The sequence below is a fragment of the Salmo trutta genome, chromosome 34 (genome assembly GCF_901001165.1).
Source record: "Salmo trutta chromosome 34, fSalTru1.1, whole genome shotgun sequence".
NCBI lineage: Eukaryota > Metazoa > Chordata > Actinopteri > Salmoniformes > Salmonidae > Salmo > Salmo trutta.
The window spans coordinates 4853284-5141641 of NC_042990.1; the positions used below are offsets into that span (position 1 = coordinate 4853284).

At 41.8% G+C, this 288358-nt stretch overlaps 7 protein-coding genes and 1 long non-coding RNA gene across 10 annotated transcripts; 3 read left to right on the forward strand and 5 right to left on the reverse strand.

The window, feature by feature from the left end:
* Positions 1-9273: 9273 nt before the first annotated feature.
* Positions 9274-25791, reverse strand: fbxl6 (F-box and leucine-rich repeat protein 6). 3 transcript variants are annotated; one of them, XM_029731390.1, is made up of 10 exons: positions 25600-25791; positions 24665-25237; positions 24314-24472; positions 23785-23848; positions 23349-23480; positions 21741-21848; positions 12600-12713; positions 10649-10880; positions 10162-10405; positions 9274-9701 (listed from the first exon to the last, which is right to left on the reverse strand). In XM_029731390.1, exons 2-10 carry the CDS (start codon positions 25162-25164, stop codon positions 9572-9574), a joined length of 1683 nt encoding a protein of 560 aa, XP_029587250.1. In that variant the 5' UTR covers positions 25165-25237; positions 25600-25791; the 3' UTR covers positions 9274-9571. The 3 variants fall into 3 exon arrangements, with proteins under 3 accessions (XP_029587250.1, XP_029587252.1, XP_029587253.1); XM_029731392.1 differs by lacking the exon at positions 25600-25791 and adding an exon at positions 25475-25593 and having other exon boundaries at positions 9537-9701; XM_029731393.1 differs by lacking the exon at positions 12600-12713 and having other exon boundaries at positions 9537-9701.
* A 3681-nt stretch (positions 25792-29472) lies between these two features.
* Positions 29473-38307, reverse strand: LOC115173372 (uncharacterized). Its single transcript, XR_003871600.1, has 2 exons — positions 38202-38307; positions 29473-29550 (listed from the first exon to the last, which is right to left on the reverse strand). It is a non-coding gene; the product is annotated as an uncharacterized LOC115173372 (long non-coding RNA).
* On the forward strand, positions 37674-44259 carry LOC115173370 (uncharacterized). Its single transcript, XM_029731394.1, has 3 exons — positions 37674-37825; positions 38218-38320; positions 40650-44259. The coding sequence occupies exons 2-3, from the start codon at positions 38257-38259 to the stop codon at positions 43376-43378; spliced, it is 2793 nt and encodes a 930-aa protein (XP_029587254.1). The 5' UTR covers positions 37674-37825; positions 38218-38256; the 3' UTR covers positions 43379-44259.
* A 1203-nt stretch (positions 44260-45462) lies between these two features.
* Positions 45463-49294, forward strand: LOC115173371 (solute carrier family 52, riboflavin transporter, member 2). The gene is made up of 4 exons (XM_029731395.1): positions 45463-45764; positions 45983-46838; positions 47080-47203; positions 47936-49294. Exons 1-4 carry the CDS (start codon positions 45635-45637, stop codon positions 48143-48145), a joined length of 1320 nt encoding a protein of 439 aa, XP_029587255.1. The 5' UTR covers positions 45463-45634; the 3' UTR covers positions 48146-49294.
* A 3422-nt stretch (positions 49295-52716) lies between these two features.
* Positions 52717-76425, forward strand: slc52a3-2a (solute carrier family 52 member 3-2a). The gene is made up of 6 exons (XM_029731397.1): positions 52717-54264; positions 55924-56964; positions 57142-57265; positions 58074-58226; positions 76093-76221; positions 76314-76425. The coding sequence occupies exons 2-6, from the start codon at positions 55967-55969 to the stop codon at positions 76353-76355; spliced, it is 1446 nt and encodes a 481-aa protein (XP_029587257.1). The 5' UTR covers positions 52717-54264; positions 55924-55966; the 3' UTR covers positions 76356-76425.
* A 1340-nt stretch (positions 76426-77765) lies between these two features.
* Positions 77766-141706, reverse strand: nfatc1 (nuclear factor of activated T cells 1). Its single transcript, XM_029731396.1, has 10 exons — positions 141315-141706; positions 136790-137831; positions 136448-136607; positions 130989-131191; positions 128847-129019; positions 127933-128073; positions 113684-113739; positions 89268-89400; positions 86019-86609; positions 77766-78293 (listed from the first exon to the last, which is right to left on the reverse strand). The coding sequence occupies exons 1-10, from the start codon at positions 141331-141333 to the stop codon at positions 78238-78240; spliced, it is 2574 nt and encodes an 857-aa protein (XP_029587256.1). The 5' UTR covers positions 141334-141706; the 3' UTR covers positions 77766-78237.
* A 33961-nt stretch (positions 141707-175667) lies between these two features.
* atp9b (ATPase phospholipid transporting 9B) lies at positions 175668-231624 on the reverse strand. The gene is made up of 29 exons (XM_029731399.1): positions 231509-231624; positions 228659-228832; positions 225856-226006; positions 221302-221415; positions 221018-221126; positions 219626-219684; positions 219294-219345; positions 216844-216938; positions 215100-215180; positions 213935-214010; positions 212485-212561; positions 196011-196171; positions 195358-195500; positions 191227-191339; positions 189462-189749; positions 185966-186127; positions 182493-182585; positions 181579-181662; positions 181137-181307; positions 180836-180934; positions 180625-180714; positions 179818-179962; positions 179402-179466; positions 179074-179229; positions 178926-178990; positions 178663-178771; positions 178431-178488; positions 177092-177295; positions 175668-176130 (listed from the first exon to the last, which is right to left on the reverse strand). The coding sequence occupies exons 1-29, from the start codon at positions 231586-231588 to the stop codon at positions 175994-175996; spliced, it is 3411 nt and encodes a 1136-aa protein (XP_029587259.1). The 5' UTR covers positions 231589-231624; the 3' UTR covers positions 175668-175993.
* A 407-nt stretch (positions 231625-232031) lies between these two features.
* sall3b (spalt-like transcription factor 3b) lies at positions 232032-247246 on the reverse strand. Its single transcript, XM_029731400.1, is given in 6 exon segments — positions 232032-233074; positions 233077-233433; positions 233621-233964; positions 234173-237175; positions 246226-246360; positions 246434-247246. Coding segments are annotated over 5 exon segments (3861 nt in total). The 5' UTR covers positions 246308-246360; positions 246434-247246; the 3' UTR covers positions 232032-232999.
* Between the last annotated feature and the right edge of the window lie 41112 nt (positions 247247-288358).

Sequence of the window (288358 nt, forward strand, 5' to 3'; positions counted from 1 at the left end):
GGACCACTCTAAGGCATCCGCATGATCCTAAATCACACCATTGCGCCCCTGATCAATATACTTATACACTAATATATACTTATATAGTTATTGTTTACCTAAACTACCCTTACAACTTGTAGATTGAATGTACCTAAATGATGGACATCAGAGTCATAATAGGCTGAGAAATACAGTAGGCCTACTGTAGATGTTCAAAATATATATGGTTCAATTCACATGTACAGTGCATAACACACCATTAAGCTAAAAACACCAGACACACATACGTCACTTATCATAGTGAGGTGTGAGAGAGAGTCTCTAAGGTATAATTAGCAGTATGATCAAAGCCGGTTCAGCTATTTCAAATATTTTGCAGACAATAGGTGTGATAAAGTGTAGGATTGACGCAATGTTTTGGAATAAAGTATACCTCAATCACTAAACTCCTAATGGCATTGTATAACTGTGTTTCACATATGCTTTACACTTTAAATTGTTTGATGTGAACCCTGTCTATGTCCGAATGAATGAGGCCAAGACAAATGGATATGAGAAATATGTCAGGTGCAGGACAACAAACCACTGCTGTACCCAGACAGTGCCATGAATCTAGGCAATAACACCAGCCTGGTGCCAATTTCTTTCGAAATGAAAGACTTCAAGTGGCTCATAAGTGTTGTCACGAACCGGTCTTTCACATCGCAAGTGAACACCTGGTTCCACCTGTCCCTCCCACACACCCATGTGGGATGGAACTCTCTCTCCATTGTGCCAGGTAATCAATCACAACCTTTATCACTGGCAACTGCTGTTAAAACATTCCACAAGTGATTATGTAGAAACATCTTGGATTGAAAAAACTCTGAGGCTGAAATGTCTGAATTACCTCCTTATGAAAAAACTGTATTTCATGGACGTCTAAATGGCTCAGAATCAGAACATGATAGTACTTGTTGTTGTCAGAGATGAGTAAAAAATATCTCTGAAAGACACCCGGTGATAGAATCGTAAAATGTAAGTTGGAACTTATTTGGTAAAGACAGAATTTCTCTGACAGCATAGGCTCAACATGCATGACGGCCCCCACACAAAGCCTGGCTTGTTAGGTCATTGGGTGGTGATTTTTATGGTCTGTTTCACCCAAAGTCTGTTGAACTTTTTAAACAAGCATTTACAAAGAAAGTTCCTGCAAGGATTAAGTTTAACAGAAAAAAGATACAGTATGTCTTGATACAGAATCATTAGGTACATTTTTACATGAACTATTGTCAAATGTATCATGCCATTATGTAAATAAATGTTGTAATGATACTAGTGAATAGTTTAACCATCATAAAAATGGGCAGATGGACAGAATTGTATGTTCTTCTTACTTCACGTGTTGTTTTACAATCCAGCTTTCTCAAGGTATGTGAGCACCGAACCAACACCTCCAGGTGCCGCTCCACAGGCATGCTAGTGCTCACTGTCCAGGTGTGTGACTGAATACACTTAATGCTAGTGCTCATGTTCACTGTCCAGGTGTGTGACTGAATACACCTAAGATCAAATTCTTTTGGTCACATACACATGTTTAGCAGACGTTATTGCGGGTGTAGCAGAATGCTTGTGCTTCTAGCTCTGACAGTGCAGTACTATCTAACAAGTAATATCTAACAGTTTCACAACATATACCCAAAAATACACATAAATCTAAGTAAGGAATGGATTAAGAATATACATATATGTCAGAGCGGCATTGGACTAAGATACCGTAGAATAGTACAGTTTATACATATGAGATGAGTAATGCAAGATACGGAGACATTATTAAAGTGGCTAGTGTTTCATTTCCTTAAAGTGGCCAGTGATTCCTAATCTATGTCTATAGGCAGCAGCCTCTGATGTGCTGGAGATGGCTGTTTAACAGTCAGTGGTGTAGTATACAATACAGTATATACATATGAAATGGGTGATGCAATATGTAAACACAATTTAAAAGTGACTAAGATACCATAGAATAGTGTGGAGTGCAGTTCATACATATGAGATGAGTAATGCTAGATACGGAACATTACTAAAGTGGCTTGTGATCCAGTTTTTAAAGTAGCCAGTGATTCCTAATCTACGTCTATAGGCAGCAGCCTCTGATGTGATAGTGACGGCTGATTAGCAGTCTGATGGCCTTGAGATAGAAGCTGATTTTCAGTCTCCCAGCTTTGATGCACCTGTACTGACCTCGCCTTCTGGATGATAGCGGGGTGAACAGGCAGTGGCTCCAGTGGTTGATGTCCTTGATGATCTTTTTGGCCTCTAGGTGTCCAGGAGGGTGGGAAGTTTGCCCCCGGTAATGCACCCTCTGGAGAGCCTTGCCGTTGTGGGCGGTGCAGTTGCCGTACCAGGCGGGGATACAGCCCGACAGGATGCTCTCCATTGTGCATCTGTAAAAGATTGTGAGGGTTTTAGGTGTTAAGCCAAATCTCTTTAGCCTCCTGAGGTTGAAGAGGCACTGTTGTGCCTTCTTCACCACACTATCTGTGTGGGTGGACCATTTCAGTTTGTCAGTGATGTGTACGCCGGCACTTGAAGCTTTCCACCTTCTCCACTGCGGTCCCGTCGATGTGGATGGGGGGTGCTCCCTCTGCTGTTTCCTGAAGTCCACGATCATCTCCTTAGTTTTGTTGACGTTGAGTGAGAGGCTATTTTCTTGGCACCACACTCCCAGATCCCTCACCTCCTCCCTGTAGGCTGTCTCATCATTGTTGGTAATCAAGCCTACTACTGTTGTGTCGTCTGCATACTTGATGATTGAGTTGGAGGCGTGCTTGGCCAAGCAGTCATGGGTGAACAGGGAGTACAGGAGGGGGCTGAGCACGCACCCTTGTGGGGTCCCAGACTTCCCATCAGAAAGTCCAGGACACAGTTGCACAGGGCGGTGTTCAGACCCAGGGCTTTAAGCTTGATGATGAACTTGGAGGGTACTATGGTGTTGAATGCTGAGCTATAGTCAATGAACAGCATTCTTACATAGGTATGCCTCTTGTCCAATTGGGACAAGGCAGTGTGCAGTGTGGTGGCGATTGCATCGTCTGTGGATCTAAGCAAATTGAAGTGGGTCTGGGGTGGCAGGTAAGGTGGAGGTGATAGATCCTTGACTAGTCTCTCAAAGCACTTCATGATGACAGAGGTGAGTGCTCATTTAGTTAAATTACCTTTGCTTTCTTAGTTACAGGTACAATGGTGGCCATCTTGAAGCATGTGGGGACAACAGACTGGGATCGGGAGAGATTGAATATATCTGTGAACACACCAGCCAGCTGGTCTGCGCATGCTCTTGAGGACGCGTCTAGGGATACCATCTGGGCAGGCAGCCTTGCGAGGGTTAACACGCTTAAACGTCTTACTCACGTCGGCCACGGAGAAGGAGAGCCCACAGTCCTTGGTAGCGGGCCGCATCGGTGGCACTGTATTATCCTCAAAGCGAGCGAAGAAGGTGTTCAGCCTGTCCGGAAGCAAGACGTCGGTGTTTGCGATGTGGCTGGTTTTCCTTTTATAATCCATGATTGTCTGCAGATCCTGCCACATACGTCTCGTGTCTGAGCCGTTGAACTGTGACTCAACTTTGTCCCTATACCGACATTTAGCCTGCTTGATTGCTTTGCAGAGGGAATAACTCACTGTTTGTATTCTTCCATATTCCCAGTCCTTTTGCCCTGGTTAAATGTGGTGGTTCGCGATTTCAGTTTTGCACGAATGCTCCCATCTATCAACGGTTTCTGGTTGGAGTAGGTTTTAATAGTCACAGTGGGTACAACATCTCCTATGCACTTCCTGATAAACTCATTCAAAAGATGACAACCTTTTTAAGAATATGATTATTGTTGAGACCATATGAGAGAACTGTTATTACCAATAGATGGATGTAATGTGTAGTCATGTTTTTGAGTAAAACATTTTTATTTGGATCCTTTAGGTCAGTGTCTATTGATATGTTGAGGACAGTAAAGGAAGGTGGAAACACTACTGGAAGAAGATCCAGGGCACCAGGAAACTGACAAAGCATTGTGGGAATACAGAGAGCAACTTCCTGCATTCTCCACGAGACTGGAAAAATATGACTCAGCACAGGGAAGTCTTCACAACTCAAGCCCCGTTTATACCTGCCACTAACATGCATCCTTCATCCTGATCTTGTCCCGATCTTGTCCTGATCATGTCCGTTTACACTTATGAAATCTGATCAAAATCAGTTCACATTGCATCTTTAAATTGTCTACACCTGTCTAAAAATGTGGGCACAATCAGAATGAGAACAAGATCAGGACAAAGGACACATTTTAGAACCAGGTATAAATGTGGCTTTCGTCAACACTGTCCACATTACAACTCACATCTGCCAGCTGACAGATTCCCCCCAAAATATATATTTGTCTGTTGTCATGAGAACAAAACATATTTGCGTTGATATATCAAATGTTCAGCGGTTTTCATGTAATGTCAGTTTTAGTACTCTTTCTGTACAGCATAGAACCACATTCTATAATCTGATTTATTGCATTGAACTCACATATTTGCAATGTGTGTCATTCACCACTAGATGTCCAAATTTCACGGGCATCAGGTTCAGTTAGCAGCCAATAAAATACATCTGTCAGCAGATGGTAAAGACTCCATCCCACACATTAAAGCATGACTGATCAGGTTTGGTAACATTATGCTTGTGCAGGAATTGTTTAAGTCAACAGTCCAGGAGTGTCATGTATCATGCATCAGGTTTTGCATTCTTAAAGAACTGGTATTGTACCCTAGTGTGTACCTAAAGAATAAAATTAGTTATGGTAATTTTCCAAGCATTGAAAAATTTTTCTCTAGCAATGTTGATTTGCCAATCAAGTAACTGGGCATTTGTCTAGTCCTTGGCCAATAGAAAAGAAGGACTTTGGGCTCTATTCAATCTGTATCAGTAGCTAGGTTCAGGCCCGGCCCGCTCATCAGGCTGGATTAGGCAGACGCATATGGCAGCAGATTGACGAGGGCCTCACATAATTCTGCCCCAAAACAATGAGAATTTATCTCAACCAGTGGCATATAGCTGATGCCGCCCTGTGATAAGCACTGGCCACTTTGTCAAAGGCAGGGGCACTAAATATTTTCCTTGTCCATTTCCAGCGCGCCTCTTCAGGGTGCTGTTGGAGAGATGCATCGCTGCGGCGCTCCACCAATTTAACGTAAAAAAAAATTATTTAACAGATAAAAGAGTAAAAGAGTATGTGGCCTTTTCTGCAGCTTACAGGCTGGAGATAAAATGTATGATAACGTAATGAGATGGACACTTTTTACGTCATGCAGGTTTCTCCAGTCAAATAGCCTAACATAAACGGCGCCCAATCAAATAAAAAATGACATGTTAACAAAAAACATATCCTAAAAACAGGACAGGTCAAAGTAAAATGGACAATATGGAATGGACAATCAGGCTACTCACAACTGCTGAACAGGAGTTTTGTCTCTGTGGGCAACATTGTCATGATCAGTGGTTTCAAGTTTGTATCCATACATTTTTGACAAACTGATCATACCAAAAAATAAAATACTGTAGCATTTCCCGCTGTGTAAACGCATTGCAAATAGGCTTAGGGTAAGGCTTGATAAAGTTGGGTAGCTGATATTCAGAGCTTAAATAGCCAAATTGATTAGTCACAGGAATCAGGACTAATAAAGCCAAGGCAACGGCCTGTTTTACAAACGGAGGCCTACCATATGAATGGGCATTCATATAAACTCAGCAAAAAAATAAACGTCCTCTCACTGTCAACTGCGTTTATTTTCAGGAAACTTAACGTGTCAATATTTGTATGAACATAAGATTCAACAACTGAGACATAAACTGAACAAGTTCCACAGACATGTGACTAACAGAAATTGAATAATGTGTCCCTGAACAAAGGGGGATCAAAATCAAAAGTAACAGTCAGTATCTGGTGTGGCAAGCAGTTGCATTAAGTACTGCAGTGCATCTCCTCCTCATGGACTGCACCAGATTTGCCAGTTCTTGCTGTGAGATGTTACCCCACTCTTCCACCAAGGCACCTGCAAGTTCCCGGACATTTCTGGGGGGAATGGCCCTAGCCCTCACCCTCCGATCCAACAGGTCCCAGACGTGCTCAATGGGATTGAGATCCGGGCTCTTCGCTGGCCATTGCAGAACACTGACATTCCTGTCTTGTAGGAAATCATGCACAGAACCAGCAGTATGGCTGGTGGCATTGTCATGCTGGAGGGTCATATCAGGGTGAGCCTGCAGGAAGGGTACCACATGAGGGAGGAGGTCTTCCCTGTAACGCACAGCGTTGAAATTGCCTGCAATGACAACAAGCTCAGTTCGATGATGCTGTGACACATCGCCCCAGACCACGTCGGACCCTCCACCTCCAAATCGATCCCGCTCCAGAGTACAGGCCTCGGTGTAACGCTCATTCCTTCGACAGTAAACGCGAATCCGACCATCACCCCTGGTAAGACAAAATCGCGACTCGTCAGTGAAGAGCACTTTTTGCCAGTCCTGTCTGGTCCAGCGACAGTGGGTTTGTAACGATAGGCGAAGTTGTTGCCGGTGATGTCTGGTGAGGACCTGCCTTACAACAAGCCCTCAGTCCAGCCTCTCTCAGCCTATTGCGGACAGTCTGAGCACTGATGGAGGGATTGTGAGTTCCAGGTGTGACTCGGGCAGTTGTTGTTGCCATCCTGTACCTGTCCTGCAGGTGTGATGTTCGGATGTACCGATCCTGTGCAGGTGTTGTACACGTGGTCTGCCACTGCGAGTACGATCAGCTGTCCATTCTGTCTCCCTGTAGTGCTGTCTTAGGCATCTCACAGTACGGACATTGCAATTTATTGCCCTGGCCACATCTGCAGTCCTCATGCCTCCTTGCAGCATGCCTAAGGCACGTTCACGCAGCTGAGCAGGGACCCTGGTCGTCTTTCTTTTGATGTTTTTAGTCAGTATAAAGGCCACTTTAGTGTCCTAATATTTCATAACTGTGACCTTAATTGCCTAACTTCTGTAAGCTGTTAGTGTCTTAACGAACGTTCCACAGGTGCTGAAGGTGTTCAGAACAAGGTTAAGGGCAGAGAAAGCTTGTTGGACACTAAGAAAGCTTTGTTGGAGAGTGTTTAACACAAAATCCGGAGAGGGGCCAGTTGAGAATAAGACTGTATCATCTACATATAAATGGATGAGAGAGCTTCCTACTGCCTGAGCAATGTTGTTGATGTAAATTGAGAAGAGCGTGGGGCCTAGGATCAAGCCTTGGGAAACTGACCAACAAGGATATAATGAAGATAGACACTGTTAGAACCTATCTGAGAGGAAAGAGCTGTGTAGCCGGTGTGATACTCCAACCCTCCAATCAAAAACTGAGCATCTATGAGGCCAAGAAAAAAAGCATCCTGACTCCTGGTATTGACCTCTCTCTTCTGGAAGCACAAGCTGCCACAGGCTTTATCATTGACCCTCTTCAGAACCAGAAACTGACTGTGGACCAGGCTCTGAAATAGAAGGTAATTGGCCCAGAACTGTACAAAAAGCTCTTATCAGCAGAGAAGGCAGTAAGTAACTGGCTACAAAGACCCCTACACTGATAAAATGATCTCACTCTTCCAAGCCATGAAAAAATATCTGATCCTGCAGCAGCATGGCATTCATTTACTTGAAGCCCAGATTGCAACAGTTGGCATCATCAACCCATTGAAGTGTCCCCATCAACCCTTGAAGTTGCATACAGAGGGATACTTTGACGCAGAGCTTAATCAAAACCTGACAGATCTTAGTGATCAAAGGGATTCTTTGACCCAAGAACAAATAATATCTGTTGATGAGGCCGCAAGAGAATGGCTAATTGGAGTAAAAATACATGAAAAACTACTTTCAGCTGAACAGTCACTGGATATGTAGATCCATACACAAACGCCACAATATCTTTATTTGAAGCTATAAACAAATATCTGATCGAGGAAGGCCATGGGATGCATCTGCTAGAAGCACAAATTGTAACAGGGGGAATAATTGAGCCAGTCAACAGCCACAGGATACCTGTTCATGTTGCCAAGAAAAAAGGCTACCTTGAAGAAGAAACAAATGGAATAATGTCCAATCCAAATGATTGCAAGAAAGTATTATTTGACCCCAATACCAAGGAAAACACAACATACCTTCAGCTAAAAGAGAGGTGTGAAAAGGATTCTGACAGGACTGTTACTTCTCCCACTACATGGAGGTGGAGGTGAGTTTCACACAGATTAACAAACAGAGAAGGCATTCAAAGACAAAACTGTAGTCATCAATGCAGGTCAATTTGAAGGCAAACAAGTGTCACTGTGGGATGTGTTACTCTGAAAATATTTCAAAACTAAAGAGAGAGCAGCTCTTGAAGCAATACAACATCATTGACAATGGATGAGATAATATAGTCACCCTTTGATGAGGAAATTAACCAGATCCTCGATGACCCTGACTCCTACCTGCTGCTTGTGGAGAGGTGTGAGAACCAGATACTGGTCTTAGCTTACTGTCCCTGAAAAAAATGATCTTCTTATGATTTGTGCAGAAAACCTAGTTGTAATTTAAGCTGTGGATATAATTCAGAACTATTTTCATATAATTTTGAATCTATTACATATATTTTACTAAAAATAATTCATTTCAGTGTTGTTAGGACCAAATTCATCTGAAATGAATATAAAAAGGTTGAACTCAATTTCATAATTGTAAAATAATCCACAGGTATACTATATCTGAGATACTGTGTACATGCAATAAATACTGACGCTAATGTTAGCAAAAAGGTTAAAAACGGTTATGCTTATTGATATCAATATGCGACACACAAGATTGTTTTGCTGAGCTCTGTACCCTTAAACAGGAATAAGAATGACGGAGTAAAAATAAGAGTGGGGTGTGCATAAAATATAAAATCGGACCCGATCCAGCAGATTTGTCCTCGTCTGTCAGACTGATGTCTTTTCACCTGAAATGAAGCAAAGACAAGTCATCCACCTAAGCAGCAAGATACAGTATATAATGGTATATTCATTTCAACAGACTTTCCCTCCCTCTTGTGGATAACTTGGCACTACTAGAAATAGGAGAAACCCCTGTAATACATTCTCATGCACAATTAAATACACTCTGGGCTTTTGATACAGATGAGCCCAAGTTTATAATCACCAATCTAGTTAATTCAGCTCTAAAGTTCACAAATAAGTACACAAGGTTAATTTTCTTAATAGTAATACAGAATTCGAGACATATTTAGCAAGGTAAATAAAACCACATTTTATTCAACATATTTATACAACAGTTTAGAGCATTCCAGTCATGTTAAGAGAGTCAAGAATAAAATCATAATGCCAACATACAGATAAAAAACATGACAAAAATGACAAATTGTGAATTGAGTGGTCATGGTAAAACATTTTTAAAAAGTATTCAATAGTATTCATGTTTTAAAGCTAAGCTATTGGGGGGGATTCATATTCACTTTTATGATTGGTTTGAAGACAATGTCCTTTTGCAGGCATTCTTAGAACAAATAACTGGACCAATAGATTACTCTAATTTGTCCAGTAGCTGGTGGATTTCTTCTTGGCCACGATACAGTTTCTTCAGACCTCTTGGAAGGTAACGGCAGGAAGACAAGTTTAAGTAATTGAGTGCTGTAGACTGGCCTATAACTAACCTGCAAAACAAAGAAAATACATTTTATCTCCAGTTCAAGCCAATCTAGGTAAATCACATTGCATGGATATAGCATATGCTGCAGTGATGTAGTGGTAAAAGAAACAAGTGGGTAAACACTGATCATGGTTCGCGGTGAGTAAAGTAACACTCCCTATACTTAGTTTCAATATATTTTTCCATAAAAAGTGGGTGAACACTCACGCAAAATAAAAAAAGGTGCACACAGCATTGACGTGCGCTTAACCTCCATTACACCACTGATGTGCTGCCCCTACTAGTGACTTTTTTTTTTTATCTAGGTAGAGACATTCAATTACTTTATTTCACAAATACATGCATCTGTTCTGATAACAATCCTAATACAAGGTATTGTGCAAACAATAGATAAAGCGTAATGTATTGGCTATTGCATTTCATAGTGAGTTTCATGTTGAAAAGAAGACCAATGTGTTGCCTACCGGAGGGCAGGTGTTGTGACCTTGGTCCCGCTAAGATTGAGCGAACGTAGGGGGTTTTCTCCGGTTCTCTGAGCTAGATGGCCCATGGCAAGCTCCATGTCTTCTTCAGAGAAGAGCTGGTTGGCAAGGTCTAGCTCCTGCAAGGTGCCACTCCATTTCTGGGTCAGCAGGTGAATTCCCTTCTTGGACAACGATACTGTGACATTGCTGCTGAAGTACAGTCCCCAGTACAGACACTCAAGCTCTAAGAAAAAAACACAGCAGAGATTATAGTAGCATATAACGTAATCAATGTAATCATGAACCTATGTAAATCATTGATATTTGAAGCATATGAGTTTACAACATTGACATGAACCAATGTAATTACTGATAACTAACCAAGAGGGTAGCAACAGACTTGGCCAAATTCTGCATTTGATTGATTGCACAAACAAAGGCCATCCATAGCGGCAACAATGGATGGGTTTGTCTGGATATACTGTACCTTCACATGGTAGAGAAGAGAGCCCGGCTGCTGTGATCCGGGAACAACCTCTCAGGTCCAGCACACGCAGTTTAGGGGAGTCGTAGACAATCTTAGTCAAGTCTTGGTCAGTCATAAAGGAAACAGCTGTGGTGGCCATACACAGCTCCTCCAGTAAAGGGAAGCCAGATGTGGAACCCGACCAATTACGAGTCATTTTAGGCATTGGAATGACATTCAGCATCCGGAAAGTCTGAGCCACAAGGAAAATAAATCAAAAAGGTCTGCAATGTGTTTGTCCCTTTACACAACAAATAAAAAGCCATTCAATAAGATAAACCCCCCCCCCCCCATCTCTGACTTTGCTGATAGCTAATTTGAGGAAAAGTATATTTACTATGCCTGTGATATATCCTGTTATGGCTAGGGGGCAGTATTTTCACGGCCGGATAAAAAAACGTACCCGATTTAATCTGATTATTACTCCTGCCCAGAAACTAGAATATGCATATAATTATTAGCTTTGGATAGACAACACTCCAAAGTTTCTAAAACTGTTTGAATGGTGTCTGTGAGTATAACAGAACTCATTTGGCAGGCCAAAACATGAGAAGATTCTGTACAGGAAGTACCCTGTCTGACCATTTCTTGCCCTTCTTGATTATCTCTATCCATTACAGTGGATCTCTGCTGTTACGTGACACTTCCTACGGCTCCCATGGGATCTCAGAAGGCGGCAAAAAGCTGAATCGTGGCTTTGCAGGCTCTGGCTGAAAAAAAGTAGCGCATTTGGATAGTGGCCAGTCACAGTACTATGAAACTCAGGCTCGTGCACGAGGGGATCCCATGCTTTTATTTTCTCTCTCTTTGTACGTATACACGCTTTGTCGGTCGGAATATTATCGCTTTTTTACGAGAAAAGTGGCATAAAAATTGATTTTTAACAGCGGTTGACATGCTTCGAAGTACGGTAATGGAATATTTAGAAATCTTTTGTCACGAAATGCGCCATGCTCATGACCCTTATTTACACTTCGGATAGTGTCTTGAACGCACGAACAAAACGCCGCTATTTGGATATAACAATGGAGTATTTTGAACCAAACCAACATTTGTTATTGAAGTAGCAGTCCTGGGAGTGCATTCTGACGAAGAACACCAAAGGTAATCAAACCTTTCTAATAGTAAATCGGAGTTTGGTCAGGGCTAAACTTGATCGGTGTCTAAATGGCTAGCCGTGATGGCTGGGCTATCTACTGAGAATATTGTAAAATGTGCTTTCACCGAAAAGCTATTTTAAAATCGGACATATCGAGTGCATAGAGGAGTTCTGTATCTATAATTCTTAAAATAATTATGTTTTTTGTGAACGTTTATCGTGAGTAATTTAGTAAATTCACCGGATGTTTGCGGGGGGTATGCTAGTTCTGAACGTCACATGCTAATGTAAAAAAGCTGGTTTTTGATATAAATATGAACTTGATTGAACAAAACATGCATGTATTGTATAACATAATGTCCTGGGTTGTCATCTGATGAAGATCAAAGGTTAGTGCTGCATTTAGCTGTGGTTTTGTTTTTTTGTGACATATGCTAGCTTGAAAAATGGGTGTCTGATTATTTCTGGCTGGGTACTCTGCTGACATAATCTAATGTTTTGCTTTCGCTGTAAAGCCTTTTTGAAATAAGACAGTGTGGTTAGATTAACGAGAGTCTTGTCTTTAAAATGCTGTAAAATAGTCATATGTTTGAAAAAATGGAAGTTTTCGGATTTTAGAGGAGTTTGTATTTCGCGCCACGCCCACCATTAGATATTGGAGCAGGTGTTCAGCTAGCGGAACGTCTAGATGTAAGAGGATATGTTTGTCCCATTTTATGATTAATCCACTAAGTTGCTCTGGATAAGAGCGTCTGCTAAATGACTAAATAAAAAGATGTAATCATAATAAGCAACTGCGTAAAGAATAAATACCTGCAGTTTAGGACAGCCATTTTGCAAAGCTTGGATGCAAATTGGAAGCTGGCAATATCCACTGTCCAGCTTTGTGTTAATTTCCAGCAATTGCAACTCAGGGCAGCATCCTCTCTAGTAAAATGACATACAGTATGAGACACATTTCAAATATTAATTGAGGGCAGCGATAATTTAAATCCATTGCTTTCAGAAAGTATTTACACCCCTTGACTTTTTCCACCTTTTGTGTTACAAAGTGGGATTAAATGGATTGAATTGTCTTTTTGGCAACACTCAAAATACTCTGTCGAAGTGGAAGAAAAATTCTAACATTGGTAAAAACATTGACGAGAAATAAAAAAACAAATATCTTAATTACATAACTATTCATCCCCCTGAGTGTAATACATGGTAGAATCACCTTTGGCAGTAACTATAGCTGTGAGTCTTTCTGGTTAAGTCTCTTAAGAGCTTTGCACAGTTGATTGTTGATCATTTAAGGCTTGCCATAGATTTAAGCCGATTTAACTCAAAACTGTAACTAGGCCACTCAGGAAAATTCCATGTCATCTTGGTAAGCAACTTGTGTACACCGAGTGTCAAAAATATTAAGAACACCTTCCAAATATTGAGTTCATTTCCTCAATGTATCCTCTCTGGTACTTTTTTTTTTTTACGTTACAGCCCTATTCTAAAATTGATTAAATTGTTTCCCCCCCCCCTCAATCTACAGACAATAACAAGGCAAAAACTGGTTGTGACATTTTTGCAAATGTATTAAAAATAAAACTGAAATATTACATTTACACAGGAATTCAGACCCTTTAAAATCAGTACTTTGTTGAAGCAACTTTGGTAGCGATCACAGCCTTGAGTCTTCTTGGGTATAAAGCTACAAGCTTGGCACACCTGTATTTGGGGAGTTTCTCACGTTCTTTACAGAGCCTCTCGAGCTCGGTCAGGTTGGACGGGGAGCGACGCTGCACAGCTATTTTCAGAGATGTTTGATGTTCAAGTCCAGCCTCTGGCTGGGCCCCTCAAGGACATTCAGAGACTTGTCCCGAAGCCACTCCTGCATTGTCTCGGCTGTGTGTTTAGGGTCGTTGTCCTGATGCTGCCACCACCACGCTTCCGTATCGATGGTATTGGTCAGGTGATGAGCGGTGTAAGTTTTCCTCCAGACATGGCGCTTGGCATTCAGGCTAAAGATTTCAATCTTGGTTTCATCAGACCAGAGAATCCTGTTTCTCATGGTCAGAGTCATTTAGGTGCCTTTTGGAAAACTCCAAGTGGGCTGTCATGTGCCTTTTAAGGAGTGGCTGGCTTCTGTCTGGCCACTACCATAAAGGCCTGATTGGTGGAGTGCTGCAGGTTTTCCCATCTCCACAGAGGAACTCTAGAGCTCTGTCAGAGTGACCATTGGCTTCTTGCTCACCTCCCTGACCTTCTTTCTCCCCCGATTGCTCAGTTTGGTCAGGCGGCCAGCTCTAGGAAGAATCCTGGTGGTTCCAAACTTCTTCCATTTAAGAAAGATGGAGGCCACTGTGTTCTTGTGGACATTCAATGCTGCAGAAATGTTCTAGTACCGTTCCCCAGATCTGTACCTCGACTCAATCCTGTCTTGGAGCTCTATGGACAATTCCTTCAACCTCATGGCTTGGTTTTTGCTCTGACATGCACCTTATATAGACAGGTGTGTGCCTGTCCAAACCATGTCCAATCAATTGAATTTACCACAAGTGGACCCTAATCAAGTTGTAGAAACATCAAGGTTGATCAGTGGAAAAAGAATGCACATGAGCTCTATTTCAAGTCTCATAGCAAAGGGTCTGAATACTTATGTAAATAAGGTATGTTTATTTTTTTATTAATTTGCAAACATTATGGGGTATTGTGTGCAGATTGCTTAGGATTTGTATTTATTTAATCCAATTTAGAATACAGCTGTAACGACAAAATGTGGAAAAAGTTAAGTGTCTGAATACTTTCCGAATGCAAGGGACATCAATAAGGGATCATAGCTTTCACCTGGTCTTTGAATGTCATGGAAAGAGCAGGTGTTCATAATGTTTTGTGCACTCAGTGTATATTTGGCCTTGGGTTTTAGGTTACTGTCCTATTGAAAGGTGAATTTGTATCCCGGTGTCTGTTGTAAAGCAGACTGAACCAGGGTTCTCTCTGAATACAAAAACACAAGATAACATACGCACTATACACACACACACACACACTATACACACACACACAAGTACACATGGATTTTGTGTTGTAGATATATGGTAGTAGAGTAGGGGCTTTTGGGCACACAATGTTGTGAAATCTGTTGTGAATGTATTGTAATGTGTTTTTAAAAATGTATAACTGCCTTAATTTTGCTGGTCCCCAGGAAGAGTAGTTGAGTTAGGAAGGACGCCTATATCTTTGTAGTGACTGGCTGCATTGATACACCATTCAAAGTGTAATGAATAGGGTTGCACATTTGAGGGAATATTCAGAGGTGGTAACTTTGTGGGAATTAACAGAAATATTCAAATTAATATCATTTTAAAAAATGTAGATTTTTTTTGCATTGGATATATTTACCACATATGGAGACAGAAACATAAACCTTTTAACTTATCATAAGTAGACAATTGTAAATGATTAAATGCTTCCAATAGAAATAAAAAAACGATTTAGTTACGAATTGAACTTTAAATGAGTTGACTCTTCACATGGGACGATTTCATTGCACAACAAAAGGGAATATTGAATGATCCCCAATGATCCATCGCATCTCCCAAAAACGTTTTCAACATACATCTGTAAAATGATAGTCTAGAAACTAAAGCTTTGGTTGTCTACCTCTCAGGCTCTTGAACATCAGACTGAGGCCTCATCTTCACTGTCACTTTCTAACCTTGTTGAGGATGGCTCGTTGTCAGGCTCAAAAAGCCTCAAATTTGCCCGGATGGCCACCAATTTTTCAACCCTTGCATTGGTCAGCCTGTTGCGTGCTTTGGTGTGTGATCCCAAACAAGGACCAGTTGCGTTCTGAGGCGGCTGATGTTGGTGGGATTTGGAGGATGATGAAGGCAACAGGGGAAAGAGCCTCCAGATCCACAAAGTCCCTTCCACCAGGTGGCTGATGAGATGTTGGCACGACTGCCATATTGCATCTCCATCCCAAAGCCCTTGCTTGGAAGTGTACTTCGCCAGACTGCCAAGAACCTTGCCCTCATCCAGGCCAAGGTGGCGAGACAGCATACTTGGGGTCCAACATGTACGCTGCGGTGTGTATGGGCTTCAGGCAGAAGTCTTCACGCTTTTTGATGCATTTCAGAACTGCAGTTTCCTCTGCTTGGAGCAACCGTGAAGTGGGCAGGGCAGTATGGATTTCTTCTTACGTCTGCAAGCAGAGTCTTAACATCAGACAGGATGGCATTGTCTCCCTCAATCTGTGCAATGGCTACTGCTATTGGTTTCAGGAGTTTCAGGCTGCTTACCACTCTCTCCCAAAATACATCATTCAGGAGGATCCTCTTGATGGGGCTGTCCATATCAGCAGACTGTGATATGGCCATTTCTTGGAAAGACTCCTTCCCCTCCAAGAGACTGTCAAACACGATGACACGAGTGTTGCTGGGCAGCTTCAATGTGGCGCTCTCATTCTTCTCACTTTGCTTGGTGAGGTAGATTGCTGCTATAACTTGATGACCCTTCACATACCTAACCATTTCCTTGGCTCTCTTGTAGAGTGTATACTTTGTTTTCAGTGCCATGATGTCCTTGAGGAGCAGATTCAATGCATGAGCAGCACAGCCAATGGGTGTGATGTGAGGGTAGGACTCTTCCACCTTAGCCTTCATGTTCGCAGCATTGTCCGCCACCAGTGCAAATACCTTCTGTGGTCCAAGGTCATTGATGACTGCCTTCAGCTCATCTGCAATGTAGAGACCGGTGTGTCTGCGCTCTTGTAGAATACTGGTTGAGGGGTGGAGATTATGTAGTTAATTATTCCTTGCCCACGAACATTCGACCACCCATCAGAGATGATTGCAATACAGTCTGCTTTCTCTATGATTTGCTTGACCTTCACTTGAACTCTGTTGAACTCTGCATCCAGTAAATGAGTAGATAAAGCATCTCTGATTGGAGGGGTGTATGCTGGGCGAAGAACATTCACAAATCTCTTCCAATACACATTGCCTGTGAGCATCAGAGGTGAACCAGTTGCAAACTCAGCTCGAGCAAGACATTCATAATATCTCTGACTACGTTCCTCCATTGAGTCAAAATAACTTCTGATTCAAGGAGGACCATGAGCTGTTGCTATTGATAAGATTCATCATTTTCACCTCGAATAGAAGTAAAGGGACTTTTGTCAGAGGTTGCTTGTTGTGAGCGCTGAGGGAACTTGATGCACTTGGCCAGATGATTCTGCATCTTTATTGCATTATTCACATATGATTTGGCACAGTATTTGCAAATGGACAACTTTTCCTTCTACATTAGCTGCAGTGAAATGTCTCCACACATCAGATAGTGCCCATGGCATTTTCCTGTAAAGATAGAAAAAAAATTGTAAAAAATAAAATTCCATGTAGTCGTGGCCAAAAGTTGAGTCACGACTCAGTTTGTATGATGGCAATTTGCATATACTCACTCCAGAATGTTATGAAGAGTGCTCAGATGATTTGCAATTAATTGCAAAGTCCCTCTTTGCCATGCAAATGAACTGAATCCCCAAAAACATTTCCACTGCATTTCAGCCCTGCCACAAAAGGACCAGCTGACATCATGTCAGTGATTCTCTCGATAACACAGGTATGAGTGTTGATGAGGACAAGGCTGGAGATCACTCTGTCATGCTGATTGAGTTCGAATAACAGACTGGAAGCTTCAAAAGGATGGTGGTGCTTGGAATCATTGTTCTTTCTCTGTCAACAATGGTTACCTGCAAGGAAACACGTGCCGTCATCATTGCTTTGCACAAAAAGGGCAAGGATATTCACAGGCAAGGATATTGCTGCCAGTAAGATTGCACCTAAATCAACCATTTATCGGATCATCAAGAACTTCAAGGAGAGCGGTTCAATTGTTGTGAGAAGGCCTCAGGACGCTCAAGAATGTCCAGCAAGCCCCAGGACCATCTCCTAAAGTTGATTCAGCTGCGGGATCGGGGCACCACCAGTACAGAGCTTGCTCAGGAATGGCAGCAGGCAGGTGTGTGTGCATCTGCACGCACAGTGAGGTGAAGGCTTTTGGAGGATGGCCTGCTGTCAAGAAGGGCAGCAAAGAAGCCACTTCTCTCCAGGAAAAACATCAGGGACAGACTGATATTCTGCAAAAGGTACAGGGATTGGACTGCTGAGGACTGGAGTAAAGTCATTTTCTCTGATGAATCCCCTTTCCGATTGTTTGGGGCATCCGGAAAAAAGCTTGTCCGGAGAAGACAAGGTGAGTGATACCATCAGTCCTGTGCCATGCCAACAGTAAAGCATCCTGAGACCATTCATGCGTGGGGTTGCTTCTCAGCCAAAGGAGTGGGCTCACTCACAATTTTGCCTAAGAACACAGCCATGAATAAAGAATGGTACCAACACATCCTCCGAGAGCAACGTCTCCCAACCATCCAGGAACAGTTTGGTGACGAACAGTGCCTTTTCCAGCATGATGGAGCACCTTGCCATAAGGTAAAAGTGATAACTAAGTGGCTCAGGGAACAAAATATCGATATTTTGGGTCCATGGCCAGGAAACTTCCCAGACCTTAATCCCATTGAGAACTTGTGGTCAATCCTCAAGAGGCAGGTGGATAAACAAAAACCCACAAATTCTGACAAACACCAAGCATTGATTATGCAAGAATGGGCTGTCATCAGTCAGGATGTGGCCCAGAAGTTAATTGACAGCATGCCAGGGCAGATTGCAGAGGTCTTGAAAAAGAAGGGTCAACACTGCAAAGATTTACTCTTTGCATCAACTTAATGTAATTGTCAATAAATGCCTGTAATTATACTTCAATATTCCATAGTAACATCTGACAAAAAAATTCTAAAAGACACTGAGGCAGCAGACTTTGTGAAAATGTATGTGTCATTCTCAACTTTTGGCCACGACTGTACATATAAATAGTTTAGCAGTTAGATTAAACCACTCCTTTGTAAGATAAATGTTTTAAATGAAACATGTATGGAAACAGGTTAATTAACACTCGGTTAGCAGGCTCAAACAAGCTATAAACCACATGGTAGCAAAAACTAACAAGTAGAAATTGTTAACAAGTTAGAAATGATTTAAACACCCTTTGCAGTAGGCTACTAATTTACTAGCTAACAAAAATCATATAAAATATATTCACCCCACCCAGTACCGTAATCAAACCTTACCAGAAAGCATGTAGTCCTTGGCTCAGACAGTGTAGTAGTGTGGGCTCAATAGCACCTCATTAATGTGCAAGATCTTGAGAATCAGCTGTACATGTGATGGAAGAATGCACTGTGCATGCAGAGGGTTGCAATTCCATTGAATAGGGGATAGTTTAACCAAAATATGCCACAAAACCTAGAATTGCCTTATAACAGTGAACCTTTTTTGTGGGATACACATAAGCTAACTTTTTTTAATGAATTTAAGCAAAATTCCCCAAATTCCCAGGCTTAACTTAAAGGAAAATGTACGGAAAGTTTTCGACCCTTTGCAACCCTAGTAATGAACAACTTTACAATGCTCAAAGTGATATTCAACGTCTGCTTCTTTTTTTTTTGTTTTACCCATCTCCCAATAGGTGCCTATCTTTGCGTGGCATGGGGAAACTTCCCTGGTCTTTGTGGTTGAAATTCACTGCTCGACTTAGGGACCTTATAGATAATTGTATGTGTGGGGTACAGAGATGAGGTAGTCGTTAAAAAAATCATGTTAAACACTATTAGTGCGGCAAAGAGTGAGTCCATGCAACTTATCATGTGACTTGTTTTACACATTTTGCCTCCTGACCTTATTGTCTTGCCATAACAAATGGGATGAATGCTTAAACACTAATGGTGATTCTTGAAGCACTATCTCTGAAACCATTAACACTTGTAGCCAATGCATTTACCAAGTGTGCCAAACTGAATGCACGTTCTCTGCTTTACACTCAGTTTGTAATTTTATAACACATTTCTAGCAAAACTGTAAACATTGGTCTCTACATTGCTACACTATTTTGCCAATTGCCTTTCCACATTGACACATGTGAAAACACTTTTAGATAATGAGTTCACTTACAAATCAGAGCTTGAACACTATAAACAGGCCACAGGTAAACATTTGTTAGGACAACAACGGAGACCAATATTGGACAGAGACTAAGAGGGGTGAGAACTAGAGGAGGAGGTGAAGAAGTAAGAGGAGGAAGAGGTGAAGTAAGATGGGGGAGAAGGAGAGGACGGGGAAGAAGAAGGGGAGTCATGAACACAATAACTGATGAAATCAGAGCGACTGTGGTTGACCATGTTGTCAACCATGGGATGGATGAGCATGAGGGAGGCTGGGCAATTAGTTCAACCAAATCTGAGCCGCTACTGTTGAAGGTATCATCCGGATATTTCAAAATGAGAACAGTAAGTGCTGTAGTCTTACTGGTACAGTAATATGTACTGTACTTTCATAATGAGAAGGATCTATCACTAAAACCATTCAAATGTTTTTACAGAACTGTAAGAAAACCAGTATCTGGTGGAAGAGGTCGACTGTTCACCTCAGAGCAGGAGACCCACATTGTAAATATGGTCATTGTAAATAACTGCATCAGACTCAGAGAAGTGATCAATGTCTTTTCCTACTGTGCTACATTGTTTTGTCTTGTTTCTTTCAGAGAGTCATGGAGCTAGAAGCAGATGCAGTGCATCATGACCTAATATATGTGGACGAGGCAGGTTCCAACCTTGCAAAAACAAGGGGCAGTGGCAGAAATATCATCGGACACCGTGCCATCATCAACATCCCGGGACAACGTGGTGGCAACATGTGTGCGACTATTAGTCAAAACGGTGTCCTTCACAATCATGCAATCCTAGGCTCATATAACACTGCACACATTATCACATTTCTGGACACCCTCCACAACAGACTAATCCCTAATGACCAGGGGCCAGAGCAGTTCAGGTATATTATCATCTGGGACAATGTTTTCACCGGGTTGCTCTGGTCCGCAATTGGTTCACAGGTCACCCACTTTTCATCGCACTCAATCTCCCCCCCTACTCTCCGTTCTTGAATCCTATTGAAGAATTCTCTACATGGCGTTGGAAGGTGTATGATCGCCAGCCCCACCAACGCATACCCCTTCTACAGGCAATGGCGGAGGCATCGATCAGGGGTCATGCCAGGCCTGGATACAGCACTCCAGGCAATACTTTCCACACTGCCTAGCTCAAGACAACATCGCATGTGATGTGGATAAAGTCCTATGGCCAAACCAACGAGATGTAGACATTTTTTTCAGTTATTTTTTTTTCTAGCAGAAATGTTTGTTTTCTCCTACTGCGCTTTTGTTGTTTGAGGAGTGTTAGAACATTGAGAGAACTAAAAACCTTTTCCCCTTATTTGTATTGATAAGACACTATGTTCGGAATACACATCCATACTTTACACATTTGGATACCTGTGTGTATACTACTATGACAAAACTTTATTGCAAACTGCTATGCCCTGCACACAGAAAAAGAAAAAGCCACAAGTGTTTTTCATTTATACTATCAGTGCGTAGTTGGTGCTTCGTGTGCTTATTGAAATTATTGTTTGTGTGTACTGTATTGACGCAAAAACAATTTATTTTAAAAGAGTTTGAAGAGTTTTGCAAGAATTGTTTGCTTTTGCAAGAGATGTATAATGTTTTGCTGGTTTGGTGTAAGGTTTGGTGGTTAGTGTGTAGAGTTTTGCAAAATCAGCCTATAGTTTCAAAAATAAGCAATCATAAAAAACAGTAATTTGTCCATTTCTAAAAACATAATTCCACTTTGACATTATGGAGTATAGTGTGTAGGCCAGTGACACAACATCTCAATGTAATCCATTTTAAATGCAGGCTTTAACACAACAAAACGTGGATAAAGTCAAGGGGTATAAATACTTCCTGAAGTCTCTGTATTATACGCAAGTCGTCAAATACTGTAAGAATTAAAATAGCACTTACGGAGATAGCAGTGAGAAGTCGGTCATTCCTGGGCCCATGGGTGAACAGAATCTGTCTAAGTTGACTGCCATAGGATTCCAAGAAGGTGACAAGCCCTTCAACCTGTATCTACAGCAACAAGAGAGAGTATAGGATTGTAGGCATTTAATATTGCACAAAGAAGTTCTACCTACTTTAATGATGGTACGTCTAATGAAAAGTGATACAATCAATAGGCAGAAGTGTATATCATAAGCTCACTCCACTGTCATGTACAGTACTTTCAGAAAGTATACACACCCCTTGACTTATTCCAGTGTAAGACTGAATTCAAAATGTATTAAATACATTTTTCCCCCTCACTCATCACATCATAATTACAAAGTGAAAAGATGTTTAGAAAGGTCTGCAAATGTATTGAGAATGAAATACAGAAATCTAATTAACATAAATATTCACACCACCGAGTCAATAATGTTAGAATCACATTTGGCACCGACTGCAGCTGTGAGCCTTTCTGGAAAAGTCTAAGAGCTTCGCACACCTGGATTGTACAATATTAGCACATTATTTTAAAAAACATTGTTGATCATTGTTAGACAGCTATTTTGAAGTTTTGCCATAGATTTTAAAGCCGATTTAAGTCAAAACTGTAACTAGGCCACTCAGGAACATTCAATGTCATCTAGATAAGCAACTCCATTGTACAGTGCATTCGGAAAGTATTCAGACCCCTTGACTTCTTTCACATTTTGTTACGTTACAGCCTTAGTCTAAAATTGATATATTTTTTAAATCCTCAATCTACACACAATACAAAATAATTGAAACTATTTAATACATTTTAGAATGAGGCTGTAACATAACAAACGTGGAAAAAGTCAAGGGGTCTGTATACTTTCCGAATGCACTGTATATTTGGCATTGAGTTTTAGATTATTGTCCTGCTGAAAGGTCAATTTGTCTCCCGGTGTCTGTTGGAAAGCAGACCGAACCAGGTACACTACCGTTCAAAAGTTTGGGGTCACTTAGAAATGTCCTTCGAAAGGTTTAAGATAATATTGTTTTATGACCCCATCACTGAAAGATAGGACTCTCAGGAAAATGCATGTGTGATGTTTCCCTCTACAATGCCCACAAGCCGCGCAGGACTCATTAGAACGGACAATACCAGGAAGTAAATCAGAATGGAGGGGAGATGATGTCCATCAATGATGGACTTTTCTACAAAGAAGATCATACAAAATTGCCTGATGATCTTCTGAACTTTCCAATACCATTCCGATTCTGATTTAAGTCACTTCGAACCACACTTCCTTCAGATGTAAATATTTTAAAAAGTACTGTCAGACTGATTTGTAATAGACTGTCATACCCCACTTGAAGAAAAAAATAAAATCTCTGAAGGAAGTATTTTTTTTACATGGTGGGGTTGCAAATTGTTATTTTTTTAAATCAAAAAAGTTTGGGAACCCCTGCTGTAAAACAACAAAATGTGGAAAAAGTCAAGGTGTGTGAATACTTTCAGAAGGCACAGTATCTGGCCTACTATGGTGCAGTATTTGGACCTTTGTGTGCTATAGTGTGAGTGAACCATCATTATGTCCACCGACATGCTTTTTGGCCTACCTCAGAGTACTGGACGTTAATGCTATCCAGTGACCGGCAGCTGCCACTGAGGCTCTGAAAGGCCTTCTCAGTCACGCCTGTACAGTACGACAGCTTGAGTGAGCGGAGATGGGGGCAGGACTGGGACACAACCTGTTAGGTAAACAGTGGTATGTTAATCAACAAAGAAAACCTGAAACACAATCAGACTTAAACAGGAAATAACAACATGCTAATTTCATACTTACTTTCATGGTGTGAAGTTATTATCAAACACTTAACAGTGATAGCTTTCCTTTCTATGTCAAACTATTTCTTACACTTAGTCTAACTTAGTAAAGTGCATGGATCCAATAGAAATGTAGAAGGTATGAAGCAACAAACATTAGCCTCATTGAGGCATTAAATGGCAAAACAACAGTAACATTACAGTTGTATTGTGTAGATTAGAACTTACCTCCACAACATGGTCAACATTCTTTTTCCAGTGATTAAGAGAAAAGTCTCTTACTTGGGAGAATCTTCAAAACAAAATAAGAGAAATGTACCATTATTACTTATTTATAGAAGCATAGTTAAGTCAGTTAATGTTATTTTATGGGTCAGTCTGTTTCATGGACACAAATTATGCCCTGGACTGAGTGCTTATTAACTTACCTCATTTGCACTCACTGTATATAGACTTTGTTTTACTGTATTATTGACTATGTTTTGTTTATTCCATGTGTAACTCTGTGTTGTTGTATGTGTCGAATTGCTATGCTTTATCTTGGCCAGGTCGCAGTTGCAAATGAGAACTTGTTCTCAACTAGTCTACCTGGTTAAATAAAGGTGAAATAACATTTTAAAAGATAGTCCATGACTTGGCTTAATCAGTGTCCGTGAAACCCCAGAACTAGCCCACATTTTACTTAGCAGGCCTACATAGAGTTCCCACACTGTCAAACTATGTTATTCTGTTTGAAGTTTTACCAAATAGTACTGACCTGTTCTGTGCAAGCCAGCTTAAAGTGTTCCTGATCTTCAGTTCTGTTTTAGGTAAGTGGGTTTTACCAGGTTCCAACCAGCAGTAACCCACAGACACACTGCGCCACAGAGCAGGACTGGCTGCAGCAGCATTCCATAGGTGGCACACCTGAGCCACCCTAAAACAGTATGCAGAATGTTTACATATCAGTTAGCTCAGATAGTTTCCATGTTCATTGCAGCTTGTAGTGAGCTTGATTGTTTATTTCATCTAAGTTTTATGTCTAGAATCTCCCATTTAAGAGAGATGAGACAGAGGCACCAATGAAATGCAACATGAGAAGGGCAGGCTACATGAAACATTGCATTACCTGCACAGGAATGGTACTGCACCATCTTGGTGAACTACCATCTTGAAAATATTAACTAACACTTCCACTGGTAAGCTCTGACCCCAGCTGTCAAAGCCCTCCTCTTGGTGGTGTTGCAGTGTGGGCTCCAGTTCACCTTTCTTGATCAGTGGCTTCTTTGTGGCTTTACCCTTTGGAAGAACCGTATTCTTCTTCTTTGCTGGAGTGACTTTGGCTTTTCCTTTAAGGATTTTCTTTTTCTTTCTTCCTTTCGCGTTCGGCCGCCATATGTTATCATACTGATTTGTATTCGATATGATCAGAAGCATATCCTCTCCTTGTTCAACAGTGTAGCCAAGCCTTGGGGGGCGGCTGACTTTGGCCTTCTTTTTCTTCTTGGGCTTAGCATCTCTGAGCACATGAGACTTCCTCTTTCGTGTTGATGCTGCTGATGAGCTTGAGGGAGCATTGTCAGCGTCTGCGATTTCCACAGATAGTCCTGCAGGTGTACCATCTTCCATCTCGTCCTCAATCTTCACCTTGTCTACACAAACACTTGACGTTTCCTAACTTCACTTATCTTCAAAAAAAAATCTGTAAGTGTAAACAAACAAAAGATATGTAACAGCAATATTTAAAATACATATCACATTAAAAGTCTATTTAGCTAGCTAAAAGCAATGCCAATAAATGCAGGGTTAGATAGAACCAACAGCAGAAACGATTAGCTAGCTAAAGTAGCTACCGGTAACTGGCTAACGTTAGCTTGCTGAACATAACCGCACAACTAGTAAGCTACAAATTTATATAACCAATATTTAGTGGACATACCTGCATGCATCTTCCTTTAAATGAGCTACATCATACATTTTTACTTAAATTAATCAACAAAGAAAAGGCACGTCGTGGAGTAGCTAGCTAGGCTACTTGTAAACAATAAAGGAGTACACGCCTACCTGGTGCCCAAATTTATTACGTTTGTCGCGCAGCGAAAGTCGAGTGGAGTCTACTGCCGCGTTCAAAACAACTGAGAACTTCCGAAAAAACGAGCTCCGACTGAAAATGCTTTTGAATGGTCACCCAACTCGAAATTCCAGCTTGGGAACTCGGGCCTCTTTCTAGAGCTCAGAGTTTCCGACCTGAAGATCACTGACGTCATGATTTGAACTCGTATTTGTCCGAGTTCCCAGTTGTCATGAAAGCACCAGATATACAGAACAATGAGACAGATATTTCACTGGATGTATAAATGTGAAGTATCTGGTTGGTGTTTCCACTCACTACCAAATATGGTGATGAGGAGGAAGAAGTGGGAGAAGATAGCGCGATGGATTTTGGCCCAAATTCTGCACATTTTCTCATCGATTAAACATTTGATCTCCATACAGTTTTCGGTTTCCAAAAATAGAATTTGTAACAGAGTAGACTGTATTTTATAGACTTTGCCAAGAGTTCAAAAAATGGCGTTGTTTAGGGGAGCAAAATTAGTTATTGCACACACGCACTTCTGAGTAGATGTTCCCTAACTGAAATATTCAAATAAATGCTAAAACACCCCAGTTGGATCTCACTAGCTCGTGATTGGTTCTGCCCACTATGATTAATTTGCTCCCATTGGAAATGATAGGCTTATAAAACTCTTTGCTAACTGATTCAGGCCAGTCAGTAGTCCTGATGAGCCCTTCACAGCTAGTTACACTGAACATAAATGCAACATGTAAAGTGTTGGTCACATGTTTCATGAGCTGAAATAAAATAACCCACAAATGGTCAATATTCACAAAAAGATTATTTTTCACAAATGTTGTGCACAAATGTTTATATCCCTGTTAGTGAGCATTTCTCCTTTGCCAAGATACTCCATCCACCTGACAGGTGTGGCATATCAAGAAGCTGATTAAACAGCATGATGATTACACAAGCACACCTTGTGCTGGGGACAAAAGGCCACTATAAAAATGTGCAATTTTGTCACAACAAAATGCCAGATGTCTGGCATGCTGACTGCAGGAATGTTCACCAGAACAGTTGCCAGATAATTGAATGTTCATTTCTCTACCATACGCCGTCTCCAACATCGTTTTAGAGAATTTGGCAGTACGTCCAACCGGCCTCACAACCGCAGACCACGTGTATGGCGTTGTGTGGGTGAGCGGTTTGCTGATGTCAACGTTGTGAACCCATGGTGGCGGTGGGTTAATGACAATGAACACAAATGCATTTTATCAATGGAAATTTGAATGCACTCAGATACCGTGGCGAGATCCTGAGTGCCATTGTCATGACATTCATCCGCCGCCATCACCTCCTGTTTCAGCATGATAATGCACGGCCCCATGTCGCAAGGATCTGCACACAATTCCTGGAAGCTGAAAATGTGCCAGCCTGCATACTCAAACATGTTTGGGTTGCTCTGGGACAACGTGTACGACAGCGTGTTCCAGTTCCTGCCAATATCCAGCAACTTCGCACAGCCATTGAAGAGGAGTGGGACAACATTCCACCGGCCACAATCAACAGCCTGATCAACTCTATGTGAAGGAGATGTGTTGAACTGCATGAGGCAAATTGTGGTCACACCAGATACTGACTGATTTTCTGATCCACGCCACTACCTTTTTTAACAGATCATAGATTAGGGCCTAATGAATTTTTCAGTAAAATCTTTGAAATTGTTGCATGTTGCATTTATTTTTGTTCAATATAGATTTAGCCTGGCAGACATGCGACCCACCTGACTACACAGCAAGCTGTGACTCACTGGTCTGGTAACGCCAGTAGTAACATAGTAAATGTAAATCTGGGATAATCATATTAGGATATGTTATATTTGGTATAGTTACATTATACAGAAGGTTACTTAAGGCAAATCTAAAGGAGGGTGGTTGGTCAGGGTGAATGTATAACGCAAACGTCTAGCAACCCAAAGGTTGCGTGTTCAAATCTCATCATGGACAACTAACATTTTAGTTAATTAGCAACTTGAACTACTTAATACTTTTAGCTACTTTGCAACTACTTTGCATGTTATCTAACCCTGACCTTAACCCTTCTAACGAACCCTTCCCCTAACCTTAACCCTTTAACCTACTCCTAACATTAACCGTAACCTTAACCCCTAGCCTAGCTAAGGTCAGCCAGCTAGCTAACGTTAACAAAATTGGAATTCGAAAAATATCATATGTTTTGGAAATTTGTAACATATTGTACATTTTGCAAATTCGGAGGGGGGGGGGGGGCATTGCGCCTGCATATGGAGAACCAATCCAAAAGTTGCTCAAAGCCACTCAAAATGTGAGCTAACCTCCCCTTCTACACAACCTGGTCTCAGAGCATTTCGTATTATTATGTATGTACATCTGAGAACTCTGTTTAGTGTGATATGCTACATTTCTTGTGGTATGTATTAATTTGTGGATGTTGATCAAACATTTCATATGATATGTTACGAATAACAATTCACATGATGATATGTTACGAATTTGCAAAACGTACAATATGTTATAAATTTGCAAAATGTATAATATGTTTAGAATTCCAATTCGATGTGGCTAACATTAGATAGGTGGCTAACGTTAGCTAGGCTAAGGGTTAGGAGTTAGGTTAAAGGGTTAAGGGAAGAGTTAGCTAACATGCTAAGTAGTTGCAAAGTAGCTAAAAAGTAGTAAGTAGTTGAAAAGTAGCTAATTAACTAAAATGCTAAAGTTGTCCGTGATGACATTCGAACACGCAACCTTTGGGTTATATGCCCACTCACCCCCATCCACCCCGACCAAGCAGCCTCCTTTCATTTTTGCCTTAAGTAACTTATTTCTAATGTAACCATACCAAAAGTGGCAAATCACACTATTTTGAGTGTGTCGGATTTACATTTACTGTGTTACGTCTAGTCCATGAGACCAGGCTGGGGAGGGTGCATGCAAGTCCAGAGAGCTGGTTGGGGAAGACCGGGAGAGATGTGTTGGCCTCAGTCCATATGACCTACAAATGGTAGATGCAATGACGTGGAACAGTACTTACAACCAGTGGTGAACCGTGATTAAGGGCAGGTTGAGTTAATAAAGCCGCATCCAAACATGGTCTCTTTTTTTGTTTTCTTGAGTAAGGCAGCTCCAAAATGTAGGTGTTTCAGCCTAGCTCAGTGATTTCTGTGGTGATGGAGCAAGTAAGCAGAAAATATGGAGTGTAGGGGTTGGTAATTTTCTCTAGGCCCAGTGTTCTGTCTCTCATGGGGACACTACGTCACTGCAAAATCAACGGGTAGAGCTAGAAAATTCAAGCTCCTTGGGTGCTGCCATAGAGTTATAGTAGAAGTGCCCATCCAAAAAGGCTCAAGGTCATTGGCCACAGATAAAATTACCTCAAATCACGTTACATCTACTGTAGCTTTGATTGGACTGAGCATGTCAACATCATCCTTTCAAAATCTTAGCTAGCAAGCTAGCAGTCATCATCATTATAGATAAAATGTATCGGTGCTCATCGGCCATAAACATTACATAACAAGTAGGAAATCATAAATTCAACAATGAGTGGTTTGGAAGGAATGAGTGGCTAACTGCAAGATTGCAAAGCAACTTACAGACACAGACAGTAATGCTAGTGACACATAACATAGGGACTATAGTACATCGTTTCTCAACTTTTACTGTGGCCGGTGAAACATAGTCCTCTTTTAACCCGCTCATGTTAAAGACACATACAACATGTAAAAGCACTACTGGAGATACAACTCACCACTATAACTGTGTCTCTGTTGCCTCCCTGTTGTGCAGTCTCTCTGCATCTTCTTTGCTGTTACTCTGTCTGTCTGTCAGTCAGTCTCTTTCTTCTCCTCTGTTGTCACTGTCTTTGCGTCTCCTTGTGCCCCTCTGTTGTCACTGTCTGTCACTTCTAAGTGTTCAATGCTATTAGATATAGAGCCAACATATTAAGGAACTGGCAGTACATCAGTGTCTCTCTGGTTTCTTCCTACCTCCACTGCCCTCACCTCTGAGCTGTCTCTGCTAAGCCCAGCATCCTTTCTCACAGCACTGGTACTAGAAGACCAGGGGACCACACTACCTGTGCTGGGCCCAGCAACATCCTAGGGTAACACTTTAATTAAAGGTCAATCATTTTGCTCACCGTTTATTAATCCTTACTCCCACATTTGTAAATGTTAGTAAGCTAGTTATACACACACGTGTATATATATTTCCTTAAACATCCTGTATAGTATCCTTGTTCTTTTACCAGATACAGAAGGAATGTCTACCAATGGCATGCCCATCTTTCTGTGAGAAATTACACTGGTCACTCAAAACATTTAAGTATAAATAGCACTCACTTTAGAATAGGGACTGCAAAAAGACCTGACTAATGATTAGCAAATTGTTTATTAATGTAATGATTAATAAATGAACACAATTTATAAATGTCTTATAAATGGTTTATTACAGACCCTTAAAATAAAGTGTTACCCATCCTAGTTGTGAATGATTAAAACACATATTAGACAAAGGAGGAAATCAGCGAATAAATGCCTTATATATTACCATTGGTTTATATAATACAGCCTAGCTACATATTTAAAATTAGTGCATTTCAAGTGTTTCCCCCTGCAGCCCTGCCCACTTTAGACAAGTGTTTACATATTAGGCTATATGTAATTCAATTGAAGAACACAGAAGAGAGGGAGACTGACATTTATTTTACTTTTTGGCTGTAGCCAATGGCTACATTAAGGAACTGGCTGTCTCTCTCTCGGTTTTCTTCCATCAAATTCAATAAACCTGTCAAGTTACGATGCCGGGACTAGTTTATCTGGATGTGGATAGATTTCCAGTGTTGTGCTTCGTTTGACAGTGCCGCATGCATATGTGTATCTTTCTGCCAAGAAGTGACGGGCCCTGGGGCTAGGCGAAGGGGTAAGATGGCAGACAGGAAAAAAAGGAGAAAAGTGGAACATACTCAACATGGCCATAAGTATGTGGACACCCGTTCGTCAAACATCTCATTCCAAAATCATGGGCATTAATATGGAGGTGGTCCCTCCTTTGCTGCTATAACAGCCTCCACTCTTCTGGGAAGGCTTTTTACTAGATGTTGGAACATTGCTGCAGGAACTTGCTTCCATTCAGCCACAAGAGCATTAGTGAGGTTGGACACCAATGTTGGGCGATTAGGCCCTGGCTCGCAGTCGGCATTCCAATTCATCCCAAATGTGTTCGATGGGGTTGAGGTCAGGGTTCTGTGCAGGCCAGTGAAGTTCTTGCACACTGATCTCGACAAACCATTTCTGTATGGAACTTTATTTGTGCAAGGGGGCATTGTCATGCTGAAACAGGAAAAGGCCTTCCCCAAACTGTTGCCACAAAGTTGGAAGCAGAGTATCATCTAGAATGTAATTGTATGCTGTAGCGTTATGATTTCCTATCACTACAACTAAGGGGCCTAGCTCGAACAGTGATAAACAGCCCCAGACCATTATTCCTCTTCCAACAAACTTTACAGTTGGTACTATGCATTCGGGCAGGTAGCATTCTCCTGGCATCTGCCAAACCCAGATTCATCCGTCGGACTGCCAGATGGTGAATCGCAATTTTCCAGAGTCCAATGGCGTCGAGCATTACACCACTCCAGCCGATGCTTGCCATTGCAAATGGTGATTTTATGCTTGTGTGTGGCTGCTAAGCCATGGAAACCCATTTTATGATGCTCCCAACAAATCGTTCTTGTGCTGACGTTGCTTCCAGGGGCAGTTTAGAACTTAGTAGTGAGTGTTGCAACCGAGGACAGATTATTTTTACGCTCTACAGTACTCGGCGGTCCCATTCTGTAAGCTTGTGTGACCTACCACTTTGCGGCTGAGCCAATGTTGCTCCTGGAAGTTTCCACTTCACAATAACAGAAATTACAGTTGACTGGGGCAGCTCTAGCGGAGCGGAAATTTGACAAACTGACTTGTTGGAAAGGTGGCATCCTATGACAGTGCCACGTTGAAAGTAACTGAGCTCTTCTGTATGGGCCATTCTACTGGCTCAGAATACCGATAACTGATATAAAAAAATTTAGCAGCCTTTTAGGCATTCCAGTACAGTTAAATAGTTAACACACACACACGAACGCAGCGGTCTAAGGCACTACATCTCAGTGCAAGAGGCGTCACTACAGTCCCTGGTTCGAATCCAGGCTGTATCACATCCGGCCGTGATTGGGAGTGGTATAGGGCGGCGCACAATTGGCCCAGCGTCGTCCGGGGTAGGCCGTAATTGTAATAATTTGTTCTTAACTGACTTGCCTAGTTAAATAAAGGTTAAATACAAAAAGCTTCAAACTGTAACCAGTGCCTGCAACCTGGTTCAGGTTATCAGTCAACCTACCAGGGTATTTACAAACAGCACAGGAATTAAATCATCCACATGTATTGATCACATCTTTACTAATGCTGAAGAAATCTGCTTTAAAGCAGTATCCAAATCCATCGGATGCAGTGATCACAATATAGTAGCCATATCTAGGAAAACCAAAGTTCCAAAGGCTGGGCTAATATAGTATATACGAGGTCATACAATAAGTTTTGTAGTGATTCCTATGGTGATGATGTAAAGAATATTTGCTGGTCTGTGGTAGGGATGCACGATATATCGGCGAAGATACCGTAATCGGACGATTTTAGCTAAAAATGGCAACCTCAACACCGGCCCGATGTATAGTTTAACACCGATGTGCAAAACCGATGTTAAAGCTGCATACCTATGAAACGTAGGTACATGACGTAATGACGCCACGTAAAATGTAGCGCTACACGTGCAACACAGCATTTCTAACCTTGCCCGAAATGTCTGCTGTGTTGATTGAGCAGTCAACAAGTCGAGCAGTCATTTCAAAGAGTAAGAAGATATCAGTGAGACAACTCAAAGGCGAAATCCATTAACGCCAAGATAATGGAATTCATTGCCCTTGACAATCAACCGTTCTCTGTCGTGGGTGATGTTGGCTTTTGCCGACTGGTCGAGCACCGGTGCACACTAACGTTACCAAGTGTGCTATTTTTCAGATGTTGCCCTACCGGAGTTGCACAGTAATAGCATCACTGCTATTAGCTTCACGACTGACATTTGGACCAGCGATATCAGCCCCATGAGCACGCTGAGTCTGACTGCACAGTGTGTCGTTGAGGATTTTGTACTGAGGAAAGTCATATTTCATGCTCATGAATGTGCTGGTTGTCATACCGCTGCTGCCATTTCAATGGCATTTGAGAACATGTTTGAAACATGAACACACTATCTCCATTCGAACAACTGACTTGAGAAATAAGCTCATCAACTGCGTCTGCAGCAGACGTGATACCCTCTGTCATGGCATTGAAACGCCTGCTCAACAACTGGTGACACAGGCCGTGAACAAGCGATTCGGTGGAATTCTCTCTTTACTGTGTCGCCACCATGCTCGATGCTATGTACAAGGACAGACAAGAAACAGGGTTTACGTGAAATGTTACATACATAGATGGAAACGGACACACGGACAGACAGAGCTGAAACTTCACTGCTTGACATGTATGATGAAATCCTGGTTGAGAATGAAACGACTGAACAATTGAACAACGAAACAGCACAGCAAGTAAGTGAAATAAATAGGTTTTGATTATGCCAACCAAATAACTTTGTGTGTGTGTGTGTGTGTGTGTGTGTGACCTTTATTTAACTAGGCAAGTCAGTTAAGAACAAATTCTTATTTACAATGAAGGCCTACACCAGGCAAAACCCTAACTCGGATGACGCTGGGCCAATTGCGCGCCGCCCTATGGAACTCCCAATCACAGCCGGTTGTTATACAGCCTGGAATCGAACCAGGGTCTGTAGTGACGCCTCTAGCAGTGAGATGCAGTGCCTTAGACCCCTGCGCCACTCGGTGGGCCGCTTGATGAAAGCCAGTAAATATTTAGGTCACCCATTGCAGCTTCCCACAAGAATGGGCAGATGAACCTGTAGCCATATTACTTCAACAGCATTTAACATGAGATACTATTCTAAGCTTTACAGGAATGTGGCTCTGAATATAGACAACAACACCGCCCCCATTGGCATTGATGTATTTTCTGTAGATGTTATAACCATGTATTGCTACCATGCATTTCAGAGATAGTCAGAATATGAATGCCATCTGTTACTAGCAAGCTATCGATTTCATGAACCTTATTTCTTAGGCTACATACGTTAATGTAGGCTATTTTTAGCACAATTAAAATACACAGACAGTCCACGAATGTACCGTTATTGTAAAACATGATGACTTGTGTTTAGTAAAAAGCACTGATTAAAGGTCTAGCAGGCGGCTATTGCCTTACCAATGTATTAAAAGTCAATCTAATGACTTGTTAGGATATATTGCAAGTAGTCTAGTGTCTAAATGTTCCCTAATTAGCCTACTATAGTAGGTATGAAATATATTTCATACAATATACCACCAAAATATTAGGCCTAAGCTATATGATCTGTGTCAGTGTGCATGAGTGTGTCACCCAGAATCGCTTTTGCTCTATAAGCCAATATGTACTCCATATACAGTGATTCGCGTTGTGGCCATTTATTTCACCTTGGAACATGTTTTACAACCCACATTTAATACAAATGTCACTTAAATATGAAAAAATATATCATGAATATATTTGTAATATATCAGGAATAAATACAGATTATTGACACGTTTCTACTATTAAGTGGGGGACTTTTATTAAGAAAATGTACAAAATTTGGTGCTTATTTTGTGTTTCTGAGGAGACGCTGCTTCAGTTTGTGCTGATTGTACGGAGATTGTGACATTCGGTTAAATGGCGTCCCTTGAGAAGGCAAGAACAAGATGTATGTCAGGAGAAGTGCAGTATTATCATAAGGGGATGAATACGAAGGAATAATGGAGGGAAAAAGAGAGGCAGAGGTCTAAGAGGGTGAGCTTGAGTCGGATAAAAATGGCGGTAAAAGGGACATGGTTTGTTAAAGAAGAATGGTCGAAATTGTAAACAGAGTGAGCTGAAGACAGGAGGAGAAATGGAAGTGAATGAGGGCGAAGTATCTGAGGTGATAGGTGTGGTGAATTTCTCGGAGCCCGAGGCTTGCACCGAGGGTTAGGATAAAGATGAGTCTGACAGTAGGAGTGAAGTTTTTGGAAAAAGTGGACCCTTGCCTTTTGGCTGATCCATTTGTGGTTTCAGAGCGGGTGAAAACAGAGTTGGGTGCTGTGGAATCGGTAAGGGTAACTAGAAGTGGTCTTGTGATAATTGTTTGTGTTTCTGCTAGTCAGAGGGAGAAGGCACTCTGCGTTAAAATAATGGGGGCAAGAAATGTAAATTGTTTTGCTCTCTAGAAAAGGGCGCCATTGAAAGGAGTGATTACTGGGGTAGCAGTAAATGTAAAAGTTGACCAATATAAGGGGAAGATTGCCTGTGTTTGTGACGCTGGCCATTTGGTGCGACGCAGACAGGGTGGCGTGAGTAGAGAAACAGAAGAGTCATTGTCTGTTCTTTTGAGTTTGATGTTGAGTCTAGGCTTGACAATGATGTTAGGATATATACAGTTGAAGTCGGAAGTTTACATACACCTTAGCCAAATTCATTTACACTCAGTTTTTCACAATTCCTAACATTTAATCCAAGAAAAATTCCCTGTCTTTGGTCAGTTAGGATCACCACTTTATTTTAAGAATGTGAAATGTCAGAATAATAGCAGAGAGAATGGTTTATTTCAGCTTTTATTTCTTTCATCACATTCCCAGTGGTTCAGAAGTTTACATACACTCAATTAGTCTTTGGTACTTGGTAACTTGGGTCAAACGCTTCAGGTAGCCTTCCACAAGCTTCCCACAATAAGTTGGGTGAATTTTGGCCCATTCCTCCTGACAGAGCTGGTTTAACTGAGTCAGGTTTGTAGGCCTACTTGCTCGCACACACTTTTTCAGTTCTGCCCACAAATTTTCTATAAGATTGAGGTCAGGGCTTTGTGATGGCCACTCCAATACCTTGACTTTGTTGTCCTTTAGCCATTTTGCCACAACTTTGGAAGTATGCTTGGGGTCATTGTCCATTTGGAAGACCCATTTGCAACCAAGCTTTAACTTCCTGACTGATGTCTTGAGATGTTGCTTCAATATATCCACATATTTTCCATTCTCATGATGCCATCTATTTTGTGAAGTGCACCAGTCCCTCCTGCAGCAAAGCACCCCACAACAGGATGCTGCAACCCCCGTGCTTCACGTTGGAATGGTGTTCTTCGGCTTGCAAGCCTCCGCCCGTTTCCTTCAAACATAATGGTCATTATGGCCAAACAGTTATATTTTCGTTTCATCAGACTAGAGGACATTTTCCCAAAAAGTACAATCTTTGTCCCTATGTGCAGTTGCAAACCGTAGTCTGGATTTTTTATGGCGGTTTTGGAGCAGTGGCTTCTTCCTTGCTGAGCGGCCTTTCAGGTTATGTCGATATAGGACTCGTTTTACTGTGGATATAGATACTTTTGTACCTGTTTCCTCCAGCATCTTCACAAGGTCCTTTGCTGTTGTTCTGGGATTGATTTGCACTTTTCGCACCAAAGTACTTCATCTCTAGGAGACAGAACGCATCTCCTTCCTGAGCAGTATGACGGCTGCGTGGTCCCATGGTGTCTATACTTGCGTACTGTTGTTTGTACAGATGAACGTGGTACCTTCAGGCGTTTGGAAATTGCTCCCAAGGATGAACCAGACTTGTGGATGTCTACCATTTTTTTTCTGAGGTCTTGGCTGATTTCTTTAAATTTTCTCATGATGTCAAGCAAAGAGGCACTGAGTTTGAAGGTAGTCCTTGAACTACAGCCACAGATACACCTCCAATTGACTCAAATGATCAGAAGCTTCTAAATCCATGACATCATTTTCTGGAATTTTCCAAGCTGTTTAAAGGCACAGTCAACTTAGTGTATGTAAACTTCTGACCCACTGGAATTGTGATACAGTGAATTATAAATGAAATAATCTGTCTGTAAACAATTGTTGGAAAAATTACTTGTGTCATGCACAAAGTAGATGTCCTAACCGACTTGCCAAAACTATAGTTTGTTAACAAGAAATTTGTGGAGAGGTTGAAAAATGAGTTTTAATGACTCCAACCTAAGTGTATGTAAACTTCCGACTTCAACTATAAGTTATCCTGTACGAGCTTTTGTGCCGAATACATTACGTTGTTAGAGGTGTAAAGCTTATGGGCATGTGGCAGCAGTTTGTAGGAGGGAGGTTCCTAGGTGTGAGAAGTGTGCCGAAGGGCATGAGACAAAGGAATGTGTAGCATTGGGGAAAGTAGTGGTACGTGTTAGTTGTAGGGGTACCCATGGGGCTGGGGATCAGAAATGTCCCGTGCGAGAGAGGCAGGTTGAGGTTTCCAGGGTTAGTAGTGCAGAAGTTGTCATATGCTGAGGCAGTGAAGAAAGTAGAGGAAGATGGGTCAAGGGGGAGGGATCCTGAGAGGAGTGGTGTGAGTAGTAGATCTGTACCAGTACAGAGGAATAAACTAAAAAGTGATATGTTTCAGTATGATTGGATTTGTAACATTTATAGCAATGGTTATCAACTGTACTTCAGGGATGGAACGTAAGTTGCAGAAAATTGAGGTTGTGGTGGTGCTGCAGAGAGGTATTTGGGTGTGCGAGACTTGACATCAGAAGAGTTACAGGGTGTGTTAAGTGCTTGTGTCCCATCCTTTCAGGTTGTTGGCCTGAGGTAGGACTAAATAGATTTAAATAATGGGGTTATTTATTTTGATTTTTTTTTTGAGTATTGCTTTGGCAGGGTATTTATTTATTTTTCAAGCAAAGTATAAGGGAGTTTGATGTGGGACTTTCCCCACAATCTGTGTCTTTCCCTTACTATTTTCTTCTGCTTTGTATTTCGAACTTGTTTTTATTCTTAACCTCCTGGTTATTAACAAATCTACTTGGAGTCTAGTAGGTGGCAGTAACGCAACATATTGGATGCCAACCGCCGTTAAACCTCATCGAAGAAGACACTGCTTCACATACACTATAATGGATTGACAGGAAGGATATCCCAAGCTAACTCTGTGGAGGGAAAACACAGCAGCTGTTACTAGCATTGCGTCTGAAATTCATGACAAAAATTGACGAGTCTGCCGCCCAAGTATTACAATTAAAAAGGAGATACGCGGTAAGCGGTTTTGTACTAAATTGTATGCTTGAAGTGCAGTGTAGATATTCCGAAAAATCTGTTCGCTTTCATATAAGATAATACAATCGCACATATCTTTCAAGGTAACGTTAGCTGTATGTAGCCTAGCGCGTTAGCCAACTAGCTTTTTCCTTATTTTATATAAAGCTATTTTCATGGTTAACTATATAGTTCCAGCTAAGTAGGTGAGCCCATTCTATTGCCCCTTTAGCTTGTAGCGCTAGTATATTAGCTAGCATTGTTTGCTTGCTAGCCAGTTAGCTTGGTCAACAGGCGTGTTTGTAGTTGGCTAACTAGCTATTTTGGTCGTTGGACCGAGCTCATATTCACGACTACATAGAAAGGTGACAGTTACCTCGGTGTTCCTCCAGATGTTTGTATACCTGCCTCCAAATCATTCTTGAGATATCATGGAGGAAGAACAGGACTTTACTCTGAGCGGTCCAAATGCTGCCGGGATTGATGCTGATATGAGTGAGTATGGATTTATCAGTCGCATTTATCTAGCTAAAGACAAACTACATGTGCAATTACGGCCTGCAATTCGGTGCATTACTGCATATACAGGAATCCCTCTTTGTACTTCTATTGGTCCATTTTTTAAACTAGGACAGACGGGGGCGCTCCAGTAAAGTTGAATGCCAGCCGCCTATAAACCCCGCAGAAGAAGGGGCGGGGGCGACATGCAGGAAAACCCCTAATTGCGGGCTGCAGTTGCACAATATTGCCTTTTTTAAGAGTTTAATGTCCAATGTCATGATGCATATAGTTTAAGTACTATTTTAAATTAATCAAATTATTGTAGCTAATCCTCAAAGCATGTGAAGTGGTTTTTTTTACAAGTTTTATAGGCTCCAGTTAATAACTGATAACATACTTTACTATATTAAGATGATAGTTCGCTCCAAAATCGAAATGTGTCAGCCTGTTTAAAACCTCAATAGTGGTCCATCAAGTTTGTAGCTCAAGCTGTTCTTCAAACAAATAGGAAACGTTTGTGCTGGATAGACCACAGATGGAGTGGGACGTGGACTCCTCTTGACATTAGACCACCTTTGAGATCACTTATTGAATCTTCTGAACAGCATTCAAAACGGCACTGTTTGTTGTAGCCTATCCAGCACTGTGTCAAAGCTAGCTAATGAGACCCTCTTCTGATTGGTTGTCGTGCTTTGTTTAACTGATAATTAGCTGTGAATGTGACGGCCAATTCTTCTTTGCTTAGTTTCCCTTGCTGATTTGAATGGGCTACTAGGATTTTATCATCAAATTCATGAAAACACGGTTGTGTGAGTGACTTGTTTCAGGAAACTAGGTGTATGTCATTATCAAAATCCGTTTTTTGGCAGAAATGCCTTCTGGAACTTGTGAACTTTCATGTGCCTTAATAAGAAACTTGTATGCCATCTGTAAATATGAATACAATTGTTAAATTATGAGCCTAGTTGGTTTAGCCATGGAAAAAGACAACCTTCTCGCAAGCCATGATTGGGCTGGACATGCCGATAGATGAGTTTGGTTTGGTCTGCCATGTAGCACGCTTCTGTCTATAACCGTGAAATGGTCTGTATGTGTAGGTAATTCTTTCTAATACAGATTTTTTTAGATATCACATAGTACATCTGCATAAGTGTTCCTCTCCACTTTCTGGAGGACCACGTTTTGAAATCATTGGAATTACAGTATGATACTAAGGAGATGGAGAAAATTCTGGCATTTGATTGCAAATATGAAGACCGAGTCGAAAAGAGAACACACAGAAAGCTGTTGTATAAAACACGTCTCTGGATAACATCTTCAAACTAAGGGCAACCATGGCATCGGTGACAGAGAGGGTGAAGTGTACATCATGTATACAGGTAAAATAGTCTAGCTAGCAACAATTTCAGATATTACATGTTTCTAATTTTGTCATTCGTTTTCATTTTGAGTTAGTGTAATGTTCGCTAGCTAGCTAATGTTAGCTGACTGGCTAGCTCAGAGCCATTTGCATTGCTAGTTATAGCCTAATGTTAGCTAGCTAGCTAACATTGAACCTGGTTGGTTAGCTACCTGCAGATTCATGCAGGGTAATGTTGAGTTGGGATTATGGTTAATTGTTTAGCTAGCTAGCTACATGTCTAAACCAAAGACTTCACTATTCAAGTAACTATTTCAATAGAATGTTAATGTCACTGTGACAACTATCGATAGACGTAGCTAGAAAATTCGCTCTGGCTAACTACTCCGATTTCAGAGCACTCTTGTCTGAGTGTGCCAGAACGCAGAATAACTGATGAATTTACGAACGCTCAACACCCGCTCAAATATGAAATATATTTTGATTTATTTTACATGATTCCATGAGTTATTTCATAGTTTTGATGTCTTCACTATTATTCTACAATGTAGAAAATAGTAAAAAATAAAGAAAAAACCTTGAATTAGTAGGTGTTCTAAAACTTTTGACCGGTAGTGTATATAATGTGTTTGTGGATGAATTTACTTCTACCAGATGCCTTTCTATTACGTTTTTGTGCATTTAGGCCACTGCGCTACGTTTTTGCTGATTTGAAGATCCATTCAAAAAAAGTACTAAGGTTGAACAATTACAAGGCTGAGGGGGCAGTCACTACTTCCTGGTTACTTTCAGTGTATTCTCATGAAGTTCAGCTTTGCAGAACACTGATAAATGCAGGCCAAATCGCCCACCCCTATGTCTTACAATCTTTGATTTTGGAGCGAACCACCACTTTAAAGAACTATCTTTTAGAATCTGTATTTTATTACTTTCTGTTCTAATATAAATCAACATTTCTTTCAGGGGATGACAACTTCGATAAGCTTGCTGCAGACTACTTTGGATCTCAGAGTGGGGAAACATTGAATCTAAATGAAAAACCATGTAAAAACAGACTTCTGATCCAAGTGGGACTTCTGAGAGAAGACAACCAACTCTCCTGGGGGGCAGTGGTAGACTGGCTTCAAAAGATTTTCCCAATGTATCAGTCTGCAGATTTCCGTTGTCTGATTGAAAGAGGCATTGCAACAACTTTAAGTTTGAGTGGAGATGCAAGACGAGCCTTCCTTGAGTCAAATGTTAACTTTGAATTCGTTGGCCCAATATGTGACAGCATTGGAGTTGGTAGAGCTGATCTTTTGGAAATTACAGATTTTTCTGAGCAAGCAGAGTCTATTGAGGTCACAAATGGTTTGATACTTGAGTTGAGTAACTTTGTCATCAGGGAGAAAATTGACCCCATTGTCTTGGTGTCTTGGTTACGTCAATTTGACCCAGAGTTTTGTAGTGATGGTAACATCCAGAAAGCTAGCAAAGTCCTTCAGGCAAAGCTAAAAAAATTCAGACTACATTACCGCAATTACCAAACAACCAGACATAGAAGAAATGCTCAGATGGAAACCTTCCTTCAAAGTCCATTTGAACTTGTTAAAGACCCAACTGACGGAAAGAAATCGGGCAAAAGGGGAAGAAAGAAAAAACTTGATAAGCCAGTGGTGAAAGTCTTCAAAGAAGAAAATGAGACTTTTGCCATAACACCAAACGAAGAGAGTGTATGGGAACCTTACTCTCAGGTGAAAGTGAAAGAAGAATACGAGTCTCCAACTGAAGAAAGTCCTCATGCAATGAACCAAAACTCACTCAATTTGATAGAGAATCCTGATGCAAGCAAAGGAGAAGCCCTCACACTGCTTGACATCGCTATGCTCTCTGTCCAAAAACTGTCAAGTGTGTATGGTGGGAAGACTGATGCTTCCAAACAAGTTTCCCTTGATCTTCTCAAAAACCAGTACACACTAACATGTAAAGAAAATGTAGCAATGAAATTCTTTGAAGAGAAAGTTGCGTCTCTTAAAGATCAACATTCCATGGCATCACCCTTGCGTTTTCTACACTACAATGCCCATTTTCTTGTTGACATTCATGACGCAATTGAACAGCAGATGATGAGCTTCGAAAATGAGATCATGCAATCTACTGGAGAAAAACTAGGCCGTGACAGGAACCCGAAATTCCGAAGATTTGTGAACTTTTCTGAAAGTTCTACGTCACGCTACATCCACATGGCCTGTGATGTCTTGAGTCCTCGTGCTGCATCAAAGCAAAACTACAGAAAACACTGGATAGCTTTCTGTGAAGAGAAGAACAATCCCTCCAAACTAACAGTCAACCGCTCAAACCGATTTAATAACTACTTTGAAGCAGCAGCGGGTCTCATTCACCATCATGGTGAGATTGCCCTTTTCTTTTCCGACCTGCTCTTACTGAACAACGATGAATGCCCCAATGTAATTCTGGAGAGTGTTACTGATGATGCCAATGATGACGTCATACAGTCACTTGTATGCGTTCTCGCCATTGTCTACTGCAAAATCCTGGGGCCTTACTGGCAACTTCTGAAGAGCGGAGGAGAGTACTCACTTTTTAGCCAGTATATACTCTGCCTCTACCAAAAATTGCTTGAGTGGGCTAAGGATGCCTCAGCCCTCCTTGAGCCAGATACCATTGCAAATGTGTTTCTCCAGTTGCCTCTGCAAGAGAAGACCTTTGATGGGGTTTTTTCATACTTCACAACTGGCATGGGACACATCCATGTTGACCTAATAAGGGTCTGTCTGCAGAAGATGGTGAAAGTAATCGCGGCTGTCACTGAGGTCAATCTGAGTGATTTTTTGCCTGGAGGCGCACATTGTCACAACCCCCCTCTGGAAATTTCCACACAGCTGACAACCTGCACATTTTGTGTCTTGATGGCCGAATACCCCTTTGGTCATGCCTACCCATACAAAAGGAAGAGGCCTGATCGACTTACGAACCTTGCATCAAGTATATACGAAGAACCAGAGGGCCACTCTATTCCATCTGAAAGTGGTTCTCCTGCTGGTGCAACAAATGCAGAGAGGGCAACATCTGACCCTGTTGCAAGAGAAGAGTACTCTCCTCCTTCCAAGAAAAAGTCTCTTGACCAAAGCAAAACCCAGAAGAGGCCAGTAGGACGTCCGAGAAAATATCCTGGTTCAGTGACAAAGGACCAGCAAGACGAAACAAACAGAAACACGGTCATTGCTGCTGTTGCAAAAAACGGAGGACCTTGCACCTGTGAGCAAGATGTTGACAGACTATTGGCCCGACTAGATGGGACAAGCCATGCTCAAAAGCGCGAAGCAATCCGCTGTGAGATCAGTTACCAAAAACTGGTCCTGGACTCCAGAGACCCAAGCCTGAATCATATTGGTTTTTCACTCGCAGACATGATCTCTAAGCTGAAAAGTGTGTTGCCTGGTGACGTGTGTAGTTTGGATGATGTCTCAGCCTCTGTACAAGAGAATGAGCATGCCAACGAGCACAATGAACAACAGAGCAAGCATGACACTGTCACTATAACCCCTGCTGATGCTCAATCTGGTCAGAGTGTTGACTATGAAAGCAACAAAGGGGTTTTGGGAAAGGGTCAAAGAAGTATTGACTTGGGTGGAAACAAAAACATTGTTTCCTACCAGAGCTACAGAGGTAACTTTGATGAATTTTCCTAGAGATTTTAGGAAGTTAGCAACAAAACTGACACATGCGCAACTACGGGGAAAAGCAGATGGTTTTCTTAGACTGTTGATAACATGTATTTTGTCTCTTATGATTATTGAAAACAAAGTTTCTCAATGAGTACTTGTCTCTCAAATACATTAGTTGTTGGTTAGCTTGCTAGCTAGCAAATTTTAGCTAATATTAGCATATATTAGACATCAGTCAAAACACCTAAAAACAAGGCATGGTATCAAGAACGAGATCAAACGAGCTTACAATTCACCACATGACAGTTTCTTGTCATTGTTGCTAGCTATCTGGCCATCCAGAACCATAACACACAGCCTTTTGGCCCTTTGAAGCGCAAACATTGTTTTCGTGATGTCAGCTAACCCGTCTATAGGAATGCTAGCTTCACCCGAATCTTGTTCGTTGAGGCCAGCTTGATATGTCACCAATATTTGAGCAGAAGCAAGTAAAGCAACTTCCCTGAGTTTGACAGAGCTTATTGATTTTTAATGACTGTCATTGCTCTTTGTAAATCGTACATGCCCAATACGTCACCCGTACCAATTGTATTGGTTGGTCCTATATGCCCTCTTCCATTTTAGGCAGGGAAGTTTATTTTCTTTTTTTGTGGGAAATATGTGTTCAAGACATGTTTGTACCATCATAAAGTTGTATGTTTCATGTTTAATCTGAACAGACATTATCACTTGTGTTGCAACTCCTGTAAGTGACATGTTTTCTATCGCCCCCCCCCCCCCTCAATTTTATTTTCCAATCAAATGTGATGTGAAATAGTTTTTGTATGATTTCACCTAGATTTATATTTTGTACCTGGAAAGAGAGGATGGAATGCAAACAATATAATAAAGTTTTGTATACTTTCCCTTTTGTCACAATGTTAATTGATATACATGCACATACGGTCAGGTCCATAATTATTGGCACCCTTGATAAAGATGAGCAAAAACATATTATGTTTGTTCTGTCTACCACACTGTAACTTAATAGAATAGTTAACTCACACACACTACCAAGCTTATCTTGTTTGTGGTGCTGGGAGTTGCTGCCCCAAAAATCAACATTGTGGGGAAAAAATTATCAGGCCACAATTTCCAGATGTAAGGTTTTACACTGAGATGCCATTTATCTTTTACGCAACCTGTGATATATTGGACTATTTAAAAGTGTTGAATGAACATTTTAAACATTCTTTTGAGGGTGCACAGTGGGTGTCTGTATTCAATTTGTTTCCCCCTTTATGTCACACTGGGTAATCTGCTGTTTAGATATTAACAAAGCACAACCTGCTACTGTTTTGGAAAAATGGTGAGGGATGGTGCTGGAGTAATGTAACCACACTCAAATTCATAGTGCGCTATGGATACAGACTGACCACGCATGAGATCAAAATGATAGTTTTAGTCATGTTGAGGCTTAAGTGTTTGTTTAAAATTATATTGTTTACAAACGGAGTAAAACAAGCTTATTGTGGGTTCTGATGGGGTAAGACAGTTGAACTAAGGTCATGAGGCATTAATAGGTTAAATTATTCAAGAACCAATGGGTATCATTAATTTAACTCATAGATGCACCAAATGCAGATTGCCACTTTTACTGAATCAACTCTCAGTTCTGAATATTATAATAGGGATCACTGAACATTCTGAAGGGTTTGTTTATGTGGTTATATAGCCCAGTAGGCAATTAGTTCATTATTATGAAATGATTTGTTAGACGGTGTATTGGGAAGGTGTATTAGACATACCGACTATAATGCAGTTGTAGTCAATTATGTCAGTGCATTTATGTAGACCGTACTACAATACAATTGCATTTATAAATGATCGATCACATCTTGTTGAGTAATTCTGATCCCTATCAGTGCACTCGATATTCACACCAGCACACTAAATCGAAGGACCGAGCGGGTGGATCGGTGTTCACTCTCCCTAGGGAAATGTGCCTCACTTTTCCGGTGCCATGCGCGTCGACCTAAATCGCATGCACTGTATTGACCCTCAAGTGCAGGAATGCCCGCCTTCACAATCCCTAGAAGCTCTCTGAATGGCTACATGATAAGGGGAGGAGAGTCTACTCTTCACATAACACGACACAAATCATAGATATTGTTTCTGCGGACGCGTTTACTCAACTCGAATATCCTTCTGGCTGACATTTTAATAAGAAAGGGCATCGGCCCCACTTTTCAAACGATACATAACGTACATTTTGTCTGTCTTCTTCGTCAGAGCGGCTAAATGGCGGGTACTTGGTGGAATAGTGCCGTTTTTACTCACGTCCTTGTGGCTCTTTTCGGTATGGGTTCCTGGATTTCCGTGAACTGTCTCTGGGTTGAGCTACCCGTGGTTGTCAGAGTTCTGCCTGAAGGTTAGTATCTGATTCCAAACATGTTTTCTTTTTTTATGTTCTTTCATTGTCAATGCATGGTACCCTCTTCGTTTATACCGTTCTATAAGAAATACTGGTTTGTCCTTTTACAGTATTATTATTGAGTACAGACACTGTTGCATGAAGTCTAGGCTAAAAGACTAGCTTAATCCTGCAGTGTATTCTGATTGACACTGACCATTGTTTTCTATATGTAGAGTGGAACCTGCCGGTCTATCTGTCAGTACTGATAGCCTTTGGGAATATAGGTCCGATTGCTGTGACCATAACGCATCACTGTGCCCCAGGACAGTTAAACGAGCGCCTGGTCATCCACAGTATCCAGGTTCTAGCAGTGGTGGCATCAATCTTCCTAGCCATCTTTTGGTCACAGGTGGCCACTGTGGCAGGGGAAGTGAGATCCGTACCATATCTGCTGCTCACGTTCGTTTTGGCTCTGGTTTGCTGTACGTCCAATGTCACCTTCTTGCCCTTCATGTTCCGCTACCCCCCTCAATACATCCGCACATTCTTTGTTGGCCAGGGGCTCAGTGCCCTGTTCCCATGTTTTGTGGCTTTGGGGCAGGGTGTGGGGAAATTGGAGTGCAAATTGAAGAATGGCACGGTACAGGCACACTATCTGGAAGAGAACTTCCCTGCCCAGGACTTCTTTTGGTTCCTGTTTGTAATGCTGACAATCTCAGCCCTCTGCTTCATGGCATTGACGCGTAGAGAAATAACAGAGCCAGCATCACAGGAGACCCCAGAGCCTGAGATGGTGATGACAAAGGATAATGGGGAGGAGACCCACCCGCTCCAGAATGGAGGAACACTGTTGTCTGAGGACCAGGTGGAGTTGGAGAAAGCATCCCCGGTCCAAACCTTCTGGACGCCACGCAACATCTACCTGCTGGTGCTACTAGGTGTGTCCAACGCCCTGACCAACGGAGTCCTTCCCTCTGTCCAGAGCTTCTCCTGTCTGCCCTACGGCACCATGACCTATCACCTCTCTGTGGTCCTTGGCAACATTGCAAACCCACTGGCCTGCTTTGTGGCCATGTTTGTCCTCTGCAGGTGAGTGGATATGACTGAGTTAGACTGCATGATTAGTGTGGAGGCCTATACCACAGTTGTGTGTTGCACCCTCATGTACAGTAATTGATGGATAGAAATATTCATATTGATGTATGAATATTATAATGTAAATATGGACGGACACTAGACCTAGATATGGTTTGGAATAATTGTACATGGTTTATTAATGTTGAATCAGGAGATCTTACTTGTGGGTGTGTTTTTCCTCTCTGTGTTGCAGGTCATTTGTGGGTCTTGGTTTCATGTCTGTAGCAGGTGGGGTCTTTGCAGCCTACCTCATGGCTCTTGCAGTGCTCAGCCCCTGCCCTCCTCTCTTGGGGAGCCCTGCTGGTGTATCCTTGGTGGTAAGTTATTTCAACCATCTATTAACTACTAGGCCTGTCAGTGCTATCATTGTGGACCTTGTTCACTACAACATTGAGGCTACTATTAATAATGAAATAACTTTTTGTCTTGAAGTGCATTCACTTCCTGGGTTGCCAATGTAGTGTGTGTGTGTGTGTGTGTGTGTGTGTGTGTGTGTACCTGTAATAAGGAAATTTTAAGATCACTTTAGATTAGGTGTGATCCAGACCTGAGTTCAAATACATGTGTATTAAGTATTTGTCATTTAAATACTTATGATCTGTGTATTTGAGTGCTTTCAAATAATGTGTTGCCAAATCAACCTCTTCTATTTGAGCTATTTTAAAGTGTTTTTTTAATATAATTCTCTATAAATAACCTGCTATTTGAAACTATTTTCAAATAATTCTTTCCAAATACATTATTTCCAATAACCCTAGGACCAAACAGACCTGATATCAAATGTATAGGAGTATTTTAATATTTGCATTTGAAAATACATGCCAATACTTTCCAAGTGTATTTGTAAATGCATACCAAAATACATTCCAATATTTAACTATTTCTATTTTCAAAGAAAAAAAATCCAAATGCTTACTTTAAAATGTATATGAAAGTAATTAAAATAACACTTGAACCCAGGTCTGGTGTGATCAACACAATGTGTAGCATATTTAGAGTATCTGTAACTCGAACGATTTACACACTGACAGTTCTCTGTATCTACACAGGTGGTGTCCTGGATCATCTTCACTGGTCTGTTCTCTTACCTGAAGGTAGTTATTGGGACGCTGCTCCACGAGGCTGGCCATGCTGCTTTGCTGTGGTGCGGTGTCTTCATCCAGGCTGGCTCACTGATAGGAGCCCTCTCCATGTTCCCCCTGGTCAGCATTTACCACATATTTGCAAGGTCTCAGGACTGTGTGGACAACTGCAGTTAGTTAGGCACCAGGAACCACAGCTAGCTGGGTGATCACGTCAGGGATGGAAGATGGAACACCCTTTCCAGGCCCAGAAGGGTTGATGGGGGGGTTCTGTAAGGGCTGAGGAAAGGCATTCCAGGGGTAATGGGAGCATTGAGTTGCTGTTTCTTGGTTAAGGGGATGTAAGTGCCTGTGATGCAGTGCCGCAAGGGATTTTTAAAATTATTGATCTAGTTTCTTGGTTTGCTGAAGGAGCTGCTATTACCGGTATGTTTTCCCACTAAATCATGTGACAAGTCTTGTTTAATCAGGGACTGAATCAATAACACCCATTCATCCAGTTTGGCTGTCCCCAGGCCTTAGGAGTAAGAAACAAACACATTAATGGCCAGTTTCAGAGAGACAGAATAAGCCCAGTCCTCGACTTAAAAGCATGCTCAATGGAGAATCTCCAGCGAATGCAGAGAGTCCTGGACAGGGCTTAATCTTTGACTTGGAAAGTGGCCCTATGAAACTCAAAAACCACGTTTCCATCCACAGCTTTCGTGTGATTTAAATTCATATCATATAACAAAAAAATCACGACAGCTGTGATGGAAACAGGGCAGGTCGGTACAATTTTATAAATGCTGACAGATCATTTCCTGGGATCTTTGTCTAAAATGAATAATGCGAGAAATGGCAAATATTGACAATCATCATATCGACGTAAACTTGTGATGATATGGTGTGTGGTCCTCCCACTACGTCTTGGAGAAACCGTGCAGTTTATTAGGCTACAGATTGTATAAATTATGAACTTCACAGCGTGGTGAAAGTGCAAGGTGATCTTGATGCTTTATCTTATTCTGGTGGCATGATGATCGATGCTTGAATGTTAGACAAATTAACAGATTCTCGCTCTTATCCATAATCATCTCATGTGGACTAGCCTACCCGCACAGCCTGTCCACACTGGATCTGCCAAATGTTGGCGCGTGCAAAGACCAGAGTAGGCACATTTGCTATTTAACGCAACAGTTTTTGTGAAGACTATCTGAGAGTTTAGAGTATTTGAAAATGCATTGGAAACCCATTGTACTTTAGATTTTTATTTGTTACATGAAAACGTACATTTTGTATGCGCACCTCTTTTTATCCGTAATAAGTCCGTTTGGTGGAAACATACCACTGGTGGAATTTTTTTGTATTTTTTAAATGCAGGTTTATTTTATATTGGCATGAAAATCTGTCACCAATTGGATGGAAACCTAGCTATAGACAGGTTTTAATACTACTGTTTCTCAGGTACAAATACCTATCCAAAGCTAACCATACCTTCAGGCTCTGATCAGGCCCTACACCCAAACAAGGGCACTGCGTTCATCCACCTCTGGCCTGCTGGCCCCCCTACCTCTGAGGAAGCACGGTTCCCGCTCAGCCCAGTCCAAACTGTTCGCTGCTCTGGCACCCCAATGGTGGAACAAGCTCCCTCACGACGCCAGGACAGCGGAGTCAATCACCACCTTCCGGAGACACCTGAAACCCCACCTCTTTAAGGAATACCTGGGATAGGATAAAGTAATCCTTCTAACCCCCCCCCCCTTAAAAGATTTAGATGCACTATTGTAAAGTGGTTGTTCCACTGGATATCATAAGGTGAATGCACCAATTTGTAAGTCGCTCTGGATAAGAGCGTCTGCTAAATGACTTAAATGTAAATGTAACCAACAATTAATGGATACAAAATGTAACTGGAAGCTATTCACTTTCAGCCATTGACTGAAATGTTTAATTTTAGTCTTCTACTTGTTATTTCTAATACAAATGCTGCCCAAATCAAGGGCAGCAATTTAGTAAATTGACATTCAAGTTTTGATTTACTATTGGAGCAGTTGAATATAACTTGTAATTGATTATACACAATTTTGTTCTGAGTGCTGTAGTAAAAATATGAGTTTGTTTTGCTGCTGAGTGGGGTTGTTATCATGCACTGTTGTGTAGCCAATCATTATTATGGCTCTAGTACAGCGGTGTTTTAATCCAAGCCTGGAGGTCCAGAGTACTGCTGTTTTTCTGTTCTACCTCATCACCTGCACTCACCTGGTGTCCCAGGTCTAAAGCAGTCCTTGATTTATAGGGGAAGAATGAAAATCAGCAGTGGAATTGTCTTTGAGGTCCATGTTTTGAATTTGCCTGTTCTAGGAGATATTTATATTTCTCCCATGTCTGTCACTTGGTATGTCATTGTCTGCCATGTCAGAATCATCATTCCAGAGAGATTATAGTTGAAGCTTATTTTGTGTTGTCCTGATAATTATGAACAACTACTTGTTTATTTCCCTCCAGATTATTTCTCCATACACAATGTGATTGTTTCTTTCTACTAATGCCCTCGTCTCCTGTTGCGTTTTATCATCCATGTAATTTGGTGTTGAATCCTTTTTGATGACCATTATTTTTGAATTATTAACCGTTCCAAATGCAATGCCAAATGTTAGCCTTCCTTCAGATAAATGAAATGTTATCTTACTAAATGTTATCTTATCTAAAAAATTTCGGTAATGTTGAAGCCTCTGTCTTTAGGCCAAACACCAGTGCTAAGTCTGATAATGTAAATGCGACCTAAGTTAGCCTACTAAACACATCTTGACTGAGACACAAGGGGTTTCAGCTTTGGAAGGAATAAAGAAAATAAAAGAATCTGCTACGCCTTAGTACCTCCTACAGTGACTAGTATTGGAAAACTTGCTGCTCAATGGAACTTATAGACTTTATGTTGACAATATAGAAATAGTATTGGTCCAACATGCCTTGACTCTTTAGTCATGTTTATATCGTCACTATCTGATGAAAACCTGTTCAGGAAAAAAATACCTTATTTTCCCATTAACGAGAATACAATTATGAGACATCAAGCTATTTTGAATACACTTTCTTGGCCCTAGTCTTGAAATGTACATTGAGGGAAGTTACTGCTTTCAACAATTGTATAATAAATATTCAAATAGTCAAAAACGGAGTTAAAGGTTGTCAGATGGCGACAATATTTTACTATACATTTTCTATATGACCATTTTTGTACAGAGGGGCAAAAAAGGATTTAGTCAGCCACCAATTGTGCAAGTTCCCCCACTTAAAAAGATGAGAGGCCTGTAATTTTCATAATAGGTACACTTCAATTATGACAAAATTAGAAGAAACAAAATCCAGAAAATCACATTGTAGGATTTTTAATGAATTTATTTGCAAATTATGGTGGAAAATAAGTATTTGGTCAATAACAAAAGTTACTCAATACTTTGTTATATACCCTTTGTTGGCAATGACACAGGTCAAACGTTTTCTGTAAGTCTTCACAAGGTTTTCACACACTTGCTGGTATTTTGGCCCATTCCTCCATGCAGATCTTCTCTAGAGCAGTGATTTTTTTGGGGGCTGTCGCTGGGCAACACGGACTTTCAACTCCCTCCAAAGATTTTCTATGGGGTTGAGATCTGGAGACTGGCTAGGCCACTCCAGGACCTTGAAATGCTTCTTACGAAGCCACTCCTTCGTTGCCCAGGCGGTGTGTTTTGGATCATTGTCATGCTGAAAGACCCAGCCACGTTTCATCTTCAATGCCCTTGCTGATGGAAGGAGGTTTTCACTCAAAATCTCACGATACATGGCCCCATTCATTCTTTCCTTTACACGGATCAGTCGTCCTGGTCCCTTTGCAGAAAAATAGCCCCAAAGCATGATGTTTCCACCCCCATGCTTCACAGTAGGTATGGTGTTATTTGGATGCAACTCAGCATTCTTTGTCCTCCAAACACGAGTTTTTACCAAAAAGTTCTATTTTGGTTTCATCTGACCATATGACATTCTCCCAATCCTCTTCTGGATCATCCAAATGCTCTCTAGCAAACTTCAGACGGGCCTGGACATGTACTGGCTTAAGCAGGGGGACACGTCTGGCACTGCAGGATTCGAGTCCCTGGCGGCGTAGTGTGTTACTGATGGTAGGCTTTGTTACTTTGGTCCCAGCTCTCTGCAGGTCATTCACTAGGTCCCCCCGTGTGGTTCTGGGATTTTTGCTCACCGTTCTTGTGATCATTTTGACCCCACGGGGTGAGATCTTGCGTGGAGCCCCAGATCGAGGGAGATTATCAGTGGCCTTGTATGTCTTCCATTTCCTAATAATTGCTCCCACAGTTGTTTTCTTCAAACCAAGCTGCTTACCTATTGCAGATTCAGTCTTCCCAGCCTGGTGCAGGTCTACAATTTTGTTTCTGGTGTCCTTTGACAGCTCTTTGGTCTTGGCCATAGTGGAGTTTGGAGTGTGACTGTTTGAGGTTGTGGACAAGTGCCTTTTATACTGATAACAAGTTCAAACAGGTGCCATTAATACAGGTAACGAGTGGAGGACAGAGGAGCCTCTTAAAGAAGAAGTTACAGGTCTGTGAGAGCCAGAAATCTTGCTTGTTTGTAGGTGACCAAAGACTTATTTTCCACCATAATTTGCAAATAAATTCATAAAAAATCCTACAATGTGATTTTCTGGATTTTTGTTTTCTCATTTTGTCTGTCATAGTTGATGTGTACCTATGATGAAAATTACAGGCCTCTCATCTTTTTAAGTGGGAGAACTTGCACAATTGGTGGCTGACTAAATACTTTTTTGCCCCACTGTATATGTTTTTTAATGTGAAATGAAAGGTAAACTAGTTTTTCAGGCACTGATTTTACATTTCCGTGTAAAACAAAATGTGGCCTTTTGTAATCTTTCTTTCCTACCTTAGATCTAAGACATATTTGTTGACAATCAGCTAATTATCTTTAGATCGCTGTATTAACAATCCTTTTGACTGCCTTTCAGATATGGTGACTCAAAATCAATTGACATTAGAAGTTTGGGATGTTTGGAAAACCAATTAAAAAATAGGAGTGTTGAAGAATCTGTTACATTTTGTTCCTCAGAATGTGATGTTGAATCACCACATACTCAGAAAAATGAATCAACCTCGATGATTCAATCTCAATGAGAGATTTGCAATTAAAACTTCCAATCAACAGTTACTTGTTTTGTAAGCTTTGACAATATGGCAAAGTAGTTACTACTTGGCTCAAATGACAGGAAGGAGGGTGGAGGTAGCAGTTTTTCTATTGCCTCTTGAGACTCGTTATTACTCCTCGCAGGAATTGCCTTCTATGGACTGAAGTTGCATTGTTATGGGTGAACAAAGCCCTAATGCAAAGCACAGGTCTCATCCTGTTGCTATTCATTCTCAGGAAATGTTACAGAAGAGTTATCGAAATATATGAATGCATTTGACGTGCCTTTTAACCAGGATGGTATTTTGGCCTACATTATCATTAATGATAATTGTTTCGGTCATTCAGTATGTATAATGTTTTCCTATGGAATTTTAGTCAGATCTGTTTTGTTACATTCAGGACAGTTTTGCCTAGTCCTTAGTGTAATTTGGTCAACATTCCAGTAGATGTCGGTATGTAGATAAAGTTAAAGCACTGTTTGCTTGCTTCATTGCTTTGGTTAATTTTTCACCTGTTACTGTGGTTATGGATTGCATTTCAAGATAATCACCAATTTAACTTTCTCTGTAAAGCAGTTTGTGAACCAAAGTGAAATGAGGGAAAAGTAATCAAGTATAACTTCAGCAAAAGTTCAAGATCAAACCATTTTAAAACAAATTTTAGAATGTGCTCTGGAGAAATGGATGGAATTTGTGTATATCGGGAAAAACATAACATTCTAAGCCTTAGCTAGTTCTACTCTATTTCCATCTTCCAGCTTAGCTAGTTCCCTTGATCTCCTTAGGGAGAATTAGAGAAATGCTTAGATACAAGAATGTTGACTCAGCCATAAGTTGAAAAGAAACAATGAAAATCTTGGTGTTGGTGTAATTCTTGTAAACCATTACATGTGATGTCTCAATGGAAAATATCCTGAAGTGTGCCTATTGAGGGAACTGTGGATGAAATATCAACTCAGGTGTTGAACAAACATGTGTCTTGGTTGGTTGACAAAAGCACACCCACCAAGGAATGGGCCTATAATCCCCAGGTTCCCTCAGAGGAATCCTTCAGTGCATAGGACTTTGGCTTCTCTGCTCTGCAGAAACTCTGACTGAACTCCCTGCTGTCTACCCAACGTGAGTATATGTGCACGGATGCATGCCATCCTCTTCTTACTGTTTTTAAATGAAGTGAACAATCTGTACTCTTATCTTTTGGTTTACTTTGTGCACTTGCAAAGGTGTAAAATATCATTTAAATAGATGGAATATATTTTATGATTGTGATGCATGCTTTTTCATGTATGTAGTCTACTTTTTTGGACTTTGTTTTATTTTTACCTGAAAATGTTATTTCTGCTGACATAAAAGTCTGAGACATCTGTTTCAATGTCTTGCTTTTATCTCCTCTTTTACTTTTAACATAGGAAATTATTTTCTTACATCGTGTCCTCTATTATTTTTTTCCATTCCTTTTGAGTTGTTTTTGTACCAGATCAAAGACACTGCAGCAAGCTGGTTTCCTTGTCAATAAACAATATCCTGCTCAGATGTTTTTATAGTAGTTATGCAATACTTTTACAGTATAAGTAACCAATGTTACCTTTTGGCTGCTTCATGGTGATATTTGAAGAAAATTAAGGAAATGTGACAGTGTCCAATTCACTTTGTCATAAGGTATACTGGGCAGGTCTTTCAGTATTGGGAGCATCATAAAGTGATTTCCACTAAAGCATTTTTTACATAATCATTTGTTATTTCACATCTGAAGCCTTGTAAGAATCTGTAATGAATTTGACATTGTCACCTTTAGCAGAGAGCTTCAACTGATAAGAATCTTTTCCCAGATGACACTACAGGTTTAAGTGGCCAATATCTGTCAACAGTAAAATAACATTTTACAACACACCTTCAGACAAGACGTTGTCTGGACCCTTGGTTACAAAACCCAATGTTTTAAAAATGTGTTTATGTAAGGCCGAGATTCAATCCACAGCATTTTCTAGAGCAGCGCACTACACAGCTCTGTAACACTTGGGTTGAATTATGTCTTAAAAAAAATACTGGGAAATCATTTGGCACGTATTTTTTTACACAACCAGAAGTAGACTTTTCTCAATGAGTTGAGCCACTTAGCTCCTAAATATATTCAGCTGACTAATTAATAACTATCAGGAAAGAGTGTTTGGTATTTGCTTAGCTGAAAGGGGATTAAACTAAGGTGAAATGTGCGGGGTCTGCATCGGATGACTAACGCAATTTTATAACTTTTATGGTTAATGTATGGTAAAGTGACAATGGTTCCCACCCACCATAGACATCATGATGTTTACTGATGTGCCTGCATTTTAACTAATAACATCATGGTTCTGTTACAAGCCATTAGTTTGTTTACCTGCATTTCAGTGGAGAAAGTAAAAACACTTAGATTGGAGTCAAGTAGACTTTTTAGATTTTGGGGGTACTAAATGTCACATACCATAGCAATCGTTGAGTAAACACGGGAATAAGTTACTAAGCTGAAAGGAGTATTCTTTACCAGCTGCACGGGGTGAGTGAGACGATGTTTTCTTTTCAAATAGATGTGGTCGAGACGTGTGTTTGTGTCGGCCGTTGTTGTGGATTTGGCGTTCTACTCTTTAACCTCAAGCGTTGCATCATTTCAACCTTGTAACACATTGCTTTTTTCTTTATGCAAAGTACATTTCTGTGAATAACAAACAAAGTGTAAATATAATCTGTGTTAATTTCATTGTATTTTATGCTGCCCTAACTCTTATTTCTATCTCATTCTAGAATCTTCTTCCGAGCACACCAGTGTTCAGTACCCAGATTCACAATGTCACTTTTCATCCATATATTGGCCTGCCTGTTTGGCATGGGCTCCTGGGTGTCTATCAACGGACTATGGGTAGAGCTGCCTCTCATCGTGCCCCAGATCCCCGAGGGTTGGTACCTGCCATCCTACCTATCTGTCCTCATCCAGATGGCCAACGTGGGACCCCTGTTCATCACCCTCATGCACCGCTTCCGCCCTGGGGTGCTCAACGAGACAGTGGTCATCTATGTGATCATCTCCCTGGGCGTGGTGGCCAGCTTTCTCCTGGCCTTCTTCTGGAAGGAGACGCTGGTGGTGGCGGGCGTCCCTCGCAGCGTGGCCCTCCTCCTCCTTACCTTCTTCCTCTCCACTGTGGACTGCACCTCCTCTGTCACCTTCCTGCCCTTCATGATGCGTCTGAAGCCCCAGTACCTCACCACCTACTTTGTAGGGGAGGGTGTCAGTGGTCTGCTACCTGCCCTGGTAGCCCTGATCCAGGGGGTGGGGGTGGTTCACTGTAACAACTGCACTCGGATGATAAATGACACTGGCTCAGTCAGTCTTAGCTACGAACTTCAGGCTCACTACCAGCCGGCCAACTTCTCAGCTGAGGTGTTCTTCTTCTTCCTCAGTGCCATGATGTTGGTGTGCCTGGGAGCCTTCATCCTTCTGAACTACCACCCTGCCGTGGCCCAGGAACGCCCAAATGCCCGCTACCCTAACGGGGTGCTGGAGAAAGGCGAGGCAGCTCAGATGAACCCGACAGAGCAGAAGGCCATGATCAAACAGTCTGATATCAAGACCAAAAGCTGCTTTGGGACTGGGATGTACAGCCGGATACAGGTGCTGTACATGTTCTTCATCCTGGCCTGGGTCAATGGACTGACTAACGTTGTGCTTCCCTCAGTGCAGTCCTACTCTTGTCTGCCCTATGGAAACAGTGCCTACCACTTATCGGCCACCATGGCTGCGGTGTCCAACCCTCTAGCCTGCTTTATCGCCATGTTTTTCCCAACGAGGTTAGTTTTGTTCCAATGTATTTCCAATAAATATGAATGAATCGTTATTTAATTTACTCATTATCAAGTTAATATATGTAGGCCTATTTGTAGGCTTATTTTATGGCCAACAAAATGAGACTCTTATTAAACTGCACCTCCTAACCCACTAATAATGATAATGTCATCCTGTCACAGGTCCTTATTGCTGTTGGGGGCTCTCACATTGTTTGGCAGTGGGGTTGGAGCCTACATTATAGGCATGGCAGTGCTGAGTCCGTGTCCTCTACTGGTCAATGAAACCTCAGGAACCTTCCTCATTGTATGTTTCCACAACATAAATTCACAATGTACAGTGTGGTTGGAAATTATTGACACCCTTGATTAAAGATGCTCAATAGACTATAAAATAAACAATTAAAATACTTAGCTACTGTATATTGTAGACAAAAAAAGGGTCAAAGATCATACCCCCCAAGACATGCTAACCTCCCCCCTCTGTAACCTTCTCATTGATTATTCACAATACATTCAGGCCTATCCGTAATCATGGTAGCATCCACATTAATGTAGAAGTGTTTAGAAACATATTCTTATTTGCAATTAGTGACTCCAAAATGACACAGTACATTATTTACCATGCATTTATATTGGACACAAATTAATCTGAAACAACCAAAGCTAACTGCAAATAGATCCAAGTTTGTAGAGTCACAAACTTGATGTAGTCATTGCGTGCTAGGAACATGGGACCAAATACTGAACTTTTGACTACTTTATTTAAAATAATCTTTAGGGATGTCAATAGTTTTGACAACTACCTTTTGAGAAAAATATATATTACTAGTTAAACAAAATCTCTTTCTCTGAGCAATTGTATAAGAATATAATTTCCCCTTTAAAAAAAAACGATAGCTCAGTATGTGGATTTTTTTTAATTTTTATAAAGTCATTATTGCTCATCTTTATCAAGGATGTCAATAATTTCAGACCCCACTGTAGTTCTATGCTACAGATGAAAGCATAACATAGAGGACTACATCTCATAGAAATAATTATTACACATACAGTATATGGTAAACATTACAATGGATTGAATAAGTAAATGTTATACTTGTCCCTTATCGCAGGTGGGCTCCTGGATCTTCTTCATCCTCACTTTGTCCTATGTTAAGGTGATCATTGGAGTTATCCTCCGTGATGAGGGCCACAGTGCCCTCGTGTGGTGTGGAGCAGTGGTGCAGTTGGGGTCCTTCATGGGTGCAGTTACCATGTTTCCCTTGGTCAGTGTGTATAGTTTATTTTTATCAGGAGACCCATGTAATACAAAGTGCCCTTAAATTATGCTAAACGACGATGATCCAGGCATATTCTAAGAAACATATTTGATTAATTCTTCCGAAGCATGTGTACTTCATTAGTAAAATGCAATTGAACAACTAACTAGTGAGGTGAACAGAATTCAACCAACTCGTCATAGTAAAGTAAGGTATACCCTATATAAGGTTCAGGGTGATTTACTATTTGGACAACACCCTCCAAGTATCTTGTCATGTGACATTGGTGCTATTGATAAGCTACCGTCAGAGCCTCTTTTCACTTTACACTAGCAGCTTGTGGATAGTAAAATTAGGGGCTTTTGTCAGTGCATGCAAATAATACCAGGCAGTGAATAAGTACCTTTAGAGAGTAGCACATACCAGAAAGAACATTCAGCTCTCTGGAAGATAAAAGCCTAGTGTTTTTGTAGCAGACGCCATTGAATAAATGGACTTGTGATTAGCTATGTCAACTATTATGGTTGCCCTAATCTAATGTTGACAGATCAATGTCTGACAGTTTGGACTTCACAAGAGTTATGCGGAGAGTCTTGAATGAGCCATTCTCACAATGGAGAATCTTTCATAGGAATTCAGTGATTATGTAGCAATTTTAACATTTGGTCATTTATTTACTCATTTGGTCATTTGTTTACTCGGCTTCCGAGTGGCGCAGCGGTCTAAGGCACTGCATCTCAGTGCAAGAGGCATCACTACAGTCCCTGGTTCGAATCCAGGCTGTATCACATCCGGCCATGATTGAGAGTCCCATAGGACAGCGCACAATTAGCCCAGCGTCGTCCGGGTTTGGCCGGAGTAGGCCATCATTTGTTCTTAATTGACTTGCCTAGTTAAATAAAGGTTACATTTTAAAAAAAGTTAAACAAAAAAAATTAGCACAGGGGTTCCCAAACGTTTTCACTCTGGGCCCCCCCCCTTGAACATCCCACGTCCCCCATGCGCCCACAGCTTATTCCTGCTATTCTACACATTTTAGCAAATGTTCTTGCAATTTACATTTTGCCATGTCTAATGTGTATTCATGTGATATTTGAGTGACTCAAAAATTACTATCCATTGGCAAAAAAAAAAAAAAAGTTAGCTGACAAAAAAACTAAGCAAAACAATGTTTGGAGGGGGGCACCCAACTGCTGATTTATCAGACACTCTTATCCAGAAGCATTTAACTTAAGGTAGTTCGGTAAGACGCATATCACAGGCGTTGTAAGAAAAACTATCAGCAAAATCAGTGCTAGTAAGAAAGACAAGGGTGTTAGTTTAGTTTTTCTGACTAAACATCATGCCTGGTTGTATGATTCAGATAATGATTTTCAACCTGATTCATTTACAAATCACATGTTTATTCTTATACTGTACAAGTCATTTAAGTATATTGACAAAACAAAACAAAAAATGTTTTGTGTTGTGTTTAGAATGGATTTGACAGGTGATAGCAACAAACTTTACATATTCGGGGACAGTCAACTAAAATGTTTAGGCTATACAGAACCATAAAAGGCCACAAAGTTTATTATTCAAAAAGATAACTAAATTCTAGCTATATTCTAGATCACAATCAAAAGTACCCTAATTACCGCCTTTTCTCTATTCAACTTGTTTTGAACAGGCAAACAGTTTTGCTTGAGTAAATAGGTAAAATATTATATGCAATACAATGAATTTTACAGGTTATAGCAAGATACTAAACATATTCAAGTGTAGTCAACTAAACTGTCACGGCGCCATAAAATGACACGAAGTCCATTATTCTAAAAGACAAACCATCTCGGTTCTTGACATTTTCTAGTTCACATCAAAAGGCTAGATCAAATCAAATGTATTTATATAGCCCTTCTTACATCAGCTGATATCTCAAAGTGCTGTACAGAAACCCAGCCTAAAACCCCAAACAGCAAGCAATGCAGGTGTAGAAGCACGGTGGCTAGGAAAAACTCCCTAGAAAGGCCAAAACCTAGGAAGAAACCTAGAGAGGAACCAGGCTATGAGGGGTGGCCAGTCCTCTTCTGGCTGTGCCGGGTGGAGATTATAACAGCACATGGCCAAGATGTTCAAATGTTCATAAATGACCAGCATGGTCAAATAATAATAATAATCATAGTAGTTGTCGAGGGTGCAACAAGTCAGTAACACAAGAGTAAGTGTCAGTTGGCTTTTTCATAGCCGATCTTTGAGAGTATCTCTACCGCTCCTGCTGTCTCTAGAGAGTTGAAAACAGCAGGTCTGGGACAGGTAGCACGTCCGGTGAACAGGTCAGGGTTCCATAGCTGCAGGCAGAACAGTTGGAACTGGAGCAGCAGCACGGCCAGGTGGACTGGGGACAGCAAGGAGTCATCAAGCCAGGTAGTCCTGAGGCATGGTCCTAGGGCTCAGGTCCTCCGAGAGAGAGAAAGAAAGAGAAAGTGAGAATTAGAAAGAGCATATTTAAATTCACAGAGGACACTGGAAAAGACAAGAGAAATATTCCCCCCGACACATAAACTACTGCAGCATAAATACTGGAGGCTGAGACAGGAGGGGTCAGGAGACACTGTGGCCCCATCCGATGAAACCCCCGGACAGGGCCAAACAGGTAGGATATAACCCCACCCACTTTGCCAAAGCACAGCCCCCACACCACTGGAGGGATATCTCCAACCACCAACATACCATCCCGGGACAAGGCTGAGTATAGCCCACAAAGATCTCCGCCACGGCTCAACCCAAGGGGGGGGCGCCAACCCAGACAGGAAGACCACGTAGAGTAGGCTATTGCCACCTATACTAATAAATGTTTTATATTGAACAGGCATACCGTATTCCTTGAGTAAACAGGTACCGTATTAGATGTACTAGGCTGGCAGCAGATAGCATGAACACACGCATAGGAACAACTAAACAGTTTAAAAGGTTTTCTGTATAATTTGACTTTAAGGCCAGTAAAATAGTTGTAGGGTTGTAACACAAATGTACAACCATGTACAACCATGTTAGTTATGCGGACAGTTCTATAGGCACACTTTCCCTGATTTCTTTACAGCAAATATAATACTCATGTTGCACCACCACATCACTATAACAAGGAAATTCACAATCCCACATACAATCCATCCATTCTCATCAATTTCTAAGAAACTCTTTGCCAGAGCAGTTGGCAATACTATAACCCACACAGCCACATTGCACACCTCTGTAAACCTGTACATTTTCAGCGATGGGTAGGTTGTGGGGCATGTCACTGCCACAGCGCTCCATGCAGATAAAACACAAATTCATGGGTCCCCCTATAAGCAAATAGCCCAACATAAATGCCCTAGTTCTAAATGAGTGAAGAGTGGAAAAATGAGAGGAAGTCTATGAAAGACTGACAGTATTGCATCGTGAGGAAGATGGAGAGATTTAAATTAAGGATGTCCAATGTTCTCTTTGCTGTAATGGAGAGCCACAGACGTTTTGTGATTACTGGGACTTCAACAAGAACGGTGACAATATCAACGGTTGGGAAAAGGGCTCCATAGGCAACCTGTGTGTGGCATTTTCCTGTGCTGATAATTGTCAAATTGTCATTTGTCAGATTATCAAATTGCTGGGTTACAAACTCCATGTCTTCAGGTTAAGTCTGAAAGAATAGGTCAGTCATCTTTCATTCTGCAGCTTAACAGACTTTCTGTTCAGATGCCAATGAATAAAATACCCCGATAACATTTAAAGGGGCAATCGGCAGTTCAACTCAGAGGTTCAACTCACCATTGTTTTGGTAAATAGCTGAGGGATGGAGTTGGAGAAATGTAACCACTCTCAAATGTATAGTCAGAGCTACAGGGAAAATGAAGCTTATATTTTGGGTTCTGATAGGGAACGAGACTTTGAGTTATATTCTTTAAGAATCAATGGGTATATAACATATTTTAAAGTCCACAAATGTATGTACCAATCACAGATTTTTCTGCATACACTCATTTCTTAAAATATCAGAAAATGTGATTTACACACCAATGTGTTTTAAAAAAAAATGTTTTATCTTCCAAAAATCAAGGTATTATAAGCAATTGTACATTACTTTGTATAATAAAAATAATAGGTCTTTCATTTGTTACATTCACTGCTAAAATAGACTAAATTTGACTACGAAGATGTGGTACTCAAGCTCAAATGGTGGTCCTGAAGCTTTTGACTGTGATTTGGAGGTCCTCGGAACGGAAAATGTTGGTAACTGAATAAATTTGTTAATCCCAACATTTCATTCAAAATGTACACTGCTCAAAAAAATAAAGGGAACACTTAAACAACACAATGTAACTCCAAGTCAATCACACTTCTGTGAAATCAAACTGTCCACTTAGGAAGCAACACTGATTGACAATAAATTTCACATGCTGTTGTGCAAATGGAGTAGACAACAGGTGGAAATTATAGGCAATTAGCAAGACACCCCCAATAAAGGAGTGGTTCTGCAGGTGGGGACCACTTCTCAGTTCCTATGCTTCCTGGCTGATGTTTTGGTCACTTTTGAATGCTGCCGGTGCTTTCACTCTAGTGGTAGCATGAGACGGAGTCTACAACCCACACAAGTGACTCAGGTAGTGCAGCTCATCCAGGATGGCACATCAATGCGAGCTGTGGCAAGAAGGTTTGCTGTGTCTGTCAGCGTAGTGTCCAGAGCATGGAGGCGCTACCAGGAGACAGGCCAGTACATCAGGAGACGTGGAGGAGGCCGTAGGAGGGCAACAACCCAGCAGCAGGACCGCTACCTCCGCCTTTGTGCAAGGAGGAGCAGGAGAAGCACTGCCAGAGCCCTGCAAAATGACCTCCAGCAGGCTACAAATGTGCATGTGTCTACTCAAACGGTCAGAAACAGACTCCATGAGGGCCCGACGTCCACAGGTGGGGGTTGTGCTTACAGCCCAACACCGTGCAGGACGTTTGGCATTTGCCAGAGAACACCAAGATTGGCAAATTCGCAATTGGCGCCCTGTGCTCTTCACAGATGAAAGCAGGTTCACACTGAGCACGTGACAGAGTCTGGAGACACCGTAGAGAACGTTCTGCTGCCTGCAACATCCTCCAGCATGACCGGTTTGGCGGTGGGTCAGTCATGGTGTGGGGTGGCATTTCTTTGGGGGGCCGCACAGCCCTCCATGTGCTCGCCAGAGGTAGCCTGACTGCCATTAGGTACCGAGATGAGATCCTCAGACCCCTTGTGAGACCATATGCTGGTGCGGTTGGCCCTGGGTTCCTCCTAATGCAAGACAATGCTAGACCTCATGTGGCTGGAGTGTGTCAGCAGTTCCTGCAAGAGGAAGGCATTGATGCTATGGCCCGCCCGTTCCCCAGACCTGAATCCAATTGAGCACATCTGGGACATCATGTCTCGCTCCATCCACCAACGCCACGTTGCACCACAGACTGTCCAGGAGTTGGCGGATGCTTTAGTCCAGGTCTGGGAGGAGATCCCTCAGGAGACCATCCGCCACCTCATCAGGAGCATGCCCAGTCGTTGTAGGGAGGTCATACAGGCCAGTGGAGGCCACACACACTACTGAGCCTCATTTTGACTTGTTTTAAGGACATTACATCAAAGTTGGATCAGCCTGTAGTGTGGTTTTCCACTTTAATTTTGAGTGTGACTCCAAATCCAGACCTCCATGGGTTGATAAATTGGATTTCCATTGATTATTTTTGTGTGATTTTGTTGTCAGCACATTCAACTATGTAAAGAAAAAAAGTATTTAATAAGATTATTTCATTAATTCAGATCTAGGATGTGTTGTTTAAGTGTTCCCTTTATTTTTTTGAGCAGTATATAATGATTTATTCTTATTCTTATAGCTTTTAGCCGTACCCTTATACTCATTCTTCTCTGCTCCTCTGGGGATGTAGAGGTGAATCCAGGCCCTGCAGTGCCTGGCTCCACTCCTACTCCCCAGGCGCTCTCTTTTGATGACTTCTGTAACCGTAATAGCCTTGGTTTCATGCATGTTAACATTAGAAGCCTCCTCCCTAAGTTTGTTTTATTCACTGCTTTAGCACACTCTGCCAACCCGGATGTCCTAGCTGTGTCTGAATCTTGGCTTAGGAAGTCCACCAAAAACTCAGAAATCTTCATCCCTAACTACAACGTTTTCAGACAAGATAGAACAACCAAAGGGTGCGGTGTTGCAATCTACTGCAGAGATAGCCTGCAGAGCTCTGTCCTGCTATCCAGGTCTGTACCCAAACAATTTGAACTTCTACTTTTAAAAATCCACCTCTCCAAAAACAAGTCTCTCACCGTCGCCGCCTGCTATAGACCCCCCTCGGCCCCTAGCTGTGCTCTGGACACCATATGTGAACTGATTGCCCCCCATCTATCTTCAGAGCTCGTGCTACTAGGTGACCTAAACTGGGACATGCTTAACACCCCAGCCATCCTACAATCCAAGCTTGATGCCCTCAATCTCACACAAATTATTAATGAACCCACCAGGTACAACCCCAAAGCCGCAAACACTGGCACCCTCATAGATATCATCCTAACCAACGTGCCCTCTAAATACACCTCTGCTGTTTTCAACCAAGATCTCAGCGATCACTGCCTCATTGCCTGCACCCGTAATGGGTCAGCGGTCAAACGACCTCCACTCATCACTGTCAAACGCTCCCTGAAACATTTCAACGAGCAAGCCTTTCTAATCGACCTGGCCCTGGTATCCTGGAAGGATATTGACCTCATCCCGTCAGTAGAGGATGCCTGGTTATTTTTTTTAAATGCCTTCCTCACCATCTTAAATAAGCATGCCCCTTTCAAGAAATTTAGAACCAGGAACAGATATAGCCCTTGGTTCTCCCCAGACCTGACTGCCCTTAACCAACACAAAAATATCTTGTGGCGTTCTGCATTAGCATCGAACTGCCCCCGCGATATGCAACTTTTCAGAGAAATTAGAAACCAATACACACAGGCAGTTAGAAACGCCAAGGCTAGCTTTTTCAAACAGAAATTTGCTTCCTGCAACTCAAACTCTAAAAAGTTCTGGGACACTGTAAAGTCCATGGAGAATAAGAACACCTCCTCCCAACTGCCCACTGCACTGAGGATAGGAAACTCTGTCACCACCGATAAGCCCACTATAATTGAGAATTTCAATAAGCATTTTTCTACGGCTGGCCATGCTTTCCACCTAACTACCCCTACTGCATTCAACAGCACTGCACCCCCCACAGCTACTCGCCCAAGCCTCCCCCATTTCTCCTTCTCCCAAATCCATTCAGCTGATGTTCTGAAAGAGCTGCAAAATCTGGACCCCTACAAATCAGCTGGGCTTGACAATCTGGACCCTTTCTTTCTAAAATTATCTGCTGAAATTATTGCAACCCCTATTACTAGCCTGTTCAACCTCTCTTTCGTGTCGTCTGAGATTCCCATAGATTGGAAAGCAGCTGCTGTCATCCCCCTCTTCAAAGGAGGTGAGACTCTTGACCCAAATTGCTACAGACCTATATCCATCCTACCCTGCCTTTCTAAGGTCTTCGAAAGCCAAGTCAACAAACAGATTACTGACCATTTCGAATCCCACCGCACCCTCTCCGGTATGCAATCTGGTTTCAGAGCTGGTCATGGGTGCACCTCAGCCACGCTCAAGGTCCTAAACGACATCATAACCGCCATCAATAAGAAACAATACTGTGCTGCCGTATTCATTGACCTGGCCAAAGCTTTTGACTCTGTTAATCACCACATCCTCATTGGCAGACTCAGTAGCCTTGGTTTCTCAAACGATTGCGTCGCCTGGTTCACCAACTACTTCTCTGATAGATTTCAGTGTGTCATCGGAGGGCCTGCTGTCCGGACCTCTGGCAGTCTCTATGGGGGTACCACAGGGTTCAATTCTTGGGCCAACTCTTTTCTCTGTATACATCAATGATGTCGCTCTTGCTGCTGGTGAATCTCTGATCCACCTCTACGCAGACGACACCATTCTGTATACTTCTGGCCCTTCTTTGGACACTGTGTTAACAACCCTCCAGACGAGCTTCAATGCCATACAACTCTCCTTCCGTGGTCTCCAACTGCTCCTAAATACAAGTAAAACTAAATGCATGCTCTTCAACCGATCGCTGCCTGCACCTGCCCGCCTGTCCAGCATCACTTCTCTGGACGGTTCTGACTTAGAATTTGTGGACAACTACAAATACCTAGGTGTCTGGTTAGACTGTAAACTCTCCTTCCAGACTCACATCAATCATCTCCAATCCAAAGTTAAATCTAGAATTGGCTTCCTATTTCGCAACAAAGCATCCTTCACTCATGCTGCCAAACATACCCTCGTAAAACTGACCATCCTACCAATCCTCGACTTCGGCGATGTCATTTACAAAATAGCCTCCAATACCCTACTCAACAAGCTGGATGCAGTCTATCACAGTGCCATCTGTTTTGTCACCAAAGCCCCATATACTACCCACCACTGCGACCTGTATGCTCTCGTTGGCTGGCCTTCGCTTCATAATCGTCGCCAAACACATTGGCTCCAGGTCATCTACAAGACCCTGCTAGGTAAAGTCCCCCCTTATCTCCGCTCACTGGTCACCATAGCAGCACCCACCTGTAGCACGCGCTCCAGCAGGTATATCTCTCTGGTCACCCCTAAAGCCAACTCCTCCTTTGGTCGTCTCTCCTTCCAGTTCTCTGCTGCCAATGACTGGAACGAACTACAAAAATCTCTGAAACTGGAAACACTTATCTCCCTCACTAGCTTTAAGCACCAGCTATCAGAGCAGCTCCCAGATCACTGCACCTGTACATAGCCCATCTATAATTTAGCCCAAACTACTACCTCTTCCCCTGCTGTATTTATTTATTTTATTTATTATTTTGCTCCTTTGCACCATATTATTTATATTAACTTTGAACTTTCTTCAAATTATAATTCTACCATTCCAGTGTTTTACTTGCTATACTTTATTTACTTTGCCACCATGGCCTTTTTTTACCTTTACCTCCTTATCTCACATAATTTGCTCACATTGTATATAGTCTCATTTTTGTCTACTGTATCATTGATTGTATGTTGTTTTACTCCATGTGTAACTCTGTGTTTTTGTATGTTGTCGAACTGCTTTGCTTTATCTTGGCCAGGTCGCAATTGTAAATGAGAACTTGTTCTCAACTTGCCTACCTGGTTAAAATAAAGGTGAAATAAATAAATAAAATAAAAAAATTATACATCACATTGTTGCTGTGGATTTTCCTTGTACACACAATTTACAGTACAATATCTGAGTGGCAGACCACATGTAACAACACCTGCACAGGATCGTTACATCCGAACATCTCACCTGTGGGACAGGTAAATAATAGGATGGCAACAACAACTGCCCGAGTCACACCTGGAATGCACAATCCCTCCATCAGTGCTCAGACTGTCCGCAATAGGCTGAGAGAGGCTGGACTGAGGGCTTGTAGGCCTGTTGTAAGGCAGGTCCTCACCAGATATCACCGGCAACAACGTCACTGGTTATACGCTGTACCGGCAGGATAGAACAGCAGCGTCTGGTAAGACAAGGGGCGGCGGGCTATGTATTTTTGTAGATAACAGCTGGTGCACAATATATAAGGAAGTTTCAAGCTATTGCTCGCCTGAGGTAGAGTATCTCATGATAAGCTGTAGACCGCACTATCTACCTAGAGAGTTTTCATCTGTATTCTTTGTAGCTGTTTACGTACCACCACAGTCAGAGGCTGGCACTAAGACAGCATTGAATGAGATGTATTCCGCCGTAAGAAATTCTGGACCACCTTTACAACACACAGAGACACAAACAAAGCTCTCCCTCACCCTCCTGATTCCTGCTTACAAGCAAAAATTAAAGAAGGAACACCAGTGACTAAATCAATAAAAAAAAGTGGTCAGATGAAGCAGATGCTAAGCTACAGGACTGTTTTGCTAGCACAAACTGGAATATGTTCCGGGATTCCTCCGATGGCATTGAGGAGTACACCACATCAGTCACTGGCTTTATCAATAAGTGCATCGATGATGTCGTCCCCCACAGTGACCGTACGTACGTACCCCAACCAGAGGCCATGGATTACAGGCAAGATCCTCACTGAGCTAAAGGCTAGAGCAGCCTCTTTCAAGGAGCGGGACTCTAACCCGGAAACTTATAAGAAATCCCGCTATGCCCTCCGACGAACCATCAAAGAGGCAAAGCGCCAATACAGAAGTAAGATTGAATCGTACTACACTGGCTCTGACGCTCATCGGATGTGGCAGGGCTTGCAAACCATTACAGACTACAAAGGGAAGCACAGCCGAGAGCTGCCTAGTGACACAAGCCTACCAAATGAGCTAAACTACTTATATGCCCACTTTGAGGCAATTGGCACTGAAACATGCATGAGAGCACCAGCAGTTCTGGAAGACTGTGTGATCACGCTCTGTAAGACCTTTAAACAGGTCAACATTCACAAGGCTGCAGGGCCAGACGGATTACTAGGATGTGTACTGCGGGCATGCGCTGGCCAACTGACAAGTGTCTTCACTGACATTTTTAACCTCTCCCTGTCCGAGTCTGTAATACCTACATGTTTTAAGCAGACCACCATAGTGTCTGTGCCCAAGAACACTAAGGTAACCTGCCTAAATGACTACCGACCCGTAGCACTCACGTCTGCAGACATGAAGTGCTTTGAAAGGCTGGTCATGGCTCACATCTACACCATTATCCCAGAAACCCTAGACCCACTCCATTTTGCATACCGCCCCAACAGATCCACAGATGATGCAATCTCTATTGCACTCCACACTGCCCTTTCCCACCTGGACAAAAGGAACACCTATGTGAGAATGCTGTTCATTGACTACAGCTCAGCGTTCAATACCATAGTGCCCACAAAGCTCATCACTAAGCTAAGGACTCTGTGACTAAACACCTCTCTCTGCAACTGGATCCTGGACTTCTTGACTGGCCGCCCCAGGTGGTAAGGGTAGGTAACAACACATCCGCCACGCTGATCCTCAACACAGGGGTCCCTCAGGGGTGCGTGCTCAGTCCCCTCCTGTACTCCCTGTTCACTCATGACTGCACGGCCAGGCATGACTCCAACACCATCATTAAGTTTGCCGATGACACAACAGTGGTAGGCCTGATCACCGACAACGACGAGACAGCCTATAGGGAGGAGGTCAGAGACCTGGCCGTGTGGTGCCTCTCCCTCAACGTGATCAAGACAAAGGAGATGATTTTGGACTTCAGGAAAAAGAGGACCGAGCACTCCCCCATTCTCATTGACGGGGCTGTGGTGGAGCGGGTCGTGAGTTTCAAGTTCAATCACCAACAAACTAACATGGTCCAATCACACCAAGACAGTCGTGAAGAGGGCACGACAAAACCTATTCCTTCCCAGGAGACTGAAAAGTTTTTTCATGGGTCTCCAGATCTTCAAAAGGTTCTACAGCTGCACCATCGAGAGCATCCTGACTGGTTGCATCACTGCCTGGTATGGCAACTGCTTGGCCTCCGACTGCAAGGCACTACATCAGTACATCACTGTGGCCAAGCTCCATGCCATCTAGGATCTCTATACCAGGCGGTGTCAGAGGAAGGCCCTAAAAATCATAGACGGTACCGGAGTGCCAAGTCTAGGTCCAAGAGGCTTCTAAACAGCTTCTTAACAGCTTCTACCCCCAAGCCATAAGACTCCTTAACACCTAATCAAATGGCTACCCAGACTATTTGCATTGCCCCTCCCCCTCTTTTACACCGCTGCTACTCTGTTATCTATGCATAGTCACTTTAATTACTCTACCCACATGTACATATTACTTTAACTAACCGGTGCCCCAGTACATTGACTCTGTATCTGTACCCACGTATATAGTCTCGCTATTGTTATTTTACTGCCGCTCTTTAACTTTTATTTCTTATTCTTATCTGTATTTTTTATTTAATTTTTTAAAACTGCATTGTTGGTTAGGGGCTCGTAAGTAAGCATTTCATTGTAAGGTCTACACCTGTTGTATTCGGCGCATGTGGCTAATAAAATTTGATTTGATTTGATCTAAAACAGCACTGACCACCACTGAATTCTATGTACACTAATCTTCCTTCATTGCCATGGGTTGAAAAACATAATGTGTCAATTTTCTGAATGAATCAAACCACCGTTTTCTTTCTTTCGTGCATAAAGGCCCTCCAAACTTGTTTTCTATGATTCATCAATACTTTCCTAAAGTATTTTTAAATCTACCAATTGGTGCTGAAACAGAGCCTGTGCATAGCCTATATGTAGGCTGTGCATAGCCTATATTTAGATGGCTTTCTTTCATTGATCCCTAATATTCTGAACCTGTTCTCTCTATATCTAGTTAGTTTGTTGATAAAAATTACAACTAAAAGGTACAGCATATTTAAAGGGATGGCTTAATTTAAAATTACAAACGCTATTCAATCAAAATTCCACATCTGCTGGCCAGCAAGTGGGAGGGTTGTCAGCGGTTGCATTCAATTTATTCAGAGCACGCATGATAGCTACACCTGCAGAGCGCCTTACATGTCTGAATAAGATAAGTCTGAATTCCAAATACTGAGAGGAAAGGCATGGGAAAGGCGCAATTGCTAAGTCGGAATCGGACACATTTTGCATAGCAGGAAGGGTTTGGTGAAAGTCGTAGTGGAAGAGATTTAAGTGGATGCAGCATATTTGTTCCATATTATGTATTCTGCAATTTTTTAAAGATTTCTTATGCATTTCATATGATTCCATGGGCTGGATTCAATACATATCATGGGAAGTATCTCAGAAGATCAGCAGTATAGCTCGATTGAAATGTAAAGTCAACGTTTACTAATACACCAGACAAGGCCTGGGTTCAAATATGTGTGTATTTGAGTATCTCGTACTTAAAATACTTTGAGTATTTTCAAACACACAACCCAAAACAACTACTTTTATTTGAATGGCTATTTGTAAAAACTAAGTAGGCTGCCAAATTATATTTGACAGTATGTTCAAATACTTATTTCAAATACCTGGGGTAAAATGCATTGGAGTGTATTTGAGTCGGTGTATTTGAGTTTTTCAAATACTTTCCGATTGTATTTCAAAATACATACACATATTCAACTACTTGTCTTTTCAAATGAAATAATTCTGAATACTTACTTTGAATGTATTTCAAAGTAATTGAGGTATTTGAACCCAGGTCTGCACCTGTAAAGAGTCATGCCTGACAGAGAGAAGCTGGCCACTGGAGGTCAGTATACACCATACTAACACCTTTTCACATAGGAGACATTGGACTTTGTCTCATTCAACATCTGTTTATTCTTCTGTTTATTTCCTAACATCTTACAGTAGCCGGAGATAATACAATAGCTGCCAGTTGAGGACTTGTGAGGCATCTGTTTCTCAAACTGGGCACTAATGTACTTGTCCTCTTGCTCAGTTGTGCACCGGGGCCTCCCACTCCTCTTTCTATTCTGGTTAGAGTCAGTTTACGCTGTTCTGTGAAAGGAGTAGTACACAACGTTGTATGAGATCATCAGTTTCTTGGCAATTTCTCGCAATGAATAGCCTTCATTTCTCAGAACAAGAATAGACTGACATGTTTCAGAAGAAAGGTCTTTGTTTCTGGCCATTTTGAGCCTCTAATCGAACCCACAAATGCTGATGCTCCAGATACTCAACTAGTCTAAAGAAGGCCAGTTTTATTGCTTCTTTAATCATGACAACAGTTTTCAGCTGTGCTAACATAATTGCAAAAGGGTTTTCTGATGATCAATTAGCCTTTTAAAATGATAAACTTGGATTAGCTAACAAAATGTGCCGTTGGAACACAGGAGTGATGGTTGCTGATAATGGTCCTCTTTACGCCTATGTAGGTATTCCATAACAGAATCTGCCGTTTCCAGCTACAATAGTCATTTATAACATTAACAATGTCTACACTGTATTTCTGATCAATTTTATGTTATTTTTATGGGCAAAAAAATGTGCTTTTCTTTCAAAAACAAGAACCTTTCTAAGTGACCCCAAACTTTTGAATGGTAGTGTATATGTCTGTCTGTCTGTCTGTCTGTCTGTCTGTGTGTATATCTATATAATGTATTACTACATTTAACTGAGTGTATTATTAATTAACTAAATATAACTGTCTAAAATCTAAACTACATTAATGTAATATTCAATATAAATAATTGAGACAACTGGAGCATTCAAAAGAAGGTATTTATTATTGACAATGCATACAGTATATGAAGCAGAATTGGAGCCCACAAAAAAAACTTTGAACAATGAATCTGCATATCTGAACAATATAACAGTCAACTTTTCAGTAAACATGGCTTCATGGCTTTGTTAATTTCCTTTAAATTCATGGATTAAGACTTAATATAAAAGAGCAGAAATAAATGCAGTTGTAATAAGGGAACTTATGCGAGCTAATGATACAATGAAGCAAAAATCGGATTATTTAGCATGTATTCAGTCTAGCTATTGTGCATTCTACAAACTGAATCTTAGAATTCTATATATTGTAGTGTATTATATAGTTAACCATTTGGTAATATGAGGAGCTACATGAAACACTTGAATAAACAAAGTACATGCTATAAGAATAAATACATACTTATAAAAAAATGTAAAAGTTTTTGATCTCCTTACGTGAGAATATTGCTTTTCACCGTTGTTACCAATTCTTTGGATTAAAGGACATAATAAATGTACATAAGAGACACCTTTTTCTATTACAGTCTTAAATGCATACATTATTTGAGAAACAAACGCTATACCAGCATATTGCATAGGTATCCAGGAATTATTTTCTAGTAGAAAATTTAACCAAAGTGAGATGATTTCTTCCTTTCATATGAATGAAAGAATGATTGCTAATATATGTATTACCAGATTCCCCACTGTTTGTACAAGCGAAACAAAAAAAACTGAATTTCAGGGATGGCATGATTAGTGTGGCGAAAACCTGCTGTATGTGCTCTATCCCATTCACATATTTTTTCCAGCATAATTCTTTCCCTCAGTATCTTGTAGACAAGAACTACACAACTATGTAATAACTATGTAAAGGCAATTCATTTGAATTAGCATATGGCAACCATATGAAGCAGAAGCAAATCAAGCATTGTCCAGTAAGCAACAGAGTTATTATCACAAGCTGACTATTGGCTAATCAAGCATATGAAATGCAAACATTGCATTATCCCAACAGGACAGAGGCAGCACTGGTACTTGAGATGACATTTTGGCTTTCCAAAAGGCACTAGCCTTGAATATCTTCAAAATCCTCTTGACAACATAGCCAACACATTGCCCTAGTTGTATTTCCTTAAAATAAATATACATCTGAACAGATTGAGGTCTTTGTCTTTTATAAGGCATGTGCTTTTAACTCACTGTACTCAAGGACTCAATGTTGATGCCATTTCTCAGTCCTTGGGTGACTTGAAGAGATGGCTCAAGTCACAAACATACAAAGCTGTACTAAACAACAGATCAAAAGTAAAATTGAACATGCAGGTAATGCAATCATTGGTGAGTGTGAACAAGTGCTTAAAGGTCAACTGCCCCTTGGAACTAACATCACTGGTTTTAAACGGCCTATGTGGCACCGATATGAGTCAAATTCATTCTAGTGTCAAAATTGACTGCAAAGTGTAAATAGAATCATTTTTATTATAAAGTCAGTCTCGTGCGTTCGTCACGACTTACTAGGGGGTTGGGTATGGATTACTTACATGGCCACTTTTACAGATGATGCCCAATTGCCTAGAGACAACACGTTGTCGTACCATGTGGACATTTAATGTGAAGTCTGCATGTGGATACAACACATGCACGTTTCACTCAGCAAACAGGAGTGAAAATAGGCTTCCATAAAGTTGCTGCAAACTCCCAATGCATTTCAACAATATTGCTAGATGGCCAGGAATAGATTGTACTTGACACAGTCAATTCTGCTGCCTGTCAATCGTCAAACGACTGGTGTTGGTGAGTATGTTAGCTAAATAGATAAATGGTACTAGCTATTTAGTAGCTACTTTTGGTTATACATAGGGTGTGAAAAATGCCATCTTTTGACTAATGTTAATTGTGTAGCTAATCCTCTTAAGAAACCGCATGTCTCTGTCATAATCCGTTCAAAAGTTATTGGTGTTTTTACCCTTGTAGGATGGCCAAAATTAGGATGACTAAATCAATGGAGGCCTGACAAAAAAAGTGGTCAAAAGTTTGGAAAATTGCATTGTCATCTAGGCTGGATTCTGTGCAAGAATTAAGGCGACTGGCTACCTCACTTTCCTGTTGAAATCATATCTTTTCTCGAATCTGCAAGACATAAAACAATATAGAGGTAAGATGGATATTGATTTTGAGACATGGCATGTAGTATTTTCATATTTTAGTATACGCTTTTCATATTAAGTCAATTCCTATTTAAAAAAAATAGATTTCTCACAAAAACAAACGTATCTGTGAAATGTCACTGACCATATACCAAGCGTTTTATTTTCAAAGCTTTTTATATTTAATTCACCGCTATGTCAACAGAGCTCGGTGCTTATTATTGGATGTATTAGGTTACTAATGTTAGAGAAAGACCCCATGGAACGATTCAGAACATAAATAATCATATGTGTCTTGGTAAAATTTATTTTATAACATAAGAAAGTGAAATATCATCACCAAAGCACGTTTTCACCCACTCTGGGCAGGACACCCTATTATAAAACATTATTTGATCATGCTAGCGAGCCAGGCTAGCTGTGATAACACAGATGAAAGGGGAATGGTACTGTAACTAGATAAATACATTACTCTAATGTGTAATGTGATGTACATTAGCTGGTTACCTTGGTAACAACAGATAACTGTAGCCCATTGGCATTTAGGGTCAATAAAAGGGCAAGCACTTGGATACTAGCTTGTTAGTTAGTCATAGGATGTAGCCAGCTTGTTTTCAATAATGTTTTAACTCGAACTGGATAGCTAATGTTACGTTAGCTAGCTAGCCAATTCATTTGAAACTCGTACAAAGATATAACTAACCCGGATTTACAAGTTAGGTCTCTAGCTAGCATTCGGGGGCTTTGTCTGCTAACCCAAAACAACATGCCTGTTCTCATAAAAGTTTATCATGTATTCTCTAGGGCAAAAATAAATGTAGGATGGCACTTGTCTACTGTAAATATAGCTATGACTCTGGCAGCAAATAGCAAAACATATCAGTAAACATTCAGCAACACAGACAGCTGGTTGCATAGCAATGGCATCAGCGTCACCGGCCTGAATCTATTCCGTAGTTACAGTCCCTCTATTTGCATATAAATTACTTCCAAACTAGAGGAAATTATTTCTCTTGCTATATTATTAAGTGATGATATGTTATTCCATTCACAGGCTACATACAAAACCTGGTGGATTTGTTGTTCAGCAGCTTCGTGAGTAACCCCATGCCATATTAGGAGCTGTTACAGAAGGCTGAGGCAGTGGTGAGGCACCAGCCCTGCTTCAGAGTAATGGAGGTCACATTTGGTGTGGTCAATGGTCAAAATTACTATCTGTCCTGAAATTCACCTAATCACCATTCATAATATAATGAGTGCCGTGTATATATGCATGTATTGTATGTTGTAAGGAGGTGGCCCCTTCCACTGTGCCAATGGACTACTCCTGGGCCCCAGTGAGTAATGCCAACCAGTCAGTGCCATGCTGGCACGTGTCCATTGTGAATTAGCTATGAATCAGGATCTCTGATTGGCTATGTTCAACCGTGAAATAACTGTTGGCTTCCATGACTATATAGTGACAGTCTTTCTCCCTCCCTTTGTGATATAGGAGCTGGGTCCCATATCGGAGCCGAAGTCGGGCTCCTTCATGACCAGTATCTGTGACGAGAGGGGCCTGGAGCTGATCTACACTGCCATGCCCATCAGGCATTGGCAAACACCTCAGAAGGGACAAAAGGTGATTACTAATAAGAGAGTACATCGCAAGTGTTTAGTAATATCACCCTTTCAATACATGTCACTCATTAACTCTTCCTCATTTTTCTACAGCTGGGCAGAAGAGATGCTTTTGAAATGGAGTCCTCTGACTGAAAGACAAGTTGATACTGATGTCTGAATTGGGAGAGACGTTGCACTCAGCATTAAAATTATACAAGACACATCTATTACTTTGTATCATTTTTTGTTACTATTGAATTGAATGGTACTATCAATAGGGGAGGGACCCTGTGTATTCTTCAAAAATGTCAGGGAACTCTTGTCTTACACAGGATACCATACAGGAAGGTACAATATTTGCACATTATCAGAACACTTCTTCTACAGTATTATGTGAAGTATGGTTTATTATACATAGAACTGTTACACTTGAAAGTTATCAAAACACTTTGTTTAGAATATCTACATAAGTTTAACAATTGCACTCTTCTCATATTACTCGGTAGGCTCCTGGATGGAGCCTTGAATTGGTCAGTTAGCCTACAAAGTGGTATGAAAAGAGGGCCATTCTCCTGCATCTCACATCTGCCTGTAGTTATTGAACTCTGCCTGCAGGACCCATGGGTTGAGGCAAACTCTGTCATATCCAGGATGGACTGTCATGCACTCCACTCCTCCTGCGACCTGACTGCACTTGTCTATAACCTGTAATACATTACATAGATTAAAGGGACCTCCTCACCCAGAGAGCTGTGCATGTCAGTGTGTGGTTAGACAGACAAATCCTTAGATTTGGCCAAATAGAATGCCGTTCTGGTTAGACAGCTGGAGTTGTACTCAGTTGTACTCTATTTGCTAGCTAAGTGTAGGCACATCAATATGATATTTACATTATACAATACTTTGTCTTTGTAACACAAACTCATCCCTTTTTTTGGGGGGGGGGGTGATAAATGTCAAGCTGGTCTATGTTTGTGCAATGTCAAGATGTAGGCTAGGCAACACCTGTTGTAGGGATATTAGTAGTTTGGGGATTTGTCCCCCTGGGAAAGATGTAACAGTGGACATAAGGAGAGATGAGACAAAACTAGCCAGTTATAGAATATTGTGTTGGTGGACAGCTGAGCTGACTTAAGTGCAGGCTTTCAACTCGAGGTTTAAACCATTTCCACGGTAACATGCATTACATGACTTGACGAAACACTGAAACTAAGTTCTAAGCTACTTTCGTAGCAAGGTGTTGTAGAACGAGTGTCTTGTGAAACACATTTCAGACACTGCCTCTTGCTATCTTGCCATAACTGATTTGACAGAGAAATATTAGCTAGATAGCTGCAGCTGGCTATCCTATCACCAAGCTACGCTAGCTACCTGCTGTCAGCTTGACTAAACACAAGCTCACACATACTGTAGAACTGAATTAGCTGACCATCTTGAGAAGGCGAGTCAGTCAGGAGGGGAGAAGTCATCTTCAAAACGTTGTTCTCGCCATAGCAAAGCTAGCTTGTTTGTTGTGATTCCGCTAGCATTTCTTTATGAGCAATGATGAACAACAAGGCCAAATCAGGAAGTGCAGTTGCCCTTTAATTCTCACCATTTCCTATTTCCAGTCAAAGGCACTTATTTTGGATGAAATCGTCTCATTGAATTGCCAGATACACAAAACAATCTGAAGCACTGTACACAAAACGTACACTCAGGCACTGAATCATTTACAATATCTGCAGACAGAAGTAAAAAAAAAAAAATATTGGTCCACTAAAAAGCATACTTATTGGGGTTGAGGCTGGAAGGTGCGGTGCTGCATAGTACAGCCATTTCATTTCATCTTCAATTTTTATACATTGGCGAATCTTCTGAAAGGCACACATTAGATTCTAATCTTCAAGATGCTCAATCTCTTTTCCCCTTGGTTGTTTTTTGGGCTTCCTGCATACTGTAGTCCAAGCATGCAGACGTTTTAAAAATGATTGGAACAGTATGGTATTTCCCTTTCTTCTGCTTCAGTCCTCCTGTGTCCATGATGAAAGTGGTGCTACGCATGACTGTGGACAGAGATGCTTGAGAGGTCGTTCCTGATGATCTCATTAACTGTGAAGAAAGGAGAAAGATGTCAATATCTCCCAATCTACATCAAAGCATCTCCGGTACATTCTTAGAAAAAAAGGGTTTGAAAAGGGTTATTCGGCTGTCCCCATAGGAGTACCCATTTGGGATCCATGTTAAACCCTTTGTGGAAAGGGTTCTACACGAAACCCCAAAATGTTCTACCTGGAATCAAAAAGGGTTCTTCAAAGGGTTCTCCTATGGGGACAGCCGAAGAACCCATTTAGGTTCTAGATAGCACTTATTTTTTAAGTGTATAGTTCATAGTATTTGAGAGATATAGCTAGGTGTTTTAGCAGGTAATACGTCATGATGCGTTCAGTGTGCAAAATATAGTCATTTGTTCAAACGGAAAATAAATGGAGTCTTGTTAACACAGATGAATAGAAGTCTCAGACTGTTTGGTTTGGAGAGGATGCAGCGTCTTGCCCTCTACAAAGGATCCAAATGCACTTGTCATCCACTTGTCTCTCCCCCTTTCCTGCCTACTGCCACTCTTTCAGTGTTCCCACAGTCGGAGAGCCTGTCCCCTTTTATCAGCTGTGTTCTTTGGCTGATGGTTGGGAAGTGACCAAACACCAAAGGGACCAATTGGAACTAAACAAACAGCAATGTGCCAGTGTGTGCCTTCTGAAAAAGAGGATGGCAAAGGCAGCCATCTTGATTGAGGAGTCCACCATGAACCAGCAGTGTCAGACTCACCAAGAGGACCTGACTCTCCCTTTACAGTGCTTTTTCTGGCAAGTCTTATCAGATCTGGAATCTGGCAATATTTCACAATCTGGTAACATCTGCATAACCTAAAGCTTTTAGCAAGAAAAGGTATCCTTCATATTAGAACAAGCTATGCCCCTTCATTACTTGTGAGACCGAATCACCATCTGTGTTATAGTTGCTTCAGTATCTGTATAAAAATAAACATTATTTTCCTATGACGATGATAGGATAGGATAAAGGGTCAATAGTACAAGGCACTTCTTTTCATTTACACAGACACCTGATTGAGGAGCTTGGAGGAAAATTCCTTACTTGATAGTTTTTTTTTTAATTCAGAGGACATATCATTTAATAGTACTGAATGAACCAGCACCACTATCATTGAACAGCCTCTGTCCTCTGTCTGAATCTCAAATGGCACCATAATCCCTAAATAGTGCACTACTTTTGACCAGAGCGCTATGGGCCCTGGTCAAAAGTAGTGCATTATATAGAGAATAAGGTGGTATTTGGGACTGAGTCTCTAACCACCTCGGCGGCAGCTCCTCCTGGACTCAGATCTAGCCATAGGCCAAGGATGTGTCTCACAGCTCCACCAGATAGCAGCCAGATAGGAAATGAATGAGGGGAACACCCCTGGAGCCTGGTGGTGGAAGCCAAGCCCACGAGCCTACAGAGGAATTCCCTTTGACCGGACACTGGCCCTGCAGCATTAGCTCGCTCCCATTACAGCCAGGAGTCGGGGCCTGGAAAAGCAGCCTGGAATTGTGAGATTCCCTCCCAAAAAATGGGGTGGTGCTTTTTCATCTATTGTGGTGCGGTGCAGCTCTTCCCTGTGTGGCCCAGCCCTGACACAGCCACTTCCTCTCAGCCTTCTCCCTCACTTCCCTGCACAATAAGAGTGACAGGGTGTGCCTAGCAGTGTTTGGCTGGTCCCGGAGGAAAATCCCAGAGGTGTTTACATGTTAGAGAGAAGTATTTGCGGTCTAAACAATGTGCAGGTCAAACTCATTTGACATGATCACAACCGGTGGTATAAATATACAGAGGACAGAGCTGAATGTGAGAAACCGAGACCCACATAAGCAACCAATAAACTGAACTAAAGAGGCATTCCATAACATGTTCAGGGATTTCAAAGACAAATCACTTGAATTTTGATAATAGGGAAGCTCTTTTATTATGGCTACAGAGTACAGTACAAACTTCCCTGAATCTGAGCCGTCAAGTCGTCTAGACATAAAGTTAATATGTTTGGCCAGCTGATTGACTGCTATGAATAAAGAAATAGGAGAACGATCTGTGTTGGCTAAATGACGGAGTAGAGCTCTCATACGTGTGTGTCATAGAAACACACAGACACACCATTACGTGTCTTTGAGGACAGGGGTGTATTTCAATGTGACTTCATGAGGAACTTGGCAAGAGCAGATACTTGTTAGTGGAATTATGGCATTTTTATTCAGGTACATTAAATCACCTCTTGATCTGCCATAATAGTGGATCTAGAAAAAAATGGCTATCCAGTTTCCAACGGTTCACTTCTGTGCTAAAGTTTTATCTTTGTAATACATCATCAGCAGACGATTTCCAAGCCCATCTTTCAGATATTAGCAAAGCATGTGCTAGGAGAGCAGGCTAGCCATCTTTCAAGGGAGACCTTGGAGTATTCCCATTCAGTAATATGGAAGATCTGTGCTTCTGTGGGGATAATGTACCATACTAGGCCTCAGCTTGAATTTGATTGAAATCTTTAACAACTCTACTTAGGTTCAGTGCAAGTCAAATTTACATCATGACATTTTCTAATGCAAGGTGCATAGCTTAATTTCAACATGATCTTCAGAGCCCCACACTACTTCTTAGTCTTTGTCAGCAGCAAGGTGTATAACTTGGCCTTTCAAAAAGAATAGCCATTAACCACAAAGTGAAGAAATAACCACATCCCGAAATGGATCCCAACCCCTTCACTTTATTCTCCCCAACCCCTGCCACGTGTGTCCTTCCCAGAACTCAGTCCACTGGCCCGGCCGTCAGTCGTCTGTTTGATCTGGCATTAACCTTCTCCGCATCTGGAGGTTATGGGATATCCTTTTCCAAACTCAAACAACCAGGGACGAGTTGTGCTCCAACGTCTCGATACATACAGTACATACATCAAGTCATGATGTCAGACATAAATCGGAGACATTAACACGTCAGAAACATCCACGCCATATCATCACCTGCCCATTTAATGACCAACATGGTGGATGGATTACGGAGGTTGAATAGATTTGCAGAAATATGCCACATATGGTTCAATAGGTTCTAGATATCTGCTGAACATAGAAAATATACATCTGTAAAAACATTGTATTTTAAAAAGATTGACAGCAGTTTACATGAATCTAAATCTGGGATTGATTATTAAATGTAAGTGTTGAGTTTAACACCAACTATGTTGGTGGTAGATCCTATAGCGCTGTAACAAGAGCAATGTCCCCCTTTCTGAATCAGAGTCTGTTCATTTCGACACTGCAAAAGCAAGCTGACCCACTGACTACAAGCAGAAAACACTACGGCTTACCCCCACCAAGCCCACACCGTTGTCTGTTTATGTCTGTTGCCATGGACTACATTTCATTCTGTTGCCACATTTCATGTGAGGGATCTAATTGAAAAAATTGAACCGTTGATCTGTGTATGTTTACGGATGATTCAGGCTCCCCGCCCTCAACAAAACGCTAAAAATAGCCTCCCGTATGAAAGTGACAGTAGCATGTGGAACTGGTTACTATGACGATGTTCAATACAGAGTCTTGCGATAGAGACATGCTGAAAAACTCTGTGTCGTTCGAAGCAAACAATCCAGATGGGAATTTCTTGTGTGAATGGCAAGGACCGCTACTGAAGGAACGGTGGAAAACAATGACTCTGAACCGCTAGAGGTACAAAGTCAGTCACACCATTCACAAAACAATTAGCAGATCAGCGCTGTTAGCCTCATTAAGGGTTCCAGAGCGTCAACAACCATGCCAATAACGAGTGTTTCTGTCAACACAATACATCTGTACTACAGGACAACCGGTCCACTAACATGCTAACTACCACCTTTAAAACCTATTAACCTCTTATGGCTAGGGGGCAGTATTTTCACGGCTGGATAAAAAACGTACCCGATTTAATCTGATTATTAGTCCTGCCCAGAAACTAGAATATGCATATAATTATTAGCTTTGGAGAGAAAACACTCCACACTTTCTGAAACTGTTTGAATGGTGTCTGTGAGTATAACAGAACTCCTATGGCAGGCAAAAACCTGAGATGCTTCTGTTCAGGAAGTACCCTGTCAGACCTTTTATTTTCTTTGTTTGACATCTCTTCCAAAAACTAAGGATCTCTGCTGTTACGTGACACTTCCCACGTCTCCAATGGAGTCTCAGAGCCCGGGAAAAACAGGAATGACGTAATTCAAAGCCCTGGCTGAAACAAAGGAGAGCAAAAGCTAAGTGGTCACTCAGTGGACTAAGCCTTACGCTCGCGACCCGCCCCGCCCCCGGCTTTCGGTTTTTCCCTCAGTATACAGACAGGCAGATTCCCGGTCGGAATATTATCGCTTTTCTACGAGATAAATTGCATAAAAATTGGTTTTAAACAGCGGTTGACATGCTTCGAAGTACGGTAATGGAATATTTAGAAATTTTTTGTCACATTCTGCGTCATGCTCGTGGCCGAGATTTAGCGTTGGGATAGTGTCTAGAACGCACGAACAAAACGTCTTGATGGAACATAACGATGGATTATTTGGGACCAAACCTACATTTGTTATTGAAGTAGAAGTCCTGGGACTGCATTCTGACGAAGAACAAGCAAGGTAAGAACATTTTTCTTATAGGAAATGTGATTTTGGTGAAAGCTAAACTGGTTGGGTGTCTAAATAGCTAGCCCGTGATGGCTGGGCTATGTACTTAGATTATTGCAAAATGTGCTTCATCCGAAAAGCTATTTTAAAATCGGACATATTGAGTGCATAGAGGGGTTCTGTATCTATAATTCTTAAAATAATTGTTATGCTTTTTGTGAACGTTTATCGTGAGTAATTTAGTAAAATCACCGGAAGTGTTCGGTGGGAATGCTAGTTCTGAACGTCACATGCTAATGTAAAAAGCTGGTTTTTGATATAAATATGAACTTGATTGAACAGACATGCATGTATTGTATAACATAATGTCCTAGGTGTGTCATCTGATGAAGATCATAAAAGGTTAGTGCTGCATTTAGCTATGGTTTGGGTTTATGTGACATGATATGCTAGCTTGAAAAATGGGTGTCTGATTATTTCTGGCTGGGTACTCTGCTGACATAATCTAATGTTTTGCTTTCGCTGTAAAGCCTTTTTGAAATCGGACAGTGTGGTTAGATAAAGGAGAGTCTTGTCTTTAAATAGCTGTAAAATAGTCATATGTTTGAAAAATGGAAGTTTTCGGATTTTAGAGGAGTTTGTATTTCGCGCCCCGCCCATCATTGGATATTGGAGCAGACGTTCCGCTAGCGGAACGTGTATTCACAGAAAAAGACAAGCCCTGAAACAGTGAGGAAGGGTGGTGGACACGCACGCATGTACACACACGTCCTCCAGAATATGGCCACATGGCTGGACCATATTCAATATTGGATCATGGTCATCCAAAAGCCACATCATATCTCCTAACCAAAACCGCAAAAGTTTTGTTTCCTTCCTTAGGTTGAGAATATTTACCGAAATGTTGAGGGAATCACAATCTAAAGCTATAACCTTAACCTCCCTCCCCTCCTCTCCCTCAGGTCTCTCTCCTCTACTACCCCTGGCTCTCAGCTGTGACTTTACAGTAACAGTACACTATGTGACCTGGTCCTCTACTCCTCCACTGCCTCAGGCCACAGTGGCAGCAGGCTCAGGCAGCATCCAGAACGCACAAGCTCCAGTCAGTAGCTTTTATAGCCACGTGGCCTAGTCAGAGTTTCCATGAGGTAAGAGGTTTGGAACCTCCTACAGGAGAATCTGAGAAATGGTAGACAGACAGGGGGGATCCTGAGACTGTAGGTTAAAAGATAGCACGGTGAGGGAGATACTGGGATGATGGAAGTCAGGGATACCTTTTGGTGGTGTGGTAGGACAGTTATTAAGCATGGGGGTCAAAATATTACAGGTCTGTTGTATACAGCTTTGTTTCACACTAAAATTGAATGTATGGACATTCCATTAAGATATTCACATGGAGTGGCAGGTAGCCTAGTGGTTAGAGCGTTGGGCCAGTAACCGAAAGGTTGCTAGATTGAATCCCCGCGCTGACAAGATAAAAATCTGTCCTTCTGCCCCTGGACAAGGCAGTTAACCCACTGTTCCTAGGCTGTCATTGTAAATACAAATGTATTCTTAACTGACTTGCCTAGTTAAATGAAAAATATATATACTGTATCTCACCATTTTAAACTAATAAAAAGCTAGGAAGTATGACTTCAGCGGCCAAATCTAATGATAATTTTCACTAATCAAATTTCCTGTTAGTGCTGAAACTAATTGAACAGAATAAGTTACTAGTCCAAAAAAATAAATATTATATTTGTCTATGTGAACTTTAACGAGCATGGTCGACAATGAATTAGTGTACCACCACACCTTAGTGAGTCAATAAAATACAAATCCACATGTAACCGTGCCAAAACTCCTGTCCACATTACTGTAATTATACCTCTCCTGGTCCAAATCCACATGTAACCGTGCCAAAACTCCTGTCCACATTACTGTAATTATACCTCTCCTGGTCCAAATCCACATGTCACCGTGCCAAAACTCCTGTCCACATTACTGTAATTATACCTCTTCTGGTCCAAATCCACATGTAACCATGCCAAAACTCCTGTCCACATTACTGTAATTATACCTCTCCTGGTCTAAATCCACATGTAACCGTGCCAAAACTCCTGTCCACATTACTGTAATTATACCTCTCCTGGTCCAAATCCACCATTGTTCACTAAGTGTACAAGAGAAGCACAACTCCTGATAAATGTGGTTAGTGATAACTTGATTATTAGAGGAGCGATGTGAATAACCTACTACAATATAAGCTCTGCTGCTTGATTTCCCTAGACAGACAGAGCAGCCTAACAGAACTTCAGTCAGTGTGTTATTTAACCAGACTGTTAGCAGGAAGGGGGCAATTAGAATGGTTGGAGCGTAGCTCCAGCATAACAACCAATCCACCAGGGCTAGGAAGGCCCAGCCCAACCCAGCCAGACATTTGAGCTCAGTTCAGTTCAGCTGGGGTCTGGTGCAGATCACATCAAAGAACTCTACTTTTACTGCTGCTGATAGCTGCTGGTTAGCGACTCTCCCAGCTCCAGGTCTGAAGGATGGTTTCCTCCCAGTGATTGATATGGGGCCAGGCAGCACTGTTGTCTAGCTAACCCCAGGGAAGATCATTTATCCCATTTATTGCAAATCAGCACACAGCCCAGAACCCTTAGTGGTGGTGAATGCTAGAATCCCAGACCAGTGAGATCATAAAACTGGGTTTCTAAAATTCCCCAGCTTGCACTCTGCTTGGGAGGAATGGTAGAGGAGAGTTGTTTATTTTATCAGTGGACTTTTAAAAGGCCTGGCCATTATTCAGGGGCTTCAAAGTACAATATTTCAACCACAGACCTACCAGGGTTCTATGATCTAACGGTAAATCCCTGTTCTAGTCGGCTGATAGCAGTGGGAGGAATTAGGACCAGAGGGTGTTAATCATAAATGCCTTTCTCACTAAGTTCATGAGAAGGCAATTACTGTAAATAGTGACTGATAGTAGCATACCATAGTATTGTATTACATCAAGTGTGCATTTACATAGCTTCTAAGCAGCTAGCTACACAAAAAATGATTTACAATATGCCAATAATATGATTTACTGTATGTTTCAATGGTGGCTTTAATTGTCACAGTGCATTAGGATAATCTGGAGAGGTTTATGATTAATAACTCACCATCATCTAGGTACATCTGGTCCAGTTCCTCTGGCTCCTGTTTGATGTTAATGGCCAACGTGGGGCTCGAGGAGCGGCTGCCTCTCTGTTGGGTCACTGGGCTGGAGCTGCCACTGATGGGCTGGGGCGGCGTTAGGCAGTGGGTGGGGGAGAACGGGGCTTCCAGGCAGTTGGTGTCAGGGGTGGAGGGCTGTGAGCCTGGTGAGGATGAGGCACTACTGGGTGGGTAGAGGACAGATTGCGGCTGGTAGCATCCAGGACTCTCCTGGATGATGGAGACATGTGGGATCGGAGACTGGGATGGGCCTGCTGACAGGCACTTGGAGAAGGGCGTGGTGGGTGACAGGTCATGCAGTTTGGGACTGGTGCTGGGGGAGGATGAGGAGGACAGTGAGGAAGGCTTCCCTCCCAGTCTCCGTTGGCAGGCGGAGTAGGTGCCCCCCACACACGGCCGGAGTTCTGTGGGTATAATGGAGGTCATGACCTGTGGGGTGTAGTAGGGCTTGGGGCGAAGTGCCAGGCCAGGGCCACGCTGGGGACACACCTGAGGGGGGTCGTAGTCATCATTCGGCTCCGTTTTTATCATTGGAACTGAAAGAAGGAGAAAAAGGAGAGGAAAAGGAGTAAAATGAATAAACATACGGTTCGATCTTCTGTCGAGTGTACGCGGGTGAGTGAGTGAGTGAGTGAGTGAGAAAATGTCAGTGAGTGAGTGCGAGAATGTGAGTGAGTGAGTGAGTGAGTGTGTGAGTGTGTGTGAGTGAGCGAGCGAGCGAGTGAGTGAGCAAGTGTCAGTGAGTGAGTGTGAGAATGTGAGTGAGTGAGTGAGTGAGTGAGTGAGTGAGTGAGTGAGTGAGAAAATGTCAGTGAGTGAGTGTGAGAATGTGAGTGAGTGAGTGAGTGTGTGAGTGTGTGTGTGAGTGAGTGAGTGAGTGAGCGAGCGAGTGACTGAGCAAGTGTCAGTGAGTGAGTGTGAGAATGTGAGTGAGTGAGCGTGTCAGTGAGTGAGTGAGTGAGTGAGTGAGTGAGTGAGTGAGTGAGTGAGTGAGTGAGTGTCAGTGAGTGAGTGAGTGAGTGAGTGAGTGAGTGAGTGAGTGAGTGAGTGAGTGAGTGAGTGAGTGTCAGTGAATAAGTGAGTGAGTGAATAAGTGAGTGAGTGTGTGTGTGAGTGAATGAGTGAGTGTCAGTGAGTGAGTGTCAGTGAATGAGTGAGTGAGTGAGTGAGTGAGTGAGTGAGAAAGTGTCAGTGAGTGAGTGTGAGAATGTGAGTGAGTGAGTGTGTGAGTGAGTGAGCGTGTCAGTGAGTGAGTGAGTGAGTGAGTGAGTGAGTGAGTGTCAGTGAGTGAGTGTCAGTGAATAAGTGAGTGAGTGAATAAGTGAGTGAGTGTGTGAGTGAGTGAGTGGCTAGGATACCCACAGCCAAACAAACACTCTCATCAATGAGACTCTGTGTCTTTTCCACCCTGCTGAAAATATTCAAAAATGAAAAAAGGGAGACAAAAGGGGATGAATCATCACCACAAGAGACTTCCAGCTGGTTCTACAATAAAAATGGCTATTTTCTTTGGATCAGACCTCAGCAATAATATCCTATAAACGTGCATTATGAAATATGTTGCTGCTGCAGAAGTTTCATACTGTACCCAAACATGAAATACAATCCTGCTCTCTCAAAAAAACACAAAAAAACTGTTTTACCAAATATGCTATGATTGCTCCTTCAAACCCCAATATTTCAAGACGTGGCTCAATATTGAAACAAAATGGTGCCTGCAAAATGCTTTGAAGATTTCAATGATTATGCTTGTGGTGACCATGGTTGAGTTCAGAAGGGCCCTTTCTCCACTGTCTTGTTCTCAGTTCCCAGCCCTTGGCTACCAATACCAAATTCCTGTGTGGATCATGTTGAACATTACATTTCAACAAGATCCACACGTGTTGAACATTACATCTCCTCCTGTATGATTCTCGGTCAATCTCGTTTAACGGCTGATGCCGCAGTCCACTGACAACCGACCGTTAGCACCGGTTTTGAACCTGAGATTTATCGTGCATCAAAAACTAAACTCGATTTGCACACCTAAAACGAGTGAAACCAAGCTACATCCTGCAACACCCAGCCTTGCTGAGCCCGCTGTCAAGTGAACAAGGTGAATTCTGATGAGACGAGTCATGCCAACAGCAGGTTTACAATAGCAAACCGCTTCTATTTTAGACCCAGTAGGAGGAAGTGTGTCTGCAAGCGACAGGATAGACTAATGCGCAGACACAACACACAGATGAGTAGGATAAGTGCAATGTTTGTGTTACCACAAAATCTGAGTGTGCCTTAGCATCTCCGCAATAAAAATATGTGATGTTGCTGAAATAACAGTACTGTTAGAAATGCCTGGGTAAGTGTACTGTAACAGAAATGTTTGTACTTCTGCAGGTTTTATTGATATATGCAAGTAAAAAAAAATAATTATAAGCGACAGTCATTTCCATCTCATTAGGTGTAGGCTTAATCCACATAATTTGGAGGGATATCAAATCTTCTTCTACTGTAGCTGTCTGGACCTAATGTGTAGACTACTAGAGTGTGTGGCATGACTTCACATACCACACTGTCCAGACAGCTTGTTTAATGAAGAGACTTGAGTCTAACCCTTTAAGAGACACTGACCAGGCCCAGTGTCCCCTCTCTCCCCCCTCTCTGACTCTCACCAGAGGCTGAGGACAATGCTGCACTTTCAGAGGGGAAAGCAACTGAGGCACGTCAGCGCCCACATACAGGACTGGGACCGCAGTTGAATCAGAGCTTTGAACCACCCACTGGATACTAGCTTTCTCCAAGCCGGCTGCAATTAGAAGTGTTTATTTTTTTACATTTGATCTGGTGTGGCGTTTTTCATTTAGTCTGGCAACAGTTTGGCTATTCAAAAAACAGTGTTCCCCTCCCCTTTTCCACTCTGGTGCAGTCCACTCCAAGTGTTCTTATAGCTGCAGGTATGGAAAATGATATATTTTATGGAGATCCATTTTTACAATGGGAATAACGCGAACCATCGCTTTGTTCCTTACTTGAAAACCACCAAAGACGGAATACAGAATGTTTGTGTTCTTTTCTTCAGATGTAAAAATTGTGCTTAAAGTTTTGTTATTGGTCTGGGATACGAAAGGACAAGGATAGACAAAAGAGGAGTAGGGGATAGGGTGCTGGGTAAAAAAAGAGAGAGACGGAGACAGACAGAATGAAAGAGAGTTTACCATTGGCAGACATGTAGGTGAAGTGCTGGTACTGGCTCCTTTTCCTCTTGCCATTGCACACATAGAAGTTCACCTGAACAGGATTGGATATCCTCTGGTTCCGATAAGGAGGGATTTCAATGAGAAGAGATGTCTGCAATATAAAGTCAAAGGCAATGCCATCCATAGTGAGATGCAACCGAGTGCCTTCAGAAAGTATTCACACCCCTTGACTTTTTCCAAATGTTGTTGAGTTAAAGCCTGAATTTAAAATGGGATACATTTAGATTGTTTGGTCTCTGGCTTACACACAATACCCCATAATGTCAAAGTGGAATTATGTTTTTCATTTGTTTTAAACAAATTAATCAAAAATTAAAAGCTGAAATGTCTTGAGTCAATAAGTATTCAACCCTTTTGTTATGGCAAGCCTAAATAAGTCTAGGAGTAAACATGGGCTTAACAAGTCATATGATAGGTTGCATGGACACACTTTGTGTGCAATAATATTATTTAACATGATTTTTGAATGACTACCTCATCTCTGTACCCAACACATACAATTATCTGTAAGGTCCCTCAGTCGAGCATTGAATTTCAAATACATATTCAACCATAAAGTTTAGGGTGGTTTTCCAATGCCTCACAAAGAAGGGCATCTATTAGTACAGTACTTGCGAAAGTATTCACCCCCCTTGGCATTTTTCCTATTTTGTTGCCTTACAACCTGGAATTAAAATAGATTTTTGGGGGGTTTGTATCATTTGATTTACACAACATGCCTACCACTTTGAAGATGCAAAATAGGTTTTATTGTGAAATTAACAAGAAATAAGACAAAAAAACTAAACTTGAGTGTGCATAACTATTCACCCCCCCTTACTAAGTCAATACTTTGTAGAGCCCCATTCTGCAGAAATTACAGCTGCAAGTCTCTTGGCGTATAAGCTTGGCACATCTAGTCCCTGGGATTTTTGCCCATTCTTCAAGGCAAAACTGCTCCAGCTCCTTCAAGTTGGATGGGTTCCACTGGTGTACAGCAATCTTTAAGTCATACCATAGATTCTCAATTGGATTGAGGTCTTGGCTTTGACTAAGGCATTACAAGACATTTAAATGTCTCCCCGTAAACCACTCGAGTGTGGCTTTAGCAGTATGCTTAGGGTCATTGTCCTGCTGGAAGGTGAACCTCTGTCCCAGTCTCAAATCTCTGGAAGACTGAAACAGGTTTCCCTCAAGAATTTTCCTGTATTTAGCGCCATCCATCATTCCTTCAATTCTGACCAATTTCCCAGTCCCTGCCGATTAAAAACATCTCCACAGCATGATGCTGCCACCACCATGCTTCAATGTGGGGATACTGTTCTCGGGGTGATGAGAGGTGTTGGGTTTGCGCCAGACATAGCGTTTTCCTTGATGGCCAAAAATATCAACTTTAGTCTCATCTGACCAGAGTACCTTCTTCCATATGTTTAGGGAGTCTGTGGAGTGTACAGCGTAAAGTGGTCCTATGCCAGATACTTCAATCTACGCTGTGGAGCTTTGCAGCTCCTTCAGGGTTATCTTTGGTCTCTTTGTTGCCTCTCTGATGAATGCCCTCCTTGCCTGGTCTGTGAGTTTTGGTGGGCGGCCCTCTCTTGGCAGATTTGTTGTGGTGCCATATTCTTAAAAAATGTTATTAATGGATTTAATGGTGCTCCATGGGATGTTAAACATTTTGGATATGTTTTTATAACCCAACCCTGATCTGTACTTCTTCACAACTTTGTCCTTGACCTGTTTAGAGAGCTCCTTGGTCTTCATGGTGCCGCTTGCTTGGTGGTGCCCCTTGCTTAGTGGTGTTGCAGACTCTGGGGCCTTTCAGAACAGGTGTATATATGAGATCATGTGACAGATCATGTGACACTTCAATAAACTCCACCTGTGTGCAATCTAACTAATTATGTCACTTCTGAAGGTAATTGGTTGCACCAGATCTTATTTAGGGGCTTCATAGCAAAGGGGGTGAATACATATGCACGCACCACTTTTTATTTTTTTATTTTTTTTGAATTTGAAACAAGTTATTTTTTCATTTCACTTTACCAATTTGGACTATTTTGTGTATGTCCATTACATGAAATCCAAATAAAAATAAATTTAAATTACAGGTTGTAATGCAACAAAATAGGAAAAACGGCAAGAGGGATGAATACTTATGCAAGGCACTGTGGATGGGTAAAAAATAAATAATCAGACATTGAATATCCCTTTGAGCATGGTGAAGTTATTCATTACACTTTGGGTGGTGTATCAATACACCGAGTCACTACAAAGATACATGCGTCTGGAATCAGTTGCCGGAGAGGAAGGAAACCACTCAGGGATTTGAGGCCAATGGTGACTTTAAAACAGTTACAGAGTGGCTGTGATAGGAGAAAACTGAGGATGGATCAACAACATTGTAGATACTCCACAACACTAACCTAAATGACAGTAAAAGAAGGAAGACTGTACGGAATAAAAATATTCCAAAACAATACTTCAAAAAGTTTTTATCCTGAATACAAAGTGTTATGTTTGGAGCAAATCCAATACAACACATTACTGAGTACCAGTCTCCATATTTTGAAGCATAGTGGTGGCTGCATCATATTATGGGTATGTTTGTAATCATTAAGGACTGGGGAGGTTTTCAGGAGAGAAAAAAAAGAAACGGAATGAGCTAAGCACAAGCTAAATCCTAGAGGAAAACCTGGTTCAGTTTGGTTTCCACCAGACACTGGGAGATTAATTCACAGATCAGCAGGACAATAACCTAAAACAAGGACAAATCTACACCGGGGTTGCTTACCAAAAGACAGTAAATGCCCTGCCGCCTGCCACAATGCACACAGATGCAAACAGAGACTGATAGTTCCACATACACTGAGTGTACAAAATATTAAGGACACCTTCCTAATATTGAGTTTCACCCCTCCTTTTGCCCTCAGAACAGCCTCAATTCGTCGGGTCATGGACTCTACAAGGTGTCGAAAGCATTCCACAGGAATGCTGGCTCATGTTGACTCCAATGCTTCCCACAATTGTGTGAAGTCGGCTGGATGTCCTTGGGGTGGTGGACCATTCTTGATACACATGTTGAGCGTGTAAAATCCAGCAGCGTTGCAGTTCTTGACATAAACTAGTGCGCCTGGCACTTAAATATTTTGTCTTGCCCATTCACCCTCTGAATGGCACAATCCATGTCTCAATTGTCTCAAGCCTTAAAATCCTTCTTTAACCTGTCTCCTCCCCTTCATCTACACTGACTGAAGTGGATTTAATAAGTGATATCAATGAGGGATCATAGCTTCACTTGGATTCACCTAGTTAGTCTATGTCATGGAAATGTCCTTAATGTTTTGTATACTCAGTGTACACACAAAACTGGCCAAAATATCGTGAAACATTTATTTTGCGAAGTAAAGACACACCTGAGATATGTCACAGATGGCCATCAGGTATGTTTCTTTAAATCAGCCTCTTTATCCTGCACTGTCATTTTATATCCAGTTCAGGGAGTGTCCAGTGCATTCGGAAAGTATTCAGACCCCCCATTTTGTTACGTTACAGTCTTGTTCTAAAATGTGACTACTGCACAAATGTGACTACTAAATATGTTGCTACTGTTCTCAATAACATTGCTGCCCTGAATTTATCAGTCGCTATCAACAAAGGTCAGTGGGAAAAAGTTGTGATGGACGACAATCGGGTCATGCTAGGCTGACTCTCATTTCATAACACGTTTTGAAATCAGTGGAACACAACAGGACAAACAAGCTGTGCAAACTAAACGGAAACAACACAGGATGTCTGATAAAAGGGGTTGCAGTCTGCCGTGAAGCTTACATCCATGTATACAGGTAAGAATCTAGCTACAGATTCAGATATTATACGTTTCTAATTTGGTCAGAAAGTTGTTTTCATTGCAAGCTAAAGCTTGCTGTTAGCTAGCCAGCTGGAGTTCGATGGCTGGCTTGTTAACTAACAATAAGCCAAACGTTATTTGGTTAACTTTAGCTTGCTATGACAATTGGTTTGTATTGCTAGTAACGTTACTCTATGGATTGGGATTATAATTTTTTAGCTAGCTAGCTAACGTTAACGTGACATGTCTAAACAAAAGATCCCAAGTTAAAGCTTGCTGTTAGCTAGCTAACGTTAGCTGTGGTTAGGTGGCTGGCTTGCTAGCTAACATTAACTTATGTGTAGGAAGTGTGTGTAACGTTAGTGATGTTTTCTCAGAATGCCATTTTGCATTGCTAGTTATAGCCTAATGTTAGCTAGCCAGCTGATGTTAGATGGATCCAGCTTCCGACAGGGCAGGCGGAGGGGCAAGTTTGGGTCGAGAGCCAGACCCTGTCCCACACCGGGGCCTCACTGCGGTGATGGTCTGCGTCAACTTTCTGGCGCAGTACGGTGCGCTGAAGGTGGACCGTACGCCGCACGCCGGAACCAGTCGTCCACCGCAGGAGCCTCGGTCTGACTCTGATGCCAAGGAGCCAGAACCGGCTGATACCCCAGTACACACTGGAAGGGAGAAAGGTTAGTGGAGGAGTGGCGAAGTGAGTTCTGGGCCATCTTTGCCCAGGGCACGAACGCCGCCCACTCCCCCGGCCGGTCCTGGCAATAAGACCTCAGAAACCTACCCACATCCTGGTTAACTCTCTCCACCTGCCCGTTACTCTAGGGGTGAAAACCTGAGTTAAGGCTGACCGAGACCCCAGACGTTCCATGAACGCCTTCCACACCCTTGACGTGAACTAGGGACCCCGATCAGAAATTATATCCTCAGGCACCCCGTAGTGCCGGAAGACGTGTGTAAACAGGGCCTCCGCAGTTTGTAGGGCCGTAGGGAGACCGGGCAAAGGGAGGAGACGACAGGACTTAGAAAAACGATCAACAATGACCAGGATCGTGGTGTTACCATGTGAAGGTGGAAAATCGGTTAGGAAATCCACCGACAGGTGCGACCACGGCCGTTGTGGAGCGGGTAAGGGTTGTAACTTACCTCTGGGCAGGTGTCTAGGAGCTTTGCACTGAGCGCACACTGAGCAGGAGGAAACATAAACCCTCATGTCCTTAGCTAAAGTGGGCCACCAGTACTTCCCACTAAGACAGCGCACTGTCCGACCGATCCCAGGATGACCAGAGGAGGGTGACATGTGGGCCCAATAGATCAGCCGATTGCGGACAGCAGACGGAACGTACCGACGCCCAGCTGGACACTGAGGGGAGCCGGGCTCTGCACGTGACGCCCGCTCAATGTCCGCATCCAGCTCCCACACTACCGGCGCCACCAAACAAGAGGCGGGGAGTATGGGAGTGGGATCCATGGGCCGCTCCTCTGTGTCATACAGCTGGGACAATGCGTCTGCCTTAACGTTCTGGGAGCCTGGTCTGTAAGAAAGGGTAAATACAAAACGGGTGAAAAACATGGCCCACCTTGCCTGGCGAGGGTTCAGACTCCTCGGGGTTCAGACTCCTCGCCGCCCGGATGTACTCCAGATTGCGGTGGTCAGTCCAGATGAGAAAAGGGTGTCTAGCCCCCTCAAGCCAATATCTCCATGCCTTCAGGGCCTTGATGACAGCCAACAACTCCCGGTCCCCCACGTCATAGTTTCGCTCCGCCGGGCTGAGCTTCTTTGAGAAGAAGGCACAAGGGCGGAGCTTTGGTGGCGTACCCGAGCGCTGAGAGAGCACAGCTCCTATCCCAGCCTCGGACGCGTCCACCTCCACTATGAACGCCAAAGAGGGATCCGGATGGGCCAGCACGGGAGCCGAGGTAAACAAAGCCCTCTGACTGAAAGCCCTGTCCGCCTCAGCTGTCCACTGCAAGCGCACCGGGCCCCCCTTCAGCAGTGAAGTAATGGGAGCCGCCACCTGACCAAAACCCCGGATAAACCTCCGGTAGTAGTTGGCAAACCCTAAGAATCGCTGCACCTCCTTTACCGTGGTGGGAGTCGTCCAATTACACATGGCTGAAATGCGGTCACTCTCCATCTCCACCCCTGACGTGGAAATGCGATACCCTAGGAAGGAGACGGACTGTTGGAAGAACAGGCATTTCTCAGCCTTGACGTACAGGTCATGCTCCAACAGGCGACCAAGCACTTTGCGCACCAGGGACACATGCTCGGCGCGTGTAGCGGAGTATATCAAAATGTCATCAATATACACCACTACACCCTGCCCGTGCAGGTCCCTGAAAATCTCGTCTACAAAAGCTTGGAAGACTGATGGCGCATTCATCAACCCGTACGGCATGACGAGGTACTCATATTGCCTAGAGGTGGTACTGAAAGCCGTCTTCCACTTGTCTCCCTCTCGGATACGCACCAGATTGTAAGCGCTCCTGAGATCTAGTTTGGTGAAGAAGCGCACCCTGTGCATTGACTCAATCGCAGTGGCTATGAGCGGTAGCGGGTAACTATACCTCACCGTGATCTGATTTAGACCCCGGTAGTCAATTCTTCTTCACAAAAAAGAATGTGACTCCTGGGAAGTGCAGCATCTACCAGGAGAACTATCGCACAATCGCCCCGTCGATGAGGTGGTAATTGAGTCGCCTTCTTCTTAGAGAAGGTGAGAGCCAAATCGGCATATTCAGGGGGAATGCGCATGGTGGAGACCTGGTCTGGACTCTCCACCGTAGTAGCACCAACGGAAACCCCTAAACACCTACCTGAGCACTCTCGAGACCACCCCGTGAGAGTCCTCTGTGGCCAAGAAACAGTGGGGTTATGACAAGCTAACCAGGGTAGGCCCAGCACCACGGAAAACGCAGGAGAGTCAATAAGGAAAATACAAATTTTCTCCGTGTGACCCCCCCCGCGTCACCATGCCCAAAGGAGCGGTGACCTCCCTAATTAACCCTGACCCTAATGGTTGACTATCTAAGGCGTGAACGGGGAAGGGCACATCCACGGGAACAATGGGGTCCCTAAACTATGAGCTAACGCTATAGCAATGAAATTCCCAGCCGTGCCTGAATCTACGAGCGCCTTATGCTGGGAATGCGGGGAAAACTCAGGAAAAGTGACAGACACAAACATATATGCAACAGAGGACGGGGTGACGCCAGAGCGCCCTGCCTGCTGCCTCGATTCCCAGAGGAACCAACCCGGAACCGACCAGCAGTGTGACCTCTGTGGCCACAGATGGTGCACGAGAGGAAACCCCCTCCGGTCTCCCTGCGCACCGCCCCTCCCAGCTCCATGGGTATCGGAGAGGGGGTGCGGGAGGATGGAACCACCAGACCCCAATCTGGAGGTCCGCGAGTAGCCAGCAGGTTGTCCAGCCAGATGGACAGGTCCACCAGCTGATCGAAAGTGAGGTTGGTGTCTCTGCAGGCCAGCTCCCGACGGATGTCCTCGCGCAGACTGCAGCGGTAGTGGTCGATCAGGGCCCTGTTGTTCCATCCCGCGCCGGCAGCCAGGGTTCTAATCTCCAGGGAAAACTCCTGGGCGCTCCTCGTCTCCTGCCTCAGATGGTAGAGGCGCTCACCCGCCACTCTGCCCTCGGGCGGGTGGTCGAAGACTGCCCGGAAACGGCGGGTGAACTCCTCAAAATGGTCCAACGTCGCATCTCCCTCTCTCCACACGGCGTTGGCCCACTACAGGGCTTTCCCGGTGAGGCACGAGATGAGGGCGGACACCCTCTCACAGTCCGATGGAGCTGGGTGGACCGTGGCCAGATAGAGGTTTAATTGAAGGAGGATCCCCTGGCAGTTGGCAGCACTCCCGTCATACTACTGTGGCAAGGAGAGACGGATCCCACTGGGTTCAGGCGGGAAAGTGGCGCTCAGGGGAGACCCCGGTTGTGCTGGTGGGGGCGCTGGAAGAACTCCCTGTCTCTCCCAGCAGTCCATTGTCTGGACAATGCGGTCCATGGCGGCACCAAGATGGTAAAGTATTACTGCATGCTCCTGGACGCGCTCATCCACCTCAATGGCCGGGGTACCTTCTCCTGCTGACTCCATAGAAGGGTCGGAGATTCTGTAATGGGTGCATGTTGGTGGCAGGGAAGTCAGGCGCAGGAGAACGAACTTGGTATAAACGGAGTCGTTTAATAAAAGTTAACAAAACTCCAAAACCAAAATATAAAAATAATCAAAGTGGGTACAAAACCCGTCGCGCACCAACACATAACTTGCACAAACATACAATCAAACAAACTCCGACAAGGACATGAGGGGAAACAGAGGGTTAAATGCACAACATGAAATTGATGTGATTGGAACCAGGTGTGAAGGAAGACAAGACAAAACCAATGGAAAATGAAAAATGGATCAGTGATGGCTAGAAGGTCGGTGACGTCGACCGCCGAACACCGCCCGAACAAGGAGAGGGACCGACTTCGGCGGAAGTTGTGACATCTTGTACATACTGTATAAAAAAGAGTTGCAAGGAAAAAGCCATATCTCAGACTGGCCAATAAAAATAAAAGATTAAGATGGGCAAAAGAACACAGACACTGGACAGAGGAACTCTGCCTAGAAGGCAAGCATACCGGAGTCGCCTCTTCACTGTTAATGTTGAGACCCGTGTTTTGTGGGTACTATTTAATGAAGCTGCCAGTTGAGGACTTGTGAGGTGTCTGTTTCTCAAACTAGACACTCTAATGTACTTGTCCTCCTGCTCAGTTGTGCACCGGGGCCTCCCACTCCTCTTTCTATTCTGGTTAGAGCCAGTTTGCATTGCTCTGTGAAGGGAGTAGCAAAGAAGGCCAGTTGTATTGCTTATTTAATCAGATCAACAGTTTTCAGCTGTGCTAACATAATTGCAAAAGGGTTTTCTAATGATCAATTAATTAGCTTTTTAAAATGATAAACTTGGATTTGCTAACACAACGTGCCATTGGAACACAAAAGTGATGGTGGCTGATAATGGGCCTCTACGCCTATGTAGATATTCCATACAATATCTGCCGTTTCCAGCTACAATAGTCATTTACAGCATTAACAATGTCTACACTGCATTTCTGATCAATTTGATGTTGTTTTAATGGACAAAAAAGGTGCTTTTCTTTCAAAAACAAGGACATTTCCAAGTGACCCCAAACTTTTGAACGGTAGTGTAAGTATTCAGACGCTTTACTTTGTTGAAACACCTTTGGCAGTGATTAGAGTACCTATTCTTCTTGGGTATGACGCTACAAGTTGGCACACTTGTATTTGGGGAGTTTCTCCCATTCTTCTCTCCATATCCTCTCAAGCTCTGTCAGGTTGGATGGGGAGCTTCGCTGCACAGCTATTTCAGGTCTCTGAAGAGATGTTTTATCAGGTTCAAGTCTGGGCTCTGGCTGGGCCACTCAAGGACATTCAGAGACTTGTCCAGAATTCACTCCTGCATTGTCTTGGCTGTGTGCTTAGAGTCGTTGTCCTGTTGGAAGGTGAACCTTCGCCTCAGCGCTTTGGAGCAGGTTTTCATCAATGATCTCTCTGGACTTTGCTCAGATCATCTTTCCCTCGATCCTGACTAGTCTCCCTGTCCCTGCTGATGAAAAATATCCCCAAAGCCTGATGCTGCCACAATCATGCTTCACCGTAGGGATGGTGCAAAAGAGTTCAATATTGGTTTCATAGGACCAGAAAATCTTGTTTCTCATTGTCTTTTAGGTGCCTTTTGGCAAACTCCAAGTGGGAGTTTGACTTCCGTTTGGCCGCTCTACAATAAAGGCCTGATTGGTGGAGTGCTGCAGAGATGGTTGACCTTCTGGAAGGTTCTCCCATCTCTACAGTGGACCTCTGGAGCTCTGTCAGAGTGAATATCGGATTCTTTGTCACCTCCCCGACCAAGGCCCTTCTCCCCCGATTGCTCAGTTTGGCTGGGCGGCCAGCTCTACGAAGAGTCTTGGTGGTTCCAAACTTCTTCCATTTAAGAATGATGGAGGCCACTGTCTTCTTTTTTGAGATTTTTTGTTACCCTTCTCCAGATCTGTTCCTCATCACAATCCTGTCTTGGAGCTCTACGGGCAATTCCTTCAACCTTATAGCTTGGTTTTTGCTCTGACATGCCCTTTCAACTGTGGTACCTTATATAGACAGGTGTGTGCCTTTCCAAATCATGTCCAATCAATTGAAATGAACATAGGTGGACTCCAATGAAGTTGTAAAAACATCTCAAGGATGGTCAATGGAAACAGGATGCACCTGATATAAATTTCGAGTCTCATAGCAAAGGGTCTGAACACTTACAGTTGAAGTCGGAAGTTTACATACACCTTAGCCAAAATATATTTAAACTCTGTTTTTCACAATTCCTGACATTTAATCCTAGTAAAAATTCCCTGTTTTAGGTCAGTTAGGATCACCACTTTCTTTTAAGAATGTGAAATGTCAAAATAAAAGTAGAGAGAATTATTTCTTTCAGCTTTTATTTCTTTCATCACATTCCCAGTGGGTCAGAAGTTTACATACACTCAATTAGTATTTGGTAGCATTGCCTTTAAATTGTTTACTTTGGGTCAAACGTTTTGGGTAGCCTTCCACAAGCTTCCCACAATAAGTTGGGTGAATTTTGGCCCATTCCTCCTGACAGAGCTGGTGTAACTGAGTCAGGTTTGTAGGCCTCCTTGCTCGCACACAATTTTTCAGTTTAGCCCACACATTTTCTATAGGATTGAGGTCAGGGCTTTGTGACGGCCACTCCAATACCTTGACTTTGTTGTCCTTAAGCCATTTTGTCACAACTTTGGAAGTATGCTTGGGGTCATTGTCCATTTAGAAGACCCATTTGCGACCAAGCTTTAACTTCCTGACTGATGTCTTGAGATGTTGCTTCAATATATCCACATCATTTTCCATCCTCATGATGCCATCTATTTTGTGAAGTGCACCAATCCCTCCTGCAGCAAAGCACTCCCACAACATGATGCTGCCACTCCCGTGCTTCACGGTTGGGATGGTGTTCTTTGGCTTGCAAGCCTCCCCCTTTTTCCTCTAAACATAACTATGGTCATTATGGCCAAACAGTTCTATTTTTGTTTCATAATTTCTCCAAAAAGTACGACCTTTGTCCTTATGTGCAGTTGCAAACCGTAGTCTGGCTTTTTTATGGTGGTTTTAGAGCAGTGGCTTCTTCCTTGCTGAGCGGCCTTTCAGGTTATGTCGATATAGGACTCATTTTACTATGGATATAGATACTTTTGTACCTGTTTCCTCCAGAATCTTCACAAGGTCCTTTGCTGTTGTTCTGGGATTGATTTGCACTTTTTGCACCAAAATACGTTCATCTCTAGGAGACAGAACGCGTCTCCTTCCTGAGCGGTTTGATGGCTGCGTGGCCCCATGGTGTTTATACTTGCGTACTATTGTTTGTACAGATGAATGTGGTACCTTCAGGTGTCTGGAAATTGCTCCCAAGGATGAACCAGACTTGTGGAGGTCTACAATTTTTTTCTGAGGTCTTGGCTGATTTCTTTTGATTTTCCCTTGATGTCAAGCAAAGGTAGGCCTTGAAATACATCCACAGGTACACCTCCAATTGACTCAAATTATGTCAATTAGCCTATCATAAGCTTCTAAAGCCATGACATCATTTTCTGGAATTTTCCAAGCCGTTTAAAGGCATAGTCAACTTAGTGTATGTAAACTTCTGACCCACTGGAATTGTGATACAGTGAATTATAAATGAAATAATCTGTCTGTAAACAATTGTTGGAAAAATTAGATGTCGAAGTAGATGTCCTAACCGACTTGCCAAAACTATAGTTTGTTAACAATACACTTGTGGAGTGGTTGAAAAACGAGTTTTAATGACCCCAACATAAGTGTATGTAAACATCCGACTTCAACTGTGTGTAAAGAAGGTATTTTTTAAATATTTTTTTTGTTTATAAATGTTTAAAAATGTACAAAAAACAGTTTTTGCTTGGTCATTATGGGCTATTGTGTGTAGATTGATGAGGACATTTTTTTATTTAATCAATTTTAGAATAAGGCTGTAACATAACAAAATGTGGAAAAAGTCAAGGGGTCCTTTCCGAATGCACTGTATGTGATACTCCAGTCCAGATGTGGAATACAGTGAAAGCCCATACATTAGGTAAGGTTATACAGTAAACCATGGTGGTTTTCATTGTTATTAACTCTAAATTCATCCAGGGAGTATCCAGACGTTTCATTTCCCCCGGCACTGCTCCCTGCTGTCTGTGGGGGGAACGCAGGCCAGGACTGAACGTGTGTGACTTGGTTCAGCCCAGTCTGTGAGCATACCACAGTACTACACTGCATGGAGTTTTACAGACCTGGGTTCAAATATTATTTGAAAACATACTAATACTTTTAATGTTTGCTTTAGTCTGCCTGGAGTGCCAAGTGGGTGGGACTGGTGCTGGTGCAGTTTTTGAGACTATTCTATTGGATTTATTGCACCAGGCAAGCTTAATCAAGCCCAGCTCAAGTATTTGAAATGAATTCTAATAGAATTTCTACCCATGTCTGGAGTTTAATCCTTAAGAGTCTATTGACGCAACAGTGCGTCAACCTAAGTAACATAATGAAAAAATCCCCATCAAAATCTGTCAGTTTAAGCTAGAGATATCGTTTTTTTGCATGGGTTGCGTCTCAATCAACCGCGTCCGCCTATGTCGGCCTTTCGCAGCTGCAGAGGAAGGTGGCTGAGCTACAGCGGTCTTTGTCATGGCTTCTCACAAAAACATCTGTAGCATCTGAACGGTTTGGAACACAAACTAATATGACCACTCTATGGAAAGATGAGACTCTCATGATGGTGTTCTCTGTTTTGCTCTACGACGCCCACAAGTGTCACGGGACTCGTGAAGGTAAACAGTACTGTTTTTGGAATTATATTAATGGAAGTTTGGTGGCAGTTCTGTGCCAAAAAATTTGTTAAATTTGTGTCCAACAACTAAATATTTCTCCTAGATATCGGAAAGACACTACAAAACCATATTCCTTCTGATTTATTTTTGGAGTGTCTATTTTGCCATTTATGAATGTGTTATTCAATGCCTTTCTATGGGCTATGATAGAAAAGGCCAAATTCAATTACATTTATAAAATACAATAATTGATACCTACATGGGTCCTAAAATTCTAAATCAAATAGCTAAATGATCCATGGTATGACAATCTTAAAACAATTCCATATGTTAGTTAGTAGAACTCCCCCACAAAGGCTTAGACCTTTTGAGGTTAACACAATCTATTGCAGACTTATGGAGGTGCTGAGCAGTAGCCAGACTGGAAATCATTTATCTTGGCATAAGTCTTTGGAGGAAGGCTGCCCCTGGCAGGTGCAGGTGAGGCCTGACACACTTTACATAAAATCAGTACAGCCGTAAACTAAAGTGAAGCCAGATGAAGCACTTCTGTTGCATTGCACGTTCCGGCTTCACTCCGCTCTATTCTCCGCACTGATAATGAGTCAGAGGATTAGTTAATGAAAAAGGGTCAATATAGAGTTTACTGTTTTAATCCATCATACTTTCAGCCATGAACAGTGTCTGGGGTGCTAGGGACTGTAGACAGCATTTATTTTATAGAGAGGGTGGATAACAATAAGAAAGTGAGCAGGGAGGTTGCTATTTGAGAGGATCAAAAACACACAACATCCTACCAGATGGCAATTGCGCTACAACCACTATTTATCAGTTTCTCAAGAAACTAACTTTTGAGTTAATTGGCAATGACATGTTTAATTGCACACCTTATACCTAATTTGAGTAACTCCCGTCACAACAGAAATTGTCTATATGACCAACCCTTGACCAAAGACTGACATACCAGACATTGAGAAGTTACAGTCTAATCAGCTCATCATTCAGGAGTAACACCTCTAAATGATGATTTAATCTCCTCTTTGAGTCTGTTTAACATTTTCCTTAGTGCTGAATGTGTTGTCTCACAGCTTTGTGGCACAATAGGCAAGGTTAAACCTGGCTAAGGCTCTGTCGGTGTTTAGAATGGGACTGATCCAGCAGTCTGGGCTGTGGAGAATGCCATTCGTCTGTTTGAGATTCACACAGATGTGTCCCAACAACAGTGAGTGTGTGCCCTGCTGAAAAAAAACAGTCATGGTTTTGCAGACCAGCATAGGCTGGTGAACAGCCTTCATTGTGTTTTCGCTGGTGACCAGCCTTCGTTTTGTTGCTGCTGGTGTGACCAGCCTTTATTGTGTTTTCGCTGGTGACCAGCCTTTGCTGTGTTTTGGACACTGGTGATCAACATGAGCTGATGATCAGCGTAACAGCATATACTGGTCACCCACAAAACTAGCATCAAGTCACATTATACTGGCTGGCTAAGTGATGTCTAATTTCTATTGGAATCCAGCCTGAGTGGGAAGTTCCAACAATTAGAACTTTTATTCACCCACAATCTGCATTCACAATGACTGCCAGGGTTAAGAAATTTAATGGATGAGACTATCTAAACCATTTCAACTGGAACAACCATTTCAGTAATGGGTGCAACTAACAGCTCCAACTAACAGATTGGATTAGATTAGAAAAATGTATGTTATCTATCTTTGTGTAGCATAAGATAAATTAATTTATTAATTAGTCAATCAATGTACATGCCAAAACATAGATGTTTAAACAAACAATTCTAAAAATCTCATTGCAATAGAGCATGCTGGGAAATATGACAATAGTCATGGTTTTGCAGACCAGCTTCAACAGACCATGCTGGACCAGCATACACTCAAAAAAAAAGTTACTGAGAGGTTCTTTGTCAGGGGTGAGTGGGATAATAGGGGTGAGGCCTCCTTCACTCACGCCGCCAAACATACCCTTGTAAAACTGACTATCCTACCGATCCTTGACTTCGGCGATGTCATTTACAAAATAGCCTCCAACACTCTACTCAGCAAACTGGATGCAGTCTATCACAGTGCCAGCCGTTTTGTCACCAAAGCCCCATATACCACCCACCACTGCGACCTGTATGCTCTCGTTGGCTGGCCCTCGCTACATATTCGTCGCCAGACCCACTGGCTCCAGGTCATCTATAAGTCTATGCTAGGTAAAGCTCCGCCTTATCTCAGCTCACTGGTCACGATAACAACACCCACCCGTAGCACACGCTCCAGCAGGTATATCTCACTGGTCATCCCCAAAGCCAACACACCCCTTTTGGCAGCCTTTCCTTCCAGTTCTCTGCTGCCAACGACTAGAGCGAATTGCAAAAATTGCTGAAGCTGGAGACTTATATTTCCCTCACTAACTTTAAACATCAGCTATCTGAGCAGCTAACCGATCGCTGTAGCTGTACATAGCATCTGTAAAAAGCCCATCCAATCTACCTACCTCATCCCCATGTTGTTTTTATTTACTTTTCTGCTCTTTTGCACACCAGTATTTCTACTTGCACATCATCATCTGCACATCTATCACTCCAGTGTTAATCTACTAAATTGTAATTACTTCGCTACTATGGCCTATTTATTGACTTACCTCCTCATGCCATTTGCACACAATATATATAGACTTTCTTTTTTTCTACTGTGTTATTGACTGTACGCTTGTTTATTCCATGTGTAACTCTGTGTTGTTGTTTGTGTCGCACTGCTTTTCTTTATCTTGGCCAGGTCGCAGTTGTAAATGAGAACTTGATCTCAACTAGCCTACCTGGTTAAATAAAGGTGAAAAAAGAATATATATATATTTAAAATATATATATATATATTTGCATATCAGTAAGGGTTCTTTACTGCTGAGATGGTTGTGAAGAACCATCCTGTGCTTTCCCTCTCTGCCATATTTTCCTTTTATGTCATGAAATGCTACACTGTTAAAAAGTTCCTATAATTTATCGGACATTAAAGGCTACTGGTTGCAGTGAAAGTAAGGTAAACATCAACAAGTTACTGAATTTGTACAGCTGAATTAAGGTGTCATTGCAGTAAAAGGACAGTATGCTGATGAATGCTGGTTACTTGAGACTATACCTCACTTGGGATTTGAACTCACAACCTCTTGGTTGCTCATGACCTGAGATTGGAATACATTTCTGCACTTTGCTAAAGGTTGCCCAGAATCAAGTCAATAATTGTCAGATTATCTGACAACACCAACGTAAAAAATAGCAGTGCTCCGGTACACTTGATGTAAAGTGGGCATAAATGCTTTGAGGATTTGAATTTGCAAGCTTTTGGGTGGAAGTGCATGAATGTTTCAGCAGTGCCACCAGGTACATATTTATTACCAAGAACATATATCCACACACTCTCAGAATTAGGGTACAATTAAGGTACAGTGTTGTTCACTGGGTACAAAAAGGTCAAAGATACACATAAGGTACCTTCACATGGTACTGGTCGGTTCCTTTTAGGGTACATGTGGAGATAATCGAGTATAAAGGTACTTTTTTCTGCCCACTATTTTGAATATAAGGTACAATCATCACTGCGCTTTAAAATGTAGTTGGGGGCAATGTACCAGTGGGTCTTATTAGCATATTTGGGGGGATTATCTAATATATGTGTAGTTGTGCTAACCATCAGTGGAAGTGTTGTACCAGTTTAAGTGGTTGATGATTCAGTTCTGTAATCTTTGTAAGAGAATGTGACATTAAAGAGCTGCAACGTTAAGACATTCGTGTGCATTTCACAGTAACTTAATGGAAGTTAATTGCCTGGAAGTCGCTGTGAATCTTGCGTTACCTAATTGCAACCAGCTGTCAGTAAGTTATTGTACAATTCACAGTATCTTAATAGCCAGTAGCTGCTACTAACTCACTTGCACCTAGGTGGCAGTAACTTACTGGCAGCTTAACTTGCAACCTAACTGTCAACCAGATGTCAGTAAGCTATTGTAAAATGCATTGTAACTTACTTGCAACTAGCTGCCAGTAGCTCACTGTACCTTCACTGAACTGTTCTTCTGATTACAAGAAAGCTTGACAACTTGTGACAACTACTAAGTATTCTTTGTGGTGAGCAAACTTGGGAACCAGCCTCACTTGGCCTCAACCTCTTGGTTGGTAGCAAACTGACCTTCCTTTCAAACCACCAGGTCAGTGAGCGTGGCAGAGATCAGCAGCAGTAAATTACTGTGAATTTTACAATAACTACTTGCAGCAAGCTCTACAACATCTGCCCTTCTAGGCAGAGTTGCAAAGAAAAAGCCATATCTCAGACTGGCCTATAAAAATAAAATATTAAGATGGGCAAAAGAACCCAGACACTGGACAGAGGAACTCTGCCTAGAAGGCCAGCATCCCAGAGTCGCCTCTTCACTGTTGACATTGAGACCCGTGTTTTGTGGGTGCTATTTAATGAAGCTGCCAGGTGAGGACTTGTGAGGCGGCGTTTAATCAAACTGGACAGTCTAATGTACTTGTCCTCTTGCTCAGTTGTGCACCGGGGCCTCCCACTCCTCTTTCTATTCTGGTTACAGCCAGTTTGCGCTGTTCTGTGAAGGGAGTAGTACACAGCATTGAACGAGATCTTCAGTTTCTTGGCAATTTCTCGCATGGAATAGCCATCATTTCTCAGAACAAGAATAGACTGACGAGTTTCAGGAGAAAGTTCTTTGTTCTGGCCATTTTGAGCCTGTAATCGAACTCACAAATGCTGATGCCCCAGATACTCAACTAGTCTAAAGAAGGCCAGTTGTATTGCTTCTTTAATCAGATCAACAGTTTTCAGCTGTGCTAACATAATTGCAACAGGGTTTTGTAATTATCAATTAGCCTTTTAAAATTATACACTTGGATTAGCTAACACAACGTGCCATTGGCACACAGGAGTGATAGTTGCTGATAATGGGCCTCTGTACGCCTATGTAGATATTTCCAGCTACAATAGTCATTTACAACATTAACAATGTCTACACTGTATTTCTGATCAATTTTATGTTATTTTAATGGACAGAAAATGTGCTTTTCTTTCAAAAACAAGGACATTTCTAAGTGACCCCAAACTTTTGAACGGTAGTGTATATTGATTGATTAATTAAAACATGAATTTATGTTATGCTACGCAAAGGTGAATAACATGAATTTTTCTTAACAAATCCATTCTGTTACTGAAATGGTTGTTCCATTTTAGATGGTTTTGGTGACGTGTCAAACTCATTCCACGGAGGGCTGAGTGTCTGCGGGTTTTAGCTCCACCCTTGTACTTGATTGATGAATTAAGGTCACTAATTAGTAAGGAACTCACCTGGTTGTCTAGCTCTTAATTGAAAGGAAAAACCAAAAACCCGCAGACACTGGGCCCTCTGTGGAATGAGTTTGACACCCCTGATTTAGGTAGTCTCGTTCATTAGTCTTTTTTATCCCTGGCAGTCTTTCTGAATGCAGATTGTGGGAACCCACTTTGGCTGGATTCCAACAGGAATTAAACATCACTGTGCAAGCCAGCATCATTTGACTTGATGCTCATTTTGCAATAGCTTATGCTGGTCACCAGTATCCAAAAGACAACGAATGCTGGTCACCAGCGAAAGCACAACGAAGGCTGGTCACCAGCAAAAACCCAATGAAGGCTGGTCTGCCAGCATAACAAGTTAGACCATGCTGATGTACTAGCAAAACCAGTTAGACCATGCTGGTCAGACCAGCATCTGACCAGCATTGACCAGCATAGACCAGCATGGACCCATTTGAAATGTATGCTGGTCTAAGCAGTTTTTTTTCAGCAGGGTGTACGAGCGTGTGTCAGACAGAGAGAGAGATAGAGTGTGTGTGTGTATGACCGTGTGTGTGCTGACACGCTTGCATGTGTGTGTATGCATCTGTGTGTATGTATCAGTGCAGGCTCCTCAGAGGAGGAAGGGGAGGACCATCCTCCTAAGTGAATTTTATAATGAAGGTCTACAGTAGCCTCAACAGCACTCTGTAGGGTAGCACCATGGTGTAACCGGAGGACAGCTAGCTTCCGTTCTCCTCTGGGTACATTGACTTCAATACAAAACGTAGGAGGCTCTTGGTTCTCACTCCCTTCCATAGACTTACACAGTAATTATGACCACTTCTGGAGGACATCCTCCAACCTATCAGACATCTTGCAGCATGAATTAACATGTTGTCTCCCCAATCAAAGGATCAGAGAATGAATCTAGTACTGAAAGCATGAGCTACAGCTAGCTGTCACTGCAGTGCATAAAAAGTGTTGAGTAGCTGACTCAAAGAGAGAGAAAGACAATAGTTGAACAGTTTTCAACAAATTAATTTCTTAAAAAATGAAGGAGAAGCAAGAGAAAAAGAGAGAAAGATGGTCATTTTTTCCACTTTCAGTTCACTTACTTAGCTAGCAAATGCAGCTGGCTAGTTTAGTTACTCAAACACCCGGCTCCAACAGAGGGATGCTATGTTAAGTAGATGGCTATGACTATCCAACACAACACTGGAACTCTTCCAAGTCCAAGGTAAGCTTTTGATTTTATTAATGTATTGCCACCGTGGTCTGCCGGTGTAACTGCTTACTGACTCTACACTGCAACATTGCTGCATGACTGTAGCAGTTTAACTAATGCATTAGTTCTATGAGCTATGTTGACTAGGACGTGACTTTAGCTAATATGTGTAGCGGTTATGACATGGTTTATCTTGGTAAGGTTTTTTCGCAGGTAACATAGCTGATGTGTTGTTCATTGAAGTCCACAAACGAAGGGAAAGGGAAGAGGAGAGTGCATAGAGGCGAGAAGAAATACAGTGTGGCTGCTATGAAAGTGAACTTGTTTTATGCGTGATCGGGGGTGTATTCACTCCGCCAATTCTGTTGAAAAACATTTCTTAAATGTAAGCAACAAAAAAAATGGGGATGTTTGCAACTGTTGGACTAATGATTATGTATGTTGTGTATATATGAGTGTGTGAGAGAGCGAGGAGAGAGAGAGTGAGTGAGTGAGAGAGTGAGTGAGTGAGTGAGTGAGTGAGTGAGTGAGTGAGTGAGTGAGTGAGTGAGTGAGTGAGTGAGTGAGTGAGTGAGTGAGTGAGTGAGTGAGTGAGTGAGTGAGTGAGTGAGTGAGTGAGTGAGTGAGTGAGTGAGTGAGTGAGTGAGTGAGTGAGTGAGTGAGTGAGTGAGTGAGTGAGTGAGTGAGAGAGAGAGAGAGAGAGAGAGAGAGAGAGAGAGAGAGAGAGAGAGAGAGAGAGAGAGAGAGAGAGAGAGAGAGAGAGAGAGTAAAGGGAAGTAAAAAGCACATGACATACCGTTTGGAGTTTGCCAAAAGGCACCTAAAGGACTCTCAGACCATAAGAAACAAGATTATCTGGTCTGATGAAACCAAGATTGAACTATTTGGCCTGAATGCCAAGCATCACGTCTGTAGGAAACCTGGCGCCATCCATACGGTGAAGCATGGTGGTAGCAGCATCATGCTATGGGGATGTTTTTCACTGTCAGGGACTGGGAGACTAGTCAGCATCGAGGGAAAAATGAACGGAGCAAAGTACAGAGAGATCCTTGATGAAAACCTGCTACAGAGTGCTCAGGACCTCAGACTGGGGCCAAGATTCAACTTCCAACAGGACAACAACCCTAAGCACACAGCCAAGACAACGCAGAAGTGGCTTTGGGACAAGTCTTTGAATGTCCTTGAGTGGCCCAGCCATAGCCCGGACTTGAACACGATCGAACGTCTCTGGAGAGACCTGAAAATAGCTGTGCAGCAACGCTCCCCATCCAACCTGACAGAGCTTGTGAGGATCTGCAGAGAAGAATGGGAGAAACTCCCCAAATACAGGTGTGCCAAGCTTGTAGCTTCATACCCAACAAGACTCAGGGCTGTAATCGCTGCCAAAGGTGGGAAAGATAGACAGAGAGAGAACCATTGTGTGTGTATGACTGTGTGTGTGTGCAGGGGAGGACACAGGGAGCAAGTGCAATACCTCACATACAGTGCATTCGGACCCCTTGACTTTTTCAACATTTTGTTACGTTACAGGCTTATTATAAAATTGATTAAATCATTTTTTTCTCATCAATCTACACACAATACACCATAATGACAAATCAAAAACGTTTTTTTTTTACATTTTTAAATATTACATTTGCATAAGTATTCAGACCCTTTACTCAGTACTTTGCTGAAGCACCTTTGGCAGCGATTACAGCCGTCAGTCTTCTTGGGTATGACGCTACAAGCTGGGCACACCTGTATTTGGTAAGTTTCTCCCATTCTTCTCTGCAGATCCTCACAAGCTCTGTCAGGTTGGATTGGGAGAGTTGCTGCACAGCTATTTTCAGGTCTCTCCAGAGATGTTCGATCGGGTTCAAGTCCGGGCTATGGCTGGGCCTCTCAAGGACATTCAAAGACTTGACCCGAAGCCACTTCTGCGTTGTCTCGGCTGTGTGCATAGAGTCGTTGTCCTGTTGGAAGGTGAACCTTCACCCCAGTCTGAGGTCCTGAGCACTCTGTAGCAGGTTTTCATCAAAGATCTCTCTGTACTTTGCTCCATTCATCTTTCCCTCGAACCTGACTAGTCTCCCAGTCCTTGACGGTGAAAAACATCCCCACAGCATGATGCTGCCACCACCATGCTTCACCGTAGGGATGGTGCCAGGTTTCCTACAGATGTGACGCTTGGCATTCAGGCCAAACAGTTCAATCTTGGTTTCATCAGACCAGATAATCTTGTCTCTCATGGTCTGAGAGTCCTTTACGTGCCTTTTGGTAAACTCCAAGCGGGCTGTATTGTGCCTTTTACTGAAGAGTGGCTTCTGTTTGGCCACTCTATAATAAAGGCCTGATTGGTGGAGTGCTGCAGAGATGGTTGTCCTTCTGGAAGGTTCTCCCATCTCCACTGAGGAACTCTGGAGCTCTGTCAGAGTGACCATCGGGTTCTTGGTCCCCCCCCCCCCCCCCTGACCAAGGCCCTTCTTCCCCGTTTGCTCAGTTTGGCCGGGCGGTCAGCTCTACAAAGAGTCTTGGTGGTTACAAACTTTTTCCATTTAAGAATAATGGTGGCCACTGTGTTCTTGGGGACCTTCAATGCTGCAGAAATGTTTTGATACCCTTCCCCAGATCTGTGCCTCGACACAGTCCTGTCTCGGAGCTCGACGGACAGTTCTTTCGGCCTCATGGCTTGGTTTTTGCTCTGACATGCACTGTCAGCTGTGGGATCTTATATGGACAGGTGTGTGCCTTTCCAAATCATGTCCAATCAATTAAATTGACCACAAGTGGACTCCAATCAAGTTGTAGAAACATCTCAAGGACGACCAATGGAAACAGGACGCATCTGAGCTCAACTTCGAGTCTCATAGCAAAGGGTGTGAATACTTTCATAAATAAGGTATTTCTGTTCCTAATTTTTATACATTTTCGCTTTTTCATTAGTGGATATTGTGTGTAGATTTATGAGCAAAAAAATTGTGAAATCAATTACAGAACAAGGATGTAATATAACAAAATGTGGCAAAAGTCAAGGGGTCTGAATACTTTCGGAACGTACAGTTGAAGTCGGAAGTTTACATACACCTTAGCCAAATACATTTAAACTCAGTTCTTCACAATTCTTGACATTTAATCCTAGTAAAAATGCCCTGTCTTAGGTCAGTTAGGATCACCACTTTATTTTAAGAATGTGAAATGTCAGAATAATAGTAGAGAGAATGATTTATTTCAGCTTTTATTTCTTTCATCACATTCCCAGTGAGTCAGAAGTTTACATACACTCAATTAGTATTTGGTAGCATTGCCTTTAAATTGTTTAACTTGGGTCAAATGCTTTGGGAAGCTTCCCAAAATAAGTTGGGTGAATTTTGGCCCATTCCTCCTGCCAGAGCTGGTGTAACTGAGTCAGGTGTGTAGGCCTTCCTGCTCGCACACACTTTTCCAGTTCTGCCCACACATTTTCTATAGGATTGAGGTCAGGGCTTTGTGATGGCCACCACAATACCTTGACTTTGTTGTCCTTAAGCCATTTTGCCACAACTTTGGAAGTATGCTTGGGGTCATTGTCCATTTGGAAGACCCATTTGCAACCAAGCTTTAACTTCCTGACTGATGTCTTGAGATGTTGCTTCAATAAATCCGCATAATCTTCCTCCCTCATGATGCCATCTATTTTGTGAAGTGCACCAATCCCTCCTGCAGCAATGCACCCCCACAACATGATGCTGCCACCCCTGTGCTTCACAGTTGGGATGGTGTTCTTCGGCTTTCAAGTCTCCCCTTTTTTTCACCAAACATAACAATGGTCATTATGGCCAAACAGTTCTATTTTTGTTTCATCAGACCATAGGACATTTCTCCAAAAAGTATGATCTGTGTCCCCATGTGCAGTTGCAAACCGTAGTCTGGCTTTTTTATGGCGGTTTTGGAGCAGTGGCTTGTTCATTGCTGACGGCCTTTCAGATTATGTCGATATAGGACTCGTTTAACTGTAGATATAGATACTTTTGTACCTGTTTCCTCCAGAATCTTCACAAGGTTTTTTGCTGTTGTTCTGGGATTGATTTGCACTTTTCACACCAAAGTACGTTCATCTCTAGGAGACAGAACGAGTCTCCTTCCTGAGCGGTATGACGGCTGCGTGGTCCCATGGTGTTTATACTTGCGTACTATTGTTTGTACAGATGAACGTGGTACCTTCAGGCGTTTGGAAATTGCTCCCAAGAATGAACCAGACTTGTGGAGGTCTACAATTTTTTTCTGAGGTCTTGGCTGATTTCTTTTGATTTTTCCATGATGTCAAGCAAAGAGGCACTGAGTTTGAAGGTAGGCCTTGAAATACATCCACAGGTACACCTTCAATTGACTCAAATTATGTCAATTAGCCGATCAGAAGCTTCTAAAGCCATGACATCATTTTCTGGAATTTTCCAAGCTGTTCAAATGCACAGTCAATTTAGTGTATTTAAACTTCTGACCCACTGGAATTGTGATACAGTGAATTAGAAGTGAAATAATCTGTCTGTAAATAATTGTTGGAAAAATTACTTGTGTCATGCACAAAGTAGATGTCCTAACCGACTTGCCAAAACTATAGTTTGTTAACAAGACATTTGTGGAGTGGTTGAAAAACGAGTTTTAATGACTCCAACCTAAGTGTATTTAAACTTCCGACTTCAATTATATACACACTCTAATCGCCCAGTCACAGTCTCAGTCTCCCAGAAGAAAAGAGTGCTCTGGGTGACTCCCCACGGCCCCTGGCCTACCTGCAGCAGCATCCACCCCCCCCCCCTCCCCCCCCAGCTGTACCAGACCAAGACAGCTAGCACACCCTGTCAAACATACACTCCAACAAGGAAACGCTGAACTCCTCAGAACCTTTTAAAACATTTTTGCACAACACCGTTTCCCCAGGAGTATCCTTCATTCAGAAATGAAAATAATCAGAAGTGTGTCTACTGTACTGTCTTTTCCAGACACAGGTCATATGCTGGGTGTTTCAGAGAGAGTAACAGAGACTCAGCAGAGTGTCTTCCAACTAACACAAACATTGCTGTGAAATACCTATCAAAAATGCAGAATGTCTTGTTTATTGGACTTACAGACTTGGAGGAGTCCTTGTCAACCTTGGCCTCTGTCTCCCATAGGTGATGTCCATCTACAGAAGGGAGAGTAGAACAGAGAGGGTAAGCATGTGGAAAAATTATATGTGACAAATGTACCAGTATTCAGATTTGCAAAAATGATTAACTACCGAAACTAGCTAGACTAATTCATGTAAATGTTGAAATCATAAGCCATGATGTTGTGAATGATTTTATTATTAGCTCTGTCTGACATCAGTGGTCTATTAAAAAGCTCCAACAGAACCAAGGCTATCACCAACATCAGTTGAGTCTGCCGATGAACTCATATCCTCAGTCTCAGTCTTGGCTAAACCACTTGGGCCAAGGGGGCCGTTCTGATGCACCTCTGAGACCCGAGTCATAGGCCATACCAAAGGGATCTCTGACGTCTTTGGTCGATGAGAGAAACCCTGAATTCATTCCTTTGTGGAATCCCAAACTGCATGACCAATTGTGACTTGTGGGCTTGTTAATGAGGTTATAAAATGGGGATTCCGATAACCAATGGGTTGTGAATGACTGGAAAGTGAAGCCTTGGCATTAAGTTTCTCTCCCCAACCCACCATTTTAAATAGCTCATATTCAAATATCGGTGCTTTTGTCATGCTCATTAAAGCATTATTAAATGTTTTACTTGTTTTATATTCTGTTTAATGAAACTTCTTTTAACACTCAACTTGTCGTAACAAATAGGCTTTCCCATCAGGCAATAAAATAGTGCATCACAGCTGTTGGAAACAGAAACAATTCTTCTATGAGACATCAACATAAAGTCATTTTCACACAGTTTATAAGAAACAGTGTAACCACTACACTATTTTCTCTTACACCAATGACTCGTTAACAAAGCCTGAAATAGAAATGAAATCACATAAAAAATGTCCTTAAACTTTCTAAGAAGTGCCTTTGTAACAATTCTGGTCATGTAATATATTATAAAAAATAAAGAAAACTGGATGGAATATGGGGAAAAAGGCACCAAATTCTTTTTTAATCTTCAACATAGAAATGCTACCAAAAATAATTTACTGAAACTTGTTTCAAATGACTGAGCGGAGTCACCCATGATTCACCAAATTATATTTTGAAAGAGGAAGCAAAGTACTTTAAGCATATGTTTTCGTTTCAGTCTCCTCGATCTCCTCTAACCGAAACTAATTGTATGGATTTTTTCCTATTAATAATGTAAAATTAACAGCCGTACAGAAAGACTCCGGGAAAACTCCAGGGCTGGATGGCATACCAGTTGAGGTATACCAAACCAGTTTTGATATACTCAGAGGACCGTTATTAGCATGTTTTAACCACTCCTATGTAAATGGTAGATTATCAGACACTCAATAAGAAGGTCTGATTTCATTATTACTGAAACAGGATACAAGTGGGAAATATAAAGATCTTGTCCATTAAAATAATTGGAGGCCTCTTACACTTCAATGCTGTGATACAAAAATACTTGCATATAGCGCATAGAATTAAAATAGAATTAAAAAAGTATTGTCGGACATTATTCGCTCTAATCAGACAGGTTTTTTACATGGACAATACATTAGAGACAATATAAGGCAAGTACTGGAAACAATAGAATACTATGAAAAATCTGGGAAACAAGGCCTGCTATTCATAGCTGACTTTGAAAAGGCTTTTGATAAAGTACGACTGGAGTTTATATATAAATGCCTGGAACATTTCAATTTTGGAGAATCTCTTATAAAATGGGTTAAAATCATGTATAGTAACCCTAGGTGTAAAATAGTAAAGAATGGCTACTTCTCAGAAAGTTTTAAACTGTCAAGAGGCGTAAAACAAGGTTGTCCACTATCTGCATATCTATTTAATATGGCCATCAAAATGTAGCCATTAAAATCAGATCGAACAATAATATCAAGGGATTAGAAATCTAGGGCTTTCAAACAAAGGTTTCATTGTACGCTGATGATTCATGTTTCTTTTAAATCCACAACTTGGATCCCTCCACAGCCTCATAGAGTATCTAGATCATTTTTCTAACCTCTCTGGATTACAAGCAAATTATGATAAGTGAATTGGATCACCCACCATAGCACTCGCTCCAGCAGGTATATTTCACTGGTCACCCCCAAAGCCAACTCCTGCTTTGGCCGCCTTTCCTTCCAGTTCTCTTCTGCCAATGACTGGAACGAATTGCAAAAACCACTGAAGCTGGAGACTCATATCTCCCTCACTAACTTTAAGCATCAGCTGTCAGAGCACCTGTACATAGCCCATTCTGTAAATAGCCCACCCAATCTGCCTCATCCCCATATTGGTATTTTTCTATTTTGCTCCTTTGCACCCCAGTATCTCTACTTGCCCATTTATCTTCTGCACATCTATCACTCCAGTGTTTAATTGCTAAATTGTAATTATTTTGCCACTATGGCCTATTTATTGCCTTTCCTCCCTAATCTTACTTCATTTGCACACACTGTATATGGACCTTTTCTATTGTGTTATTGACTGTACGTTTGTTTATTCCATGTGTAACTCTGTGTTGTTTGTGTCGCACTGCTTTGCTTTATCTTGGCCAGGTCGCAGTTGTAAATGAGAACTTGTTCTCAACTGGCCTACCTGGTTAAATAAAGGTGAAATATATATTTTTTTTATAAAAAAACTCTTAAATTACCGTGTAGTGTACCAATAAAATGGTCTGATGGTGATGTGGACATACTCGGTATAAATATCCAGAAATAAATAAATGATCTCACTCCAATACATTTTTATAGAAAGTTAGCAAAAATAGATAAGATCTTGATACCATGGAAAGGAAAACACCTGTCAATTTGTGGAAAAATCTCCATTATTAACTCTTTAGTCATATCCCAGTTGACCTATTTGCTTATTGTCTTGCCTACACCTAGCAAGCAGTTTTTTTAATGATATGAGAAAAGAATATTACATTTTATTTGGAACAGCTAGCCAAACAAAATTAAACGGACCTATTTAAATAATGAATATGAATTCGGAGGGCAGAAATGATTATTTATTACATCATTAGACCTCTTACTAAAGGCTTCAGTCATACAAAAGTTATACTTACATCCGAACTGGTTCTCTAGCAAATTAGTAAAAATGTCTCACCCAATGTTCAAGTTTTCCCTTTATTCAGATTACAACCTCTCACTTTCAGTTATTTGAAAAGGAAATAACCTCCCAAATAGCGCTATTTTAAAACAAGCTATAGAAAGTTGGTTGCAATTTCAATTTAATCTACCAGAAAAGACAACAAATATTGTGGTTAAACTCAAATATATGAATTGATAAAAAAAACAATCTTTAGCATTTTTTTTAAAGGTATAGTCTTCACAAATGATATCATAAACAGGACTGGTGGAGTTCTGTCACACATGCAGCTAACAAAAACATATGGAAATGTCTGCTCTACCCAAAATTGTTGTTGTGTCATACTGTGGCACACCTTGTGGGCTGCCACAGCATTCTGTGGCAGGTCATTTAATTGTCAGCCATTTTTTCTGTTAATGCAAGTTAGACCACCAGAGGGAATATTTGAAAAGGATTTGATAGCCTTCCATATTGTTATTACCAGAGATGGGGAGGGCAAGCGGGAGACCGGGGTTCAATTCCCCGATGGGGAGGAATGAGTAGGCTGTCCTTGTAATAAATAATTTGTTCTTAACTGATTCCATATGTGTTATTTCATAGTTGTAATGTCTTCACTATTATTCTACAATGAGTGAGTCACTCAGCTTTATGTAGGTGCCGGGCTACATGACTGTGCCATCAACTTGATAATATATAACAATATTTTGGAGGTTATTTCGTTTAAAAAAAGTGAGCGATTGTAATCTGAATAAAGGCCAAAATAATATTTGTAAAGGCCAAAACATAAATTTCTGTTTTTCGAGGGAGAGAAACGCTGGGCCAATTGTGCGCCGCCCTATGGGACTCCCAATCACGGTCGGATGTGATACATAATAATACTTTTTGTTGTATTATTTGTTTTGTCTTTTCTGGTGGATTAAACTGAAACTGCAACCAATCACGGCCGGTTGTGACACAGCCAACCTAACTAAGAAATACATTTGACGATAGAATTCTCCCCCTACCCTCCTTCTAGGCAAGTCTATTGTCCAGCTACCTGCTAATAACCATAATGGCGCTGTACAACGTGACCGTGTGTGTTTGAAAGAGTATTTTCCAGTTAAGCAACAATTTGTTTACCTTCATTAGACAACTTTTTTCCAATATTTCTGTAATTCAGTGATATTTATTCCCATACTAATTTGCTAACTAAATAAACATTGGCATTTTGAAAGAGTATTTTTATCATTATTTTATTAACGAAAGCATGAAAGATGCATTATTAGTTACATTGTTTTAGTTTGAACATGCAGACTGGCACTAAGAACAGCGGGAACGTTTCCCTAGTCAGCGCCATTATTAGTGCAATGCCCCTTAAAGTGTTGCTCTGTGCTACCCAGTGGGGCGCCCCCCTCCCCCATCCTCCTCCTCCCTTCCCCATGGCTAGGTCCGTCTTCTGTGCGCGGCTCTGCAGCCCATCCCGTGCCCTCGTGCCTTGAACCTCACACGCTTTCAGTGGATACAACTGGAGAACTGCAAGGCAATCCCATTGTGCGCCACTCGGGAGCCATGACCAATATTACCAATATACTGTATATATTTATGTATATATATAATACATTTTTTTGTGTTTATAATGTGTATATTTATGTTGTATCATACAGTGCACATTTGAAAAAGAGACCTACTGTAGGTCGCAATATGCGTTTCCTGTTCAAATAAAGGTTAAAAAAAATGTCAGAGGGGAAAAACAATGTTCGTTGTTTGCAGTAACACTTTGTTGTTGTAATGTTGCAGTTTTCCCATTAAGGATTACAACTCTACAGATAGAAACACTCTTGATTATGTCTATATTATGACAGATGTTATTTTGAAGGCTGTCTGGTCTTATAAAGTGAGACAGAGGTAAACACAGACACAGGCAGTGGAGCAGACAGCCCATTGCAGATATGGCATCCTTGGTTTGGCTCTGCTTAGGCTGTGATGTGGCAGAGACTGAAGCTGGCACTGACTGATAGCTCCCAATGCCTCCCATTATGTCTGGAGACTAGAGGCAGGAGGGGCCCTCTCCACGTCCACCTACACTCTCTCCCACTCTGGGAACCACTCCAAAAGGGAAACCTTAGATGGCTACGCAAAAAGTAAACATGTTTTTCAGATCTCCCCTCTCATTTCCTATCTCCCTTTTTTTCAATTTCGTGATATCCAATTAGTAATTAGTCTTGTACCATTGCTGTAACTCCCTTACGGACTTGGGAAAGGTGAAGGTCGAGAGTCATGCGTCCTCCAAAACACAACCCTGCCAAGCCATATTGCTTCTGACACACTGCTCGCTTAGCCCGGAAACCAGCTGCACCAATGTGTCGGAGGAAACACCGTCCAACTGGCGACCGATGTCAGCTTGCAGGCACCCGGCCCGCCACAGGAGTCGCTAGAGCGCGATGGGACAAGGAAATCCCGGCCGGCCAAACCCTCCCCTAACCCGGACGACACTGAGCCAATTGTGCGCCACCTCATGGGTCTCCCGGACCGCTGCACCACTTTTTTTTTCATGCAGAAGCAAAACATTTAATTGAGCAATTTGTTGTTGCCCCTCTGCCTGAAAAAGTGTCTATAGGCATCACATGCGTGGGATACCTTTACCTTTACTTTGATGGCGAGAGGTGTTGTGCAGAGTGTACTGGGGAACTGATAACCACAGAATGTACCATTGAGCCTGAGCAACATCTGCACAATGCCTCTCACCATCAAAACCCTTGGTAACAGTGCCAACCAGACCACTCCCTCACCTCAACAAACCCTGGTCTACAGGAGTAATGACCTTTCATAAGGCAGACATAACACAGGTTAGCCAATAGACACAACACTGGTGGTGTACTACACTGTTATGGCAGCCAGCGTGGATTTGAATGAAGTAGTATACAATACAGCTATTTGTCATGCAGAGTTTATAAAGGGAATCAAACAGCTCCTTGTGCTCTTTAATTGGAGTGGGGTGGAGTAAACTCTAGTGCCTGAAGCCAAACAGCAGGGTGGCGTATAGCCAAAGCCCTCATAACTTACAGTAAATATAAACACATGCGCTACCCAGGCCCTTGTGGCATGGTGAAAGAGAACCCTTGTCCTGGTTCTGATGACTGTAACTTCTTCCTTCCAGTGCTACCCCCAGAACACGTGGATTGTGGGTATTGCATGCAAGCATGCTGTCGCAGGGAAGGGCGTTAATTGAGGCAAGCCAGCTCTTCAAACTGCTTCAATCAATTGCAGCTGGAGGGGATACTGTATTTGCTAAAGTGAAGTTCACTACTCAAAACAACACACTGTCTGTCTTCTACATTACAATATATCACTTTACACTCTATGCCACCATCAATTCATAAAAAATATGTCTCTTGTTTTCCTCAAATATGAACTGTACGCTGTAATTTATAAAAACATAAACTCCCTGTTTATGTGCATATAATTGATTTGTTTATGAAAACAGCAATTGTTCTCTGAAATGTTGAGGCCAGCCAAACCGCTGAACAGTTTCAAAGTGGAAGTCATTGTTCTGAGAATGCAATTAATTAAATCCAGAAGCACTGACCAGATACGTAACACAGAGCACCCCTCCCACTGAGTGTAGGCTAATCATTACTGAGGAAGACAGATGGTTATGCCACGTTTACTCCCGCTCCCCCTCTCCGGCGCTCGATGTCGCCAGTTGTCTCATCATTACGCACATCTGCCCCCATCATTACGCGCACCTGCACCTCATGACACTCACCTGGACTCCATCCCCTTCCTGATTACCTAGCCTATATCTGTCACTCCCCTTGGTTCTTTCCTCAGGTGTTATTGACTCTGTTTCTGTTTCATGTCTGTACGTTTTTCGTGTTTCTTGTTTTGCACTATGTTCTATTTATTATTACATTTTCACTCCCTGTACTTGCTTCCCGACTCCCGATTATTAGCGTACACGTTACAGAATAACGCCTCACCAAGGGGAAGCAACCGGGATTTATTTTATTACTGGTGATGCTGGTCCAAGTGCCGCTGAAGAAGCAACCAGGGATGCCTCAGCTGGCTCGACAGGTTCTCAAGCATCGGTTGGCTCGTCAGGCTCCCCATGCTTCAGCCGGCTCCCACATGCCTCAGCCGGCTCTACAGGTTCCCTCGCTTCAGCTGGCTCTACAGGTTCCCGTGCCTCAGCAGAAGCGACCGGCCCGCTCCTGGTCCTCGGGACCATCCCTCTGGTCGGCGTCGTCCGGCAACTAGAGCCACGTGTCAGGAAGGGGGTACTGTCATGTTTACTCCCACCCACTCAATTAACGCCCGACGTAGCCAGTTGTCTCATCATTACACACACCTGCCACCATCGTTATGGACACCTGCACCTCATGACACTCACCTGGACTCCATCCCCTTCCTGATTACCTCCCCTACATCTGTCACTCCCTTTGGTTCTTTCCTCAGGCGTTATCGACTCTGTTTCATGTCTGTGTGTTTCTTGTTTTGTACTATGTTCTATTTATTATTAAATTTGCACCCCCTGTACTTGCTTTCCGACTCCTGATTATTAGCGTACACGTTACAGGTTAGCTATAATTTTCTCAGGTAATTCCAGACACCATCTGGCAAGGTTCTTGCAGTTTGATAATCCTCACAGAATTCAATTTGGAGGTCCTTGATCATACTGTAGACATAGACGGCACCTCTGGCCAAGAACAACCATGCCTGTATGTGTCTGTTGCTGTTCCAGGGCAGGTCTGTACAGTACCTGGTTAGACTGACTGTCCTCATTGGCTCTGACTCACAGGGAGACGGTGAACTTTGGGTCATGTGTCACAAAGTAGTCAGTCGATTCAGGCAGGGGAAACTGGTGAAACTGAAGGCCAGTGGGTCTCTGACTGACACAGTGAGTATTTCTCCATGGTTGCTCCAGCCTGCCTGCAGTAGACCAGGCGGCCATCCAGTCAGCCAGGCCCAGATAGGAAAGCACTCTTTTTATGAGCGACTTTCTCACCATGTCTGACTTTTCTGCTAGGAGGATTCCCTCACAGCTTCTTTGCTCTCAGCCATAACTCATGGTTGCTAGGAAATACTGTGCAGACATAGACACACGCCATGCAAATACTCTTACTGTGGTGTGAACACAAGCACGCAACTTGACACACAACTCCACATGCTTTAAAAAAAGTTTTTATGATTTTGAAAAGGGTAATATTATTCTGCATTATTTATGGTCCTCAATAAAATGTCAGAAGTGGAAATGATTCCGGTGATTATCCTTAATCTATCTTGGCCTGGAGATGCAAATCCAAATAAAATCCATCTCTATTTTTAGACATTTACATAATGTTGTGTTTTGAGTCAACAAACTTCAGCCGCCAAAATCAATTTGAAAACAAATTCAGGGGCAAAACCTTGAGAAAGTGACTAAACGATTAATAATTTCCCCAAGCGGTACAGAGGCTAATCAAAGAGCCCATCTCTGGGCAGGCTGAGGCTGGAGAGAAGCAATGTAAGATTGAGGCAGTTTCAGATTACAGCCTGACTTCTGGGAGCTCTGAGGGCTGTAGTGTAATTTCCTATAAGGCTCTCCATGCTTTACGCCAGTGGTATTCAAACTTTTTCAACGGGGACCCCCATTTCTTGGGACCCCACCCCAAATCTAATGACACAATGTTAAAATCGGTAAATTGACATTTTTACACCAACAAATAACCTTCAACTAATCTCTTATTAAAATGAAAAGAAACCAATGAATACATTTACTCAATAAAAGTGTATTTTTCAAATGATCTTTTTTAAAGATGTTTGTATATTGTCCCATACAATAAACCCCGCCACCCCGACTTTGAATACTACTGATCTACACTGTAACCACGGGTCACAATTAAAATTATGTTATCTTTGGTCCCTCTAACTGTGCTGAGAGTGGACAGGAGCTCTGAGGCAGGACTGTGTCTGCATTATGAGCTGCTGTTTTTATTATGGGGCTGGAGTGGTTCTGAGAAGCAGGTAAATGTCAGTAGGCCTCTCTACAGGGACATTATTCCTTAATAAAACTCTAATGTTTGCAAAGGAAAAATAAATCTGTCAAATAATGTTTCTGACAATTATTCTCAACAATAGAAAAAAAGAGTTTCAGTCAATATTGGCTAGTTATTCTCTACAGTAGGAGCCTCAAAATTCTGGGTGTTGTTTATTGGAATATTCATAGGATATTGGTAAAATGGGTAAACCCTCTGTGGCAGGATTTATGAGAAGGTTCGTTAAACAGTTTTTAGACCTATGCCTTGGCATGGACAAAACAATAATAAAAACATTACAATTAAAACAATATAAAAGAACAAGCACTACAATTTCATTTATTTGTATTGTATGAAGCCAGGCAGCGGTCCAAAAAGTACCAAATTGTCATACTTGAGTAAAAGTATTGATACCTTAATAGAAAGAAACTCAAGTAAACGTGAAAGTCAGCCAGTAAAATACTACTTGAGTTTAAGTCTAAAAGTACTTGGTTTTAAAGTATCAAAAGTAAATGTAATTGCTCAAATATACTTAAGTATGAAAATGTGAAAGTAAAAGTATAAATCATTTAAAATTCCTTATATTAAGCAAAGCAGACCCCACCATTTTCTTATTTTTAAAATGTATGGATAGCTAGGGGCACACAACCCAAAAATCTAAGCAAATCAAATGTAATTTGTCACATGCGCTGAATACAATGGGTGTAGACCTTACAATGAAATGCTTATTTACAAGCCCATAACCAACAATGCAGTTTTAAGAAAAATAAGTGTTAAGTAAAAAATAGATAAGTAAAAAACAACAGATAATTAAAGAGCAGCAGTAAAATAACAGTAGCGAGGCTATATACAGGGGGTACTGGTACAGAGTCAATGTGCGGGGGCACAGGTTAGTCGAGGTAATTTCAGTATTATGTACATGTAGGCAGAGTTAAAGTGACTATGCATAGATAATAAACAGTGAGTAGCAAAAGCGTAAAAGAGGTGGGGTGGGGGGATCAATGCAAATAGTCTGGGTAGCCATTTGATTAGCTGTTCAGGAGTCTTATGTCTTGGGGTAGAAACTGTTAAGAAGCATTTTGGACCTAGACTTGACGCTCCGGTACCGCTTGCCGTGCTGTAGCAGAGTGAACAGTCTGTGACTAGGGTGGCTGGAGTCTTTGACAATTTTAAGGGCCTTCCTCTGACATCGCCTGATATAAAGGTACTGGATGGCAGGAAGCTTGGCCCCTTCCAGTGATGTACTGGGCCGTACGCACTACCCTCTGTAGTGCCTTGCGGTCGGAGGCCGAGCAGTTGCTCTACCAGGCAGTGATGCAACCAGTCCGGATGCTCTCGATGGTGCAGCTGTATAACTTTTTGAGGATCTGAGGACCCATGCCAAATATTTTCAGTCCCATCAGGGGGAATAGACTTTGTCGTGCCCTCTTCACGAAGGTCTTGGTGTGTTTAGACCATAATAGTTTGTTGGTGATGTGGACACCAAGAAACTTGAAGCTCTCAACCTGCTCCACTACAGCCACGTCGATGAGAATTGGGGCGTGCTCGGTCCTCCTTTTCCTGTAGTCAACAATCATCTCCTTTTACTTGATCACGTTGAGGGAGAGGCTGTCATCCTGGCACCACACAGCTAGGTCTCTGACCTCTTCCCTATAGGCTGTCTCATCATTGTTGGTGATCAGGCCTACCACTATTGTGTTGTCTGCAAACTTAATGATGGTGTTGGAGTCGTGCCTGGCCATGCAGTCATGAGTGAACAGGGAGTACAGGAGGGGACTGAGCATGCACCCCTGAGAGGCCTCAGTGTTGGCAGATCAGCGTGGCAGATGTGTTGTTACTTACCCTTACCACATGGGTGCGGCCCAGGATCCAGTTGCAGAGGGAGGTGTTCAGTACCAGGGTCCTTAACTTAGTGATGAGCTTTGAGGGCACTATGGTGTTGACCGCTGAGCTGTTGTCAATGAATAGCATTCTCACATAGGTGTTCCTTTTGTCCAGGTGGGAAAGGGCAGTGTGGAGTGCAATAGAGATTCCATCATCTGTAGATCTGTTGGGACAGTATGCAAACTGGAGTTGCTCTAGGGTTTCTGGGATAATGGTGTTGATGTGAGCCATGACCAGCCTTTCAAATCACTTCATGGCTACAAATGTGAGTGCTACAGGTCCGTAGTAATTTAGGCAGGTTAGCTTAGTGTTCTTGGGCACAGGGACTATGGTGCTCTGCTTGAAACTTGTTTGTATTACAGACTCAGTCAGGGGCAAGTTGAAAATGTCAGTGAAGACACTTGCCAGTTGGTCAGCGCATGCTCGGAGTACATGTCCTGGTAATCCGTCTGGCCCTGCAGCCTTTTGAATGTTGACCTATTTAAAGGTCTTAATCACATCGACTATGGAGAGCGTGATCACACAGTCGTCCGGAACAGCTTGCATGCTTCAGTCCTGTAGCTTAGCATCTGTGTCATCTGACCACCTCTTTATTGATCGAGTCACTGGTGCTTCCTGCTTTAGTTTTTGCTTGTAAGCAGGAATCAGGAGGATAGCATTACGGTCAGATTTGCCAAATGGAGGGCGAGGGACAGCTTTGTACACGCTTTGTACATGCAACTCTGGTTGCACATTTAACATGCTGGTAGAAATGAGGTAAAATGGATTTAAGTTTCCCTGCATTAAAGTCCCGGCCACTAGGAGCGCCGCCTCTGGATGAGTGTTTTCCTGTTTGCTTATGGCCTTATACAGCTCGTTGAGTGCGGTCTTAGTGCCAGCATCGGTTTGTGGTGGTAAATAGACAGCTACGAAGAATATAGATGAAAACTCTCTTGGTACATAGTGTGGTCTACAGCTTATCATGACATTTATTTTTTTATTTTTTATTTAACCTTTATTTATAACTAGGCAAGTCAGTTAAGAACAAATTCTTATTTACAATGACGGCCTACCCCGGCCAAACCCTAACCCGGACGACGCTGGACCAATTGTGCACCGCCCTATGGACTCCCAATCATGGCTGGTTGTGATACAGCCTGGAATCGAACCAGGGTCTGTAGTGACGCATCTAGCACTGAGATGCAGTGCCTTAGACCGCTGCACTATTCGGGAGCCCAGATACTCTACCTCATGCGAGCAAAACCTTGAGACTTCATTACTATTAGATTTCGTGCACCAGCTGTTATTTACAAATATACACAGACCGACACCTCTTGTCTTACCGGAGGCAGCTGTTCTATCTTGCCAATGCAGCGTAAAACCCACCAGCTGTATGTTATTCATGTCGTCGTTCAGCCACAACTCTGAGAAACATAAGATATTACAGTTTTGAATGTCCAGTTGGTAGGATATTCATGATCGTAGTTCGTCTATTTTGTTATCCAATGATTGTACGTTGGCTAATAGGACTGATGGTAGAGGCAGATTACCCACTCGCCGTCGGATCCATACAAGGCACCCCGACCTACATCCCCGATATCTCCGTCTATTTTTCATGCAAATCACAGTGATTTGGGCCTTGTCGGGTGTCTGAAGTAAATCCTTTGCATCCGACTCGTTGAAGAAAAAATCTTTGTCTAGGATGAGGTGAGTAATCACTGTCCTGATATCTAGAAGCTCTTTCGGTCATAAGAGACGGTGGCAGAAACATTGTGTACAAAATAAGTGACAAATAACATGAAAAAACACACACAATAGCACAATTGGTTAGGAGACTGTAAAACGGCAGCCATCTCCTCCGCGCCATTATAATCTTTTGGTTGTCACGGAAAATTTATGGAGTAAAAAGTACAATATTTTCTTTAGGAATGTAGTTAAGCAAAAGTAAAATTATAAAAATATAAATAGTAAAGTACAGATACCCCAAAAACGTCTTAAGTAGTACTTTACACCACTGGAGACGGCAACAGCTGAACTGAAGATTCACAGGGTATTCCACAGCACACAGTGTTAATGAATTGGGATATTGAGGCTGAAACGGAGACTCAATGGAGGGAGGGAGGGAGGCAGAGGAGAGTGAGAAGGGGTGGAAGGCTGGCTTAAGGGTGTTTCCATGGTAGGATTGCCCAGGAATCCTAATTCTAGTGCCAGATGCGGGGAAACCCTCATTAACTACAAGGGAGCATCAACGCCAGCCCAGAGGCTGCACTCGGCCCTAAAGACAGTCTGCTAAACCTCAACAGATCTGAGGGAGCCACTGATCTTCTTCAAACTGACAAAAAACTATAAACCAAAAAGGGAGTTATATAGAATTCTAGGCAAGGTAAATATTTTAAATTTCACATACATAAATCAATAGCAATCCCCTAGAGATTAGGAGAAATCAAGAAATGTAAAAAGAGATATAGCAAAGCTCTCACACAATCACTTCTTGTTTTGAAAAACAATCTCACACTGCTGTATTGTATAACAGTGGGGCTTGAGACCCCACCCAACCCACCTAGAATTCCTCTCCTCACAGGTGGAACAATGGCAACGGATTCCCCTCTGTTCTGAGTGACTCACCGAGCGATACAATTAGATGTGTTCATATTGAACAACCTTGGCCCAAACCATGTTACTTTTCTAAAGCAAATCAAGGACATTGCTGTTAGTAAACCCTAAGCGTCAACATCTTGGAGCAGTCCCTCCCTCCCTCCTTCCTAACCGAGAGAGCTTAGAGAGAGGATAGGAAACAAATTCACAACTGTGAGGGACAGCACAGCAGCACACACAGCCTATAGTGCATTTGTGATCCATTCCTGTGCTGAACAGGCAATGGAAACTTCTGCAAATGTAAATCTGCTGTGTTAAAAATACAGCGCATTAATGTGCACCACATGTAGCACTCTGGCAGGATGGGGGATATTTTGACGGCGGGGGAAGAGGAGGGAGGAAGGAGGGAGGGAGTAGTCCTGAGGTTTCTCCAACCCAGAGAGAGAGGGAGGGAGTTGGAGCCCGCACACACACAAACACTTGAGTAGACACACACACAAGCGTGCAAGCACACACACACACGCACACACACACACACACACACACACACACACACACACACACACACACACACACACACACACACACACACACACACACACACACACACACACACGCACGCACACACGCACACTAACCCACATACAGCTACATCTGCACTGCGTTAGCTCCTGCTCCATCTCCAGCTCCTACCTTGGGCTTTCTCCACGAACACCACCTTGGAGTCGTGCTGGAAGTTGTGTCCGCTGAGGAGCATCCTCTCTCCCCCAGCAGCAGGGCACGTCTCCAAGGTCTGCTTATCCACCAAGGGCAGCTCCTGGGCTGATCTCTGGGCTGTAGGAGGGGGACAAACACTATCCTCACGAAAGAGTCAATACAAACCCATTCCCCATGCAGCCCCGAGCATCCAGACTAAGTCATTTTCACAAGCTTGACAACTCTTAAAAGAATCATCACAACTAGCAATGCCATGAGCCATTTGCTCTATAGACATAGGGTTCCTCTGACCTGAAGGTGAGGGCATGGATCCATTTACTATTTGTTATTGTATCATTTTCTGAAATTATTGTTTTTACAAATAATTTCTTGGCATCAGGATCATATTTGGCCATCACCTCCTGGTTAACTTCAACCGCCTTGAAGTGTGTTATATTCCTTAATAAAAGTCTAATGTTTGCAAATGAAAAATAAATCTGGCAAAGAACCTTTCTGACAATTATTCTCGACAATAGAAAAAAAGAGTCTCAGTCAATAACAGTTTTGTGGCAGTGTATCAGCGACCAATAATGGTCTATTCTTAAGAGCTGAGATCATGGTTTAACCACATTTCTCATTTACCTCATAGCACTTGATCTCTGTGGTGTGATTCTTAGCCGTAAACCCATGAGATTACCAGATCTGCTCAGATTTATATCTAGTTCTTTCAAGGTCAATGGTGTTTATCTACCAAAGTCAAAATGATCTGCCATGTTAAACCATTTCCCCCCTGTATAAGACATTGCACAATTGGAAAAATTGTTCACATGAAAGACACTTTGTAGCATGGATGTCAGCCCAAAAAGGCATCCATACATTTTAAAGCAGGCTGATAGTGAAGGTGTACTCACAGCACTCTATGGGGTTGGATGCAGCCTGCAAGGACAATGTCCTTCCTGTGGGCTGGTTGATGTGAACCCGGAACACCATCCTCACACGTGTGTTCTTACGCCCGATGTCCGTCTCGCCCTTCCTCAGCTCGATATCCGAGTTGCGAAGTTTCAGGATGCCAGCGCAGTCAATTCTAGATGAAACAGATAGAAAATAAACCGAGTTAGACCTTAGAGAGGCTCATAGCTATCATCGTGTTAGATAGATCCCATCATTATTGAGATCCCAAATCATTATCCCTGTGACACTTACCACATACAGTAAATATCAACACTCAGCTAATTAAGGTATAGTTTAAGAGTTTCTCTCTAGCACCACAAAGGGATTTCACTGTAGAATAGATCAATAGAGTCATCAGACAACAGTATTTCAGCAGAAGATTATCATCCGTATACCCAACGGACGGTTTACTCAGCAACCACTGCTTTCAGGTTGTTCCAACCCTCCAGCAACCCAAACGCTGTGAATGTTAATAGTTTCATAAATAGCTTTTTAATGGACCAAATGAGAACACCCATGGGATGTTGATCCAATATTGGTCCCTCTATGGCTCTCCCAGCCAGCCCATTGGCTGTAATTATGCTTTTTACACAGTCTCTGAGCCTTCATCAGGCACTTTATAAATGTCTCATTTTTCACCCCCCCCCCCCCTCCTGTTTATGCTGTGCACTCACTTTTAACATTTCAGACTTCTATGGTGTTAGCTTTTACAAACAAATGTTCGTTTTTCCATGGCAGTACTCCTCGATGCTACATTCCTTATAATGTAGTTAATGCCAACTTTTACACTAACTGAACACTCCCGAAAATTCTTTGTCAATCACTGGGGGCTGCTCCGCTGGTGAGGCAATCAGGTGTTGAGGCTAAGGACCCCAGCTGTTCAGCTCTCCCTCCGCCTACAGCAGGACAGCTTGGGGTGTGATGAGTGAACAAAGCACAGGCTGAGGCTACTGAGGCGTCTCTAGTCTCTATACAATGCCTGAAAAGAAGGATTGCGTCACAAATGGCACCAATTACCTATATAGTGCACTAATTTTGACCAGAGCCTATGGGGAATAGGGTGCCATTTCGGACACAGATGAAGTCTCAGTCAACTGTGCCAAGGGTTCAGCTCAATGCCAATCTCAGGAGGAAAAACGTTTCTCCACTGAACCCTATGCAACCCATGTTAAGAGTGTTTGGATTTTGGAGTGTAGTCGGTCATTGGTAACAAAAGCATTGAATTTATCTCTAATCGAGTCAAATTAAGTTGTCAGCATTGGTGCCCAAATAATACTGAAAGACTCACGTGTCACGTGTTGAAGTTGATTAAAACTTTACCATAATTGATGACATGCTATTACTGGTAACTTCCCAGATCACGATGAATTAATCCTTGTGATATATTATTTTACTTGTATAAAATATACGAAGTCACATGGGAATATACTTCAAAATGTATAAACCCCTTGCTTACACAAACATCACATTTCGGGCTCCCGAGTGGCGCAGCGGTCTAAGGCACTGCATCTCAGTGCTAGAGGCGTCACTACAGACCTGGTTCGATTCCAGGTTGTATCACAACCGGTGTGATTGGGAGTCCAATAGTGCGGCGCACAATTGGCCCAGCGTCGTCCGGGTTAGGGTTTGGCCGGGGTAGGCGGTCATTGTAAATAATACTTTTTTCTTAACCGACTTGCCTATTTAAATAAATCAAATAAAATCACTTTAAGGTGTGTTCTCCAGAAAGACTACTGAAACCAAACACTGAAGTGAAATGGTTCTAGAAGTTGAAGTGTTACATGCAGTAGAACTGCTACTGCCTAGACAGACCCCAGTTAGCAGCTTTGAGGTTCCCCCTGTAATATGAGCTCCAGGGATTATTATACCGTGTAATGGGAAACCCATCCATCTGTACAGAGGGGGGATCCAGTCCACACAAACTCACACACACACAGACAGACACACTCAAGCTGGTGCTGATCAGCCGTCATGGACATAACTCTACAGATGTTCACTCATCATTTGAGTTGCTTGAGGAGGAGCATAAATGTCTGACTGACTGATAGGCACAACAAAAAGACATACACAGTGGCGAATAAATACACACACACACTACTCACATGGCGCGCATTTTGTTCTCGGGCAGCAGTGGAATCTCCAGCACCTTGGTGTTGGACTGCAGGACCTCATGGCTGGGGGTGGAGACGGTCTTGCCGGTGATGCGGTGGACCTGGTAGAAGGCATGGGGCCGCAGGAGACGGTCGTCTGCCGTACCAATGAACAGCTGCAGGGTCAGGGGCTCACTCTCCATGTAGCCTTGGAGCTGGAGGGAGAAGACATAGAGATTCAATTCCATTAAATTGTATTCAATTAATAACTTATTGCCAATCAACAATGGTTAATAGGAATTTGTTTTACACTGTTAATAGATAAGAAACAACTTATGTCTGGTATCTAGTATCCCCCACACACACAACTCTTGACAACTTGTTAAAAAAAAACAGGGATACCATTCAAACACAGTTTACATTTTTTCCCCCACTCTTTATCCAAGGCCAACAACCCATACACATACTTCCTCCATTAATGTCAGTCCGTGTCAGTACTGATAGGCTGCGACACAGCATGATATTACAGTAGCTCCATCCCCAACGTTCCGCTGGCTGCCCAAGAGCCAGATAACCATCTGAGACAAACGTCCCTGGGATTTCACAGGGTAGTTCACCCTGCGGACAGAACTAAGCCCGGGTTACAGTGAACTAAAGGTTATGGTTGTCTCCCAAATGGCATCCTATTCCTTATATAGTGCACTTCTTTTGACCAGATCCCTATGGGCTCTAGTCAAAAGTAGTGCAGTGGGCCCTGGTCATAAATAGTGCACCATATAGGGAATAGGGGGCCATATGGGACGTAATCCATGTCACTTACACATGCTCTCATTGACCAAGGTCAGGGATAGATTTTTGTAGCAGTGGACGGAGTTAACTTTTTATCAGCGAGACAATCACATTATTATTTAATTGGACAGGATTCAGAATGGCTGCAGTACAAAACGGCTCTTAAAGAATCCCAGACCTCCATAGGTGTTGCTTGACAGCCACCCAGAAAGCCGAGCAAAGGCGTGGAGCCTAATACCCACTCTGAAACCTGATAATAGAGACTACAACCGACACAGAGTGTGGAGCTATGCATGTTATCTGTACGCTATGACAGTGGAGGCATTCGCAGAGAAAACTTGGCATGGGGGGGGTCAAACTGACATAGTAAAAAAAAAAAGAAGCAAAGGCATTGAGTTACGGTAGTCTATTTTATGCATTAACTCAAAAAGGAGTTACCATACCATTTTTTACAATTTTATTTACATTTATTTAAACAGGGAATCCTATTGAGATCAATTCCTCTTTTTCAAGGGTGCTCTGCACACAATTATACAACGCAATAAAAGCATACAATATTTGCAAGCAATTTAAGAGGAGTAGGCCAATCTAAATTAAAACCCCCCAAAACGACTAATTCAGATGACATAACAGGTTTAAACACTCAGAAATAGGACCAACAGCGCTCCGCTAGTGCAGGGGGGGTGGTAAATTCCCGCAACAGATTAATGTGTATTTTGGCTTATGGCCACATCTATAACCAAAAGCTCAATTGTTGGGGGGATAGTGATATTCAGAGTACATGATGCCACAAGAGTTGATTGCAAGCCAAAAATGCTTGCAAGCCAAAGAACACCATCCCAACCGTAAAGCACGGGGGTGGCAGAATCATGTTGTGGGGGTGCTTTGCTGCAGGCTGGACTGGTGCACTTCACAAAATAGATGGCATCATGAGAATGGAAAATTATGTGGATATATTGAAGCAACATCTCAAGACATCAGTCAGGAAGTTAAAGCTTGGTCACAAATGGGTCTTCCAAATGGACAATGACCCCAAGCATACTTCCAAAGTTGTGGAAAAATGGCTTAAGGACAACAAAGTCAAGGTATTGGAGTGGCCATCACAAAGCCCTGACCTCAATCCTATAGAAAATGTATGGGCAGAACTGAAAAAGCGTGTGCGAACAAGGAGGCCTACAAACCTGACTCAGTCACACCAGCTCTGTTAGGAGGAATGGGCCAAAACTCACCCAACTTATTGTTGGAAGCTTGTGGAAGGCTACCGTAAATGTTTGACCCAAGGTAAACAATTTAAAGGCAATGCTACCAAATACTAATTGAGTGTGTGTAAACTTCTGACCCACTGGGAATGTGATGAAAGAAATAAAAGCTGAAATAAATAATTCTCTCTACTATTATTCTGACATTTCACATTCTTAAAATAAAGCGGTGATCCTAACTGACCTAAGACAGGGAATTTTTACTAGGATTAAATGTCAGGAATTGTGGAAAAACTGAGTTAAATGTATTTGGCTAAGGTGTACGTAAACTTCCGACTTCTACTATATATAGTCACCCCTCCCCCTTTTTTCAGTCTGTCACACCTGAAGATGTTGTAATCAGCAATGTCAATGTTCTTATTTGGGAGTCAATTATCCAAGTCTCTGTGAGAACAAAAATATTTGGGTTCGTGTTCATGCACCAAGATTATCAAGAAGGTCCATCTTTGACATCAAACTTGATATGTAACAACCCAAGCCCTCTTCGTGATTTGAAATCCATATTTATGGTATTTGAAGTATTAGCACTTGATGGACTTACCACAGTGGGCTTCCCATTGGGCGAACAGTAACAGACCTAACACAAGATTATTACTGACAATACCCCTGGCAATATGGTAGCAGTACGATGACAACGCTGTGAAATACTGGGAATAGGAAGAATTACCTGAGCAGGGGTTGCACTGTCATTAACTCAATGTTTTATAAGAGCCTCCTAGATGTTGGACAAGATAACTTTTTCCCCTTTTCTATTTGGATGCTAGACATCCCTCTTGTTATACTGGAGCCTCTCCCAAAAGTAGTCAGAATTGTCAATGTACTCCAAATCCATTGAGTAACTGTAGAATTTAAGCCAGTACCGTAGCCAGAGGAGGCGACTAAAGTGTTCCATTCCGTGACCTATTGTTGGTAGAGGCCCGGGAAAGAAAACGCTTCTCTGTCTCCTTTAGCCTATCTGTAAGCCCTATAAAGTCACCTTTGAATTGCTTTGTGAAGATTGATGTTGTTTGTACCAACATGAATGACTACTGTGTAAGCATTTGGGTGCTTTTCCATCACAGTGGGGACCTGGTGATGTCTGTCACGAGCACGGGCTCCAGGAAAGCAGTGGCCCCTTGCTTCCGCGACTACCACATCCCTAACTATGGAGCTCCCTATAACAATCGCCACTGGAGGACGCTTGTTTCGGCACAGGCAGTGCAGTCTTCCCTCCCTAGATCGTATTATCACCTACTAGAGGAATGTCAAGACTGGCCGCTCATGGCACCAGAAAGAGATTAAAAAGGGAGAGAGGGAAGAGGGCAACAGGTGTTCTCTCTTTCTCTCCACCCCTCCAGCTGACTCCACAGTCCTATCGTGCTTTTGAAAATATGGTTCACATGACCTCAAATGTTGTTTTCTTGAATACATAGAAAAAGCATTATAATTTAAAATAACATGGTTACATGATGTTCATAGTTAAGATTAAGAAAATTAACATTTAGCTAATGAAAAATGAATCTAACAGTAGTTACATTTACAGTATTATCTTTGGCCAGTTGTAGATATTTTCACTCACTTTATTTTACATCACTTAATGATTTTTGCCATAAAAGCCCCCACAGACTTGACTATGGGGTTTTCCCTCGGACTCAGCAATGAAAGCTAAGCCTAAAACCTAGAACATACAGTCCTTTAGGAGAGCATAACTCAGTCTGCCATCTGTATAATGGCGTGTGTGGTCTGCAGCGGCAGCAGCTGTGGCATTAGAAAAGAACAGAAAACACCAGGCTTAGCTGTGCTCGACATGGAGGGAACCAGAGTGACTTCGAGAACAAACTCTGTACAGTTTGGGCAAGGTTTGACTCAGAGGAAGAGCAAGAGAGAAGGGCCAGTCAGCCAGTGTCCACAGCTCCACAGCCCACAGTGTACCATGTAATCAGGAAGCTAGGGAGAGATTGAGTGGCCTTAGGCTCCCTCTAACATCTCTATCAGGCTGCCAGAAACGTGTGTGGTTTGAGCCCGGCCTGGACTGGCCGCCTCCACAGGACGCCACTGTTGGTGATGTCAGCATTACAGACGGGAACTTTCCTAAACAAAGGGAAGCCTGTGTGTTTGGTCGGAAGCTGGTGGAGGGAGGGAAGGAAGAGGAAGGGAGGGAGGTGGAGGTTTTGAAAGAACACACTATTTCATGATGAAAGTAACCCAGAGCCCATGTCATTAAATCATTAGCACCTAATCACAGAGAAAAACATGCTACCAAGTACAGATGTGAATTCTGATGTTTAGACACACAGGACCATACAACATGCTTAGCTAGCTACGTTCTCAGGTTCCCATTCAGCCCCACTGTAGCCTTCCTGGTTAGAATCCCAGGTTGGTCGCAAACTTTGGGGTGTTACCACACAAGGATATGTGAGAAGTTCAACCGTCCAGATACTATTCAACACATGTAAACTTTGCCTGCTGAAACCTTTGATGGCTTACTTTCTCTTCTCAACGTAGACACTGTGGTTTATTCAGAGGTTGAAGTCAAGTCAGTGATGTGGTGCAATGATTGGGAAGACCAGCCTTGTAGTCCAAGAATTACAATTACTCAATAGTTCTTCTGAGTTGACCACCAAAGCTACTGTGGTTTAAGCTCATGACTAAGCTGTACTGGCCACACTACCTCGCTTTGCGACTGTCTGTCTGCACTTCAGACGTAATGGAAAAGTTTGAGTCACCCTCATCTGGACAGGAACCGACTGAACGCACTGGTCTGTCTAATAGCATACCTATGGTATTTCATTCAGAACTATGACGTCTATCAAATAACATCATAGACGTGTAATGATAAAACAGATACCCACTAATCTATTTAAGCGCTGGTGATATAAATAGGTTGGAAAGAAAGTGATCAGAGAAATACAGTGAGCTCCAAAAGTATTGGGACAGTGACAATTTTAGTTGGCTCTGTACTCCAGCACTTTGGATTTTAAAGTTACAAACACACAAATATCATACCCCCCCACCAAAAAAAAATGCTAAACCCTGTTATTGTAATGGTGAGAGGTTAGAATGTCTTGGGGTTATGATATTTGTGCTTCTGTAACTTTCTCACTGATCATTATTCACGATTCATTCAGGACTATCTGTAATCCCGGTAGCATCCACATGAATGTAGAAGTGTTTAGAAACACATTCTATTCTTATTTACAATAAAAGGGACTCCAAAATGACACACTACATTATTTACCATTCATTTATATTGGGCACAAAATCATCTGAAACACAACCAAAACAAACAGTAAATGCACAAAAACGTATGTACTTTCCCACTACTTTTTAAGCTCACTGTAGGTCGGAGAAAGTGGTAAGCCGAGAAGTGATGGGGCTAATAGTATTACATCCAGACAAGTCTATATTAGAGTACGATATGTTAGTATAAGGAGGATAGCAGACCTGCACCACAGGGTGTCCTCCTGCCAGAGCCTTGACTGCCCCTCTGCTCCCTTCGGTCTCATAGTGGGCACGGTGGTGAGATTTGGGCTGCACCTCGATCTGCAGGCTGTACGGCCCCGAGCTGGATGGCAGCTGCCAGTCAAGGGCTGGTAGAGATGGGCTAAGGTGGAGAGAGTATATTTCAAGTTTGCAGTGTAACAAGACATAACTGCAGATTGTCAATGCTTTGCTTGTATATTTTGGAGTTGACTTTACTTTGACCTCAAAAACTTTCTGTTGTTAGGAGCTGTCAACCTTATTATGAATATTCTTTCAGTCAGTCAAAGTCTTGCTTCAGCTTACCTGACATATTGCTTTGGCTTAGACCATGAGTATGGGTGCTGTGGCACATCCAGGAATCCCCCACAGTAGTTCTCCTTCTTAAAGGGCAGGCAGGAGAAGGGGTACTCATCCTGACAGAGCTCCCCAGGGCTGAGCTCCTCTCCTCCAGGCTCTACCTTCAGGCAGACTGCCCCAGGCTCCAGGCTGGTCTTCCGGGCCTTCAGAGGGATGCCCTCCACCAGGTCTGCCACACCGTCTGTGGTCAGAGCGTTGATGGCTGCAACTATGGCTGAGTTGGTGTACTGGTTGGTGTTGTTAGGCATCCAGGACTCACCTGTGACGCTGAGACGTGGGGAGGTGTGAGGGGACGGCCCGGGGGAGTGGTTCGGGGAGTAGGGGTACTTGGAGGTTGTGGTTCCATTGAAGCTGTATTTCCTCTTTCCACCACAAGGGGAGTTGGGCCTGGAGCCCTGCTGGCCCATCCAGCTGTCGTCTGTGACACTGGTGCTGGGGGAGGTGGAGGGGGAGTGCCGGGGGGAGCCCGCATTGGCGCAAGCGTCACCCGGAAGGGCGAGAGAGGAGGACCCCCTGGGTGAGACGCAGGGCGACTGCCAGGGCGAGTTCTGGGGTGAGTTTTCGTAGTTGTAGGAGAAGCCCGACTCATAGGACGAGGCCTCGGAGTGACAGCTGCGTGACGACACACTGCTGGCCGGGCTGACGCAGCTGGGGTCACGGTAGCCATCTGCATTGGGCAACGTCAGGGTCACGATGGAGTTGACCCGTTTAGCCACAGTAAGGTTGTTGCTCTCTTCAACCTTCTCCTCAGGAAACTGCCCGTAGGCTGTGATCTCAATACGAGGGCTCTCGAGGGCTGGCGCCCCATTTGGACGGATGCTAGGGGAGGAGTAGTAACCCACTGTCCTCATGTTGTTGCGGGCGCCGTAGCTGGGAGGCTGGCTGATGGAGACTGAGATGGTGGGGCCAGACTGGAGACTGTTGTATTGGGAAGGCATGCAGGGGTTGCCCTGGGAGAAACTGACGTTGGGGGTGTGGCTGTATGCATCTGAAAAGCAAATACATGGAATGAGTTAGAATTATGGTCCATACACACTCTCATTGGCTCACACACTGAAACACATACTGTAGTTGCCAGTTAACTACAAAGAAAGCTGCTGCGATGGTGTTGCTCATGATGGAGTGTAAACTGCATCTACACGCTGATGCAGAAAGTAAACATGTTCCTGTATCCAAATAAGAGCAAGACCAGAGAACTCCAAATTAAAAGGGTTTCCCCAATCACAGAAATAAAACTAGACCAGAGAACTCCAAACTAAATGGGTTTCCCCAATCACAGAAATAAAACTAGACCAGAGAACTCCAAACTAAATGGGTTTCTCCAATCACAGAAATAAAACTAGACCAGAGAACTCCAAATTAAATGGGTTTCCCCAATCACAGAAATAAAACTAGACCAGAGAACTCCAAACTAAATGGGATTCCCCAATCACAGAAATAAAACTAGACCAGAGGACTCCAAACTAAATGGGTTTCTCCAATCACAGAAATAAAACTAGACCAGAGAACTCCAAACTAAATGGGTTTCCCCAATCACAGAAATAAAACTAGACCAGAGAACTCCAAACTAAATGGGTTTCTCCAATCACAGAAATAAAACTAGACCAGAGAACTCCAAACTAAAAGGGTTTCCCCAATCACAGAAATAAAACTAGACCAGAGAACTCCAAATTAAATGGGATTCCCCAATCACAGAAATAAAACTAGACCAGAGGACTCCAAACTAAAAGGGTTTCCCCAATCACAGAAATAAAACTAGACCAGAGAACTCCAAACTAAATGGGTTTCCCCAATCACAGAAATAAAACTAGACCAGAGAACTCCAAACTAAATGGGTTTCCCCAATCACAGAAATAAAACTAGACCAGAGAACTCCAAACTAAATGGGTTTCCCCAATCACAGAAATAAAACTAGACCAGAGAACTCCAAACTAAATGGGTTTCCCCAATCACAGAAATAAAACTAGACCAGAGAACTCCAAACTAAATGGGTTTCCCCAATCACAGAAATAAAACTAGACCAGAGAACTCCAAACTAAATGGGTTTCCCCAATCACAGAATTAAAACTAGACCAGAGAACTCCAAACTAAATGGGTTTCCCCAATCACAGAAATAAAACTAGACCAGAGAACTCCAAACTAAATGGGTTTCCCCAATCACAGAAATAAAACTAGACCAGAGAACTCCAAACTAAATGGGTTTCCCCAATCACAGAATTAAAACTAGACCAGAGAACTCCAAACTAAATGGGTTTCCCCAATCACAGAAATAAAACTAGACCAGAGAACTCCAAACTAAATGGGTTTCCCCAATCACAGAAATAAAACTAGACCAGAGAACTCCAAACTAAATGGGTTTCCCCAATCACAGAAATAAAACTAGACCAGAGAACTCCAAACTAAATGGGTTTCCCCAATCACAGAAATAAAACTAGACCAGAGAACTCCAAACTAAAAGGGTTTCCCCAATCACAGAAATAAAACTAGACCAGAGAACTCCAAACTAAAAGGGTTTCCCCAATCACAGAAATAAAACTAGACCAGAGAACTCCAAACTAAATGGGTTTCCCCAATCACAGAAATAAAACTAGACCAGAGAACTCCAAACTAAAAGGGTTTCTCCAATCACAGAAATAAAACTAGACCAGAGAACTCCAAACTAAATGGGTTTCCCCAATCACAGAAATAAAACTAGACCAGAGAACTCCAAACTAAATGGGTTTCTCCAATCACAGAAATAAAACTAGACCAGAGAACTCCAAACTAAATGGGTTTCCCCAATCACAGAAATAAAACTAGACCAGAGAACTCCAAACTAAATGGGTTTCCCCAATCACAGAAATAAAACTAGACCAGAGAACTCCAAACTAAATGGGTTTCCCCAATCACAGAAATAAAACTAGACCAGAGAACTCCAAACTAAATGGGTTTCCCCAATCACAGAAATAAAACTAGACCAGAGGACTCCAAACTAAATGGGTTTCTCCAATCACAGAATTAAAACTAGACCAGAGGACTCCAAACTAAATGGGTTTCCCCAATCACAGAATTAAAACTAGCACCAACACACAGTCCAACACACCATCCCTGAAAGACACAACCTTCACAAAATAACTAAGGTGAGAAGTATACAAATAAGTGGCAAAAATAATTACACAAAAAATAACCAAAGCTGTAATATATGTATTTATTTAATCCTTATTTTACCAGGTAAGTTGACTGAGAACGCATTGTCATTTACAGCAACGACCTGGGGAATAGTTACAGGTGAGAAGAGGGGGGATGAATAGGAAAGCAGATGTAGACTATAACTTTTTTCCAATTTCACATTGCCTCTGGTTTTATATAACACAGCAATCAAAACATTGAACCAAATACTATACCTTTTGCTGGCTAGTTTATTTTCAAAAGCTATAGGAAAATGTATCACCTGTGTGATATGATGCCAGCCAAGATGCCAGCTCCCCCATTGGGTATGAGGGCATAAGAGACAGACTGATTACCCATGTGGCACAGACAGAAGAGAATGGGGGAAGGGGTGGTTAAGGGTACAAGGACCTGAGTAATCTTACTACAGTCAGCTCTTAAAACTAGTCCAGTCTCAGACAGTATGCAGTTGCCAGAGCTCCTGTCTGCTGTGAATTAAGAAACATAATCACAACCATAAAGACATCACTGCACCACCGTATGACTCCCACAACATAATCACAATGTAATAGCCTTAACGTCACAGTGGTGTCACAGCATTGCTATGTCTTTATGCTAATTATTGATGGATTGCAGAAGACGCCACTTTACCAATGAGAACCAATGGTAGTTATGTGTATGCGCTCTGATTCAATTGTAGTAAATCTAGACATGAACACTGAAACACTGTACATTTGGTGTAAATGTATCTTCAAATGGGGTCTGTTTACTCATGCAAGAAGAGACATTGAGGCATGGATTACCAATTTGAGTAAACCCTCCTGAATGTGAGTTTTGGTGACACCACTGCCACTCCCAGCACTCCCTACTCATAGGAGAGGCACCTCATAATGTAATGTAGAGCTCATAATAATGTGTTTCAAGTTCATCATTCCTTATGGCAATCTCAACATATTTCTTATTTCAATACATACAATGTTAGTAGGTACTTTAAATAAACCTTTTGATGAAACCAAATATTTATTTCAAAATGTAAGTAGCTAGCTACCATGAATAATATAACAATGACGTAGCCTATCCTAGAATCATGTCATTATTCAGTACGCTGCATTACATTGTCATACCTGTATAATAGTAGGCTGTCTAAACAGAGAATAAACCCATTGACTGACTCCTGAGGAGAATGTGCGCCACTAGACGAGACAGGCAGCTATCCAAAACGCAGAAGCATCTGTTTAAATGTCGACTGAATTACCGTTTACGAATGCTATATTACTCTTACACACAGTCTGACATTCAAAAGTAACAGTAACAGCCTACTCACCCTCTTCAGCAGATTTCATTTTTTCTGTCAGACAAGGTAACGGAATGTCTGAAATCGAACTTTTGTGTGCGTAATCCAATATCCATAAAACGGCGCTTTACCCCTCCAATGATGATGGCGATGCTCGCTCGCTATATTCTAACAAACCTCGAAACTATAGAAAATGTCCTTAATGAGAAATAATAAATAAATGTAGATTAATTCAAAAGTGACTCGAAGAAAAATACAAATCGTATATGCAGAGTGAAAAACTTTTGGATACAATTGGATAGCGCAAAGAAATCAAAACGCTGAGTCGGGATTCAGTTTATGATTGAGAGTAAATATAATTTTAGTGCCTGATTTGAAATATCGGACTTGATTTTGTGAAAAGGAGTCCTAGCTGGTATTGGTCTGTGTGACGCACTGCTTGGTTGCAGAGAGCTCCTCAGCACTTATAAACCTGGGGATCACCTCCGGCGGGAGCGCACCGCCCCTCGAACAGTGACGCATCTCCACGTCTGACCAACCAACAGACGCGTTGAATTGAGATTTTCTCCACTCTCTGGGGTTTCCAGCTGCTTTCAGACGTGGTTGACTAGTTGGGCTGGCAGTGTACAGTTGCAGTTCAGAGAGAGATGCAGGCTAGTGGAAAACAGCTTTAAAAATGTTGACATGAATCTATTCTCTAATATATGAATAAGCAGTTGCCGGAAATACATCCACATCAAATACATTGACCCTGTCCTTTCCATATACTTGATTTTGTGTCCATGAGAATATCATATACCTATTTACAAGCTTGTCTCTTGGGAGTGCTCTAAAACAGTGGGCAGGACCAACATTAAACTTTAATATGGCGATACCCTTGTTAACGAATATTTTCAATGCTTGTATTATTTTCACTCCCCCAGATACCTGGGTCATTCGAAACCCTCCCTGCTCCTAGTCATAATTCATCCAGCATCGTTCCATCTCTTCCTTCTGGCATGCCTCATGGTATGATGGAGTGTGACATTCTACAGAAGGAATGTTCTTAATCAAGATTTACAAACAGCTTAATCCTGGCTAATGTTTTACATTAAATCACTGCCATTTTCACCCTGATACAGACATTCATCACATGGCATTACAGCAAGCAGATGCTTGTCTGTTCAGTTAAATAGCTGCATTAAAGAGCCCAATCTGCTTACTTTCTTCTGGAGGAAGGAATACAGCGCAGTATGAGGACCAGGTGATCGGAACCAAACATGCATGAGCTTAGCTTGCCTCTGATTTGAAGCTAGATAAATATGGGTGATGCTGTATCTTCAAACATCATACAGGATGACTTCCTTCTGATCTTCTTATGGATGTTGCTAAAGTTGCAAGACCAAATCATCACTTTCCCACTTCCTTTGACTGAACAACTAAGTACATATCTGCTGGGCAAGAACCCCATAATTATCTGTAGTTACAAACAGTATAAGGGACGTATAAAGTTAGTGCCATACCCAGTAATTTGGCATTTGGAATCTTCTTAAACCTTTTTTCTTATTTCCATAGAGAACTATCTATGGTGGTGTACTGTACACTTATCCAACCTCATAATGCAGTCAGCTATCGTTGGCAGGTCTGGACATCTCAGGGCTTTGGGAACTGCTTCTGTGACAACACAGAACATTAGTCACATGTCTATCACATGGTGACTCTCAAAGAGTCTGCCCATCTCCGTAAGTGGGAATCTCTACAAAACAGTGGAATGTAATCAGCTGCTCCATACAATGTGTAGGCCTTCGTGATGCAGAGGTGCCATGCAGTAATCACCTTCAATAGACATTATGTGGGTGTCTTTCAGAACACAGCACAGCTTGCCAACAATGCTTGCCTCATTCAGATGTTGAAGTCACACTTTTCAGAGTAGGTTATGATAGTGGTACTTCACTCAAATTATTTCTCTACACAACAATGCGCTGTGAATGCCAAATGTACAACAACAAAAAATGTTGGGTCAATTATGACCCAACACTGCATTATTTTAACCCAGCACTGTTGGGTTATGTGAATGACCCAACATGTTGGGTTACTTGATTTTCCCAAAAATGTGGTCATTGTTTTCCCCACCTTTCTATTACAGAATCTGTTAATTTTCTAAAGGAACAAATCATTCTAACGATCAATGTTAAGATGTTACTACACAGTCAACAAAATTCTTAAAATGACATATGGCCAATCATGACAAATTGTAGATAAAGTACAAAATATTTATTTTCAGATATTCATTTAAGTTACAAAATGAAGTCAGGCGAAAGATAACAAATTACGAAGACACAAATAAACAAAAACTTTAGAAGCACAGTCCATCATTTGAAAATCACAGCAGCCCTACCAGTTAAAGTTGAGGAATGGGGCTGAAGAAAAGTAAACACTTTACCCTCTACTCCCCCAACCCCTACCAGGTATCAATTTTCAATAGGAAATGATGTAAAAAAATGTTTTAAAAAAATGCTGAAACAATGTCTTCTGCTCCAGAGACTGATGGTGAATGCCAGGGATTAGAGGCGATTGTCCCCGAGAGTCAGAACGAAGGGTTTGGGTCTCTTGTTCTTTTGGTCGCCTGGAAGAGATATTCAGCCGTATTGATTCCAACCTGAGGATAAGAGAATGACTAAAATGTTGAACAATAATCGAGACACTCATCACACTCTTGCACAAGCCCGCGCGTGCGCACACACAAATTGAGGCATTTCCTATTGCTCAGAACATGTTATACTCCTATACAGTCTATTGCTGTGTGCAGGATGTTGATATGCATTGGGTTGAGCCCGGCCACTTTGTGTGTAGTTTACAGCAGGGGTGGGAAGAGTAATGAAATATCCTACTCAAGTAGAAGTACTGTTACTTCAATGAAAATGTACTCTATTAGAAGTAAAACAACTACTCAAGTAAAAGTAGCTCATTTAAAAAAGGTACTTTTAAAATAAAAACATTGACCTTGACAATTAGCAAATTTCACTAAGGTTACCTGAATGTTGTTACACGTGGTCTTTTTCATGCATTAAATTGAAAAAGGGAGAGGAAATTAATGTACATTAGGAACTAGGTTCATTTATTTTATGAGTTGCAATAAGACATCTATCTGTATAAAAAATGAAGGATTTGTCCAAAATATACTATTAACATTTGAAAATATATTAAACATTCAAAGAAATTACAATCAGTGGTGGAAAGAGTACTGAAATATCTTACTCAAGTAGAAGTAAAATGACTGACCTTGAAAAAGACTCAACAAAGTACAAGTGCTTGGAAAAGCTACTAAATTACCATCATTACTACCAGGAATACGTCTTTCCCGAAGCGGATCCTTTGTTTGGACCTCCACCCTGAGTATGGGATCTAGTCCCAGAGGCCAACCCAAAACAACGCAGTCGCCACAGGAGAGGCCGATGGAGCGGTCTACTGGTCAGACTCAGAAGGCGAGCACACCATCCACCGCTTCCGAGCATATTACTCGCCAATGTCCAATCTCTAGATAACAAGGTTGACGAAATTAGGGCACGAGATGCCTTCCAGAGAGACATCAGAGATTGTAACATTCTCTAATTCACGGAAACATGGCTCACTCGGGATATGTTGTCAGAGTCGGTACAGCCACCCGGTTTGCTTGCTTTGAGGACAATACAGTGCCACTGACAAGGCCCGCTACCAAAGCCTGCGGGCTCTCCTTCTCCATAGCCAACGTGAGTAAAACATTTAAATGTGTTAACCCTCGCAAGGCTGCCGGCCCAGACGGCATCCCTAACCGCGTCCTCAGAACATGCGCAGACCAGCTGGCTGGTGTGTTAACGGACATATTCAACTAATCCCTATCCCAGTCTGTTGTCCCCACAAGCTTCAAGATGGCCACCAATGTTCCTGTTCACAAGAAAGCTAAGGTAACTGAACTAAATGACTATCACCCCGTAGCACTCACTTCTGTCATCATGAAGTGCTTTGAGAGACTAGTCAAAGACCATATCACCTCCACCCTACCCTGGGTCTCTACCCTGCCCTGTGCAATTGGTGAAGGTAGGAAACAACATCTCCACCTCGCTGATCCTCAACACTGGGGCCCCACAAGGGTGCTTTCTCAGCCCTCTGCTGTACTCGCTGCTCACCCATGACTGCGTGGCCATGCACTCTTCCAACTCAATCATCAAGTTTGCAGACAACACAACAGTGGTAGCCTTGATTACCATCAACGACGACACAGCCTACAGGGAGGAGGTGAGCGCCCTCGGAGTGTGGTGTCAGGAAAATAACCTCACACTCAATGTCAACAAAACAAAGGAGATGAAACAGCAGAGGGAGCACCCCCCCCCCCCCCTTCCTACTGATGGGGCAGTAGTGGAGAAGGTGGAAAGTTTTAAGTTCCTCGGCATATCAAATTCAAATCAAATCAAATGTATTTATATAGCCCTTCGTACATCAGCTGAAATCTCAAAGTGCTGTACAGAAACCCAGCCTAAAACCCCAAACAGCAAGCAATGCATGTGAAAGAAGCACGGTGGCTGGGAAAAACTCCCTAGGAAAAACTCCTGAGAAAGGCCAAAAACCTAGGAAGAAACCTAGAGAGGAACCAGGCTATGAGGGGTGGCCAGTCCTCTTCTGGCTGTGCCGGGTGGATATTATAACAGAACATGGTCAAGATGTTAAAATCTTCGTAAATGACCAGCATGGTCAAATAATAATAATCATAGTAATTGTCGAGGGTGCAACAAGCACGTCCGGTGAACAGGTCAGGGTTCCGTAGCCGCAGGCAGAACAGTTGAAACTGGAGCAGCAGCATGGCCAGGTGGACTGGGGACAGCAAGGAGTCATCATGCCAGGTAGTCCTAGGGCTCAGGTCCTCCGAGAGAAAGAAAGAAAGAAAGAAAGAGAGAATTAGAGAGAGCATATTTACATTCACACAGGACACTGGATAAGACAAGAGAATACTCCAGATGTAACAGACTGACCCTAGCCCCCCGACACATAAACTACTGCAGCATAAATACTGGAGGCTGAGACAGGAGGGATCAGAAGACACTGTGGCCCCATCCGATGATACCCCCGGACAGGGCCAAACAGGCAGGATATAACCCCACCCACTTTGCCAAAGCACAGCCCCCACACCACTAGAGGGATATCTACAACCACCAACTTACCGTCCGAAGACAAGGCCGAGTATAGCCCACAAAGATGTCCGCCACGGCACAACCCAAGGGGGGGGCGCCAACCCAGACAGGAAGACCACGTCAGTGGCTCAACCTACTCAAGTGACGCACCCCTCCCATGGACGGCATGGAAGAACACCAGTAAGTCAGTGACTCAGCCCCTGTAAAAGGGTTAGAGGCAGAGAATCCCAGTGGGAAGAGGGGAACCGACAAGGCAGAGACAGCAAGGGCGGTTCGTTGCTCCAGCCTTTCCGTTCACCTTCACACTCCTGGGCCAGACTATACTTAATCATAGGACCTACTGAAGAGATAAGTCTTCAGTAAAGACTTAAAGGTTGAGACTGAGTCTGCGTCTCTCACATGGGTAGGCAGACCATTCCATAAAAATGGAGCTCTATAGGAGAAAGCCCTACCTCCAGCCGTTTGCTTAGAAATTCTAGGGACAATTAGGAGGCCTGCGTCTTGTGACCGTAGCGTACGTGTAGGTATGTACGGCAGGACCAAATCGGAAAGATAGGTAGGAGCAAGCCCATGTAATGCTTTGTAGGTTAGCAGTAAAACCTTGAAATCAGCCCTTGCCTTAACAGGAAGCCAGTGTAGGGAAGCTAGCACTGGAGTAATATGATCAAATTTTTTGGTTCTAGTCAGGATTCTAGCAGCCGTATTTAGCACTAACTGAAGTTTGTTTAGTGCTTTATCCGGGTAGCCGGCATACACATCACGGACAAACTGAAATGGTCCACCCACACAGACAGCGTGGTGAAGAAGTTACAACAGCGGCTCATCAACCTCAGGAGGCTGAAGAAATGTGGCTTGTCATCTAAAACACGCACAAACTTTTAGACGCACAATCGAGAGCATCCTGTCGGGCTGTATCACCGCCTGGTACGGCAATTGCACCGCCCTCAACCGCAAGGCTCTCCAGAGGGTAGTGAGGTCTGCACAACGCATCACCAGGGGCAAACTACCTGCCCTCCAAGACACCTACAGCACCCGATGTCACAGGAAGGTCAAAAAGATCATTAAGGACAAAAACCAACCGAGCCACTGTCTGTTCACCCCGCTTTCATCCAGAAGGCGAGGTCAGTACAGGTGCATCAAAGCTGGGACCGAGATGCTGAAAAACAGCTATCTCAAGGCCATCAGACTGTTAAACAGCCATCACTAGCATAGAGATCCTGCTGCCAACATACTTACTCAAATCTCTGGCCACTTAAATAAACTTACTGAATAAATGTATCACTGGTCACTTTAAATAACGGCAATTTAATAATGTCTACATATCCTACATTACTCATCTCATATGTACATACTGTATTCTACACCATCTACTGCATCTTGCCTATGCCGCATGCCATCACTCATCCATATATTTATATGTACATATTCATTCCTTCACATTTGTGTGCATTTGTGTGTATAAGGTAGTTGTTGTGAATTTCTTAGATTACTTGTTAGATTTTACTGCATAGTCGGAACTAGAAGCACAAGCATTTTGCTACACTCATATTAACATCTGCTAACCATGTGTATGTGACCAATAAAATTTGATTTGATTTGAAATACATTTACATTGACATTTTACATTTTAGTAATTTAGCAGACGCTCTTATCCAGTGCGACTTACAGTAGTGAATGCATACATTTCATACATTTTTTCTCCGTACTGGTCCCCCGTGGGAAATACAGTGTAGACATTGTTAATGTTGTAAATGACTGTTGTAGCTGGAAACGGCAGATATTTTATGGAATTTCTACATAGGCGTACAGAGGCCCATTATCAGCAACCATCACTCCTGTGTTCCAACGGCACTTGTGTTAGCTAATCCAAGTTCATAATTTTAAAAGGCTAATTGATCATTAGAAAACCCTTTTGCAATTATGTTAGCACAGCTGAAAACTGTTCTTCTGATTAAAGAAGCAATACAACTGGCCTTCTTTAGACTAGTTGAGTATCTGGAGCATCAGCATTTGTGGGTTCGATTACAGGCTCAAAATGGCCAGAAACAAAGAACTTTCTCTTGAAACTCATCAGTCTATTCTTGTTCTGAGAAATGAAGGCTATTCCATGCGAGAAATTGCCAAGAAACTGAAGATCTCGTACAATGCTGTGTACTACTCCCTTCACAGAACAGTGCAAAATGCTCTAACCAGAATAGAAAGAGGAGTGGGATGCCCCGGTGCACAACTGAGCAAGAGGACAAGTACATTAGAGTGTCTAGTTTGAGAAACAGACTACAAGTCCTCAACTGGCAGCTTCATTAAATAGTACCCGCAAAACACCAGTCTCAAAGTCAACAGTGAAGAGACGACTCCTGGATGCTGGCGTTCTATGGCTTTTTCTTTGCAACTCTGCCTACAAGGCCAGTATCCCGGAGTCGCCACTTCACTGTTGACATTGAGACTAGTGTTTTGCGGGTACTATTTAATGAAGCTGCCAGTTGAAGACTTGTGAGGTGTCTGTTTTTCAAAAATGAAACTGGTATATATTTTATTTATCACAATTTTCTTTAACCAATTTTGGTCTTTTATGCAGACAAAGTTAACATAGTTCAAGTGGAGAGTCAAAAACTGATAGCCTAAACTTGGATGAACAATTATCGAGCTAGCTACCTGACGTGAAACAATGCACCACACAGTAACGTTAATGTTAGGCTAACAGATGACAAGCTTTCTACAGGCACTGAAATAGCTACCTAGCTAAAATTCAACAAAAAATGTTGCTACCACACGCAACACAGGAAAATAGCTTGCTAGCTAGCAAAGTTGGCAAACTTTTGAGCTAGCATGCATGGGGTCGTTTGCTAGCTAACATTATCTAAAATTGTCAATGACTGAGATAATAGGTAATTTAATAACTAGGTTTACTTAACCTGAATGGATCATTTGTAATGATAGTTAGCCTTTTGGTCAGCCACAATGCCTTGCCCATTTGTCAGTCGAAAATAAATCCCAGTCAGCAACTGCTGAACTATCTGGTAGACTTGCTACAGCTACACCCAATCCTCATTTAGGAGCTTGCCAGATAAATTTGATTTTCAGGATTTGGCGGGAGAATTAACCCACTGACTGAGTCATATCTCAATAACCCAACATCAATAACCCAGCATTAACAACCCAACCAGAGGATTGTGGTTTCCATTTGTTTAATATGTTTGATACCATTCCATTGATTCCATTCCAGTCATTACAATGTGCCTGTTTTCCTATAGCTCCTCCCACCAGACTCCTATAAACCCAAGCACCCAACCTTGCTCTGTTTAAAGAAAGCAACCCAACTACGTTACCCAATGCCTGCAACCAAGCAAATGGGTAATTTCAAAGTAAAACTACTCGTGTAAAAAATGGGTCATCCAAACAGTCCAGCATTTTTTCCCCGAATGTAATATTTCCTCTCACCCATGGGGAGGGGATCCCATTTCAATTGAGTATATATATTAGAGTATCCTTATGAACGACAACACTTATGTTGCAGCCTGGTCTCATAGAGTAGACGTAGCATAGTAAAAGTAAATCCAGGATCTAAAATTAGTATAATATGTTATGTTTGGTATGGTTACATAAGACAGATGGTTACTTAAGGCAAAAAAGGGGATGGGTGGGTGTATAAGGTGTTTAAAGTAATTAGCAACTTTCCAACTACTTACTACATTTTAGCTACTTTGCAACTACTTAGCATGTTAGCTAACTCTTCCCCTAACCCTAACTTTAACCCTTTAAGCTAACCCTAACCTTAACCCTAACCTAGATAACGTTATCCATATAACTATAATTCGTAACATATCCTACATTTTGCAAATTAGTAACATATATTACTTTTTGGAAATTCAAATTGTAATTTGTAACATATCATACAAATGGGTGATGGACACAAATTAATACAAACCATATGAAATGTAACACTAAATGGATTGGCATCGATTTATGTACAGAATAATACAAAATGTTCTGAGACCAAGTTGCAGCCAGCCAGCCCAGCCCAGCCAGCCATGAAATGGTAGCTGTCCATTTCATCATGGGGTCATTGGCTGAGTGCACTTCCCCATTCATTTAAAGAGCCCCCCCCTTATTTCTTTGACCTCATGGAAATCTCTCTCCCAAAGCATGGGGCCTAATTGTGGGAGACGGTATCATTGCTCCCCCTGCTCTCAAGCTATGTGTCACTGAAACATGTGCTGCAGTAAACACTTCCCCATCTGCAGTTAATAAATAGCCCCACTGTTGCTGATTGACGCGCAGCTCCAACTACGTCAGGGCAGCGTCGGATCACTGTGGTTTTCCCACCCATGCCTGCTCCTGGTTAGCAGGCACTCTGGTCAGGACCATCCCTGAAAGCAGGATGCTGTAACTAAGAACAGATAATCAAAATCAAAGAAAATGTTATTTGTTACATGTGCCGAATACAGCAGGTGTAGACCTTACTGTGAAATTCTTACGTACAAGCCCTTAACCAACAATGCAGTTTTAAGAAAATAGAGTTAGGAAAATATTTGCTAAATAAACTAAAGTAAAAAATAAAAAGTAACACAATAAAATAAAAATAATGAAGCTATATACAGGGGTACCGGTACCAGGTCAAGTTAGTCGAGGAAATTTGTACAGTGAGGGAAAAAAGTATTTGATTCCCTGCTGATTTTGTATGTTTGCCCACTGACAAAGAAATGATCAGTCTATAATTTTAATGGTAGGTTTATTTGAACAGTGAGAGACAGAATAACAACCAAAAAATCCAGAAAAACACATGTCAAAAATGTTATAAAATGATTTGCATTTTAATGAGGAAAATAAGTATTTGACCCCTCTGCAAAACATGACTTAGTACTTGGTGGCAAAACCCTTGTTGGCAATCACAGAGGTCAGACGTTTCTTGTAGTTGGCCACCAGGTTTGCACACATCTCAGGAGGGATTTTGTCCCACTCCTCTTTGCAGATCTTCTCCAAGTCATTAATAAATCCTGTTAGGGACAGACGTTCCGCTAGCGGAACGCCTCACCAATATCCAATGGTATAGAGTGGCGCGAATTACAAATACCTCAAAAATGCAAAACTTCAATTCCTCAAACATATGACTATTTTACACCCTTTTAAAGACAAGACTCTCCTTTATCTAACCACATTGTCCGATTTCAAAAAGGCTTTACAACGAAAGCAAAACATTAGATTATGTCAGGAGAGTACCCTCCCAAAAATAATCACACAGCCATTTTCAAAGCAAGCATATATGTCACAAAAACCAAAACCACAGCTAAATGCAGCACTAACCTTTGATGATCTTCATCAGATGACAATCCTAGGACATTATGTTATACAATACATGCATGTTTTGTTCAATCAAGTTCATATTTATATCAAAAAACAGCTTTTACATTAGCATGTGTTGTTCAGAACTAGCATACCCACCGGAAACTTCCGGTGAATTTACTAAATTACTCACGACAAGCGTTCACAAAAAACATAACAATTATTTTAAGAATTATAGATACAGAACTCCTTTAAGCAAACGCTATGTCAGATTTTAAAATAGCTTTTCGGTGAATGCACATTTTGCAATATTCTGAGTAGATAGCCCGGCCATCACGGCTAGCTAATTTGACACCCACCAAGTTTGGCACTCACCAAACTCAGATTTACTATAAGAAAAATTGGATTACCTTTGCTGTTCTTCGTCAGAATGCACTCCCAGGACTTCTACTTCAACAACAAATGTTGTTTTGGTTCGAATTAATCCATAGTTATATCCAAATAGCTCTGTTTTGTTCGTGCGTTCAAGTCACTATCCGAAGGGTGATGCGCCAGCGCATTTCGTGACAAAAAATTACAAAATATTCCATTACTGTACTTGGAAGCATGTCAAACGCTGTTTAAAATAATTTTTAATGCTATTTTTCTCGTAAAATAGCGATAATATTCCAACCGGGCGACGCTGTGTTCATTCAAACACTGAAAGAAAAAAATTGAGTCGTCTCGTCCACGCGCGCCTCAGTGTCATTGTTCTCAGAAGGACCACTCACAAAAACCCCTGCTGTTTTTCACCCAGAGACTGGAGAGCTCTCATTCCACTTTCTGGCACCTTCCTAGAGCAAATGGAAGCCTTAGAAAATGTCACGTTACAGCAGAGATGCTGTATTTTTGATAGACATGCCCTAGAAGGAGAACAAATTGTCAGACAGGGCCCTTCCTGTATAGAATCTTCTCAGGTTTTGGCCTGCCATATGAGTACTGTTATACTCACAGACACCATTCAAACAGTTTTAGAAACTTTAGAGTGTTCTCTATCCAAATCTACTAATTATATGCATATTCTAGTTTCTGGGCAGGAGTAGTAACCAGATTAAATCGGGTACGTTTTTTATCCGGCCGTAAAAATACTGCCCCCTATCCCAAACAGGTTTTAAGGTTTCGAGGCTGACGTTTGGCAACTCGAACCTTCAGCTCCCTCGACAGATTTTCTATGGGATTAAGGTCTGGAGACTGGCTAGGCCACTCCAGGACATTAATGTGCTTCTTCTTGAGCCACTCCTTTGTTGCCTTGGCCGTGTGTTTTGGGTCATTGTCATGCTGGAATACCCATCCACGACCAATTTTCAATGCCCTGGCTGAGGGAAGGAGGTTCTCACCCAAGATTTGACGGTACATGGCCCCGTCCATCGTCCCTTTGATGCGGTGAAGTTGTCCTGTCCCCTTAGCAGAAAAACACCCCCAAAGCATAATGATTCCACCTCCATGTGTGACAGTGGAGATGGTGTTCTTGGGGTTATAGGCAGCATTCCTCCTCCTCCAAACACAGCGAGTTGAGTTGATGCCAAAGTGCTCCATTTTGGTCTCATCTGACCACAACACTTTCACCAGTTGTCCTCTGAATCATTCAGATGTTCATTGGCAAACTTCAGACGGGCATGTATATGTATTCTTGAGCAGGGGGACCTTGCGGGCGCTGCAGGATTTCAGTCCTTCACGGCGTAGTGTGTTACCAATTGTTTTCTTGGTGACTATGGTCCCAGCTGCTTTGAGATCATTGGCAAGATCCTCCCGTGTAGTTCTGGGCTGATTCCTCACCGTTCTCATGATCACTGCAACTCCACGAGGTGAGATCTTGCATGGAGCCCCAGGTCGAGGGAGATTGACAGTTCTTTTGTGTTTCTTCCATTTGCGAATAATCGCATCAACTGTTGTCACCTTCTCACCAAGCTGCTTGGCGATGGTCTTGTAGCCCATTCCAGCCTTGTGTAGGTGTAGCTCTTTGGTCTTGGCCATGGTGGAGAGTTTGGAATCTGATTGATTGATTGCTTCTGTGGACAGGTGTCTTTTATACAGGTAACAAACTGATATTAGGAGAACTCCCTTTAAAAGTGTGCTCCTAATCTCAGCTCGTTACCTGTATAAAAGACACCAGGGATCCAGAAATCTTTCTGATTGAGAGGGGGTCAAATACTTATTTCCCTTCCCTCATTAAAATGCAAATCAATTTAGAACATTTTTGACATGGGTTTTTATGGATTTTTTTGTTGTTATTCTGTCTCTCACTGTTCAAATAAACCTACCATTAAAATTATAGACTGATCATTTCTTTATCAGTGGGCAAACGTACAAAATCAGCAGGGGATAAAATACTTTTTTCCCTCACTGTACATGTAGGTATGGGTAAAGTGACTACGCATGGGGGGGATGCAAATAGTCCGGGTGGGCATTTGATTAATTGTTCAGCAGTAATGGGTAACAATGCAAGTGTCTTGTCTTAGTGGCGTAGTCGGTACAAGACCCAATACTTTCTAAACATTCTGATGTAGTAGTAGGTCTACCCCAGCAGACCCACCACTACATTATTAAAGTTCACTTTCATTAGCTGTGGCTTATGGGCTTGATACATACATTACTTACAGTCCAATAATTAATGTGGATTTTGCAGATCAAGTCAAGTGCATTCCTCAAAAGTTCAAAAGGACTGGGACCCTCACATCTGTGAGATTTCTCCCCGAGAACTATTACACACTACAGTTCAGTATGGTTTATGGAGAATATTTTGGCTGAACCCTACAAGTGATTATTACAGATAAACAGTGTCATGTTCACAACCCCAAAACCTCCCCTTACCCACCCCTCTCTCCCTGACAGCCCTTCAGTCTGGCCAGAATAGGGCCCTTTGAGGGGGGTCTCTGATGTCACAATCCTAATCACCTCGCCTGCTGTTCCATATCTGGCCTCAACCGTTTGGTGGGTTAACATCCCTGGTATGACGTGGGTTGGCCGGCGCATAGTTGAAAAGACCTTGACTCGCATTTCGTTCCATAACGCTTGCCCTAAATCCAGTGCCCGGCTTTATTTGTCTATGGACAAAAACATGGTAGAAAATGTCAACATTGAACAGATTTCCAAACAGAGCTATGATCAACACAAATGTTGGCCATGATGCTGAATCACCTGTTTGCTTTGGAAATATGATTTGGTAGGAAATTGAATATCCCTGATTCTGTGTTTGTGTGCAGAGAGGTTTTCTTTCCATAACTAGCAATAAATTCATCATGACTGGGATTTTATGATGTGTTTCTTGATTCAATATCATAAACATTTTAAATGGTCTTTCCAATTATAAGTACTGTAGAAAAGTTCAAATGGTTACAGGCCAATGACCCTAAAAATAGCGTAAAACGGCATGTTATTTTGTCATCTGGATGGGGAGGGGGTGTGGGTTAGGAGTGGATTGGAAAGGCTGGTAGATGGATGGAGGGGCTGGAGGGTGCACTGCCTACCATCCGACCTCCCTCCCACTCAGCTTTCCTGTCTCCCATCAATGTGCTCCATTTTTCTCTGGCGCTGTGACGGAATCCCCCAGTCCATTTCCTGTTGTGTAGGGTGGTTGCCATGTAACAATGGCAGGCATCCAGTGGAGAGGGAGTTTTCCGAAGCAGCGATTCCCCCAAGGCTGAGAGAGAACTCACAGCTCCCTAACACTGCACTAAACACAACCTCCACTAAACACACAGTATGCTTCAGCATTTTAATAGGTGTTTAGAGATCTTCCTTTCCTTGAGCACAGAGAATTTCCCTATCTTACAGAGTATAGTGTAAATACTGGCAATGTCAGACTACTATACTGAGATATCTTATTTAAGCATCCCTAAACTGAACTCCTGTCAGAAGCCTGGACATTATATCTGGTCATTTTACATATTTTGTACATAATGTTGCTGCTACCATCTCTTATGACCGAAAAGAGCTTCTGGATATCAGAACAGTGACTACTCACCTCAAACTGGATGAAGATTTCTTCTTTAATGAGTCCGACGGGAAGCATATACTTCTTCCCAGCGACCATGCCCAAATCCCTGTCATTCACGTGAAGAAAAGACGGAAATACAGGGGGTGGAGATCGGGTGCCTTGTGAGAATTCATCAGCGAGTGGGTAACCAACCCACCTTTACCATCCGTTCTATTGGCCAACGTGCAATCATTGGAAAATAAACTGGATGATCTCCGTTCGAGATTATCCTACCATCGGGACATAAAATTATCTTATGTTTCACCGAATCATTGCTGAATGATGACACGGATAATATAGAGCTGGCTGGTTTTTCCGTGCATCGGCAGGACAGAACTGCTACGTCTGGTAAGACGAGGGGTGGGGGTGTGTGTCAATTTGTCAATAACAGCTGGTGCGCAATGTCTAATATTAAAGAAGTCTCGAGGTATTGCTCGCCTGAGGTAGAGTACCTCATGATAAGCTGTAGACCACACTATTTACCAAGAGAGTTTTCATCTATATTATTCGTAGCTGTCTATTTACTACCACAAACCAATGCTGGCACTAAGACCGCACTCAACGAGCTGTATAAGGCCATAAGCAAACAAAACAACGCTCATCCAGAAGTGGCACTCCTAGTGGCCGGGGACTTTAATGCAGGCAATCTTAAATCCAGTTTACCTCATTTCTACCAGCATGTCACATGTGCAACCAGAGGAAAAAAACTCTAGACCACCTTTACTCCACACACAGAGACACGTACAAAGCTCTCACTAGCACTCCATTTGGCAAATCTGACCGTAATTCTATCCTCCTGAATCCTGCTTACAAGCAAAAACTAAAGCAGGAAGTACCAGTGACTCGCTCAATACGGAAGTGGTCAGATGACGCGGATGCTACACTATGTGTACTCAGAGCATGCACGGACCAACTGGCAAGAGTTTTCATTGACATTTTCAACCTCTCCCTGACCGAGTCTGTAATACACACGTTTCAAGCAGACCACCATAGTTCCTGTGCCCAAGAAAGCAAAGGTAACCTGCCTAAATGACTTCCGCCCCATAGCACTTATGTCATTAGTCATGAAGTGCTTTAAAAGGCTGGTCATGACTCACATCAACACTATCATCCCAGAAACCCTAGACCCACTCCAATTCGGATACCGCCCCCAACAGATCCACAGATGACGGAATCTCAACCGCACTCCACACTGCCCTTTCCCACCTGGTCAAAAGGAACACATATGTGAGAATGCTGTTCATTGAATACAGCTCAGCGTTCAACACCATTGTGCCAAGAAAGCTCATCCCTAAGCTAAAGACCCTGGGTCTAAACACCTCCTCTGCAACTGGATCCTGGACGGGCTGCCCATGGGTTGTAAGAGTAGGCAACAACACATCTGCCAGTCTGATCCTCAACACGGGGGCCCCTCAAGGCTGAGGGATTAGTCCCCTCCTGTGCTACCTGTTCACCCACGACTGCGTGGACAAGCACGACTCCAACACCATCATTAAGGTTGCTGACGCCACAACATTGGTAGGGCTGATCACCGACAACGATGAGACAGCCTATGGGGAGGAGGGCAGAGACCTGGCAGTGTGGTGCCAGGACAACAACCTCTCTGTCAATGTGAGCAAAAGGAGCTGATTGTGGACTACAGGAAAAGGCTGGGCCGAACATGCCCCCATTAACATTGACGGAGCTGTTGTGGAGCGGGTCGAGAGTTTCAAGTTCCTTGGAGTCCACATCACCAATGAACTATCATGGTCCAAACATACCAAGACAGTCGTGAAGAGGGCATGACAAAACCTTTCCCCCTCAGGAGACTGAAAAGATTTGGCATGGGTCCCCAGATCCTCAAAATGTTCGACAGCTGCAGCATCGAGACCGGTTGCATCACCGCCTGGTATGGCAACTGCTCGGCATCCAACCGTAAGGCGCTACAGAGGGTAGTGTGTACAGCCCAGTACATCACCAAGCTTCCTGCCATCCAGGACCTACATACTAGGCGATGTCAGAGGAAGGCCCAAAAAATTGTCATAGACTCCAGTCACCGAAGTCATGGACTGTTCTCTCTGCTACCACACAGCAAGTGGTACCGGAGTGCCAAGTTTATGTCCAAAAGGCTCCTTAACAGCTTCTACCCACGAGCCATAAGACTACTGAACAATATCAAATGGCCACCCACCTTTCCATTTCACGGTAAGGTGTATTCGGGGAATGTGACAAATAACATTTGATTCGATTTGTGTTGGTCATGCCTACTTAATTCAAACAGGTTGCATTGGAATTCTAGAACAAACCCAGTCAAATGGAATAAGGCATTTGGCCAATTAGTAACAAGATACAGTAGCATAATAGCTTAATGGTAGGTCTTTCCAGCATATAAAAAGCTGAAAATGTCATCGAAAATACACATTTGACAAAATGTTCCTCCACCCATCTAACATTTCTGCATTGCTTTAGTATTACTAACATCATTTTGTCAAGAAATGTCAAATAGATGCATCATCCTGCAGCATTTAAAATTCTCTCACTCACAACCATATTACAAATTATTGATAATATGAATTCTCTGTTTACTGTAAAATCTCATTTGGACACTTATTACAGCTCTTTGATAATTTGCTCCAATGAGCCCTGCTGATCATTGACTAATACTCCCTAGTACCTTATTCTTTGTGTGTAATTTTCACCCTCTTTTTCTCCCCAATTTCGTGATTATGATCTTGTCTCATCGCTGCAACTCCCCAATGGGCTCGGGATAGGCAAAGGTCGAGTCATGCGTCCTCCGAAACATGACCTGTCAAGCCGCGCTTCTTAACACCCGCTCGACTCACCCGGAAGCCAGCTGTACCAATGTGTCCGAGGAAACACCGTTCAGCTGATGACCGAAGTCAGCCTGCAGGGGCCCGGTCCGCCACAAGGAGTCGCTAGAGCGCGATGAACCAAGTAGCGCGATGATGACCGAAGTCAGCCTGCAGGGGCCCGGTCCGCCACAAGGAGTCGCTAGAGCGTGATGAACCAAGTAGCTTTGACTGTCAAACCTGTTGACTAACAAAGAAAACATCCAAACCAGGGAGTCATAGAACACATTAACTAGTTGTGTTATTAAGCACAAAAGGTCACAAAATAAACATGCTGATTTGCAGTGCTTGAAACTCTGTATTTATCTCTGCATCCTCTCTTTAGTATACTGCAATGTCAAGTAAACCAGCGGTATTGCCATTTTCCAAATAACCACATAGAAAAGGCTATTCTTTCTACTTACAGTACCTTTTCCTCTTTGTGAATGTGAAGCTGTGTGTGAAAACAAGGGGGAGATGAAAGTGAAGGTTTCCTAACATGAGCCATCAGACCATCATATTCATCGCTGGGTCACCCACCATCCACAGTGTTTCCTAGTACTCTCGAGGGGGGAAATTGATAACACATTGTTTTCTGCTTAGTGAGCAGCTCAAACCTGAAAACTGTTTTTACAGTATATAGTAACCCCCTCTCTGAGGGTAAAATATAAGAAAACAGTGTAATTACTGCTTTTGCATAGTGATGAGTTTTCTATTGATCAAGTCATTCCTTTGTATTACTTTACATTTGGAATCAATTACTGCCTTGGGAAAAGTTGATTAAATGGTTAGGTTAGTCTGAGTATTTGGAGGTGCCTAAGGAGGAATAGATTAGCCCACAGACTAACATGAGGCAACCTGATGGGCCCATGAGGGATGGATACCACAGAGATCTTTGCAGAAACGTATACTACACCACAAATGTTAACAGCATAGTCCTGCATACACTTCAGTTGCTTCGACCTCAACGAGCCATTGTTTAGAATGGCTCGTTGCGGGACGAAGCAAACACTTCAACAGTCTTCAAATGTACTTGATTCTTAAACAACCTTTTTAGATTAATTGTCATATCTTTCCAGTGTCTGGTCTTTGCTTCGACCTCAACGAGCCATTGTTTAGAATGGCTCGTTGCGGGACGAAGCAAACACTTCAACAGTCTTCAAATGTACTTGATTCTTAAACAACCTTTTTAGATTAATTGTCATATCTTTCCAGTGTCTGGTCTTTGCTACCATCTTGTGGTCAAAAATTATTCTCCATCAGCATGAATACAATACTAAGGGTTACCAGTATTATAACCAAAGGCAGTACAGTAGCTAGGTTTTAAAAACTCTCTGATACAACAGTTACCACTCAAATCAGAAAAAGTTAAACCAGAAGAGTTTTTAACGAGATATAAAATATCCACGTAGTTCCGTGAGCATGATGACATTAGGGAATTGTTTTTAAGGTGCGCCAATCTAAGTAACATAATACAAAACCCAGTTTAAGCTAGAGATACACTACATCTCCAAAAGTATGTGGACACATGCTCGTCAAACGTCTAATTCCAAAATCATGGGCATTAATATGGAGTTGGTCCTCCATTTGCCGCTATAACAGTCTCCACTCTTCTGGGAAGGCTTTTCACTAGATGGGTTTTGCTTCCATTCAGGCACAAGAGCATTCGTGAGGTCAGGAACTGATGTTGGGCAATTAGGCCTGGCTCACTGTCCGCATTCCCATTTATCCAATAGGTGTTCAATGGAGTTGAGGTCAGGGCTCTGTGCAGGCCAGTCAAGTTCTTCCACACCGATCTTGACAAACCATTTCTGTATGGACCTTGCTTTGTGCATGGGGGAATTGTCATGCTGAAATAGGAAAGGACCTTCCCCAACTGTTGCCACAAAGTAGGAAGGACAGAATTGTCTACAATGTCATTGTATGCTATAGATTTAAGATTTCCCTTCACTTGAACTAAGGGGCCTAGCCTGAACCAGAAACCGTGGATAGATGGCGGCATTCGTGCAAAACTGAAAGCGCCAACCACCGCATTTAACCATGGCAAGGTGACTGGGAATACAGCCGATTACAAAGGCAATCAAACAAGCAAAATGTAGGTAGAGGGACAAAGTGGAGTCGCAATTCAACGGCTCAGACACAAGACGTATATGGCAGGGTCTACAGGCCATCATGGACTACAAAAAGAAAACCAGCCACATCACGGACACCGACATCTTGCTTCAAGACAAACGAAACACCTTCTTTGCCCGCTTTGAGGATAATACAGTGCCACCTACCCGGCACTGTATTATCCTCTCCTTCTCCGTGGCCGACGTGATTAAGACATTTAAACGTGTTAATCCTCGCAAGGCTGCCGGCCCAGACGGTATCCCTAGCCGCATCTTCAGAGCATGTGCAGACCAGCTGGCTGGTGTGTTTACGGACATATTCAATCTCTCCCTATACCAGTCTGCTGTCCCCACATGCTTTAAGATGGCCACCAATGTACCTGTACCCAAGAAGGCAAAGGTAACGGAACAAAATGACTATCGCCCCGTAGAACTCACCTCTGGCATCATGAAGTGCTTTGAGAGACTGGTCAAGGATCATATCACCTCCACATTACCTGCCACACGAGACCCACTTATGCATAATATGAATACCGCCCCAATAGGTCCCCAGACAATGTAATCGCCATCACACTGCACACTGCCCTAGGAATACCTATGTAAGAATGCTGTTCATTGTCTACAGCTCAGCATTCAACACCATAGTACCTTCCAAGCTCATCATTAAGCTTGAGGCCCTGGGTCTCAACCCCGACCCGTGCAATTGGGTCCTGGACCTTCTGATGGGCCGCCCCCAGGTGGTGAAGGTAGGAAACAACATCTCCACCCCGCTGATCCTCAACACTGGGGCCCCACAAGTGTGCGTGCTGATCCCCCTCCTGTACTCCCTGTTCACCCATGACTGCGTGGCCATGCATGCCTCCAACTCAATCATCAGGTTTGCAGACGACACAACAGTAGTTGGCTTGATTACCAATGACGACGGGACAGCCTACAGGGAGGAGGTGAGGGCTCTTGGAATGTGGTGTCAGGAAAACAACCTCTCACTTAACATCAACAAAACAAAGGGGATGGAGTTCAGGAAACAGCAGAGGGAGCACCCCCCTATCCACATCGACGGGACAGCAAAGGAGAAAGTGGAAAGTTTTAAGTTCCTCAGCATACACATCACGGACAAACTGAAATTGTCCAAACACACAGACAGTGTGGTGAAGATTGTGCAACAGCGCCTCTTCAACCTGAGGAGGCTGAAGAAATTTAGCTCACAAACCCTTACAAACTTTTACAGATGCACAATTGAGAGCATCCTGTCGGGCTTTATCACCATAGCCTGGTATGGCAACTGCACCGCCCTTAACCGCAAGGCTCTCCAGAGGGTAGTGCGGTCTGCACAACGCATCAATGGGGGCAAACTACCTGCCCTCCAGGACACCTACAGCACCCGATGTCACAGGAAGGCCAAAAAGATCATCAAGGACAATAACCACCCGAGCCACTGCCTGTTCACCCTGCTACCATCCAGAAGGCGAGGTCAGTACAGGTGCATCAAAGCTGGGACTGAGAAACTGAAAAACAACTTATATCTCAAGGCCATCAGATTGCTAAACAGCCAACACTAACACAGAGAGGCTGCTGTCTACATACAGACTTGAAATCATTTGCCACTTTAATAAATGGAGCACTAGTCACTTTAATAATGCCACTTTAATAATGTTTACATATCTTGCATTACTCATCTCATATGTATACACTGTATTTTATACCATCTATTGCATCTTGCCTATGTCGCTCGGTCATCGCTCATCCATATATTTATATGTACATATTCTTATTCCATCCTTTTACATAGATCTGTGTGTATTAGGTACCTGTTGTGGAATTGTTAGATTACTTGGTAGATATTGCTGCACTGTCGGAACTAGAAGCACAAGCATTTCGCTACACTCACAATAACGTCTGCTAACCATGTGAATGTGTAATTTGATTTGATTTGATTTGAAAAACAGCCTCAGACCATTATTCCTCCTCCACCAAACTTTACAGTTGGCACTATGCATGTGGGAAGGTAGAGTTCTTCAGTCCCTACTGCTCGGCCATGGAAACCCATTTCATGAAGCTCCCGACAAACAGTTATTGTGCTGACGTTGCGTCCAGAGGCAATTTGGAACTTGGAGAACACCATCGTGTTCGTGAGTCTCCCCTTTCCATAGTGGGTTCATATTAGTTCATTTTAGAATAAGGCTGTAATGTAACAAAATGTTGAAAAAGTCAACGGGACTCGTCAGAAGTCAGTAACGCTGATGTGCCAACTTCTGTCTGCACTGTTTGAGCTAATATGACCCCACTATGGAAAGGGGAGACTCACAAACACGTGTTCTCCGTTTTGCTCTCTGACCCCCACAAGTGTCATTGGACTCGTCTGAATGTAACCCATGCGAACGAATGGAAGTATGGAGGTAGTTTTGTGCCAATTTAAAAAAAAAATCCATTTTAGGATAAGGCTGTAACTTAACTCAATGTGGAAAAAGTCAAGGGGGTTCAAACTGTCAGCAGGGGTTCAAACTGTAGAACCCAGTTCCCACATTTGAATATTAAAACAGATTTGATCAAACAAACTATGCTACATTTTATCTCTGGGACTCTCAGGATGAGAAATCAGAGAAAAATCACTGAATGTAAGTACATTATTTACATTCAGAGGTGAATGTATCAAACCAGTTGCCGTGATAAAAATTGTTTGTTGTTGTGCACTCTCCTCAAACAATAGCATGGTCTTTTTTCACTGTTATAGCTACTGTAAATTGGACAGTGCAGTTAGATTAACAAGAATTTAAGCTTTCTGCCCATATAAGACATGTCTATGTCCTGTGAAATTTTCTTGTTACATACAACGTCATGCTAATCACATTAGCGCACATTAGCTCAACCATCCCGCGGGGGCGACACCGATCCCGTATAGGTTAAACAAATGTGGTTTCTACTGACAATTGAGATGTACAAAGGGGACAACAAGCGGATAAGAGGCAATTCGTAATTTCGATTAAGACAATAATGAGCGAGCTAGGACGGACGTAGTGAATATAACTATTTGTTCAGCACTTTTGAAATGTACAGCGACAGAATTCAGAACATGGGCTGTTCTTACAGAGTACTCCTGTACACCAAGTCAGAACTGTAAGATAAATAAAGAGGTCATATAAGCAGACAATGAAAGCTCTTACAATATTCATTGATTACATTTCTCTAAAACAGGTTATGTGCACCACCAAATTAGAACAGTAGGCGAAATTAAGAGATAAAAATAGACCAAATTATGAGTGTTTTTATGGAATTTCTATGGAATGCCGTTTGGGTCTTTGCGTGTCAAAAAAGATACACGTCAAATAACACTACTTGACGTGTTAAATAAGCTTTTAATTTGACATGTCAAATAACTAAATTCTATTATAGAATGTTGCGTGTGCTGAATTTGCATGTGCAAGCCAAGCGCCACTACTACAATCAGTAGCACTGTCAGCTGTACAAAAAAAAGTCTGCAAACAAGCACACTGTCACGGATCCCTCTGGACCTTACATTGTGCACACCTGGCCCCACTGATTGTATTTGTATAAATTAGAGGTCGACTGATTATAATTTTTCAACACCGATACTGATTATTGGACGACCAAAAAAAAGTCGATACCGATTAATCGGCTGATTTTTATATATATTTGTAATAATTACAATTACAACAATACTGAATGAACAATGAACAATTTTATTTTAACTTAATATAATACATAAATAAAATCTATTTAGTCTCAAATAAATAATGAAATATGTTCAATTTGGTTTAAATAATGCAAAAACACAGTGTTGGAAAAGAAATTAAAAGTGCAATATGTGCCATGTAAAAAAGCTAACGTTTAAGTTCCTTGCTCAGAACATGAGAACATATGAAAGCTGGTGGTTCAATATTCCCAGTTCTTCAATATTCCCAGTTAAGAAGTTTTAGGTTGTAGTTATTATAGGAATTATGAAGCGTCGACTATTTCTCTCCATACCATTTGTATTTCATATACCTTTGACTATTGGATGTTCTTATAGGCACTTTAGTATTGTCAGCCTAATCTCGGGAGTTGATAGGCTTGAAGTCATGAACAGCGCTGTGCTTCAAGCATTGCTAATAGCTGCTGGCAAACACAGTAAAGTGCTGTTTGAATGAATGCTTACGAGCCTGCTGCTGCCTACCACCGCTCAGTCAGACTGCTCTATCAAATATCAAATCATAGACTTAATTATAATATAATAAACACAGAAATACGAGCCTTTCATCATTAATATGGTCCAATCCGAAAACTATCATTTTGAAAACAAAACGTTTATTCCTTCAGTTAAATACGGAACCGTTCCGTATTTTATCGAACGCGTGGCAACCCTAAGTCTAAATATTGCTGTTACATTGCACAGCCTTCAATGTTATGTCATAATTATGTAAAATTCTGGCAAATTAATTACGGTCTTTGTTAGGAAGAAATGGCCTTCACACAGTTCGCAACGAGCCAGGCGGCCCAAACTGTTGCATATACCCTGACTCTGCTTGCACTGAACACAAGAGAAGTGACACAATTTCCCTAGTTAATATTGCCTGCTAACATGAATTTCTTTTAACTAAACATACAGGTTTAAAAATATATACTTCCGATTTTAAGAAAGGCATTGATGTTTATGGTTAGGTACATTTGTGCAACGATTGTGCTTATTTCGTGAATGCGTTTTTGTTAAATCATCAGCTGTTTGGCGAAGTTGAAGTAGGCTGTGATTCGATGATAAATTAACAGGCACCGCATTGATTATATGAAATGCAGGACAAGCTAGTTAACCCAGTAATATCATCAACCATGTGCAGTTAACTAGTGATTATGTGAAGACTGATTCTTTTTTATAAGATAAGTTTAATGCTAGCTAGCAACTTAACTTGGCTCCTTGCAGCCACAAGGTCCTTTTGACGCTGCACTCGCGTAACAGGTGGTCAGCCTGCCACACAATTTCCTCATGTATTGCAATGTAATCGGCCATAATCGGCGTCCAAAAAGGTCGATTATTGATTGTTATGAAAACTTGAAATCGGCCCTAATGCCGATTAATCGGTTGACCTCTAGTATATTTGTGCCCTTTGTTCACCATGGTGGTGTCGATTATTGTTACAATGTCTGTTGTGCTCTGTGTATTTTGGGCTTTCGTGACCTTGTGGATTGCGCAGATGATTACGGGTCTCGTCCCGTGTGTTAATCATCGTGCGTGTGTGTTATTTATTCAAGGTACTCCTCCCTCTTTTGTTTGGGTTTCAACCCTGTGTTTTTGTAGTGTTTGTTTGGTCTTCGTCCCCGTGCCTTTACACGGCACGCCGTAATTTGGGGTATAAAAAAAATGATTACGCATTCCTGCGCCTGTCTCCCGAATCTCTTCATACCAGCTTGACACACACACAGGCCACAAATTATGTGTTTATAATACCGCATTAGGGGGAAAGAAATACCAAATTATTAGGGTGAGGCACATGGGCTACTAACAGCTTACTACACAACATACACTTAATATTAATTCCTTAGCTACAGTATACATATCTCCCTTGCATATTACATAATTTATGCAGCAGCATAACATTACAAGACATTTTTGGACTCACCTTGTGCTGTGCTCACTTAAACCAGAAGGTGGTGGGGCGGTCCTGTGTGGGCAAATTTGGTCATCAAACTTTGTCATCAAAGTCTGGCATTCTCTGGATTTATGGTGGGAACTCTGAAAAAAAAACAGCAGGCTAATGATTGCTTTGCAATGCTTGCAGTTAGCCACTGATTCCTTGAATTTGTGATTTCCAACTTGTTGTGTAATGTTTATGTCAAATGGCCAATGAGCACCAATACGTTTTACCTCAAATTTCTCTTCATTATTTCTGTTCATATAACAAGGATTAAAAAGATCTGCCAGTAGATTGTCGACTTGATTCATGATGACTGCTGGCTAAGAGTTTTAAAGAAATTACATGATCAATCCAATCAAAGCTACTGTACATATTTTGTATTTGTATTTATTATGAATCCCCATTAGCTGCTGCCAAGACAGCAACTACTCTTCCTGGTGTCCAGCAAAATTAAGGCAGTGTATACAATTTCAAAAACATTACAATACATTCACAGATTTCACAACACATTGTGTGCCCTCAGGCCCCTAATCCACCACTACCACATATCTAGAGTACTAAACCCATGTGTATGTTTGTGTTGCTTCACAGTCCGCACTGTTCCACAAGGTGTTTTGTAATCTGTTTTTTAAATCTAAATTTACTGCTTGCATAAGTTACCTGATGTGGAATAGAGTTCCATGTAGTCATGGCTCTATGTAGTACTGTGACCCTGTTGAGTCAATTGCAATTTTCCTAAGTCCTTTTTTGTGGCACCTGACCACACAACTGAACACTAGTCAAGGTGCGACAAAACTAGGGCCTGTAGGATGTGCCTTGTTGATAGTGCTGTTAAAAAGGCAGAGCAGTGCTTTATTATGGACATACTTCTCCCCATCTTAGCTACTGTTGTATCAATGTTTTGACCATGATAGTTTATAGTCCAGGGTTACTCCAAGCAGTTTAGTCATCTCAACTTGCTCAATTTCTACATGATTTATTTCAAGATTTAGTTGAGGTTTAGGGTTTAGTGAATGATTCGTCCCAAATACAATATTTAGGGCTAACTTATTCCTTGCCACCCACATTGAAACTAACTGCAACTCTTTGTTAAGTGTTGTAGTCATTTCAGTTGCTGTAGTAGCTGACGTGTATAGTGTTGAGTCGTCCGCATATATAGACACTCTGGCTTTACTCAAAGTCAGTGGCATGTCATTAATAAAGATTGAAAAAAGCAAGGGGCATAAACAGCTACCCTGGGGAATTCCTGATTCTACCTGGATTATATTTGAGAGGCTTCCATTAAAGAACACCCTATGTGTTCTGTTAGAGAAGTAACTCTTTGTCCACAATATAGCAGGGGTGTAAAGCCATAACACAAGTTTTTCCAGCAGCAGACTATGATCGATAATGTCAAAAGCTGCACTGAGGTCTAACAAGTGCTTGTTGAATGTCCTTCCCTATAAGCGTGCTGAAAGTCTGTTGTCAATTTGTTTACTGTGAAATAGCATTGTATCTGGTCAAACACAATTTTTTCCAGAAGTTTACTAAGGGTTGGTAACAGGTTGATTGGTCAGCTATTTGAGCCAGTAAAGGGGGCTTTACTATTCTTTGGTAGCAGAATTACTTTAGCTTCCCTCCAGGCCTTTCTAGTAGGCTTAAACTGAATATGTGGCAAATAGGAGTGGCGATATCGTCTGCTATTATCCGCAGTAATTTTCCATCCAGATTGTCAGACCCCGGTGGCTTGTAATTATTGATAGACAACAATACTTTTTTCACCTCTTCCACACTGACTTTACGGAATTCCAAAGTACAGTTCTTGTCTTTCATAATTTGGTCCGATATACTTGGATGTGTAGTGTCAGCGTTTGTTGCTGGCATGTCATCCCTAAGTTTGTTTATCGTGTCAATGAAAAAGTAATTAAAGTAGTTGACAATATCAGTGGGCTTTGTGATGAAAGAGCCATCTGATTCAATTAATGATGGAGCCGAGTTGGCCTTTTTTCCCAAAATGTAATTTAAGGTGCCCCAAAGCTTTTTACTATAATTCTGTATATCATTTATCTGTTTTATAGTATAGTATAGTTTATTTTTATTTCGTCACATGATGTTTTTCATTTGCAGTACGTTTGCCAATCAGTTGGGCTGCCAGACTTATTTTCCATACCTTTCCCCTCATCAAATCAAATCAAATGTATTTATAAAGCCCTTCTTACATCAGCTGATGCCAAAGTGCTGTACAGAAACCCAGCCTAAAACTCCAAACAGCAAGCAGGTGCAGAATCACGGCGGCTAGGAAAAACTCCCTAGAAAGGCCGGAATCTAGGAAGAAACCAGGCTATGAGAGGTGGCCAGTCCTCTTCTGGCTGTGCCGGGTGAAGATTATAACAGAACATGGCCAAGATGTTCAAATGTTCATAGATGACCAGCAGGGTCAGATAACAATAATCACAGTGGTTGAATAGGGTGCGACAGGCCAGCACCTCAGGAATAAATGTCAGTTGGCTTTTCATAGCCGATCATTCAGAGTATCTCTACCACACCTGCTGTCTCTAGAGAGTTTAAAACACCAGGTCTGGGACAAGGTAGCACGTCCGGTGAACAGGTCAGGGTTCCATAGCCACAGGCAGAACAGTTGAAACTGGAGCAGCAGCACGACCAGGTGGACTGGGGACAGCAAGGAGTCATCAGGCTAGGTGGTCCTGAGGCATGGTCCAAGGGCTCAGGTCCTCAGAGAGAAAGAGATTGAATTAGAGAGAGCATACTTAAATTCACACAGGACACAGGATAAGACAGGAGAAATACTCCAGATATAACAGACTGACCCCCCCCCCCCCCCCCGACACATAAACTATTGCAGCATAAATACTGGAGGCTGAAACAGGAGGGTTCGGGAGACACTGAGTCCCCATCCGACGATACCCCCAGACAGGGCCAAACAGGCAGGATATAACCCCACCCACTTTGCCAAAACACAGCCCCCACACCACTAGAGGGATCCCTTCAACCACCAACTTACTATCCTGAGACAAGGCAGAGTATAGACATTTTACATTTACATTTTAGTCATTTAGCAGACGCTCTTATCCAGAGCGACTTACAGTAGTGAATGCATACATTTCATACATTTCTTTCTCCGTACTGGTCCCCCGTGGGAATCGAACCCACAACCCTGGTGTTGCAAACACCATGCTCTACCAACTGAGCCACAGATATCATTGAATCTTAATTAAGCATATACAGTATTTAACAGAGTTTTTAAAAAACGTGGACACAAAAAAACCCACATTGGCTCGGTCGTCTCTCTGTAATATCATTTGCACCACCTCACACACCATAATTAAATTCCCATACCTAGACAATGACCATGTCATCTTAATCTGGAAGGTAGATTATACAGCCTCCCACACATGCCTGCTAATTCAGAGAACATGTCTGCCCACGAAGATCTCACCCACGGCACGAAAGAGAGGGGGGCGCCAACCCGGGCAGGAAGATCATGCCAATGACTCAGCCCCCGTAATAGGGATTGAGGCAGAAAATCCCAGTGGAGAGGGGAACCGGCCAGGCAGAGACAGCAAAGGCAGTTCGTTGCTCCAGTGCCTTTCCGTTCACCTTCACACTCCTGGGCCAGACCAGATGAACCTGTAGCCATATTACTTCAACAGTATTTAACATTAGATCGTCTCTAAGATTTACAGGAATGTGGTTCTGAATATAGACCACAACACCGCCCCCGTTGACATTTCTGTATTTTGTTACAACAGGGTATTACTTCCACTGTATCGTCAAATGTATTATCTAAGTGAGTTTCAGAGATAGAATATGAATGTCATCTGCATCCTCCGGGTTGTTAATATGAGCTATTTTTAGCACCTTTATGGGTTGCTTGATTGTTTTTAATGGTTTACTGGGAAGCTTATCAGAAGTAGACTTATATTGGAGCTGATAGTGCAGCGTGAGCTGCATAAAGTGGTCTTCCTACTAGGGCACACCGCCTCAGTGCTAACAGTGTAACTTTGGTTCATAGGCTAATGATTACTGCATACACTAACTGTAGGATAAACAGATGTATTTGGTGCAATTAGGGGCACATAAATGAAGTTACTTACATTGTGTTTGCCAATGACCCTAGGATCATGTACAGTTGAAGTCGGAAATGTACATACACTTAGGTTGGAGTCATTAAAACTCAACTTTCAACCACTCCACAAATTTCTTGTTAACAAACTATAGTTTTGGCAAGTTGGTTAGGACATCTACTTTGTGCATGACAAGTAATTTTTCCAACAATTGTTTACAGACAGATTATTTAATTTAAGTCACTGTATCACAATTCCAGTGGGACAGAAGTTACATACACTAAGTTGACTGTGCCTTTAAATAGCTTGGAAAATTCCAGAAAATTATGTCATGGATTTAGAAGCTTCTGATAGGCTTATTGACATAATTTGAGTTAATTGGAGGTGTACCTGTGGATGTATTTCAAGGCCTACCTTCAAACTCATTGCATCTTTGCTTGACATTATGGGAAAATGAATAGCAATCAGCCAAGACCTCAGAAAAAAAATCGTATACCTCCACAAGTCTGGTTCATCCTTGGGAGCAATTTCCAAATACCTGAAGGTACCACGTTCATCTGTACAAACAATAGTACGCAAGTATAAACACCATGGGACCACGCAGCCGTCATAGCGTTCAGGAAGGAGATGTGTTCTGTCTCCTAGAGATGAACGTACTTTGGTGCGAAAATTGCAAATCAATCCCAGAATAACAGCAAAGGACCTTGTGAAGGAGCTGGAGGAAACCGGTACAAAAGTATCTGCATCCACAGTAAATGAGTCCTATAGTGCCACAACCTGAAAGGCTGCTCAGCAAGGAAGAAGCCACAGCTCCAAAACCGCCATAAAAAATCTGGACTATGGTTTGCAACTGCACATGGGGAAAAAGATTGTACTTTTTGGAATAATGTCCTCTGGTCTGATGAAACAAAAATAGAACAGTTTGGCCATAATGACCATCGATATGTTTGGAGGAAAATGGGGGAGGCTTGCAAGCCAAAGAACACCATCCCAACCTTGAAGCACTGGGGTGGCAGCATCATGTTGTGGGGGTGCTTTGCTGCAGGAGGGACTGGTGCACTTCACAAAATAGATAGCATCATGAGGGAGGAAAATTATGCGGATATATTGAAGCAATATCTCAAGACATCAGTCAGGAAGTTAAAGCTTGGACGCAAATGGGTCTTCCAAATGGACAATGACCCCAAGCATACTTCCAAAGTTGTGGGAAAATGGCTTAAGGACAACAAAGTCAAGGTATTGGAGTGGCCATCACAAAGCCCTGACCTCAATCCTATAGAAAATGTGTGGGCAGAACTGAAAAGCGTGTGCGAGCAAGGCCTACAAACCTGACTCAGTTACACCAGCTCTGTCAGGAGGAATGGGCCAAAATTCATCCAACTTATTGTGGGACGCTTGGGGAAGGCTACCCGAAACGTTTGACCCTAATTAAGCAATTTAAAGGCAATGCAACCAAATACTAATTGAGTGTATGTAAACTTCTGACCCACTGGGAATGTGATGACAGAAATAAAAGCTGAAATAAATCACTCTACTATTATACTGCCATTTCACATTCTTAAAATAAAATGGTGATCCTAACTGACCTAAAAAGGGGAATTTTTACTAGGATTAAATGTCAGGAATTGTGAAAAACTGAGTTTAAATGTATTTGGCTAAGGTGTATGTAAACTTCCGACTTCAACTGTACATTTGATGCAGCATTATGACGACTCATTGTCACAATGGTAGAGATCAACTGAGCTGGTCTTGGATCATTGAAAAGTAATTGTTTCATCGCAGCCATGCGTGGACAGAGTCCAGGAGCCAAGATGATTTTGGATGTTAATCTATGGCAGGACCCAAAGGGCTTAAATGTTCGATGTCTACCCTTACTAAGGACTTAGACTTGGCCTGTGACGTAGTGTCCCCATAAGTGACAGAACACTGAGCCAATCACAGTGCACTGCTCCTATTTTCTGCTGGCTCGCCCCACCACCACAGAAAGCACTGAGCTAGACTGAGACACCTGCATTTTGGAGCTGCCTTACTCAAGTAAGCAAAAAAGAGAACATGTTTGTATGCGGCTTTATTAACTCAATGATATATATATTTTTTACATTGTTTGCAAACTAATATATGACATGTTTTAATGGCAAAATAACATGCAAAATTGGCAAGCACCCCACCCCCCAAAAATATATATAGAAAATGTATTTTGTTGCTAAAAATGTGGGGCTCAAAACAGGTGGGGCCCTGAATGATGGTCGCCACTGATTCTGATCTACTTTCCGGCTGTCTTTTTAGCCATTTATGAATGTGTTATTCAATGCGTTTCTATAGGCTAAAGTAGTAAAGGACAAATTCAATATTATATCAAATAAAATATTTTAAACCTTAAGGTTGTTAAGCAATCACATCATATGAAGCAATTATTTGTTAAAATGTCAATTTATTGCTCATTAATCAATAGTAATACCATAAATTGCAGTCAATGACCTGGAATGCAAGTCCTCACCATACAAACAGAGCACAAGTATCAACAGAAAACACATCGTTAGACAATTGGGATCAAGTTAACTTAAAAAATATATATTTGTATTAAAATGACAGCCATGTCCATACTTCACTCATAAATAAACATAACAGCCCAGTCTGCCTCATACAGCGTTGCCGTGTACAGTATGGTTGCCACAATTCTATTCAGATTATTCAGGACATACAGGAATGATTTACCTGAGTTCAACTCAAATGAGATACAAAAACATGGCAACCACAGAGAAATATACAACACTTACTGTACAGACAAAGACAAATCAGGAAAATAGATCAGTGTGAGCATCATGATACATGTATTCAATTGTGTTTGGACTAGGCATTTATATCCAACTAAACACACACTCACATGGCAAGAATGATAAAACTCATTCCTCCAAACCGCAATCAGGTTTTGTCTTTGCATCCATAGCAGGGTGAAGTCAGTTTCGTCTCAAGCCCAGAAGACATGATCAGAGGTTAATAAAGATACTGTCATATTAGTAATTGTCAGAGGATGCCTACAAAACTACGGACTTAATATTCTGTGGTTGTTTGAGATTGAGAAAGAACAGTAGTCATTTTGAAATATTGTCAGAAGTGAGTGGTTACAGCAAGGTATATATATCCCTTGTGGTCAAGCTGCTGGCCCAGGATATCTTTCAAATGAGTAACAGAATACTCTAGCTAGTCTATCTAATCCTGTGATTGACAAATCGGAGCTATGAGAGCCGATTTCCAAACGCAACAATCAAACAATGAGGCACAAACGCAAACTGGCATGTCCAGCAACCAGGGCTGGCAGCCAATGACAAATACACATCTCTATAGCGTAATACACTGTGTTCAAGGCCAGGATGCAAGGAATACAATTGCCTAAATCAAATGAACTATGGGGTGCTGGTTTCTACTCTCAGGAATTCATGAAGATATTTTATATGATATTCAGCATCTGGAAATGTAAAGGACTTATTGTACAAAGAGAGAACATCCAAAGCCAGTTGGGTGTTGTTCCCAGAACAAATAATTTTCACTTTTACTTGCAAATTGCAGCTTATTTTGGTTAATGTACGTTTTCCCTATGTACACTACCGGTCAAAAGTTTTGGAACACCTACTCATTCAAGGGTTTTTCTTTATTTTACTATTTTCTACATTGTAGAATAATAGTGAAGACATCAAAACTATGAAATAACACATATGGAATCATGTAGTAACCAAAAAAGTGTTAAATCAAAATATATTTTATATTTGAGATTCTTCAAAGTAGCCACCCTTTCTTTACCTTGATGACAGCTTTGCACACTTAGCATTCTCTCAACCAGCTTCATAAGGTAGTCACCTGGAATGCATTTCAATAAACAGGTGTGCCTTGTTAAAAGTTAATTTGTTGAATTCTTTCGTTCTTAATGCGTTTGAGCCAATCAGTTGTGCTGTGACAAGGCGGGGGGGGGGGGGTTACAGAAGATAGCCCTATTTGGCAAAAGACCAAGTCCATATGATGGCAAGAACAGCTCAAATAAGCCTAGAGAAAATACAGTCCATCATTACTTTAACACATGAAGGTCTGTCAATGCGGAAAATTTTAGAGTTACCTCTACTGCAGAGAATAAGTTCATTATAGTCACCAGTCTCAGAAACTGCAGCCCAAATAAAAGCTTCACAGAGTTCAAGTAACAGACATCTCAACATCAACTGGTCAGAGGAGACTGTGTGAATCAGGCCTTCATGGTTGAATTGCTGCAAAGAAACCACTAGTAAAGGACACCAATAAGAAGAAGAGACTAGGTTGGGCCAAGAAACAGGAGCAATGGATATTAGACCGGTGGAAATTTGTCCTTTGGTCTGAGGTCCAATTTTGAGATTTTTGGTTCCAACTATCATGTCTTTGTGAGACGCGGTGTGGGTGAACGGATGATCTCCGCATGTGTATTTCCCACCGTGATGCATGGAGGAGGAGGTGTGATGGTGTGGGTGTGCTTTGCTGGTGATGCTGTCTGTGATTTATTTATAATTCAAGTCACTCTTAACCAGCACAGTTACCACAGCATTCTGCAGCGATACGCCATCCCATCTGGTTTGGGCTTAGTGGGACTATCATTTGTTTTTCAACAGGACAATGACCCAACACACCTCCAAGGCTGTGTAAGCACTATTCTGCCAAGAAGGAGAGTGATGGAGTGCTGCATCAGATGACCTGGCAATCCCCCGACCTCAACCAAATTAAGATGGTTTGGGATGAGTCGGACCGCAGAGTGAAGGAAAAGCAGCCAACAAGTGCTCAGCACATGTGGGAACTCCAAGACTGTTGGAACAGCATTCCAGGTGAAGCTGGTTGAGAGAATGCCAAAAATGTGCAAATCTGTCATCAAGGCAAAGGGTGGCTATTTGAAGAATATCAAATATATTTGTTTAACACTTTTTTGGTTACTACATGATTCCATATGTGTTATTTCATAGTTTTGATGTCTTCCCTATTATTCTACAATGTAGTAAATAGTCAAAAGAAAGAAAAACCCTTGAATGAGTTGGTGTTCTAAAACCTTTGACCGGTATTGTAAGTACAGTTAAGCGTCAGGGTACAGTAGTAAAATGCTGCACGCGTTAAGTTCGTATTGACAGTGCTTAGGAATCAAAGTTGTAAATCACAAATTAAACCATCATACTGGTATCTCTACTCAGTACAGAGATTAATAAAGTTGAATAAAACACTTTTTTCAAATCCAGAACTACATATACAAAAAGTTAAACGCGGAAACCATAGTCATCGAGTTATAAAAATGAAAAAAAGACACTTGAAGCGATTTGGTTGGAAGTGCATTTAAACAGAAGGCAAATTGACCCGAGCCTTCCTGTCCAGTGCATCAAAGGGTTATTTGTTCTGTTTTTACCCCTTCCCTGTCCCTTTTTAACATGTGTTGCACTGTCTTTACAAGTATTACCACATTCCAGTGACATAAATCCATACAATACTCTATTCATGTTTTTGCTTCTAGTGACCTCTTTAGGTTCCCTGTCTGTCAATCACTGTGGATCAGTAAAAAAAGTGCTGAAAAGAAAGGTTGGATCATAGAGAGCGTAAGAAAGATAATTATGGGAGTTGTGTAAGCAGGATAGAGCTTAAAATGGCTCATGAGGACAGCTTGGAGTAGCTGGGTGGTGAGAACTTGCGCTTCAGGTATTTGATGATATAGAGAGGGAGACAGCTGACGACGGTGATCACTGACACCTTCCAAAGGAAGGCTGGTGTCGTGATGAAGCCCAGGTCTGGGATAAAAAAAAACAACACGTGTTAGAAATCTGTCCAAATAACGGCACATGCAACATGTGCCAGGCACTAACATGTTGATATACATTAGTTTATTATCACTTTATTTTCAATTTATTCAAAAGATTTAGTTGATAATTATGGATCCATGTTTTCTGTTTAAAAGAGCTTTTGCACACATGCCTTGGAATGAGACATCACTGAGTGGAATGGTAAAACAATATAAGTAGCAGGAAAATATGCTCAATACGTCACATCAAATATGGCTGCAAAAGACCTGGTCAGAGAATGGTCACTAAAGGAACATGAACAGGGCTGAGCAGTCACAGCACGGTCAAAAACAGTGATGAGAGGAAAGTGTGAAAAGGAAGTGGAGGAGAAGAGGTAGCGTTTCCACAGTGCTGCACACCTACCCAGAAATGCTCCAAAGGACACCCTGCCTATGCCTGTCCCAAGGACACATACAGTAGCAAAAGAGAGGATGAGCAGAGAGAGAGAGAGAGAGAGAGAGAGAGAGAGAATGAGCAGAGAGAGAGAGAGAGAGAGAGAGACCAAATGAGTGCTAGCATGAGAGAGAAAAAAACAGGGAAAGAGATACAGGAGCGAGCGAGGGAGAAGGGGAGAGGGAGGGAGAAGATGGCAGACACGAACAAAGCACAGACCTCCAAGGTTTAATTGGGTTAACTCATAAACATAAGTGCATCAAACTAAAACACACAAGCTGCAGTGCAGTGTAGTGCAAAGGGTGAGACTGTTCCACTACAAGATTAAAGTGTTTGTAAAAAACTGCCCTCCACATAACAAAAAGCAAAGACCAACATCAAATAATTTTCCGTCAACACTTATCAGCACAATAGCAAACAGCATACAATTTTTTTGTTTTTTTACTTTGGCCCTAAGGGGATAAATAAAATTTAATCGAGTTGTTTTTTTCCCCTCAGGTAATCAACATTTGCTTACCGAAGTACTCATTGAGGAAGGCAAGCGAGGCTATGTAGCAGCCCAGACTGAGGAACTCTGCTAGCACCATGAGCCAGTGCCAGGTACGGATGTTGAGCGCCACCATGAGCAGCTCGGTGAGGATCAGCGCAGTGAAGGAGATGGCCACCACGTGCACAAACTCAGACTCAAACAACACCAGTGCACCGTACATCAGGATGCCACCTGGGGGCGCCACAAAAAGGTGTTAGTGACGTAGTGCTGGTTGAGTAACTGTTTAACCAGCTTGAGAAAGAAACTAGAGAATGATCAACTAGAACGAATTCTAGTCATCAACTAGAATCAATTTGTTTCTAGTTAATAACAATAAGACCTAACATTAAATGTACCGGCTTATTCTTTTAGGGAACCAAATATGACAAGTACATTAGGCCTTTGTTTTGGTTTATTTCTTAAGTTACTTTGATCCCCAATGCTCACTGAAAGTCTGTTATTCAAAATATGTATTAGGATTCAAGTAAGTCTTAAGACACAGGATCTGACTCAATTACAGAATTTATGAGGGCAAACAGACAATGTGTCCAAGTGTATCCAAAAACCAACCAGGTAAACCACAGTACTGTAGCTTGACACTCATTCATCTATTCTATGGTGGTGCCTACTGTATTTTGATAGCCTTTCATTTAATTATAACACGCCGCAAATTGAGCTTAATAGCCTATTACTGATCACATAATTGCCTTTCCATACAGTCTACATACAGTGCATTCCTGGGAGTTAAACTCTGTAATAAATTAAAACCGACGATCGTGGCCTGATATTTTTTCTCCCCCCCTCATATCTCCCTGTTTTTCATTGGACTTTGGAAATAGACCTTTAATTAAAAAACGAGAGCTGTCAGGAAGTGACGCTTCAGTAAGAACATAGATCTTTCTCAACACGCTGCATGGCTTAGCGATTACAGAAATATCGATTTACTGGACAGACAAAAGCCTGCGTGTAACTGCAGATGACGCTTGGAAACCTAAGCTACTGAGAAACAGGACTGTCTGAGAGTCAGGGGGCCAGGGGACTGACGGTATCGCACATACTAAAAATGATGAAATATAAGTGTGGTGCCTGGATGAACGGTCAGTAATAAAAGGTGTTTAAGCCAGTACGCTGCGCTTCGTTCAGGTTGCTTTCAGAAAATCTGCCATACTGTGCGGATGGATAATTTGGATATAAGAGTTGTGCACCTGGCCGACACCTTCATAACATCCATAATGTTTAGAAGCACTCTCACCTGTGTGTTAGTATTCATCATTAGAACTGTGTTAAGGAAATCTAACTCAGAAAGCTATCCTGTCAATTCTCTTACCTTGGTAAATACTGATTAACACCCAAATGAGAAAAGTCTTGAAAGACAAGGAACGACCCTAGAAGAGAAAAATACAGAATTGCAGACATCATACTCTAATTCCTGTCAAATCACAAAACACAACTTTTGAATTCACTTTAACCTGTTAAACCCTTAATGAAAATAGAATCAGTGTAAATTGACCATCCATTCCCCTTCAGCCTGTATTATATAAGAGAGGTTGTCATTTTACCTTGGTGAGGTCTTTGTAAAGCTCAGGGTACAGCAGGGCCATCTCTGGCTTCACGTCCTGGTCCAGCACCAGGGAAAATACAGGGAACATAGTGTAGATGGTAGAATACCTGCACAGAAGGGGAGAACACAGGACTGGAGTTAATACAGAACACTGTACCAGTGCATCAATAGAAAGGGGCTCACCTTCTCATGTTTAGATGCATGCACATACTGTACGCACAAATGGAAACAATTGCAGAAGAAATATAGACAACCACATACCCAACCATGAGAAAACCCTGGTACAAAGGGACTGATGCAAAGTAGAAAATGGAGGAAAACACTGCCTGCAAAGAGGGAGAGATGACACATTTCATTCAAGTCCTTCCATATTCAGTACTAGTAACATAAACATGTTCAGGTCTGTTACCTGCATGGTTGATATGATCATGCCTCGGTGCATGACAAACTGGCCCAGGGCTGCTGAACGCTTGTAGCTGTTCCGGCCATGGACCATAAGCAGCCGGCCAATGTGCTTAAACTGAGTGATTGAGAAATCTGCCGCCAGGGATGCCTGCTTCCCCTCCTGCATGGGGAGAGCATAAGTGCGTAATGTTATTCTACGGAAGGACACACCCCATATCCGACTAAATACGGCACCCATAACAGGTTTTGCATTTTATTTTTTTATTTTATTTGACTATTTAACGTTATAATATGTGGATAGGATAAGAGGAGGAGTGATATGGGTTGTTTACCTTTCCTTCAATGCCGATACCACAGTCTGCTGCCTGGATCATACTGACATCATTACCTCCATCACCTGGGAGAGACAAGAGAGCCACACGTCAGCCACAGGCTCAATAATAACATGTAAAAGAGCCATATGGAAATAAGGCTTACGCCCCAGGATGATGACAGAACAATGTTAACACTGATGCTTGTGCTGTTTGATTGCCATCTTGTGGACATAATAGGTGTGCACCTTCTCGAACTGGGTTTAGTTTCTCCTTTTCCAAAAAAGTAGTCAATAGTGAGGTATATTACTGGTAGGAATTTTCTACAATTGGCATTCATTGTACACCGATCATTGTAGCAGTTGTGTCTGATACAAAGGATGAGAGTGGTTAGTTGTTATGCATCTGGGTCTTGCCCAGGGTGCAAAGGGGCTCACCTATGGCACAGGTTCTGTTGGCTGTGTGCTGCTTGAGCAGGTGGACGATCTGGGCTTTCTGAGTGGGGGAGCAGCGACAGCAGACTACCGCCGGACACTGACACGCCAGCTCCACAAACTCATGCTCATAGTACCGCAGACACACCTGTGGGAAGATAAACATATAGATTCGGAAAATGCAAACACATCCGGACCCACACAAGAACATTTACATAATGAAGTATTTACTACACCATCTCTTCAGATCCATTCTTTTATTTTTTTATACCTTTATTTAACTAGGCAAGTCAGTTAAGAACAAATACTTATTTTCAATGACAGCCTAGGAACAGTGTGTTAACTGCCTTGTTCAGGGGCAGAAAGACAGATTTGTACCTTGTCAGCTCGGGGATTCGATCTTGCAACCTGTCCGTCACTAGTCCAACACTCTAACCACTAGGCTACCTGCTGCCCTGTCAATCAATGGTGTTATAATTAAGCAACAAGGCCAGAGGTGGGTGTGGTATATGGCCAATAAACCACAGCTAAGGGCTGTTCTTCTGCACAACGCATAGTGACTGGATACAGCCCTTAGCTGTGGTATATTGGCCATATACCACAAATCCCAGAGGTGCCTTATTGCTATTATAAACTGGTTACCAATGTAATTAGAGCAGCTCAAATAAATATTTTATCATACCCGTGATATACCACGGCTGTTAGCCAATCAGCATTCAGGGTTCAAACCACTCAGTTTATGTTTTTTTGGCTGCATCTACATTACAATCTGCTTTGAGAGGTCTGTGAGAAGTGTTTGTGCTGTAGTACCTCCAAGGAGTCTCCAGAGATGACCAGAGCACAGTCGTGTTTCCTTCTGAAGGCATTGAGCTCCAGATGGGCCTCTCCTCTGTTGGAGACCTGCTCGAGAGCCAGGCAATACAATTAGTGGAAGGACAGATACAGGACCATTTCTTCATCCCTTTAACACTCATCAAGTGACAGATTATTATCTTAAGATGAAAAAGAAAGAGAAGCGTACCGATCTGAATACATGAATATCTTGGCTTCTGGACACCAAATGGGAGCTTTTAGCGATACAAGTAGCTGTCTCCAGCTTATCCCCAGTAAGCATCCATATCTGAAGAGAAAACAAAACCATGACATGGAATCAGTGACAGCATTAAAAGCACCATTTTACAGTACTAGTCAGATTCTGGTATGACATGGAATGCCTCTTTTTCACAGCTAACATACTGTACATGGAAAGGACAGCGCAATATAAATGCATATAACAAGTTCACAGTTGTAGTAAAACACAAAAGAATAGTGTGGTCTCACACCTTGATCCCAGCGTTTCTGAGGAGCTCCAGGGTTGGCCTAACATCAGCCTGTAGTTGGTCCTCAACCCCAGTCAAACACAGAAGCTCCATCTCCCTCTCCAGACTCTCTACCACTGCTGCCACCTTCAGAGCCCGGTCATGGATACTCAGCTTGGCCTGGTTGAAACGGTTCTACACCAACACAGAGGGAAAGATAGTCAGTCAGTGAGGGAGGGAGGGAGGCAGAGATGAGAAAGGAAGTGATAATGAAAGAGATGGGGAGGTAGAAATCCAGTCAAACGGAGAAAATCAGAGAGAAATAAATAACCATTGCAAAAGTGTGTAGCGCATAGGGCAAAAGAGAAAAGGAAATAAGTGGAATGAGGGAAAGTAGGCAGCTCATTCGGTTTGAAGATTATTTTCAATTCAGCAGGACATTAAGGAGGGACATTATGTTTTGCACCTCAAAGTCTGTATACTGCTCTTCAGACAGAGATTTCTTAGCCACCACCAGGGTCCGAAGCCCCTCCCTGGCCATGTTCCCACACTGAGAACAAAAGAGGGGATAGTTAGGAAAGAGTGATATGATATGATGAAACCAGAAATTACTGAACATTTGTAGAGACAAACTTACTCTCAAAAGTCCAGTCAGATACATATTTATTAAACAAACTATGTTTCAACAAATTTCATATGGCATACAGTAGGTTTAACATACGCTGAATAGCATACAGTACAGGCATAGATCCTTTAATCTAATTGAGAGTCAGCTGCATCAGAACAGCACGTACAGTCAACCAACAAAGACAGAAATCAATGGGGAATAAGGTCGCCTCGGGAGAAAGTTCAGAGGACACAAAACCCACATTTTATTGTTTTATATGAAACGCCAATGAGCTGAAAGTGACGCGCTGATTGCTTATTGACATGGTACCCATATAGCGCCACTGCTTGGACAGTCTACGGGATATTACAGTCAATGGAACATCATTAACACCATTGTTAGGAATATGACATACTGGATGCGTCCCAAATGGCACCTTATTCCCTATATAGTGCATTATATTAAACCAACGCCCTGGTCAAAAATAGTGCACTAAATAGGGAATAGGGTGCAATTTTGGATGCATACATTAATGCCTCCTAGGAAAGGAATCCACTTCATGTTGGGCACTAATTAAATCAAAAACAGCCCCTGGTCCTAAATGACTCAATATTGCCAATACAATTATGAACATACAGTATTGCACACCCAGTCATGGGTGGGACTGTTGATCTTGTGATGAATGAATGTCCTGGTTAACAACAGAGGTAATTACCCTGCATGTGTTCGATACATTTTGTTCATACGTACAACAGTCTGGATGGAAGCCTTACCTCCTCCTCCAGCCAATCATTGTACTGCACGATACTCGCCATGGCAACATCAGCACCCTTCATATAAAACGTGATGTCACCTGTGGTCTCCTCCTAGAGCAAAATATGAGAGAAAATGTAGATGTATATTCATATAAAAAGCATTCCAGTGCCATATAATACGAACACCAGACCTGAATTCAAATATAATTTTTTGTTAACATGTCTAGATGGGGTTTGCACCATTCTGACTTTTCTACTGGCTCCATTAGAGCAGGAAAGCTCAACCAAGCACAGCTTAAGTATTTGAAATGATTTCAAATAGTATTTAAACCCAGGACTTACTAACACACACCTACTCATTCAAGGGTTTGTCTTATTTTAAAAATGTTCTACATTGTATAATAATAGTGAAGACATCAGAACTATGAAATAATACATATGGAATCATGTAGCAGCTAAAAAAGTCCAAATATAGTTGACGTCGGAAGTTTACATACACTTAGGTTGGAGTCATTAAAACTCATGTTTCAACCACTCCACAAATTTCTTGTTAACAAACTATAGTTTTGGCAATTGTTTACCGACAGATTATTTAACTTAAAATTCACTGTGTCACAATTCCAGCGGGTCAGAAGTTTAAATACACTAAGTTGACTCTGCCTTTAAACAGCTTGGAAAATTCCAGAAAATTATGTCATGGCTTTAGAAGCTAATTGACATAATTTGAGTCAATTGGAGGTGTACCTGTGGATGTACTTCAAGCCTACCTTCAAACTCAGTGCCTCTTTGCTTGACATCATGGGAAAATCAAATAGAAATCAGCCAAGACCTCAGAAAAAAAAGTAGACCTCCACAAGTCTGGTTCATCCTTGGGAGCAATTTCCAAACGCATACCACGTTCATCTGTACAAACAATAGTACGCAAGTATAAACACCATGGGACCACGCAGCCATCATACCGCTCAGGAAGGAGATGCGTTCTGTCTCCTAGAGATGAACGTACTTTGGTGCAAAAAGTGCAAATCAATCCCAGAACAACAGCAAAGGACCTAGTGAAGATGCTGGAGGAAACAGGCACAAAAGTATCTATATCCACAGTAAAACGAGTCCTATATCGACATAACCTGAAAGGCCGCTCAGCAAGGAAGAATCCTTTGCTCCAAAACCGCCATAAAAAAGCCAGACTATGGTATGCAACTGCGCATGGGGACAAAGATCGTACTTTTTGGAAAAATGTCCTCTGGTCTGATGAAACAAAAATAGAACTGTTTGGCCATCATGACCATAGTTATGTTTGGAGAAAAAAGGGGGAGGCTTGCAAGCAGAAGAACACCATCCCAACCGTGAAGCACAGGGGTGGCAGCATCCTGTTGTGGGGTTGCTTTGCTGCAGGAGGGACTGGTGCACTTCACAAAATAGATGGCATCATGAAGATGGAAAATGATGTGGATATATTGAAGCAACATCTCAAGACATCAGTCAGGAAGTTAAAGCTTGGTCGCAAATGAGTCTTCCAAATGGTCAATGAACCCAAGTATACTTCCAAAGTTGTGGAAAAATGGCTTAAGGACAACAAAGTCAAGGTATTGGAGTGGCCATCACAAAGCCCTGACCTCAAGCCTATAGAAAATTTGTGGGCAGAACTGAAAAAGCTTCTACGAGCTAGGAGGCCTACAAACCTGACTAAGTTACACCAGCTCTGTCAGGAGGAATGGGCCAAAATTCACCCAACTTATTGTGGGAAGCTTGTGGAAGGCTACCCGAAGCATTTGACCCAAGTTAAACAATTTAAAGGCAATGCTACCAAATACTAATTGAGTGCATGTAAACTTCTGACCCACTGAGAATGTGACGAAAGAAATAAAAGCTGAAATAAATGATCCTCTCTACTATTATATTGACATTTCACATTCTTAAAATAAAGTGGTGATCCTAACTGACCTAAGACAGGGAATTTTTACTAGGATTAAATGTCAGGAATTGTGAAAAACTGAGTTTAAATATATTTGGCTAAGGTGTATGTAAACTTTCGACTTCAACTGTATATTTGAGATTCTTCAAAGTAGCCACCCTTTGCCTTGATGACAGCTTTGCACACGCTTGGCATTCTCTCAACCAGCTTCATGAGGTAGTCACATGGAATGCATTTCAATTAACAGGTGTGCCTTGTTAAAAGTTAATTTGTGGAATTTCTTTCCTTCTTAATGCATTTGAGCCAATCAGTTGTGTTGTGACAAGGTAGGGGTGGTATACAGAAAATAGCCCTATTTGGTAAAAGACCAAGTCCATATTATGGCAAGAACAGCTCAAATAAGCAAAGAAAAACGACAGTCCATCATTACCTTAAGACATGAAGGTCAGTCAATGTGGAACATTTCAAGATTTTTTACAGTTTCTTCAAGTGCAGTCACAAAAACCATCAAGTGCTATGATGAAACTGGGTCTCATGAGGACCGCCACAGGAAATGAAGACAAAGTTACCTCTGCTGCAGAGGATAAGTTCATTAGCGTTAGTAGCCTCAGAAATTGCAGCCCAAACAAATGCTTCACAGAGTTCAAGTAACAGACATCTCAACATCAACTGTTCAGAGGAGACCGCGTGAATCTGGCCTTCATGGTCGAGTTTCTGCAAAGAAACCACTACTAAAGGACACCAATAAGAAGAAGAGACTTGCTTGGGCCAAGAAACACAAGCAATGGACATTAGGCCGGTGAAAATATGTCCTTTGGTCTAATGAGTGCAAATTTGAGATTTTTGGTTCCATCTGCCATGTCTTTGTGAGACGCAGAGTAGGTGAACTGATGACCTCCGCATTTGTGGTTCCCACTGTGAAGCATGGAGGAGGAGGTGTGATGGTGCTTTGCTGGTGACACTGTATGTTATTTATGTTGAATTCAAGGCACACTTAACCAGCATGGCTACCACAGCATTCTGCAGCGATACGCCATCCCATCTGGTTTGTGCTTAGTGGGACTATCATTTATTTTTCAACAGAACAACGACCCAACACAACTCCAAGGTGCGTAAGGGCTATTTGACCAAGGAGAGTGATGGAGTGCTGGGTCGTGACCTGGCCTCCACAATCACCCGACCTCGACCCAATTGAGATGGTTTGGGATGAGTTGGACTGCAGAGTGAAGGAAAAGCGGACCAACATGTGCTCAGCATATGTGGGAACTCCCTCAAGACTGTTGGAAAAGCATTCCAGGTGAAGCTGGTTGAGAGAATGCCAAGAGTGTGCAAAGCTGTCATCTATTCAAAAGGTGGCTACTTTGAAGAATCTCAAATATATTTTGATTTATTTAAAACTTTTTGGGTTACTACATGATTCCATATGTGTTATTTCATAGTTTTGATGTCTTCACTATTATTCTACAATGTAGAAAAAAGTAAAAATAAAGAAAAACCCTGGAATGAGTAGGTGTGTCCAAACTTTTGACTGGTACTGTAGTTTTGTTGACCATTACATGGGTGGTAACTACGTCCATACCCTGATTATGATGCCCATCCGCTTGCTCTCTGAGGTGAAGGGGAAGATCTGCAGGATGTAGTAGGTTAGGACCTGTCCTGCTGGGGTCTTCAGCTGCAGGGAGGTCAGGTCCCTGTTCACCAGAGTCAGCCCTACGCTCTCCGTCCACCGCACCAGCGCCACCTGAAGAGGAGCAACATGCACACACACAGTAAGGTCAATGGTCAGGAACACACCTGCACTACTACACAGACCCAGGCCCTCTGTGCCTCTCACTAGGGGCTAGCTACGGGTCCACATAGAGGGTTCAGAGGTCAAGGTTAGGGGCTCTGTGTACGCTCACAGGGTCAACTTCCTGATCGCCTTGAATCAAAGGAAACACACAGGAAAGTAACTGGTTCATTGTTAAGTATCATTCACAGCTGAGAGTGAATACAATGAGACACAGAAGGAGGCTGTTGGCCTCATAGTAACAGAAGGACTATTAAACTATAATTCAGTGTCCAATTATTACACAACAGAAGAATGGTGAATAATCCTGAAGTCATAGGCTATGCTTTAGATTAAGACATATGGTGAAGGGACAAATGTGTTATCCAGGACCATTATAATGGTTGATAAACAAAAAATATGCACATTTGGATAATTTGTTTGTCCAATTATCTTAAGTATCACTTGTGGTCAAAAAGCATAAAAGGTAACATGGCCAATAATTGAAACAGAAAGGCAAGCACTAAAACTGGCCTCTACTTAGTTATCATAATGAATGGGGATCTTTGTGTGCGGGTCCCTTCCCCAATAATGGGGCATATGCTCAACCGCAGCTTCATGTAAACAACCTACACATCCATGCTCAGTGTTCCAAAATAAATATTTTCTGTGGTTTAACAACTGGTTGTATTACACACCATTGAACTACAAGAACATGCTTTGCATTTCAAAATAGAGTCCAGTACACTATTGTGATGCAGTACAGCCCTTTACTGGATGTAACCCCAAATCCTGAAGCATCCACAGTTGTAATATTGATAGTTTGTTGCCTTACAAATACTCTGTATACAATGCTCTAGGTGCCTTATCTCTGGAGTGGAGTCCATTCACAAACAGAGGAGTGTTTTTCTGGTTTTCTTTTCCCTCCTCTCCTCAGCAGGAACTCCTGCCCCCCAAGTGAGTGTTCAGCTGCACACGACTCAATTCTCCACGGGTTCATTTTCAATTTGCTCACTCAAAGGTTGTTATTATACTCCTGACCTACAAATTGGAACTTCCTGCTAATACCCCATAATTTCTTTCTGGTTCCCCTTTGAGGTCCGTGCGAGAGCTGGCTATATTTACTTAACACACATCTGTGAATCATAATCGCATGGGCGTACGTGCGGCACATATGTGTGTACAAATGCGTACAGAGTCAGGATTTAATACCTACCTCCTCAATCAACTTTATCAGCTCCATGGGAACTGTTTAAAGCCATGTCAACTTTGATACAAACTGTATGTAAATCATGTGTTACACAAGTAATGTAAGAGACTACCCGTGACTACTTGACGACAATGGCAGACCGGTTTAAAGTACCCAATCAATCATTTCAATAGCATTCCCAAAGTTCTAGTGATCATGTATATCAACATGGCAGAGCTGCATTTAAAATGAGCAGCAGCTAAGCATTTCATGATGAAAATGGATCTGTAATAGCTAAATTCTTCCCACCATGTCATTACCAATCAGAACTAGGATTTTAACAGCACTCACTAAATATCATTTTCTTAATTGATTTAGGGTGGTCAACATTGAAAATACTAGCTTGTAGCACTGTAGCTATCACACTAAAACTGTGCATTTATGTTAAACATTCATACATGCTGACTCTAGATAAATGTCCAAATTTGCAGTTTAATTTGGTCACCTATTGAAAAGGTAAATCAGGGACTTGCATATGCAAGTGACAATACTCAACCAGCCAAACCAATGAATTGCTCCTTTGCCTGGTACTCCCCTTGGGGTCCCCTTTTCCATCGGCTATCCTATTACCTCCTATTGGAGATGATAAACTCCTGCTTCATGAGACTCCACGGTCATTAAATGCCATGGTCAAACATTCTCGGGCCAGTTCCGAATGGCACCCTATTCACTATAGGCCCTATTCCAAAGTAGTGGACTACATAGGGAATAGGGTGCCATTTGAGAAACAGCCCTCCTCTGACATCACAGGGTCAGAGGTTAGAGCAGGGCCCTGTTCACAGCATGGTTGACCAGAAGGTCAACTGACCCCTGACCTCGGGTCGGCCCACTTCATCTCCTTAATGACGGCTCATTACATTAGAGAGAGTCAGCTAATTAAATATGGGCCTCATAGCGCTGCACTGACAGGGCTCTGCCACTGTTGTCAATGAGGCTGAGGCAAGAGAGAGAGGGAAAGGAGAGCTAAGGGGAGAGAGAAAGAACAAAGAGAGCGAGGAGGAGAGAGCGAGTAGGAGAGAGAGATGTGAGAAGAGATGTGAGCAGAGATGGAGAGGAAGAGACACAGATAGGGGTGAGGGGGAACTGAACAACCACAGACCCTTCTCATCGTCTCTCAGAGAAAATTAAATATTGATCAATCCAAGCAGTGCCAGACAATAGAGGGAGATAGAGCCGAGTGAAAAGGGAAATAAATAAATATACACATGAAGGTGGGACAGGACGGGCGAGCAGGCAGGCAGGCAATTCCAGAGCAGACAAAAAGGGAAACCGAGATATATCTTTTGTAACCGTTTAATCTTCATTTTGACTGCTAGGTTGAGCTCGAGCCCAGTGCAAGTCAAGGTAAGTTTCACAAAGGCTTCACAAAATCATTGGGTCATGGGTGAGAAACACTTCAATGGCCCTGAACACTGTACTATATGGTGGGATTAGCGATCCTTTGATATGTATTGAATATTTATGACAAAGTTATATGGCGAAGACTCCTCCTCATCCAGCAATTTGTCCTTGTGCCCTGTATGTATTCAATATTCATCCAGGACTTTCTTGGATTTATCAAAAAATAGCAACCATGTTTCCATCAGAACGGGCAGTAAATAATTGGGTAAGCAACGCCTGGTACTCCTAAACGGCCCTACTCTAGGATTACAAAGACAGACAGGCAGAGGAAGGTGACGCCACAGGACTGCCGTTGGGGTCTTTATCAGTCCAGATTCTTCCTTAATTAGAGCTATAAATTCTAAAGGATACTAACGCCGCTGATTAAAATAGCTTAACCTCTGACAACTTTATGGCTTCTGAGTTAACCTGGGCCTCAATGGAATGGCCATTATGACAAACTACGAAGATAATTTAGTGTTGAAGACGGACATCAGAGAGAAACATCAGAGAGAAACCGGGGTTGTATTCAGTAGCCACTAAACGGAAAACAATGGACTGAAACAGGGAGGGGCTACATGTACTTGTCCAATAAGAAACGCTTGTTTCGGTTTTCCGTTTCAAAACATTTTGCTTTGGTGTGCGTAATGAATACAACTCGGTGGAGTTAGAGCTGACCTCGTCAGGGCTGGAGGCCTGATAGGTGCGGTTGTCGTCGCTGAAGTCCTGGTCGGCCTCGGCGGCAGTGGACTCCGTCTCCCCGTTGGCGCGGGACTCGTAGACGGGCGTGACGTTGTGGCACAGCGCGATGGCCTTCACTGCCTCGTGGATACGGCTGCTGACGCTCCTGCGGACCTTGGGGGCCGCCGCCTTGGGGGCCACCGCCTTGGGGGCCTGGGCTGGCTGGGGCTTCCTGGATGGGGTGGAGCTGGTGCTGCTGTTGGACTGCTGGGTCTGGGAGCTCGGCTGTGGAGGCAAAGTACACCACATTTATTGTTATTCTGCATACAGGGAGTGGACTACGATGACATGAAAAACAGACATTCCCTATAGGGAATTCCAAATAGCACTGGGCTACGTTCAGTTGTCAAACATTCTCGAATGTTGCAGATAAAAATGCCATGACTAGAGTCGACATGACTCCTTGTTCTACATGTTGGATTAGCATGCTTGTTCTACATAGCATATTTATATCTGAATGTTCCAAAACGTGTTCTCTGACAACTCCCATCAATTCAACTCAGTGGCGTCTCACGGGCAGCCCACTGTGCCAGCTAGGTTTGACAGAGTTGATGTGTTCCACTGAAGCGGATGGTTTCACCTTATTAACCCTTATTGCTGCTAGAAAGAGAGACTCCTACAAAGACGCAAATGGAAACACTTCAGCAAGCCTACTACAATGGAGTGCTCACTTCACTATGAAGAATGGAAGAGGTCAAGTTATGAGAGCTCCTTTTATTGCCAGCTGCCATTAACATCATGTTTCATCCCTCTCTCCCTCTCTCTCTTTTCAGAATACCCTTCACTCTCTCTCTGTTTCAATCACTTACACCGGGTGGGTAAAAAAATTGTCTGATTAAAGGGTTAAACCTCTATTTGATTCCTCTATGTCTACATTGACATGTGTAGTTAATAGATTACTTCCACCGAGTTGGCAGATCTGTACACAACTGTGTTCTATAGTGTACATTCAATGTAACACTGGCATCACCATAGCTTTGCACATGATATTAAATTGATTTATTCCTATGAATTACATAATGTTTACAGATGCCTGCATAATTCAATTTCACACATTGATATCTATATGCCCTTTGTTCGTCACAAACCATTACCCGCAGGGACCTATAATGAGGTTATGATAGATTTCCACGTAGCGTTTCAATCAACCTCTGACCCTCTCTGTCATCTCAGTAATAAAGGGAACATGAAACACACCAGCACGACAAATCAATGGGGCTGAAGCGCTAGCTGCTATTGAGTAGTGTGCTAAAAAGACTCATCTTTCATTAGCCAAGCTTAAACAGAGTGCAGGCAGATGGTTCCATCCTCAGCACAGCTGTTAGGGGCCTGCCTGAGTGTGAACAATATCATTCTGTCATGCCTTCGTCTAGAGATCAACCACCTAGAGGGAACGCTGGTTTTTACTGTACGTCGGTGTAACGCTCAGGGACTGAGCTTGAATGAACAATGAAAAGGCCAAGACAAGAAGTAGTGGAGAGAGAGGTTTAACTAAGTGTCTCTTTATGAGGAGTCGTGGGCCACGATCTCTCCTGGTACCTATGAAAGTTAATAAAACAAAGAGATCAATAGCTAATCTTTCTCCTGTTTATTCCCCTAAATGACAGGTGATGTTTGCACATGTTTACTAAAGTTTCTCAAATTCAGTGAACCATTTAGGACAATACTAAGAATGTGACCCTAAATGGTAGAGTATGATCACCTGTGCGTATGACTGCCCTATATGGCTCTGTATCTCGTCCATGGTGTCCGTCCCATAGGACACTGTCCCCAGGTGCAGCCGCTTGAAGATCATCTCGTTCTGTGTCAGAGTGCCTTCAATTCACAAAGCAGAATGAAGTGAGATTCGTATTAGAGGCAAACAACAGGTTAATGAGTGAGAGAGTCTCGATACCAGCACATAATTCACATACTGCTGCTCATCAAGTCATTTTTGAGTGGGTCATGTATGCATTCTTATAGCTACAGTGTTACCCCTAGGATTTCTTTCAGCATTGGTGGCAGAGTTTAGTGGGGGGGAGGGACATTTGTCCTCAGAAGAATGCCTAATGACCACGTACCATCATGCATCTCATTACCCGTATGGACTCCCTGTCCTCTCCAACCAACCCAACACAGCATACAAGAGATACTGAGTGTTCCGACTAAAAACTACTGAAAATGGAGGCAGCGGCTCTCGTTTAATGGATGCTGCTTGCCAGAATGTGTATTGATACAGCGTAAACCTGATTAGGGGGCAACTACCTTCCAATAACATCACGGGCCCACAAGGTTATCCAATTCTAACAGATTGATCGTTTTTGCTTTCTTTCCATGTGGTTTAACTATCAACTGGGATAAATAGGTAAGGAGGCTGACTAATCTATTCCTACTCTGCCTGGTAAGACAAAGAAGCATGTCAGGACCACCCCCAGAGTTGATCACTTTGATATAAGGTTTGGATCTTGGAAAGGACACTCATTTGTTCTAAAAGAGTCAGAGAAAGAATACATGTAGAATAAACAAAAGAGAAATTAACTAACAATCTCATGTGAATTCTATATTTTTAGGGATGCAAACAGGTGAGGGCCCCAAAAGGTGACCACATTTTTAGGGCACGGAAATCAGTGAAAAATCCATGTGAAGTGCAAGAACATTTGGTTATTTTTTGAGAATAACAAGTCCATAATACAGATATGAAAATAGTGTCCTGATGTAAGGGGGAGTAGGGCTCATCATGACATGTCAGACAGTAATGCATCAGTCTTCAATGCAGCTGCATCTGACAAGTTGTTCTATAGAGGTGCATAAAGAAAAGTAAAACAAATCTAACATATTCCTAGACGCAGATTGTTTTTAAAGTTTTTTTACAAGGAGTACATTAGCACAATGAAAGTACTTAAAGGCTGCTGCCCTATGTACATAGTCATGGGACACAGGTCATTTTAATAATGTTTACATACTGTTTTACCCACTTCATATGTATACTGTATTCTAGTCAGGCATATCCTATTTAACTATCGCTGTACATATACTTTTCTTCAGATATACTAAATATTCTATCCATATACTGTCGATATTGTCTATACATCCCATATAGAGTACCATTCAAAAGTTTGGGTACACACTCATTCCAGGGTTTTTCTTTATATTTTTCTACATTGTAGAATAATAGTGAAGATATCAAAACTATGAAATAACACATATGGAATCATGCAGTAACCCAAAAAGTTTTAAACAAATCAAAATATATTTTATATTTGAGATTCTTCAAAGTAGCCACCCTTTTGGCATTCTCTCAACCAGCTTCACCTGGAATGCTTTTCCAACAGTTTTGAAGAATGCCAAGAGTGTGCAAAGCTGTCATCAAGGGACACACACACACACACACACACACACACACACACACACACACAAAAGTTTAAATACACTTAGATTGGAGTCATGAATACCCGTTTTTTAACCACTCCACAAATTCTTTGTTAACAAACTATAGTTTTGGAAAGTCGGTTAGGACATCTACTTTGTGCATGACACAAGTAATTTTTACAACAATTGTTTACAGAGATTATTTCACATATAATTCACTGTGTCACAATTCCAGTGTGTCAGAACTTTACATACACTAAGTTGACTGTGTCTTTAAACAGCTTGGAAAATTCCAGAAAATTATGTCATGGCTTTAGAAGCTTCTGATAGGCTAATTTACATAATTGGAAGTGTACCTGTATTTCAAGGCCTACCTTCAAACTCAGTGCCTCTTTGCTTGACATCATGGAAAAAATGAAAAAAATCAGCCAAGTCCACAGCAAAAAAATTATAGCCCTCCACAAGTCTGGTTCATCCTTGGGAGCAATTTCCAAACGCCTGAAGGTACAACGTTCATCTGTACAAACAATAGTATGCAAGTATAAACACCATGGGACAATGCAGCCGTCATACCGTTCAGGAAGGAGACGCGTTCTGTCTCCTAGAGATGAACGTACTTTGGTGCAAAAAGTGCAAATCAATCCCAGAACAACAGCAAAGGACCTTGTGAAGATGCTGGAGGAAACAGGTACAAAAGCATCTATATCCACAGTAAAACGAGTCCTATATCGACATAACCTGAAAAGCCGCTCAGCAAGGAAGAAGCCACTGCTCCAAAACCACCATAAAAAAGCCAGACTATGGTTTGCAACTGCACATGGGTACAAACATTGTACTTTTTGGAGAAATGTCCTCTGGTCTGATGAAACAAAAATAGAACTGTTTGGCCATCATGACCATCGTTATGTTTGGAGGAAAAAGGGGTAGGCTTGTAAGCCGAAGAACACCATCCCAACCGTGAAGCACGGGGGTGGCAGCATCATGTTGTGGGGGTGCTTTGCTGCAGGAGGGACTGGTGCACTTCACAAAAAAGATGGCATCATGAGGATGGAAAATTATGGGGATATATTGAAGCAACATCTCAAGACATCAGTCAGGAAGTTAAAGCTTGGTCGCAAATGTGTCTTCCAAATGGACAATGACCCCAAGTATACTTTCAACGCTGTGGCAAAATGGCTTAAGGACAACAAAGTCAAGGTATTAGAGTGGCCATCACAAATCCCTGACCTCAATCCTATGGAAAATTTGTGGGCAGAACTGAAAAAGCTTGTACGAGCAAGGAGGCCTACAAACCTGACTAAGTTACACCAGCTCTGTCAGGAGGAATGGGCCAAAATTCCCCCAACTTATTGTGGGAAGCTTGTGGAAGGCTACCCGAAACGTTTAACCCAAGTTAAACAATTTAAAGACAATGCTACCAAATACTAATTGAGTGTATGTAAACTTCTGATCCACTGGGAATGTGACTAAAGAAATAAAATCTGAAATAAATCATTCTCTATTATTCTGACATTTCACATTCTTAAAATAAAGTGGTGATCCTAACTGACCTAAGACAGGGAATTCTTACTAGGATTAAATGTTAGGAATTGTGAAAAACTGAGTTTAAATGTATTTGGCTAAGGTGTATGTAAACTTCCGATTTCAACTGTACATATATTCAGGACTCCGACATTGCTCATCCTATATTTCTTAATTCCATTCTTTTACTTTTCAGATGTGTATTATTGTGGATTGTTAGATATTACTGCACTGTTGGCGCTAGGAACACAACTATTTCGGTACACCCGCAATAACATCTGCTAAATATGTGTATACGACCAATACAATTTTAATGATAAGACATGAATGAAAGTTCATGAATAAAAGGTTTTTGGAGTGTTCTATGCTCAATCAAGCACATTGTACCCGCAAATATGAGTGACTTAGGTGAAACAAAAATGTTCAGCTGCCCCTTTAAGGACGGTAGGTTGCCATGGTAACTGTCGAGAATCTCTGACATCTCTTGGCTAAGTTAGCAGTTGCATCAATCGCAAACTAACATTGAAAAATAACCTAGCATGTGAACAAAACTATGTAAATAGCCAAGAAACACTATGACAAAGTCGCACTTTAGTAGACCTTCTGGTAAACCCGACCAACTATGCCTATGTGCTTCCCAATTTGTTTTATTTCAGCACCACACTCACAGTGCCACAGCCCCCCAGTTTGTGGCGTGTAGAGATGACAGAGCATACCCATGAAGCACTCACTCTGATATGACATAACTGACATCACATATCTGACAACCCTTTCTTTGACATTCTTTTTGTAGGATGCATTCTGCGCACAGTCAATGATTTAGAAATGAGAAACTACACAGATCTACACGATTCATGTGGATGACCTATTTTGACATCAAAACAGCTAATATCGCCGAAAGCGACAAGCTTGCATTCCTGGTGGTTACATTTGGTCATACTACAGTGGCTGTGTGTCCTGTCACCTGTTTTGTCAGTCAGTAGGTACACCAGGCGGCCCAGCTCCTCAGGAATGGTACTGGTCCGTACCACAGTACCAGGGATGTTTTCATCTTTCATGATCATCCAACCGTAGGCCGACTTCCCCATGTCCAGATTGACACGCAAGCTGCAGATACAAATAAAACAGAGGTCAAGTCAAATATGTGTTAAGCAAAATATGTTTTAAGCAAGCAAAATTAAATCCAACTACCATGATTCTACTCAAACAATGTCACCCAATAATATACGATTAGAAAGGTTAAAAAATTTAAAACATCACAGCACAACTGAACAATATATGGCACATGGTGATAGGTGGGATGGGCTGAGTGTCTGAGGGGCAGGATTAAAGAGCTTATGTTTGGTAATGTATTATTGTTATGTGACTGCTTTATCTAAAAAGTACCATGTATGTCAAATATATATGTATGTATATGTAGCAAAAAAGCTGTAAAAAAAACAAAGAAATTTGTCCTCCGAAGAGGGGTTAATAAAAAATAATGTAAAAAATAATGATAAATAATAATGTTACCCAACAAGAGTCAATCAAAGACTAATTAGAGCAGTGAAATGGATTCCATGCTGTACCATAGTTAGATACACTATCTATACTGTGTCTACCTCTATGTGCTGTTACCTGATGGGGATGATGTAGGAGAATAGCACGATGAAGCGGAACAGGTTGCGAAACCAGGGGCCCACAAAGCCCTGCAGCGCTACCATGACAATAGACAGGACCACCTGTGCCAGGAACAGAGCCTTGGTAAGGCGGTTCAGCTCCAGGTCCAGCAGACCCACCTGTAGAGGCGAAAGAGGTCAGGGTTCAGAGGTTAAAGGTCAGGGTCAGAGCCACAGGTTAAAAAGACAGACAAATCATCCACTGGGACTAGATATACTTGGTTTAGTTGACTCTTTATGCATGCATGTACTTATTATGGATCCCCATTGGCAGCAGCTACTGTTCCTTTGGTCCTGCCACATTAAGGCATTTATATACAATTAAAAACATTACATTTCACAACACATTAACTGTGTACCCCCAGGCCACTACTCTACTACTACATATCTGCAACACAAAATCCATGTGTATGTGTGTGTATAATGCTTATGTTATCATGTGTGTGTGTGTATGCGTGTGTCTGTGTGAGTCTTCACAGTCCCCACTGTTCCAAAAGGTGTTTTTTTTATCCGTTTTTTAACTTCACTAGGCTAGGGGGCAGCATTCGGAATTTTGGATGAAAAGCGTGCCCAAACTAAACTGCCTCCTACTCAGGCCCAGAAGCTAGGATATGCATGGATAGAAAACACTAAAGTTTCCAAAACTGTTAAGATAATGTCTGTGAGTATAACAGAACTCATATGGTAGGCAAAAACCTGGGACAAATCCAACCAGGAAGTGGGAAATCTGAGGTTTGTAGTTTTTTTTAAGTGATTGCCTATCCAATATCCTGTGTCTGTGGGGTCAGATTGCACTTCCTAAGGCTTCCAGTAGATGTCAACAGTCTTTAGAAGTTGTTTCAGGCTTGAATTGTGAAAGGGGATCGAATAAGAGCTGCTTCAACAAGTGGTCAAGCTGAAAGACATTAGTTTAGTCTCGTGGCCGTGAGCGCGACGCTCTTTCCTTTCTAATGACAAAGGGATTGTCCGGTTGGAATATTATTGAAGATTTATGATAAAAACATCCTAAAGATTGGACATGTTTCTACTAACTTTAATGGAACTTTTTTGACTTTTCATCTGGACTTTGTGCCCGCGCTTTGTGCATTTGGATTACTGGACTAAACGCGCGAACAAAAAGGAGGAATTTTAATTATGAGATTTCTATTGTTTGAATTTGGCGCCCTGCAATTTCACTGGCTGTTGGCGAGGTGGGACACTCACGCCCCGAACGATCCCCGAGAGGTTAAATCTAATTTTACTGCTTGAATGCGTTACTTGATGTGGAACAGATTTCCATGTAGTCTTGGCTCTAAATAGTACTGTGCGCCTCCAATACTCTGTTCTGTACTTGGGGACTACGAAGAGACCTCTGATGGCATGTCTTGTGGAGTATACAGGAGTGTCTGAGCTGTGTGCCAGTGGTTTAAAACAGACCGCTCGGTGCATTCAACATGTCAATACTTCCCACAAATACAAGTAGTGATGAAGTCAATTTCTCCTCTACTTTGAGCCAGGAGAGATTGACGTTAGCTCTCCATGTACATTTAAGGGCCAGCCGTGTTGCCCTGTTCTGGGCTAATTGTAATTTTCCTAAGTCCCTCTTTATGGCACCTGACCACACGACTGGACAGTAGTCCATGTGCGACAAAATTAAGGGCTGCCTTGCTGATAGCATTGTTAAGAAGGCAGAGCAGCGCTTTATTATGGAGAGACTTCTCCCCATCTTAGCTACTGATCCATCACAACATTTAGTTGAGGGTCAGGGTTTAGTGAATTATTTGTTTTTGAAATATTTAGGGCTAACTTATTTCTTTCCACCCATTCTAAATCTGACTGCAGCTCTTTGTTAAGTGTTGCAACAATAATAAAAAACATTGTACAGCATAAAAACATTGAGCATGACATCCAGACATATCCTCCAACATAGCACACACAGTCAAATAGTATCTCACAAGCTACAATACAGAACTAAATGGGTTCAAGTCATCAACTCCCAGTCTTAGAAACAACATTACAAATAAAAATGTATCCAGCATCTAGAAGTGTTGTTTCTACAAGTGATCCTAGCAAGCATTTGTTCATAAGATTTATGATAAAAAAAACATTTAAAAAAAATTAAAAATGTAAAATAAGATGCTAACCTCCAACATTTATTCTATCCACTGTTTCAGAGTAAGAGTGGCATGACCCTTCCAAATTCTAAGGATTACTCTAGCTGCTGTAACGATACCAACAATGATCAGTGCAAATTCGTTACACAAATTCGTTACATTAAGTAACTCTGTTCTATCGCCCAAGAGACATATCAGTGAAACTGGAATTGTTAACCCCAACCATTCCTCCAGATATTTCAAAACATACTTCCAGAAAGGTAGTACATTCCCATATTGCGTGTAAAAATGTCCAAGTGTCTTTTTGGCATTTCCAACACAGAGAATTGTTGGTCAGCCCCATCTTACAAAGTCTTAGTTGGAGTCCAATAAAACCTACAGTGCATTCAGAAATTATTCAGACCCCTTATTCAGACCCCTTGACTTTTTCTACATTTTGTTACGTTAGACTTATTTGAAAATTACACCGTTTTTTCCCCCCCTCAATCTACACACAATACCCCATAATGATTTTTTTGAAATTGTTGCAAATGAATTAAAAATAAAAACTTATATCACATTTATATTAGTATTCAGAATCTTTGCTTTGTACTTTGTTGAAGCACCTTTGGCAGCGATTACAGCCTCAAATCTTCTTGGGTATAACGCTACAAGCTTGGCACACCTGTATTTTGGGAGTTCCTCCCATTCTTTCTCTGCAGATCCCCTCAAACTCTGTCAGGTTGGATTGGGAGCGTTGCTGCACAGCTATTTGCAGGTCTCTCCAGAGATGTTCGATCGGGTTCAAGTCCAGGCTCTGGCTGGGCCACTCAAGGACTTTCACAGATTTGTCCCAAAGCCACTCCTGCGTTGTCTTGGCTGTGTGCTTAGGGTCATTGTCCTGTTGGACGGTGAACATTCGCCCCAGTTTGAGATCCTGAGACCCCCGAAGCAGGTTTTCATCAAGGATCTCTCTGTTCATCTTTCCCTCGATCCTGACTAGTCTCACAGTCCCTGCTGCTGAAAAACATCCCCACAGCCTGATGCTGCCACCACAATGCTTCACCATAGGGATGGTGTCAGGTTTCCTCCAGACGTGACGCTTGGCATTCAGGCCAAAGAGTTGGTTTCATCAGACCTGAGAATCTTCAGGTGCCTTTTGGCAAACTCCAAGCGGGTTGTCATGTGCCTTTTACTGAGGAATGGCTTCCGTCTGGTCACTCTTCCATAAAGGCCTGATTGGTGGAGTGCTGCAGAGATGGATGTCCTTCTGGAAGGTTCTCCCATCTCCACAACGAACTCTGGAGCTACAGTACCAGTCAAACGTTTGAACACACCTACTCATTCAAGTGTTTTTCTTTATTTTTACTATTTTCTACATTGTAGAATAATAGTGAAGACATCAAAATTATGAAATAACACATATGGAATCATGTAGTAACAAAAAAAAGTGTGTTAAATCAAAATATATTTTATAATTTAGATTATTTAAAGTAGCCACCCTTTGCCTTGATGACAGCTTTGCACACTCTTGGTATTCTCTTAACTCTAGGTTATGGTCAATAATATCAAAGGCTGCACTGAAAGCTAACAATGCAGCTCCCACAATGTTCTTATTAGCAATTTCTTTCAACCAATCAACAGTACTTTGTGTCAGTGCAGTACATGTTGAGTGCCCAACTTTATAAGCATGCTGAAAGTCTGTTGTTAATTTGTTTACAGAGAAATAACATTGTATTTGGTCAAACATTATTTTTTCCCAACAATTTGCTAAGAGCTGGCAGCAAGCTTATCGGTCTGCTGTTAGAACCAGGAAAGGCCGCTTTACCACTCCTGGGTAGCGGAATAACGTTGTCTTCCCTCCGGGCCTGAGGACAAACACTTTCCTCTAGGCTCAGATGAAAGATATGACAGATATGAGTGGCTATAGAGTCAGCTAGCTACCATCCTCAGTAGCTTTCCATCTAAGTTGTCAATGCCAGGAGGTTTGTTGATCGATAACAATTTTTGCACCTCTCCCACACTAACTTTACAAAATTCGAACTTGCAATGCTTTCCTTTCATTTTTTTTATGCATGAATGCATCACTGTTCGTTGTTGGCATTTCCTGCCTAAGTTTGCTCACTTTGCCAATGAGCCACTACACAGAGACGGATCGATTGGTTTCAACAGAGAGACAAGAGAGAAAGACATCTACACGTAAATATATATTGCATTTCTAATCCAAATGAGCGGTGGTTAGGGTGCTAAGTATTCTGGTTACTGTGAGTGTAGTTTCCAAATGTATGTACGATAGGTTGACCCTCTGTCTCTCCATCTTTCCCCACCCCCTTTCCATTGTGTAACAAGCCATCATATCGAGTCAGTCCACTAGGGACTTTTATGTCATTTAAGTGTGTATGGGTATTCTGTGTTATTATTTCGTTAGTTAATAAATAAATGATTAAATCAATGTGTGGCACTGAATATTCAAAAGGGCTAGGGTTCTTGCAGATCCAATGATTATGCGATGTTCAGAATGAGACTGATGAGGTAATAATTAATAATTGACTGTTATTGATGTAAGAGATATCTGTATATCTTTAGAGTTTAAGTCGGGAGATAGTAACTCGTTAACTTCTCTAGGGTCGGCGGGACGAAATCGTCCCACCTACGTAACAGCCAGTGGAATCCTGTGGCGCGTTATTCAAATACCTTAGAAATGCTATTACTTCAATTTCTCAAACATATGACTATTTTACAGCATTTTAAAGACAAGACTCTCGTTAATCTAACCACACTGTCCGATTTCAAAAAGGCTTTACATCGAAAGCAAAACATTAGATTATGTCAGCAGAGTACCCAGCCAGAAATAATCAGACACCCATTTTTCAAGCTAGCATATAATGTCACAAAAACCCAGAAGACAGCTAAATGCAGCACTAACCTTTGATGATCTTCATCAGATGACACACCTAGGACATTATGTTATACAATACATGCATGTTTTGTTCAATCAAGTTCATATTTATATCAAAAAACAGCTTTTTACATTAGCATGTGACGTTCAGAACTAGCATACCCCCCGCAAACTTCCGGTGAATTTACTAACAATTTACTAAATTACTCACGATAAACGTTCACAAAAAGCATAACAATTATTTTAAGAATTTTAGATACAGAACTCCTCTATGCACTCGATATGTCCGATTTTAAAATAGCTTTTTGGTGAAAGCACATTTTGCAATATTCTAAGTAGATAGCCCGGCATCACAGGGCTAGCTATTTAGACACCCAGCAAGTTTAGCCTTCACCAAACTCCGATTTACTATTAGAAAAGTTTGATTACCTTTGGTGTTCTTCGTCAGAATGCACTCCCAGGGCTTCTACTTCAATAACAAATGTTGGTTTGGTCCCAAATAATCCATAGTTATATCCAAACAGCGGCGTTTTGTTCGTGCGTTCAAGACACAATCCGAAAGGGTAAATAAGGGTTACGAGCACGGCGCATTTCGTGACAAAAATTTTGTAAATATTCCATTACCGTACTTCGAAGCATGTCAACCGCTGTTTAAAATCAATTTTTATGCAATTTTTCTCGTAAAAAAGCGATAATATTCCGACCGGGAATCTGCGTTTAGGTAAATAGACGAAAGAAAATAAAGCACAGGGTCGACTCGTGCACGCGCCTAAGCCCATTGTCCTCTGATCGGCCACTTGCCAAACGCGCAAATGTGTTTCAGCCTGGGGCTGCCTCGATATCATTCAGCTTTTTCCCGGGCTCTGAGAGCCTATGGGAGCCGTAGGAAGTGTCACGTTACAGCAAAGATCCTCAGTCTTCAATAAACAGAGACAAGAAGAACAAGATCTTGTCAGAGAGGGCACTTCCTGTAAGGAATCTTCTCAGGTTTTTGCCTGCCATATGAGTTCTGTTATACTCACAGACACCATTCAAACAGTTTTAGAAACTTTAGGGTGTTTTCTATCCAAAGCCAATAATTATATGCATATTCTAGTTACAGGGTATGAGTAGTAACCAAATTCAATCGGGTACGTTTTTTATACGGCCGTGTAAATACTGCCCCCTAGCCCTAACAGGTTAAACAACTCTTCCCGTGGTGCCACAAATTCCTAATGAGTTAATTGTTACATGATTAATTTAAAAATCGAGTAACAATTAAACAATTAGTTCGATAAATAACAGTCATCAGATTAATGATAGTCACGTCACGACACTGTTACTCCTCGCAGTTCCACACAGGGCAGGTCACAGGGAAGATTGAGGTTTAATCAAACAGCAGGGATGTAGACAGCAAGTAGCAGTAATGTTTCTTTGCCGTTGCAAACTTCTTCCTCTTCATTGTCAGTTCCTTGGACAGGTCCGGGAAAAAAGACAGCCGACGACCTTCCCACTGAAAGCCACTCTTCTTTCGGCGCTTTAAGTACCTTGTCCCAGGCTGTACATCGTAGGAAGCGGATGAGAACCGTTCTCGGGGGCCTCTTCTCATCAGGCACGGTTAAGCTGCGATGGGTTCATTAAATTTCGAATTTGTGCCTGTAGTCAAATCCAAATCTTTCTGCGATGATTTTCTGTATTCACAAAATTAATCCACCGCCAGCCTCACTCCCCTCTTTCAGATTAACCAATCTCACCCTATTTCTCCTACTTCTGTTCTCAAGTTCTTCGACACGATTTCAAAATATGTCCAGCTTCTTCTCGTGATTCTCATTACCCTTCTCCAGATGGGAGACGGTGAAATCCGTCCCTCTGCCCCATCCATCCTCTCTTGTATCACACCAACTTTTCCCTTTAGCTCGGTAGTTGTTTTATCATGGAGACATCAGATGCAACACCCAACAAAGTCATATTCATCTTTCCCATTCGCTCAAATAGATCCTTCAGATTTACCGATTTCTCCGGGCTTATGCGTTAATCCATGTCTGGGGGTGGGGGGGGGTATTCGGGAGGACTTGCTGTTTGTTTGCTAGTTGTTGTGAATACCACGTGTTAGGCTTGAATAAATGTTTAGCGTGTCGACATTCCAATAACACCACTTTAGCGAGATGTTTCAAAATGTAAATGATCTTTATATTAAACTGTACTTCAAGTCAATATATGAAGACAAAAATGAAAGCGTATGCTGTTGAATTTCAATATTTACATTCGGGTATTAGTAGCTCTCTGAAGTGCTGCCATCTTTTTCGCGGGACCACTTGTCATGACTCTCTCCTTGGTGAGGATCAAAAGGTGCCAGATCAACTGGCAATGGCTGACAGATAGCCAAACTCTCTCCCTCTCTCTCTCACCGGGCCGGTTTTAAGATTTAACAGACGGTCATAAAATTGAGAACTTTCTGTTTCTTGGTGTCTAGTTTGGGAGAATGGAATGTCTGGGTGTTACAGAGAGACTCTTGCCCAAAAAACTTCAACATCAAACAATGGACACTGGGACAAAATATTTCAACATCAGAATGTTGGGAATGATGACAGATGGAATATGGGAAACTAATGTATATTTTGTGAAGTCATTAAAATGATCAGAAAGACATTATAATGGAAATGGAAACTTTAAGAGTTGTAAATGTTGTAAAACTTACTATTAAATATGAAACTATTTTTGAAACTATTTTTTCTTCAAACTTGTGCCCAGTCAGTAGCCAAGCCCAAGTGAGCTCAGAGTTTGTGTCAACATGATGGAACCGCTGTTCAGGCCAGAGGGCGGGACTCGCTGAGAATTTAAATACAGACCAGAGAACGTAGTCCACACGTTGAAATGGTTAAAACTACAAAACAAGAAAATGGTAAGACCCTCTGAAACTCTTGACGAGTGAAGAAGGTAAAGACTAGACCAAACATTCACAGTCTGCAGCTGGGTATGTAAAGTAGTCTAGGACAACTGACCAAAGATGGGAGGGAAAAAAAGATCCCTCCCACCACCGTGCGCTATACCTAAAATATCCATTCTAAGATCACTCCAAGACAAAGAAGCCTACAACTAAGAAGGACATTGTGACCTCTGGTGGACAACCACAGAGTTACATCGAACTACTCCCCATAGACGGATCGAGTGGTTTCAGAGAGACGACAGAGAAAGACACCTACGTGTAAATATATGTCGCATTTCTAATCTGAATGAGCGGTTGTTAGGGTGCTAAATGTTCATATTCCTGTGAGCGTAGCTTCCAAATGTATGTACGATAAGTTGACTCTTTTTGTCTCCCTCTCTCCTTACTACCCCTCCCTTTCCATGATGTAACCAAACGGTCATGCTTTTGCTAGTCCAGTAGGAGCCCATTTACATTCCATTATGTTAGTAATCAATAACCTATACAGTGTGTATGTGTGTTTATGCATTTCTGTGTGATTATTTAGTTAGTAAATCAATAATTAAGCCAATTTGTGTATCGCTGATTCATCACTTAGGCTAGGGTTCGTGCAGATATCCAGAATTATGAGATGTTCAGATTGAGACTGATGAGGTAATAATTCAGAATTGACTGTTATTAATGTAAGAGATATTTATAGATCTTTAGAGTTTGTCGGGAGATAGTAACTCGGTAAACAACTTTTCCCGTGGTGCCCCAAATACCTAATGAGTTAATTGTTACATGATTAATTTAATCAAGTAATAATTAAATGTAGTAGGTAATTATTCGATAAATAGCAGTCATCACAATAATAATAATCACGTCACAACACACAACTCCATTTCTTCTTTTTATTCAGTTTAGTCACATGATTTCTCAATTTGAAGTACGTTTGCCAAATCGGTTGTGCAGCCAGACTTATTTGCCATTTATTTTGCCTCATAACCATACAATTGATCATCAATCCAAGCGGATTTAACAGTTTTTACAGTCATTTTCATAATGAGTATATGCTTATTAGTGACTGGAATAAGCTATTTCATAAATGTGTCAAGGGCAGCATCTGGTTGCTCCTCATTACACAAGACAGACCAGCAAATATTCTTTACATCTTCAATATAGAAATCACTAGAAAACCTCTTGTATGATCTCTAATACACTATATTAGCCCAGCCTTTGGATCTTTGGTTTTCCTAGATATGGCTACTATATTGTGATCACTACATCCAATGGATTTGGATACTGCTTTAAAGCAGATTTCTGCAGCATTAGTAAAGCTGTGATCAATACATGTTGATGATTTAATTCCTGTACTGTTTGTAAATACCCTGGTTGGTTGACTGATAACCTGAACCAGGTTGCAGGCACTGGTTACAGTTAGAAGCTTTTTCTTGAGTGGGCAGCTTGATGAAAGCCAGTCACAGTATTTAGGTCACCCAGAAAATTACCTCTGCTGACATCACATACATTATCAAACATTTCACACATATTATCGAGATACTGACTGTTAGCACTTGGTGTTCTATAGCAGCTTCCCACAAGAATGGGCTTTGGGGAGGCAGGTGGACCTGTAGCCATATTGCTTCAACAGTATTTGCTCAACGCAGCCTTGAAATGGAGTCCCGGAGCCAAGATGATTTGGAAGGAGTCCGTCATTCCTGTCTAGCATCTTCTGTTTTCAGAAGGTGTCAAAGTTATTCCAACAGAGCTACAGTAATCTTTTAGCCAGGTCTGGTATTGAAGGCAGAGCTGTAGTCGATGAACAGCATCCTCACATACAGTGGGGGAAAAAAGTATTTGATCCCCTGCTGATTTTGTACGTTTGCCCACTGATAAAGAAAGGATCAGTCTATAATTTTAATGGTAGGTTTATTTGAACAGTGAGAGACAGAATAACAACAAAAAAATCCAGAAAAACACATGTCAAAAATTTTATAAATTAATTTGCATTTTAGTGAGGAAAATAAGTATTTGACCCCTCTGCAAAACATGACTTAGTACTTGGTGGCAAAACCCTTGTTGGCAATCACAGAGGTCAGATGTTTCTTGTAGTTGGCCACCAGGTTTGCACACATCTCAGGAGGGATTTTGTCCCACTCCTCTTTGCAGATCTTCTCCAAGTCATTAAGGTTTCGAGGCTGACGTTTGGCAACTCGAACCTTCAGCTCCCTCCACAAATTTTCTATGGGATTAAGGTCTGGAGAATGGCTAGGCCACTCCAGGACCTTAATGTGCTTCTTCTTGAGCCACTCCTTTGTTGCCTTGGCCGTGTGTTTTGGGTCAAAAAAGGGAGATATAACTTCAGTGATTTTTGCAATTCGTTCTAGTCATTGGCAGTAGATAAATGGAAGGAAAGGCGGCCAAAGGAGGTGTCGTCTGAAGATCTTTGAGAGCATTTTTTGGTGTCCGCTTGGGGCAGGATGCACACAGCTATGGCAATAATCCCTGAGAACTCTCAGAAGGTAAAAAGGGTGACATTTGATAACCAAGTATTCCATATGTTGTTGGTCATAAAACAGAGCCCACCCGCTCCCTATCGCCTCGAAAAACTGTAAAACCCTCCGGTTGTATATAATCGATTTGGATGTCGGGGGAGAGCCAAGTCTCAGAAAAACAGAGTATGTTGCAGAATCTGATGTCCCTCTGGAAGGAGATCCTTGCTCTGAGTTTGCCAAGTTTGTTCATTAATGATTGAACATTGGCGAGTAGTATGCTCGGTAATGGAGGACGAGTCGCCCGGCATCTTAGTCTCAGTAAGACCCAGCCACGTCTGCCTCTCCATCAGGCGTCTCCGCTTCCTACTCTACGGTAGGACTCTCAGGTAGGCTGAGGTCTCACCAAAAAGGCTTTCCCATTGTTCCAGCGTCTCCGGTAAGGTCAGGAGGACAGTGAGTACCCAACAATTCCTATCCAATAGTTCTGCCCGGGTGTATGAAGGAATGCACGAAACAAATTGAGTAAGAACATTTGAGAAAAACACTTAAAAAAAAACAAAGTAAAAACTTGCAATGTTTAATAGGGGCTCGGGGCGAAGCGCCATCTGTTGGTGCCATCTTAGCTTCCCACATATTAACCAGATACTGACTGTTAGAACTTGGTGGTCTACAGCAGCTTCCCACAAAAATGGTATTTAGGTGTGGCAGGTGAGCCTGTAGCCATATTACTTCAACAGTACTTAACATGAGATCCTCTCTAATCTTTACAGGAATGTGGTTCTGAATATAAACAGTAACACCTCCACCATTGGCATTCCTGTCTCTTCTGAAGATGTTAAAACCATGTATTGATACCGCTGCATCTAAATGTATTATCTAAGTGAGTTTCAGATATAACATTTGTATACTGACTATCTGTTACTAGCAGGATTGTGGAGTAACGGATTACATGTGAAAAAATTAAATATAATACCAAAAACGATAACTGTAATCCATTACCAGATAAAATATTGTAATCAGATTACAGATACTTTTGAAAAAACTAGATGATTACTTCTTGGATTACTTTTCAATTCAGAAAGGATGTTTGCGAAAAAATATCTTTGGCACTTCTGTTTTCTTAATGACTCTCAAATCAGCATTGAAAAAAGCAGCAAGTTTAAGTTTGTTCCACCTGAGCGAGTCTGACCACAAGTCAGAGATCACCATGATGACACACCAAATGTGTTTTATGGATCGCAGGAAAAGTGCAGGAATAGGCTTTTTGTAGGCTACAGTGTGTGCAAATGGCGTAAGGCAATAAATAGGCCATAGTAGCGAAGAAATTACAATTTAGCAAATTAACACAGGAGTGATAGATGTGCAGATCATGATGTGCAAGTAGAAATACTGGTGTACAAAAGTTGGATGGGCTATTTACAAATGGGCTGTGTACAGCTTCAGCGATTGGTAAGCTGCTCAGAGAGCTGATGCTTAAAGTTAGTGAGGGAGATAAGTCTCCAACTTCAGCAATTTTTGCAATTCGTTCCAGTCATTGGTCAAACGTTTCAGGTAGCCTTCCACAAGCTTCCCAATAAGTTAGGTGAATTTTGGCCCATTCCTCCTGACAGAGCCGGTGTAACTGAGTCAGGTTTGTAGGCCTCCTTGCTCGCACACGTTTTTTCAGTTCTGCCGACACATTTTCTATGGGATTTAGGTCAGGGCTTTGTGATGGCCACTCCAATACATTGACTTTGTTGTCCTTAAGCCATTTTGCCACAACTTTGAAAGTATGCTTGGGGTCATTGTCCATTTGGAAGACCCATTTGCGACCAAGCTTCACGGTTGGAATGATTTTCTTCGGCTTGCAAGCCTCCCCCTTTTTCCTCCAAACATAACAATGGTCATTATGACCAAACAGTTCTATGTTCGTTTCATCAGACCAGAGGACATTTCTCCAAAAAGTACGATCTTTGTCCCCATGTGCAGTTGCAAACCATAGTCTGTCTTTTTTATGGCGGTTTTGGAGCAGTGGCATCTTCCTTGCTGAGCGGCCTTTCAGGTTATGTCGATATAGGACTCGTTTTACTGTGGATATAGATACTTTTTTACCCATTTCCTCCAGCATCTTCACAAAGTCCTTTGCTGTTGTTCTGGGATTGATTTGCACTTTTCACACCAAAGTACGTTCATCTCTAGTATACAGAACCCTTCTCCTTCCTGAGTGGTATGACGGCTGCGTGGTCCCATGGTGTTTATACTTGCGTACTATTGTTTGTACAGATGAATGTGGTACCTTCAGGCATTTGGAAATTGCTCCCAAGGATGAACCAGACTTGTGGATGTCTACAATTTTTTTTCTGAGGTCTTGGCTGATTTCTTTTAATTTCACCATGATGTCAAGCAAAGAGGCACTGAGTTTGAAGGTAGGCCTTGAAATACATCCACAGGTACACCTCCAAATGACTCAAATTATGTCAATTAGCCTATCAGAAACTTCTAAAGCCATGACATCATTTTCTGACATTTTCAAAGCTGTTTAAAGGCACAGTCAATTTAGTGTATGTAAACTTCTGACCCACTGGAATTGTGATACAGTGAATTATAAGTGAAATAATCTGTATGTAAACAATTGTTGGAAAAATTACTTGTGTCATGCACAAAGTAGATGTCCTAACAGACTTGCCAAATCTGTTTATTAACAAGAAATTTGTGGAGTGCTTGAAAAACTAGTTTTAATGACTCCAACCTAAGTGTATGTAAACTTCCGACTTCAACTGTATGTAGTAGAAAGCGATGGGTTAGACGAAGCCTACATAACCAACCCATAAAGTAAAATTTAACAACCATATATGGCCAGCTATGTAAACTTTAACATTGATTTATCCTGCAATAGATGTCGTTCAATTGGTAACATACATTTGTCTCTTCTAACGCCTCTTAAGGGGAAAGTAATCTAAAAGTAATGGAACGTTATCGGATTACGTTACTGAGTTTGGGTAATCCAAAAGTTACCGATTACAATTTTGGACAGGTAACTAGTAACTAACAAATTACATTTAGAAAGTAACCTACCCAAACCTGGTTACTAGCAAGTTATCGATTTCATTTACCTTGTTTCTTAGGATACATATGTTGATGTGGGCAATTTTTTTGCACTTTTCTGGGATTATTGATTGTTTTTATTGCTAAACTGCTAGGCTCATCAGAGAGAGACATGACCGTGATAGTTGTGTTTGAGCTGATAGGGCAGGGTGAGTTGTACACAGTGGACTTCCTACGAGGGCAAATCGCCTCAGTGCTAACAGTATAACTCAGGTTCATAGGCGCATGATTACTGCTGACAATAGCTGTAGGATTGACAGAGGCATTCATATAGACGTATTCCTTCATATAGAGACAGCGGGCTCCCTAGTGTATGAACTTATAAAGCTAGGTACTGGATAGGCAAATAATGCTTAAGCCATTTCTTAAGTCTCACTTTCAAGAGAGGACTTTTTTTTGTTATCCACTCCTAGCATAATGAGTTCCTCAACCTTATTACGTCAAGGGTGAAAAACACGGGAATAATCAGGCAAAAGTCTCCACTGCAGTCTTTTATCATGCAAACCGTGTTGTTGGGCAGAGATGAGTTTCTTGGTGGCACTTCCTGGTAAACCATAAACTGCATTGTCACAAACCTCCTTGAATACCACAAAAAGGAGCCAAAAAAGAGAAAGTTCCCATATTGAAATGGCTTTTCCTTCAAAAGGTCCCAAGTTTTCTTTTATTTCTCAAGTGCATCGCTCAGCCAATGGAGCATGTGGGAAAATGATGTCAAAAAAAGAAGTGCCCTTCCCCTCTCTGGCAGGGCTCGCAGCAAAGCGCCGAACACAGAGGTCTTTCATCTCCGCACCATGCAAACAAAAACAGCAAACCATAACATCTCCCCCTAAATAAAGGAACTTGGATTGAAAAGGGGGGAGGAGGAGGATGGGGGGTGTATATAAAGCAGGTGAATTCCAGTGCTGCTAAGCCCCTACCAGCCCCATTCCCCAGAGAACTGAGAGCACTGAGAGAGCAGTGACTGACTTATCTGCTGTAGTTAAACCCCCGCTGTAGAGGGGGGTAGAAATATCCTCCCCACCCCAGTGCCTCACTACATGGTTCATGCTTGAGCTATTGAGAAAAATAGGGGGGTTGGTAGATTAAAATTAAGAAAAATTTAAGACAGAGGACACAGTTTAATGGCTGAAAAGCAAAGGATACCCTTTTGCCTGAACAATGGACCAACCTTCATTTTCTGAGGCTCGCTGAGGATCAGATGAAGTCACTATTCATTCAGTCAGGGGGGGAAAGGACTCAATTACCTCAACCTAAAGATGCTATCAATGAATAAAAGTGCATATTTTACTCCATTCATCCCAAACCCATTAAAAGCGAAAGGAATTATTTAATCTGGCTGCACGGCTGTGTTTGTGTGAAATTTGATGATGAATTACAGCCTTGAGACATGCATATTCATTGAGCAAAAGCAAAAGAATCCTAAAACTAAGACCATGGCAAAAATAACAAGCAGGTAGTATATTCAGGAACATTCCACATGATTGTGCTTAAAAGAAAAGGGAAAAAGACAAAACAGCAGAGAAAGCATTTCAGATATTTTTGTATATCATGCTAACCATTCTAGTAACTGCCAATGTGCTCTGTGAGGTACCAGTGGAAATAATAAGTACAAAAGATCTTGCATAAACGGGATTCAATGAGGAATAGACGTTGGGGAATGTCTCGCATCACAGAACGTTGATGTTCTGTTTTAACAACATCAAAATAAAAAGAGCAAAGCTACACCTGATGTCCTGCCACTGAGATCAAGTGCATTGTAATGGCTTGTGTCACAATAGATTATGAGGCAAAAACCTTCTTGTGACTTTAGCCACACTGTATTGACTTTCTCCCCAATCTCAGTCTCCATATTGGCACTTCTGACATCTCCTTGAAATATTGAATTCCTCTCAGCCGCGGAGCTTACACAAAACACTGGCCCTTGCTGTTCGACCGGCAACATCAGCGATCTTATTAAAAGGAACTTGTGTCAAAAAATGTCCATAGTGAGGAGTGTGTCAACCAACAAAAAGGTTAACACAGAAGAGTGTGGTTGTGGCAAAAATCGTTAGGTAAGAACTCTGTACACATATCAGTGCATGCCAGAGATATTCTTCCTTCTACGGTTGCCAAAACAGTGCCAGACAGCGGGATCTAATCGATAGCCCTCTATCAGTTGACCCGCGTCCATCTAATCTGAAGATCTTGGGTTTGAAATCTTATATTTAGAAACGCGTTTTCATTAATCTCCTCGTTCTGGGGAGAATAAATGCTCAATGGGGATTCTGCAGGATTAACTTTGTGCTGAAAATGTAATTTAAATCCTGGGTTGGTTAATTTCCCTCCAGGTTAATTAGCATGGGGGTGACCTTTAGAATTGACAGGTCATCAGTGATTGATTACTGATTAGAGAAAGGCAGCGGAACGGAGAGAGGAGTTCTGTGGCTCTCAATGCTGTACGGGCCTTGAAACTTTTGAGGCTTATAATCTTACAAATCTGTCACCACTGAAATTTTATAAATGGTATGACAACATTTCAGTTTTTTTGTAGTTGCTTACTGTACATCTTTAATAAAGGGAGCCTTAAAGGGATACTTTGGCAGATGAACTCGTGGATCCCATTTTCATGTCTCCGTGTCTAGTATGAAGGAAGTTTGAGGTAGTTTCAAGAGCCAGTGCTAACTAGCGTTCGCGCAATGACTGGAAGTCTATGGGTATCTACTAGCATGCTAGCAGACGCCCATAGAATTCCAGTCATTGCGCTAACGCTAGTTAGCAACTTCCTTAAAACAACATGCAGAGACATAAAAATGGTATCAATGAATTCATCTCACTCTGGAGAAGTAGTTAAAGGGCCTCATTGCCAAAACCCCAAACATCCCTTTAAATAAAATAGAGGGGTTATATTTGGTGTAGCATTATGAGTTATCTGTTCATATAACAAGTCTCTTACACAAAAGTACATATAAAGACACAAATCTCCAACTTCTTTCTGCCTGTACACAAAAAACACTTACCTTATTCTTGGGCGAGGACGTGTTCAGTACACTCCTGGTCTCTTTTCCTGTGTAGATCACCACCCCTATCACTGTGCCTGTCAAACAGAGAGACAGGAAAGCAATGCTGCTCATTAACTGGAACACACAGACATTTCATCTTTGTCAAGTAAGCGGGAGGCAGGTAGCCTAGTGGTTAGAGCGTTGGACTAGTAACCGAAAGGTTGCAAGATCGAATCCCCGAGCTGACAAGGTAAAAATCTGTCGTTCTACCCCTGAACAAGGCAGTTAACCCACTGTTCCTAGGCTGTCATTGACAATAAGAATTTGTTCTTAACTGACTTACCTAGTTATATAAAAGGTATAAAAAAAATCATGCAAAGCGCAGAGAGCGGCTATGCTTGTAGCCGCTCAGCCCCACAGACAGAGACAGAGGTTTAATGGGTTCGGCTCCTGGCCGGACTCTTCCCATGGAAGCAGCTCTTAAAAGCCAATCGATACTCCACCACCATCTTTATTTGCAGATTCATTAAGGCACCCTTATTACAGAAGACAAATGTGTCATTAATATTAAATGATCTTAAATGGGAGAGCAAGACCACTAATATACTTATATACAGCCCATGCAATCCCCCAACTAAAAAGGCTAAGAGGGAGAGAGGACACGACTGGGTGAGAAAAAGGGTAAAGAGAAAAAAACTGAAAGATTAGGTGAGGAGGAGAGAACATTCGGTGAGGAAACAAATCAAATGTTATGAATCCCGACTGAAGATAAAAGGGCAAAAATGGGACAAATGGTTTTGGCACAGACGAGTTTTCATTTAAATATGTGAATAACTTCTCACACCTAATACAGCAAAACCGTGATCATCTGAGGAGTGCTTTACCAGTCCCAGACAAAGACCTAAGTCTATCGAGTGTCCTTCTGATGAAAGCCAAGGAGAGTTATGTGGTGGACGATGACAAAGCCTTACAAGAATGATGTCAGAGCTCTAAGTTAGGTGTGTGTGTGTGTGTGTGTGTGTGTGTGTGTAAGTAAAGGTGGGTTGGGGGCAATAAAGGATGTGTGTTTTTGTGTTCAAGGTCAGGCCAAGGGAGAGAGGGAAACCGCAGATCAATGGTGTGGAGAAGATGACGGAGAAAGCGTCAAACACTTTCTACTAAGACAACTGTGGTGTGGAAAATTAAGCTTAGCAGGCTGATGTAGGAGAAAGTTATACACTAAGCTCACACATTTAATTGAAATGTATTTAAATCTCCCATTTCCACATCATTGTATCTCACTAAAAAAAAGTCATTGGGTTGGATGGAAAATGTGATCCCAAGTCAAAAACAACTACACATCAGAAATGTCTAGATAAAGCTTAATTGCAAACTTTGGATGCAAAATGAAAATTACGCGTTGACCTCTCTTGGCCTATGACAGTAAACATATCCTAAACCACACAGTTGAGAAGTTTATTTTACTTACCAGATGCCACAATAGTGCTGGCCCAAAGGGTGTGGTCAATGCTCAAACTCTCATGGATTTGTGGGTCACCGTCTTCCTAGAGGGGAAAATTCAAAAATGTTTATATCTTTGCTCAACATTCAAGAAGTAAAAGGTTACTTTATAGGGTAATACCTGACCACCCATCCTTAGACGGTGCAGCCAGAATACCAGAAAGCCATTCAGTACCATTCATTTCCATAAGCACCTGCTACCATGGGTCCAAGCTACATACTGTAGCTACATACTCCCTTATCGATACTTTCACTAGATGTGGCGATAGTGGGGAAAGAGGCTCCTTTAAAAGAGTCCTGGGGGGGTTGCAGATGAGATTTCAGTGATACATAAGCCCCCAGAGGGCCTCGTATCAGAGTAGTACCCCCACCCCCGATGCTCTTAAATAAAGACGTACGTTGAAAACAGCTCGAGTCAGAATGAGTGCCGAGGCAGGGGCTCCGATTTCAGCTCGAATTGCATGCCTGATATGATAACTATGATACCCAAGCGCCCACATCCGGTCAATTCATTAAAACAGGGGAAAAGGTGCATGAAAAATAAAATGGCAGGTTGGCTGAATGCTTGCCCGCTCTGACATTGACATAATTTTCCACATCGTTCTCAGAGTCTGACCACTGAATGTAGAAGTAGGGAACACAGAAAGAAACAAAGCTTCATATCCGTCTTGAGGAAGGAAAGGAAAGCCTCATAAATAGGTACGTTTAGTTGAAGGGGGTCAGTGGGAATGGCCGGGACTAAAAGTACACGTTATGCAAAGGAAGGCCGCGGAGCAGAGCGGAGGATGAATGAGCAGAGGAAGTGCTCGCTCACTAAGCCTGGTGTGTGGCCAAGAGTGAAGGCGATACACAAAGCCCCTCTGTGTTGGGGCTCTACTCTCTCTGGGGGCTGCACTAATCTGCTATTAATAAAATAAAATAAGTGAGGGGACGGATGGAGGAGAGCAGGGAGGACCTTCCTGTGATGTCAGCACTCAGCACCATGCCTCCTGGAGATACTGCTGCTCACACTATTCTTTATTGTTGTCATTTGTCAATGTGGTATATCCCTTTGTGATGTTGATCCTCTTTTTGTGTTCATGTCATGTACCTTTCACATTCGTTTGACAGTGTGATGTCAGTGAGCCACTTACCCTTGTGAAGTTTCCCTCAAAACTGTGGATGTCCAGCTGAGGCTTCTGGGCATAGACATAAGCATTGATGGAAAAGAGGTCCTGAGAGAGGGGTAGAAATTACCTGAATAAAGTAATCAAGTAAATCTTTTCAAGCCTTCCTAACTCTCCCAGAGAGAGAGTATCGAAGGGTCAGGTCAGGTGTTGAAGAAACCTGTGAGGTTTGCCAAAGATAACACCTGTTATAAAAGGATGGGATTATCGTGTGTGTGTGTGTGTGTGTGTGTGTGAGAGAGACACAGTAAAAACAACCCAAAACTTTAAAAAAAAGATGTAACTGCAAACACACATACAGTACAGACACTCCCTTACTCTCTTCTATTATCTCAACCCCCTTAAAAACTGTATCAAGCTGGGGGCTCCCGAGTGGCGGAGGGGTCTAAGGCACTGCATCTCTGTGCTAGAGGCGTCACTACAGACCCTGGTTCAATTCCAGCCTGTATCACACCCGGCCGTGACTGGGAGTCCCATAGAGCGGCGCACAATTTGCCCAGCGTCGTTAGGGTTGTTAGCCATTTATTGTAAATAAGATTTTTTCCTTAACTGACTTGCCTAGTAAATAAAGGTTAAAAAGCGCAATTTCAGCTGTATGACCTGTCGCCGATCTTACTGCAGCCCACTCCCCTTGTGGAACAGAATTGATTGTAAACATTAAATTATTCAGCCAGGCTGCCTCTATGCACCGGGTACCCTCAGTTATGCTCACATAGTGCTCTCAGGGTGAGAACATGGCAGGGATGGGAAGATTATCTTACTCAGCCCCAGTGTAGAGCTGTTGCCAGTAGATACCTCCTACTGATGAAATAGAGACACTCTAGAGCCAGACACAATAGAGGCAGAATTATGTCCCTTTCTGAGACACAGTTGCAGCAAGTGTCTTCCCACATAGACTAAATGTCTCATCAAGATAGGAAATGAAAAAGGAAATGGATGGGGTTCTGAATCAAATGTTCAAATAAATAATGTGCTTATGTGAACAAGAGAGTTTTATGAGAAAAGTGTATCTGAAGTTAGAATTTGTAACCTCGATTAGTAATCTGGTCAAATAGCGATACTGAATTCTGTTGTTTTTCCCCTCTGTCCAACAAATTCAATTCACTCTCAAGTGTTACTGGGTTAAAGGTTATCCCTGTATAAAGATCATTCAATCATAACACATGGGACATATAACTAATAAAACAGAACCAAACAGCTCAATAGACCTCATCAAATTGACAGAATATGATTTGGTTAACAACTGTATGGATCTTTTCAAAAGCTTGTCACAATTCACTGAACGATAAAATGACCCCACAGCCTTCTAAAAATCATCCTGTTACAATAAGTAGGGAGGTTGGGTTTAATTGGGGTAAAAAGTAATACTACAATGATTGCCATCCCCCATCGACTGGAAACCTTATATGGTAATGCAATCATCCAGTTGACTTACTGAAACTTGAATTCTGTGGTCACATTAAGTAGTGACAGAAAAACAAACATAAATCTAAAGTGGTTAGTATCATCTCATCGTAGAGAAAGAAGGTACTGTGTTCTAGGGTATTCTGGCTGTCATGAGGATAAGGTTTCCATGCCACATTAAAGACCACCTAATACTGACAATAATGTTTTTAATAACACAAAATAGTTAACATAATATAATCACTGAATATAACATGACATTTGTCAGTTATATTAGTCACATACTGAGAACAGGTCATGTACATACCCCCAGAGCAGGTAGTCTTTGTGTGCAAACAACAGCAACTTTCAACTTCCAGTCGGTCTCTCCATCTAATTGGTCCGTCCTGATGAAACATGAACCTAGAAAAACAAAAGGTTTTACAGTAGGTATGCTTTTAATCCCTCATAAAAAAATTACTGAGTGTAATCAGAGACGTTTGGGTTTAGTCAGTACCTCAAATATGAAAGATATGCAGTACAGTGAAAGAAGATGTATACATATTATAAATATCAGTTCTTAGTCTGAAAGTATTAATGTACTAATGGTCAAAACATTACATTATGCCTGCTTTCAACATGTGTGCACTGCACGATATAGAGCCACTTAGCCATCCACAAGAGCCTAACAAATGCTTAGAGGTCATGAACTGTATGGATCTGAGGTAATATTCCATATGAAACTGACGGATGAGGACGGCTATTTGACAGAGAGGCTAAAGGGCAGCTTTAAATGGGCCCAGGGGATTAAGCATGATGGAAAACATATCGCTGAGGATGATTCATGGCTGCTATGATGACTCTGCTCACATAACACCACTGAGATGTTGTGAGGGCATAAAGACATCAGTGCTCCCTGCGAGGGCATATTGGCACATAGATCGATGGAAATTATGTCCAGAGCCTTTATTTCTCATGATACCTCTCAGAGAGGAGCCCGAGACCTGATGGGACCATTGATTAATTGATATTTAAATCATCAGTCACTGGAGGAGTCTGGGATATCGTTTACATTCCCCAGCCAATCAGCTGATGGTAGCGAACACAGAGGCCTCTGATGAGACGAGTCAGTAATACCACACTGAGCTCAATACTGTCCCTTATCGTCAGTCAAAGGCTCATTTCACTCATGCATTACATTCTGTAGTACTGCATCTATAGTAAAATCATGGATTGATGTTGAGTTTTTTTTATTACTTCTATTCAAAAAGGTGGACATGCTTGTTCTATTGCTCGTAAATGCAAAATAGTTCATATTTTGATTGATACTGTACTTTCGTGGGCAGGGTTTTTCATTACACATATAGGTCACAGGACAGGCCCTAAATCTACGATAAATCATAATCTGTGTTTTTCTGGACAGAGAGCCAGATCTAGGGTAAATCCTGCTACTTTACTATAATGTGACAAGAGAGGATTATTTAATTATGTGAGGACAGGCTTTGGCAGTCCTGTATTTGAATATCTAATGCTTTGGAAATTGGAACATGTTTATATCAAATACATTTTATCACTATTGTAACTGTAAAGAATTTGTTTGGGTGTTTATCATTCCCAAATCCGATATCTGAATGTTTAACTCTTTATTCAATCTACCGTACAACTTTTACTAGAAAAAGTACTAAACTCAACTTTACTTTTCCAGAAAGGTTTGTTTCAGTGAGCTACAGCTGAATTAGATAGAAAGACAAGGTGGGATATTGAACTGTCATGACTTTACTTTCTCTACACTATTGTATAACCAAAATTGCCAGTAAATATTAGCCAAGTTAAACATGACAGGGGAAAGCATAAAGTTACTGACTGGATAATGTAATAACACTCCTCTAATTGAACAATCCCTTCCCCTAATCATTTATATGGACTACATAACTTTGTAGTGGTCTGTTAATGTCAAACTTTATTATCTACACTATAAATGCACAATGTAAAGTGTTGGTCCCGTGTTTCATGAGCTGAAAAAAATAAAAGAATTAAATCACAGAACTTCTTCATGCACAAAAAGCTTATTTCTCTAAAATGTTGTGCACAAATTTGTTCACATCCCTATTAGTGAGCATTTCTCCTTAGCCAAGATAATCCATCCACCTGACAGGTGTGGCATATCAAGAAGCTGATTAAACAGCATGTTCATTACACAGGTGCTGGGGACAATAAAAGGCCACTAAAATGTGCAGTTTTGTCACAATACAATGTCACAGATGTCTCAAGTTTTAAGGGAGCGTGCAATTGGCATGCTGACTGCAGAAATGTCCACCAAAGCTGTTGCCAGAGAATTGAATGTTCATTTCTCTATCATAAATTGCCTCCAATGTCATTTTAAAGAATGGCAGCACGTCTAACCACAACAGCCCAGGTCCTCCACATCCAGCTTTTTCACCTGCGGGATCATCTGAGACCAGCCACCCGGACAGCTGATGAAACTGAGGAGCATTTCTGTCTTTAATAAAGCCCTTTTGTGGGGAAAAACTCATTCTGATTGGCTGGGCCTAGCTCCACTCCCTTGCCCAGTCAAGTGAAATCTATTGATTCGAGCCTAATTTATTTATATCAATTGACTGATTTCCTTATATGAACTGTAACTCAGTAAAATCATTGAAATTGTCATATGTTGAGTTTATATTTTTGTTCAGTATAATTACACTGATGGTATTTGTTGTGCTTTGGGAATGTTGTGTTTATTCCATGTTACAGACACTTTGAGACCCTACAACCCACCAGTCTTCTCTGATGTCCTTAGAAATATCATATCTGCAGGGATCCTTTGGTTCTGCAACAAAACATTATAATGAGATAAAAACAGAAAAAGATGAGGTGAGAATTAGCTAGTCAACTAAGGCCACTAAGTGAGCTTAGTATGGTTGTCAAAATGTTAGCGAGTGCAGTAACAGTAGTCCTGGGATATTCCTGAATAATTGAACAAGGTCACTTCCATGACCAGGCAGTTACAGTGATCCAGTCATATGAATCACTTAGGGCCATATGATACTCAAACACAAAGTGAATTTACAGGATTGCAACATTGCTCACAAGAGCTATAAGAGACCCACCTTTTCAACTATGATGAGATCTCCAACTTGTATGTCAGAACTTTTCACTTGAACTTTACCTGAGGGAAAAATAAAGACAACCAAGATCACAAATGTCTAAATAGACAGAAACACAGAAAGCAATCTCTAAAGTGGCTCCTTTACAGACACATTGACTGTAGATTGACTGCCTCATAAGACACACTATGAATGTTTAAACAGAGGTGAAATAAAATGCATGTATTGATCTTTGGTCGTTGAAAATGATGCTGACTCTTAAAACCACAACCCTGTTTTTCTATCACTCTTCTTCTCACTCCCTCAACTTTGAAGAGATTGATTACCTTGCCCATGCAAATGTAATACCCTTCTGTTTTGATCCCTGGTCTGAGGCATAGACAAAAACATGGGCACACCAGGTCACTCTCAATTATATCCATTCAATACCCTCTTTCCAACACATAGACACACACTAGACAGACACACCACACACTAGACAGACAGGAGGCACACACACACACAAAATAGACCAGGTGTGGGAAACTGTCGACCCGCATTCCTTTTGTGGGCCGCGGACCAATTACAACAAACGAAACATTTATTAATTCATTTTTGGGGGATTTCTTCTGGGAGCTCTTGAGAGTTAGAATAATAGAATACACGTGCAATTTCAAAATGTGATTGCTGATGCACAACAAGCAGTCACTCAATTTGCCCATGTCAGCTAATATCTTTTCGATTGGTAAGTTCTTCTAGTGGCCCGCTATCTGATTGTGTAGTAAGCATGGTGGAATTACCCACTGATCATCAGTTATGTTAAAAACTGAAAATATTTGCTTCCATCCTATGGCAAAATGTGTAGAATTGCAGCGAACTTGCTTTAAAATAAAACAACATTTTCTCTACGCCCCATGGCAAAATGTGCAGAATTTCAGGAAACTTACATTTTGTTATCATTGCTATCACGAGGGCGGCCGCTAAAATGTTTGGCCCGCAAGGTGTGGGGGGGGGGGATGTGTGTACGCAGACCAACGAGACCCGAGTTCCGTTTTTTTTGTGGCCCCCACCCAAGTTGCCCATCCCTGCACTAGACACACACACATTCTCTATTTGAAACTGACATCCCTCTCCAGTGTCATGGATATCACACTAGAGGATTTCCTCACACACACAACTGTTTGCAATCTTGGAAAGAAATCAATGCAATTACAGCAAGTAGAATGACTTTCGTTAGAATGCAGAACCCTGTGAGTGTTGTTCCTTAATTGCATGGGGCAAGCTTAAGTACAACTACAATATCATTCAGCATCATGTGACCAATCAATTGTGAGCAGAGGAGCAGCCATTTCCACAACAGTTACAGTAGTATCTTCATCCATACAGAGAAGGAGGATATTTTTTGTTGTTATGAACCTCGCACTGTGAGCTTGCTGTAGAGCTGGGAGTTCATCTCCTTGTCCCTCTGGTACCGTCGGACCTCGTCCACGGCCTCACGTACCATTGTAACAGCCATCACAAAGCCCTGGGTGGCAGAAATAAAAACACACAGTTGACATGTAACACACAAGTACTGACAGGATGTAATACAAGTGTGTTCATATTTAGGACTGGGACAACGTCAGTTTTTGTGTTCAAAAACAAAGGTTAGCCTATACAAAACATTCACACTAATCCTGAAAAGTGAAAAACACATTTACCAGAGGTGCCCAGTAGGTGTACAAGTACCCTATTTTTAGGGCTGGCACGAACTGGGAGCAGGCCACCACTAGAAAGTACAGGTTCAGGAAGAACTTGAACTGCTGGTAGAGAACCTGAGAAGAACAAGAAAATGATGAGTGAATATCTGCACTGAAGAAACAACGCAGACAACAGTCATAGCACACCGGATGGGTTAGATCAAATCAAACTTTGTCACATGCGCCAAATACAACCGGTGTAGACCTTACCGTGAAATGCTTACTTACAAGCCCTTAACCAACAATGCAGTTCAAGAAAGAGTTAAGAAAATATTTACTTAATAAACTAAAGTAGAAAACGATTTAAAAAAGTAACAATAAAATAACAATAACGAGGCTATATACAGGTACTAGACTTGGCGCTCCAGTACCGCTTGCCGTGCGGTAGCAGAGAGAACAGTCTATGACTTGGGTGACTGGAGTCTGACAATTTTTTGGGCTTTCCTCTGACACCGCCTAGTATATAGGTCATGGATGGCAGGAAGTTTGGCCCCAGCTTCCTTGGGCACAGGGACTATGGTGGTCTGCTTGAAACATGTAGGTATTACAGACTCGATCAGGGAGAGGTTGAAAATGTCAGTGAAGACACTTGCCAGTTGGTCCGCGCATGCTTTGAGTACACGTCCTGGTAATCCATCTGGCCCTGCGGCTTTGTGAATGTTGATCTGTTTAAAGGTCTTGCTCACATCGGCTACCGAGAGTGTTATCACACAGTCATCCGGAACAGCTGGTGCTCTCATGCATGCTTCAGTGTTGCTTGCCTCAAAGCGAGCATAAAAAGGCATTCGCTCGTTTGGTAGGTTCACGTCACTGGGCAGCTCGTGGCTGGGTTTCCCTTTGTAGTCGGTAGTAGTTTTCAAGCCCTGCCGCATCCAACGAGTGTCAGAGCCGGTGTAGTAGGATTCAATCTTAATCCTGTATTGACGCTTTTCCTGTTTGATGGTTCGTCTGAGGGCGTAGCGGGATTTCTTATCAGTGCCAGATTAGTATCCCGCTCCTAGAAAGCGGTGGCTCTAGCCTTTATCACTATGCGGATGTTGCCTGTAATCCATGGCTTCTGTTTGGGATATGTATGTGCGGTCACTGTGGGGACGACGTCGTCGATGCACTTATTAATGAAGCCAATGACTGAGGTGGTATACTCCTCAATGCCATTGGATGAATCCTGGAACATATTCCAGTCTGTGCTAGCAAAACAGTCCTGTAGCGTAGCATCCGCGTCATCTGATCACTTCCGTATTGAGCGAGTCATTGGTCCTGCCTGCTTTCGTTTTTGCTTGTAAGCAGGAATAAGGAGGATAGAATTATGGTCAGATTTGCCAAATGGAGGGTGAGGGTAAGTTTGTGTGTCTCAGTGTGTGGAGTAAAGGTGGTCTAGAGTTCAGCAACGACTTGGTGAAATATAAGATATTACAGTTTTTAATATCCCATTAGTAGGATAGTCTTGATCGTATTTCATCCATTTTGTTTTCCAATGATTGCACGTTGACCAATAGAACGGATGGCAGTGGGAGTTCACTCACTCACCTACGATTTTTCAGAAGGCAGCCCGACCCCAGCCACCTTTTTCTCCGTCTTTTCTTCACACAAATGACTGGGAGTTGGGACCGTTCCTGAGAAACCAGTATATCCTCCTCGTCGGACTCGTTAAAGATATTTGTCCAGTTCGAGGTGAGTAATCGCTGTTCTGATGTCCAGAAGTCATTTTCGGTCATAAGAGACGGTAGCGGCAACATTATGTACAAAATAAGTTACAAACAACACAAAAAACTCATAAAATAGCACAGTTGGTTAGGAGCCCATAAAACGGCAGCCATCCGCTATGGCGCCATTTTCACATTGAAGTGGAAAAAGATACAACAGCTCTGCTCTTACTTGTTACACATTAGCCTGTGTAGGGATGGAAAGAAACAGTGTATTTTTAAGTTCTCTCGTTAATTACATTGAGATTTCACTTTGCAGAGTCAAAGTGTTCCCAATGGCAGCGATGGGCACGTCCTGAGTCTGACAGAATAATCTATGAAGCAGAGCAACAGGTTCAATAACTGGGCCTACGTAAGGTGCGCATTGTCTTGATAGTACTGTACTGTGTTTGTCTAGATCAGCCTTTGTTTCAAGTGGAAGATATTTCCAGAGTAGATGTGTCAGATGGCACACACAACACACACCTGGGACAAGTGTCACACAAGAGTCCCAGGTGTGGTGAATCGACCACACATTACAGACACTGTCAACTTGTGCGTGATATTTCAGTGGGGAGTCTGAACTTCTTTAGCAGAGTGAGTTCAGATCAGTGATGCAGGAAAGACCTGCTTTCAAAAAGGTTGGCATACGACTCCCACTTAACTCCCACAGATAGCCAAATTCAATTTTTTTGTAACGATCACAATGATGAGCGCTTGCTTCCAGTCCCAGATTATTAGAGCCAATGGGATCAATGAATGACGCTCTATAGTTAATGAACTCCTTGACCTTTAGGATAAAGCATACTGCTAAACCATTTAATAATTCAAAGTGTAGGAGAAAAGCAGAGGGTTTGGCTCAATATGGATGAGAATATGTATGTTTCTGAGAGACAGTTGACATTTTATGACTCTGGCTGAAGACCAGTCTCTTCATCATGAAGCCATCTGGTAAATAAAACTGAGCTTTGTTCGATCTTAAGCTTTTTCTTCAGAGTCAAAATATGTTGGAAACTTAACATTACACCTCAGTTCGTGACAGCAATTTCTTCGCAGCATGTTCTTCTATACATTTTTCTAAATATATGTTGGAATTGTGTGCACCCTGAACTATACTGCTCCAAAAAATAAAGGTAACACTAAAATAACACATCCTAGATCTGAATGAATGAAATAATCTTATTAAATATTTTCTTCTTTACATAGTTGAATGTGCTGACAACAAAATCACACAAAAATAATCAATGGAAATCCAATTTATCAACCCATGGAGGTCTGGATTTGGAGTCACACTCAAAATTAAAGTGGAAAACCACACTACAGGCTGATCCAACTTTGATGTAATGTCCTTAAAACAAGTCAAAATGAGGCTCAGTAGTGTGTGTGGCCTCCACGTGCCTGTATGACCTCCCTACAACGCCTGGGCATGCTCCTGATGAGGTGGCGGATGGTCTCCTGAGGGATCTCCTCCCAGACCTGGACTAAAGCATCCGCCAACTCCTGGACAGTCTGTGGTGCAACGTGGCGTTGGTGGATGGAGCGAGACATGATGTCCCAGATGTGCTCAATTGGATTCAGGTCTGGGGAACGGGCGGGCCAGTCCATAGCATCAATGCCTTCCTCTTGCAGTAACTGCTGACACACTCCAGCCACATGAGGTCTAGCATTGTCTTGCATTAGGAGGAACCCAGGGCCAACCGCACCAGCATATGGTCTCACAAGGGGTCTGAGGATCTCATCTCGGTACCTAATGGCAGTCAGGCTACCTCTGGCGAGCACATGGAGGGCTGTGCGGCCCCCCAAAGAAATGCCACCCCACACCATGACTGACCCACCGCCAAACCGGTCATGCTGGAGGATGTTGCAGGCAGCAGAACGTTCTCCACGGCGTCTCCAGACTCTGTCACGTCTGTCACATGTGCTCAGTGTGAACCTGCTTTCATCTGTGAAGAGCACAGGGCGCCAGTGGCGAATTTGCCAATCTTGGTGTTCTCTGGCAAATGCCAAATGTCCTGCACGGTGTTGGGCTGTAAGCACAACCCCCACCTGTGGACGTCGGGCCCTCATACCACCCTCATGGAGTCTGTTTCTGACCGTTTGAGCAGACACATGCACATTTGTGGCCTGCTGGAGGTCATTTTGCAGGGCTCTGGCAGTGCTCCTCCTGCTCCTCCTTGCACAAAGGCAGAGGTTGCGGTCCTGCTGCTGGGTTGTTGCCCTCCTACGGCCTCCTCCACATTTCCTGATGTACTGGCCTGTCTCCTGGTGGCGCCTCCATGCTCTAGACACTACGCTGACAGACACAGCAAACCTTCTTGCCACAGCTCGCATTGATGTGCCATCCTGGATGAGCTGCACTTCCTGAACCACTTGTGTGGGTTGTAGACTCCGTCTCATGCTACCACTAGAGTGAAAGCACCGCCAGCATTCAAAAGTGACCAAAACATCAGCCAGGAAGCATAGGAACTGAGAAGTGGTCTGTGGTCACCACCTGCAGAACCACTCCTATATTGGGGGTGTCTTGCTAATTGCCTATAATTTCCACCTGTTGTCTATTCCATTTGCACAACAGCATGTGAAATGTATTGTCAATCAGTGTTGCTTCCTAAGTGGACAGTTTGAATTCACAGAAGTGTGATTGACTTGGAGTTACATTGTGTTGTTTAAGTGTTCCCTTTATTTTTTTGAGCAGTGTATTATAAATTGGTACATGACACATCTAATATAAGTTTGTAATAAGTTTTTATTTTGTCCTTTAGAACGACACATTTCAAATATGTCTAAAGAGCATCCTGATAGATAAGCTAACATTCAGCACTGTGTGTAAACTCACCCCAGGCACAAAGGTGAAGAAGTTGTACTTCTGGTTTTTGATGGCGTTCTTGGGGTACTTCTCCTCACACTTCTCTGGGTGGCCCAGCCACACTGTCCGGGCTTTCAACTCCTTCGTCCTCCGACACATACGAGCCAAGCAGTCACAGCAGCTGAGGGACAGAATGAAGAACGTCAACACCATCAGCCACGGGTGACGTTGTCACGAGAATCCCTTATTCCCAGTGAGTAGTAGTCCAAGAACAGAAGAAAAAAAGGTGTTCCTGCCAGGTATTCCAAACAAAAGGAGAAAGAATGACATCTTAAGAAACATAATTGGAGTACAACTACATAAGTCCCAAACAAGGTTTTTGCTTTCACGTTTATCTTCAATTAAACAGAAACCCTAAATAAATAGCCTGACACTAAACACGCTTTGTTCAGACGGCCTTCCTCATGGACGGCCTTCCTCATGGACGGCCTTCCTCATGGACGGCCTTTGGAAAGGTCTGAAGTGTGGCATCACTGCTATGGAAATAAAATAGGTCAGGTGAGCTACCAAAGGAAGTTGCGTAATGTTTACAGGTAGATTTTATAATGTAAAGAAACCTCTAGCTATGGAACGGTTACTTTACACAATTATCACGGGATTGTTACTGTATTACTGGGGTTCAGCCTGGATACTGCATAGTAGAGACTAGTACAGATTCTTGAGTACACATTCACATTCTCCCAGAGCAGGCTAGGTCTCTCATCGTTCATAGCATCGCTGAGGAGAAACAATGTGGTGGTCCAGCCTGCTAATTCAATCCTAAGCCATGTCACTGTTAATTAGATCTACTGGGTTGCTTTGACACAATTTTTAACAAAGCTCTTTTAGCACTTTAAATTAACTGAAAAGGTTAGGAGCACCCCAGGGCGGATTTCCATGTGAATGTTACGGCAGCCAGACTTCATTGCCAGCTGAAGAGACCAGTCAAGTCCCACTCAAGAGCCAGACATATGGAATAAATGCTTTTTAGGACATTATGTAATAATTGCACATATTGTCTACTCCATAGGTTCTTTGTGAGTTTTGCCAGGGGTGGCTGAGTGGCACTGGTAACATCCAGAGATTAGCCATTCTCTATGCATCTGAGACTACAAGAGGTTGCAAAGAGGCGAGAATATCTGTTTCAGTACAGTCTCTGCAAACACATTTGACATGCATAATGGCTACTTCATAATGGCTGAGTGATGTGGACTGTGTGTGATACAACTGCTTGTTTTTAGACAACTAGCTAGTGGTAGGGATAGCTAACATGGGTCTATATTCAGATGCATCTGACTAGGCCTCTGCCCTAAACTCTGGCACTAGGGAGAAGAGAAAGTCTGGCCTCATGGTGTACACCGTCATGCTGATTGCCTTGGCATTTACACTCTTTAAGCACATTGGCAAAACACAAAACAACATAAATCAACTTTGAAAAAATTATGTGTTTGTGTTGGCTTCTATGTAACCGCTCTCTACATGCCACCGTCCAGATTCATAAGTGAGATTATTTGCTCAAATGAATACTATTTAAATAATAGGACATTTGAATAAGCAGGGGTTATTCTGCGTGAATTATTTGTGTTTTATAATCCTCGGCTAAGCATACATAAAATTACTGGAAAGCATCAAACTGGTCAGCTGTGAAAAATCCGATTTGTTCATTAGGGAAAAGATCAATACGCAGTTTTGGGCTGGAGATGCACCACTGATAACCAAACGACACTGAAAATGTAATATTCTATCAAATTCATACATAAACATTTCTAAAAGTTATTTGTTTGGCATTAAAATATCCCTCTTCCATTTGTTTACAAACCTTATTACATTTTATTGGTGTTAGTGCTGATAAATATTTCACTCTAACACATTGTAAATTGTATTTTAGTAGAGGACAAAACCCGTCAAATAAATCATTAGCTGGATAAGCCGCATTGTATTGTTTGACCTCAAAGTATTTTGGGACTGGTAGTGCGTATCGAGGAACTCAACCAAAAACATCCCCTCTGCTCACTTCATGCACAGCTACCAGTGCGTTGGAAATCCAAACTGAGCTTCTCTGGCATACAATACAAATATACCAATAATGCCCCCTCCCCTCTTCCCCAACACACACACTTTGGGGCAGGGAATGACAATATTTTTGTGATTTGAACTGAAGTCCCTAAAACTACATTACCATATAGGGCTCCCGAGTGGTGCAGTGGTCTAAGGCACTGCATCACAGTGCAAGTGTATCACATCCGGCCTTGATTGGAAGTCCCATAGGGAGGGAGCCAATTGGCCCAGCGTCGTCCGGGTTTGGCTGGGGTAGGCCGTAATTGCATATAAGAATTTGTTCTTAACTGACTTGCCTTGTTACATTTTTTTTTTTTTAAATAAACAATTAAAAAAAGATATAGTATAGCTCATCTTTCAATAAAGCCACTGGTTGCTTGATGAAAAACAAAAACCTTCCGAGTGCCCCTGTAGCTCAGTTGGTAGAGCATGGTGTTTGCAATGCTAGGGTTGTGGGTTCGATTCCAACGGGGGGCCAGCACAGAAAAAAAATGTATGAAATGTATGCATTCACTACTGTAAGTCGCTCTGGATAAGAGCGTCTGCTAAATGACCCTCTTCCCAAAGTGTGCACTTACACATTCAGGACATGGATTTAAAAGCATTGGATTTGTGCAAGCATTAGCTAGAGGAAGTTTCCACCATTGTTAAATCTTTGACAGGGAGTGTGCAAGTCAGGAGAAGGGTGGAGAATCGGGATGCAGCCCAACAGTTAGTGGTTCCACTTCCCGCCTACCTGCCACAGAGGATCTTCCAGCCTCCCATGAGGAGCCACCCCAGGCCTCTCTGTCTCTGGTTGACCCTGGCCCGAGGCAGGGTGTGGTAGTCACTCTCATCATTCTCAAAACCTTCCTCAGACATCATCAGGGGCATTTCGTCCAAGTTAGAGGGTTCATCTTCTAAAGAATACCTGGAAAGGAAAAACAATAGGCTTTACTGTAAATAATACAGCTATATACAAGTTAATTTCAAGCAGGCACAGATACTAACAAACCTGCAGTGAACATATTGACAGAAGAGACCTTACAGCAAACGCATGTATGCTTACAAAATACAGACGTTTGATAACTGGGCTTGTTGTTACAGCAAAATATTTACAAAAACAGGAAGGAACTCATGGTAAAAGTGAGAACTTGGGAACTAACAATAATGAAGATGAGGGCAGAAAATTCTAGACAGTTGTTTACCCAGACAACAACAAAGGCCTATCAGGGTGAGGATCTGTATTGATTGCAACCTTAAAGCAGGGGAACTTGAACATTTGTCAGTTGGTTTCACTGATTCACTACCACTCTGATAAAGAAAAGGTTCAATTAATTAATTTGCTGACACATTCCTCCTACTTTATTGCATTACATCGATTCAACTGGGCTACATTTTTCACTTAACAAATAGGATCCTAGCATCCAGATCCAAACATGTATGGACCCTAACAGTCTTGATGCATGTAAACTAATCTCTACTGCATTTTAAAGCTTTAATATCGCTGATGTAGGAATGAAAGACTACTGACAAATATAATTAAGCCAGAGGAGAGGTTGGCTTGGTTTCTATGTCCTGGAGTAGCACACAATTCACATTAACACTAAAATAACAAAGGAAACTCGTCTTGGGGACATAATGTCTTATCCATAAGGACTTAAGGAAGTAGGAGCAGATCTACTACAATACCAGGTAGAGGGCCTCTCAATGAGCTGGACTAACTAGACAACATACTGTGTATTTGAGAACATTTGCACATTCTGTTAATCTTGCCTCAGTCATTGAATGGGTCCACAACTCTCCAATGCAACACAGACACATTTTGATAGAGAAGCTACAATGCAACTGGTTTAGTCCCATGAGCGTATCAGATTCACTGACACTAGGCTATATTGGTGATTAGAACAGCTTCTCCCCTGGTTACTGTAAACCCCTGGCTATTTTCCTTTCTGTGTTCATGTTATTCTATAAGTAGGTATAAGCTATTCCATTTCTTCAATTGATCCTTTGTAAAAAAGATTTACAAACCACTTTGCTTGAGTAATAATTGGCCCGTAAAAAATATCAAAGGGATAATGGATAAATAATTGAAAGTTGCAAGCAAGTGCAAAGGTTTGGGTCAGCCTACATTGTCTAGCATTTATTTTCAACAATGCATAGTCTCATCATGAAAACCTGTAAAATATGATACCTGCATTGTATCAATCATTGTTTCACTCTACACTGAAACAATGGTTCCCCTACATTCGAATGGAGGAGTGAGGAGCCATGCCCAAGACAAATGCTAGGCCTTGCATAATAATTTGGCCAAGCATTTGTTGATTAATCATTTAATTCCACCAACAACTACACAAAAATGGACAAAGGCAACAATTGATGATGAAAATGTGGTGTTGTTGTACTTGTAAAATATATACATGAAGAGCAGATGGAGGGCTTTAGTACAATCTCAGGGCCAACCCATCCCAAACAGTAACACTTGATGCATTTAAACTCTACCGAGCAGTGCAATACGCCAAGGCATACGATTCTATGAACTGGTAAATCAGGGAGATTCCCTACTAATGTTCCTGCTTATCAGAAATGTGAGTTTCTGTCAGACATATTATGTGGAGGGGATGTGGTGGAGAGAGTTAGCCTAGTTGGAAGTCATTCCAAAAGAAACTGCACTGCTGGAAGCATCATTGAGGATTTGATTAAATGGAAAACAAAAATGATTAGGACTAAGCTAGGCATATATAATAATATCTACAAAAAAATGAAGTGTGACGTTTTCATAAACTCAGACCATGCTGAATGTCCATGGCTAGATGAAGAGGAGTGAAAGTAAGGGACAACACCTTTTCAATAGAAACCACCTACAGAGATTCAAAGAGCCATGAAAATAGAATTGTGAAGGTGTAAGGAGGTAGGGAAGCACGTTTGCTGGCATTGCTTTCTTCAAAATGCACTAACAGACTCAGCAGTGAATGTCTTTATAATGGCCACATTCGAGGTCCATTAGCAAGGACGCATCCTCAGCAGCAGGTTATTGATCAGTAAGCTAGTCAAGCGCTCTGCCTCCAATTCTCTTCCTACACTGAGCCAATCCGGGCCAGCAGATGGGTCGCACTGTATTACCTAGTTTCATTAAGTAAATCATGAGTTCACTTGGAAATGTGGAAATAAGCACTGTTTGCCAATAAATAAGAATTTGTTCTTATGACTTGTCTAGTTAAATAAAGGTTAAATGTAAAAAAAATAAAATAGCCAACCTAGATGACAAAGAAGGGGCGAGTTGTAGAAAAACGTCATGTGACGCTTGGCGTGTCAGCAAAGCCGTTCTGTTATTTGGCGGTGCTTGGCAAATAAAGGGCTCCCGAGTCCTAGTCATTCCTAAAATAGCAATAGGTCTCGTCTACTTTTCCTAGTCAAGAGAGATTAGCAGTTATCATACAGCTAACATTAGCTAGCAAAGAACCCTGCTTCGTTTGTTGAGGCCAGATGTAGTTGTTCCGGCTAGTCACGGAACAACTATTATTTCAACGTCCCCAAACTACTGAAATGCAAAATAAATACTGATAACGATGTCTCCACCGGTTGAACAAAAAAACGTGTCCCATACCTAGAATGTCTTGCAGTGTTGTAATAAGCAATTTTTTCCGAGCCCTTCCGCATCGGGTTTAGTGGGATGCTGTCAGCCATCTTGGCTGGACTATACACATCTTGACGTCACTGCCAGTACCGGAAAATGCTTTTCTTACAGTATGCCGTGTTCAACGTATCTGGGAACTCGGAATTCTCCGACCTCGACTTCAGTGCGTTACAGACAACTGGGAACTCGAAAAAAAACGAGCTCCGACTAGGAAAAATCTTTTGAACGGTCATCCAACTCGGGAACGCGGGCTTCTTTCTCGAGCTCCGACTTTCCGACTTGAACATCACTGACTAACGTCGTGATTTCACCTAGCATTTTTCCGAGTTCGCAGTTGTCTCGAATGCACCATTATTCGGTCTGACTGGATTGACAGATGCGAATGTGGGATTTTATTAGCTCAGTTCGTTTTGTAGTCTACAATTATGAATTAATGTCGCTACATGTTAAGCAGTAATGCTTAACACAGTAAAAGTTGGAAAAATCACACTTCTCAAATTGTAGATATTTATTTAAAGTAGCATGAAATATTGTAATCTAGACAAATAAATTATTTTCTTTCAGTAGATGTCTGTCGGCCCAGCAAATTTTGCTTGTAAAAATATTTGCTGAGATTGAGAGGATCCACTTCCATTGCTTTTTAGGCCATCCTACCATATGCACACTAATTTTTTGTTGTTGTCTGTAGCCTTCATGCAGAAAAGAGGCAAATGTCTCTGGTTTGTATCTGTGATGCCTCTTGTGTACATCATATTTAGAAATCTAAAAAACAGTTCTCAGTGGAGGAGATAAAATGCTGAAATCTCTAACAACAAGATAAACCAAAAATGCAACTTTTTGACTAAACCATATAGCTAACATTCTGTTTATGTATGCATCTATAAGCCAATTGATTGTTTTCACATTTTTATCTAATATACATTTTGGATGCAGAAAAAATAACCTAAATGAGGAAGCTGAAATAAATGCTGATAGACTGCATAAAGTCAAGAGTAAAGTCCAGTGAAGAAATGGGACATGCAATTTAAGCTGAAGTAAATTCAATAAATGATTGTCCAACCTTAGAGTTGCTCAATTACTTGCACAAATTCTTCAATTTGAAATGCTGCAGGCCTACATGTGAGGCCTCGTTATAAAGACATTTGTGCTTTGCACCAACTAGCAGCAGTGACCAACCGACAGATTCCTCTCTTTGCATTTCTATATCACATTTTCCATGTCACATTTTCCCTTTTTAGAGTAATAGAGTATGTGTCTATAGTAAGCACCATGGACGAAGTGAAACAACCTGTTTGTGTAGGCAAAACCAACATTTGCAAATGGACAATTCCATAAAACAAGAATGAAATACTGTAGGTCTGTGAATGAATAAAACATTTTTTTATCTCTATATAATACATAGTCAACTTGTTTTTACAAATAAATCAATCATTTATTCTCTACATTGTTTGTATAATCTATTTATCTTATTAATCTGCCATTCAATTTATTTAAATTGATCCCAATCTCTTTACTGTCATCAATTAACATAGAAAAGTGTCGGGTCGGTTAATTCCAAGGTCCATGGCTGTCTTTCCAAGACTGGTCATTGGTGGGCTACCCCCAGTGCTGACTCTGTCCATGCCTGCCGTCATGGGATAAAGCTGTAGAATCCCCCCATTCTGGATCACTGAGATCTCATTCTTCTTCATGGCTAGGCCGTTGGTTATAGCTGATGCGTAGCGGTTCCAGAACCCTGGGTCCACGTTCATGGCCCGTTCCGTCAGGTCCTTCTGAAACATCTCTCCAAACTTCATGGCAGCTTCCCCACCCAGCAAGGCCATGGGGTTCTCCACTGACAGACGCCTGCCTCTTCTGGCTGGTGCGTTGTTCCACATATGAGTGCCCATGTGTACCTAAAGAGGAATGGGGAGAGGGGATGGAGGACATAAAACCCAAATACATGAACAGTAGTCATAGTTATTAGCTAAGCTATAAGCTAAGCTAAAAATATTCTGAAATAGTTTGAACAACAGGTACTGAGTCTTAAGAGTGTTTGGGGAGAAAATACAGTAATTATAATCCCATTAAAATGTGTAGTACCTTCAGGTTTCCTTTAGTTGTGAATGCCCTGCCACAGATGGAGCAACCGAAAGGTTTCTCCCCTGTGTGGGTCCGCTCATGGATCTGTAGAGCGCTGGCTGAAGAGAAGTTCTTCCCACACGCATGGCAGTTGTGTTGCTTCGGTGTCCGTCGAAGTTGAGGTGGCCCAAGCAGAGAGGTAATTCCTGGGCTCACCAGAGATGGAGGAGCAGCAGGGACCTGGAGGCCGAATGGATGATGCAGCCCCTCATTGAAGTTCGTTGGTCGATGGTGCCCATTCATTTCAGATTTGATCATCCTTGGCGCAATGCTGGTAATCAGGCTAGGAATGCTTTGGCTGGAACCTAAAACAATTAGATAACGGGATGTTTAGAGTTTTAATATGTTGTGGGGATAACTGAATAAGATCTACATTTGCTAGATAGTGAAGGGGGAAAACAAAATTTTCAACCGTTGTAGTTATATAGAGCGTTTAAAAATGGAACACCTTTTTACATTGTTATTACATCTACTCTATACAACAGGTATTATCAGTTGATATTGTTATCTTACCACGTTCTTTACTCAGGAATAGCGTACTGTAAGGACTCTCCTGTTTCACACACTGCCTGTTAGGTTGCATCCCTCTCAGATCCAAAGTCACTCCATTTTCCAGTACCGGAGATGAGGTGGGCGAATCAAATTGCTCACTCTTCACTGAGGCTGTGATCTCTTGGGACTCTCCACTGTGCTTCCCAGATGGGGAATTGCAGAGGTGGACCTCAGAATTGCTTTGCGCAGGTGAAACTGGTACATGCATACACGTGGACGATTCAGACACGGTTGGGCTGCTGGCTGCATTGTGATTCTGTCCTTCTCCCACTATAGAGGAGTGGATAGCAGCACGGCGCTCACTGTCCATAAAACCATTCATCATCGACTTTAGCCCAAAGGAGTGGTTTAGGTTTATGGTGGAGTCTATCATTTTCATTTGGTTCTCCAGTGCAGCTATGCTGAAGACAACAGCATCAGAGTTGGGAGGAGAACTAGAGACAGAGCTCAGGGGTTTAAGGGTATCTACACCCCCCTCTTCATCATCCTCTTCCTCCCCCATGGAGTTGTCATACATGAGGTCATTGTCATAGTTATTCAGGCTATCAAAGTTCTTCTCATGGAAGGAGAGATCAGTGTCGAGGTCCTGTAGGCCGTCCATTAAGGGTGAGTTTGAGATCTGACCCCCCATATGCATGCGGATGTGCTGCTGTAGAACTACAGCGTTGGTGAACTTCTTCTGGCAGATGGGGCATGAATGTTGAACCCGGAGAGGAGGGTTTGCTCTGTGGACACCAATGTGTGTATTCAGGTTCCCTTTGGTGGTGAAAGCCCTGCCACACACCTTACATTTAAAGGGCCTCTCCCCAGTGTGGATACGGTAGTGCATCTTCAGCGCGCTTTGGCAGCTGAGCACACGGTGACAGAGGACACACTGGTTGGGATCTGTTATCTTCTTGTCTATGTTCTCCACCAGCTGCTGGAGCTTTGAGGTCTCTGACGTTTGCATAGAGTCCAGGAGGCCACCGAATGGAAACTTTGCTTTGAACGGGTCAGAGGCCAGGGAAAGTGGTAGAAAGTTGGAAGTCAGAGCACTGGGCTCAGGTGTGGATGTGGTAATAGTCATGGCTTTACTTGTTGCCACAGTAAATGGACTCACCCTGGATCTAGTCATCCAGTTTTGGGGCAGATGAATTTCCTCTGCTTTCAAGACATGGGAGGATTCCCCCTCCTGATTAGACTGTGGAGACTCTAAAGCTGTGGGAACACTGGTTTCATTGCCTGTAGTGTTCAGCGACAAAGACACACATTCACTTAAGGCTGGGGAGGGCCTAAAAGGAGATTTGATGGGTGGTGTGACACTTAGAGATCCACGTGAGCTTCCCATAGTAGTGAGAGAGAAGGGAAGCTGAATGCCCATAGAGGTGGGTACCGTCGCTGAAACAGGCTTGCTATCCAGCCAAGTGGCTCCTGTTTTTTCAGGAGGGAATGACATGCCATAGGGAATACCAGAGCTCGTTGGCACATTGTCTAAATATTCTGGCACTGGATAAGGGTTCATCTGAACATGGGGATACTTTTCTTTGTGTCTCTGGAAGTGGACTTTCAGGTTCCCTTTAGTGGAGAAGCGATTGCCGCAGAGGTTGCACTTGAAGGGCCTCTCCCCGGTGTGAGAGCGCAGGTGGATCTGCAGTGCGCTGTCGCTGCCAAACACTTTGGCGCAGAACCTGCACTTATGCTTGAAAAAGGGCTCCTCAGGGCTGGGCTTGGTGTCAAACATGGACACACTGGGCAGCTTGCCATTCCGGTGGTGCTTCATCAGGGCGTTGAGGGGGTCGAGGGCATTTGTCGTGGCTGCGATACTGGCCAGGGGGTTGGGGAAGATGACACTGCTGGGGGGGCTCTGAGGTAGAAATGGCAGGCTGGATGGTGAGCTGAGGAGACTGTTGCTCTGATCCAGCATGGAAAGTGGGCTGGACGAGGTCAGGGTCTGAGTACAGCTACTGCTTGTGTGTGAGTATGAACCCATATAGGGAGGATGTAATGAGGAAATATTGTTGCAGCTAGTAGGGGGAGGGGCAGAGTTGTCAGAAGGAGCTGAGGTACATCTAGCATCTCTCATGTGGGCCTGTCCATCTGAAGTTTGTTTGGAGAGTGTGTGGGACCTTTCAAGCACAGATGCCGAAGACACAGACGCTTGTCCATTGACAGCAGAGGGTATGGTCCCAGACAGTGGTAGGACAGGGGGAGCGATGAGGCCTTGGGAGGGGAAAGGGTTTGGTGCCAGTGAAAGGGCCCTAGAGACTGGGTTTAGTGCTGTTTGTGTGGGCAGTCTGTTCATGAAGGCCACCTGGCTACGGATCTGCTCAATAAGCTGCAACTGGTGGACCTGTTGCTGCTGCAAAGCCAGCAGGTGCTCTAGGATCACTGGGATGGCCGCTGTGGCCGCCTTCCCTCCTGCCCCACTGCTTTGGAGGCTCTGGGAGAACTGGGCAACAGCCACCCGGGTACTGTGGAGGATCTCCAGCGTTACGTTCGTACTGGGCATGCTGCTAGTCACAGAGGACAACTGAGATGAAGGGATGGCCAACTCAGTTATATCTGGGGGATTCTGGGGGCTAGATGACTTATATTTGTCGTGGTGCTGCTGCTCCACCTCCATGGATTCATCCTCCTTCTCACCCATGTTCATCTCCTCTAACATATCTGTGCTGTCATTATCATTATAATTCATAGGCTCCACCAGTTCAAGGCCCCTGTCCGCTGACTCCATGTCTGCTGAGTCACTGTGGGCCAGGTTAAGAATGGCCAGGCTGAGGGTTGGAGAGGATCCAGCTGGGGACCCCTCAGGCTCAGGGATCCCCTCATCTTCCTTCACAATGTGGACCTGAGGTAGGTCCTCTGTGCAGCTTCTCTGGTGCTCATACAGTTCGGCCCAGGTGAAGTACTCAGCAATTTTTTTACGCACATGCGTTTCCTCAATGCCACTGCGGCGCTCCTCCTCATCCATTCCCTCCAATAGAGCTGCATGGAAAACAGGGGGAGAAGAAAATAATTGTTAGTTAATATAACTTGGATGACAGACTATAACCCTACAATTACAGTAAGAGTAAACATTTTCAATGATAAACTAAATCTATAGTTTTCATTCTAAATGTATAGATTAATTGCGTCATATTAGATCCAGTTTCTACTAAATTCAATCTCCTTGTATGCAGCTGTTGTAACGGCTCTCGTTGGTGGTAGGAAGAGTAGACCAAAGCGCAGCTGGAGGCTCGCTGGAGGCTCCGGACTGGGGCCCGTCGCTGGAGCCTCCAGACTGGGGACCGTCGCTGCAGGCTCCGGACTGGGGACCGTCGCTGCCATCTCTGGACTGGGGACCGTCGCTGCAGGCTCCGGACTGGGGACCGTCGCTGGAGATTACGGACTGCAGACCGTCGCTGGAGACTCCGGATCTTGGCTCATCACTGGAGGCTTCGGGCCATGGATCATCACTGGAGGCTTCGGGCCATTGATCATCACTGGAGGCTCTGGGCCATGGATCATCACTGGAGGCTCCGGGCCATGGATTATCACTGGAGGATCTGGGCCATGGATCATCACTGGAGGCTCCGGGCCATGGATCATCACTGCAGGCTTAGTGCCATGGATCATCACTGCAGGCTTTGTGCCATGGATCATCACTGGAGGCTTCGGGCCATGGATCATCACTGGAGGCTTTGTGCCATGGATCATCACTGCAGGCTTAGTGCCATGGATCCTCACTGCAGGCTTTGTGCCATGGATCATCACTGGAGGCTTCGGGCCATGGATCATCACTGGAGGCTTCGTGCCATGGATCATCACTGGAGGCTTAGTGCCATGGATCATCACTGCAGGCTTCGTGCCATGGATCATCACTGCAGGCTTCGTGCCATGGATCATCACTGCAGGCTTCGGGCCATAGATCATCACTGGAGACTTTGGGCCATGGATCATCACTGCAGGCTTCGTGCCATGGATCATCACTGGAGGCTTCAGACCATGGATCATCGTACGTGGAGCCGGAACAGGTCTCACCGGACTGAGGAGACGTACTGGCAGCCTGGTGCGTGGAGCTGCCACAGGGCTTACCAGGCTGGGGAGAACCACTGGAGGCCTGGTACGTGGAGCCGGAACAGGTCTCACCAGACTGGGGAGATGCACTGAAAGCCTGGTGCGTGGAGCAGGCACCGGATACACTGGGCCGTGGAGGCGCACTGGAGGTGTCGAGCGTAGAGCTGGCACAACCCGTCCTGGCTGGATGCTTACTTTCGTCCGGCAAATGCGGGGCGCTAGCACAGGACGCACTGGGCTGTGAAGGCGCACTGGAGACACAGTGCGCAGAGCCGGCGCAGGATATCCTGGGCCGAAGAGACGCACCGGAGACCAGGAGCGCTGAGCCGGCACAATGCGTCCTGGCTGAATGCCCACTCTAGCACGGCAAATGCGAGGAGCCGGCAAAGAGCGCACCGGGCTGTGCATGCACACTGGAGATAGTGCGCATCACCGCATAACACGGTGCCTGACCGGTCACACGCTCCCCACGGTAAGCACGGAGAGTTGGCTCAGGTCTAAACCATGACTCCGCCAAACTCCCCGTGTGCCACCCCCCCAAACAATTTTGGGGAGCTGCCTCTCGGGCTTCCGTCGTTGTTCTAATTCCTCATATCGTCGCCGTTCCTCTCTTGCTGCCTCCATCTCCTCCCTTGAACGGCGATACTCTCCAATCCGCGTCCAGGGCCCTTCTCCATTCAGGATTTCCTCCCATGTCCACTCATCCTGGCCACGCTGCTTGGTCCGTTTTTGGTGGGATCTTCTGTAACGGCTCTCATTGGTGGTAGGAAGGGTAGACCAAAGCGCAGCGTGGAAAGTGTTCATGATTACTTTTATTCACAAAACACTTAAACAAAATACCAAAAGGCGAAAACGAAAGCGCACAGTTCTGTCAGGCACGGACACTAAACAGAAAACAAGATCCCACAAAAACCCAAAAGGAAAATGACAACTTATAAATGATCACCAATCAGATGATAGACAGCTGCCTCTGATTGGGAACCACACTCGGCCAAAAACAAAGAAATAGAAAACATAGACTTTCCCACCCGAGTCACCCCCTGACCTAACCAAACATAGAGAATAATAAGGTTCTCTAAGGTCAGGGCGTGACAGCTGTTAATTTGATTTGGTTAATCAATCAAATTATGTGACCTACCAATTGTGCATACTGCAACTTAATGAAATTGATTGATTATTGATTTCCAATGCATTCATACAGTTAAAGTGCCATGTCCGTTGAGTACAAATTGGGTCTTTGAATGGCTCATTCCCTATTGCAATCAACCACTCTAATTTCCGCAGCAGTAATTTCAAATGCTATTCTACAACACTTGGCTCTGTCAAACAAACAAATCATTGTCTATTAGAGCATGCCTGGGAAAAATGCACCATTATCTTTGTGAAATTGTTTACAAAATGACCTTCTGTAAACATGCTGAAAACAAGTTCATACAACAGCAATATTTCCAAATAATATTTCATAGCTAATTCGAATTACTACATTCTGTGAATTCATGTGAGATTATATTTCGAGTGTAGTAATTTAAAGAACAAAACAGGGAAAACCCAATAATTGATCTTCATTTAATCGATTCTATAGGAACCTTTTAAATGATTAATCTATAATGCTGTTTCTATTTGAAAGTAATAATTAGTTTAACATGTTATCAATCTAGATCATTAAAATATGTGTTTATTGGTCTGATGTTGATATTAAATAACTTCACTTATACTTAGCTACATAATCCAGCTATAAACACATGGCAAACCATTTTATTTATTCCTGGCTGCAAATACCTCCCTCGCACACACAGAAAATTATGTTTTAACATGATATTTATCTAGATCTTGGACATGCAATAGCTACTGCTATGTTGATGTAAATTCTATAAGGAATAAACAGACTTTCATACAATCTCATGTCCTCTTGTTCAGTATCCTGAGTGATATTCTGGCAGCTGCAGTAACTGTAAAAAGTCTAGAGAGCTTAATTCTTTTAGACATTAAGCTTCTCCTAAATGCCCTCAAATCAATGCAGTTGACAGGGAAATCGCCATGGCATCTGTTAAAGCTGTGTGTTGTTAGGAGGCAGATGAGCATGCCAGCTGGGTAATGCTGGGAAGTTCCAGCGAAACAATACTTTATGTGCATCCAAAATGGCATCCTATTTCCTATATAGTGCACTTTTGACCAGCGCCCATAGGGTTCCATTTTCAACCTTTCTTTTATTGCACGCACACCCAAGTTGCTTTTCAATGGGCATTGAAACAACTTTTCAATGGGCATTTTGGAATGAATCAATTCAGTCTATAAAATCAGAAAAAATGGATAACTGTGCATGTTTTACCCTTCTATAGAATAAGATAGAATGGAAATATGGCTTAAACTTACCATCAAAACATGAGTGCTGTGATCTATCCAAGGTTTTGTCTATTCAGTACATCAAATAAATAAAATGTAAATGTTTTGTTGATCACTGTTTGTTAAAAAACTAAACATTGTAGCAAAAACATTTTCTTGGTGTGTGCTTAAAACCTTGTTTCTTACTCTTTTTCAGTGCCTTCATGGCACTGGTTGAAAAACATTTTCTGGGTGTGTGCTTAAAACCTTGTTTCTTACCGTTTTGAGTGCCTTCATGGCACTGGTTGAAAACAGGGCCGTTGTGACAGCACATACACAAAGCAGCTTTGATAATGCCTGTGTGTGTGTGTCTGTCTGTATAGTGTGTCTCTGTCTAGTGTGTGCGCGTGTATTTGTGTGCGTGTGTGACTGTGTATGTATGTGTGTGTTTGTATGCGTGTGTCCAACAATGTCTGGCATACTGTGTGGTAAATAAATTCTAGTTCTGAGGGATTAGTGATGAGTGCTTTTTGGAGTCAGTTCGGTTTCAGTTTGATTATTAAAAAAAAGGGTTTTCAATTTCAGTTCCGATTGTTGTTTTTTTAACATTAAATGCACTATGCATCATGAGAGTGCAATGCTGTAACAACACATAATAAAATAATTAATAAAAGTTCCATGATGGTAGTTACTGCTTATCACTTATTAACCATCATTTGTTCACATTTCTTGACTTTCATAAAATATTTCAGTTGTTGTGTTTATTACATTTGTTTTATTTGAAGACTTTATTATTTAATTCCAAGTCATCATCTCATCTCTATAGATCTGCTGCCTATGCTGTTTGATAAAATCACTATTTTAGTAGTTCTTCAACGTAAATAAGGCATACTTTTATGACTGCTGAATACCAACTAACAATCATATCATGTATTTTCAGGTAGAGATACCTTGCGAAACAACTGCTCTCTATCCCTCTTGATCGCACAATTCTTCTCTCACTGTCAGTGTCTGGACCACACTAACCTAACGTGCCAGGCGTAAAAGAAACACAGACTGGACAAGTAGGCACGCAATGGATTATGGTCATTGTAGTTAATTAACCATGTTTCCAACTCTAAACTATGTAGAATATTGGCCTGTTGGAAACTACAACATGACACAGTTCAGGCTTGATCTGATTTATCTTTAGAGAAACTGCCAATGTGGGCATTGAGCTCACAGAAAAAAACTAAATGAAGGCAAATAAAAATAATTGAACCGATGTTGGTCAATTAGTTGTTTAAAACCTAGAAAATAACAGACATTTCTGCACTAATTAATTGTCACACCCATTTAAATAATAATTGATTGTGGACTACAGGAAAAGGAGGGCCGAGCACACCCCCATTATCATCGACGGGGCTGTAGTGGAGCAGGTTGAGAGCTTCAAGTTCCTTGGTGTCCACATCACCAACAAACTATCATAGTCCAAGCTTCCTGCCATCCAGGATCTCTATACCAGGCAGAGTTAGAGGAAGGCCCTAAAAATTGCCAGACTCCAGCCACCCTAGTCATAGACTGTTCTCTCTGCTACCGCACGGCAAGCTGTACCGGAGCGCCAAGTCTAGGTCCGAGAGGCTTCGAAACAGCTACTACCCCCAAGTCATATGACTGCTGAACAGCTAATCAAATGCCTACCCGGACTATTTGCATTGACCCCACCCCTTTAAAAAATATATATTATCTATTATCTATGTCTAGTCACTTTACCTCTACCTACATGTACATATTATCTGGACTTACCTGTACCCTCGCACATTGACTCGTTACCGGTACACCATGTGTAAAGCCTCGTCGTTGTTATTTTATTGTTGCTGTTTTATTTTTTTATTTAGTTAATCTGTAAATATTTTTTTTTAAACTGCATTGTTGGTTAAGGGCTTGTAAGTAAGCATTTCACGGTAATGTCTACACCTCTTGGACTCGGCGCATGTGACAAATACAATATTATTTGTTTTGATTTAATAACCTAAACAGTATACAAAACATTTCAGTAGAGAATCAGTGTCATTGGCTCATCTAAGTGGGTGGCCTCAAGATCACCAATGTTAAGTCACTTAGCAAACAGAAGTAAGACCATGATGCCATGATTAGCTAGAGTTGGATTTTCTAAACAGATAAAAAATATTTTTCTAATTGATAATTCAAATACTATCATTCTTCATAGTTGATATAGGGAAAGTTGTTGCTGAATCAGAAAGCTACCTCAACAACAAAAACAAAAAAACTTTTCACAATCTAGGTGGATATATTATGGCTCTTACGAGAAATAAATGACACAATGCACTATCCAAACACAGGAACAAAGGATGGCCAAAATATATTTGTATCGTTTGTTTACTGTGGAGAGCAAAATCATTTACAGCAATTGAGATTTTGATATGAAAACAAACAGATCAGAGTGAGGAATCAGTTTACACAGCAACGGTTCCCTCTCGACAGTGTGGCATACATGCTTCAGAGGTCAATGGCACAGATGTACTAATTGCATTATGATCCTGACATACAGCACTTGCCCCTTGTAGGGTGAGGTGGACAAAGGTTAAATCAGCAGGCTCAATCAAAGCTCATCTCAGAACACACCCCCTGCCTGGTGGGGGAAGGGACAAAAAAAGAGCCTTGTTGGCACTCAATGCAATCCCACCTTTTCATAGTACTAATCTGCCACATTTGTCAACAATACAGGCCAAGCATGAAGACCCTAGAAAAAAATGGCCTGATGAGTTGCCTAACATTGAATAACTGATAAATCCTACATAATCTTTGACTGAGGTGGGGGGAAATATTATAAAATAATTACTAAAATAAATACCATGCAGATAATTTAATAAACCTGATAGTAATGAATCATTTTGACTTTAAGGACCTCTGAGCAAGATTCTGATGATTCTGATTCAATGATTGTGCCAAACCCTATTACAACCCCTCTAACACATAACACTTCTAAAACATATCAAAACTTGATTATTTCATTAGACCTGTGAGTATTTAAAAAATATATATCTTATCACAAATTAATGTTACCATGAAATATATCATAAGGATAAATGTGCTATTACTGTAAAATATATTTATTTAAGTTGATATATCCATCAGCCATATGAGAACAATATAGGCCTACACTTATGTGCTGTCCTGAAAACTTTAAAAACATTTAGCCTTTGATTTGGAGGGAGGGAATAGCATTGGTACAAATGACGAATATCTTAAACAAAACAAAAACTGTCATCTAGAATTTGTATCTATGGAAAATGGAAAAAATACTTTTAAGACTATTTAGGAAATGTGTAGAAAGCATAAAATACGTTGTCTCAAATAGAACTCAATTAAAATAGTCATGTTTGAGTGGCTCAGATAAATATTTAAACAATGCAATTTCTTGTCTTGAATGGATTGAATAGATTAATGGGATAAATACTATATTTTTGTTGATATTCATATTGTATACATATCGGCTACTGTATCTGTAAAATATGAATCTAATCAGGGAAACATTTCCAGACCAATAGGCTCCCACTGGGCACACCACGTCATTTCAACATTGATCATTTGGTCATTTGTTTGAGACATTGATCAATGAGATTACAAACTATATTCCTCCACTCAAAAAGACAGCCAAAAGTTAGTTGAATTTCCATTGTGTTATCAATATGCTTTCAACCATCTAAAAGCACAACCAAATTCCATTGGAAAAACAATGTATGATTTTTGGTTTAGTTGCCACCCAAATGTCTATCACTACGCTTTCAACTATTTAAAATCACAGTCCTATTGTTTAACTTAGATTTTTGGTTGAGATGGAGACGTGAATCCAACATATAAATTATTCATTTGTAGACAAACTGGAATGAAGTCAGTGGGACAGAACTATCTAATTAGAACATACATTGCCTTCAAATGTTGCATTGACAACCAAACACAATTCAATATCACTAAATATCATTACATTTGAAATCAACCACAGCTTGAAACCCTACGCCTATGTATTGTTGATTGTTTTTGTTGAATCCTGCGTGAATTGAAACAATAGCTGTTGATGATTTTGCAAATGCTATATAGGCCTAAATAGCATAATTGATGATATGAGTGTTAAAGTATGGTCACATTTTGTTTGCTCTATTAAACCAACCCTTTGGAAGGACATTGATAGCAACAGAAAATCTATTTCATTTTTAAGTGGAGATCTGTCAACAATCATTCTCTCGATAAGCACATTGGTTATAGTCAGTGACAAATATCATAGCTAAGCAGGACTTGGGAGATCAAAGGGTAGCTGTAGATAGATAAATTCTCCAGTAGGAGGTGCTGCCCAGCCTATTGTTTTTTTTCTGATAGTGGAAATAATGTTGAAGATCTGACATTGTTTTAAAGGTACAAATTCAACATATTTTATACTAGGTTTGTCCATGTTAATATTTGGTTACCATGATGACATAATCCTGTGGTTTAAATTTCACCCTCAAAACAACAGTTTACGTTGAGTTTTTTTTTTCAAATACAATGTATTTTCCATGTAGATTTTACGTCACTATATGTTGACAAAATAACTTGAAACAACGTTGATTTAAGCAGTTTGTGCCCACTTTCAATTGCAGTAGAATATGAAAAATTATATGACATATACGTTTTCTTTTCCATACCTGAGGATCAATATAGTCTAATAAAAAATAAAGAAAATAGCTTATAAAGCCTAGCTCTTTCAAAAAACGAAGTAGGCTAGTAGACCTGCCCTAATGATCTTGGACACTTCCATAATCCAAAACCGAACTCTCATTCTAGACTTATAGCTCATTGTGTAAATCATATGTCAATTGTACCATAGTTGCCTACCATATGTGTGGCAATGAAACATTTTTATGATATAGTTTTCCATTAACATTATAAAGTTACACTAAAGTATAATATACACAGATAGGGAGCTGATGTGGATCCTCTGTGAAACTATTTCATTTTAATAAATGGGTCAAAATAATGTCAGATATGCTTTAATGACAAATGTAATAACAACAACAATACTTTTTTTATATTCATGCAGGGCCTAACTGTTTCAATATTCCTTCACATCGAAAGGACATCTCTCAGGAAACATTTCTACCATTTCCTATGGGCAAAATTGCACGCATAGCTCATGAAAGTGTGCTTTGATATCGATCAGACAATAGTCTATCCAGAGTTATCTTATCATATCCGAGGGCAATTTAATGTATTTATGCTAATTTATATTATTTATCTAGGCTATAAACTAGCCTTTATTTATAACACTTTCTTAGATTGAATAAGAGATATCACACTAAGGTGCCGGATAAAGAACGTTGAAAATCTGCTCCCATTCACCGTAGTCCTTATATTTGTAACAACTTGGGAAGTAAAGGAAATACTAAAATCGTTTGTTTTAAGTCCCTGACCCTAATAAAAAATTGTTTTAAATAAAGACAAAGGGTTATAATAATATATTAATGGTTAGGAAGGATTATAATAATATATTAATTCATAACTATTCAAGCTAAATAGGCCTACTGTAGCCTATTATAGTCTGGCAATCAAATAGGCCCACGATAACTTTTTTTAATGCTTTTTTTTGTTGTTGCATAAAAGTGTGTGTTAATCTCACGTACCATGTTCTGTGGCGATGTCAGTTTGCAACGCTTCCTCGTCCAATTTGAGATGTTGTGGCTTCGCTTGCTTGCGGCGGGACATGTTGTCAGTTCACTGCTAGTTGCTCGTGTTGCCTTTGGCGGATACATCAGCATCTAACAAATAAAACCCGTTAGAGAGAGTCGGGTCTGTGAAATAAGGGATAACCTATTAGCTGGTGTTACTTACCCATGTGCAGATTGCGCATGTCGGTGTAATTATGATGGAGGATAATGCTTGATGACTCTTGGTGGCTTTCGATGGGGGATTGGCTAAGGTCCAGCTGACCCACACTAGATATGGAAATGAGGGATGGATTTGATAATTACACTATACTTTACCTCCTATCCACCTGTCTTTCCGCACGGTCCACCGTACAACAGTGATGGACATTACTAAGTCTAGAACAGTTCTCTCCCTTCTGGTTGGTTTGTTCTGTTTTTACCCGCCACACTTTTGTAAATGTATTTGTGCCATTCGTTTTTATTGTAGCCTACCTTTTCCCCAACGCGTCTTTAAGTTTAAGTGAGTCCCATTGCTATCATAAGTCCTTTCTTTTCATTTACTCCACTTCCATTTCTGTTTCTTCCACGCTTTGACTATTGTACTTTATTTTGGAGATCTACACATGGATAAGAAAGTCCTGGCTGGAAAAGTGTTGCCCAGTGCCTTTATCCTCCTCGTCTTCTATTTGTCATGAAGCCGAGCGGAGGAGGGGGAAAGTAAAACAAAAAAATGAAGATAGCGAAAGTCCGGTTCAGGTGCCCAAAAAGATGTCACGGGGCCGTGATCGAATACTTATCTCTGTTTTCGTGCATAACAATCTAGTTATTGCGCAAAGATAATGTTCCAAATCCCAGACCGACGCCGAATCTCATTGCGATGGTCGTTCCGAGGAGCGGGTTCTTGGTCTTCCTTGCCCGCAGCTGCTATTCTTTAGAAGCCTCCGCCTCTAGTCCATTATGAGAAGCCCTGTAGCCGATTGTGATAGGCGACCGCTAGGATACCACAGAAGGTGTTGGCAGCGTTACTTCAGTTTCAGCGACCTCCCACAGCTGATGTTTCAGTTGGCTTATGGAGCCATTTTACTGGGTTGATAAGTTGTTTTCTCAAACAATCAAACTGAGTGTAACTAACATTGGCCTATAGATAATTAAATTACAAATGTCATTTTTGAGGTTTGATGTCTTACTAAGAATACACTGTTGTAAGAGTTGTGTGGATATAATTCACCAATCATTCCCTCTCTGAGATAATATTAGGTTTTAAATTAAATGGATCAAAGTGGGTGTTTTAGTTGTGGCCCTCTCATCAGCTATTGTTCAAAAGTCTGTAATTATGGTATTAAAATATGTGTCCTGCCTGGAGAGGGCAGAATCAGCTGTTAATAACTGCATATAGGACTACTACAACACAACCTTGTATTGATCGCCTTGTCTCCCATTCCCTTGGTATAGAGCGGTAAGAAGACCCACTCCTTGAGGAGTACAATTTATTTTGACCTATCAGCTTTCTACAGACTTATGATGAGCAGCGAGAGTGGTTGAGAGCTCTCTTATCTCGAAACTTAACCCTCCTTGATATAATATTGATTCTTTATAACTAGCTCTGCACACAAACTACCTACTTGACCACTATCATGTACAACTACAATGCTGGAACACTGATCTGCTTCTGCAAAGAAAATCATATTTTGAAACAGTTGGTATGATTTCATTTCAGTACTGTACTTTTACCAAAGAGAAGCACAATAACTTACAGTACAGACACAGATCAGCCTACTTAAACTGAATGTATGAACCTACTTATCATGAGTAAATGATTTAATCCAATAGGATAGTACATCACATGCATGCTATAGCAAAAAAGTGCATGAGCTTCAGTAGAGGGAGGGGTTTAGGGAAGTGTTTCTTTCCCAGGGACCAGTGAGATTTGTGGTGTTCTGTTCGTTCAACCTTCTGATTATTTTGATTTGTTTTTACAGTATCAGCCTACTTTAGATTGTTTTCACCGTGGGGCACAATTAGACTTTCGCAATCCTGATATGTGCATGCAAAAAAAAAATATTTTCCAAAATACATTGTTATAGATGGTAAACAATCGTGGTAAAGTATGTGTATAAAAAACATGTTTACTGCATTTTGTCTGTATCACTAAAGTCTCAACGAAACAAGAAGCTCGTTTCAAGGTAAACAACGTCTTGGAGGCCAGTGCTCAAGTGTACATATTGAAGTGCTTCCTGTGGCATGTTTTTGTGTGCATTGATTACAGTGGGGTGTGATTTACTACTGGCCAAATGGATGAGCAGATTTTACCCCCTTCGGTCAGGATCTGTCAGCTGAGGAATGTGTGTACTATTTGGGTTTGGTGACCTACGATGAAGATATGACATCCTGTGACCCCTGTCCCTGTCCGTGCTCAAAGACACTGATCAGCAAGACAGCAACAGCAAAATGCTAAGCTTTGCATTATGGGTTAGACAACAGATGACTGACACCAGCAGGCCTGGTGAGGGCTGTACAAGGAAGAACAACTGAATTATTTTGGGACACTTTCAAATCTATTTGGAGAGACAACACCATTTCTCTGACATTGAGCAACATTGCAGGTGTTTTACTATTTACCACATAAGGAACACCTTACGTTAACTTGCACCTGTGTAGTAACACTGTAATTACTATTGTAGCAACATTACATAAGCATGTTACATATCAGTATGGTACTATTGATAGTAAGCTTCTATAGTTATCACTTGGTATTACTTATTTGAAAATATCATTCCACAAAAGGGTTCTCAGAGGAGCACCATGTTTGGCAACATTCTGTGCAGTCTGCCTGCACGCTACACCGTTACAAAATAGATAAAACATAATTACACACATACTAAGGGTCTGTTTCCTCGTATAATCACACAAAGAGATTTTTCTTGAAAATGATCATAAATCACAGCCTGGATCAATACAGTGGGGCCTGGCTGCAATGGGCTGATAACACAATCAATACTGGGTATTTGGGTTTTAATTAATACATGACAGAGAGTCAGACCTTATATCATGAAATATTATGATCTAAGCTCTGTCCCTTTAGTGCTCCAAAGATGTTCTTGATATCTGTAACTGTTAATCAGATGTAGTTGGGATCAAGAACTTATAGGTGTAAAGAGTTTGTGAAACAAGAGTCGGTATAGTGTGTGTGTGTGTGTGTGTGTGTGTGTGTGTGTGTGTGTGTGTGTGTGTGCGCATGCGAGCGTGTGCTTCTTCAGCTCTGCCTTCTATACATTACAGCATGTGCGTGGGAAAGAAGGGTTTTGTTTTTGTCCACACATCCCTTGACATGAATGTGGGGGGCTCCCGAGTGGTGCAGCGGTCTAAAGGCACTGCATCTCAGTGCTAGATGCGTCACTACAGACCCTGGTTCAATTCCAGGCTGTATCACAACCGGCCGTGATTGGGAGACCCATAGGGCACCGCAAAAAATATATATATATATTTCCCCCAGTAATGAAACCATTATTTTAGAGGGGGCACAGCAGCCTTTTCCTGCATTCTAGAGCCATAATCATAAAAAAATATATTTTATATATATTTTTCTGCATACGTTATCTAAGTATACCTCTTCACCTGTTCAATTATCATTTTAATGAGGGTGTCATTCTGACCGTTGTAAATCACACATCTCAATATACTGCACTAATGCCTAGGATATTACATCCAAATTACAACACAGTACATATGATCACAACATATGCTATCAATACAGGCATGTAACATGGTATCATAATCAAATGTGATATTATCATAACGTGCCGGATTACATTTAAACCAAGGATTTCTCTGCATATCTAAGCATACCTCTTGAGCTGTCTGTATCCTCCTGATTGGTGGTTCTTTTTTTAAAGAAACAAAATATGGTTCTCTGCATCTCTGCTAAAATCTGGGGAAAAGATTGAAAGGAATGTGAGTCTTATTCAGTACATTTAGTAATTGCTTGCTTTTCTAAAGTCTAGCAACCTTTCCAGCAGCCATGCCAGCTAAGATAGTTACACAAGCTACTTGATTGATAGCCTGAATTGGCTTGATAGCTACACTAATAGAACCATATAGGGTTCTTCGGTTTGTCCCCATAGGAGAAACCTTTTTGGTGTTAGGTAGAACCTTTTGCAAATGGTTCTACCTAGAACCCTCTATAAAGGGTTCTACCAAGAGCAATTGCTGGAACCATCTAGGAAGGGTTCTACCGAGAACCATTTTATCTTTGGAGGGTTCTTTCTAGAATCGTCTATGGATGGTTCCACCAGCCTTATTAGCCTTTAAAATAAAATTCTTTATGGCAATAAGTACAAAAAGCTTTTCTTTGAGGGCCTAGTTCTACCCTAACACACTGTTCTGCAGGCGGCTATGTAACCCTGACCGTTCACCGGACGTGCTACCTTGTCCCGTACCTGCTGTTTTCCACTCTCTCTCTCTACCGCACCTGCTGTCTCTGACTCTGAATGCTCGGCTATGAAAAGCCAACTGACATTTACTCCTGAGGTGCTGTCCTGTTGCACCCTCTACAGCCACTGTGATTATTATTATTAATATTATTTGACCCTGCTGGTCATCTATGAACATTTGAACATCTTGGCCAGGTACTGTTATAATATCAACCCAGCACAGCCAGAAGAGGACTGGCAACCCCTCAGAGCCTGGTTCCTCTCTAGGTTTCTTCCTAGGTTCCTGCCTTTCTAGGGAGTTTTTCCTAGCCACCATGCTTCTGCATTGCTTGCTGTTTTTTATTTAACTAGGCAAGTCAGTTAAGAACAAATTCTTATTTTCAATAACAGCCTAGGAACAGTGGGTTAACTGCCTTGATCAGGGGGAGAACAACAGATTTGTACCTTGTCAGCTCAGGGATTTGAACTTGTAACCTTTCAGTTACTAGCCCAACACTCTAACCACTAGGCTACCCTGCCGCACTTTGTGATATCAGCTGATGTAAAAAGGGCTTTATAAATACATTTGATTGATTGATTGATTAGGAAACTCCCGGTTTACAGGCCACATCAGGCCTGCAAGTCACATTATGCTGGCTTGCAAAGTGATGTATAATTCCTATTGGAATCCAGACAGAGTTAGGATATCCAACAAGTGGAATATTTAATCACTTGCAACTTGTATTCAAAATGACTGCCAGGGTAGGAAAGATTGTATACATAGACTAACTCAATCATATAAACTGGAACAACCATCACAGTACCAGGTGTAATAAGTGGTATAATTACTGACAGATTGGATTAGTTTAGATTTTTTTAAATGTATTTATCTTTGTGTAGCATTAAATTAATCAACCAATCAATGCACATGTAAAAACACAATAGAGCATACTGGGAAATATGGCTAAATGTAGAACCCTTCTCGCCTTCCAAAGAACCCTTCTTGCCTTCCAAAAAATCATTCTTGCCTTCTAAATAATCATCAAAGAACCCTTTCTTCCAAAATCAGTTCTTTGGATGTTAAAGGTTCTGGGTAGAACCCTTTTCCTTACAAATAACCCTTTTTTTTCTAAGAGTGTAGTTATGAGTTTGGGAGATTGGGAACCTATCTAGCTGGCTAGCTAAAGCCAACTTCATAAAATTGCTAGGTGGCTAGTATTACAGAGAAATAACAAAACATTTTTGTTTTATTTATTCATCAAGAAGGAATCAATAGGCTACAAATTAATTTACAAACATACCTCCTGCGAGTCCTGTACATCACCAGCCGCTAAAATCAAATCAAACACAGTGTGTGTTACTCTACACTCTTTCTCCTCCACTGACGATACTGTCTGCACACACTAGAGTATCTAACGTCCTGCCAAGCATATCTTTGCTCCGTGGTGCACCTTGGAAGGAACCACTTACTAGGGAGAATAGGGGAGGGTACTTTTTGTCTGGTCCAGCTAGTGTGCCCCCTCCGCAAAATATCACTGACAAATATTTGTATAAATAATTATGATCGTGGGCTTAAAAATGAAGTCTAGAAGTTAATTTAACATGTGAATCTTTTTTAAACAGGACAGATCTGAGGGGACAACTGTAATGTTGTTTTGTGCTACAACAAGGATGAACAAGAAGGAGAACTACATGTTTTTCAAGACCCCAATATAATATTGTTAAGTTGATAATACAGCTCAGAAAGGCAAGCTAATATACCAAACCTTTACTAATCTGCCATTGAAACTAAATGGGTGCAGGTACTGTACCTCATCACAAAGCTCAAAAATAAATCACAAGTGAAGAAAGAAGGGAATGAACAGAGAGTGATAGACAGCTTTAGGTTATGTAGAGCGGGGCTGAGTTGACTAGACATTTCTGATGGCTTTAATTCACCATATCCGACCTGGGATCCTCTCTCTTTCTTTCTCTCTCTCTCACCCACTGCTTTTATCTGGCACTGTGTTACAGTATTGATTTTTTGTATCTTTAATGCTGGATAACAGGACAGAGCGCTAAGGGAGCCAGATTGAATGGAGAGCTTTCCTCTAGATTGCTGCTATTCTCCACCTTATTGCCTCCTGTCGTTCATGGTTTCACATGATGTCCAGTGTGTCAGGATTGCCTTCCAGAAATAAACAAGCTGGAGGACGATACCACTGGCCTGGGATAGAGATGATGAGAGGAGCTTAGATAGAAACTACAACAAAACAACTCTTTACACCTAAATCTACGTTCTACCTCTGCATGGGACATGAATGTTGTAAATATTTGCTCTGACTCTATGAGTAGAACTATCCTGGGACATTGTTATTTTAATTCACAGCGTATGGTCATGACATTGTCATGTATTTGTCAATGTATTAATCAAATGCCCAGTTCCAATTATGACTATGCAAATTCCTTATAACCAACATTATGGTTTATTTAACATACAGGTGTGATTACCTCAGAAATATACAACAATTTTCTCCTTATTGAGTGAGTGGATTTACTCATTTTGTAGTTACACCAGAGACAAGGTGTTTAGTTAATTCTCTAATTTAACACATCTAGTAACAGACTGGATAAACATTGCATTATAACACCTCTTGGACTGACATCCTCAAACAAGTAGGTGACTTTTTATGATAGGGTTGGGAGCTTTGTTGACCTTTAAGCTTGCATAACAACCCCATCTGAAACAAAATGGTGGATTTAAGGAGAAAAAAGTAAATTATTTATTTTCACCACCTCCAGGGAGTACATGGAAATTACAACAATGAGTGCAATATAACATTGGTTAAATAAAGCCTGTGAGCATATAACGTCTAACAGTGGGCAAAAGAAGACACAAGGCACAATATAATTCAGACACATTTAAGACCTGAACTAGAAAAGACCCTGTTATTACAGAGAATGGTTAAAGTATGGGAAGGTATCAAATCGTTTATGTGTTGATCTCAGTGTGTCCTAATGTGACAAAGGTTATTTAGTAGCACCCTATATTGATACCATGTGAGACCAGCCTCTCCAAAGGTTACAGGATATATAAGGTCGTTGTAACTATTTTGAATAGTACAAATGAGAGTATTGTAGACCTCTATCATAGCTGTTTTCTTGAAAAAAAGGGGAATATATTCTTGGATGTACCAGTAGGATGTCTTTTGTGTTGTTTGAGGATGTCCCGTTAATGTTTTTCAGATAAAAGGACAACCAAGGAGTCCTTTCATAGCCTTCCACAAAAAGCATCCTACACTCTTAGAAAAAAAGGTGCTATCTAGAACCTTAAAGGGTTCTTCGGCTGACCCCATAGGAGCACCCTTTGAAGAACCCTTTTTGGTTCCATGTAGAAACCTTTCTAGAGAGGATTCTACATGGAACCAAAAAGGGTTCTATCTGGAAACAAAAAGGGTTCTATCTGGAACCAAAAAGGGTTCTCCTATGGGAACAGCTGAAGAACCCTTTTGGAACCCTTTTTTCTAATAGTGTACCTACTGATATCCCTTTGTTGATTTCTAGCTTTAGCAAAACCAAGTTTTTATACCAGTCCAGCTCTAATTTAGCTGTCAATATGTCCAGACAAACTTTTTAGAGAGGGCTACAAAGTCAGAGAGGGCTATTGCAAAAAACTACATAAGATCTATATCTCTTTTCAGTTAATATTAATTATTGCTTTTCTGGAGAGTTTAAAATTGGGATCCTTTGCTCCAGAGAAGGGCATTTCTGGGCATAGAGTCGACATGGAAATGAATAATATAGAAAATATTTAGAATATTCCAAAAACAAATCTTTTCCCTTATACAATTCCACTACATTTATTTTGTATCTCAAATAATGCAAAATAAAAACAAATCAATTTAACAATTAATGTTCCCTGCAGGACAAGGATTGTCCTGAATTTCAAGAATCTCTCTATGTTTTCAATGTCGACATTGGCATATGTCATTGAAATGGAAACTGTGAAACATTTACTGAAGTTGTAATGCTACACTAACTAGCATCTTTGACACATTAAAGCAACATATGTAAAGATTCTGGAGCCTCTATCCAGCATGTGAGTCTCAGTAGGAGACAGGGGACAAGATAACGATTTGGAAACTCATCCCTAAAGCATGCTGGGAGAAACACATAACCATGTTTAAGTACTCATAATTCACCTATACAACTGTCCCCTGATTACCCACATAAATGAATGACTCATGAACAAAGATGGTATAGCATAAACACCAGAAACTAAACAGAATGAAACCACTTACTCCTGCACTTTTAATACAGAAATGTCATTCTACATTCGTACATCTACACTTTTCATAAGTACAGCAAAAGTAAATCATTGTGCATTTCAGATGCATATAATAGGTTTTTAGAAAGGCTTGACAAGATAGTGTGTCTGAAAATAGTTTCCCCTACTTACATGCCACTGGTGTGAGATCACAGATGCTTGCACTTGTATATTTAAAGCTCTGTACACCGATCGGGAATAAACAGACGGTGGCAATGATGTGTCTGAATTTATAGATTAGCTGGATTCCTCTCTGCCTGTAAAATCTCCTCAAACAGACATTTCAAACAACACCGAACCTGGGACGACTAAAAAATTATTTTAATTGGATTGCATTTATTCTTCACTGAAATAAGTGTTACCTTGCCCCAAAAATATGTTGAATTAGTGTAGGTTATAAACAAGAGACGGCTAGGGCAGTTTGAAAATAAATAGAATTTAATGAAGTTCAGCAAGTCTGGCAAACAAATAGTGATTTCACTCCTGCCCATTCAAACACTTTTACACTCTAAAACGTTTGTCACTGTCTGCATACATTGAAAAAGAGGCGTGAAAAAAGTCTCAGACCCATTTTTATGTGAATGTTGACTAAGAATGGTCTCCATCTGTGTAAACCGTCTGAAACGGGGACTTCCTGTGAGTCAGTCTGAAGCCTGAAGCAATCAAAGATATTTATCATGCAAGATGGCACACATTTCCATGGTTACGCTTTGTTACTGGTCTCCTATACATTGAGTCCCAAATATATTCTGCAGCGTTGGGAGTTGGGACAGGTCAGTGTGTCTTATACCTCTAAAATGCCCTAGTTAAATCAAAGCTCACTTTTAAAGCGACAATCAACAGTAGAAATAATAACAAAGCTTACTCCCCGTCACTGTTTGGCAAATGTTTTTGACCACTCTCAAATTCCTAGACAGAGCTATGGAGTCAAGTAGTCACCATGCATGATATCAAAAGTATAGTTTTAACCATGTTTTGAGGCTATAGAGTGGTTGTTTACATTTACTTTGTTTACAAACATTGGAATAAAATAAGTAAATGTGAACAACCACTCTATAGCCTCAAAACACAGATTGCCCCAATAAGGTTGTAAGTATGAAATTACTGTACATTTCAGTGCCAGGAAGACATCTTTTTTTATCCAAAAGTCCAAAGATATGATCATAATGCTGCCTTCTCATGTAAATTTGAGATAAACAAGAACAAGATTCATGAATATATTAGTCTCATATACAAAGTAGGGTCATACCTAATGTTTTAGTGATCAAGAGAACTCAATAACAGGTTCAATAGCAATGTTTTCCCATATCCCCTCATGTTTACTATGGAAATTTACAGTGCCTCTATAAGTCTGTCGTAGGCCATCTTTTGCATGTTCTTCTGAATATCCTCATTAATGCAAGCTTTGTTTTATAGGGTTCCACATAATGACATGTTCAGCGGTTCAGAGAAAAAGTTAACTAGTCCTAACAAACCCAGGGGATCATAGGACGGAGGGGGACGGAGGACAGGAGACATAAACAGCACGACAGCTTCCCAGGGTCTCTTTTCCTCTCCCTTGCTCTCCTGTCCTCTTCGCTGATATTAGTGTTTCTCTATGACACCACCCTTAAAGTTAGCATCTTCCATCTATCAGGGAGGATGCTGGAGTGATGGGTTTCTGCAACTACTTATTGAGATTGTAAATAAATGCCACAGCATCAAAGGGCTAAGAAGATGGAGACTAGATTAGGAGAGATTAGGAGAGACTGTAAAGGTTCCATCCATAGACTTTATGATGGTTTTCCTCTGCTACAGTGAGATGTTCTTCTTTTACAATCCGACTGTAAAATATATAACTTGTTTGTTTTGGAAAATTCATAAATTGGGGTTATCATTTCTCGGTAGGAGTTTTCTTTTTTATTACCTGTGGATTTCGCATATGTTGTGCAATTGTACAATTCTTAAAGAGCGACTGCCCCTAAAAAGCAACTTCTCGTTTTGAAACGGCCTATGGGGCATCAATATGAGTCTGAAACATTTATTGTAATGTCAAAATTGACTGCAAAGTGTAAATGGGATAATTTTGGTCATAAAGTAATTATTGTCCAAAACTGAGATTTGCAAGATGATAGGAAAAAAGTGTATGTCACGGGATGAAGGGTACTGTACAGTTTTCCTTGGGTTGGGTTGGGTTTATTTCAATCCTGCCCACATGCCCACAGTTGGCAGCACCCAAGTAATCATAAATTCTGAGAGCAGCTGCACACGACCCGATTGGAATGCCCATGGTCAATTGGGTTTGAGATTCGATATCCCTATGGGGCTAGTTAGGGACCATCAGTAAATTACACAATGTATGTATAAGGGACAATATTTTTAAAGGTCAATAGCTCCAAATTTCAATGGCTTAAAAGCCTCAAACCAACTATAAATTGTAAAAATTCATATCGAAAGCATTTAATGAGGTAACTTAAAGATGTGCAACATGAAAATATTGTTCCATTTACATTGGGTAATTTATTGACGGTTTCTAACTAGCCCCAGAGCTAGGCTATGTAATGTCAAACCAACTATGTCATGGTTGCACACCAGCAGGCTGAAGCTAATTGGCTAAAGAGGTTGGCTAGCACTAGCTAGCCTAGGCTACTTCAGGACACGAGACCTGGTTAGACTGTTTCAAGCTATCTAGAAGGCGGAATTACTGTGTACTGTTTTGGCAGAGTGAATGTTTTGGCAGAGTACACTTACCATGTATGAACACACATACACAAGAGACACCCACATTAAACCACCACCCTAAGACAAGTCTCGTCATGGCCGCTGCATTCCTTAATGACCAAAATGAAAAACAAGGCCAAATCAGGAAGTTCAGCTTCCCTGTGAGCATTTTTCTCTGGCACTTGCAGTTTTTCTTGGGTTGGGTTTAAACATATATGTGTCAAAACATATAAAGACAGACTTTTAGAAAAAAGTATTAACATCAAACAATGTAATCTTCTATCATGATGTAGGAATTAAACATCTCAATGTGCCCAAATTAGTCCTAAAGATAAAAAAAACATTGTTTCTTGACTGGTTTTAGACCTCTATCTAGCTCACACATGCATTGATGATCCAATAAAACACTGTAAGTTACGGATAATTGCAAAGTCATGGTAGATAGAGTTAGTATGGTTTATTTGATTAACCTCTAGTGACAGGTCAGATGTTGTGAATATATTTTGACCCAGATGATGATGGGTAATTTATGACCTCTTTGTGACGGGTAATCAATAGAAATACAGGGATAGGGGCCTCCCGAGTGGCCAGCTGTCTGAGGCACTGCATCACAGTGTTGTGGTGTCACTACAGCCTGGGGTTCGATCCCAGGCTGTGTCACAACTGGCCTTGCCAGGAGCCCCATAGGCACAATTGGCCCAGCGTTGTCTGGGTTAGGGGAGGGTTTGGCCGGGGTGGGCTTTACTTGGCTCATCGTGCTGTAGCAACTCCTTGTGGCGGGCCGGGCGCCTGCAAGCTAACTCAGTTGAACGGTGTTTTCTCCGACACATTGGTGCAGCTGGCTTCCGGGTTAAGTGAGTGGGTGTTAAGAAGTGCGGTTTGTTGGGTCATGTTTTGGAGGACGCATGACTCGACCGTCGCCTCTCCCGAGCCCGTTAGGGAGTTGCAGCGATGAGACAAGATTGTAATTGGATATCACGTAATTGGGGAGAAAAAGGGGGTAAAATCAAAAATTTAAAAAATCTAATAAGCAGCCGGACAGCAGAGACTGCTTGGTAATATCATACCACCTTGACACATGTTTCACAGGGCTGTTGCCTTCGTGAATGCCGATTTAATCGCTACGGCCACACACATCCACATGCACACACTTGCACACATGCATTCTCTTGTAAAACCTAAGGCAAGAATAAGAACCACTGATGTTTATCTCTTGTTACCTGGTTATATGCCTTTGCTCTCATTTAAAACACGGCTGACAAACACACAAAATGGCAGCATGTGTGTCAAAGAAGCCACTTACCAGAAAAGAAGGGAAGAAAAAAAAAACGTTACATGATGTAAACAGTAAAATAGTCCAATATACTTTACAGCAGTTTTACAGCACATCCTGGACTGGATCTGACTGACTGCCTGCAGTCAAACCCGCCTCATATCCGGCCCCCTTCAGAAAAACAGCAATGTGTTGTTCTCCTCTCTCAGCCATCCTCACTGGGTGCTACACTTAAACCGCCACCCGCTTTGACTTCCTAATGGTTGTAAACAAATGCAATTTCACATTTCCTGTAGTCTAGACACAACAAAGGAGGCAGAGGCATAGTATAGTGGGAGTGCACTGCAAATCTTTGACAGGCAAATTACAGTAAAAAAGGGAAACTTAAAGAAAAACCTGAATAAAAAATACATAAAAAACGGTTACGCCATTTGTATAAAATGTTATGTAGAATGTAATTTATTTATTTTCTGGCTCTGACATGGCTCGCTTGTCAAAGGCTTACTTTACTCAAATGTAATGTTTTTAAAAATATTTTCTATATTCCCATACATTAATTCATCATATACTTTTGACAGAACCGCTTGTTGTTATACGCAACAAAAATGCATACTTTTTTGGGCAAATGATACCAACATCCTTTCTTTTTACTGAGGCAAATTGCTAAGCCTCAGAACCACACAGGAATGGATCAAGGAGCGATTATTGATTTAATCACACAATCAGCTGCATCCACTTCAGGCAAAAGTAGCTAATCCATAACTACCTTCTACCACTAATAGATTTACAACTGAATTTAGCAAACACAGGTCAGCTTGGAAGATTCACTAGGGCCACATCCAAATGTAGTGGAACACTACCTATGTAGTGTATTTTTTTATTTTTTTATTTTTGTCACCTTGTCACCTTTTTGTGACAATAATTGTTTTAACATAGTTGCTTTGCTAGATATTCGGGGAAACAAACTTGGATAAAGATAGAGCTCAAATGGTGTTCAGGTCAGGGTAAGGGTAAGATGATATTAAGACACATTCATGAAAATATTTATTTAATATTTTCATTTATTTGCACTTATCTTAAGCTTACACATATATTTGTTTTACATGTTTATGTTGAATATGTGAGACAAATAAAGTAACACCTCACGGCACAACGCCTCGCCCCCATGTTACCTACTTGGTGTTTGTACAGTATGTACTGACATGTATGTGCAATTGATAAATGCACACACACACACACACTACATGTTAATGTTTTTTGAAAGTACAGTACGAGTCAAAAGTTTGGACACCCCTACTCATTCCAAGGTTTTTCTTTATTTTTACTATTTCTACATTGTATAATAAAAGTGAAGACATCAAAACTATGAAATAACACATATGGATTCATATAGTAACCAAAAAAGTGTTAAACAAGTCAAAATATATTTTATGTTTGAGATGAATCAAATTACCCACCCTTTGCCTTGATGACAGCTTTGCACACTCTTGGCATTCTCTCAACCAGCTTCATGAGGTAGTCATCTGGAATGCACTTCAATTAACAGGTGTGCCTTGTTGAAAGTTAATTTGTGGAATTTCTTTCTTTCTTAACCTCTCTAGGGTAGGGGGCAGTATTTTCACATCCGGATAAAAAACGTACCCGATTTAATCTGGTTATTACTACTGCCCAGAAACTTGTCTTGAACGCAAGAACAAAACAGAGGATATTTGAACATAACTATGGATTATTTTGAACCAAAACAACATTTGTGGATGAAGTAGAAGTCCTGGGAGTGCATTCTGACGAAGAACAGCAGAGGTAATCCAATTTTTCTTATAGTAATTCTGGGTTTAGTGAACGCCAAACTTGGTGGGTGTCAAATTAGCTAGCCCGTGATGGCGAGCTATCTACTCAGAATATTGCAAAATGTGCTTTTGCCGAAAAGCTATTTTAAAATCTGACACCGCGATTGCATAAAGGAGTTCTGTATCTATAATTCTTAAAATAATTGTTATGTTTTTTGTGAACGTTTATCGTGAGTAATTTAGTAAATTCACCGGAAGTTTTCGGTATGTTTGCTAGTTCTGAACGTCACATGCTAATGTAAAAAGCAGTTTTTTGATATAAATATGAACTTGATTGAACAAAAAATGCATGTATTGTATAACATAATGTCCTAGGAGTGTCATCTGATGAAGATCATCAAAGGTTAGTGCTGCATTTAGCTGTGGTTTTGGTTTTTGTGTCATTATATGCTAGCTTGAAAAATGGGTGTGTGATTATTTCTGGCTGGGTACTCTCCTGACATAATCTAATGTTTTGCTTTCGTTATAAAGCCTTTTTGAAATCGGACAATGTGGTTAGATTAATGAGAGTCTTGTCTTTAAAATGGTGTAAAATAGTCATATGTTTGAGAAATTGAAGTAATAGCATTTCTAAGGTATTTGAATATCGCGCCACTCGATTCCACTGGCTGTTGACTAGGTGGGACGATTTCGTCCCACATACCCTAGAGAGGTTTTAATACAATACCACCCCTAGCTTGTCACAACACAATTGATTGGCTCAAAAGCATTAAGATAGCCCTATCCTCGACTAGCCTGTACCCCCGCACATTGACTCTGTACTGGTACCCCCTGTATATAGCCTCGTTATTGTTATATTATTGTGTTATTTTTTATTATTTTTACTTTAGTTTATGTGGTAACATTTTTATTAACTCTTTCTTGAACTGCACTGTTGGTTAAGGGCTTGTAAGTAAGCATTTCACGGTAAGGTCTATATTGTTATATTTGGCGCATGTGACAAATAAAGTTTGATTTGATTTGGTAAAAGACTGAGTCCATATTATGGCAAGAACAGCTCAAATAAGCGAAGAGAAACGACAGTCCATTATAACTTTAAGACATGAAGGTCAGTCAATCAGGAAGGTTTCAAGAACTTTGAAAGTTTATTCAAGTGCAGTCGCAAAAACCATCAAGCACTATGATGAAACTGGCTCTGATGAGGACCGCCACAGGAAAGGAAGACCCAGTTACCTCTGCTGCAGAGGATAAGCTCATTAGAGTTAACTACACCTCAGATTGCTGCCCAAATAAATTATTCACAGAGTTCAAGTAACAGACACATCTCAACATCAACTGTTCAGAGGAGAATTCGTGAATCAGGCCTTCATGGTCGAATTGCTACAAAGATTCCATTACTAAAGGACCCCAATAAGAAGAACAGACTTGCTTGGTTCAAGAAACATGAGCAATGGACATTAGACCGGTGGAAATAAACTCAGCAAAAAAAGAAACGTCCCTTTGTCAGGACCCTGTCTTTCAAAGATCATTTGTAAAAATCCAAATAACAGATCTTCATTGTAAATGGTTTAAACACTGTTTCCCATGCTTGTTCAATGAACCATAAACAATTAAGGAATATGCACCTGTGGAGCGGTCGTTAAGACACTAACAGCTTACAGACGGTAGGCAATTAAGGTCACAGTTATGAAAATTTAGGACACTAAAGAGGCCTTTCTACTGACTCTGAAAAACACCAAAAGAAAGATGCCCAGTGTCCCTGCTCATCTGCGTGAACGTGCCTTAGGCATGCTGCAAGGAGGCATGAGGACTACAGATGTGGCCAGGGCAATAAATTGCAATGTCCGTACTGTGAGATGCCTAAGACAGCGCTACAGGGAGACAGGACGCACAGCTGATCGTCCTTGCAGTGGCAGACCATGTGTAACAACACCTGCACAGGATCGGTACAGCCGAACATCACACCTGCGGGACAGGTACAGGATGGCAACAACAACTGCCTGAGTTACACTAGGAAAGCACAATCCCTCCATCAGTGCTCAGACTGTCCACAATAGGCTGAGAGAGGCTGGACTGAGTGCTTGTAGGCCTGTTGTAAGGCAGGTCCTCACCAGACATCACCGGAAATTACGTTGCCTATGGGTACAAACCCACCGTCGCTGGACCAGACAGGACTGACAAAAAGTGCTCTTCACTGACGAGTCGCGGTTTTGTCTCACCAGGGGTGATGGTCGTCTGGGACCTGTTGGATCGGAGGGTGAGGACTAGGGCCATTCCCCCCAGAAATGTCTGGGAAGTTGCAGGTGCCTTGGTGGAAGAGTGGGGTAATATCTCACAGCAAGAACTGGCAAATCTGGTACAGTCCATGAGGAGGAGATGCACTGCAGTATTTAATGCAGCTGGTGGCCACACCAGATACTGACTGTTACCTTTGATTTTGACCCGCCCTTTGTTCAGGGACACATTATTCAATTTCTGTTAGTCACATGTCTGTGGGACTTGTTCAGTTTAAGTCTCAGTTGTTGAATCTTGTTATGTTCATACAAATATTGCCACATGTTAAGTTTGCAGAAAATAAACGCAGTTGACAGTGAGAGGATGTTTCTTTTTTTGCTGAGTTTATGTCCTTTGGTCTGATGAGCCCAAATTCGAGATTTTTGGAGGTGTGATGGTGTGGGGGTGCTTTGCTGGTGACACTGTCAGTGATTTATTTAGAATTCAAGGCACACTTAACCAGCGTGGCTACCACAACATTCTGCAGCGATACGCAATCCCATCTGGTTTGAGCTTAGTGGGACTATCATTTGTTTTTCAACTGGACAATGACCCAAAATACATCTCCAGGCTGTGTAAGGGCTATTTAACCAAGAAGGAGAGTGATGGAGTGCTGCATCAGATGACCTGGCCTCCACAATCACCCGACCTCAAACCATTTGAGATGTTTTGGCATGAGTTGGACCGCAGAGTGAAGGAAAATCAGCCAAAAAGTGCTAAGCATATGTGGGAACTCCTTCAAGACTGTTGGATAAGCATTCCAGGTGAAGCTGGTTTAGAGAATGCCAAGAGTTTGGCCACCTGGCCAAAGTGAGGAATCGGGTGGAAGGGCCTTGGGTACCTGGGGAACGGTATCAAAAAAATTCTGCAAGATTGAAGGTCCCCTAGAACACAATGGTTTCCATCATTCTGAAATGGAAGAAGTTTGGAACCCCCAAGACTCTTCCAAGAGCTGTCCGACCGGCCAAACTGAGCAGTCGGGAGAGAAGGGCCTTGGTCAGGGAGGTGACCAAGAACCAGATTGTCACTCTGACAGAGCTCCAGAGTTCATCTGTGGAGATAGGAGAAACTTCCAGAAGGACAACCATCTCTGCAGCACTCCACCAATCAGGCCTTTATGGTAGAGTGGCCAGACGGAAGCCACTCCTCAGTAAAAGGCACATGACAACCCACTTGGAGTTTGCCACATGCACCTAAAGGACTCTCAGACCATGAGAAACAAGATTCTCTGGTCTGATGAAACCAAGATTTAACTCTTTGGCCTGAATGCCAAGCATCACGTCTGGAGGAAACCTGGCACCATCCCTATGGTGAAGCATGCTGTGTGTCTTCCTTTCCTGTGGTGGTCCTCATGAGAGACAGTTCCATCAAAGCGCTTGATGGTTTTTGTGACTGCACTTGAAGAAACTTTCAAAGTTCGTGAAATTTTCCGATTGACTGACCATGTCTTAAAGTAATGATGAACTGTCATTTCTCTTTGCTTATTTGAGCGGTTCTTGCCATAATATGGACTTGGTCTTTTACCAAATAGGGCTATCTTCTGTATACTATCCCTACCTTGTCACAACACAACTGATTGGCTCAAATGCATTAAGGAAAGAAATTCCACAAATTAACAAGGCACACCTGTTAATTGAAATGCATTCCAGCATGAAGCTGGTTGAGAGAATGCCAAGATTGTGCAACGCTCCCATCAAGGCAAAGGATGGCTACTTTGAAGAATTTCAAATATAAAATATATATTTGATTTGTTTAACACTTTTTTGGTTACTTGATCATGTGTTATTTCATAGTTTTGATGCCTTCACTATTGTTCTACAATGTAGAAAATAGTACAAATAAAGAAAGACCCTTGAATGAGTAGGTGTGTCCAAACTTTTGACTCGTAAAGTATTTTGTCAGTAATGTATTTTTTACATGTTGGACCCCAGTAAGACTAACTGTCGCCATTGGCGTCAGCTAATGTGGATCCTAATAAATAAAATAAAATAAATAAAATTTTCTATATTAAAAACCTTCATGTCCTATTAGATACCCAAGACAAGAAGAAGTCAATTAAAAGAAGAAAACAAACAATCTGAGAGCAAGAGAAAGACTCCTGCCTTTCTATCTGATCTATTAAATTGAAAAGAGCCTCTTGGGTGGAAAATATAGTCCTGGGAAAGCTTAGGTTAATATTGGACATCCATTCTAGAAGTATTTTTGAACAATTCAGTGTTGTACTCAAACACAAAATCTATGAATACTTCTCAGGGGCGGAGGACAAAGCTAGGCTTGGGTCGTACATCTCTGAGTTTTGAAACAATGGTTTGTTTGTGTGCCTCGATCACTTGTGCTCATGAAAGCAGACACTTGAAAAACTTTTTTTCAGCAAAACACTCTAAACCTACATCCTGGTATAAATTTGCAAAACGCAATACAGACCTTATTGTGTGTGGAGTAGACGCAGGATGCATACAAATAGAAGCCCCTCTAAAATGGCCCATTCCTTGCATGGCTCAGTGGTTAATGTACAATAAATCAACAAAAGAGGGCTTTAATACGACCACTGGGCAGTGCCGAGGCTACTGTTATTTTATCTTTTTGCAGTATTTAATTGGAAGGTTTTCCTGAAACATTACACCCCGCTTCCAAATGACTTTGCCCAAATCTAAGAGGAGCTTGATAAGAATTTCCTCCCTCCCCCTTCACTCCTTCTCTCTTAAAGTTTTTCTTTTCCTTGTCTTTCACGAGAGAGCAAGTTTTTACCCAGGGAGAATAAAGTTACAAGTGTGTGGCATTTTGCAGAGGGAGAATGAAATTGGAAGCTCAGTGGGATGGATAAGGACAGGCTGGGAAAAAGGGAAGTTGGCAGTGGTGACGGGTCAACAGCCCGCCTCAGAGTCTTAGCCACTGCACCAGGTGTCCACTTAATTCAAATGATACTATTATTCATAGAGACAGAGGCAGAGAATTTAAACACCCCCAAAATAATTTGCAACTGAATACAGATATAATCCTGGAAATATAAGTCTCCATTAAGGCTATCCCATTTAGCAAACAAGGCTCCCTTTGTGCAACATGTTGTGGGTATAAATCAAGAGGCTGAGAACAAAATGGGGAGAAAGAAAAACACTCTCTCTAAGATGACAACTGAGAATGTCACTTTCCCTTGATATCAGAATAAGAATATTGTGTAAGTTTAGTACTTAAAACTGGTATTATAATATATAACAACATTTAGAATGGAAATCTTTAGCATCCTATTATAGACATTTTTTAATATCAATTATCATTTTTTTCTGGTCAGCTTGATTTAGTCATGGTCCTAGTATTTTGCTTCTTTTTAAAGGGATTCTCTGGTACTTTTGTATAGTTCTTAACCAGTACGGTGCATCCGGAAAGTATTCAGACCCCTTGAATGTTTCCACATTTTCTTACTTTACAGCCTTATTCTAAAACGGATTACATATTTTTTTCCCTCATCAATCTACACACAATACCCCATAATAACAAAGTGAAAAACAGGTTTTTAGAAAAATAAATACCTTATTTTCATAAGTATTCAGACCCTTTGATATGAGACTCAAAATTGAGCTCAGGTGCATCCTGTTTCCATTGATTATGCTTGAGATGTTTCTAAAACTTGATTGGAGTCCACTTGTGGTAAATTCAATTGATTAGACATGATTTGGAAATGCACACACCTGTCTATATAAGGTCCCACAGTTGATAGTGCATGTCAGAGCAAAAACCAAGCCATGAGGTCGAAGGAATTGTCCGTAGAGTTTCGAGACGGGATTGTATCAAGGGACAGATCTGGGGAACGGTATCAAAACAATTCTGGAGCAATGAAGGTCCACAAGAATACAGTGGCCTCCATCATTCTTAAATGAAAGAAGTTTGGAACCACCAAGACTCTTCCTATAGCTGGCCGCCTGGCCAAACTGATCAATCGGGAGAGAAGGGCCTTGGTCAGGGAGGTGACCAAGAACCCGATGGTCACTCTGACAGAGCTCCAGAGTTCCTCAGTGGAGATGGGAGAACCTTCCAGAAGGACAACCATCTCTGCAGCACTCCACCAATCAAGCCTTTATGGTAGAGTGGCCAGACGGAAGCCACTCCTCAGTAAAAGGCACATGACAGCCCACTTGGAGTTTGCCAAATGCACCTAAAGGACTCTCAGACCATGAGAAACAAGATTCTCTGGTCTGATAAAAACAAGATTTAACTCTTTGGCCTGAATGCCAAGTGTCACGTCTGGAGGAAACCTGGCACCATCCCTATGGTGAAGCATGGTGGTGGTAGCATCATGGTTTAGGGATATTCTTCAGTGGCTGGAAGACTAGTCAGGATCGAGGGAAAGATGAACAGAGAAAAGTACAGAGAGATCCTTGATGAAAACCTGCTCCAGAGCTCTCTGGACCTCAGACTGGGGGTGAACGTTCACCTTTCAACAGGACAACGACCCTAAGTACACAGTCAAGACAACGCAGGAGTGGCTTCGGGACAATTCTCTGAATGTCCTTAAGTGGCCCAGCCAGAGCCCGGACTTGAACCCGATAGAACATCTCTGGAGAGACCTGAAAATAGCTATGCAGCAACTCTCCCCATCTAACCAGACAGATCTTGAGAGGATCTGCAGAGAAGAAAGGGAGAAACTCCCCAAATACAGGTGTGCCAAGCTTGTAGCGTCAGACCCAAGAACACTCGAGGCTGTAATCGCTGCCAAAGGGGCTTCAACAAAGTACTGGGTAAAGGGTCTGAATACTTATGTAACTGTAATATTTCATTTTTTAAAATATATTCATTTGCAAACACTTCTAAAAAACAGTTTTTCGCTTTGTTATTATGGGGTATGGTGTGTAGATTTATGAGGAAAAAAAAATATTTCATCAATTTTAGAATAAGGCTGTAACGTAACAAAATGTTGAAAAAATCAAAGGGTCTGAATACTTTCCGAATGCATTGTAGTTCTGAAAGTAGCTCATGAGCCAAAAGTGGTCCCCTAAAATTGTGTACTGTACTATGAATACTGTACTATGTCACATATATGATCTTCTTCAACCCATTATGTGAGACCCAGAAGCCTACAGTATATCACTTTACCAGGCCAGCACAAGTCAACCTATAGGTCCGGACTGTGGTCAGTGTTCACAGCTGACCCATTTCCCCTTCCCAATCTCTAGAAAAAACCCTCACCACCAACACAGATAACATCACCACTTCCTAAGATGATTTTCAGCAGCCTTGGCTCCGCAGTAATAAATGTTTGCCTGCGACTGAGGGCAAAGCCAACTTCTCTCAGCCCAGCTAAGGTAAGGACTAAGGAAGCAGAGCTGAGCCCTGTTGCTATTGCCCCCCAACAAAGTGACCCTGTAATCCTCTATCTATACCCTCACCTACATACAGTATGGAGACACTAATGATCCTGAGAAATAAAGTCCCTCTAACATCATTACTGGATCAATTGAGTTCTGAAGATAAGTGTTTGATAGACTGGTGCAATGCTTCAATGATACCAAACAATAGGCATATAGAGGTCTGATACCCTAGCCTAGTGATTGAATGGTGAAAGGTAGGAAAGGGGGAAAGACAGACACAGACAGTAAGGTGTAGCAGTAGGAGTAAAAATCCTTATCTGACTTCAATCCAAATGAATAATATTGAAGTAGTTTTCAAAAATAGAGTGTTTTCAGAAAGCTTTAGAGAGAAATTAACTCCTCACTATTGACAATGTCTTATTCACTGTTAAGATTGAAAAGACAATGGTTGGACCATATCTGCTACTGTTTCAAGGGGCTGTAGAATTCAGTGATTTTATCAAAAAATCACCAGTTTCTAATGCCATTTTAATTCACTACCTGCCAATGGACACCAATACTACAACAAAAAAAAAACAATTTGGTTATGTATTGAAAACTTGAAAATATTTTTCATAATGAACACCGTACTAGAACAAAGCATTCTAAATGTTGCCACATAAGAAGCTGGAATTGACCAAGTGGCCATTTAAGTGTTCTTAACAGCCATTGGAGAGGTGATGGGAGCGGGATGACCTAAACACTTCATCAATCAATGAAGGAGCCAGTATGAGGCTATGTGATTGGTGGAGAATGAAGGCAATCCATCTTTTTTACTATTGACTGTTCTCAATTCCACTCAGGTAATGCTCTTTTCTCCTCCTCTATCCTTCTCTTTCAGTGTATGTTTAATGGATTAGTAAAGAAGTTAAGCGCAAGATAAATTAAGTAGTTAAGTATGTGGTACATAGATAAAATACACCTGGATTTACAAGTATTGTATCTGAGGTAAACATTTAAGCACATATTAAGTATACAATGTAAACTCTGTTTATTACAGGTGTGACTGTTGCATTTATTTAATACAGTCCATTGCACACAAAAAATCTTGACTTCGATATCAACAAGTCTCCTTGATACAGCCTGGGCATCCATCAAAAAAAGTATGAAAATGTATAAATTAGGAATGAAATATGCTCCCTTAGCTGTCAATTTCTCTGTCTTTTGTGAATAGCTCTCTCTTCCGCCCCCCCAAAGTTGAAGTTCCCATGACCTATCACAATACAGTGATGAAGTATTCAAGCAGTGATGTATGAAATTCACGCAAATAATACCTTTGTCCCTCCACACCGGCTAATTATTTGACAGATTGGAACCGTATTGTGTGTGGATATTGTGTAGGACCCATTGGTTTAAGGCCCTCACCCATCCCCCACCCAATAAAGAGGTCACTTGCAGAAAAATTCCTTTATAGGCTCCTTTTCTATTCTTTGTCAGAAGATTACATTTTTTCACCACATTTTGGAATGACAAAATGAGGGAGAACTATGGGGTTTGGAGGAGGCTCTGTGTGCAGAAGCAATGACAGAGGGGCCAGGACAGCAGTCAGGGACAGACTTAAAAAGACTTTCTCAAGCAGAAATATTTAATCTTTTTCGAGAAAATAAAGTGGGGAAAAAAGTACGGGGACAAAAAAAGAAGCCAATCACCCACAGGACGTCCCCCCTCCTTAAAGGTCTGTTAAGAAAACGGGAAAAAAAGACAATATGTAAATATAAACACATTTGCATATCTAATTGCGATACCTTCCCACATTTCAACATGCAATGAAAGTCAAATGTTTTATAGTTTCACCTAAAAAAAGACACAATGAGTACAAAAATGTATGTGTTTTCAGGGAAAAACATTTCCTTTTATAAATAAGCAGGATGAAATATTTATTCACTTCTCAACCTTCGGTCCATGGGATGTTGCTGACCAGTTCAATAGATAGCTAACACTGATTTAGGTAGTTCTCAAGAGATAGTTTTAGAAGGACTGCTTCAAAAATCATATTAATAAATGAATCGATATCAATAAAATGTTTGCTCAAAAAGTGTGAGGATGAACTTATAAGTGCCTTCAGAAAGTATTCATACCCATTGACTTACTCCATTTTGTCTTATGGCCCGAATTCAAAATTGATTAAATATATTTTTTAAATCTCACATCTACACCCAATTACCCCATGATGACAAAGTGAAAACATGTTTTTACAATTTTTTGCAAATTTATTGAAAATGAAATACAGAAATATCTCATTTATGCCCCTAAGTCAATACTTTGTAGAATTCCCTTTAGCACCGATTACAGCTTTGAGTTGTCTTGGGTATCTGTGTCAGCAATGCACATCTGGATTTGGGGATTTTCTCCCATTCTTCCTTACAGATTTTCTCAAGCTCTGCTAAGTTATATGGGGAGCTGTGGTGAACAGCAATCTTCAAGTCTTCCCACAGATTTTCAATAAGACTCAAGTCATGGCTTTGGATGGGCCACTCAAGGACTTTCACATTCTTGTTTTGAAGCTATTTCTGCGTTGCTTTGGCTGTATGCTTGGGGTCATTGTCCTGTTGGAATGTAAATCTCCACCCCAGTCTAAGGTTGTTTGCGCTCTGAAGCAGCTTCTCATCAAGGATTTGCCTGTATTTGGTTTCATTCACTGTTCCCTCTATCCCAGCATTTCCCAAACTCGATTCTTGACCCCAAGGTGTGTATATTTTGGTTTTTGCCCTAATACTACACAGCTGATTCAAATGATCAACGTTTGATGATTAGTTGATTATTTGAATCAGCTGTGTAGTACTAGGGCAAAAACCAAAACATGTACCCCTTGGGGTCCTGAAGACCGAGTTTGGGAAACCCTGCTCTATCCTTACCAGTTTTCCAGTCCTTGCTGCTGAAAAGCATCCCCATAGCATGATCCTGCCACCACCATGCTTCACGGTAGGGAGGAAGTTAGACAGGTGATGAGCTGTGCCTGGTTTTCTCCAGACATAGCGCTTTGCATTCAGGCCAAATAGTTAAATGTTTGTCTCATCAGACCACAGAATCTGTTGCCTTATCCTCCGTTTTTCACATGCCTTTTTGAAAATTCCAGGTGTGCTGTCATGTGCCTTTCTCAGGAGTGGCTTCCTTCTGGTTACACTCCCATAAAGCCCAGATTGGTGAAGTGCTGTAGAGACTGTTGTCCTTCTGGCAGGTTCTCCCATCTCAGCCAAGGAACACTGCAGTTCTGTCAGAGTGGTCATTGGGTTCTTGGTCACCTCCCTGACCAAGCTCCTTCTTGCCCAGTTGCTCAGTTTGGTCGGATGGCCAGATCTGAGAAGAGTCTGGGCAGTGCCACATTTCTTCCATTTCCCAATGAGGGAGACCACTGTGCTCTTGAAAACTTTCAACACTCCAGATATATGCCTCATCATAATTCTATCTTGGAGATCTAGGGACAGTTCTTTGGATTTCATGGTATAGTTTCTGTTCTGACATGCACTGTCAACTGTGGGACCTTATAAATAAATCATGATAAATCATGTCCAAACAACTGAATTGGCCACAGGTGGACTCCAATCAAGTTGTAGTGACATCTCAAGGATGATCAACGGAAATTGGATGCACCTGAGCTCAATTTGGAGTGTCTGTCACGTCCTGACCAGTATAGGGGTTATTTGTTATTGTAGTTTGGTCAGGACGTGGCAGAGGGTATTTGTTTTATGTGGTTCGGGGTGGTGGTTTGTTTAGAAGGGTGTTTGATTTATTATTTTCCGGGTTTTGGGTTATGTTCTATGTTTTTTGTATTTCTATGTTCTTTCTAGTTTAGTATTTCTATGTTAGGTATTGGGTGTTGGACTCTCAATTGGAGGCAGGTGTTTGTAGTTGCCTTTGATTGAGAGTCCTATATATAGGTATGTGTTTTGTTTGTGTTTTGTGGGAGATTGTTCTGTGCCTTGTGCCTTACCAGACTGTTATTCGTCGTTGTGTCTTTTTGTGTAAGTGTTTATTTAGTTTTTTCCTTCTTTGTCCTAATAATAAAGAATATGAGTGCACATTTACCCGCTGCGTCTTGGTCCGCTTTATCCGACGACAACCGTTACAGTGTCATTGCGAAGGGGTGTGATTACTTATGTAAATGAGATATTTCTGTGTTTCATTATCGATACATTTGCTAAAATTTCTAAAAACATGTTTTCACTTTGTCATTATAGGGTATTGTGTGTAGGGTATTGTGTGAGAGAGAAAAAAAATCGACTTAATCCATTTTGAATTCAGGCTGTAACAACAAAATGTGGAATAAGTCAAGGGGTATGAATACTTTCTGAAGGCACCGTATATGACGTGTTCAGAATTTAAATCACCAATGTATCTGTCAGTACAGTTCTGCTTCTCTTCTGCTCTTCTATAACAGTCCTCCCAATCTTGTCTTGCCCAACAGGGGTTATCAATGCCTGCTGATTTCCATTTGAATGTCCCTTGTTGCACTTCTTAATCTGTAGTTTAAGACTATTCTGTTGAAAATGATTAACTAAACAGATGTTAAAACATTGTCACACATACAAAATCAAAGACAGATGAAATGTTTGATTATGTTTTGAAACTGGCATATACTGTATGTGTGTATTAGCATGATGATGATTTTGCTTTGCCTTATCAGTTGTTACATGTGATTGTGCTAATGCTAATGCTATGCAAAAACTAATAGCGTCACAAATTAAGCTTGCTGCTAATGACCTGTATTGTGGCATTCAGTGTTATTGGCCACAACCCCAATATCCTGGTCCTAAAATTACCTGGGGATGTACTGTTGGCATCTGGCTACTAAGTACAAGGGACTGATTGAAAGCATCTGTGTGGCCCATCCCACACCAAGCCAGGCTAAGGTTGAAAGAACACCTGGCATTGGCTCAAGGAAGAGGTGGCTAGAGTAATCGCACAAAATGGCCTCCACAGAAGGTTAAAAACCTTGATATACAAACTTGATATACAAACCTAATAGTGTGAATGAAATAGAAGTGAAATCTCACCATCTAAAGCTACCATAACTTTCATTCACACTCCCTTCTCTATTGCCAAAACAAAAACATTTTACAAAGAGGAAGTTCATGTTGAATTGTAATATATACATTTATAATACATCTATAACACATAGCCACTTAAACAATACATTTACCTTTTTTAGTTAACAGATGTCTGAGTCCTCCATTTGAATAAGGGGACACCAGCAATGCTAACACATTGTGAATTATTATGAACATATTGTTCTTATTACAATGTTAGTGATGGCACTAAGTGCCTGGGAGTGTGTGCACATGTGTAAGTGCCTGCATATGTGTGTGTTGGGGCAAAGAGTGCATTATGTCCCGATCCAGGTCCTGACCTTTAATTTCAGCCTAATTAGTATCTCATGTCAACTGAGAGATAGCTGCTTAATCACCAACCATCATTCCTCAGTTGTTCCACTTGCCACACACACACACACACACACACACACACACACACACACACACACACACACACACACACACACACACACACACACACACACACACACACACACACACACACACACACCTGACACCTGCATATCATTCACCCTCAGGAGAGATGTAAAGTTGTCATCATGGAGTCAGGTGAGGACAGACAAGAGAACAGCATTGCTTTCTGCTCCCTAAATCTCTACCTTACTGTATTTTGTCCTGGTAACTAACAATGGAGAGGACTAAAAACGGAGGGAGGATGCTCTCTATAGAGGTGACAAAGTTGACTTCAGTCAGGGAGGGTAAGGACAACAGCCTACTATGGGAGCAGTGATATTCCTCAGGCCCGTTTGTGTATTGAAATGTATCTCTGGATGTTCTACTCTGGCTAATGGCTGTGTCAGCTCGTTCATCTGTGTCACACCACTGGCCAGGCAGGCTCTCGGCAGGGTGAGGGGGGTACGGAGGGAGGGTCCATGGAAATGAGACCCATTCATTCACCCCCCTCATTGGCATATGGCATGGCATTGTCCTTGGCCGCTTAGCCAGAAGTGATGCAATTTGTTGGCATGTCCTGTCATTTCACAAACTAACCATCCCACTGAGGGCCCCAGAAAGCAACAACACAAGACATGGAAGGGCAGACAACAGAAAAATGTGAGATTACAGAGAATTTGAGTTTCAAATGTTTGACAGAAGAAAAAAAAGGGAAAATCTATGTGAATGGACATTATGTCATTTCTCAGTTCAATCTTTATTTATACGATGGAAGAAGTCACTTTCTGCTGCTTTTAATATTTTTCATATTTTCATTCATTGACTGTTTTTGCATTGGTTGTGTAGATAATCTTATTTGAGACAGTTATTATTTGGGATTTGGGACATATGCCTTTTATTTGTTTTTGAAATAGCCATAATCTATCATATTAAATTAATCCACAACAAGAGTTTCAAGGTCTAATGTCTAATGTCTAATGTCACAAGTACAGTGAAATTCATTTTTTGCAAGCTCTAAACATATGATAATAATGACGCATGTGCTGCTAATTCTCCATATGTTTCCAGAATTTAGTCTTTATTTTCATCTGTTCCAGCCAAAGATGTTGACCCCCAAACTGTCTGTTGTTTAATTAGCCCTCACAGGGGGAAACAAAATCTTCAAAGAACACAGCTCTGCTTTGTGAAACGTTAAATCCAGTTCCAGCTCCTATTGTCTGGAGTTTGCTTATAGTTGACCTCACCTTCTGGTATGATCTCTTCCTGAAAGGAGTGGCTCACGATGACTGCGGGAACAAAGGGGCTCTCCCTCCAGGGAAGCCCTGAGCTGTCAGTGGGAGATGGTAGGCCACGTCACGTCACAGTGACATTAGCTCTGCTACCCTGCACCGGAGATATAGACACAACCTGTCACAAAGCACGGGTTCACTATAGACAGATGTATTTAAAATATACTTCAAATATGGGGGGAAATATTCAGAGGAGATAATGCCAGAGAGAAAAAGAGAAAGAGAGAGAGAGAGAGAGAGAGAGAGAGAGAGAGGTGCTGCGGTGGAAAAGTGTAAAGATCTGCCCTCTGAGAAGTCTTCAATTACTCCTGTCTAGTGTCAGGTGATTAGCTTGGGTCTCAACTTCATATTCTATTCAAACACAGTCTAGCTCAATTATATCCACCGTTGCACAAGTTGTTTGCGCAAGACTTTAGTAGTCACTTCATCAGTGCTGAGAAATGTCAAGTGAAAGTAACTATTGATAGAGACTTGTGCATGAGGAAGATCTCTGTCCAACTTTGTTTAAGTCATTGTGTAGAATACAGAGTAATTAATTTAACTTGATGTAAATATTCTTGCTGCTCAGTCCTACCTTAAGAGTAGCCAAAGCCATGCTGGAGGTCCACAGCCACAATAAACAACATCCTTCCTGCTCCACTTCTGCTGTTAAACATCAGAGCTGCTACTGCCCCTGGTGGAGATGGGGGATAGCTGTTTTAGATCTACACTACATGACCAAAGGTATGTGGACACCTGCTCGTAAAACATCTCATTAATTGCTGCGGGGACTTGCTTCCATTCAGCCACAGAAACATTAGTGAGGTCGGGCATTGATGTTGGGCAATTAGGCCTAGCTCGCAGTCGGCGTTCCAAGTCCTCCCAAAGGTGTTCGATGGGGTTGAGGTCAGGGATCTGTGGAGGCCAGTCAAGTTCTTCCACACTGATCTCGACAAACAGAATTGTGGTTCCAAAAACTGAAATATTACATTTACATATGCATTCATACCCTTTACTCAGTACTTTGTTGAAGCACCTTTGGCAGCGATTACAGCATCACATCTTCTTGGGTGTGACGCTACAAGCTTGGCACACCTGTATTTGGGGAGTTTCTCCCTTTCTTCTCTGCAGATCGTCTCAAGTTCTGTCTGGTTAGATGGGGAGGGTTGCTGCATAACTATTTTCAGGTCTCTCCAGAGCTGTTCTATTGGGTTCAAGTCCGGGCTCTGGCTGGGACACTCAAGGACATTCAGAGACTTGTCCCGAAGCCACTTGTGCGTTGTCTTGGCTGTGTGCTTAGGGTTGTTGTCATGTTGAAAGGTGAACTTTCGCCCCAGTCTGAGGTCCAGAGAGCTCTGGAGCAGGTTTTCATCAAGGATCTCTCTGTACTTTGCTCTGTTCATCTTTCCCTTGATCCTGACTAGTCCCCCAGTCCCTGCTGCTGAAAAACATCCCCACAGCATGATTGTGCCACCAACATGCTTCACCATAGGGATGGTGCCAGGTTTCCTCCAGACTTGACGCTTGGCATTCAGGCCAAATAGTTCAATCTTGCTTCCATCAGACCAAAGAATCTTGTTTCTCATGGTCTGAGAGTCTTTAGGTGCCTTTTGGCAAACTCCAAGTGGTCTGTCATGTGCCTTTTACTGAGGAGTGGCTTTTGTCTGGTCAGTATACCATAAAGGCCTGATTGGTGGAGTGCTGCAGAGATGGTTGTCCTTCTGGAAGGTTCTCCCATCTCCACTGAGGAACTCTAGAGCTCTGTCGGAGTGACCATCGGGTTCTTGGTCACCTCCCTGACCAAGGCCCTTCTCCCCGATTGCTCAGTTTGGCCGGGCGGTCTTGGTGGTTCCAAACTTTTTCATTTCAGAATGATGGAGGCCACTGTGTTCTTGGGGACCTTCAATGCTACAGAATTTTTTTGGTACCGTTCCCCAGATCTGTCCCTCGATACAATCCTGTCTCGAAGCTCTACGGACAATTCCTTCGACCTCATGGCTTGGTTTTGCTCTGACATGCACTGTCAACTGTGGTACCTTATATAGACAGATGTGTGCCTTTCCAAATCATGTCCAATCAATTTATTTTACCACAGGTGGACTCCAATCAAGTTGTAGAAACATCTCAAGGATGATCAATGGAAACAGGATGCACCTCAGCTCAATTTTGAAACTCATAGCAAAGGGTCTGAATACTTATGTAAATAAGGTATTTCTGGTATTTCTTTTAATAAATGTGCAAAAATGTCAAAAAACGTTTGTATTTAATCCATTTAAGAATAAGGCTGTTATGTAACAAAACCCAAAAAAAGTCAAGGGGTATAAATACTTTCCGAAACACAACCAAAACAACCAGCAAATGCATCCAAGAAGTTTATAGAGTCACAAGTTTGATGTAATCAGACCAAATTCTAAATATTTGATGAATGGAGTGGGAAAAGCTGTCATCAAGGTAAAGGGTGGCTACTTTGAAGAATCTAAAATATAAAACACTTTTTTGATTAATGCATTCTTCCATATGTGTTATTTCATAGTTTGATGTCTTCACAATTATTCTACAATGTAGAAAATAGTTAAAAAAAAACAAAAAAAACCACTGGAATGAGTAGGTGTGTCCAAACTTTTGACTGATACTGTATGTCAATCATTATTTGAACAATGGTAACCCATTGTATAAAGGTGATTATGCCCTCGAAGCCAGGGTTTGGAAGATATATTGACACGGTTTGCCGGTGCGAGACCAATACCCTCCAAACACCGGCTTCTCGGGCATAATCACTTAAATAATTCTGCCATCAAAATGTTGAAAATTGGATTTCCCCCTGCAACTGGCTCTGATCTTAACCTAATGAAACAGGCTCTTAGGGAAGTTCCCTAAGTGAGCTCCTCTGGGGTGGTCGGTGAAACCCTCAACCTTCTGGCACCTAGCCCTGTATGGCATCGACTGTACCACAAAAGCAAAGTAGATATCCACGTTTATAAACTCAGGGTTGCTACAGATATTGTTATTTGTGGTCGTAAACATTATTTTGAGTTAATTCTGATGGGGGAGAGTATTCCATTTATTTTACAGTGGGGAGGGATGTGCATTTGTTGTTGTGTTGGACCAAATGTCTGATTTTCAAGGTATTCCAGTGCTTGAATTTCTGAGTTCCAAAATCAGTTTAATGTAGGCTACTTCAAGCCTCTTGTATTTTTTACAATTGCAGGTGTAACATGAAAAAGAAAATGTATTTGTCATGTAATTTCATTACCAGATTATATTGTGAGTAGGCCCACTCATCTATGTAATTTGTCATTACAGTATATGCAGAATAATTAGAAGGAAGGACGTTGAGTATTGCGCAACAGTCTATCCTACACAATTGCGCACTGTAGACTCAGTGTCCAATCTGAGGTACAAAAACACTTGAAAACTTGACCTCATTACCTTGATGTTCTCGATGTTAAATCTAAGGAGACCCTGCTGTAGATCAAGCAGACAGCAACAGATGATCAAACTCAATTCGCTAGGGATATTAGATCCATCGTGGATCCAGGCACAACTATCTTCACTGGCATAACGAATGAGACACCAGAATATTCTGGACATTCCTCGCAAACACCTTTTATCCAGCTCTGGGGCTGTTGTTGCATTGCACGCATCACAGCAGCTGTTTGTCACTTGGCTGTCATTCGGAAATGTCCTTCCTGGATCAGATGATGTGTGAAAATATCATGGTGTAACTAATCAGCTGAACACCAAATGCGCATCCAACAAGTATTATGCATAATTATTGAAGAACCATGTTAAGGAATGTATCTATTTAGGTTTTAAAGATGCACTATGCAGAAATCACTCTGCCATTTTCTGGTTGCTCAAATTTGAATAGTTTACCTAATTTCAGTTGATGTGACAAGACAAGCAAGTATACCGTAAATAATCATTGTAATATCTAAACCGCTGTACAAAATATTTTCCATACCCAAAAAGATTGTATTTTCAGCAATACAAAACTGAAAGTAAAAGATGCAAAAACTAAGCATCGAAATAGAACACACAGAACATATGTATCGCTTCTTAGACTTTCTTTAGAATGACAGATCAATAACACACATTTATAAGTGAATTTGGTCGGGTAGCTCAAAAAGTTACATTTGGCAGCTTTTGTCACGGGTGTCGTAATGTAGAGACCAAGGCGCAGCGGGTTGCGTGCTCATAATTATATTTATTATGGCGAACACAGAAAAACAATAAACAAAGAACGACAGCTAACAGATTTGCAGGCTAAAAAAACAGCAGTGGAAATACAACTACCCACAATCAACCAGGTGAAAAGAAGCTCCCTATATATGACTCTCAATCAGGAACAACGATGTACAGCTGTTCCTGATCGAGAGCCACACAGACCAACAAAAAAATATACAAACTAGAAAAACCTAGAATACCAAAACAAGAACATACACCAAAACCCCGGATCACATAAATAAAACACCCCTCTACATTCACATAACCCCCGAACCACATAAAACAAATACCCCCTGCCACGTCCTGACCAAACTACAATAAGAAATAACCCCTATTACTGGTCAGGACGTGACAGCTTTAAGTGTCATGATAAGGTGACTCTTTCGGTTCGAAGCATTCGATTTTGCAATTGCATTTATTATTTTGTATTTGTCTGCCTATAAAAACAGTTTTCACCCTGTAACATAAATGTTATGTAGTTACACTGCATTTCTGAAATCTCTATACAAAAAACTGTCCGATAACTAGATCCAGGATTCTTACAGGGTTCAAGGTCAATGTCTAATTTCACTGATTAATCCTTAATATGTGATATAACGACAAGACTGCCATAAATGCAAGGACAGAAAAGTCATGATTTTGGATGAATCCGTCAAGACACCAACTATGATAAAAGGTTGAACATTTTTATGACATGAAAAAAACTGGCAGATTATTATCAGTGACTTATCAACAGCTGTAACAAGTTGTCCAGTGTAGGAAATGCTCACTGGTACCCTAGTTTATAGAAAGACAATTTTGCAACTGCACAACAACTCTCACTACTTTTCAACCCAGATATACCAAAGCAGTTAGCCAAAAAATAGCACTTTTTTTCCCTGACTGTCTTTTATTGGATGACTGTATGGACGCCGCACTGCCATTCTCATTGGACGAAAGGTGGGGGAGCCATTTCCAGCCATCAAATCATCCTTCAGCAAAGTAGAAGTGACGGGCTCAAAGGGAGATGGAGAGCAGGGCTTTGCTTGCCAAGGTGTTCACCATAAGCCCCTGGTGCTGTTCTACTGACACAAGTGCCACAAAGAGCCAATGACCTCATCATTTTTCAGGAACAGGGCCTGTCGCCTGACTGAGAGGGTGGGCTGAGCTCCTAGCTCTCAGCAGCCACCAGACATACCTCTTCAACACAACCTGCCTAACTGACTGCAGAGACTGAGACATTAGTCTACTGGAGGGATTGTCTTTCTTACCCTGATGTATGGTTCTGGGGACACATGTCACATTATTCTTGGCCCCTTGTTGGCCCTAACATTACAAACTCAATGTCGCTGAGTCAGTAAATCCCTGTGATTTTATTTGAGATCTGAACAATCTCAAGTACATAGTTTATATCTCTCTTCTGATTACGTTTCCCCTTACACAAATCCTCTGAAGTTTGTCTGTTATAAATGATATTCAACCATTCTCTCTCTCTATTTTCCATGTTTTCTTTGTGTGAAAATGAGAGAATACATTTGGCATGAAATCCATCATGTTGATTATGTTGTTAATGTTATCACCACTGTAACCCAGAGTCTTTAAATCAGAACAAATTAATAAATCATCTCACAACTGTCACCTTTATTTGATTAAATCAGGGTCACACAGAGTGATTCTTAGTAGTCTAAAACAAATCTACTTTGAAACAAAAGTATACACCTCACAAACATGGTTATGGGCAAAAAAATAGAAGAAAGAAGACTCCTGTACTGTACCATGTCAGATATAGAGTTGAAATGTACTTAATTTTGCATTCCAATATTACACTTTATACACACTACCATTCAAAAGTTTGGGGTCACTTAGAAATGTCCTTGTTGTTGAAAGAAAAGCAAACATTTTTGTCCATTAAAATAGCATCAGATTGATCAGAAATACAGTGTAGACATTGTTAAAATTGTAAATGACTATTGTAGCTAGAAATGGCAAATTTTTTTATGGAATATCTACATAGGCGTACAGAGGCCCATTATCAGCAACCATCACTTGTCACGCCCTGACCTTAGAGAGCCGTTTTATTTCTCTATTTGGTTAGGTCAGGGTGTGATGTGGGGTGGGCATTCTATGTTATCTATTTCTTTGTGTTGGCTGAGTAGGGTTCCCAATCAGAGGCAGCTGTCTATCGTTGTCTTTGATTGGGAATCATACTTAGGCAGCCTTTTCCCACCTGTGTTTGTGGGTAGTTGTTTTGTATTCTGTACCTGACAGAACTGTGCGCTTTTCATTTATTGTTATTTTTGTTTGTAATAAAAATCATGAACACTTACCACACTGCGCTTTGGTCCACTCCCACCCCGTCCGACGAAAACCGTTACATCATTCCTGTGTTCCAACGGCACGTTAATATTTTATAAGGTTAATTGATCATTAGAAAACCCTCATGCGATTATGTTAGCACAGCTGAAAAATGTTGTTCTGATTAAAGAAGCAATAAAACTGGCCTTCTTTAGACTAGTTGAGTATCTGGAGCATCAGCATTTGTGGGTTCGATTACAGGCTCAAAATGGCTAGAAACAAGTAACTTTCTTCTGAAACGTGTCAGTCTATTCTTGTTCTGAGAAATAAAGGCTATTCCATGCAAGAAATTGTCACAAAAAAACAGAAATACCTTATTTACATAAGTGTTCAGACCCTTTGCTATGAGACTCGAAATTGAGCTCAGGTAAATCCTGTTTCCATTGATCATCCTTGAGATGTTTCTACAACTTGATTGGAGTCCACCTGTGGTAAATTCAATTGATTGGGCATGATTTGGAAAGGCAGACAACTGTCTATATAAGGTCCCACAGTTGACAGTGCATGTCAGAGCAAAAACCAAGCCATGAAGTCGAAGGAATTGTCTGTAGAGCTCCGAGACAGGATTGTGTCGAGGCACAGATCTGGGGAAGGGTACCAAAACATTTCTGCAGCATTGAAGGTCCCAAGAACAGCGTAGCCTCCATCATTCTTAAATGGAAGAAGTTTGGAACCATCAAGACTCTTTCTAGAGTTGGCCGCCTGGCCAAACTGAGCAATCAGGGGAGAAGGGCCTTGGTCAGGGAGGTGAGCAAGAACCCGATGGTCACTCTGACAAAGCTCCAGAGTTCCTCAGTGGAGATGGGAGAAACTTCCAGAAAGATAACCATCTCTGCAGCACTCCATCAATCAGGCCTTTATGGTAGACTGACCAGATGGAAGCCATTCCTCAGTAAATGGCACATGACAGCCCGCTTGGAGTTTGCCAAAAGGCACCTAAAGGACTCTCAGACCATGAGAAACAAGATTCTCTGGTCTGATGAAACCAAGATTGAACTCTTTGGTCTGAATGCCAAGCGTCACATCTGGAGGAAAACAGGCATCGCTCATCACCTGGTCAATACCATCCACCACCATGGTAAAGCATGGTGGTGGTGCTAAGGTTCACCTTCCAACAGGACAATGACCCTAAGCACACAGCCAAGACAATGAAGGAGAGGCTTTCAGGACAGGTCTCTGAATGTCCTTGAGTGGCCCAGCCAGAGCCCAGTGTCACGGCTGTCTTCATAAATGGACCAAAACGCAGCAGGTATGTGCAGGCTCATCTTGACTTTTATTAACTATCAAAATGAACACCAAAATAACAAACAGAAATACGATCGACAAAAAACAGTCTGGTAAGGCACAAGGCTAAACACAGAACAATCACCCACAAATAACAAACACAAACACACCCTAATATATGGGACTCTCAATCAAAGGCAGATAGACAACACCTGCCTTCAACTGAGAGTCCCAACCCCAATTAACCAAACATAGAAACAGACATACTAGACTAAACATAGAATACCTGAAAACCAAACAGTGCCCAAAAACCCCGGAATACTTAAACCAAATGCCCCTTCAACAAAACACACCACCCCGAACCACATAAAACGAATACCCTCTGCCACGTCCTGACCAAACTACAATACTAATTAACCCTTATACTGGCCAGGACGTGACACCCAGACTTGAACCCAATCGAACATCTCTGGAAAGACTTGAAAATAGCTGTGCAGTGACACTCCCCATCCAACCTGACAGAGCTTGAAAGGATCTGCAGAGAAGAATGGTAGAACCTCCCCAAATACCGGTGTGCCAAGCTTGTAGAGTCATACCCAAGAAGATTATAGGGTATTGTGTGTAGATTACTGACATTTCTTTATGTAATCCGTTTTAGAATAAGGCTGTAACGTCACAAAATGTGGAAAAGGTCAAGAGGTCTGAATACTTTACGAATGCACTGTACTGTATATATGTTAGCAGCTAACAATTTCCACGAACAGTGCCCCCTAGTGTCTACTGGGCCAGGGCTGGGTTTCTACTAAGCTAACATAATGGAATTGTTTTCCGATGGTCATACCAAGGATCATTTAGCTTTTTGATTAAAATCTTAGGACCCCTGTAGGTATAATGTTTATAATTGTATTATTATTTGATATAACATTGAATTTGGCCTTACTGCTATTAACCCATAGAAATGCATTGAATAACATATTCATACATGGCAAGACAGGTAGTCAAGAAATGTATCAAAAGGATGTAGGTTGTGAAGTGTCTTTCCAATATGTTGAGAGATATTAGAAAGCTCAGGATTTCTTTGTTTAAATACACATATTTAACCTCTTTTTGGGGCCACTAAAGTTACCTTCAGATGGGTCTTGTGGGCGTCGTAGAGCAAAACATGTACATGTTCATGAAAGTTAAAGCTTTCGATAGTGGGATAATATTAGTTTGTAGTTTAAACTGTTCAGACACTACAGACGTTTCTGTAAGAAGACCGATTTTGGGGATGTCTCCTGGTCTGACAAACACGCTGTAGCTCTGCCACATTCCAACGCAGATGCTGAAGGCCGCCATCGGCGAATGCGGTGGATTGAGATGCAGTTCGTCAATCGACTCTAGTGGGTTTATTAAAGATGCACTCCAGCTATTTTTGAACTTTTCCTGTTGAAGGAACATTCTCCCACGTATAAAATAGTGTTCTTTAGACAGTACTCCAACTTCATGGAGTAGGCCATTCAATGGGTTTGTGTCTGATAGTGCCCTCTGAAGTCATTTAGGTATCCCCAAGAAAAATGTACAAATATTTTGATCAAATATTTAATTTGGCCTTTACTTCAATAGCCCATAGAAACACATTGAAACACATTCATAAACACATAGAAACACATTCAGAAATGGCAAAAAAGACAGTCAAAAAATAAATAATAAGAAATAAGGTTTTGAAGTGTCTGTCCTATACATAGGAGATATAAGAAATCTCAGGAAATATACATATATATTTTTTTACACATATTTACTTTTTTGGGGTAAACACAAAACTGCCTCCATACTTCCATTCATTTTTTAATGGTGCCGGTTACATTCAGACAAGCCCCATGACACCATGACACTTGTGGGGTCATAGAGCAAAAAAGAGAACATTGTGCTCGTCAAAATATCCCCTTTCCACAGTGGTTTGGACGCTATAAAGAGAAGTTGTCACATCAACAGAAACCGACTTCAGATGAGTCGTTTTCGTGAGAAGACCTATTTTCGGTATGTCTCATGGTCTGACAAACACCTCTCGGCCACCTTCCACGCAGATGTGGAAGACCGCCATAGGCGGATGCAGATATCTCAATCTTAAACTGACAGATTTTGATGGGGATTTTTTATTATGTTACTTAGATTGACGCACTAGTGCATCAATAAATAGACTCTAGTTTAAAAAAAAAAACTGTGCTCATCCAAAGTCGATACAATGTATAAATTGTCTGTGTATATGTGTTTAATTCCTTTTCTTCATCCCTACTCCCTCTCTGCGGACAACTTTGTCAACCACTTTGAAAAAAAGGTTGACGACATCCGCTCTCCTCATTCATTCAGCCTATTGAGTCTACTCGTCCCACTTACACAGAACTACGCTACGCCTTGACCTCTTTCCCCCCTCTCTCAACCAGATGAAGTCCTGCGACTAGTGAGGTCTGGCCGCCCGACAACCTGCCCAATCGACCCCATCCCCTTCTCCAGACCATCTCTGGAGACCTTCTAACCATTTCTCACTTCCCTCATCAACTCATCCCTGACCACTGGCTGCATCCCCTCTGACTTTAAAATGGCCAGAGTCGCTCCCCTACTTAAGAAACCAACACTCGACTCATCTCACGTCAAACATTATAGACCTGTATCTCTTCTTTCTTTTCTTTCCAAAACACTAGAGCGTGCTGTCGCTGATCAACGTTCGTTATCTTTCTCAGAACAATCTTCTTGACCCTAACCAGTCAGGCTTCAAGAAGGGTCACTCAACCAAGACTGCTCTTCTCTGTGTCACGGAGGCTCTCTGCACTGCCAAAGCTGAATCTCTCTCCTCTATTCTCATCGTCCTAGATCTCTCTGCTGCCTTCGACAGCTTGAACCATTAGATCCTCCGCTCCACCCTCTCAGGGCTGGGCGTCTCAGGCTCTGCACACTCTTGGATTGCATCCTATCTGGCAGGCCGCTCCTACCAGGTGACGTGGAGAGGATCTGTGTCTGCACCACGTACTCTCACTACTGGTGTCCTCCATGGCTCGGTTCTTAGTCCTCTCTTCTTTTCTCTATATACCAAGTCACTCGGCTCCGTCATATCCTCAAATTGTCTCTCCTATCATTGCTATGCGGATGACACTCAACTACCTTTCTCCTTACCCCCTTCTGACACCCAGGTGGCGAAATGCATCTCTGCGTGCCTGCAGAGTAATTTTTCCAACAATTGTTTACAGACAGATTATTTCAATAATAATTCACTTTATGACAATTCCAGTGGGTCAGAAGTTTACTGTTCCTTTAAAAAGCTTGGAAAATTCCAGAAAATTATGTCATGGCTTTAGAAGCTTCTGAATTAGCTAATTGACATTTAAGTCAATTGGAGGTGTACCTGTGGATGTATTTCAAGGCCGACCTTCAAACTCAGTGCCTCTTTGCTTGACATCATGTGAAAATCAAAAGAAATCAGCCAAGACCTCAGAAAAAGAATTGGAGACCTCCACAAATCTGATTCATTGGGAGCAATTTCCAAATGCCTGAAGGTACCACATTCATCTGTACAAACAAAAGTACGCAAGTATAAACACCATGGAACCACGCAGCCATCATACCGCTCAGGAAGAAGACGCGTTCTGTCTCCTAGAGATGAACGTATTTGGTGTGAAAAGTGCAAATCAATCCCAGAACAACAGCAAAGGACCTTGTGAAGATGCTGGAGGAAACAGGTACAAAAGTATCTATATGCACAGTAAAACGGGTCCTACATTGACATAACCTGAAAGGCTGCTCAGCAAGGAAGAAGCCACTGCTCCAAAAGCGCCATAAAAAAGCCAGAGTATGGTTTGCAACTGCACATGGGGACAAATATCGTACTTTTTGGAGAAATGTCCTCTGGTCTGATGAAACAAAAGTAGAACTGTTTGGCCATCCCGACCATTGTTATATTTGGAGGAAAAAGGGGGAGGCTTGCAAGCCGAAGAACACCTTCCCATCCGTGAAGCACAGGGGTGGCAGCATCATGTTGTGGGGGTGCTTTGCTGCAGGAGGGACTGGTGCACTTCACAAAATAGATGGCATCCTGAGGATGGAAAATTATGTGGATATATTGAAGCAACATCTCAAGACATCAGTCAGGAAGTTAAAGCTTGGTCGCAAATGGGTCTTCCAAATGGATAATGACCCCAAGCATACTTCCAAAGTTATAGCAAAATGGCTTAAGGACAACAAAGACAAGGTATTGGATTGGACAGAACTGAGAAAGCATGTGCTAGCAAGGAGGCCTACAAATCTGACTCAGTTACACCAGCTCTGTCAGGAGGAATGGGCCGAATTCACCAAACTTATTGTGGGAAGCTTGTGGAAGGCTACCCGAAACGTTTGACCCAAGTTAAACAATTTAAAGGCAATGCTACCAAATACTAATTGAGTGTATGTAAACTTCTGACCCACTGGGAATGTGATAAAAGCAATAAAAGCTTAAATAAAAACTCTCTACTATTATTCTGAATTGTGAGAAACTGAGTTTAAATGTATTTGGCTAAGGTGTATGTAAACCTCCGACTTCAACTGTATATTATCTATGAATTCAAGCTATTAATTCATCTATAAATGCTAGAATCCTTAATTGGACTAATTAATTATATATTCCCATTGATTCTTGAAGAATAAAATGCATGCCTTATGATCTAAGTTCAACTGTCGCACCCCATCAGAACATTGTTTTACTCCAATGTTTGTCAACACTAAATGTAAACAACAACACTGTATGTAGACTCAAAACATGGTTAAAACTTTAATTTTGATAACATGGACGGTCAGACCTTGCATCCATAGGTCTGTCTATGAATGTGACAGGCCTATCTCTCACCTATTTACAAAAACAGTGGCAAGGTGAACACTTTGTTATTGTTTCAACTACGGATTCTTGCTTTAATACCAAGATGAAGTGATATTTCTCCATTTCTACTTTAGAGTTAAGGTTAGTCATGTAAGCTAGCTACAACGATGACAGGTTTTATTAACTGATTACTGAACTGCTGTTACTGTAAATGGTTAGCTGCTAACTGATATACTACACGACCAAAAGAATGTAGACACCTATTCATCGAAAATCCCATTACAAAATCATAGGAATTGTTATGGAGTTGGTCCCCCCTTTGATGTTATAACAGTCTCCACAATTCTGGGAAGGCTTTCCACTAGATGTTGGAACATTGCTGCGGGGACTTGCTTCCATTCAGCCACAAGAACATTAGTGAGGTCGGGCGCTGATGTTGGGCGATTAGGCCAGGTTTTTCATCCCAAAAGTTTTCGATGGGGTTGAGGTCAGGGCTCTGTTCAGCCCAGTCAAGTTCTTCCACACCGATCTCAACAAACCAATTCTGTATGGACTTATTTTTGTGCACAGGGGTATTGTCACGGTTGTCGTAGGAATGAGCGGACCAAAGTGCAGCGTGTGTGTCGTTCCACATTTTATTTATACTTTGAAACTATGCAATGCATAAATAAACTGAATGACAAAAAACAACAAACC

What these genes read in the sequence shown, in the direction of transcription:
- slc52a3-2a (XM_029731397.1), top strand. Translation starts at nt 55,967, where the DNA reads ATGTCACTTTTCATCCATATATTGGCCTGCCTGTTTGGCATGGGCTCC. An exon ending in CCTCAGGAACCTTCCTCATT is followed by an intron (nt 57,266 to 58,073) that starts GTATGTTTCCAC and finishes CCCTTATCGCAG; the next exon opens with GTGGGCTCCTGGATCTTCTT. An exon ending in CACCTCAGAAGGGACAAAAG is followed by an intron (nt 76,222 to 76,313) that starts GTGATTACTAAT and finishes ATTTTTCTACAG; the next exon opens with CTGGGCAGAAGAGATGCTTT.
- atp9b (XM_029731399.1), bottom strand. Translation starts at nt 231,588, where the DNA reads ATGGCTGACAGCATCCCACTAAACCCGATGCGGAAGGGCTCGGAAAAA. An exon ending in TGATCATATCAACCATGCAG is followed by an intron (nt 178,991 to 179,073) that starts GTAACAGACCTG and finishes CCCTCTTTGCAG; the next exon opens with GCAGTGTTTTCCTCCATTTT. An exon ending in TTTACAAAGACCTCACCAAG is followed by an intron (nt 178,489 to 178,662) that starts GTAAAATGACAA and finishes TTTCTCTTCTAG; the next exon opens with GGTCGTTCCTTGTCTTTCAA.
- LOC115173370 (XM_029731394.1), top strand. Translation starts at nt 38,257, where the DNA reads ATGGAGGAAGAACAGGACTTTACTCTGAGCGGTCCAAATGCTGCCGGG. An exon ending in CGGGATTGATGCTGATATGA is followed by an intron (nt 38,321 to 40,649) that starts GTGAGTATGGAT and finishes CATTTCTTTCAG; the next exon opens with GGGATGACAACTTCGATAAG.
- nfatc1 (XM_029731396.1), bottom strand. An exon ending in AAGCCAAAGCAATATGTCAG is followed by an intron (nt 136,608 to 136,789) that starts GTAAGCTGAAGC and finishes TCTCCACCTTAG; the next exon opens with CCCATCTCTACCAGCCCTTG. An exon ending in GTTCGTGGAGAAAGCCCAAG is followed by an intron (nt 113,740 to 127,932) that starts GTAGGAGCTGGA and finishes TCCCTTCTGTAG; the next exon opens with ATGGACATCACCTATGGGAG.
- LOC115173371 (XM_029731395.1), top strand. Translation starts at nt 45,635, where the DNA reads ATGGCGGGTACTTGGTGGAATAGTGCCGTTTTTACTCACGTCCTTGTG. An exon ending in TGTCAGAGTTCTGCCTGAAG is followed by an intron (nt 45,765 to 45,982) that starts GTTAGTATCTGA and finishes TTCTATATGTAG; the next exon opens with AGTGGAACCTGCCGGTCTAT. An exon ending in GCCATGTTTGTCCTCTGCAG is followed by an intron (nt 46,839 to 47,079) that starts GTGAGTGGATAT and finishes TCTGTGTTGCAG; the next exon opens with GTCATTTGTGGGTCTTGGTT.
- fbxl6 (XM_029731390.1), bottom strand. Translation starts at nt 25,164, where the DNA reads ATGGAAGATGGTACACCTGCAGGACTATCTGTGGAAATCGCAGACGCT. An exon ending in GACTTCTCACTGCTATCTCC is followed by an intron (nt 12,714 to 21,740) that starts GTAAGTGCTATT and finishes TCATTTTACTAG; the next exon opens with AGAGGATGCTGCCCTGAGTT. An exon ending in GTCACAACACCTGCCCTCCG is followed by an intron (nt 9,702 to 10,161) that starts GTAGGCAACACA and finishes TTTGTTTTGCAG; the next exon opens with GTTAGTTATAGGCCAGTCTA.